This window comes from Carcharhinus amblyrhynchos, chromosome 31 (genome assembly GCF_965287045.1).
Source record: "Carcharhinus amblyrhynchos chromosome 31, sCarAmb.v2.hapA, whole genome shotgun sequence".
In the NCBI taxonomy this organism is placed as follows: Eukaryota; Metazoa; Chordata; class Chondrichthyes; order Carcharhiniformes; family Carcharhinidae; genus Carcharhinus; species Carcharhinus amblyrhynchos.
In genome coordinates this window covers 16,738,654-17,027,011 of record NC_137354.1, presented here as the reverse complement: position 1 = coordinate 17,027,011, position 288,358 = coordinate 16,738,654, and the positions used below count along the sequence as shown (strand labels likewise).

Here is a 288,358-nt window from a genome sequence, read left to right as displayed (position 1 = left end):
GTGCACTCTGCTTACTTAATACGAACTTCAGTTCCAGTCTCAGTCTGACATTTTAAGCCCTTAACTTTTGAGAGAATAACTGAGACAACGCCGGCTGCTTTTGCCGAAAATTAGTTTGAAAGGCTTATCTTGTTGGGAGGAGGGAAGATTCTTTTAATCACCCTTTTCGTTTCAGGATTGCACATTCTGACCTTTTTCCTTTGAGTTCTGCACTATCAGTTGACGCCTACGGTGATAGCAGTGAGGTAATTTTCTGAGGCAAACTGCTATCAGTAGCATGCTTAAGGGTGGAATTTCCTTCCACTTGCTCTCAATGGGGGACTGATCCACCCTATCTCCTAGCATGGGCCTAAATGGCAGCAACTCAAGTCCCCATGGTTACCACATGACTGAGGGCCCACCCTACATGTTGTCATTCTAATGCCCTCATCGTTCATTGCTCTACAGTCCCTGCTCAGCAATACCTCATAGTTTTTTTTTAAGTTTTAAAGCTTAAAGTTTTAAAGTATCACAAATAGACCTACATTAACGCCTCAATGAAGTTACTATGAAAATCTCCTTGTCGCCAGACCCTGGCACCTGTTTGGGCACACTGAGGGAGAATTTAGCAAGGCCACTGCACCTAACCAGCAAGTCTTTCGGACTGTAGGAGGAAACAGGAGCATCCGGAGGAAACCCACACAGACACGGGGAGAACATGCAAACTCCGCACAGACAATGATCCAAGCTGGGAATATGAACCCGGGTTCCCTGATGCTGTGAGGCAGCGGTGCTAACCACTGTGCCACCGTGCCATCCATAAGTTGATCTCTAGCTGAGAACAGGAGGGTGTGTCTGCTGAAGTAAATCAATCCCTACCTCATCCGAAAATAACTCTTTTTAATCTTATAACATCTTATATTTTGCTGGATTCCCGTATAACTTGGTATTTACAGCTGTGCTCCTTCACAGTAAATTATGACAGGTTCTTTCAGAAAAGGTGACGTGGATTACTGGTAGGGAATGGGATACAGCGATATTAAAGTGACAGTAAGGAATTTGCAGGGTGGTTTGGAAGGTTTGGCTCGATTGATATGGTGCGATGACTTCCTTTGGCAAGAGTATTGCTGTATGAAAGAGAGCTAATAAAAATTCACTCAAAGCACCATTGAATCATAGAATCCCTACAGTGGAGAATGAGGCCATTCAGCCCACTGAGTCTGCACCAACTCTCTGAAAGAGCATCTTACCCCAACCCTCCCTTCACCCTACCCCCGTAATCCTGTGCATTTATAATGATAATCTACCTAACCAACACACCTTTGGATACATCATTGACCGTGCTAAATTCTCCCTCGGTGTACCCGAAGAGGTGCTGGAGTATGGCAACTAGGGGATTTTCACAGTAACTTCATTGCAGTGTTAATGTAAGCCTACTTGTGCCACCAAAAAAAGTTAAAACTTTTTAACTTTGCACTGTTCAGTCCAAATATTTCTTTTTTACAGTTCTGAAGAGATGCTCAGTGGGAAATCTGTAACTTGTGCGCCTAGCTCTCAGACGCTGACTGACCTGAGTGTTTCCAGCAATTCCTTGGTGACACGGTGGCGCAATGGTTAGCACTGCTACCTCACAGTACCAAGGACCCGGGTTCAATTCTGGCCTTGGGTCACTGTCTATATGGAGTTTGCACGTTCTCCCCGTGTCTGCGTGGGTTTCCTCCGGGTGCTCTGGTTTCCTCCCACAGTCCAAAGATGTGTGGGTTAGGTTGATTGGCCATGCTAGACTGACCCTAGTGTTAGGGGATTAGCAGGATAAATATGTGGGGTTACAGGAAAAGGGCCTGGGTGGGATTGTGGTCGGTACAGTCTCGATGGGCTGGATGGCCTCCTTCTGCACGGTAGGGATTCTATGATGCTGATATTCCCAAATTCTGCAGCTTTTTTTCTGACTTTCTCTTTCTCTTGTCTGTCCAATCTTCACAGTAACTTCATTGTGGTGTTAATATAAGCCTACTTGTGACACTAATAAATAAGTAATCTTTAAAAGGACTTTAAACTATTACAGAAGGCGCCAGCATAGGGAGTTACTAAAGGAACTGGGTGACGCAGTACATTAGAGTACAGACTAAGCTCTCTTGAAGCCATGGTTCAAATTTACCAGAGACTGATCAGACAAAAGTCTGCTCTCTCTGAAGACTGCAAAAGCAGTTAAGTGTTTGAACAGTTTCAATCCATTTGCTTTGGCATGAATGAGTAGCGTGAACCCATGCCAAACCTACAGCTAATTGCCAGTGTGAGTAAGAAAGGACATAACGATAGTCAGTGGCTGGGACAAGATAGAGTGACAAAGCAGTGTACAGGAAACCTCACCCTGCAATCAGCCTCTTCTGGGCCTGACCTTGGAGGACTGTGCGTCGGAAAAGTGGGAAAAAAAAGGGAATTTCATTGCAAAGACCTCACATTCCTCAGTAATTGAAGAGAACAATAGATACCAGGGTGTGATTAATAGGCAGGTCCTTATGATTGAGGTTAACTGATATGGAAAAGACGCCTGGCTATTTATTATTCTCAAAATTATCCAAAAATATTTACTGCATTGCAGTCTCATAGAATCATAGAATCCCTACAGTGTAGAGGAGGGCATTTGGCCCATCGAGTCTGCACTGACTCTCCAACAGAGTATCTTGCTCAGGCCCTATCTCCATAATCTCACACATTTACCATAGCCCTTGTCATCTAACCTATACATCTCTGGACACATAGAGGCAATTTAGCACGGCCAATCCACCTAATCTGCACATCTTTGGACACCAAGGGGCAATTTAACATGGTCAATTCACTAACTTATATATCTTGGAATGCTAGGGTGCAATTTAGTATGGCCAATCTGCCTAACTTGCACATCTTTGGACACTAAGAGGCAACTTAGCATGACCAATCTACCCAACCTGCAATTTCTTAGGACACTGGGAGGAATTTAGCATGGCCAATCCACCTAACCTGCACATCTTTGGACACTAAGGGGCAATTTGACATGGCCAATCCACTTAACCTACACACCTTTGGACACTAAGGGGCAATTTAACATGGCCAGTCTGCCTAACCTGCACATCTTTGGACACTAAGAGGCAATTTAGCATGACCAATCCACCTAACCTGCACATCTTGGGATACTAAGATGCATGCTGAGTAAGATGCCTTTCAGAGTGTTGGCCTCCTTCGGCACTGTAGGGATTCAACAGTAACATTTTCAGGACCCTTCTATTGTATCCTTAACAATCGTACTTGCAAGATTAAAAGACTAAGCTGGACAGGCACAGAAACATTACAAAGTGGAGGCAACTTCACATCTAATGGTATCTTTCAATGCTCCCCTTATTAAAAAAAATCTTTTGCTTTCAAACTGTTGGCCTGGGGTCAACCATCTTCGTATAGAACTCACTTTGAAAAGTTACAGTCTGTGGCATTCAAAGCACACCCTTGGTTTGACTGAGTGGGACTGTTTTTAATTCTCTTACACAAATCTTCGTCTCAGCCCTTGGAAAGAGTCAGAACAGTCTTTTTTATTCATTAATGGGACATGGGCGTCGCTGGCTGGCCAGCATTTATTGCCCATCTCTAGTTATCCTTGAAGGGCAGTTGAGAATCAACCACATTGCTGTAGCTCTGGAGTCACAAGTAGGCCAGACCGGGTAAGGACAGCAGATTCCCTTCCCTAAAGGATATTAGTGAACCAGATGGATTTTTCCAACAATGGTTGCATGGGTCATCAGTAGATTCTTAATTCCAGAAATTCTTTATTGAATTCAAATCCTCGGGCGGATGTAACTGTTGCTAGGGGGCATAATTATAAGGTTCATGGTGGGAGATATAGAAGGGATGTCTGAGGTAGATTTTTTACTCAGAGAGTGGTTGGGGTGTGGAGTGGACTGCCTGTGATAGTGGAGTTGGACACTTTAGGAAGTTTCAAGCAGTTATTGGATAGACACAAGGAGCACACCAGAATGATAGGGAGTGGGATAGCTTGATCTTAGGTTTGGACATAGCTCGGCACAACATCGAGCTGAGGAGCCTACACTGTTCTATGTCCTAAATTCCACCATCTGTTGTGGTAGGATTTGAACCCGGGTCCCCAGAACATGAGCTGGGTTTGTGGATTAACAGTCTAGCGATAATACCACTAGGCCATCGCCTTTCCTGTTTAAGGAGTAACACATCACAGTCCATGCAGTGATGTTAGGGAACACATGGCCCATTTCCAGGGGATTAGTGTAGTATTGGACAGAACGGTTTGCAGACTGATGCGCAGAGGCAGCACCTAAAACGTACATTTATTTTGTTGTACATTTGTAAATAGTTTCAGCTGGTAATAATGACTTACAGTTAACCTGCTAAAGACTACAAAAATTTCCTCAAACCTACCGAGATGTAACCGACACCCTTCAACAGAAGCAAATCAAATTAGGGAGTTCCAGCAATCTAGTTAAGATAAATTCTGATTAGTTTTCAAACTCCAGAACCATTCTTCAAACGGAGCTGCACGTCAGTTTAATGAATTCAGATACAGACAGTCCAGTCTCTGGGTATCTGTGGCTGATTTATAAAAGGTAGCCTAATTCAATTGAACATAAATAACATTTAAATAAAAATGCGCAGGGGAAATAAATGCTGAAATTAAAATGAGAGGCAATGTACTGTTTCGTGGGTCAGTTAGACTATACCGCACCCCTTCATTCTTTACCTTACCCATATTATTATACTTAATAAACGGCAACTTAATTAGAAAAATAATGATAAAAGCTTTAATTTATTCTGTGAGTTGGGCCATGTAGAAACTCCGGAAGAATGGGAAAATTTGAAGGAAGGGTTGTGGAGAAAGGTGAGTACAAACAAGATGGCTGAATCGGAAGATGGCTTTATCACTTAGATTGGCACATAGAATGCCTCAGAACAGAAAATGTCTCCAATTGTTATCTTTAGTTCTCCTTAAGTAAAATATATTTCACCTTTTCTTTTAATTTGTACGTTTTGCCCTCCTTAAAGAGTAACCCAAAGATAAAACTCTAGATAGCTGGCCTGCTGGCCCCTATTAGTTTGATAAATCTGCTTGGAGGGATCCAGGCACTTTCCCGAAACTGTTCTGTCTCTTTGGTTCTCACATACTTGAACATTGTTTGACATTCTTTTCCCCACCCAGGTTAGGTGGATTGGCCATGCTAACTTGACCCTTGGTGTCCAAAGATGTGCAGGTTAGGTCGATTGGCCATGCTAAATTGCTCCTTAATGTTCAAAAATGTGTAGGTTAGGGGGATCAGTGGGGTAAATGTATGGGGTTAGGGGGATAGGATGGGGGATGGGCTTCGGTAAGAGTTCTGCCTGGGTAGGCCTGGGGAAGATGTTCTGTTTGAGGGACAGTGCAGACTTGATGGGCTAAATGGCCTCCTTCTACACTGCAGGGATTCAATGAGCAGTTTGCATTTGGACGAAATGTAATCCAGACTTATGCTCTAGGGACTTGCGTTCAAACCCCACCATGGCAACTAGCGGAATTTAAATTCAATTATTAATACTGGAATATAAAAGCTAATCTCAGCAATGGTGACCATGACAACTATAGTTGATAATTGGAAATACCCATTTGGTTTGCTAGTGTCCCTTTAGGGAAGAAATCTGCCGTCTTTACCCTGGTCTCCCTGTGACTCCAGAGCAATGTGGTTGACTTTTAACTGCCTTCTGAAACAGCCAAGCAAGACACTCAGTTTGAGAATAATGAGGGATGGGCAACAAATGGTGGCCCAGCCAACAACGCCCACATCCCATGAAAGAACAAAGCAAAAAATGATATAGCTCATTTAACACAGTAAAACACCCCAAGGCTCTTCACATTATTATTGGAAGAGGTGATCTGAGTCAACATGGTTGGTTTTACAGAGTCCCTATCAGCAGTAGAGCGGTGGAGAGGTTTAGAGAGAGAATTCCAGAGCTTTGGGCCCACATTGCCTGGCATGGTGGCACAGTGGTTAGCACTACTGCCTCACAGTGCCAGGGACCCGGGTTCGATCCTGGCCTTGGGTCACTATGTGTAGTTTGCACGTTGTCCCCATGCCTGTGTAGGTTTCCTTTGTGTGCTCCGGTTTCCTCCCACACTCCACAGATGTGTGGGTTAGGTGGATTGGCCATGCTAAATTGCCCCTTAGTGTTCCAAGATGTGTAGCTTAGAGGATTAGTGGGGAACATACGATGGGTTCAAGGGGTGTGGTGGGTAAGATGCTCTGATGATGCAGACTCGATGGGCCGTATTGTCTCCTACTGCATTGTGGGGATTCTATGATTCTATCTATGATAACTCTGGTGCAGTGGAATTCTCCTTCTGATCGATTCACTGCAGCAATGAAAGAATCATTGCTATTCACTTTAATGTAATTGTCAAAATATTATCGAGTTTTTAGATGAGAATTTCAGGCAAGGATTAGATCCTGCTCCTCAAGAAGTCTCTTAATGAATGAGGGTGAGGCTCATAAAGGACAAATTCTATCACTAAGTGTCTGTCCCTTGTGATTAGTCTATTATTCCATTATAAGCACATGCAGACGTTCAGTAGGAATCTGGAACTTTCTTCCTCCAAGAGATGCTGGGGCATTTGAAACTTTTAGAATTAAAGTGATAAGTTTTTGCTGTTGCTGAAAAAAAGAGAACTTTTGTTGAAGTTTTTATCTTTAACTCATCAGGATGCTTTGCAAGAATACTAAATGTAAAAGGAACAATAATTTATGCCATATGAGAAGAGAGTGCTGATTGGTTGGCAAGTGGATCCTGATTGGCAGGGGCATTGTCAGTGAGAATGCACCAGTTGATGGTGACTGACAGTTAAGTGACAAGCATTGTATGATGGTCGGTGTATAAATACTTTATACACACACACCCACACAAACACATTTTTTATTTCTCCCATTAATACATTTCATTAGTAACGCAGTTGAATTAGAAATGTAACGGGCTAAACTATTGGAGAAATTAGGTGCTATATTTCCCTACATCAAAACACTGAGGCAGCACAGTGCCAGAGACCCCGGTTCAATTTCTGGCTTGGATGACTGTCTATGCAGGATCTGCGCAGGATCTGCACATTCTCCCCATGTCTGTGTGGGTTTCCTCTGGGTACTCCGGTTTCGTCCCACAGTCTGAAAGATGTGCTCGTTAGGTGCATTGGCCATGCTAAATTCTCCCTCAGTGTACTCAAACAGGTGCCAGAGTGTGACAACTAGGGGATTTTCACAGTGACTTCATTGCAGTATTAATGTAGGCTTACTTGTGACACTAATAAATAAGAACTAGGAGCAGGAGTCGGCCATTTGGCCCCTCGAGCCTGCTCTGCCATTCAATAAGGTCGTGGCTGATCTTTCTGTGGCCTCAGCTCCACTTACCTGCTGGCTCACCATAACCCTTAAATCCTTTACTGTTCAAAAATTTATCTATCTTTGCCTTAAAAACATTCAATGAGATAGCCTCAACTGCTTCACTGGGCAGGGAATTCCACAGATCACAACCCTTTGTTCTCAACTCAGTCCTAAATCTGCCTGTGTGGAGTTTGCACATTCTCCTCGTGTCTGCGTGGGTTTCCTCCAGGTACTCCAGTTTCCTCCCACAGTCTAAAGATGTGTGGGTTAGGTTAATTGGCCATGCTAAGAAATTGTCCCTTAGTGTCCAGAGAGGGATTAGTGGGTGTAATATGTAGGGATGTGGGGGTAGGGCCTGGGTGGGATTGTGTTCGGTGCAGACTCGATGGACCGAAGGGCCTCTTTCTGCACTGTAGGGTTCTAATTGCTCCCCTTAATTTTGAGACTATGCCCCCTTGTTCTAGTTTCACCCACCAGTGGAAACAACCTCCCTGCTTCTATCTTATCTAATCCCTTCATAATTTTGTATGTTTCTATAAGATCTCCCCTCATTCTTCTGAATTTCAGTGAGTATAGTCCCAGTTTACTCAATCCCTCCTCATAAGCCAACCCTCTCAACTCTGGAATCAACCTAGTGAATCTCCTCTGCACCCCCTCCAGTGCCAGTATATCCTTTCTCAAATAAACATTGAGAGTACTCAATTAGCTGTGAAGTTCTTTGGGTTGTGAGGAGTGGTATCTAGGTTCAAGTTCTTTTCGGGGACATAGGATTTACAATGACACTCTCGCTTCTAAAATAAAATCAGCAAGTTCGGTTCTTTGCAATGAGGGGCAACAGCATATACCATTCAATACAGATATATTTCTAAAGCAAGTGCACTGCCCTGCATCTATTAATAGATAAAGGTTTATAAATATTGCATTATCATTTTGAATTGGGTGATCAGCCAAGATTGTGATGAATGGCGGAACAGGCTCGAAGGGCCAAATGGCCTCCTGCTGCTCCTATATTTCTATTTGTCGTGGGTACAAAACACATTAAAGTCCTTGCATGAAACTGCACCTATTCTACATACCTTGGTTCTAGGGTAGATGGCATGGTGGCACGGTGGTTGGCTCTGCTGCCTCACAGCGCCAGGCATCTGGGTTTGATTCCTGGCTTGGGTCATTATCTGTGCGAAATCTGCACATTCTCCCCATGTCTGCGTGGGTTTCCTCCAGGTGCTCCGGTTTCCTCCCACAGTCCAAAAGCCATGCTGGTTAGGCGCGTTGACCCAAACAAGTGCCAGAGTGTGGCGACACGGGGAATTTCACAGTCACTTCATTGCAGTGTTAATGTAAACCTTACTGGTGACTAATAAGTGAACTTTAGCAAATAGCAGAGGAGAACCCCAATAGTCAGGTACCCTGAGACATTCTGCTTTCATTGGAAATGGAGTCTCTCCTGTGAAGGTGTCGAGTGGGATGAGTATTATTTTGATTGAATAGGTTATAACTTAATCCGATAGGTCTGCACTGGAATCATAAGTGTGTGTTTAATCACACCCAACATCTCCCAGGCTGGCTGCTTTTATAATCCGTCATCATTTATTTGAGAACACTTAAGATAATGACTTAAAAAGGAAACTATCACACCTTGGCTGTACTATAAATCCTTGGGTATCGGTGGGATTGTAGACGTCAACTGGTGTAGTGTGCAGAGACTGCGATTCATTAGAAAACAGATTGATTGTTATAGTCCCAGGATTCAGCCTGGGAGATATCAGTGTAACTGAAATGTATGGACTGTTTCTCTTCTTTTTTACTTGGATAGAATATTTGAACAATTATAATCAGTTGTATCTGAGGTCTATATTGGAAGAAAATGCTTTTAGAAAAGGGAAGGGCACAATTAGTCTTGAAGTTGGGCCGTTGTATTCTCTGATTCTACAATGGGCTTATCCTCACTTTTCTCCCGTGCCCCCCCCCCCCATTGGCCTCACTCCCACTCCTGATTGCCTCCTCCAGTCCTACAGCTATCCTGAAAACTAAAACCAAAAGAGAAAATGCTGGGAAATCTCAGCAGGTTTGGCAGCATCTGTAAGGAGAGAAAAGAGCTGACGTTTTGAATCCAAATGACCATTTGTCAAAACTTTGGCAAAGGGTCATTTGGATACAAAACATCAGCTCTTTTCTCTCCTTGCAGACGCTGCCAGACCTGCTGAGATTTCCCAGCATTTTCTCTTTTGGATTCAGATTCCAGCATCCACAGTAATCTGCTTTTATCCTGAAACTAAGTTCCTCCAATTCTCGGCCCTTGTGCATTCCCACTTTCCTTTGCCCCGGATCTCCGCTCCTCCTGCCTGGCTTCCTCATAAACTTATCTTAATTTATTAATGCCACAAGTAGGCTTACATTAACACTGCAATTAAGTTACTATGAAAATCCCCTTGTCGCCACACTCCTGTTCGGGTACACTGAGGGAGAATTTAGCATGGCCAATGCTCCTAAACCGGCACACCTTTCGGACTGTGGGAGGAAGTCAGAGCACCCGGAGGAAACCCACGCAGGCACAGGGAGAACATGTAGACTCCACACACTCAGTGACCCTAGCAGGGAATCAAACTTGGGTCCCTGGCGCTGTAAGGCAGCAGTGCTAACCACTGAGCCATTTGCGAGTGAGCTATCAGCTACTGGTGTAATTGTAGGAAGCAAATCTTTCAATACAATGTTTTGAGTTCTCTGTAACATCATATTCTCTTTCTCTTTCTCTCACATATGTAGAAATGATTGCCCATAAATTTTGCAGGCTACATTTGCACAGAATCACTTCAGTTTATTATTCTGCAGTATTGCATTACATTGAAAATCAACTTCCAATTCTTTTTCTCCATGTATACAAATACTCACGGCTGGCATTTCTTACAAAAGTCTGCACACAAACGTCTTGCCCGCAAATAATTCAAGTAATCCGCTGAGTATTTTGAATCCCAAGTACACAAAAAGATAAAACTGCCATTATTAGACCAGGTTGGATGGAGCAGCTTGAACTATATCAGAGCTCGCAGCGGGAGCTTGTCCGTGACGTGACTTTATTGAAAATCATCGAATCATACCGTGCAGAAGAGGCCCTTTGGCCCATCGAGCCTGTGCTGGCAAGCGAGAAACACCTGACCCCCCCCCCCCCCCGCAACCTAATCCCACCTACAAGCGCTTGGCCCATTGCCCTGACATGCCGAGTTCTCACCCAGGTATTTTTCAAAGGATGTGAGGTATCCCACCTCCACTACCCTCCCAGACAGTGCATTCCAGACTGCCACCACCCTGTGGATATAAAAGGCTTTCCTCACATCCCCCCTAAACCCCTCACATTGAACCTATGTCCCCTTGTGACTGACTCTTTAACTAAGGGGAACAGCTGCTCCTTATCCACTCTGTCCATGTCCCTCATAATCTTATACGCCTCGATCATGTCGCCCCTCGGTCTTCTCTGCTCCAATGAAAACAACACAAGTCTACCCAACCTCTCTTTATAACTTAAGTGTCCCATCCCAGGCAGCGAAATGCAACCTTTATGGGATATTTCAGTCAATTTTTAGATGACGTATGTTGTCTATCCATCCAGAGATGATTCCAATGGTGAGGAAGTATTTCCCTGTTTCCACAATGAAATGTCGAAGACATTTGGTTCCATTCTGTGGGTTTCTCAGCTCAAGACTCCAGTTGATAACACAGATACAATGAGGAATGTTGGACTCAAACTGGTGCCAGTCCATACATGGTTGCATTGATAGTTAGCAGTACACACTCACATGCATATACTGTAAGGATTGTGGCACTGAGTCGGGATGTTAATAAAAACTCACAATGCCATAAATTCTCTCGCCAACACTCTCACAGCCACACTTGCTGGCTCAGACACTCTCAGCAACAACGCTAACAGACACACCAATTTTACTGATTCCAGTCTGGGCACAGCTCACAGAATGGAATTCCCCATTGGCCTCGGGCGGGATTTTACGAGCCTTGCCCACGTGAGTTCGTAAAATACTGGCCACCGGGTGGTTTGGTTCACCAATGCCCTTTAGGGAAGGAAATCTGCCATCCTTACCTGGTCTGGCCTACAAGGTACTCCAGACGCATAGCAATGTGGTTGACACTTAATTGCCCTCTGGAAAGGCCCAGCAAGTCACTCAACTGTGACCAAAATATCGACAAATATCTACGCCGTCCACCATTCACGCACAGTGGCAGCCCTGTGCACTATCTACAAGATGCACTGCAGCAACTCACCTAGGATCCTTAGACAGCACCTCCCAAACCCACGACCATTCCTATCCAGAAGGACAAGAGCAGCAGATACCTGGGAACCTGTAAGTTCCCCTCCAAACCACACATTGTCCTCTATGGCCATCCCTTCACTAACACTGGGTCAAAGTGCTGGAATGCCCTTCCTAACAGTGATGGAATGGTATTGGCTCCATTCACAGGCCCAGGCTAATGCCCCGGAGACATGTGTTCAAACCCCACTACGGCAGCTGGCGGGATTTAAAGTAAATGAACAAATCTGGAATATAAAGCTTATCTCAGTGACCATGGCAACAATAATTGATTGTTGCAAAAACCCATCTGGGTCACTAATGTCCCTTTAGGGAAGGAAATCTGCCGTCCTTACCGGGTCTGGCCTACACGCAATGTTTGATTCTTAACTGCCCTCTGAAATGGCTTAGCAATCCATTCAGTTGACGGGCAGCTGGGATTCATAATAAATGCCTGCGACACCCACATCCCATGACAGGACAAAAAGATGGACTACAAGAAGGTGACTCATTACCACCTTCTCAAGGGCAATCAGGGATGGGCAATAAATGCTGGACTTGCCAGCGATGCCAAAATCCCATGGAAGAATAGGAAAAATAAACAGCCTTCCATTTATACACCCAACCCATCCCCCACCTACAAACATATATATATATATATAGTGACATTATATAGTAAAACATCATAGGAACATTAGCAAGCAAAATTTAAGACAGATATGTATAGACACACATGCACGCACTTGCATTCATGCTCGCTTGCCTATTTGTTCACCCACTTGAACTCGCTCTCAAACAGAAAATAATTAATTTTTCCTCACAAAAGAATTCAAATCTTATTATAAGTATCCACCCATTAAATTATTTCACCCGCTCTAACAAATGCGCACGCATCCTGAATTGTCTTCTCTAGGGCTTTCAGTGACAAGGGAAGATGTCCTAGGCCCCAGGCCTTAATTTGCCTAAGATTGATCTTAGCGTAACCGGATGCTAAAAGACACAGTTTGATGGAGAAAGCTTGAAGGTTGATCACTCATTTCTTATCTGGGGGCAGCGATGGTGAAAATGCCCCAATGTGGACAGGCTGAGTTTCTCCGCTTGCGTATTGTGGGAGTTTTATCTGATGTTGCCTGAGAGTGTAGATAAGGTCATCCAATCGCCTCTACCACCGCAGTCTCCGGCTGCCTGCGCCGTACAGGGTTTACGAACAAGTCCTTCAACAGGCCTGGGGAAAACCACAGCGAGGCCTCGTCGGTCTCGCTGAAGCCACACAAATACGCACACTGCTCAATGTGCACCATTCCTCGTTGAATCGGGTTCGGTCAGTGTTAAGTGTGCGTTTCCTGAAGCTCTTCCAGTTGGCGTTCATTGACCTTGGTTTTCGGAGAACAGGATCTTGGCATAGACTGTAGTTGGAGCTTGGGAGCTCGGAGTTGTAGGATTGCTTGGAGCACTTGGCTGTGTTGGCACAAGTTCCAGCTCAGCATACGTCAGACTGTCTTCCACAATTCGAGGCTGAGAGAGAGAGAGACATCATTACTAAAGACCTAAAACAATTTTTTAAAAAAGAGGCTTCAATCATTGACAAATAAGCGACAAACGTTTAGTGAGCTGTTACAATGCACTACCTGAAAGCAGATTCAGTCACCACTTTCAAAGGACAGCTGCTCATACTCTCACTAATTTATACAGATGCATCATGGAAAGCATTCTTTCTGGTTGTATCACAGTTTGGTATGACTCCTGCTCTGCCCAAGACAGCAAAAAATTATAAAGGATCGTGAACGTAGCCCAATCCATCACGCAAACCAGCCTCCCACCCATTGACTCCATCTATACTTCCTACTGCCTTGAAAAAGGAGCCAGCTTAATTAAGGACCCCACTTACCCCGGACATACTCTCTTCCACTGGGAAAAGGATACAAAAGTCTGAGATAATGTACCAACCGGTTCAAGAACAGCTTCTTCCCTGCTGCCATCAGACTTTTGAATTGAGCTGATCTTTCTCTATGCCCTAGCTATAACTGTAACGCTACATTCTACACCCTCTCCTTTCCTTCTCTATGAATGGTATGCTTTGTCTGTACGAGAAACAATACTTTTTCACTGTATCCCAATACATGTGACAATAATAAGTCAAATCAAATGTTGATAAGACAGTAAATCGTAGAATCCCTACAGTGCAGAAAAGGCCACTCGGCCCATCGTGTTTGCACCAACAACGATCCCACCCAGAGCGAACGTGCAAATTCCACACAGCCAGTGACCCGAGGCCGGAATTGAACCCAGGACCTTGGCACTGTGAGGCAGCAGTGCTAACCACTGTGCCACCCACTTACAGAGGCCTTGCCTTTGGCAGTAGAGGCACAGGCTATGGAACTTACGCTAAACATTTCTAAGTTCTTAGTTCAGTCTCAGCTGGAGTATTATCTTCAGTCCAAAGCACTTCATTTTAGGGAGGATGTCAAGACCCTCGAGAGTGTGCCCACTAAGGGCAAAGGACTTCAGGTTGTGGGAGCGCCCAGAAAAGCTGCGGCCGTTCCCCTTCAGAATAATAATAAGCCGTGGATAACGAAGGAGGTGAAGGAAAGTGTTAAATTAAAAGCGGAGGAATTTAGAGTAGCTAAGAGTAGTGGGCGAGAAGAGGATTGGGAGAGGTTTAAATGTCAACAAAGATTGACAAAGAAGTTGATAAAGAAGGGTAGGAGAAACTATGAAGCTGGGCTAGCGCTTAATATAAAAAAGGATAGCAAGAGTTTTTATAAATATATAAAAAGGAAGAGGCTGGCTAGGGTGAATGTTGGTCCTTTAGAGGATGAGAAAGGGGACCTAGTGGTAGGGGATGGGGATATGGCTAAGGTATTGAATAACTTTTTTGTTTCTGTCTTCACGGAGGAGGACGTGAATAATTTGCCGGGTGTTAGCGATGGAAGGGTGGTAGGACTGGAGGGTCTTAATGACATTACTGTTACTAGAGAGGCGGTGCTCGACAGACTGGAGGGGCTGATTGTGGACAAGTCGCCAGGACCGGATGGAATGCATCCGAGGGTTCTGAAAGAAATGGCGGAGGTGATAGTGGATGCCTTGGTGGTTATTTTCCAGACGTTGCTGGATTCCGGGGAAGTGCCGGATGATTGGAAAACGGCTAATGTTACGCCGTTGTTTAAGAAGGGTGCCAGGCAAAAGGCGGGGAATTATAGGCCGGTTAGTTTAACGTCTGTGGTAGGTAAAATGTTAGAATCTGTCATTAAGGAGGAAATTGCGAGGCATCTTGAAGGGAATTGCTTGATAGAGCAGACGCAGCACGGTTTCATTAAAGGGAAGTCGTGTCTGACAAATTTACTGGAGTTCTATGAGGATGTGTCTAGGGCGGTGGATAGAGGAGAGCCGGTGGATGTGGTCTTTCTAGATTTTCAGAAGGCGTTTGACAAAGTACCTCACAAGAGGTTATTGCAGAAGGTCAAGGGACATGGAGTTGGGGGTAGGGTGTTAGCGTGGAGAGAGGATTGGTTGTCAAATAGGAGGCAGAGAGTGGGGGTCAACGGGTGCTATTCGGATTGGCGGATGGTGACTAGTGGAGTGCCCCAGGGGTCGGTGCTGGGGCCTCAGCTTTTTACCATTTATATAGATGATCTGGAGGAGGGAACCGAGTGTAGGGTGTCGAAATTTGCTGATGACACCAAGATTGGGGGAACGGCAAATTGTGCGGAGGGTGTGGAGAGTCTGCAGAAGGATCTAGATAGGGTGGGCGAATGGGCCAGGAAATGGCAAATGGAATTTAATGTTGGCAAGTGTGAGGTGGTCCACTTTGGTAGGAATAATGGTAGGAAGGATTATTACTTACGGGGCGAAAAACTGCAGCAGGCGACGGTGCAGAGGGACCTGGGGGTCCTTGTGCATGAGTCGCAAAAACCCAGCTTGCAAGTGCAGCAGGTGGTCAGGAAGGCGAATGGGATGCTGGCCTTCATAGCGAGGGGGATTGAATATAAAAGTAGGGAGGTCTTGCTGCAGCTGTATAGGGCATTGGTGAGGCCGCAGCTGGAGTACTGTGTGCAGTTTTGGGCGCCGCACCTGCGCAAAGATATTTTGGCCTTGGAGGGAGTGCAGAGGAGGTTTACTAGGCTGATACCGGAGTTGAGGGGGTTGAGCTATGAGGAGAGGCTGAATAAACTAGGCTTGTACTCGTTAGAGTTTAGAAGAATGAGGGGAGATCTCATTGAGACGTATAAGATGATGAATGGGATGGATAGGATAGAGGTGGAGAGACTCTTCCCGCTCAAAAAAGACAGTAGGACTAGGGGGCACAGCCTCAAGATAAAAGGGGGGCGCTTTAGAACGGAGTTGAGGAGGAACTTCTTCACTCAAAGGGTGGTGAATCTCTGGAATTCTCTGCCCGTTGAAGTGGTGGAGGCTGCCTCGCTAAATATTTTTAAGACGCGGGTTGATGGGTTTTTGATAAGAGAGGAGATTAAGGGTTATGGGGAGAGGGCGGGAAAGTGGAACTGAGCAGCGACAGATCAGCCATGATCTTATTGAATGGCAGGGCAGGCTCGAAGGGCTAGATGGCCTACTCCTGCTCCTATTTCTTATGTTCTTATGTTCTTATGAATGGGGAAGCTTAATCGATGTGTTCAAAATTATGGCAAGTTTTGAGAGAGTAGGTCGGAGAAAAAAAATGTTTCTTCTGGCCAGTAATGAAAAGCTACATATAAACAAACAGGCCAAAGAGCTTGAGGGGAGATGGGGAGAATTATTTTACGTAACAATCTGGAATGTGAGAGGGTGGTGGCAGGAGATTTAATGGTAACTTTTGAAAGGAAATTTGGATAAATATTTGAAAAGGAGAACTTCTACAGGGAAATGCAGAGAGAGGAGGGGAGTGGGGGGTTAGTTTGGTAGCTCTTTCAAAGAGCTAGCACAGGAATGATGGGCCCATTGGCCTCCTTCTGTGCTGGAAGATCTGAAGGCTAGTAAAAATTGTTGGTAAACATTCAGCACGCTTATTGCCAATATTTTAAAGTGCATTTCATAAGAACATAAGAACATAAGAAATAGGAGCAGGATTAGGCCATCTAGTCCTTCGAGCCTGCCCCGCCATTCAATAAGATCATGGCTGATCTGTCGTGGCTCAGTTCCACATTCCCACCCTCTCCCCATAACCCTTAATCCCCTCTCTTATCAAAAACCCATCAACCCGCGTCTTAAAAATATTTAGCGAGGCAGCTCCACCGCTTCAACGGGCAGAGAATTCCAGAGATTCACCACCCTTTGAATGAAGAAGTTCTTCCTCAACTCCGTTCTAAACCGCCTCTAAATTTCCTCATAGACAGCTGGGAATTGTGTTAAATGCACACATATACAAAACCATAAGATATCAGAGCAGACTTAAACCATTTGGCCCATTGCATCTGCTCTACTATTCTATCAGGGCTGTCAAGCTTCTCAACCCCGTTCTCCCACCTCTTCTCTGTAACCTTTGGTCCCCTTACCAATCAAGAACCTATTGATCTCTGTCTTAAATACACTCGATGACCTGGCCTCCGCAGCCCCCTGCGACAATGAATTCCACAGATTCACCACCCCCGGCTAAAGAAATTCCTCCTCATCTTGGTTCTAACTGGTCGTTCCTTTACTCTGAGGCTGTATCCTCGGATCCCAGTCTCTCCTGCTATTGATAACATCTTCCCCACGTCCCCTCTATCCAGGCCTTTCAATATTCTGTAGGTTTCAATGAGATTGAAATATGGCACAAGTGGACAGTTTGCGCACAGTGGCTGAACTATGAAGATGTACATCTCTGAGCCACACGCAACCAGAAGAACTAGCTTCGATCTCTGGTCTGAAAGGGGTTTGCCGATCTCAGCCAGAGCATTGGCCCCAGCATTCCCGGGATACAGAGGGGAATAAATGTAAAGTCACCATCACAGTCCCGGGGGCTGCTTCCCACTTTGAGGGGGGAGAGCTGACTGGTGCTGATTTAACCCGAGGATCACTGCATCTCAGGTGAGGGGCAAGTCTGAGAAGGCTGGGCCTTCATGAATAACCTCAGCTGGTGCAGGAATTGAATTCACGCTGTTGGCATCGCTCTGCATCAAGAACCAGCGACCTGAGTAAACTGACACCAATAAGCAGCTAGGGTTCCTGCTCCTCAGTGACTTTTGCCTTGAGTGCATGGGGTAGATTATGATTCAAAGATACCAGATTTAGGTCGGACAGCTGATATATTTACGCTGTTGCACAAGATAAAAATCTATCATCAGGTGAAGCTGTGATGCCTGCACAGTCAAATAGCCCATGGGTACTAATTGTCGAAATGTCTGCTCTGAAACCTTGCATCTGTACCAACATGCACAGAGAAATGTCGACAAATAGTATTTGAGATTGCACCTGGGAAAAGGGTTCACCAGATGTAATGTTTCCTTTCAACTCACATACTTCTCATCACAATAAAAAAGCCCTATCTCAGCGCAAACAATCCAAATAATACGTTGTGAAGACCCGGAGATGATTAAAGTAATTAGAGTGTTTGTTAATAACATGCTTTGTTGGTAGTTCCAACCCCATTGCAAGTCTAACAGATTAAACAACAAGGCAAGGCGTGATTGTGGGATCAATGGGGTTACCTTTGACTAAAATCTGAACTAGACTCACCAGGGCTACCAGAGTACATCAGAGGCTAGGAATGCTGCAGTGAGTAACTCACCTCTAGGCTCCCCAACGTCTGTCCACCATCTACAAGGCACAAGTCAGGGGTGTGATGGAATACACTACACTTGTCCGGATGGGTGAGGCTCCAACAACACTCGAGGAGTGTGACAACATCCAGGACAAAGTAGCCCCGCTCGATTGGCATCTGCCTAAAGAACTTAGGTGAATTCCTGCAGTGTGTCTTGCAGATGGTACACACTGCTGTCACTGCGCATCGATGGTGGAGGAAGTGAATGTTCTTGGAAGGGGTAGCAAGCAAGTAGGTTGCTTTGCCCCTGGGTGGTGCCAAGCTTCTTCAGTGTTGTTGGTGCCCTCCCTAACAGCACAATGGGTGTGCCTACATCACATGGACTGCAACGGTTCAAGGCGGTAGCTCACCACCACCTTCTCAAGGCAATTAGGGGTGGGCAGTAAATGTTGACCTAGCTAGAGAATGTTTTACAACTTTAGAAAGCGTTATGTAAATACGGGTTGTTACTTTACTTCACTCTGAACCCAGACTTGACATTATGTTTCTTTCCAGTTTAGGCCTGTACTCTCTGGAATGAGAGGAGATTAAATTGAGGTATACAAGATGATAAAAGGTATGGATAAAGCAGATCTGGAGCGGATGCTTCCTCTTGTGGGACATTCTAGGACGAGGGGTCACAGTCTTAGGATAAGGGGCAGCAAATTTAAAACAGAGTTGAGGAATCTGTGGAATCCGCTACCCCAAAGTGTGGCAGATGCTGGGACAGTGAGTATTTAGACAGATTTTTAATTGGTGATGGGTTGAAGGGTTATGGGGAGAAGGCAGGAAAATGTGGAAGGGGAGGATATCAGCCATGGCAGAGCAGACTCGATGGGCCGAATGGCCTAATTCTACTCCTATGTTTTGCGAGCTGGTGAAAAATGAGTTTGTTTTAATGATCTCAGTGTTCTATCCCAGGATAGAGAATGTCAAGCCAAAAGAAAGCAAAAAGTACCATCAGAATGATTTGGGTACAGCTGTGCATTTGGGAAAATATACTGAAGCATTTTAACTTCAATTTTTGTTTTAATAAATGCCATCCACGCTTTTGAGTTGACTGTGATAATTAAAAAGCAATGCTCGGAAAATATGACCTAGATTCTTTTCAATCCCCGCCTATCCAAAGCAACTGAAATTGATATCTGAAAATTCCACAACAGACCACAAATGCTCTTTAAAATAAATACTGCGGGATGCGGGAAAATACTAAGTATTGGAAATACTTGGAAGATCTGGCAGGGATTAGGTTGGGACGTTTGTTGTCTGTAATGTACATAAAGGATCTGGAGGAAAAAATGAGGTGGTCTGATCAGTAAGTCAGCAGATGAAACAAAATGTGATGGAGTTGCAGATAATGGCAAGGGATTTGAAAGGTTGCAGCAGGATATGGGAGGTGGCCATTTAGCCTGTTCCCCAATTCAGTCAGGTCAAGGCTGCTTGGGCGCCATCTTTGCTCCGTAACCCTTAACACCCCATGGTTAGCAAAACCTAGCAATCTCAGATTTCAAATTAAAGATCCAGCGCCTGTTCGGGTTACACTGAGGGAGAATTTAGCACGGCCAATGCGCTTAACCAGCACGTCTTTCGGACTCTGGGAGGGCACTTGAGCACCCGGAGGAAACCCACGCAGACACAGGAAGAACATGCAGACTCCACACAGACAGTGACCCGAGCCGGGAATCGAACCCAGGTCCCTGGCGTTGTGAGGCAGCAGTGCTAACCACTGTGCCGCCTCAAATAGGAATGTTAGCTCAGCACATCACAGGGTGGGAGGTGCTTAAGGCAGGATTTTTAGGTCTCATCAGCAGTGGGCATTGGTGTGGGCAGAACGGGGATATTGGCCACTCTCCAGACATCCCCCTCCAGCCCAGGTGAGAACAGAAAATCGTGCCCTTAAATGAAGTCCATGTAAATCCCTCGGGAATAACCTGTAAACCCATCTGTAACTCTTTACGGACCAGAACCCCAACAACTGCTAAGTGCTTACACTTCTGGGCACAATTTGGACTCATTTGCCACCGTAATGCTCAGAATAAACCACACCCCTTCCGTAATCTGCGTCACAGAGCCAAGTAAACACGTGACCCAATAAAAAGACAACGCATTAAGGGGAAGAAATCCAATCCATTCACAAACACACGATAATTTAGAAGGACCTTCACAGAACTTGACAGTTGTAATAATGAAAGGTCTTCATTAAACACAATAGCCAGTAAATGGATAGCGGCAATAATGTAATTAGCCGCACGCTGTTAGCTGCCTCACGGCACCAGGGACCCAGGTTCAATTCCAGCCTCGGCTCACCGCCTGTGTGGGTTTCCTCCAGTTTCCTCCTACAGTCCAAAGACATGCAGGTTAGGTGCATTGACCATGTTAAATTGACCCTTAGTTTTAGGAGGTTGGCAGGGTGAATACATGGGGTTACGGGGATAGGGCCTGGGTGGGATTGTTGTTGGTGCAGGCTGGATGGGCCAAATGGCCTCCTTCTGCACTGTAGGGATTCCAAATTGTCCCTTAGTGTTGGGGGATTAGCAGGGTAATCATAGAATCCTACAGTGCAGAATGAGACCATTCGGCTCATCATGTCTGCACTGACCACAATCCCACTCAGGCCCTATCCTCATAACCCCATGCATTTACCCTAACTAGTCCCACTGAAATAAAGAGGCCATTTAGCTTGGCCAATACACCTAACTTGTACATCTATGGACTATGGGAGGAAACCAGAGCACCCAGAGGAAACCCACGCAGACACAGGGAGAATGTAAAAATTTCACACAGTCACCCAAGCTGGGAATTGAACCTAGGTCCCTGGTGCTGTGAGGCAGCAGTGTTAACCATTGTGCCACCATTCTGGGGTTATGGTGATAAGGCCTGTTGTCGGTGCAAGCCTGATGGAGCCAATGGCCTCCTTCTGCACTGTAGGGATTCTAAATTGTCCCTTAGCGTCAGGGAGATTAGCAGGGTGAATACATGGGGTTACGGCGATAGAGCCTGTTGTCAGTGCAGGCTCGATGGGCCAAATGGCCTCCTTCTGCACTGTAGGGATTTTATAAATTGGTTCGAGAATTTCCTCCAGTAATGAACATCGGAGAAGCAGCAGCTGTGATACGTTGGCCATTTTGTGCTGGTGATGTGATCCAAATTAAACATGTTTCTTCACCCGCTAAGCTGGATGTGTGAGCTCAATCCTGCTCTCATTTAATTACTGTTTATTTTGTTCTGATTCCTAAGTTACTTTCTTTCTGGATCTTTACTGCAGCTCTGAAAATAGTCCCAGTAAACCCCAACTCATGCAAATTTTAGCACATCAAGTTATGAAATCACATTCTCACGGTGTAGATTGAATTATCATAAAATTGCATTGTGTTCTATTGTAGATTATCTATTTATTCCTTATTTTATTATGAGTGGATATGAAAAACAATTCTGCGTTCCAGAATATAGGTCACCCCTGTGTGTGTGGTTGATATGTGGTTTTCATACATTTTTATGATGGCCTGATCGTAACTATAATTCGATAGAGCCAAAGAGCGCTAAATAAATAATTAGATCTTGGAAAGCAATAACGACACAATAAAATTAGCAAGCTTATGATGAGTAAATTGTACACGGAGCGGGAGCAGCCCAGATTCTGTGTCTACCCACTGCTTGCTTCGGCAATCTAAATATCTAAAAAAAATATATACAGTGTAGAGACTGGCAGATATTGACAGAATAAAAATGTGCACAATCATTCAAATACAGGCAAAAGAGGGCAGGGTGAAATGCAAGCAAGCCACAGGGACTGCCAACCCTGGGAGCTGCCTTGCTTCCTGCTCTCAACTGCCTCTGTCCAATCAAACAACACTCATAGAATCCCCACAGTGCAGAAGGAGGACATTCGGCCCATCAAGCTACACCGACAGCAATCCCCCCTCTCCCCTGACCCCCCCACCCCCACCCCCACCCCCACCCCCACCCCCATCCCCACCCCCAACCCCATCCCCAACCCCATCCCCACCCCCATCCCCATCCCCACCCCCACCCCCATCCCCATCCCCATCCCCATCCCCATCCCCATCCCAAGACCCTATCCCCGTAACCCCATGTATTTATCCTGCTGATCTCCCTGACACTAAGGGGCAATTTAGCATGGCCAATCCACCTAACCTGCACATCTTTGGACACAAAGGAGCAATTTAGCATGGCCACTTCACCTAATCTACAAATCTGTGGACACTAAGGAACAATTTAGTATAGCCAATCCACCTAACCAGCAAATCTTTGGGCTGTGGGAGGAAACCAGAGCACCTGGGTCTCCCAAGCAGACAGGAGAGAATGTACAAACTCCACAGAAACGCTCCCTCCCTCCCACCCCACCACCCCCTCCCCTCCCTCACTATCTCTAATATTCTAATAACTAATAAAAGGGGTGGCACAGTGATTAGCATTGCTGCCTCACGGCGCCAGGGACCCACAGTCGATTCCTAGCTTGGGTCACTGTTTGTGTGGAGTGTGCACGTTCTTCCTGTGCCTGTATGGGTTTCCTCTGGGTGCTCCAGTTTCCTCCCACAGTCCAAAACACACGGGTTAGATGCACTGGCCATGCTAAATTCTCCCTCGGCGTACATGAACAGGCACTGGAGCATGGCGAATAGGGGATTTTCACGTTAACTTCATTGCAGTGTTAATGTAAGCCTACTTGTGACGAATGAAATTTATAGATGTTGTCAAAGGAAATGGATAAAAAGGCATCACTTTTTTTATATATAATTCCCCCTAGGGCTTTTTCATTGCTGTGTCCCAGGGAATAATCTCAAATTCCAAAAGGCCTCAGTCGGTGTATCGAGAAGTGCATGTTTTAGCAATTATCTTGTTAAGTTAATTGCCTTATTAAGGCAGGTAATGACTATTGGCTCAATCCCCAAATGAGTATAAATGGACACGGCTGGAACTGTTGGAGTGGCGTTAACCATAAAGGAGTTTGTATCTCTCCTGAACTGGGTGTAGAATAAACTTGCTGAGGGTAAAAGACAAGCCACTTTTTATTCCCCCACCATATAATGCTATGGAATTTAACAGGCCTTGGTAAATTTCTTCTATTTGATCCAGCGAGCCAGTGTTATAGATACTTGCTGCAATACTTTGGTTTTTAAAACAATTTGCAAGAAACTGTTCCCCTCATATTTATATTTTCTGACTTATCAACCAAAGAACAAAGAGCTTTACAGCACAGGAACAGACCCTTCAGCCGTCCAAACCTGCACAGATCATGATACCTGCCTAAACCAAAATTGTATGTGCTTATGAAGTCTGTATCCTTCTGTCCCCATCCTATTCATGTATTCATTAGTTGCCCCTGCACAATATATCTGCGGCCACCATTTCCCCAGGCAGCACATTCCAGACATTCACCATCCTCTGTGTAAAAAACTTGCCTCGCACATCTCCTCTAAACTTTTCACCACGCACCTTAAACCTATGTCTCCTAGTACTTGACTATTCTACCCTAGGAAAGAGCATCTGACTATCCACTTGTCCCATGCCACTCAATCTTGTAAACCTCTATCAGGTCTCCACTGAGAACAAACCAAGTTTCTCCAACCTCTCCTCCAGCCAAATATAAATTAAAGACTTCCGATTCTAATAAGACTAAGTTGCGCTTCAGCTTTGTAGCATAAAATTTATCATGAATAGAAACAAAGTAAAAAAGGGTTTTTGGGTTAATAAGGCATTCATGTCGAACTAACACTGGACTCATCTCAGGAATGATTTGGAGGTCTTGGACAATCGAGAGCTGATTTAAAGAGGGCCTTGTGAAGAGTGCAGATTAGGACTGAAACATTGCAATATGCCTTTAAGGGATAGCAGCATGCCATCACTTTAAGGGAAGTGTGTCATGTGCTTCAGACTCAAGTGAGGCTGGATCATATGACACACTTCCCTTAAAGTGATCATGTGCTGCTACTCCTTAAAGGTACATTACCACACTGGGTATGGCTGTCTTTGCGGGAAGAAGAATCAGCCCACTCTCCAGAAATGAACTCTCTACCCCAGCCCTCTTAAGTTTATCAAGATCAGCTTTAAAACACAGCAAAAAAAAGTAAGAAACATCCACTGAAAGCTCACCAGAATGGACTTTGCATCTGGTTTCCTCAAGAACTTTTTCTTATTTGATGCGACTCTTCGTGGAACTGAAATACAGAAGAGAGAAGCATGTTTTGTTAGTCTGGTCATTTGGAAATGTCCTAGCAGGCCATGATGAATGTCTAGACCATAATGGACTATCCCTCTCTCAAGCACATAGCTCAGTCCGGCATTCCAATTCATGGAACAGAACTGCTGATTTACAATTCCTCTTAATAACTAGTTCTCACTCCTGGTTTCTGCTGCTTGGTTCCTAGGTACCGAGCTGTTTACCTTGTTTGGAAGATATTGTAGATGTAAATTATAGAGTGGGTGGATATAATGACTGGGGAAGAGTGGACCAAAATACTGAAAGGAAATGAAATGGTAAACGTAATAGGAGAGATTTTGCTTTTAATTTCAGAAAAGTTACATCGACTAATTTGTCACACTCTGTCTGAAGGCCACATTGCCATGAGGGGTTATCTAACCAGGAAACAAGTTGTACTAGTTGAGTGTCTGTCTTTTGGAGGATTGAGGGGTTGTCTTGTTGAGGCATGTGGGGTCCTGAACAAGATTGGTGGGGTGGATGTGGAGGGGATGTTGTTGGGGTGATGGGAATGAGGGGACACAATTTGAGAGTTGGGGGAGGATTTGATTTGATTTATTATTATCACATGTACTAATATACATTGAAAAGTATTGTTTCTTGTGCGCTATACTGACAAAGCATACTGCTCATAGACAAGGAAAGGAGAGGGTGCAGAATGTAGTGTTACAGTCAGAGCTCTAATTTCCTACCTTGTACGTGTGACAAGTTAGTTGATGTAACCTTCTGAATTTAAAAGTGAAATCTCTTACCTTGCATTTACCACTTCATTTCCTCTCTGTATTTTGGTTCAGTCACCCCCAATCATTATAACCCCGTGCCCTATAATTTACATCTGCAATATCTTCTAATCAGGGGTGAGCAGCTCAGGACATGAGAACCAGGAGGCTAAGGAAATTTGGCACATCCACTACGACTCTCACCATCTTTTACAGATGCACCATAGAAAGCATTCTTTCTGGTTGTGTCACAGCTTGGTATGGGCTCCTGCTCTGCCCAAGACCACAAGAAACTACAAAGAAACGTGAACAAAGCCCAGTCGATCACACAAACCAGCCTCCCACCCATTGACTCTGTCTACACTCTCCTCTGCCTCAGCAAAGCAGCCAAAATAATCAAGGACTCCATGTACTCCAGACATCCTCTCTTCCACCTTGGTAAAAAGATACAGAAGTCTGAGGTCACGTATCAACTGACTCAAGAACAGCTTCTTCCCTGCTGCTGTCAGACTTTTGAATGGACTTACCTCACATTAAGTTGACCTTTCTCTACACCCTAGCTATGACTGTAACACTACCTTCTACACTCTCTCCTTTCCTTCTCTATGAACAGTACCCTTTGTTCGTACAGCGTGCAAGAAATAACAATTTTCATAGTATACTAATACATACAACAGCAATTATTAAATCAAATCAAATCACTAGGGTGTAGAGAAAGATCAGCTTAATATGACGTAGGTCCATTCAAAAGTCTGCTGGGTCCAAAGGATTGCCAAATCTGTAAGTGATTCAATGACAGCATTGTTACAGAGATTAAAAGAGTTAGAGTTTTAAAAACATAGATGAGAGTGAAAGATAGAATTAGAGTTTATGCTGGGCACAGCTTGTAAGAAGTCGTCAAGCTCCAGCGCCATCTCGGCTCTCTCCTTTGTGATGGAGGTGGGAGGAATTTTTCCCCTTGGAGGGTCTTGAGTCTCTGGAACTCTCTTCCCCCAAGAGGTGGAGGCAAGGTCACTGAATGGTTTTTAGTAAGAAGTTTCGTAACACCAGATTAAAGTCCAACAGGTTTATTTGGAATCACGAGCTTTCAGAGTGCTGCTCCTTCATCGGATGAGTCCTCACTCACCGGATGAAGGGGCAGCACTCCTAAAGCTTGTGATTCCAAATAAACCTGTTGGACTTTAACCTGGTGTTGTGTGACTTCTTACTGTGCATGCCCCAGTCTAATGCCGGATTGCTTTTAAGACAGAGGGTGATAGAATCTTGACTAACAAGGGAGCCAGAAGTATTTAGGGGGTAGGTAAGAATGTGAGGTTGAGGTCACGATAAGATCAGCCGTGATCCTAGTGAATGGTGCAGCAGGCTCGAGGGGCTGAATGGCCTACTCCTACTGCTAATTCATGGCCTACTCCTGTTCCTAATTCATATGTTTGGTATATATGTATATATATATATTTATGCCCACACTGGAAGCAATCTATTGCTTAGGGGGCAAGTGAAGTTATTGACAGTATTCTTTAGGTTTAGCTAAATCAATGGATATCAAAGCTTCCACCTCTAAAAGAGGGGATCTTGCAAGATTGACTCAACGTGGGATTTGGAGACACTGAGGAGTGGTTGTGTCAAAGTCAGGATGGAGGTGAATGAGGTGGGTTGGGGAGGGGGATGTCACAGCAGTGATGGGCAGAAGGGCCCAGAAGGGGTCACCCTAGGACTGGTGTGTTGTCCATAAGATTGGGGCAGGTGGAAAGGTGGCCAGAAGGAATCTTTGACCTATTAAATACCTCCAGCATGTTCTGAGACTTCTGAAGCAAAATTAATTACTCAAAAGTCCTTTGGCAACAGGCAAGTTTTCAAAAGCTTTCTTTTAATAGGCGTTCGGTCCCTAATTTAAATATTTTAGACGTCTGACTGGATTGCCTGAAACGTGACTGAATAAATTGGTATAAATTGCACCTATTTTATACCTGAAGTAAACTGGACCAAGTGTGCACCAATTTCTACCCTGCCCATACAGCAGTGAATTGAAGAATATTACACTGATGCTGATTGACACAAAACAAAACGTCCGTGAAACGTAATCCATCATTTCCAGGATATATGTTAAAAATTCATTGTTGTGCTGATGAGAATAACAAAGTGTTTAATAATGGATGCACTATTGACAAAATTATTCAAAACCTATAGACTATGCATGGCAGTGATTGTATCTTTTTACCCTGCTAATTCCCCCTGACACTAGAGTCAATTTAGCACGGCCAATCAACCTAACGCACACACCTCTGTGGGAGGAAACCGGAGCAGCTGGAGGAAAGCCACAGAGAGAAAGTGCACACTCCACACAGACAGTGTCCCGAGGCCGGAATCAAACCCAGGTCCCTGGCGCTGCGAGGCAGCAGTGTTAACCACTGTGCCACCGTGCTGCCCAGTCCATGTGCTGTGAGTTGACCCACAATGCTGTTAGGGAGGGAATCCCAGGATTTTGACTGAGCAGCTTGCGTTTCAGGGGAGACTTGAGAGTCGACCGCATTGCTGTGACTCTGCAGTCACGTGTAGGCCAGACCAGGTAAGGACAGCAGATTTCCTTCCTTAAAAGGCATCAGTGAACCGGATGGGTTTTTCCGACAATCAGCAATGGTTTCATGGGCAATTAGGGATGGGTAATAAATGCTGGCCAGCCAGCAATGCCCATGTTTTATAATTGAATAAAATAAAGGCAGATGATGCGATTTGAATTCAGTCAAACAAAATCCGGAATTAAGAGTCTAATGATGACCATAAAATCATTGTTGATCATCCTAAAAACTAATTTGGTTCACTAATATCCTTTAGGGAAGGAATTCTGCTGTTCTTATGCAGTCTAATCTACACATGACTCTAGGCCCCACAGCATGTGGGCAATTCTTAATTGCCCCTCTGAAATGGTCTAGCAAATTACTGAATTCAACGATAATTAGAGATGGGCAATAATATGAATCATTTTATATATTCCATATTTTAACTCTGGGTTCATGCAGGGTTAGGTCACAGGCAGGATTCAGTGGTTAGCACTACTGCCTCACAGTGTCAGGGACCCATAGCCAATTCTGGCCTTGGGTCACTGTCTGTGCAGAGTCTGCATGTTCTCCCTGTATCTGCGTGAGTTTCTTTTGGTTTTCTCCCAAAATACAAAGAGGTGCAGATTAGGATTGGCCATTGCTAAATTGCCCCTTAGTGTCAGGGGGATTAGTAGGGTAAATACATGGGGGTTACGGGATTAGGATGGGATTGTTGTCAGTACAGGTTCGATGGGCCGAATGGTCTCCTCTGCATAGTCGGGATTCTACGATTCTATTATTTGCCCAACGCCTGCCGCCAGTGAGTACAGAGAATTTGGTGCTCAGCCAAATCTCCATTCACTGCAGCGGGGCTGGAGAGTCCCTGCCATGGACGAGGTTGGAGGGTTCTGGTTGCATTTGTCTCGGGTGGCATCAGGGCCACATGTTACGAAATCTGCTACCTATCGACGAGTATTGAAAAGGCAGACTGAGCTAATGTTAGTTGGTTATTGATGCCTTTCCAGTTCGTGTGGCATGCTCAAAGGTCAAAGGGGCAGGATAGATAAGGGACTAGGTGGAGTCACACTGGACCAACATTGGCTGCTCAAAGTATCGGGGAGGCTATCAGGGCCTACTGGCCTTCGCTGGCATGTGTTTTAGCTACAGTCACAGGCCGGTGCGAGAAATGCAGTTATTGGAGATGCGCGGTTAACTTTGCAAAAATAACATTGCGTTGGGTGCCTCACTTGCCCTGCAGCAAGCCCACAACAGATAAAACCAAATCATTTTGTGGGACCTGTTGTTTGGTGCTGCTCGGGGGCTGAGATGGCGCCCGCCCAGTGCATGCACACTGTGTATCGTGTTGGATGCCATCTTTGTGAAGGAGTTCACATGGGCACATCCAACGTCTAGATGGAAGTACACAGAGCAGGCAGATTAGGACATCAAGTAACACTAACTGGTTGCCATTTTGGAGCACGACACTTCAGCTGCCACTCTCCCTTAAACTTGTACATTGAGCACCTGAAGGGTCACGACCATGCGTACATATTTAGAGAGATCATTGGCCACTTGCAAGGCAAGGTGTCAATACTCCATCATTGACCTGCCTCCTTGGTTCTGGGGCTTTGAGCTATGCAGTGGGCCAGGGTCCCTGGATCTGTGGGGCAGCAGTGCTAACCACTGTGCCACAATGTTGCCCATTTATTTTGAAGAGATTGATCTATGGAGATTTGATTTTGAGAAGATGTGCAAAGATGTGTGGGCTAGGTTGATTGGCCATGTTAATTGACACTAGAGTCAGGGGATTAACAGGGTAACTATGTGGGGTTACAGAGATAGGGCATGGGTGGGATTGTGGTTGGCGCAGACTCGATGGGCCGAATGGCCTCTTTCTGCCCTGTAGGGATTCTATGATTCTATAAGTGAATTCTATCAACTGTACAAAGCCAGAAAGCAGTGGTGACTTGACAGTTTAAAAACTGGTTTACATTATTTCACATAGCTGTGTTCTTATTAAATGGGAAAGCAGGCTCGAGGGGCCAAGTGGCCCATTCCTGCCTTTTTCACATGTAACTGCCTGTAATCCCAGCAGTGGCCAATGCTGAGGGTGGCGCTCTTGGGTCAGCTGAAGAACCAGCCAATGTATGCAGTCGTCTTTCATTGCCGTTGCACTAGGCTACTTGCAGCTAAGAAATGGACGGATTCCTACTGATTTACACTATGAGTATCAAAGAGTTTACAGTTTCTAAAATCCTTTATAGTGAGCTACAGAATATCAATAGATTGTCAGACACTGGGCGGCATGGTGGCACAGTGGCACTGCCTCACAGCTCCAGGGACCTGGGTTCGATTCCTGGCTTGGGTGGAGTTTGCACGTTCTCCCCGTGTCTGTGTGGGTTTCCTCCGGGTGCTCCTGTTTCCTCCCACAGAGTTAAGTTGATTGGCCATGTTAAATTAACCCTTAGTGTCCGGGAATGCGTCGGTTAGAGGGATTAGCGGGGCAAATATGTGGGGTTACGCTGATAGGGCATGCGTGGGATTGCTGATGGTGCAGACCCAATGGGCCGAATGGCCTCCTTCTTTACTGTAGGGATTCTATGGTCTATGATTAAGTTGTGTGTAATCTATAGAAGGGTTACAATAGCCTCCAGTAGTAACTTGTACAATGTAAGAGAATGTACAGATAGATGTGTGTGTACAAATAGAGTGAATGCAAGCAGGCTTTTCCCACTGAGGCTAGGAGGGAAAAAAACCTAGAGGACATGGGTTAAGGGTGAAGGGGGAAAAGTTTAAAGGGAATATTGCGGGGGGGGGGTGGTGTTCTTCACGCAAAGAGTGGTGGGAGGGTGGAATGAGCTGCCAGATGAAGTGGTAAATGAGGGCTCACTTTTAACATTGAAGAAAAACTTGGACAGGTACATGGATGAGAGGGGTGTGGAGGGATATGGTCCAGGTGCAGGTCAGTGGGACTAGGCAGAAAAATGGTTTGGCACAGCCAAGAAGGGCCAAGAGGCCTGTTTATGAGCTGTGGTGTTCTATGGTTCTATTGTATAAGATAGAAAGTAGAATAACATGAACATTTCTGTTCAGTCAGGCTATCTTTTTTCTGTTGTAGACGACTGTAACAAACCCGAACAATGCAAAGCATGTAAAGTAAGTAAATAAAATACTGGCCATCATTAATTAGATTGCCACTAATTCATTAATAGCGGTGTCAGTGGGAGGGTTAGGCAGCTGCCAGCAATTACAACCCGTCTCCATCAATCAGTTCTTCAGCAGTCAAATGGCCTTTGTGTAGTTGCGCTGATTGATATCCTAAGTATCCCTTTATTACAGCTAACCGTGGAAGCGGGAATAGCTGAAATGCTGGAAACGGCAGCGTTCGTTTCGCTTTTCCCAGAACACAGCTTCGCAGTAACTTCATTGCAGTGTTAATGTAAGCCGACTTGTCACTGATTGATTGGCACAAACGCTTCATCTCAAGGTGTGCACAGTTCTTCACAAAGCAATGGAGGATCGGCGGGGGGTGGGGGGTGGTGGAGGGGAGGGAGAGGAGGTACAGCACATTGGAAGGTTTAATTGACCTCATCATAACTATAACAGCAGTTACACAAAGCTATACCATCCCCATCATGATGATGGAGTTCCTGCTTCTCTCTTTTTTTAATTCATTTCATGGGATGTGGGCGTTGCTGGCGAGGCCAATATTTATTGCCCATCCCTAATTGCCCTTGAGATGAGCTGTCTTCTTGAGCCGCTGCAGTCCGTATGGTGTCAGTATGCCCACCCCCCCATGCCCCCGCCACTTTCAAGGCACCTCCATGCATTCAGATTAAATCAACTAGGCTATGAGTGCTGTGTGCTGAAGGGGTGACACAGGTACTTGTGAGACACCCTTCATTTGCAATATTGGATTAGATTTGAACAATCCTGTGAAGATGGGATGACCGATACACATGAGCTTGGGTCTATTCTACAGGTGGGTGATTTGATCTGGTTATGGGGATAGGATGGGACGGGATTGTTGTCAGTGCAGGTTCGATGGGCCGACTGGTGTCCACTGCACTGTAGGGATTCTACGATCCTATTGTTCGCCCCACCCCCGCTGCCAGCGAGTATGGAGAACTTGGCGCTCACGCAAACCTCCATTCACTGCAGCAGGACTGGAGAATCCCAGCCACGGCCGGGGTTGGAGAATTCTATTGCATTTGTCTAGAGTGGGACCAATGACACATGTGGTGATGAGGAACAGGTACAAAACCATCTGAGGAAGTGGAAATTTGAGTGAAGATCTAACCCAGAAAACAATACAGGATAGAATGTGAAAAAAGAGAGATAAGTTTATTCATTGCTGCCACGAGTAGGCTTACATTAACACTGCAATGAAGTTACTGTGAAATTCCCCTAGTGAAACTCCAATCCTTTTTGACTTGATTTGATTTGATTTATTTTTGTCACATGTATTAACATATAGCGAAAAGTAATGTTTTGTGCGTGCTATACAGACAAAACATACTGTCCATAGAGAAGGAAAGGAGAGAGTGCAGAATGTAGTTACAGTCATAGCTAGGGTTTAGAGAAAGATCAACTTAGTGCAAGGTAGGTCCATTCAAATGTCTGATGGCAGCAGGGAAGAAGCTGTTCTCAGGTCGGTTGGTACGTGACCTCAGACTTTTGTATCTTTTCCCAATGGAACAAGGTGGAAGAAGGAATGTCCTGGGGTGTACTGTGTTTGGGTACACTGAGGGAGAGTTTAACATGGCCAATGCAACTAAGCAGCATCTCATTTGGATGTGGGAGAAGACTGGAGGAAACCCACATAGCCGTGGGAGAGAAGGTGCAGACTCCACAGAGAGTGACCCAAGCCGGGAATCGAATCCTCTTCCCTGGCACAGTGAGTCAACAGTGCTAACCACTGAGCCACCACACTGCCCCAAGCAAAATGGAAAGAGCGAGGTCAATACCAGTGGTCATTCTGCATGTGGGATTCCAATGCCAATAAGTGTTGTAGATGATCCCTTGTTGTACAGTACATCAGAAATGACCGTAACTCCAAGGAAGAAAACAATGAGGGTTTTATGGTCCCAATTCAAAGTTCAGTAGGGACGGGAACCATAACTAATAACAGCATGATAACTTTATGTTGCAACATTAGACAGATATATCACTGAATTACTCCCACAGATACCTCACAGATCCACACTGGCACAAGGAAAATTTGACTGGGTTTTGCCATCATCATTTTGATAAAAATCTGTTATCAGACTACCCCACCAACATGGACAAATTATGATTAGCAGGTCATTCAATCCGGGAGCAAATAAATAACTGACTTTGGCACTGTGAAAAATAACAAAAATATAAATTATCTTCAAATGTCACATTTCCCAGTGCAGATGGGTAGACAGACTGTGTCGAGTAATACCTTGGCATAAAACTATCAAAAAAAAAATACTGCTTTCCAAAAAGATTGTGTCAAACCTCTGGAATAGGCTTGAAAGTCTCAATGGCCAACCAACATAGACATCACACCATCCTTTTTATTCATCTGTGGGACGTGGGTGTCGCTGGCTGGGCCAGCATTTATTGCCCATCCCTAGTTGCCCCTTGAGAAGGTGGTGGTGAGCTGCCTTCTTGAATCACTGCAGTCCACGGGCTGTGGGCTGACCCACGATGCCTTAGGAAGGGAATTCCAGGATTTTGACCCAGCGACTGCGAAGGAATGGTGGGTATATTTCCAAGTCAGGATGGTGAGTGGCTTGGAGGGGAACTCTACTTTCTAATATTAAGGCTGATCTGCCTCAAACACATAGTTAACGTGTGAGAATGGACATATTTAACCAAAGGAACCTCAATCGAGTCAATTCCTATTATTACCTGACCTTAAAATAGAAGGAGATTAACATCTAAAGTTACTAAATTGTGACCAGAACAGAGAACACCCACTTTTGAAAAGAAGAAAAAGAAATAGAGGACATCTCTTTTGCTCTCGTGACTGAGATAAGCTCACACAATTCAAGTCCAGAGATTGGCACTGGGAGCCAGCCAACTAATTTGATAGTTAGTTGTTAAAAAGGAACTTGCTTTTCACATTTCCTGGATGTCCTAAGACATTTCAAAGCCAATGAAGTCCTTCTGGACCATCCACAAGTTGCACTGCAGCAACTCAGCAAGGCTTCTTCAACAGCACCTTCCAAACCCGCAACCTTTACCAGCTAGAAGGACTGGGGCAGCAGATACACTGGAACACCACCATCTGCAAGTTCCTCTTCAAACCACACACCACCCTGACTTGGAAATATATCACCATCCCTTTACTGTCATCAATTCAAAATCCAGGCACTTCCTCCCTAACAGCACAGTGGGTCTACCTACATCATCTGGTCTGTAGTGGTTCAAGAAGGTGGTTCACCATCATCTTATCAAGGGGCATTTAGCAATGGACAATAGATACTGGCTTAGCCAGTATTTATGGGCGGCATGGTGGCACAGTGGTTAGCACTGTTGCCTCACACCGCCAGGGACCCGAGTTCAATTCTGGCCTTTGGTGACTGTGTGGAGTTTGCACATTCTCCCCGTGTCTGCTTGGGTTTCCACTGGGTGCTCCTGTTTCCTCCCACAATCCAAAGATGTGCAGGTTAGCTGATTGGCCATGCTAAATTGCCCAGGAAGTGTGGTTTAGGCAGATAAATATGTGAGGTTTCGGGGATAGGCTGTGAGATAGGATGCTCTGTTAGAGAGTCAGTGCAGAAGCAGTGGACTGAATGGCCTCCTTCTGCACTGAAGAGATTCGGGTGGGATTTTCCTCTCAGAGGCTCGCCACAAAACCGGAAAATCCCTCCCAAGGTCAACAGAGTTTTGCATTGTCCGCCCCCCTCCTGCTACGATGGCAGGTGGGATAGGATTCTATGATTAGCCAACAATGCCCACACCCAATGAACGAATCAAAGCATCAAAGTCAGACATTATGTAAAACAACTTTTCCTTTCTTAAAGGCGCTATATAAATGCAACTTGGTGTTGTGATGGAGGAACCAAAGGCCCAAAGAATCAACACCATTATTATTTTATGTTGAAACTTGTGTGTGATTAACTGAAACTTACTTTTAACCGGGATAGGTGGCGGAGGATCTTGTGCAGCAAGCTTTTTCTTTTCTGATTTGGGTTGGAGGAGGGATGTGCTCCCTGTACTCAGCACCGTTTCCCCTGAGCTGTGAAACACAAAAGCTGTTATTCACATGGCTCATCTCATCAAAGATAATACGCTTGGTTAGACTTCGTCTCAATCAGAAAGCAGCACATTTGGTCGAGCATACTATTTAACCTGTTCCCTCTGCCTTCCACAGATTATCATTGATTTTGATTTGATTTATTATTGTCACGTGTATTAACATACAATGAAAAGTATTGTTTTTTGTGCGCAATATAGACAAAGCATTCCGTTCATAGGGAAAGTCTACAGAAGGATCTAGATAGGCTGGGCGAATGGGCCAGGAAATGGCAAATGGAATTTAATGTTGGCAAGTGCGAGGTGGTCCACTTTGGTAGGAATAACGGTAGGAAGGATTATTACTTACGTGGTGAAAAACTGCAGCAGGCGACAGTGCAGAGGGACCTCGGGGTCCTTGTGCATGAGTCGCAAAAACCCAGCTTGCAGGTGCAGCAGGTGGTCAGGAAGGCGAATGGGATGCTGGCCTTCATAGCGAGGGGGATTGAATATAAAAGTAGGGAGGTCTTGCTGCAGCTGTATAGGGCATTGGTGAGGCCGCAGCTGGAGTACTGTGTGCAGTTTTGGGCGCCGTACTTACACAAGGATATTTTGGCCTTGGAGGGAGTGCAGAGGAGGTTTACTAGGCTGATGCCGGAGTTGAGGGGGTTGAGCTATGAGGAGAGGCTGAATAAACTAGGCTTGTACTCGTTAGAGTTTAGAAGAATGAGGGGAGATCTCATTGAGACGTATAAGATGATGAATGGGATGGATAGGATAGAGGTGGAGAGACTCTTCCCACTCAGAAGGGATAGTAGGACTAGGGGGCACAGCCTCAAGATGAAGGGGGGACGGTTTAGAACGGAGTTGAGGAGGAACTTCTTCACTCAAAGGGTGGTGAATCTCTGGAATTCTCTGCCCGTTGACGTGGTGGAGGCTGCCTCGCTAAATATTTTTAAGACGCGGGTTGATGGGTTTTTGATAAGAGAGGGGATTAAGGGTTATGGGGAGAGGGCGGGAATGTGGAACTGAGCCACGACAGATCAGCCATGATCTTATTGAATGGCGGGGCAGGCTCGAAGGGCTAGATGGCCTACTCCTGCTCCTATTTCTTATGTTCTTATGAAAGAAAGGAGAGTGCAGAACGTAGTGTTACAGTCAGAGCTAGGGTGTAGAGAAAGATCAACTTAATGCAAGGTAGGTCCATTCAAAAGCCTGATGGCAGCAGGGAAGAAGCTGTTCTTGAGTCAGTTAGTACATGACCTCAGATTTTTGTATCTTTTTCCTGATGGGAGAAAGTGGAAGAGAGAATGTCCGTGGTGCGTGGGGTCCTTAATTGTGCTGGCTGCTTTGCCGAGGCAGCGGGAAGTCTAGACAGAGTCAATGAATGGGAGGCTGCTTTGCTTGAAGGATTGGGTTGATGTACCCAATATCAACTGTCTTTCAAACAGGGGAGGCGATGGCCTAGTGGTGTTATCGCTAGATTCTTAATCCATGAACTCAAGTAATCCGGGATCCGGGTTTGAATCCCGCCACAGCAGATGGTGGAATTTGAACTCAATCCAAAAAATCTGGGGTGGCATGACGGCACAGTGGTTAACTTTGCTGCCTCACAGCATCAGGGTTCAATTCCGGGCTTGGGTCACTGTCTGTGCGGTGTCTGCACGTTCTCCCTGTGTCTGCATGGGTTTCCTCCGGGTGCTCCTGTTTCCTCCCACAGATGTGTGGGTTAGGTGGATTGGCCAATGATAAATTGGAGGGCTATGTGCAGGAAGATGGGATTAGAGAGGGTACCTGGGTGTCTTTTGGATTGGCATGGACAAGAAAGGTCAAATAGCCCCTTTATGTGCTCTGTCAGGTCGGTAGATATAGACAATTGTAGCAGTGAGAGCATATATTCTTTATGACCTTATTCTTTAAAGCAGCCATGGGCAACCTTGGCTAGTGAGTGGCCCTCCTTCATCTCAATGGGCCACAGGATTGAATTTGGCCTTGTTCACCAATCATGAATTGGTGAAATACTCAGTGAATATTTGATAACGAGTTATAGAAAATGCTTCATCATTCATATATTAAGACATGCTGGTTAGGTGCGTTGGCTAAATTCTCCCTCAGTGTACCTGAACAGACACCAGAGTGTGGCGACTAGGGGATTTTCACAGTAACTTCTTCACAGTGTTAATGTAAGCCTACTCGTGACACTAATAAAATATTTGTCTGTACAGCACACAAGAAACAATGCTTTTCATTGTGTGCTAATACACGTGACAATAATAAATCAAATCAGCTTCAAGTGGTAAAGATAAATATTTACATTTTGATTGGGCGCGGAGGGAGCACACGGCTTTCGCTGTCAATCTTGTGAGCAAACAGCACACACCTCGCTTCACGTGACCTCACCCCACTGGCGTACCTCTTCGGTAGCAAAACAAATACACAGACGGGAACAAGTAGAATGTGCCAACCTGGTGTGTGGGTAACAGTCAACAAAATGTCTTGCAGGTTGCACTCAAAACCCTGATGGGCCCATGAGGCCTGAAGTTGCCTACCACTGCTTTAGGACCTATTCTTGACAGTGAGAAACACATCGCCACACAAACACGTATATATGGAAATAGCTACATGTCTGATAGGACTTTGCATGGGTGGCATGGTAGCACAGTGGTTAGCACTGCTTCCTTACAGTGCCAGGGAGCTGGGTTCAATTCACGGCTCGGGTCGCTGTCTGTTTGGATTTTGCATGCTCTCCCCGTGTCTGCGTGGGATTCCTCCTGGTGCTCCGGTTTCCTCCCACAGTCCGAAAGATTGGTTTGGTTCACTGGCCATGCTAAATTTTCCCTCAGTGTACCCGAACAGGTGCCGGAGTGTGGCGACTGGGAGATTTTCACAGTAACTTAATCACAGTGTTAATGTGAGCCTACTTGTGATACTAATAAAATAAACCTTAAAACCCAATTTTGCAAGGAAAAGTTTGTACAAGTCCCTAATTTGCAAAAATTAATATCTATTCAAGCCAGAATGACTGTCTTAATGAAAACCAAAAAGCAATCAACATATCTTTATAATTACAACACTAATTTAGTTTCTGGTTGCAGTCATTTATTCCTCAGAAGTCCACAATAAAAACCACAGTAATGAACTCAGCTCTCTTAAATTTCTAAAGCAAAACATTTATATTAAATATTTGAAGTGTCAATATTTAAAAATTCGAATGTGAATCCAGACTCAAGGCTGCCAGCTGTGTACCTGTTCTTGCAGTGAGCTTTTAATCCAGACACTGGGTGATAAAATTCCACGCTGTCCCTCAGGAATTTAAGTTGCAACATTGGACTGACCCAACATTTCCTCAAACTGTCCTTGCCTCAGGTTCCATGCTGGTGTGTTCCTACTGTGGATTGAATTGGTTCAATTCTTGCAAACCAACCCAGTGAAGGTAATGGTTGGTGTTTTACGATCTTGCCCGCCCGAGGCTTGTAAAATCCCACTTCAGGCCAATGGAGAATTCCGTTCTGTGAGCCACGCCCGTCCTGATTCCAGGGCGAGCGTGGTGGTAAAACTCCAGCAATTCATTCTCAATCGGCAATCCGTCGATTGAAAATCCAATTGGATCAACATCGGAACGTCGTAGACTATTAATTTCCTGCTCCGCCATTCGATTTGAATAGGGCAAAGAAGCGAACAATGACACTACTGATCTGCCTTTTCTCCTTTGAAAGTCATACCCGATGAAACCTCTCCCTCTCAGTCTTGGAAGCTCCAATTATTTCAGCACTTGCAGGAGGCCATTCAGCCCATCGTGTCTGTACTGGCTCTCTGAATGAGAATCATCAAGTGTCACATCCCCCTGCTCCTCACTGTAGCCCTTCACATTCTTCCTTGATAACAGTCTCCTTCCATTTTGAACGCTTCCATTGATGCTACCTCCACCACACTGTCAGGCAGTACACTCCAAACATTAACTCTGTCTACACTTCCCACTGCCTCGGAAAAGCAACCAGCATAATCAAGGACCCCATGCGCCCTGGGCATGCTGGCCAGAACTTTACCCAGTAAGAAGTCTCACAACACCAGGTTAAAGTCCAACAGGTTTACTTGGTAGCAATCGCCACTAGTTCCCACTCACCTGATGAATGAGCAGTGCTCCAAAGCTACCAAATAAACCTGTTGGACTTTAACCTGGTGTAGTGAGACTTCTTACTGTGTTTACCCCGGTCCAACGCCGACATCTCCACATCATGACTACCATCGGAATTTTACCGTCATGCCCACCCCAGAATTGTGGTGGGCGCGGCTCACAGAACGGAGTTCTCTGTTGGCCTTGGGTGGGATTTTATGAGCCTTGCCCAAATGAGGTTGTAAAATCTCTTCCATCTTCCTACATCAGGAAACATTTGCAAAAGTCTGAGGTCAAGTACCAGCTGACTCAAGAACAGCTTCTTCCCTGCTGCCACCAGACCTTTGAATGGGTCTACCATATATTAAGATGATTTTTCTCTTCACCCTAGCTATAACTCTAATACTACATTCTGCACTCTTTCCTTTCCTTCTCCCCATGTACTCTATGAATGGTATGTTTTGTCTGTATAACGTGCAAGAAACTATGCACTATATCCCAATACAAAGAACAAAAAACAATACAGCACAGGAACAGGCCCTTTAGCTCACCAATCCTGCACTGATCACTTATCTAATCAACCTATCTCACTAACCGCTTATATCCCTCTATTCTCCATTTGTTTATATACCTATCCAGATAAGTCTTAAATGTGAGTAACGTATCTGCCTCAACCACCTCACTTGCCAGTGCATTCCAAGTCCCCACCACCCTCTGTGTAAAAAGCATCCCCCGCACATCTCACAGTGAATACCCTCCATACCAGGCAACATCCTGGAAAACCTTTTTCTGCACTCTCTCCAAAGCCGCCACATCCTTCTGGTAGTCTGGTGACCAGAATTGGACCAGTATTCTGTAAGCTGTGTGTGCCCTGATCAGAACTTTCCACTCACCTGATGAAGGAACAGCGTTCCGAAAGCTTGTGGGTTTACTATCAAATAAACTTGTCGGACTTTAACCTGGTGTTGTGAGAATTCTTACCGACCAGAATTGGACACAGTATTCCAAATGTGGCCCAACCAACGTTTTATTCAACAGTAACATTATTTGCCAACTTTTATACTCGATGCCTTGTCCGATGAAGGCAAGCATGCTGTATGCTTTCTTCACCACCTTTTCCACCTGTATTACCACTTTTAAGGATCTGTGGACCTGCACTCCCAAATCTGTGTGTGTGTGTGCTATGCTCCTGATGGTTCTGCCATTTATTTCATAGCTCCCACCTGAATTGGGTTTTTACCAAAATACATCACCTCGCATTTGTCCGGATTAAATTCCATCTGCCATTTCTCTGCCCAGTTTTCCAGCCTATCTACATCCTGCTGTATTCTCTGACAATCTTCATCATTGTCTGCAACTCCGCCAATCTTAGTATCATCTGCAAACTTGCTAATCAGACCATCCACATTTTCTTCCAAGTTATTTATATATATATTACAAACAGCATTCATGTGACAATAATAAATCAAATAAATTTGTGCTGTAATAATGAAGACACATCAATTTTTTTTGGACTGCACCTAAAAGGTGTTGAGTTGGCAACGAGTTAAATGAAAAAACTATTACATTTTCCACGACACAGTTCTCCACAAAGAGTACCTGCTATTGGGGCCTTTTGTCAAATATTTTCTCCCTGTAAAGAAGAAATGCGAAAACAATGAAGGGTTCTGTGCGCACAAAGTGAAAGCAAATGATTTGCCAGATAAAGGAGACATGCGAAAGTGTCAACTTTATCTTTTGGATTATCACCTCTTGTTTTCTTCCTGTTTTTCAATGTCTGACAAATGATAATGGTTGCAAAAAGCATCACTGATATAATCCCCAGAGAACACACCAACGTGGCATAAAGATATAGATCTGAAAACAAGACACAGACTGTTAACAGGATTCCCGCAGCGTGAATTACAACTATCAACTGCTGCGTTAACAGGCAAACAAAAACATATTCAGTTACTAGAGTCTCTGTGTGATTTAGCAATATTTATTTTCTCTGATCCGAGTATTGAATTGAAAACTATTTTGGATATAATAAACATTGAGCTACAACGACTCTCCAAAAGAGCATTGAAACCCAAGCCCTCCCCACCGCCCTATCCACGTAACCCAATGTATTTACCCCACTAACCCCCCTGAACTACACACCTTGGTACACCAAGGGACAATTTAGCACAGCCAATACACCTAACCTACACATTATTAGACACTAACGAACAGTTTAGCATGGCCAATCCACCTAACCTGTACATCTTTGGACATCAAGGGGCAATTTAGCATCACCAATCCACCTAACCCACACATTTTTGGACACTAAGGGACAATTTAGCATGGTCAATCCATGTAACCTACAGATCTTTGGATACTAAGGGGCAATTTAGCATGGTCAATCCATGTAACCTACAGATCTTTGGATACTAAGGGGCAATTTAGCATGGTCAATCCACCTAACCTATACATCTTTGGACATTAAGGGGTAATTTAGCACGGCCAATCCACATAACCTGCATGCGTTTGGCCACCAATTTCTTCACTTCTCCACTTGCCCTCTCCTCCCTCACTCCTCCTTTGCAACAGCATCTCCCCACTTTTCTCCATTCCTCCTTTAGCCTCACCTTTGGGAACTTTTCCTCTGTATTTGTCCTCCTCCCCACTCAAAGGCTCACCATCAGCATTCACCATTCACTTCCCCTGACTTCCTTACAACTAAGCATGTAATTTTTGCACCTCTATGAATCCCTACAGTGCAGAAAGAGGCCATTCGGCCCATCAAGCTTGTACCGACAATGATCCCACCCAGGCCCTACCCCTGTAACCCCTGTTAGTTTCCCTCACACTAAGGGGCAATTTACCAGGCCAACACCAAATCATTTAACCTGCATAACTTGAGTGTAGGAGGAAACTGGAGCACCTGGAGGAAACCCATGTAGACACGGGGAGAATGTGCAGAATCCACACAGATGGTGTGTCGGAAATGGAACTCATGTCGCTGGCACTGTGAGGCAGCAGAGCAAACCACTGTGCCACCATCCTGCTCCATGAATCTTGGGGGACACTTTGCAACCTCCTTTAGGTGCCATGCTCTGGGCAGATGTTGGCAACCATGGGTGGCACTGGACTGGTCCATGATTGTAAGCTTTATAAGGCTCTGGTCAGGCCTCATTTGGAATATTGTGAGCAATTTTGAGCCCAGAATTTAAGGAAAAGTCTAGAAGAGGTTCACAGAAATGATCCTGGGAATGAAAAGCTTGGTGTATGAGGAGTGGTTGAGGACTCTGGCTCTGTACTCAATGGAGGTTAGAAGGATGGGGGGGGGATCTCATTGAAACTTACAGAATACTGAAAGGTCTGGATAGAGTGGATGTGGGAAAGATGTTTCCATTAGTGGGAGAGACTGGGATCCGAGGACACAGCCTCAGAGTAAAGGGATGAACCTTTAGAACCGAGATGAGGAGGAATTTCTTCAGCCGGATGGTGGTGAATCTGTGGAATTCATTGTCACAGAGGAGGCCAGGTCATTGAGTGTCTCTAAGACAGAAATAGGTAGGTTCTTGATTAGTAAGGGGATCAGGGGTTATTGGGAAAAGTCAGGAAAATGGGGTTTGACAAACCGATTGGCTGTGATCGAATAGTGGAGCAGATGGACCGAATGGCCTAATTCTGCTCCAAATCTTATGGTCTTATGATCAAGTTTGGAAATGTAATACAATTGTTCTCTTTGCATTGTGTAATATGTTGACCAGGACTCTCCCCTGGTCTCACTGCTTGCTAGGGGGAGTAGCAGAAGGATTTTGAGGCTGATTGATTTGGCCACGTTATGGACACATCTTCTTGGGTCATCAAGTCCTGGAGTGACTCCTGAACCCAGAGCTTCTTGCCGAGGGGTAAAGGTGCTCCCCACTTTTCCACAAGGCCTCCAATGGTTGTATCTTGTCTCGTGGACAAACTCCTTATTGATCTATACTGCTGTACAAAAGATAAAATTAGGAAAAAGAATCCCCTCAAATATCTCTTTTTGCCACCTTCTTTCTAATTTTCTGAAGGTTTAGGTGGATTGGCCATGCTAATTTACCCCTTAGTGTCAGGGGGAATAACAGGGTAAAGATGTGGGGTTACTAGACTTGGGTGGGATTGTTGTTGGTGTGGGCTCGATGGGCTGAATGGCCTTCGTCTGCACTGTGGTATTCTATGATTATATATGGTGGTGGTCCTTCATCTCAAGTCTAAGTCTAATCTTAAGAGAACATTCCCCAACTGAAGTTTTTCCTGCACCCTACCCCCCAACCTGCCACCCCACCCCCCCAAACCCCACACTCTGGGGATTAATCTGGACTGACACAGAAATTTACCTCCAAATATTCTCCGTTCTTCCTTGGGATTCTTAGAAATCAACACTGTTGAAGTTTCCGGAAGTAGGTCTGCAAGCAAAACAAAAAGATATTTTGTTTAGTGGTGCTGCAGTGCAGAACCTTTTGTCTATTCTTACTATGTAACTACAGGAGTGAAGATTTGGGGCATTGCAAATGCCCCGCAAGGATATGTTCTCAGCCCCTTACTATACTCCTTATGACTGTGTGGCCAAATTCCCCTCCAACTCGATTTTCAAGTTTGCTGACGACACAACCATAGATGGGTTCAGAGTACAGGAAAGAGATAGAGAATCTGGTGCAATGATGCTATGATAATAATCTCTCCCTCACTGTCAGTAAAACAAAGGAGATAGTCATCGACTTCAGGGAGCATAGTGGAGAACAGGCTCTGTACATATCAACAGTGATGAAGTGGAGATTGTCGAAAGTTTCAGGTTTCTCGATGTTCAAATCACCAATAACCTGTCCTGATCCCTGCACACAAATGCTGTAGTTAAGAAAGATCACCAACGCCTCTACTTTCTCAGAGGACTAAGGAAATTTGGCACTAAGGTTCTGACCAATTTTTACATATGCACCGTAGAAAGCATTCTTTCTGGATGTGTGCTTGGCATGGCTCCTGTTATAGATAAACCCGTTGGACTTCAATCTGGTGTTGTGAGACTTCTTACTGTGTTTACCCCAGTCCAAAAGGGGCATCGTGTATCATCGCTTGGCATGACTCGCGCTCTGACCAAGACTGCAAGAAACTACGAAGTGTCATGAACAAAGCCCAGTCTATCACGCAAACCAGCCTCCCATCCATTGACTCCGTCTACACTTCCCGCTGCCTTGGAAAAGCAGCCAGCATAATTAAAGACCCCAGGCACCCTGGACGTTCTCTCTTCCACCTTCCTCCGTCAGGAAAAAGATACAAAAGTCTGAGGTCACGCACCAACCGACTCAAGAACAGCTTCTTCCCTGTTGCCATCAGACCTTTGAATGGACCTACTTTATATTAAGCTGGTCTTTCTTACACCCTGTCTGTAATTGCAACACGATATTCTGCACTCTCTCCTTCTCTCCTACGTACTCTATGAACGGTACGTTTGGTCTATACAGTGCGCAAGAAACTATACTTTTCACTGTATCCCAATGCACGTGACAATAATAAATCAAATCAAAACATATTTAGTTGGTGACATAGTGTTACCTTATTATAATATTTCTTTTTTGCAAATCATCTCCTAAAACTCAGGGAATGCAATGCAGACCGCAACGTTTGAACGCAAGGTTTATTGATGTTAATTATTGCGTTGGACTTCTATTTCCAAGGTCACACCAAGGTCCATCGAATCGGCAATGCTGTCTGTTGGAGTTTACAGTTTGATGCAGTTAAGCTCACACACTGTCGCTGAGTGAATGTTGAAAGGCTCAAGTGCAGTTTGCAAGATGATGTCTCCAGTTTGCCAACTCTGGCTGGATCCCTGAATGTTTTCCTCAAGTGACCGTCCGTCTCCAACCACAACATCCTTCAAAACGTTTTCCCATCTCCAATGCTTTTCTTCCCTGGCAGCAGTTCCAGGAAATTAATATTCGACTTGCTGAGACTCTTAAGAGTCCTGGAAGTTAGGCTGCCCTATGATGCATAGATAATACTGTCCATAAAGGATAAATTGGGATTAATGTTCCGGCAGCACAGTGGCACAGCAGTGAACACTGCTGCCTCACAGCGCCTGTGGCCCAGGTTCAATTCCAACCTTAGGTCACTGTCTATGCGGAACCTGCACATACTCCCTGTGTCTGCGTGGGTTTCCTCCAGGTGCTCTGGTTTCCTCCAAAGATGTGCAGGTTAGATGGATTGGCCATGCTAAATTGACCCTTAGTGTCAGGGGGATTGGCAGGGTAAATGACAGTTACAGGAATAGGATCTAGGTGGGATTGTGGTCGGTACAGACTCGATGGGCTGAATGGCCTCCTTCTGGACTGTAGGAATTCTATGATTCTATGGGTGAAATTGAGAAAGTGCACCAATATGTTTTAAAGTTTATTTATTAGTCACAAATAGGCTTACATTAACATTGCAATGAAGCTACTGTGAAAATCCCCTAGTTGTCACACTCCAGCACCTGTTTGGGTACACTGAGGGAGAATTTAGCACACCTTTCGGACTGTGGGAGGAAACCGGAGGGAACTCATGCAGACATGGGGAGAACATGCAGACTCAGCACAGGCAGTGACCCCCAAGCTGGGAATCGAACCTTGATCCCTGGCACTATGAGGCAGCAGTTTTAACCAAATTGCACTGGTTAGGTTACACTGGAGATTTTTGTTAAAATTAATAAATGAAAACAATTTGAACAATCTTACGGAACCAACACAAGTTGGCTGAATGTTGCATCTTTGATCAGAGGGTATAGCCAGCTTTATGGTATTCAAATTGAATTTTGAACTAGCTCTGGAGCCCAGGCACAATATTGATGGAGAGAGGCCAGGAGCCATTCTGCCCCTCCACCATGCTCCAAGAACTAAATAAACTCTAGATCAACGCACGGCAGCAAATCAGACAAACGTAACCTCACATCCGTTATGATCCAAGGTGAACAGTGGGAGTTTGGCCGAGTAAAGGGTGGGAATGAAGTTCAAACTGGAGATTTGGCCAATATGGCAGATGGGAGATCGGGAAATAGTGGCGTACACAGTCCAAAGGCCCATCCAGAAATCACACAGATTTACCTGCCAACACAGAAGGCTACAGGTAGATAAAAGAGGCTTTTGGGAGTGAAATGGAGATATATTATCCAACAGAAAACTGAATGGATCAGAGGTGATCGTGTGTTGAGCTCTCGTGCCAACCACTCATCAAGCCAACAAAGAATAATGGTCTATTTTGAATGTGCATGTGTAAACAGTGTCGACAGTGGGATCTTCCTTTGCTCATTCCTTGAATGAATGGAGCAGCTGGAGGATGATGGGACGATGACTAATACGAGACCCAGTCTCTGGACTAACATATCAATGGGGTTGGATGAAGGATTTGGTGAATTGATGTGAATAGCAGATTGGAGCACCAATGTAGAATCTTATGTGACCATTCTCAGTGGTTACTGAGGGAGCATAGCCTAACTCGGAATCGTAGAATCTCTAAAGTGCAGAAGGAGGACATTTGGCCCATGGAGTCCACACCAACAACAATCTCCGTAACCCCATGTATTTACCCTACTAATTCCTCTGACACTAAGGCTCTCATCCTGCCTGCCATGGGAATTCTAGCAGGGGGTGGACCATTGAAGTTGGGTGGGAATCCACAGTTTTCAGGAGAGAATCCCACCCTAAGGGTCAACTTAGTATGGTCAATCAACCCAACCCACACATCTTTGGACTGAGGGAGCGCACCCAGAGCAAACCCACGTAGACGTGGGAAGAATATGCAGACTGCACACAGGCAGTGACCTGAGGCCGGAATCGAACCTGGGCCCTGGTGCTGTGGGGCAGCAGTGTTAACCACCGTGCCACCGTGCCGCCCTAACTTCCAACAAACATTACAGAGAGACAGAGCTACTGAAGCGTGCAGTGTTGACAAGTAAGGGAATGAAACCATTCAGGCATTAGGACGATTGAGTAACAATGGAGGAGAAATTTGATATGTTACCAATCGAAGCTAATAGATAAGAAGAAATCTTCTTGATGTTGACCATGGATGGACCATGAACAAAACATGGATCACAGATATCTTTAGAATGTAAGCAAAGTAATCACATAGTGGTTGTTGCAAATAAGAAGGCTGAGCTAAATTCAAGAAAGAAACCTGCATTTATATAGCAACTGTCATGGCCACAGGATATCTCAAAGCACTAAGTATTTTCAAGGTGTTCTTATTATTGTAATGCAAGGAACTTGAAAATTAGTATTGTGAAGTAGGCATCAATTATATATCGGCACAGATTGGGTATCACTATTGATAGAAGGAGCAAACTTTCTATTTAAGTTGAATGTCATATATAATGAATGAAAATTCTCACACTGAGACAGCTGAAAAATAGTCCTGGGAACTCAGGTCTGTATCAGATGCTCCAGGTCTGCTTTGCTTTTCTGCAAAGCACTGTGCTGCCCATTGTAGCTAGATTTTACAAACCTTCTCATTCCTGAGACCATTCTGGTTAACTTCATCCTTCAGAACTTAAATATATGGATTAGGAGCAGAAGTAGGCCACTCAGCCCCTTGAACCTGCTGCCCCACTCAATAAGATCGTGACTGATCTGATTGTAACTTCAACCCCACTTTCCTGCCGACCCCTAATAACATTTCACCCCCCCTTGTTAGTCAAGAATCTATCCAGTTCTGGCTTAAAGATATTCAAAGACTCTGCTTCCACTTCCTTTTGAGGAAGAGAGTTCCAGAGACTATCTCTCCTCATCTCTGTCTTAAATGGGCAACTCTTTATTTTTAAACAGTTCTGGTTCTAAATTCCCCTACAAGAGGAAACATCCTTTCCACATCCATTCTCTCGGGACCCTCTCAGGATCTTAAAGATTTCAATCAAGTTGCCTCTTACTCTTCTGAACTCTAGAGGCTACAAACCTAACTTCTCCGACCTTTCCTCATTAGCTAACTGGCTCATTCCTAGTGTTAGTTTAGTAAACCTACACTAAACCGCTCAGAGATTCCTACAGTGTTAATATGCAATTTGACCCAAGAGAGGGGAAATCACCTTACCTTCAAAGTGTGTCCAAGTTTCACTTCTACTCCCCGAGATTAGCACAGTCGTTGTCTCTGCGACCCGCACTGTTAACAAGTTCAAAGCAAAGGAAAATTAACTGCATGATTTTTGTGTCCTTTTCATCAGATGCATAGGTTTAAACGTGATGTGGAGATGCTGGTGTTGGACTGAGGTAAATACAGTAAGAAGTCTTACTGTCCAATAAACTGGTTGGACTTTGACCTGGTGTTGTGAGACTTCTTACTAGGTTTAAACATGACAGACACTCTTTAGTTTGTGCTAAAGACCTCACATCCAACAGTACTCCCTCTCTCACTTTTCACAGAGTAGTTTCACATAGTGAGCGAGAGTTTGTAACCGCTAGCCCTTGTCCAGCATTGCTCAGCTTCAGGGGTTCATTGTGTTACGACACGATGTTTCCTCAGTGTGATTTTGGAACCTCCCCATAAAGGGATACACCTCACTAATCTAACTAATCCAAGATAATCACAGAGTATGTGAAATTCAAACCTTTCCTCTACTCCAGAATTCAAAGTAAAAGTTTATTTATTAGTCACAAGTAGGCTCACATTCACACTGTACTGAAGTTACTATGAAAATCCCCTAGTCACCAACACTCTGGCACCTGTTCAGGTACACTGAGGGAGAATTTAGCACAGCCAATGCACCTAACCAGCATGTCTTTGAACTGTGGGAGGAAACCAGAGCACCCGGAGGAAACCCACGCAGACACAGGGAGAACGTGCAAACTCCACACAGACATTGACACAATTTGGGAATTGAACCCAGGTCCCTGGCGCTGTGAGGCAGCAATTTAGATAGTGATTTGATGGTGATTAAAACTGCAATATTTCATACGAGAGCCTCACCTACCCTCTTTCCCCCAAGAGGTAGCAAGCATAACAACTGTCATCTTTCCTTGTCCAGGCTTAAATACCTGGAAATACCTTGAGGGATTACTTTTGACCAGAATCGGATGAGCAGTTACAAGATATTAATTTGATTTATTATTGTCAGCAACACTCAAATTTGAATTCAATTGGTTCTGTGTCTTTGCTTGCTTGCTTTAAAATCATAGTTCCCATTTCAAAAACTTGTTTTGCTCTGCTGGAATTTTGGCTGCTGTTTTGGATGAAGATTTTGCAAAGTTGGCTTCTGCAGCCTGCTTTCTACAGTTTAAAATCCCAAGCACAAAGACATATGCTTTTACTAGGGACAAGGCTGTATGATTTCTTTTGGTTTTCTTAGCATTTCTGTTCAATATTTACATTTGTCAAATGCCACGTATTAGCCTTATATATGCAACAATTGGAATTTCCATCGATGAATTCCCCCCACTATCAACATCCTTCAGGATTACCTTTGACCAGGCACTGACTTGGATAACCATTTAAATACTGTGGTTATAAGATTTGATTTGATTTGATTTGTTATTGTCACATGTATTAGTATACAGTGAAAAGTATTGATTCTTGCGCGCTATACAGACAAAGTTTATAGAGACGGAGAGGAGAAAGTGTAGAATGTAGTGTTACAATCAAAGTTAGGGTGTAGAGAAAGATCAACTTAGTGCAAGGTAGGTCCATTCAAAAGTCTGACGGCAGCAGGGAAGAAGCTGTTTTTGAGTCGGTTGACCTTAGACTTTTCCAGATGGAAGAAGGTGGAAGAGAGAATGTCCGGGGTGCATGAGGTCCCTAATTATGGTGGAAGAGTAGGTCAGAGGCTGGGAATCCTGCAGTGAGTAACTCCTGACTCACCAAACTCTGTCCACCATTTACAGGAGTGTGATGGAACACTTTCCCCATTTGCCTTGATGGGGGCAGCTCCAACAACACTCAAGAACCCCAACACCATCCAGGACAAAGCTGCCCGTTTGATTGCCACCACTTCCACAAACATTCAGTCCCTCCACTACCGGTGCACAGTGACAAGAGTGTGTGCCATCTATAAGATGCACTGCACCAAGGCTCCTTCAACAGTACCTTCCAAACCTGTGACCCGTGACTGGAAGGAGAAGGGTAGCAGACACATGGGAACATTACCACCTGCGAGTTCCCCTCAAAGTCACTCACCATTCTGACTTGGAAACATATCACCGTACCTTTACTGTTACTTGGTCAAAATCCTGGAATGCCCTTCTTAACAACACAGTGGCTGTAATTATACCACATGGTTCAAGAAGGTAGCTCACCACTACATTCTCGAGGGCAATTAGGGATGGGCAATAAATGCCCTCACCCTATGAATGAATAAAAATGGAGTTGTGGCTTCAATTATATCAGACACCAATCTAGATATTGAAGAGGAACCCCCTAACCTCATGTCCTTGTTTCCTATCCTCAAATACTGCTCAAAATTGCAGTCAATGGAATCCTGGCAGGACAAGCTCAGTTTAAAATGATTTGTCTACCATCTCCCCCTGTGTTACCCAACCTTTTTATGTCCCACAACACTATACTGCAGCAGTTTTCAAACTTGGAGCAACACTACCTCTTATTGCCAGCAAAAACCTGATCATCATGGGGAGGCAATGGCATATTAATATTATTGCTGGACTAGTAATCCAGGGTATTGCTCTGGGGACCCAGGTTCAAATCCCACCATGGCAGATGGTGAAATTTGGAATCAATAAAAATCTGGAATCATAAGTCTAACCATGCACCATCGATTTGATTTGATTTATGATTGTGACATATATTAACATACAGTGAAAAGTATTGTTTTTTGCACACTATACAGAGAAAGCACGCCATTCATAGAGAAGGAAAGGAGAGGGTGCAGAATGTGGTGTTACAGTCGTAGATAGGGTGTAGAGAAGGATCAACTCAATGTGAGGTAGGTCCATTCAAAAGTCTGATGGCAGAGAGAAGAAGCTGTTCTTGAGTTGGTTGGTACTTAACCTCAGACCTTGGTATCTTTTTCCCGACAGAAGAAGGTGGAAGAGAATGTCGGGGTGCATGGGGTTCTTAATTATGCTGGCTGCTTTTCTGAGGCAGCAGGAATATAGGCAGAGTCAATGGGTGGGAGGCTGGTTTGAGTGATGGACTGGGTTTTGTTCACGATACTTTGTAGTTTCTTGTGGTCTTGGACAGAGCAGGAGCCATACTAAGTTGTGATACAATGCTTTCCATCATGCATCTGTAGAATGTAGTGAGAGTTGTACTGGGCATGCCAAATTTCCTTGGTCTTCTGAGAAACTATAGGTGTTGGTGGGCTTTGTTAACTATAGTGTCGGCATGAGGGAACCAGGATAGGTTGTTGGTGATCTGGACAGCCAAAATCTGAAGCTCTTGATTATTTCTACTTTGTCCCATTGCCAATGGCCAGAAAAACTCATCTGGTTCACTAAAGTCCTTTAGGGAAGGAAATCTGCCATCCTTACCTGGTTTGGCCTACATGTGACTCCAGATCCACAGCAATGTGGTTGAGTCTCAACTGCCCTCAGGGATGGGCAATAAATGCTGGCCAGCGAGCGACACCCACAAACCATGTCGAGTAAAGGAAAAGGTATGAAGGTAGCCTCTTTCTGTATGTGGCACAGGCTTGGCCTATTTCTCACTCCTGAGCCAAGGTGATTTACCTGCTCATCTGCAACCTTCTCTAGAGATCGAAAATGGACCCAGTTCTCAGGGACTTGATGCCCAAGCCTCTCGCCAAGGAGGCTCAACGTCATTCTCATCCTGGTGGCCACCTTTGCGGGTGGCTGCATCAAGCCATGCATAGACTAAACCCTCATTGCGCAAATGCCAAGTGTTGAGGGTCCCTGTCCCCAGTGTTATGAAGGATTAGTCTGACCACTTTGCCGTGGGATGCTCCGAACAGTTGGACCACCAACCCTTGTTGAATCATACAATCCCAACAGTGCAGAAGGAGATCATTCGGCCCATCAGGTCTGCACTGACAGCAATCCCATTCAAGCCCTATCACCATAGCCCCACATATTTACACGGCTAAACCCCTGAAGATAAGGGGAAATTTAGCTGGCAATCAACCTAACCCACACCTCTTTGGACATTAAGAAGCAATTTAGCATGGCCAATCCACCTAACCTGCACATCTTTGGACTGTGAGAGGAAACCAAAGCACCAGGAGGAAACCCATACAGACATGGGGAGAACATGCAGACTCCAAACAGACAGTAACCCACGGCCAGAATCAAACCCAGATCCTTGGCACTGTGAAGCAGCAGTGCTAACCACTGTGCCACCAGATGAATAAATATTTAAAAAGAGCCAAAAAGCTCTAAAAATTATGTTGCAGATGTTGGAATTTTTGTCCCGTTTTTTCTGAAGTTTCACAGTCTTCTCTGTCAAGTAACTTTGCATTCATCTGACATTTGGCCACCTTACTCTCTATCATAGAATCCCCACAGTGCAGGAGGAGGCCATTTGGCCCCTTGAGTCTGCAACAACCACAGTCCCACCCAGGCCCTATTCCCGTAACCCCACATATTTACCCTGCTAATCCCCTTGACACTAGGGTCAATTTAGCACGGCCAATCAACCTAACCCGCACATCTTTGGAGTGTAGGAGGAAACCGGAGCACCCGAAGGCAACCCACGCAGACACGGGGAGAATGTGCAGACTCTACACAGACAGTGACCCGAAGCTGGAATTGAACCCGGGTCCCTGGTGTTGTGAGGCAGCAGTGCTAACCACTGTGCCATCGTGCTGCTCCATCAATGGACATTTCTCGTGTGGGAAAACTTCAGCACTATGAGCCACTCGACACATTGCTACTTCAACAAATCAGACTGGTATATTAAAAAGAATCCTGGTTTGATCCTTACCTTGTTGACGGCATTCCCTTCCTCCCGAGTGGCTCATTTGTAATATTTTGTTTAATGGGTGACTGGGGATATGTATCATATTCCATATGTTGACAGATGTTCTCGGCACGGTTGTCTCACATTGCGGAGTCAGATGTACTGACCCTTCCCTTTTGGATTGTTATGGGGTGAAATCTGAGGCAGTGTTTAAAAAATGAGTGCTGCTCGCTGAATGATAGACGGCTGGGCATCACGTGCTTTCAGCCTGTGAGCCTAACTCTCCTTTCCCAGGCTTCCCGAGTATCGGCAAGGCTGCAGAAAGTGTTTGCAGAATCTGGAAATGGAAGTGAACTTGGAGCTGAATCAGCAACCTAAGCTGAAATGAATAGTGCCAGTCCTGAGCCAAGACACAACTAAAGGTTTTGTTTTTTTTTTGGTTTTCGAGTCTCTCTCTCTCAAATCTTGGAAAACATCTTGAGAGTTTTCCTTTTTGAAAAAAAAACACTAGAATGGTGTTTACAAGATTTGGGGCTTCCAGATGCCAATGCGTCTTAATGAAGGCAGCATGTTAGCTGTTGAATTCCTGCCAGAAATATCACGGCCACTGGAAAGTTGAGACGAAACACTGGTGGAAGAATTAAGAGTTCACCACAAGAGGACTGAGTAAGAGAGAGAGAGAGAGAGAGGGGGGGATAGAGTATTACTGCAACTCGGCTCCTTCCCCACAATCAAGTTCCTTCATTTTAATAATTTGGAAGGCTCGTCAACGAACACAAGGTTAGTGACAACCCAGAACAACATGCTACAACACAACGAAGCCCCCCCTCCACCCCACTTAAAGCAAAACTATAATTACAGAGACCATTGCGGGAAGTCATCATTGAGCGAGGCTTGGCTGGAGTGAAGGATCATGGGAAAGTCTGGGTTGAGAAGTTGCCATGCTAGGTCTGAGACAAGAGCTGAGGGTTGTGACAAGAATTGTACAAAAGAAAAGTTTTCCTTCGGAACGGGTTTGTATGACAATCGACAATGGTTTCATGGTCATCAGTGGATTCGCTAGAGAATGCAGTTGTTCCTAAATGTAAAATGTGTTAAACATGACATGCATGACGCAATTAAAGACCCTCCCCCACACCCCAGACATTCTCCCTTCCACTTTTTTCCATTGGGAAAAAGATACAAAAGTCTGAGGTCACGTACCAACCGACTCAAGAACAGTTTCTTCCCTGCTGCCATCTTTTGAACGGACCTATCTCACACTAAGTTAATCTTTCTCTGCACCCAAGCTATGACTGTAACACTACATTCTGCACTCTCTCCTTTCCCTTCTCTATGAACGGTATGCTTTGTCTGTATAGCGCGCCAGAAACAATACTTTTCAAAGGCAGGGAGCAGATTTAGGACTGAGTTGAGGAGGAACTTCTTCACACAAAGGGTTGTGAATCTGTGGAATCTCCTGCCCAGTGAAGCAGTTGAGGCTACCTCATTGAATGTTTTTGAGGCAAGGATAGATAGATTTTTGAACAGTAAAGGAATTAAGGGTTGTGGTGAGTGGGTGGGTAAGTGGAGCTGAGTCCACGAGAAGATCAGCCATGATCTTATTGAATGGCAGAGCAGACTTGAGGGGCCGAATGGCCTACTCCTGCTCCTAGTTCTTATGTTTTTATGATCATATACTAATACATGTGACAATAATAAATCAAATCAAAGCATTTTTCCTTACCTCTATAGTTGCTATGCCGAGTATGGTTGCATCAACATACTGCCACTTGTATTTGACTAAGGACGTTGCGGTGGCACACTGCTGCCTCACAGTGCCAAGGACATGGGTTTGATTCCTGGCTTGGGTCACTGTCTGTGTGGAGTTTGCACATTCTATCTGTGTCTGCGTGGGTTTCCTCCAGTTTCCTCCCACGGTGTGCTGGTTAGGTGCATTGGCCGTGCTAAATTCCCCCTCAGTGTACCTGAACAGGAGAATGGTGACTAGGGGATTTTTACAGTAACTCCATCGCACTGTTAATGTAAGCCTACTTGTGTTTGATAAGTAAATTTTGTGAGGTATAATTATGTGGGAAATTCATTTTTTAAGTAACGATTACAGAGCAGTTCAATCGTTCTTAACTTTATGAGCCGGAGGGCATCCAACCATGTTATTTGCACCGCTAAACAATACTGCTCAAGCGATCAATGCGAGGCTTAGTTTTACCTTTCACTTCTGTGGTGTTGTCTCCATTAGATATGGAAAGCCACTTCCTGTTCAAGTTTGCAATTTCCTGGACTTTGCACCGGTAGCGACCTTCGTCGCTGATCTGAAACTTGTTGATAATCAAAACATAAACCTTGGCGGGGCCATGCTCGAAGAACTGGAGCTCACAATGGCGCTCCCTGCAGTTGCGGAAAGCTTGCACGTGGCCCGTCCGGTTCAGCCGCAGGATCCTTTGGTTGTCAGACAGGGAGTTTGAGAAGAGCCAGACCAGAGACAAGTAACTGTTCTTCCTCTTCAGTTGAGATATGCGGCAGAAGAGAGTGCCCCGCTGTCCCTCGGTGAACTCCACCACAGGCCCGGGGGTCACAATCACCTTCAAGGCCTCACAGATATCTATAGGCGGGGAGCAAAAAACGAATACACGTTAATATACCCTGTGAACGTCACACTGCTACACGCCATCAATATTGCTCAATTCACACGAATGACCCCTGGAATGAAGAGCTTGTCGTGTGAGGAACAGTTGAGGACTTTGAGTCTGTACTTATTGGGGTTTAGAAGGATGGGGGGAGGGGGGGATCTTATTGAAACTTACAGGTCTGGATAGAGTGTCTTAATTAACATAAGCTCGTTTAATTGACTAAATATTTTATTTAGATAACCAGGAACTTTAGCTAAACCAATAACATTTGAATTAAAGGAAGTTTTTGACCAAAATGCTGTTTGAATAATACAACGAATATTCATTACTAAAACAGTAATAATCGAAATTCACTCACTCTCAAAATAAACTATATACAACCAGGTTTGATGGTGTTTGGAAATTTTGGAATCTCTTGGTAGTTGTCCACTGTCTGCAAGCTCTGTCTGACTTGGTACTTTCTGCTGGTTAGAGGATGATTTATCTTAAGCCCTGTCTGAAGTTGGCAGAGTTAAGAGCCAACTGCTCCAGTTGATTTAACTTCCCTTAACTGCTTTTAACTACTTCAGGTGATTGGGGCCTGTTTCTGGTTGAACTGCACTGAAGGCAGTTGAGCTATTTTTTTTCATAATCCTAATGACTCCAAAGATGTGCGCGTTAGGTGGATTGGCCATATTAAATTGACCCTAGTATCAGGGGCATTAGCAGGGTAAGTATGGGGGGTTATGGGAATAGGGCCTGGTTGGGATTGTGGTTGGTGCAGACTTGATGGGCCGAATGGCCTCCTTCTGTAGGGATTCGATGGACGTGTTAACATTCCTGTACTCAGATTGGCCTAAGGTTGGCAACAATAGTAAGTTCAAATCTGATAGATCCCCTTTAACTGAGTGTATTCTTTGAACTCATAGGCTGGCAAAATGCAAAAAACCTGCAGAGCTGGTTACCAAGGCAACCCTGAGGCTTGGTCCTCTTGAAACAAATGTGATCACCTAAATTCCATGTATACTCTGCATCTTGGGCGGCACAGTAGCACAGTGGTTAGCGCTGTTGCTTCACAGCTCCAGGGACCTGGGTTCGATTCTTGGCTCAGGTCACTGTCTGTACAGAGTTTGCACATTGTCCCTGTGTCTGCATGGGTTTCCTCCGCGTGCTCTGGTTTCCTCCCACAGTCCAAAGATGTGCAGGTTAGGTGGATTGGTCAAGCTAAATTGCCCCTTAGTGTCCTGGGATGCGTAGGTCAGAGGGATTAGTGGGTAAAATACAGGGATAGGGCCTGGGTGGGATTGTTGTTGGTGCAGACTCGATGGGCCAGATAGCCTCTTTCTGCACTGCAGGGTTCTATGGTAAACATCCCAAATCTCACAACACCAGGTTAAAGTCCAACAGGTTTATTTGGTAGAAAAAGCCACAAGTATTATTTGGTAGCAAAAGCTACCAAATAAACCCATTGGACTTTACCCCAGTCCAACGCCAGCAAATCCACATCTAAACATCTCAGCATTGAACAAAAGCAGCTTTTAGAGGCACCAATTTTTAAAGGGAACACACATTGTTGTCTCCCCTTTAGTGTTTTACATTCATTATAGACATTTTGTACATCTTTATAAACTCAACTTCACAACAATATCCCTTGATCCCTTTAGCCGCAAGGGCCATGTCCATATCTAACATCTTGAACCTATCTAACAAACTGGCCCCAGCAACGTTCTGTGGTGGAGAGCCCCAGAGGTTCACAACTCCCTGAATGAGGAAGTTCTTCCTCATCTCTGTCCTAACTGGCTTACCCCTTATTCTTAGACTATGACCCCTAATTCTGAACTTCTCCCAACATTGGGAACATTCTTCCCGCATCTAGCCTGTCCAGCCCCATCAGGATTTTATATGTTTCCCCTCTTATTCTTCTAAATTCCAGTGAGTACAAGTCCAACTGACTCAGTCTTTCTTCGTGTGACAGCCCTTCCATTCCAGGAACTAGTCAGGTGAAGCTTCGCTGGACTCCCTCAATAGCAAGAATGTCCTTCCTCAGACCAGAACTGCACACAATACTCAAGGTGAGGCCTCAACAAGGCCCTGTTCTGTATCAATGACATTCTGCCGTGACATTGGCATTTTAATGACATATTCAAAAAAAAATCTCAAAAAGCACGAATGGTTCAACTTCAACACATAAGTTTGAACATCTGTTTTCAGTTCTTCAACAGAGTACAAGTTCCAGCTTTTCTTATCTGTTTTTTTTAAATGAGAAATTTTTCACATAATTTCGGTTGCAACTTGTGGCTGTACATCTCGGATTTAAGTGCATGCTTAAAAGTCCTTTCATTGAGGAAATCTCCATCTTGCTAAATGGTATCAGTTAAAGGACATAAAACATGAAAACAATTAGCACACCCTGTAATGTTTGGCTTCAATTATTGGAAAATGTAACTCATTTTCTTAAAATTAAACTTTGGGTTTGGAGTGACACAGTGTACTAGCGCATTGCCCTTTCATCCACCAGAGCTAGGGTCAAAGCTTATCCAGATTAATAGGCTCATTTCTGGGTCAGAACATGCTTCCAGCTGCTAACTCCTGGATACCGGTTGGCAGGATTGCTCAGACTGGTCCCATGAGTAAAGGAGTGAGTACAATCGAGCCTGTTCTTTGGAAGCTGGGGGTTAAGGCACAAATGGCGCAGTGGTTAGCACTGCTGCCTCACAGCGCCAGGGATCCAGGTTCGATTCCTGGCTTGGCTCACTGCCTGTGCAGAGCCTGCATGTTCTCTGCATGGGTTTGCTCTGGTTTCCTCACACAATCCAAAAGACGTGCTGGTTAGGTGCATTAGCCGTGCTAAATTCTTCCTCATTGTTTCTGAACAGACACCGAAGTGTGGCGACTGGGGAATTTTCACAGTAACTTCATTGCAGTGTTAATATAAGCCTACTTGTGACACTAATAAATACATTTTAAACTTAACCTACACATCTTTAAACACTAAGGGGCAATTTAGCATGGCCAATCCACCTAACCTTCACAACATGGGACACTAAGGGGCAATTTAGAATGGCCAATCCCCCTAACCTGCACATTCTGGGACACTAAGGGATAATTTATCATGGCCAATCCATCTAACCTGCACATCTTTGGATACCAAAGGGCAATTTAGCATGGCCAATCCACCTATTCTGCACATTTTGGGACACAGAGAGGCAATTTAGCATGGACATGGGGAGAACATGCAAACTCCACACACAGAGTCAACCGAGGCTGGGAATTGAACGCGGGTCTTTGGCGCTGTGAGGCAGCAATCCCAACCACTGTACCACAGTGCCATCCCCTAACCACTCTCTAGCAGAGATTGCCCCTGTACCACTGTTGTGGAAGTGGAGATCCAGTAATGCAGTCATGGTTCAGCTTCTGTCAGTTTTCTAAGGGACAGTTTTGATGCTATGAGCAACATTTTGAGAATGGCTTCAGTCTGAAGGAGTTTGGATGTGACAGGTGTCACCACAATAGGAATGACTATGGTCAAGGAAATAAGCAGTAGAACATTTTTATGATGTAAAATTCTACACTTTTTACGTCATAAGACCATAACATATAGGAGCAAAATTAAGCCATTTGGCCCATCGGATCTACTCCGCCATTCAATCATGGCTGATGATTCTCATCCCCATTCTCCTACCTTCTCCTGAAACTCACAATATTCCAAATGGGGTCTGACCAGAGCCTTATACAGCCTCAGCAGTGCATCCCTGCTCTTGCATTCGAACCCTCTAGAAATGATGGGGGAGAGAGAGGTGAGGGATAGAGGTGGGGGAAAAGAGCGGGGAAGGTGACGAGAGAAGGAGAAGGCAGTAGGGAATTGGGGGGGGGGTAGTGAGGAAAGAGGGAGCAGAGCCATCAAATTTGCCTTGTCATTGTCAGTCATTGTTGTCTACCATCCGATGGTCAGTAATCACGGTCCAATTCCAAAATGATTCAGAACCATGCACCCCCATGGTTAACCCCAAATTAGGTTATCATGGTCAACATTGCTCCTGAAGACTTGTCAAGTTTACTCCAGTGAAGAAATCCAACAAACCTGTTCAATGTAGCAGAGCAAAACATTTCGAACTATCACTGAAATACTTGTGAATGCCCACGCCATTCATAATTACAAAAACCCAACAGCAGTCACTTTACAATCAACAATCTCAGACTGAAATTTGTACATATCCTCTACAAAGTCTTGTGTCTACCTGTTTGGCACTCGAAGGCTTTTAGTGTGGTTACGCCTGATGATATGTTCTTGCCGCTGTCATCGCAAGTTAATATCCAATTCATTCAGCCCTAAGTTATAACTTCCCTCCCTAACCCTTCTGGCTGGAATTTTACTGGCCCCGCCCGCCACAGGAATCAGAGCGGGTGAGGGTCGGAGCTTTGGAAAAGGTTCATTGACCTTGGGCGGGATTTTACGGTTTTGGGACGAGGAAGGCCGTAAAATCCCACCCTTTATCTCCCTTTCCTCTCATTGAATCCCTACAGTGCAGGAGGCCATTTGGCCCATTTTGCACCGACAACAATCCCACCCAGGCCCCTATCCCGTAACCCCACTTATTTACCCTGCTAACCCCCTTGACACTAAGGGGCAATTTACCATGGCCAATTAACCTAACCTGCACATCCTTGGACTGTGGGAGGAAACCAGAGCACCCGGAGAGAACCCACGCAGGCACGGGGAGAACATGCAACCTCAACACAGACACTCACCTGAGGCCAGAATTGAACCTGTGTCCCTGGCACTGTGAGGCAGCAGTGCTAACCATTGTGCTAACTCGAAGTAAGTCCCTAAAACATGACCAAGATTTTGGTCACGTATCCTAACCTCTTTTGGTTTGGTGTCGATTTTTTGCTTGATTACATTCCTGTGAAGTGCCTTGTGACTTTCTACGATGTTAAAAGCATGACAGAAATGCAAGTTGTTCTAAAAGAAATCTCTTCATAAATCAGTGATGCTAGCTTACAAGCCAACATAAGCAATCCATGCAACCTAGTGAGAAGTCATATTCTTGTGGAATAAGTAGTTGTGTGTCGATTTAGAGCATTTCCACTTGAGGGGGGAAAGAATGGCTAAATTCTGTTCATGGGAAGTTGATGGCCTAGTGGTATTATCACAAGACTATTAACGCAGAAACTCAGCTAATGTTCTGGGGACCCGGGTTCGAATCCTGCCACGGCAGCTGGTGGGATTTGAATTCAATAAAAAATATCTGGAATTAAAAGTCTAAGGATGACCATGAAACCATTGTCAGAAAAATTTATCTGGTTTATTAATGCCCCTTTAGGGAAGGAAATCTGCCGTCCTTACCTGGTCTGGCCTACATGTGACGTCAGAGCCATGGTAATGGATTCGGGCAACTAGGGATGGGCAATAAATGCTGGTCAGCCAGCAATGCCCATGTCCTACAACTAAATTAAAAAAAACTTCAATTGAAGCAAGTGGTCTGTGACTGACAGGATAACATGGGCACTCTCTGTTGTGGCTTCAACAAGGTTGACCTCTTGGAGTATGAGCTCCCTGATTGAGGCAATGATTGCCTGCCCAATCAGGGAGCCTGACCTGTATAGAGAAATGTCAGGGCTAATGGCCCTCCAGATTCTGACTCTGTACCCGAAGCACTCTTAAGAGTGGAGATAAGTTTGTAAATAGAGGGAATCTGGTGAAAGGACACCAGCCTCCGAGGAGTTATTACAACCTCATTTCAGCTCCACACAGGTTGCAGTACACATGAGTGTCAAAGACTCACTTATGGTGCCCAAGATCAAGTTGAACAGGGTTTTTCAAATAGCCTACTGCTCCACTTCTCCTGGCTTTAGACCAAGATAGCATTTGAATCCTTTGTTTTTGCCAACTCCAATCTTTAAACTAGTGTGACGAATTTGATCTATTTGGCCAAATAATTCAGCAAAGTCAACCAAATCAATGGAAAGGTTTCTGTTCAGTTGTGGGATGTGGGCATCACTGCCTTTGCACATCCCTAATTGCCCTTAAACTGAATGGCTCACTTGACCATTCCAGGGGGCAGTTGAGAGCTAACCACATTCTTAAAGTTTAATGATGTGAACACAAGTGATTGTGCCAGTGAGCGCTGAGGCAGGCCTTCCATCCAGCCTGCCTTCTCACCCAGCTATCTCCAGACTTGTTATGGAGTTGCCCCATCTGGCGGGCAGCATGGTGGCACTGCTGTCTCACAGCGCCAGGGACCCAGGTTTGTATTCCCAGTTTGGGGTCACTGCCTGTGTGAAGTCTGATCATTCTCCCCGTGTCTGCATGGGTTTCCTCCGGGTGCTCCAATTTCCTCCCCTACTCAAAAGACGTGCTGGTTAGGTGGATTGGCCATGCTAAATTCTCCCTCAGTGTACCCGAACAGGCACCGGAGTGTGGCGGCTAGGGGATTTTCCCAGTAATTTCATTGTAAGCCTACTTGTGACACTAATAAATAAACTTTAAAACACACAAAAAAACTTTAAAGCTAACATTACTTGGTGTAATGCGAGGACATGTGGCGCAGTGGGTTAACATCCCTGCTTCTGAGCCAGAAACTCTGGGTTCGAGTCCCACCCCAGGACTTGATAGTCAAGGAAGGTCATAACGAGGCCAAACAGGTTGAGTGTCAACCTGTGAATCCTTCCAAACACCCCAATGGCTGGTGGTAAGGGTGGGAGAGACTCCTGGTCAGCCCTGCTTGATGTAGAGTGGTACCTCCTCAAGCTATTATCCCCTGGCAATAGGCTAGCGACCTATTCCGGAAATGACTAGCTTTAGGAACAGATGAAAGTCTGCTGTGGTGTGCCACTAGGTGCAGGAAGAGAATAGGGCTCGGTGTAATACCATATTCATGTGCAGTATTAGCTCCCTTTCCAAGGAATGTGGGTCAATTGACTGCATATTTATCCAAATTGCCTCAATTTCCAAACATCATCCAACCTTAGGTGACAATTGTTTTGACTCTAATTATAACCAAATATGTTCAATTCTTCATTGATGCTTGGGAGAAAGTTATTCCACAGCCATTCAGCTAATTCCCTATGGATGTTCCCTCTGCACCTTTGCCTTGCTGTAGAATTTTGTCATCCTAATGTTTGAGTTTAGAAAACTTGATGTTGACAGTTCCACCCTCCTGCTGGCAAAAATTGCTCTGTTTATATGGGCTTCAACAGTAGGGGCCAAAATAAATAGTCATACCAGAGGGACAGTCTGTGTTGGCAGGGGCAACGCTTGCTAAATTCCTCACTATTTTCCTTTCCCTTTTTTGTCATCAGGCAGTGAAAGTCTTGAGACCACTTGGTTGGTGATGCAGGCTGGTGGGGACCTCCTGATACCCATGCTTCTGGGAATGAGGGTGGTCTAATTTTATTTGCAAGATGCACGATGGTGGTTCAGCGTCAGCTGATGGTGACACATCAGTGGACATCTGAGCACCCTAACATCGTTCTAGGTGAAACTGCCCAGCAGAGGAGCTCTCGCACAAGTCGGAGTTGGTGCTGGTTGCAGTATAACTCCAATCTAATTTTTTAGAAGTTTGTTTATCAGTGTCACAAACAGGCTTACATTAACACTGCAGTGAAGTTCTTGTGAAAATACCCTAGTCGCCACACTCCAGTGCCCGTTTGGGTACACTGATGGAGAATTTAGCACGGCCAATGCATCTAATCGGAATGTCTTTCGGACTGTGGGAGGAAACCAGAACACCCAGAGGAAACCCACATATGGGTTTGCACAGACTGTGACCCAAGCCAGGAATCGAACCCGGGTCCCTGGCTGTAAAAAAATGAGAATTTAGCATGACCAATGCATCTAATCAGCATGTTTTTCGGACTGTGGGAGGAAACCGGAGCACCCGGAGGAAACCCACTCAGACACGGGGAGAATGTGCACATTTTGCACAGACAGTGACCCAAGCCAGGAATCAAACCCGGGTCCCTGGCTGTCATAAGTCCTCGGAGGCAGAAGCCCCTTCACCAAAATCCCTTTAGTTACAAGTCTGACTACAGCACACAGAGTGCTTTCAGCTAACGGTCTGCAGTCGGAGTGCCAGAGGAACTGACACGCCTGGTTAAATACAAATCAAGAGGATCCCTGATTGGGCCATTAATTTGGCCCTTAATCAGGGAGTTCATATTCTAATAGCCCCACCTCAATTGTCTGATTAAAGTCGTTACCCTGGCGCTGTGAGGCAGCAGTGCTAACCACTGTGCTGCCCTACTGTGCAACTGCATTTTAAAGCTACCCAGACTGGATCACCATAGCATCCTGAAGAGATCGTTCTGTCTTGTTGGTGTAAGGGACGCTACCACCTCAGATTTCTGGCTTCATGTTGCATTAGTGCTTTGCATCTGCATTGAAACTTGCATGTGCTGAGTTTGAGTGTCACTACATGTTTCAGTCGAGACACTGAGTTCCATCCTTATAGCTTAATGGTTGGGAGAATGCAGGCTGGAATCCAAACTACGTTTGGAGATTCTGGTTTACCCATCAATTCCTATTGTCCACTAAAAGATTTATTGTTTCCGATTAAAAAGTCACCACTGCAACATTTTAAAAAAATGTTAGCAGATTTACAAATGTCAGCAGTGATGAGTACAGTATTCACAACAGTGCACAATGTTATGCAACAGACAAAAATCTTCAAATTGCGTGAATACTTGAAGGAGAAAAACAATTGCAGGAGTATGGGGAAATGGCAAGGGAGTATGACTAATTGGATGGCACAGTGGTTAGCACGGCTGCCTCACAGCGCCAGGGACCTGGGTTCAATTCCAGACGCGGGTGTCTGTTTGAGTGGGGTTTGCACATTCTCCACAGTTCTGTGTGGGTTTCCTCCGGGTGCTCCAGTTTCCTCCCATGGTCCAAAGATATGCCAGTTAGGTGGATTGGCCATGCTGAGCTGCCCCCTAGTGTCCAAAGATGCGCAGATTAGATGGATTGGCCATGCTAAATTACCCCTGAGTGTCCAAAGACGTGCAAGTTAGGAGGATTGGCCATGGTAAATTGCCCCTTTCTCCAAAACATGCATAGGTTCGGGGGATGGGCCACAGTAAATGTACAGGGTTACAGGGGTAGGGCGGAGGGGGTAGGCCTGGGTAAGACGCTGTTTTGGAGAGTGGGTGCAGACACGATGGACTGCAAGGCCTCCTTTGGCACTGTAGGGATTCTATGGTTCTAACTCTTCCAAAGGATACAGTGGGGCAAATCGGCGCTGTATTATTCTGTCAACGAGCAGTTTGTGAATGTACAGTCCAGCCTCCAGACAGCGAGACACTCTGGGTGTTCCACAGCTCAAGTCTGCTGGCTGGAGGGCCATTTCCTTTCTCAGAGCTCCCTATTAAGTCATGCTGTATCACCGAACATAAACTGGCACAAATCAGCATAGCTGCGATCGCGTGCAATGCAAAACAAATGTTGGAGGCAAAACTGAAGTGGGGATTGAAACTGCCCAGTAAGGATTTCCTTAAAGCTGTCGGGGGACAGGAGTGGGTGAAAGTCTTCAAGGTTTTGGCTGTTAAAAATATACTTTTCAATTAATGATGTCCCCCCCCCTACCCCCCATACAGCCTCCCTTTGCCATTTTCATGTGGGGAGCATAAGCAAGCCTTCAGGATGAATTCCTGTGGAGAGTCTGATGGTGGGTGACTAGGACCTGAGTAATGTTGCTCAGTATTGATTGATAAGGGAACAAGCTAGAATGGGGAAGAGCGAGGGGAAACTGAGGCACCATATTGTTGACCACCCATCAAGCAGTGGCCATCCAGTCTCCCCACCTCCCCCACCCCCCCCCAACGCCACCGGCCCCCCTCCCAGTCAACAATCCCTGTCAACTGGCCATCGAAGGCCAGCGATGGGCCAAGAAATCGTATTGGACAATTTATCAAGGCGGTGGGGGAAAGGTCAAAGAATCAGCTGGGTGAAACTCACACTTGCCCGGGTTAAAATCTATGCCAAATCTATCTCAGTTTAAGAAAAAAAAACTAGATCTCGGCATAAAAAGTAACACTGCAGCATTTTCAGACTGGCCCCTGACTGCTTCGTAGAATCCCGACAGTGCAGGAGAGGCCATTTGGCCCATCAAGTTTGCACCAACTCTCTGATAGATTGTTTATCCAGATCCTCTCCCCCGCCCTATCCCTGTAAACCCACACATTTACCATGGCCAATCCACCTCGCCTTCACATCTTTGGACACTAAGGGGCAATTTAGTATAGTCAATCCACCCAACCTGCATATCTTTGAACACTAAAGGGCAACATAGCATGGCCAATCCACCCAACCTGCACATCTTTGAACACTAAGGGGCAAATTAGAATGGCCAATCCACCTAACCCACACATCTTTGGACACTAAAGGGCAATTTACCATGGCTAATCTCCCTAACCTACACATCTTACACACTAAGAACAACTTAGCATTGTTAATCCATCCAATCTACGCATCTTTTGGACACTAAGGGACAATTTTAGCATGGCTAATCCACTAACCTGCACATTAGGGCACAGTGGTTGGCACTGCTGTCTCACAGAGGAAGGGACCCAGGTTCCATTCCTGGCTTGGGTCACTGTCTGCGGAAATCTGCATGTTCTCCCCATTCCTGCATTGGTTTCCTCCAAAAGATATATTGATTAGGTGCATTGGCCATGCTAAATTCTCCCTCAGTGTACAGGTGCCACAGCATGGCAACTAGGGGATTTTCACAGTAACTTCATTGCGGTGTTAATGTAAGCCTACTTGCGACACTAGTTAAAATAAACTTATAAAACATTTTTTCCTGGGACATTAAGGGATAAGGGTCATGGCTAATTTATCTAACCTACATACCTTCGGAGCATTAGACAGCATTATACCAGTGTTTATAACTTGCGTGGCAAGATTGTAAAAAGATCACATCCTCCTCTCTGTCTCTGGGTGGAATTCTTGAACATGGAAAGCAGTTGGTATAAGAGAGAAGAGATACTAAAAAGGCTTACCTGCAGTCAGCAGTTCTGTCAGTAACACCACCACCCCGAGGATCTTCATCCTTCAGGCGAACCAGCTGCTGAGACTGACCAGATCCACCGTGTAGCACTCTGACATGTTATTTAATCAGGCAGCGAGCTGAATGAGCTCCCTGCTCCTTAACCTCCTCCCCACTTACAGAGTCCAACCTTCTGTTTTCTGTCTCCCACTGCAGGGAACGCCACTTCCTTCACTGTATGCAAGCGAGTATGGAATCTCTTAAAGTCTGGCTTTACAATGGAACATAAACATTATTGTCAGTGGGTCTGGCACAGATGGAAGAGACACACACACACACACACACACACACACACACACACACACACACACACACACACACACACACACACAGAAGGCTACAATGAGAGAGAGAGAGACTGATTAACAGGAAGAAAAGTTGCCCAGAGTTTTGACAACTTTCCAGTGAGTGCCTGCAGCAGCAGTGGGGAACTCAGACTGCTTGCAAGCAGAAACAGATCCGTCTGTTTAGCTGCTCCCTGTACAGCTCTAGATTTTCAATGGTTGGGGGTGTGTGTGTGTGTGTGTGTGTGTGTGTTAGGGGAGGGGGCTGGATTTGGACTGTGGCTGAGATCCAGAGCTGGTTACGTGACCAATTTCACAGACATTCCTATTCGGAAAGAATCAGCTTCTATATAATTACTTCATTGTGACCTCAATGGGTGCCACAGAATCTCTCTCTTTCTCCCTCTCTCTATTTCTGTGCCCAAACAAAGGGTTTGTTTTTTTTTGATTGAACTTATTTCCCCCGGCAGATTGCAAAATAAAGAAACAGCAGATTTGAACATGAAGGGAACCAACAGCAAACAGCCAAGAGGACAGAAATATTAGCACGACAGCTCAAAGAAAAACATAGAAATTGGCCTAAAAGCAAGGTATGCTTTTCGGGATTCTCGCCGTCCAAACACACACACAGACATTCTGTCTGGAGACAGGCCTTTGCAAGATTCAAGCTCACAGCACTCGAGAACCAGAGATGCACCAGAACATGTTAACACATGTAAAAGGGCAGTTGTACAAATGCAAAAAGACTTGATGTATATTAGAAGCTGAAACCAGACATCCAGATATACGGCACGCAAACACAAGGGGAGGGATTTTCTGGCCACACTCGCCCCAGTACTGGAAAACCCCACCCCAGGTCAGCGGACCTTTAAATGATCCACTCCCCCTGCCCGTTACGGTTCCTATGACAGGTGAGATGGGAAAATTCCATCTAAAGGGTCCAGCATTGGAACTCAATGATGTAAAACCAACCAGACCAGAGCACCTGATAAGTTGGATCATCAGAAGGTTCCAGAAGACAGCTATAATGAAACTCCAAAATGCTTTATGGAGACTGCCTGTACCATAAGTTTTTTTTACGTTTAACTTAGCTAGGATAAGCATGAGATATTTCACTTAAGGCGAGATTCAAGTAACCCACTAGGGAGCTTTTATCCAACAAAGTTTATTTAAGAATATAGTTAACATGCATAGTAAGAAAATTAACATAAACTTTTAACAATTACAAATAAATTAACAAAAAGAAAACAACCACAATAATGTATTACCCATTTATTGGATTTTAAAGTTGTTCCAACAAACCAAAACCTTTCATAGACAAAATCCTTTTCACAGGCTTAACACGGCATAGATTAAATCTCACTTGACTGGAATTGAGTCTTTTTGAAGTCTGTGCTTTCCTCCCAGAAGGCAAAACTCTGCCTTGAGATAACCAGCAGAATTTCTAAAAAGAACACGGAAAAAGAGAGAGAGACTTCAGCTTCTTTCTTGCTTGATGCCCCTGCTAAAACTAAAAACTAAACTGCAGTCGCAGAACTCTCAAGACTGAAAATAAACTCATTGGAAAGACAATGCAGGATTGCAAAACTAATCCCAGAGTAAACAGAAATAACCCCATTTAAACTATTTAAGAAGCAATGAAAGGACTCATCATAGTCAAGCCAGCAGCAATGACATCTCTGAAACTGCGAGATCTATAGAAATCATGTTTAAAAAAACCCTTCTAATGTCACACGGCCACCAGGGCATTAGAACACGGCTCTAGCAAGGATTGGTCTGACCCTCTCTCCAGCCTTCCCAGAAGCACATCCGGGCACAGCAGATACTATAGCTGCTTGCTTCTCCATGAGGGAGACAGCGAGAGTCAGACTCGAGACTTCAACAAACTGATGGGATTACGAGTGTCTTGGGTGGTATATGGATTTCTAAATGATTGAATACACTTTATTTCCTGTTGCTGCGGATAAGTAGGCAGCATAATGAGGGATCCCCCCGATGTACTCTCTTTGAACACTAAGGGGCAATTTAGCATGGTCAATCCTCCTAACCTGCACATCTTGGGACATTAAGGAACAATTTACTGTGCCCAATCCACTTAACCGGCACATCTTGAAACACTAACAGGCAATTTAGCATGGCCAATCCACCTAACCAGCACATCTTTGGATGCTAAGGGGCAATTTAACATGGCCAGTTCCTCCTAGCCTGCATATTGTTGGACTGCGGGAGGAAACCGGAGCACACGGAGGAAACCCACGCAGACAGGGGGAGAACATGCAGATTCTGCACAGACAGCGATCGAGTCTGGAATCGAACCTGGGTCCCTGTTTGCTGTGGGACAGCAGTGCTAACCACTGTGCCACCGTTATTATTATTAATTATCACTAATTATTTCAGTGAGAGTCGGGAGTGGGGCCTAATCAACATCACAAAAATAGCCAATTGACAGGTAGAACCATTGAATCATTTAATTGATTTCCCTATCCATGGTGGTTTATAAAGTTGGTAAAACAACGTGTGAATTTTAATCTCCTTGCGCAAGCTCTTGTGAGAAGGCAAAATGCTTTTGGATATGGTTAAAACCAGAGCTGCCTCAGCAAGAAAAATATGCTGGTTAGCTGATATGAAGCATCAAATTAAATGTGATTTCAAAATGTGTCTTTAGTAACGCTATAAATAGCAAACAATACCGGAGGATTATAGGTTTGTTTTAATTGACAGGGGGAGCCATGGCTTTAGCGGTTAAATGTACTGCCAAGATTTTAAGTTGCACAGCCCTTGAAGGTTACACGTGTGGCCCCTGCCTGATGTGTGATCAGCTGGCTGCTCTCAGTTGTTGGACTGCAGGGACCCCAGGGGTCAGGTCCTGGCAATGCGGTCACCCCCTTCTGGGAAACCTGTGCAGTAAGAAGTCTCTCAACACCAGGTTAAACTCCGACAGGTTTATTTAGTAGCACAAGCTTTCGGAGCACTGCCCCTTTATCAGATGTCTTTTGTCTTTAAATACAGGTTAATCTGTACTTAACCCTCTCTCCACTCCCATTGTCTGCACTTGTAAAGACTTGATTGCCTGTTAAGACTCGCATTCCAACCATTATCTTGTAAATTAAGCCTGTCGATGTATTCCCTGTTTGTGAACCCAATCCTCCACTCACCTGATGAAGGAGCAGTGCTCCAAAAGCTTGTGCTACCAAATAAACCTGTTGGACTTTAAGCTGGTGTTGTGAGACTTCTTACTGTGCCCAGTCCAGTCCAACGCCAGCATCTCCACATCACAGGAAGACCTGTAAGTATGGACACAGCTGAGCGCCAGTGTGATGCCTGCCATGGATAAATAGCCCGGTGACATTGACTGCTTTGGCTCCCTAATGTGGAATAACCCCTTCCCCAAGACATGTGAGGGTTCCTGGCAGGTGTGGAGAAGAGTTCAAGAGTGGGCGTGAAAGTTTTAAATAAATGTGTGCAAAAATAGAAGAAACTCCAAATGGTCATGAATGTAGCCCAAACCAGCTCCCATCCCGTTGCCCTCACTCAAACCAGCCTCCCTCCCACTCTCATCACTCAAATCAACCTCGATCCCACTGCCCTCACTCAAACCAACCTTCATCCCGCTGCCCTCACTCAAACCAGCCTCCCTCCCACTCTCATCACTCAAATCAACCTCGATCCCACTGCCCTCACTCAAACCAACCTCCATCCCGCTGCCCTCACTCAAACCAACCTCCATCCCGCTGCCCTCACTCAAACCAACCTCCAACCCACTGCCCTCACTCAAACCAGCCTCCATCCCACTGCCCTCACTCAATCCAACCTCCATCCCACTGCCCTCACTCAAACCAGCCTCCCATCCCGCTGCCCTCACTCAAACCAACCTCCATCCCGCTGCCCTCACTCAAACCAGCCTCCCATCCCGCTGCCCTCACTCAAAGCAGCCTCCCAACCCACTGCCTTGGAAAAGCAGCCAGCATAATTAAGGACCCCGTGCACCCCGGACATTCTCTCTTCCACTTTCTTCCATCGGGAAAAAGCTACAAAAGTCTGAGGTCACGTACCAAACCGACTCAAGAACAGCTTCTTCCCTGCTGCCATCAGACTTTTGAATGGACCCACCTCGCATTAAGTTGATCTTTCTCTACACCCTAGCTATGACTGTAACACTACATTCTGTAGTCTCTCCTTTCCTTCTCTATGAACAGTATGTTTTGTCCGCATACTTTTCACTGCATGCTAATACAAGTGACAATAATAAATCAAATCAAAACAAAAGCCATTGCTGGTCAGATCAAAAATTGCTGGAAGAGATCAACAAGTCTGGCAGAGTTTCTGGGAAGGGAAAGAAAGTTAACGTCAGCTCCGATTTAAATTCAATCAAAACCCATTCTCGCACAGTTAATCTGTTTCAGGTCAGTAACCATTCAGTTAAACTCACAGCAATCTGAAACTTTAACCCTGTTCCTCTCTGTCTCTCACTCCACAGATACTACCTGACCTGCTGAGTATTTCCAGCATTTTCTATTTCTGCTTTACAATTGGAACCATGGCCAAAATGTCTTGACTGTAAAAAAAATGTGTAATCTATAATGAGACGCACAGGCATGCCAGCATTGTCACAGTGCCACCTTGTAAGGGTCACTCTATAAGAGAGAGGCCACACCTGCACAAAATATGTTAATAGAGTCATACATGCATACAGGTTTACAGCATGGAAACTTGCCCTCATGCCCAACTTGTCCATGCCACCCTTTTTTATAATCCCCTAAGCTAGTACTCATTGCCCGCATTTGGTTCATAGCAAACTATACTCATCTTACACATGTAACTGTTTAAATGTTTTTTTAAAAGACAAAATTGTACCCGCCTTTTCGTGCAAACTCCACACAGACAGTGGCCCAATCTTGGTGTCATCTGCAAACTTTCTAACCATGCCTCCTATATTCTCATCCAAATCATTAATATAAATGACAAGTAACAGTGGACCCAGGACTGATCCATGAGGCACTTCAGTGGTCACAGGCCTCCAGTTTGAAAAACAACTCCCTACAACCACTCTCCGGTTTCTGTCATCAAGCCAATTTTGTATCTGTTTAGCTACCTCACCCTGGATCCTGTGAAATTTTTCTTAATCTTCTGGGAAAGTAGAGGCATTGGTAGGCTTTCTTAACTATAGTGTCAGCTTGTGGGGACCAGGACAGGTTGGTAATCATCTGGACATCTAAAAACTTGAAGCTTTTGACCATTTCCACTTCATCCCCATTGATGTAGACGGGGGCATGTTCTCCTTTACGCTTCCCAAAGTCGATGACTATCTCTTTCATTTTGTTGACATTGAGGGAGAGATTATTGTTGCTGCACCAGTTCTCCATATTCTCCATCTCATTCCTGTACTCTGTCTCATCATTGTTGGAGATGTGACCCACTACTGTGGTGTCACCAGCACACTTGAAAATCGAGTTGGAGGGAAATTTGGCCACAATATCATAGGTGCACAAGGAGCACAGTGGGGGGCTGAGAACACTGCCTTGTATGTTTCCCGAAGGTGACTCACCTGATGAAGGAGAAGCGGTCCGAAAGCTCGTGATTCCAGATAAACCTGTTGGACTTTAACCTGGTGTTGTGAGACTTCTTACTGCGTCCACCCCAGTCCAACGCCAGCAACTCCACATCATCACATGTATGTAAGTATTGGTGTCACAAGTAGGCTTACATTAACGCTGCAATAAAGTTACTGTGAAAAGCTCCTTGTCGCCACACTCTGTTCAAGTACACTGAGGGAGGATTTACCTTGGCAAACGCACCTAACCAGCACATCTTCCAGACTGTGGGAGGAGACTGGAGCGCCCAGAGGAAACCCACGCAGACATGGGGAGAACATGCAATCTCCACACAGACAGTGACCCAAACTGGGGATACGAACCTGGGTCTCTGGCACTGTGAGGCAGCAGTGCTAACCACTCTGCCACCGTGAGATGCTTTTGTTCATATTAAGGAAGGAATCTTCCCAATATTCCTAACAGTGCTAACCCACGGCGCCACCGTGCTGCCACGTAAGAGGCAGTGTTCAGCAAGAACGCTGCGGTGAATGGGGACGGTTAGTCTAATAACTATTTGATGGACACCATGGAGTAGAATGATTTAGTTTGCACAACGCACTCTTTTGTTTAAGAGATTGTTGTGCCTTGATTCCAGAATGGAAAAAGGGCAAAGCAGTTCACATCCTCTGATTACTGTCACTGCTCTCCATAATAAGAATAGCGAATGAATGTAGACTGTTGCCTTGAACAGGCGAATGCCTGACACAATTTCACTTGTAGCCTGATAACATCTAGTCATTATTTCTTACATTGTGTTGTACCAGGCTTTAACGGAAACTCTCAAATCTGTCAAATAATTGAATCACACACGGTCTGTCATAGACAGATAATCTCCACAAAAGAAATTTCATTTCTCTGAATGATGATTGATCATTGCTGACGGGCAGAAGATTATGACAAATTATCCAGGCGGAGACAATGAATTAATCAAACCCTAAGGTAGTGGATTCACAGAAGGCAGATGCTGCTCTGTGCTGGCTTATTGACACGGGATGACCCCTCGGTACTCACTGCACCGGGCGGAGTGGTTTCATTTCCCAGTCCCGATCTGCCATGTTGTCCCAGAGGCCGCTGCCCTCTCACCCAGGGCAACGTGGACAGCCAGCGTCCTGCCCCGGTGGGGGGGGAGGTGGGGGGGACATTGGGAACGGGCTGACCCGTGGATTAATAGGTCCGACTCTGCAGCGCAGAGGTCACCCCGCAGGGACCCCAGGCTCTGGGCAGAGGCGAGGGATGGAGTGGGCCAACTTTTAGGCCCACTGGTGTGTGACCTATGGAAAACTGACCCCGGCGAGGACACGCAGGCCCAGTAAGTGTTTTGCTGCGGTAATGTCACTCGGTCCTACAGTAAGGAAACAACACAGTGCCATTAATCAGAAGCTGAATTAGCTTATTGACAGGAGCATTACGCAAATGACTCAGTTGATGGTCCCACTAATTATTTACCATGGACCAGAAGGCATGTGTAGCGTCAACAACATATTTTTTGAGGAATGCTTCTGAAAAAGGCTATTACAGCTTTCCCAGGCTAAATACAACACAGTTACTCATCACACCATGATTAGCCCACCTGACAGATATGAAAGTATATCTGAGACACCAGCAATTAGAATCAGAAACATCCCTGTGGTGTAATGTACCAATCATTACTAGCACAATGTAGATCAGTAAGTATAAAAGCACTGGCAATTATTCCATCGTGACCCGCGTGATAGATTGCCAGTGTGCTGAATAACTAACTTCAACAATAAAGAGAACTGAGAATGATTCGCAAGGATGGGTAACAGTATCACTGTTTGCACCTGAAGTGTTTGCGTGGGACTCTGTTCACCTCCTAATCATCACAATGACTTGCCATCCCAGCTGCTAATTATTGCCAACTGATGTTTCATCTAAACGTCCCCCACTCCAACTTATTTCTGGAGTTTTCCAAGTTAAAGGTTGGCAACTTCCAAGAAGAAAGGCGGAATTTTATCATTTTCATAGATTAGAATCTCTACAGAACAGAAAGAGGCCATTTAGCCCATCAAGCCCGCACTGACAACAATCCCACCCACACCCCATCCCCGTAACCCTGATTTACCCTGCTATTCCCCCTGACACAGTAAGAAGTCCCACAACACCAGGTTAAAGTCCAACAGGTTTATTCGTAGCAAACGCCACTAGCCCTGACACTAAGGGACAATTTGCCATGGCAAATCCACTTAACCTGCGCGTCTTTGGACTGTGGGAGGAAACCGGAGCACTCAGAGGAAACCCACACAGACACAGGGAGAACGTGCAGACTCTGCACAGACAGTCAGCCGAGTCCGGAATGGTACCTGGGTCCCCGGAGCTCTGAGGCAGCAGTGCTAAGCACAGCGTGACGTTTTTGCCAGGTTTTCAAGTAGTGGCAGGGGGAAGGGGGGAAGGTGAGGGACATAGCGGCTTGTAAAAGTTCTCAAATGGCCTTTCCAACAGGCCAAGCCCTCCACAATTTTACAGTGGAACATGTGAGGCTTAGACTGGCCAACACACTCCCCTTTGCCAGGATTCAATCCCTTAATGACCACTTAATGGCCGTTTCACATCCAGTCTCAATTTTCAGGCTGCTGGGAAGGGTTCGGGGAGGGGGGGTAGGGGAAGCCTGCAAAGTCACCCAGTTCAAGCTTTGATGGGAAGTGTCATCTCAACAGCCTCCGTCAATAGCCTCAAAGAACAAAGAACAAACAACAACACGGCACGGGAAACAGGCCCTTCGGCCCAACGAGCCCACGCCGCCATTTTAACATTATGAGTGCCCTCCTCTACCTATGACCTTTGTCTACGCCTATTGGGGAAGATTGAGGGAAGACTAATTTAGGGACAATTTGTTACACCAATCAGCCTAAGAGCACGTTTTTGGGGTGTGGGAAAAAACCGGAGCATCCGGAGAAAACCCACGCAATCACAGGGAGAATGGTTTCAAAGAACAAAGAACAAAGAACAACACAGCACGGGAAACAGGCCCTTCGGCCCAACGAGCCCGCGCCGCCGTCCCACTGTCAGTGACCTATTCATGATTTTAGTCTACGCCTAATGTGCGAGGATCAGGGAGGTCCAATTTAGGGACAACAGTCCAAAAGATGTGCTGTTAGGTGCATTGGCTGTGCTAAATTTCCCCCTCAGTGTACCCGAACAGGCACCGGAGTGTGGCGACTCGGGGATTTTCACAGTAACTTCATTGCAGTGTTAATTTAAGCCTATTTGTGACTAATAAATAAATGTGGACACTAAGGGGCAATTCAGCATGGCCAATCTCTCTAATCTACAAATCTTGAGACACAAAGGGACAATTTAGCATGGCCAATCCACCTAACCTGCGCATTTTTGAACTGTAGGAGGAAACTGGAGAATGCAGAGGAAACCCATGCAGACACGGGGGGAATGTGCAAACTCTGCATGGACCCAAGACCAGAACTGAACCTGGGTCTCTGGCACTGTGAGGCAGCTGTGTGCCACACTGGTGGTGATCTAACCTGAGGATCACCACACGAGGCGAGGGGCAAATTTGAATAACCTCAGCCAGTACGGGAATTGAACCCGTGCTGCTGGCGTCGCGATGCATCACTAACCAGCCAATCCAGCCAACTGAGCTACACCGACTTATTATAAGACGCACACCTCAACATTCCTACTGCTGCAGGCATGGATACAGGACCAAGCATACAACCATTATCAACTAGCGTCTGTGAAATTAATTGATAAATAACCTAGAAGGGAATTAATAACACGGGGCAGAATCATTCCAAGGTCATTTTACTGAATGTTTAGCGCTTATAGCAGAATACCTGCTTCTGGTATCATTTCAGGGACTGTTTTTTTATCCATACTGAACTCAAACTGCAAATAGACCAGGGCAAACCAAACAAATTAAGTTAAAATACCAATTAAACACTAATTAAGGGGTACAGCTGATGACAATGTAGCAAACTGCCATAGCCCACATTATTTTTGAGCGCTGAAGATATATCTGTCGCAGGTTTTAATTCTTCCACCCTATTAAACAGGTACTTAGTTAAAAATCTGTCAAATGCATTCTGCTACTTAAGGGACTGCGGTGATTTATGGAACTATTAGGGTTCATTATCACTGACTATGATGCTATCACAGGCTACGTCCAGAGTTTGTAAGCGATATTTGATTTTTAATAAACCATATTCATTTACAGGACCGCAAATTTTGTACACGCACCCCCTCCCCTTCCCCCCCCACAACCCCTGTGCAAAGCATTAAGATTGCATTAATTTTGCAGGTTTAAGGGGAGGCAAATAACAAATGAGGATGAGGCGAGAGAAAATTGTGAGAGAAAGAACGTGTGTTTAACTTCAGTATTAATTAATACGGTCATGCCCAACAGAGAGCAGAAGTTAAACAACATACTTCGCTGTTGTGGAGTGGTTGTTTTCTTGGGAAGGCGTGCATTGATATAGCGCCTTTCGCAACCTCATGACATCACAAAGGACGGGATTTTACGGCCTCGCTCAGCGCGAGGTCACAAAATCCTGCCCGAGGCCAGAGGAGATGTCCATTCTGAGAACCTTGCCCTCCCCCCGTGGTACAATTGCGGCCAAAGTATCCAATGATGGACAGTTCATCCATCACGCAAACCATCCATTGACTCTGTCTACACGTCCCGCTGCCTCGGAAAAGCAGCCAGCATAATTAAGGACCCCACACATCCTGGACATTCTCTCTTCCACCTTCTTCCTTTGGGAAAAAGATACAAAAATCTGAGATTATGTACCAACCGACTCAAGAACAGCCTCTTCCCTGCTGCTGTCAGACTTTTGAATGGATGTACCTCACATTAAGTTGATCATTCCCTACACCCTAGCTATGACTATGACACTACATTCTGCACTCTCTCTGCACCTTCTCCTTTCCTTCTCTATGAACGGCCTGTTTTGTCTGTATAGCGCACAAGAAACAATACTTATCACTGTTTGTTAATGCATGTGACAATAATAAATCAAATCAAATCAATGTTGAGGTGGATTCATTGTTCTAATAAGGGAACCCATCCCAAAGTTCTGAAGAATTTGATGCACCCTCTCTCCATTTTCAACATGGAATATCACTTGATTAAGAGAAAAGACATCCAGAACCATGCTCTCTCATTATGGTTCTCACTTTCAAGGATTCCCAGTACAAGATGGACAGGCAGTGTTCATTATCTGTCGAATGCAGGTGACCTATATGGCTAACTTTGGTGAGTGGTATTTGGGTACACAAGCATGTCGGCTCGTTAGATCAATGTCTGGTGGGTTTTAGATTTCATCAGCTCTGCTTTAAGAGTTTCCATATATAAAGTTAAGTTTATTTATTAGTGTCACAAGTAGGCTTACATTAACACTGCAATGAAGTTACTGTGAAAACTCCCTAGTCCGGTGCCTGTTCAGGTACACTGAAGGAGAATTTAGCATGGCCAATGCACCGAGCCAGCACAACTTCCGGACTGTGGGAGGAAACCCACGCAGATACGAGGAGAATGTGCAGACTCCGCACAGACAGTGACCCAAGCTGAGAACTGAACCCGGGTCCCTGGCAGTGTGAGGCGGCAGTGCTAACCATTTATACCACCTTGCCGCTCCAAGGTAGGTGTATAAGGTAAGTGGGTAGAATAGAGGTGGGATGTCTCCGTTTTGGGGGGGGAGGGTGGAGGTGAGTGGAGAGGGGACAGTTGCATTGGGGTGGGGGAGGTGGGGGAGGGGATCGGGTCTCAGGGAAAAGATAGGAGGGTTGGGAACAGGTTGCCGTGCTGGGGGAGGGGAGTTTGGCTCAGGCCTCAGAGGGAGGGAGGGGCGCTTTGTGTTGGGATAGGCCTTGGCAGGGAGGGGGGGGGATGTGGCTGGGTCTCAAGAGGATGGAGAGTCAGGTTAGTTCAGGCCTTGGGGGGGGCAGGGGGGAGTGGTCGGGGTTTGGGCCTTGGGGGGAAATGTTGGTTGGGTCGGGCCTTGGGAGGGGTGGGGGAGAGTCAGGCCTAGGGTAGGGGCTTGGGAGAGCAGCAGGGGAGGAGGGGCTGGAATTGAATCTGGCAAGGGAGGGGAGGGGGAGGCGAGGGGAAGAGAGGCAGACCTGGGGGGGAGGCAGTGATTGATGGTTATTTGGGGGAATTTCCTTAATGGAGGGGGGAAGTCCCATGTGCAGGTGCTGGAGGTTGAGCGGGGTGGTGGGTGGGAGACATCTTGGGGTTTGGGGAAGTCCCATGAGGAGATTAATAATTGGGAGGAGTTCCACTCTGGGTTCAGATGGATGTGGGGGGGAGACTCGTGGGGGCATCAGTGTAGGTCTGTGCAATAGTTACTGAGAACTCAGAAGGGGTTTTAATTCTTCTAACCGTTTCTGGGTGATTATTGATGTAAAACATATAGAACCCTCAGAGGTTTGAGAATTAAATTATGTCTCTGGGATGTTCTCAGCGCAGCGTAATTTGCCCTTTGGAAGTTTGCAATTCTGCGCAAATACTGTGCAAGCCTAACATGTGAACTTCTGCAGCTCTGTGGTGCCCCTCCACCAACCCGCCTCCACCCATCCCCACCCACTCCTACCTGCACCCCCCTTCCCCCCCCAACTACTATATTCTAAAGTTCAGCACTTATAAAATCCCCACAGATTCATATAATGCCCACAGTGCAGAAGGAGGCCATTCAGCCCATCACACCTGCACTGACTCTCCAACAGACCATCCCACCCAGGCCTTACTCCATAATCTTATGTATTTATCCTATTAATTCCCCTCACCAACACACCTTTGGATACTAAGTGGCAATTTAGCATGGCCAATCCATCTAACCTACGCATCTTTGGACGCTAAGGGGCAATTTAGCATGGCCAATCCATCTAACCTACACATCTTTGGACGCTAAGGGGCAATTTAGCATGGCCAATCCATCTAATCTACACATCTTTGGACAAAAAATGGCAATTTAGCATGGCCAATCCACCTAACCCACACATTTTTGGACACTAAGGGGCAATTTGGCATGTTCAACCCCCTAACCTGCACATTTTTGGACATTAAAGGGCAATTTAGCAGGTCCAAACTCTGAACTGCGCATCTTTGGACACTAAGGGGCAATTCAGCATGGCCTATCCCCCTAACCCAGACACCTTTGGACACTAAGAGGTAATTTAGCATGGTCAAGCCACCTAACCTGCACATCTTTGGACTGCGACAAGAATTCGAGGGCACAACCTCAAAACAAAGGGGAATCAATTTGGAACAGAGTTGAGGAGGAACTTCTTCTCCCAGAGGGTGGTGAATCTTTGGAATTCTCTGCCCATTGAAGCAGTGGAGGCTACCTCGTTAAATGTGTTTAAGTCACAGGTAGATAGATTTTTGACCAATAAGGGAATTAAGGGTTGTGGGGAGCGGGCGGGTAAGTGGAACTGAACCACTATCAGATCAGCTATGATCTTATTGAATGGTGGAGCAGGCTCGAGGAGCCAGATGGCCTACTCTTGCCCCTGTTTCTTCAGTTCTTACGTGAGAGGAAACATTTTGGCTCAATATGTCTGGATGGCAATTTAGCAATAAATTATCATTTGATTGAAAGAAAAGCTCCCACTTTTATTTATTTTCAGGGTTGGATAATGGGCCTGGGTATGTGTGAACCATGCAGCGCACAGTGAAATATTGCACTGGTTAGAGTGAGAATGAAAGGTTTGGCATGGTTTGAATAAATCTCTTTGTTGCACTCTGGATTGCTACTGTTGCCAATGTAAAGGTTGAGGTAACTGCAAGCTACTCTCTACCCTGAAATGAGTTATTTCTGGTCACACTACTTGGCTAGCTGGCCAGTAATAGATTGTGGTAAGTTTGGACTGCTTGATGGTTATAACAGATGACTGTTAGTCACCTGGTTAACAGCCGTCAGCATATTTGACATTCATATCTGGAATTCCTTTATTGTCAAGGCCTTGCCAGTTTAACCCAACTCACTTGGCCACACTCCTATGAGGAGACTAAAAGACCAATAAATAAGCGAATGATCAGAAATGTGAGGGCAGGACAGTGTAACAAAACATTTTTAACAATTTATTTGTGGGTCATGGGCTGGCCAGCATTTATTGCCCATCCCTAATTGCCTGAGGGCAGTTGAAAGTCAACCACATTGCTGTGGCTCTGGAGTCACATGTAGGCCAGGCTGGGTAAGGAGGGCAGGTTTCCTTCCCTAAAGAACAATTGTAAGCCAGATGGGTTTTTCCGACAATGGTTTCATGGTCATCAGTAGATTCTTAATTCCAGATTTTTTTTATTGAATTCAAATTCCACCATCTGCCGTGGCAGGATTCGAACCCAGGCCCCCAGAACATTAGGTGAGTGTCTGGACTAATAATTCAGCGGTAACACCACTAGGCCATTGCTTCCCCGTCAAAGGAAACTTAATGAGCTGGACAAAAGTATTGGTTCTGGGTACAATGATACATAAAACATGTCACATAGCACCCATGGAAGGCAGCACAGTGGCACAGTGGTTAGCACTGCTGCCTCACAGCGCCAGGGAACCGGGTTTGATTCCTGGCTTGGGTCATTGTCTGCATGTTCTCCCCTTATCTGCATGGGTTTCCTCCTGGTGCTCCGGTTTCCTCCCACAGTCCAAAAATGTGTGGGTTAGGTGGATTGCCATGCTATCCTTTAGCATGCCAATCCACCTAACCCGCACATGAGGGGGGACTAGCTAGGGTAGATACATGGGGTTACAGGAATAGGGCCTGGGTGGAATTGCGGTTGCTGCAGACCTGATGGGCCAATGGCCTCCTTCTGTACTGTAGGGATTCTATGATCCTATGAATCATGTGGCTGGATACTGTGTGTTCCCTCTCCAGGGTCACCTGGCTATGAACATGGGCATGATGGAGGGGCAGACAGTCCAGTCAGACGATTCCCTCAATCACCCATTGACTGACCTGTCAATGGGCACCTTGGCAAGGCCAAGAGCCGGCCTACGAGTAGGTCCTTCTCTCTCTGACCTCTCCCTCTACACCCAGTGATCAATCTGCTACTTGGGCAGCAAGGGAACGATATGCAGTGTTAATGTTTGCTGTACTCAAATGTGTCCCTTGATTGGTGGAGAGTAAATGGCGTTAGGGCATCCAGCAACATTTGGGACTGGACAATTCCCTTCCTCCCTTCTCCCCGATGGCTGTGGCTCAGTCGATCATGCCCTCATCTCTGAGACAGAAGGTTGTGGGTTCAAGTCCCATTCTAGAGCATAAAAATCAAGGTTGACTCTCCAATGCAGTACTGAGGGAGCACTGAACTGTCAGAGGTGCAGCTTTCACGATAAAATGGCCTGGCCTGCTTTCTCCTGTGTATGTCATAGATTCCACAGCACTATTTTGAAAAAGAGCTGAGAGTTTTCCCCAGTGTCCGAGCCAATATTTATCCTTCAATCAATGTCACAAAAAAAGATTATCTGTTCATTATTATATTGCTGTTTGTCCGAGCTTGCTCTGTACAAATGGATGTTTCTTCGTTACAGCAGTGCTAACATTTCAAAATTTATATTACTGGCCACAAGGGGGCACTGTAATTAGCACCAGGGATCCGGGTTCAATTCCGGCCCTGGGTCACTGTCTGTGTGGAGTCTGCTCGTTCTCCCCGTGTCTGCGTGGGTTTCCTCCGGATGCTCCGGTTTCCTCCCACGGTCCAAAAGACACGCAGGTTAGGTGGATTGACCACACTACATTGCCTCTTAGTGTCAAAAAATCAGAGGATCCCTACAGTGCAGAAGGAGACCATTTGGCCCATCGAGTCTGCACCGGCCACAATCCCACCCAGCCCCTGTCCCCGTGACCCTACTTATCCACCCCGACACCAAGGGGCAATTTAGCATGGCCAATCAACCTAACCTGCACATCTTTGGAGTGTGGGAGGAAACCGGAACACCCGGAGGGAAACCCGCGCAGATGTGGGGAGAATGTGCAGACTCCGCACAGGCAATGATCCAAGCCGGGGATTGAACCTAGGACCCTGGTGCTGTGAGGCAGCAGCGCTAACCACCGTGGACCCAAAACTGTTTCATGGTCATCATTAGACGTCCAGATTTTTATGGAATTCAAATTTCATCACCTGCCCTGGTAGGATTTGATATAACTCCCCAGATATAACTCTAGGTCACTAGATGATTTGGTCAGCAAAAATACCACTAGGCCATGTGCAGGTTAGGTGGAATGGTCATGCTAAATTGTCCTTTATTGCTTACAATTGGCATGAAGACACTAAGGGGCAATTTAGCATGACCATCCCATGAACCTGCTTGCCACAGAGTGTTACCTATAGCAAGGGCTTGCACAAGTAATCCTTTAACACGTGGAGCTGTTCTGCTTCAGCTGTTACATGGTTCTGGCTAAAAAGGAGACTCTCCTGTTCACCATAGACCCTATTGGAATGGTTTTTTTAGGTTGGCAGTCAACCTCTTTCACCATGTTGTGAACATTCCTTCCGTGCAGTCAGTCCTGGAGCTGGACTTGAACCTGGAGCTCGTGACTCAGAGAAAGTGAAAGTGAGATGGTACCATTGCGTCGTAAGATCGCCTACAATCTCAGATGTAGCACGCATGTGGCTGTGCTTACGCTGCACCCTAATTGTTGAAGGGATTCTTAACCCTTTATTTCCCATCTCTATTTCCATTGCAGCTGATCCGAACATTCAGAACTTGTGATATAACTTTCCAGTTCTACACAATTGCCTGCATTACTACTAATTCTTTACAACAGTGTTCAGAAAACACTTGACCTCCTCTTTGAGGTGAGGTGAGGGACAGCATGGTGGCACAGTGGTTAGCACTGCTGCTTCACAGCACCGTGGATCCAGGTTCAATTCTCGGCTCAGGTTACTGTCTGTGCAGAGTCCGCACATTTTCCCCATACCTGCGTGGGTTTCCTCCAGGCGTTCCAGTTTCCTCCCACAGTCCAGAGATGTGCGGGTTAGGTAGATTGACCACGTCAAATTGCCCCTTTGTGTTAGGGGGACTAGCTAAGGGAAATATGTGGGATTGCAGAAATAGGACTGGGGTGGTCAGTGCAGACTCAGTGGGCCAAATGGCCTCCTTCTGCACTGTCAGGATTCTATGAGTAACAAGTTGACTGAATCAGGTTTTCCTTGGTGAACATTGAGCAAGAGAAATAAACCATAAATAAATAAACTGCCTTTGATATGGATGGTTGGTCATTAGGAAATGCAGACGGCAACTTATGGGGACAATGCTACAGGCCATTCTTATGGTATGTTGTAATCGCATTAGTTTTATGCTTTGTTGTAATCTAATTACGCAGTTAGGAAGTTCCAGAGTATGTTGCACTCTGCCAAAGCAATGTACAAATGGGTTCAAACTCAGGCAATCTCTGTGCCCAGAACACTCTCGCTGTGTAGTTCTGCCTGAGGCACCTACTAGTTACACGACAAATGTCTAGGGGAGGGGAGCTGAGACAAAGTAATTGTCTGAGAGAGTTTCAGGTGAAATGGACACTCCCACTGTGAGTAGTCAAAATGCTCCCACTTGATCATTTCCAGGAGCTTCTGAAATGTGGACAAGCAACTTTGAAAATGGGCGTGAGCTCCCTCAGTGACTGCGTTCCTTAAAGTATCAAAGCATCCTGACGGTGCAGAAGGAGGCCATTCGGCCCATTGAGTCTGCACTGGCGCTTACCCAGGCTTACCCCGAAACCCTATAGGTGGGATTTTATGGCCTCGCTCTGGTGATGCTGGAAATTCATGCCCCAGGCCAAGGGAAAGTTCCGCCGTCGGACCCTCCGATTCCAGAGCAGGTGAGGTGATAGAGTTCCGGCCTATGTATTTACTCCACTAATCTCCCTAACCTATATATCACAGGACACGAAGGGGCAATTTAGCATGGCCAATCCACCTAACCTGCACATCTTTGGACCCTAAGGGGCAATTTAGTTTGGCTAACCTACCTAACCTGCATATCTTTAAACATTAGGGAACACAAAGGGGCAATTTAGCATGGCCAATCCACCTAACCTGCACATCTTGGGACACTAAGGACCAATTTAGCATGGCCAATCCACCTAACCTGCACATCTTGGGACACTAAGGACCAATTTAGCATGGCCAATCCACCTAACCTGCACATCTTTGTACACTAAGTGGCAGTGCTTTTCTCTGCACACTGGCTGTCTTAAGAGTAGGATATAGTTGGAAACATGTATGACAAACATTTGTCTCTCACCGGTCTGACCCGCTATTGCTAGGAGCACAGAGAGATCAGAAGATTGAATATTGCCATGTTAATATTGCTGAGTAGATAGTCCAAGTGTTTATTTATTAATGCGATGTTTTAATGAGCAATGGATTTTGCTTTTAAAATAAATATAATACTTTTATATATATATAATTCATGTCAAAGTATTAAAACCCTGACACCAAGTGCTGACATACCTGCTACAACTGCAAAATGTCAAAGTTGAAACTGCCTATTCAGCCACCATGTCAATATGTGCAACCCCAGCCAATCCCACTAAAACGCCTCTACAGCAAAATAAAAAGTCAGACGGTCAAAGTTACAGTGGTGCCGCTAACGGCGTGAAAATGAATTTTCATGTAACTTTTGTATCATTCATTCATTTTCATTCATAAGCGTGTCTGCCTGAACCCTTAGTCTGACTCCAAGTTATGCCACGCACATGCGATGGGGAGTTTGGACACTGTGGTGTAGCGTGCTTGTCCACAGCTCTCTGAAGGTGGAAAGGCAGCTTAGTAGGGTGATGAGAAAGGAAAATGGCGCACTCGCCTTTATCAATCGAGGCATAGATTACAAAAGCAGAGAGGTTATGTTGGAGTTGTATAGAACACTGGTGAGGCCGCAGCTGGAGTAATGTGTGCAGTTCTGGTCGCCACGTTATAGGAAGGGTGTGGTTGTGCTGGAGGGGGTGTAGAGGGGATTCACCAGGATGCTGCCTGGGATGGAACATTTAAGTTGCGAAGAGAGGTTGGGTAGGCTTGGGTTGTTTTCTCTGGAGCAGAGAAGACTGAAAGGCGACCTGATGGAGGTGTTCAAGATTATGAGGGGCGTGGGCAGGGTGGATAGGGAGCAGCTGATCCCCTTAGTTGAAGGGTCAGTTATGAGGGGACACAAGTTAAAAGTGAAGGGTGGGAGGCTTAGGAGGGATTTGAGGAAAAACTATTTTACACAAAGGGTGGTGACTGTCTGGAATACGCTGCCTGGGAAGGTGGTGGGGGTGGGATGCCTCACATCCTTTAAAAAGTACCCGGATGAGTACTTGGCACGTCATAACATTCAAGGCTATGGACCAAGTGCTGGCAAGTGGGATTAGGTGGGCAGGTCAGGGCATTTCATGCATTGGTGCAGACTCGATGGGCCAAAGGGCCTCTTCTGCACTGTAGTATTCTGTGATTTCCAACTTTACGCCAACTCCCTTAAGTGGAGCAGAGTGGGAGAAGTTGACCCGGAAGCTGGCAAGGTGGTGGGCAAAGGGTTCAACAGCATAACATGCAAGAATCAAATTGAGCAATGTAGCTGAACAATTGGCCAATGTTATGACACAGTGGTGGAGATGGTACTGTCACTTGGGCATTTAAAGGAGGTGTCACCTTCAGAGAGAGTGGCACTACTGATTGTTGTACAGCAGAGTATTGTGACTGCTGCCCGCAGGGAGCTGGCAAACATGTTTTGGGGCCGGTGATGAATGGCTATCTGTGCACTGATGGTATGGGAACACCTTTCATTTTATGTAGACAAAGACATTGGCGATGTAGAATCATAGAATCCCTACAGTGTACAAGGAGGCCATTTGGCCCATTGAGCCTGCACCAAAGAACAATACAGCACAGGAACTGGCCCTTCGGCCCTCCAAGCCTGCACCGATCATGTGCTCCTAATCAACCACAATCCCACCCAGGACCTATCCCCGTACCCCCATATATTTACTCTCATAGCCCTCCTGACACTAAGGGACAATTTAGCATGGCCAATCAATCTAACCCTCACATCTTTGGACTGTGGGAGGAAACCGGATCACCTGGAGGAAACCCACGCAGACACAGGGAGAATGTGCAAACTCCACACAGGTCAGAGGCCACACCTGAGGCCAGAATTGAACCTAGGTCCTGGTGCTGTGAGGCAGCAGTGCTAACCACTGCACCATCGTGCTGCCTAAGGTTTATTTATTAGTGTCACAAGTAGGCTTACATTAGCATTGTAATGAAGTTTCTGTGAAAATCCCCCAGTCGCCATTCCTGTTTGGATACACTGAGAAAGAATTTAGCACGGGCAGCGCACCTAACAAGCACGTCTTTCACACTATGGGAGGAAACCGGAGCACCCGGAGGAAACCCACGCAGGCACGGGGAGAACATGCAGATTCCACACAGACAGTGACCCAAGGCGGGGATTGAACCAGAGTCTCTGGAGCTGTTCGGCAGCAGTGCTAACCACTGTGTCCACCTCGATTGTGTTTATTGCTGCAAATCACATGTGGAACCAATTGGAAATGGACCCAACCGTAATCACATGTTCAAGGTATCAATTATCCTCGTTAACTCTACAATTACATATTTTTAGTAGCCTAAGCAAATGAGTTGATAAGGTAGGTGCTAGCAAATCCTTAAAAGGTTCTCCTGATTCAGTATCCTCTTTGTGCTACCAAGAAAAAAACACATACCACACAAGGAATAAAAAAGAATTAAAATGGATTGAGGGAAAGATATAAAATTGGTGTAAACAGGATGTGCAGGGACCAGCTCAGAATTAAGAACTTTACATGACATATGGATCTAACTAATGTGGCCAACTTAAGGAAATCTGATTCTGTAGCCAAATAATGACAAACCACAAGCATAAGTCATTTAAAATTTCAACAGGACCAAGTCTAATGGTGATGCATCTGACATGGAGTTCTCCAAAACTCACAGTTCTGAGTAAAGTTTATTGTTCAAAAAATAATTTGAAAGATATGGGCAGCACTGTGGCACAGTGATTAGCACTGCTACCTCACAGCGCCAGGGACCTGGGTTCAATTCCAGCCTTGGCTTCCTGCCTGTGTGGAGTTTGCATGTTCTCCCCGTGTCTGCGTGGGTTTCCTCCGGGTGCCCCAGTTTCCTCTCACAGTCTAAAGATGTGCAGCTTAGGTTGATTGGCTATGTTACAGTGACTCTAAGTGTCAGGGGGATTAGAAGGGTAAATGTGTGTACGGCTGTGGGAATAGGGTCTGGCTGGGATTGTGGTTGGTGCAGACTCGATGGGCAAAATGGCCTCCTTCTGCACTATCGGGATTCTGTGATAAATTCTAATTGGTGTTTAATCCCAATCTGCTCCATCCTTAATCCCTTGGAGTTTCAACAACACTGACTTAATAGTTAGAATAATGAATCTGTAGTGTTTTCACATCTCAACATACAAGTAAGAAGGGGTTTGTTTTTGTTTTGAGGTGGGATATGATTTCTGAAAGGTTTAATAACACCACAAGTTAAAAACACATAAGTTGCAAGCTGTATTTTGATTCGATTTGATTTGATTCATTATTGTCACATGTATCAGTATACAGTGAAAAGTGTTGTTTCTTGAGCATTGTACAAAACATAGATTTCATAGAGAAGGAAAGGAGAGAGTGCAGAATTTAATGTTACAGTCATAGCTCGGGTGTAGAGAAAGATCAACTTCATGCGAGGTAGGTCATTTCAAAAGTCTGATGGCAGCGGGGATGAAGTTGTTAATGACTCAGTTGGTACGTGACCTCAGACTTTTTATCTTTTTCTCGACAGAAGAAGATGGAAGAGAGAATGTCCAATATGCATAGGGTCCTTGATTATGCTGACTGCTTTTCTGAGGGAAGTGTACTCAGTATCAATGGATGGGAGTCTGGTCTGAGTAATAGACTGGGCTTTATTTACTGACCCTTTGTAGTTCCTTGTGGTTTTGGTCAGAGCAGGAGCCATACCAAGCTGTGATATAACCAGAAAGAATGCTTTCTATGGTGCATCTGTAGAATTAGGTCAGAGTCGTAGCGGACATGCCAAATTTCCTTAGTCTTCTGAGAAAGTAGAGGCATTGGTGGGCTTTCTGAACTCTAGCGTTGGCATGGGGGGTGGGGGGGGACCAGGAGAGGTTGTTGGTAATCTGGACACCTAAAAACTTGAAGGTCTCAACCATTTCTACTTCATCAGATTCATGTAGACAGGGGCATTTCAGTGACACGGAGGAAAATATGTGAAAACCACAGGTCCTGATTAAAGCAGACCCAAGTGAGAGTCAAGGACCATTTAATTGAACAATGTGCAATTGCAGCTCATGTTTGAGCATTAGAACAAGGACCAAGGGAAAGGAAGGTTGATATACCATTGTTCGGAGATGTAGCTATCATTGCTTGATCATATAACAAATAATTGGACACAATACCAGATATAACCTTAATCAATAACTGTGAGTGGATAGAGATAAGTTCGAAAATGTGATTGTTAATTACTTGTAATCAAAGTTGAAACTATAATTGCTTATGTATTTTCTCACTCTGATGGGTCTGAATGTTAGATCAGCTCTGTTGCGCTGCAGTGTGTCAATAAATCACCTTGAAACCACTCCATGGCTTTGTCTGGCTACTTGAGGAGCATAATGGTTTTAAATACAAGAAAAGAACCAAGACAGTCCCATGCCAATTTCCCATTGTACACCAGCTCTTTGCTTTTATTTCATTGTTGTAGTTTTAACCTAGAAAGGCCTGTTTGGCTCAGTTCTCATTTCGGATCAAGATCTGTGTTCAAGGCAAATAGGTTATGCCCTTGATTTGATTTGATTTATTATTATCACACATATTAGTATACAGTGAAAAGTATTGTTTCTTGTGCACTACAGAGACAAAGCATACTGTTTGTAAAGAAGGAAAGGAGAGTGTGCAGAATGTAGTGTTACAGTCATAGCTAGAGTGGAGAGAAAGATCAACTTAATGCAAGGTGGGTCCATTCAAAAGCCTGACGGCAGCAGGGAAGAAGCTGGTCTTGAGTCGGTTGGTGCGTGAACCCTTACAGATTTGCATGGCAATCTGAATTTGGACAATGAGACAGGAGAACAGCAATTATCTAAGCATCAGGACGTGGCTTTACCTCAAGTGTGCTTTGTCATTGCTGCATCTGAATGGAACACAGGATGTGAATACTGTAACGTGTAAGAATGTACACCACTTGTCCATCCAACAGACCAAAGGTCTTTCAATGTACTTTGCAAGGAAGCACTCAAAACAGAGCAAGGTTTGACCAAACTGATTAGTCAGGACCTAAATCACCGTTCTTCAAAAACACAATTACAGGAATAGAAGCAGAAAACTTGCCCAGTCACTTTCCTTTTTATGACTCAGTCCATTAAGTCTTTCCAGAATATCGGTTAAGGGATTAGTGATACAGTCAGACCCCAGCATGATACATGCAGCTTGAATTACCGTGGAGTGGGTAGCAGTGAAGAAAAAAATTAACTCATTTTAATTTATCCCATGCTTCCCACCAGGGTGAAGTTTTCAAAACGGAACAACACTCCCAACAGAAGCAGGCAGACGCCTCGTCAATCAGTGTAACATCTGATCAGGAGTGAAGACTACACGGGAGGTACAAGGTTCAAATTGGCATTGGCCACACGGCCTAATGCAGCCGGCATTTGGTTTTGGATGGCAATAAATTAAATTAGCCAGCAACACCCATGTCCCGTAGAATCATAGACTCCCTACAGTGCAGAAGGAGGCCATTCAGCCCATTGCATCTGTACCCACCACAATCCCACCCAGGCCCTATCCCCATAACCCCATGCATTTACCCTAACCAGTCCCCCTAATATTAAGGGGCAATTTAGCATGACCAATCAACCTAACCCGCACCTCTTTGGATTGTGGGAGGAAACTGAATCACCTGGAGCGGCACGGCAGCACAATGGTTAGCACTACTGCCTCTCAGTGCCAGGGACCCAGGTTTGATTCCCGGCTTGGGTCACTGTCTTGTGGAGTTTGCACTTTCTCCCCATGTCTGCGTGGGTCTCTTCCAGGTACTCCGGTTTCGTCCCGCACTCCAAATTTGTGTGGGTTAGGTGGATTAGCCGTGCTAAATTGCTACTTAGCGTCAAGGGGTTTAGCTAGGGTAAATGCATGGGGTTGTGGGAATAGAGCCTGGTTGGGATTGTGGTCGGTGCAGACTCGATGGGCCAAATGGCCTCCTTCTGCAATGTAGGGATTCTATGAAATATATGTAACTTGCAAATTCTAAATTCTCGATAGCCTGTAACTTAATGAAATGTATTATTCAAAGTTTCTGTCTCATTTGAACGCAAAATATAAGTTCAGTTACATACTTCTGCCTACCTGTGATTTGTTAATTACGTTAAAGGATCATTTGTTAATTGAAGGGAGACGATGCTTCGAGTCATTAATCGAAACCCACGCCGACACAGGGAGAATGTGCAAACTCCGCACAGACAGTGACCCGAGCCGGGAATCGAATCGAGGGCCCTGGCGCTGTGAGGTAACAGTGCTAATCACCGTGCCACCATGCCGCCCTTCTCTACAACTGCTGCATAACAAGTGCACAATACGAGTGTTTTGCAAAATAAAACTTCTTTTCACCTGTAAAAGAAACTTAGGATTGGAGAGGCTGATTGGCACAAAATGTTCCGGAATGCTCCCATACCAGTGGGTCCGAGGAGAGATTTTGGCAAGTGCCCCAAAAATTGGTTTTGTGCGGGCGTGAATTTGCAGTGGGATCTTCCCATGCTGCCCATCATAGTGGATCAGGAATTTTGCTGGAGGCCAGCAAGAGACTGGTTTGCATCCCATTGATTGGATGCAAATGAAGTCCCAAATTGGGATTCTCTCCGACACCCGATCCTCCACAATGCCAGTGGGAAAACACATGGGTCCAGAGCACATTTGGAACCTAGAACACGTAGTGACCAGGCATGGGACATATAGCAAGCAGTCCTATAGGGTGGTTTGAGAGTAATTTAGGATCCAAAAGTGTGGACTTACCTGAAAAAGGACTGGGGTTGCTTTCAGAGTTCAGGACAGTGGTCGCCAGTGACTGTGGTCCCTGGAACACCAGGGTGGTGAGTTTAGGGGGAGTATCTTTCAGAAGGACCTTTCATCTTAAGTGTAAATGAAGGGTACCCGGTTTCCATCCTCAACGGGTTCCCTGAGAGCCATCCTCTTAATTAATTTATGGGACGTGGGTGCTGCTGACTAGGACAGCATTTATTGCCCGTCCCTATTGCCCTTTAGAAGGAGTGATGAGCCACCGTCTTGAACCCACTGCAGTCCTTGAGGTGTAGGTACTCCCACAGTGCTGTTAGGGAAGGAGTTCCAGGATTTTGACCCCACAACAGTGAGGGAATGGTGACATAATTCCAATTAGAATGGTGAGTGGCTTGGAGGGGAATGTCCAGATAGTGGTGCTCCCACAGGTCTGCTGCTCTTGTTGTTCTAGATGTTAGTGGTCATGGAATTTGAAGGTGCTGCCTATGGGGCCTTGGTAAGTTGCCGCAACTCATCTTGTAGATGGCACATCTGGCTGCCAATGTTCATCGTTGGTGAAGGGTGTGAATGTTACAGTGTTGGAGAGGGTGCTGCTCAAGTGAGGTTGCTTTGTCCTGGATGGCATTGAGCTTCTTGGTGGTGCAGGGTGGCACAGTGGCACAGTGGTTAGCACTGCTGCCTCACAGCACCGGGGGCCTGGGTTCAATTCCCGGCTGGGGTGACTGTCTGTGCGAAGTCTGCACATTCTCCCCGTGCCTGCGTGGGTTTCCTCCGGGTGCTCCAGTTACCTCCCACAATCCAAAGATGTGTGGGTTAGGTTGATTGGCCGTGCTAAATTGCTTCTTAGTGCCAGGGGCTGAGTAGTCTAAGTAAGTGGGGTTATGGGGATAGGGCCTGGGTGGGATTGTGATCAGTGCAGATTCGATGGGCTGAATGGCCTCTTTCTGTGCTGTAGGGATTTTATGGATCTATGATTCTTGAGTTGGATCTGCACTCATCCAGTGGAGATTATTCCGCCACACTCTTGTGCCTTGTAGATGGTGTACCGGCTTTGGGGAGGCAGGAGGTGACTCACTCACCACAGTATCCCTGCCCCCTGACCTGTTCTTGAGGAGATGTGTCTTCTTTCTTCAGCAGTGGCTCAGTGATGTTGGGACTCGGGCACATTTACAATGTGGCACTCGAGCCTGATGGCAGGACATGGGTCGTCAAACCATTCCTTCCACAGAAGATGGTGCAAACTCACCTGGATGCATAATTAATCAGGGTCGGGGACGGAAGATGTGGAATTTTTCCAGCCGTTCATGCCGCTGGGATTCTCCAGCCCCGCCGTCAGCACAATCCTGCCCGCGTGTTGCCCACTGGAATGGGGTGACGTGAATGGGAATTCCAGAGAATCCCGCTGCTAGCAAACAACGCACCTGGCAGGAAACACACGGCTGGGAGGCTGGAAAATCTCATGTGCTTTCCCATCAGCGCCCGCAGTGGGAAACACAGACAAGAAACTGCCGTGAGACTTAGTGGGAGAATTCCGCCCACTAAAAGTAGACTAATGATCAACAATGCAGAAATTACCCAGGGCGAGATGAGAGTACGAGATAGTTTGAACCGTATAGAATCAGCAATGAGAGCGTGTGGAAGAAAGTTATGATTACTGCTGGGGTGCAGTGCGCTGTAGGGAATAACGCATCAAGTCTTGGCTCTGTAATTAAATTGCTTTTTTATATCCCATTATTCACAATACAATAATTCTGCTGTAGATATAAATGTTCATGTTGACGATTATACAGCTAATTAATCTTACATTTACCAACACAAAGCAGAGATGGCTCAATCTCGCGTGATATGACAAGCAATAATGCTAACACTGAACGAAGGGAATAGGAAACTTCTTGTTCTGGGGTCACCTATTTACAAAATATCAAATATCTACAGTAAAAAAAAAACCTCGTGCCACCTTAACCAATGGAGAGACGATCAATGAACACAGCATTCCGAAATAATGGCTAAATATTAGTCAGGAGTCATCCTGCCACATTTTGAATGCCTGTCTTTACAAGGTTTTCAGTGCAGGGGACAGGGCTACACAGTATTCATCGCACAGAACAGGCCATTCCGCCAGACTGCTGGAGCTCCACTTGTGCAGGTACACAGATAAGGTGCATAGCCAAGGGCTGGAACCTTCCTGTCCCAGCCGCCGTAGCGGCTCAGAGGGTAGGAGACCAAGCCGTGCAAAGGTCCGTTGAGCTGGGGGTGGGATTTTATGGTTTTGGGGCAAGCGCAACTGTCACCCAAGGTCTCTACCCCCAGGGTAGGGGGAGTCCAAAACTAGAGGGCATAAGTTTAAAGGTGAGAGGGGAAAGATTTAAAAGGGACACAGAGGCTATATGGAATGAGGAGGTGGTAGAGGTGGGTACAATTGTAACATTGAAAAGACATTTGGACAGGTACAAAGCTGGGAAAGGTATGGGTTAGAGAGATATGAGTTCAAATGCAAGCAAATGGGACTAGTTCAGCATAGCAAACCTGGCCAGCAGGGACGAGTTGGGCCAAAGGGCCTATTTCTGTGCCGTATATCTCTATGACTCTTTGATACTTCGTATATACAAATCACCTGGGGGTATGTTTGTCTCCCAGTAGCGTTGACAAGCAGACTGTAGCTTCGGCACTGGTGACCAGGGACAAGATTAAAGTGATGGCAGCATAGCAGTGGGGTAAAGCTACCTGTGAAAATGAAACATCAAGGAAAATAATCACACAGTCCCTACAGTACAGAAGGAGGCTATTCGGCCCATCGAGTCTGTACTGAACACAACCCCACACAGATGCTATTCTTTTAACCCTTATTTACCCTGCTAATCCCGCTACCACTAGGGTCAATGTGGCACGGCCAATCAACCTAACCCAACATCTTTGGAGCATGGGAGGAAACCGGAGCACCTGGAGGAAAGCCAGCAGGGGAAAGTGCAGACTCTGCACTGACAGTGACCCGAGACCAGAATTGAACCCAGGTCCCTGGTGCTATGAGGCAGCAGTGTTAACCATGCTGTCCAATGGGGGTTAACCCAAAATCTATTTCTTAAGGCAGTTCCCCTGATCCTGCTTAATTATCTCCAGGAATAAAATCTGACTGGAAATTGTGTATGAAGAATTGGTCCATATGGCTATTTAGCGACCAGATATGGTCATATACAGCCTTATGTCAGTCCCATAGCACGGTTTGAAAGTAGTATAGGATATATGACAGGAATGTGTAACATGGTTGTCAACAAATCTCAAGCTGACGAACATTAGATATTCAGAAATTGTATGGAGATTTCAGAATCAGAGAATCCCTTCAGTGCAGAAAGAGGCCATTCGGCCCATTCAAGCCTGTACCAGTAATGACCCCACCCAGGCCCTATCCCGTAACTCCACATATTTACCCTGCTAATCCCCCCAGTTTAGCATGGCCAATCAACCTAACCGACAGATCTTTGGACTGTGGGAGGAAAGTGGAGCACCCGGAGGAAACCCACGCAGACATGGGGAGAACGTGCAAACTTCACACAGATGGTGACCCAAGGCCAGAATTGAACCTGAGTCCCTGGTGCTGTGAGGCAGCAGCGCTCACCGTTGTGCCACCTCCTTTTCCAGGGAGTGGTGTGAAGGTGGTACTCATTCGCACAAGAAAAGGTTGAGATGAATGGCATTTGATTAGAGACTAGAGGAAGTGAGGGAGGCGGCAATGCAGGGTTATGTTGATGGAGACAGGTGAGGATGAATGGAAGGAGTTTGGAGTGGGACATCAATGCTGACAAGGGACTGCTTGGGCCGAACGGCCTGCTTCAGCGCTATTACATTCTTTGCAATTCGATGTAATATCCGATAATGAATCAAAGATGGTAACTGGAGATGGTGGTTTACTTCTTCTTGCAAGAAAGTGGAATCTTGATTTTTACACCCTCTTCACGGCTCCCGCCACTTTTAGCTGTGGACAATTCTGTTCCTCTCTTCTCTGTAATATAAAATGTAATGTGTTAAAATAAGATACTGATCGCTTGGTCTTTTCCTGCTTTTATAACTTTAAGGGAAAGGAACACTCTCGACCAATGGTTTAACTGGTTAAAGTACGTTCTGTTATTAATTAATGAATACGCTAATTTTGATTTGAGCGAACTCATTCGAAGCCACCTCCAATACCAAGACTTGCCTCACTTCTGTTGTTCCTTGCCTCAGTTCCTTTAGCGCACAGACATCCTTTTCACCTTCAAATATTGGTGCAAGCGACAGTTTCTTTATTGTATACATCAAATCTCTCTGATCCCCGGTGCTGCGAGGCAGCAGTACTAATCACAGTGCTACCATTTGCCAAGGTTTACTCCAAAGAATATGGTGGTGGCGCAGTGGTATTGCTGCTGGGTTAGTAATCCAGAGACCCCAGGGTGAAGTTCTGGCTTTGAAACCCGTCACAGCAGCTGGTGAAATTTGTAGAGGTTGTAAAATCATATCTGGGGAGAATGGACATTTCTGTTCTACGAGCCTCCCCCCGTCTCTGATTCCTTGGTGATAGAGTTCCAGTAAAAAGTCTGACAACACCAGGTTTAAGTCCAACCGATTTATTTATGGCCATTCACCTGACGAAGGGACAAACCCCAAAAGCTTGTGAGTTTACTGTCAAATAAATCGGTTAGACTTAAGCGTGGTGTTGTCAGACTTTTTACTGTGTCTACCCCAGTCCAACGCCGGCACATCTACATCACGACTACGATAGAGTTCCAGCCAGCATACCCTCAGCTGAGCCTCTGGGTTGCTAGTCCAGTGACAATACCCCCGCCTCAATTAGAGCAGCTTCGTCAGAAAACCAACTGCAGTAAATTTCCAGAGATTCTTCCTTCCTATCACTGGCACTAAAATCCTTGCGGTTAGAAGTTGCCTCCTCAGAGAAATTCCATCCGTGAATACTGCAGACGGAGCATTAATAAAACTGATTATGTCTTGGTTATGCACCCAGCAGTTTCCCTGTGCCTGCTTATGAAGCTCCCTGGGACACGCTGAAGGTGCTATTTAAATGCATGCTCATCCGCGAGACTTTATAAATGCATTAGCAATGTCACGAAAGTAATCGATAGAGGAGAGAAAAGCAGTGGTGAGAATAAAGTGCGTGTTAATCGATGATTGAGAAAAGTTCAGTCTGGGGATTCTGACTGATCTGTAGAAGACAGCAGGGAGAACATCCTCCAGTACAGATAGAACATGGTTTATTTCAGGGTTAATACGAGGAAGGTCTGTATCAATTCATTTTAATTAATTATCATTCCCAGAATCTAAAAGAGTTGCTGAATTAATTCTTGGGGAAAACAGGGACTTTAAACCCTGACTGAAACTTGAATTGTCCAGTTAAACCACAGATCAGCTATGATCTGATTAATTGCAGAACAGATCTCCGATGACCCACTCCTCCTCCTACACTCCTGCCCCTCTCAGTGTAGAGTTCAAATGTTACGTGGAGGAGGGGGTGGGGTGGGAGTAGGGGTGGTGGGGGTGGGGTGTGGTAGGGAAGGTGGGGAGGCAGCATGTACGGTCCCTGCTCTGACCAAGACCGCAAGAAACTACAAAGGGTTGTGAACGAAGCCCAGTCCATCACACAAACCAACCGACCCGCCCGAGCCACCGACTCCGTCCAGACTTTCTGTTGCCTCGGAAAAGCGCCAGGGACCTGGGTTCGATTCCCAGCTTGAGTCACTGTCTGTGCAGAGTCTGCACATTCTCTCTGTGTCTGCGTGGGTTTCCTCCGGGTGCTCCGGTTTCCTCCCACAGTCCGAAAGGCGTGCTGATTAGGTGCATTGGCCGTGCTAAGTTCTCCCTCAGTGGAGCCGAACAGGTGCCGGAATAGGGTGACTAGGGGATTTTCACAGTAACTTCACCCAACCAGCACGTCTTTCGGACTGTAGAAGGAAACTGGAATACCTGGAGGAAACCCACGCGGTTCTGGTCACCCTACTATAGAAAGGATATTATTAAACTAGAAAGAATGAGGAAAAGATTTACTAGTACGCTATTGGGACTTGATATTTTGAGTTACTGGATAGACAGGGACTTTTTTCCCTTGGAGCAGAGGAGGCTGAGGGGTGATCATATAGAGGTCTATAAAATAATGATAGACAGCTAGATAGTCACTATCTTTTCCCAAAGGTCGAGGAGTCTAAAACTAGAGAGTATAGGTTTACGATGAGAGGGAAGAGATACAAAAGGGTCCAGAGGGGCAATTTTTTCACACAGAGAGTGGTGAGTGTCTGGAACAAGCTGCCAGAGGTAGTCATAGAGGCGGGTACAATTTTGTCTTAAAACGCATTTAGTCAGTTACATGGGTAAGATGAGTATAGAGGAATATGAGCCATGATCTTATTGAATGGCGGGGCAGGCTCGAAGGGCTAGATGGCCTACTCCTGCTCCTATTTCTTATGTTCTTATGTTCTAAATGCGGACAACTGGGACTAACTTAGGGGTTAAAAAAAGGGTGACATGGACAAGTTGGGCTGAAGGGCCTGTTTTCATGCTGTAAACCTCTATGACTCTATTGCAGTGTTAACATAAGTCTGCTTGTGATACTAATAAAATAAAATTAAAATTAAGCAATAAAATGATGCTTCATGTATTATGCTATGGTGGAGCCAGTACTTCCAAGGATATAGATCAGGCAATTGGTCTTCTGACTGTACAAAATTCACATGTTGAAGATAAAAGGCAAACGTTGAACTAAAAGAAAATCCACTCTGGAAGAGGAATGAAAACTGCATAGTTCCACATCACAGAAATTGACAATTTGGCTTTTTTTCTGTGCTCTTTGAAATCATTGTGCTTTTTCTCAATCCTCAGAGTTAGGGGTGTTGCGGAGAAGGCTGGTTCGTATTGCCCAGTCCTGGTTTGCCCAGAGGGCCTGCTGGTTTGACCTCTCTGTGACTGGCTGCCATTTGTGTGGGGCAAGATCTTTCACAGCGTTCTTCCAAGTAGCTTTTCTGATTGGCCCACTGGGTCACTTCAGAGGGTGGCGAAGAAACAGCCAGATCGGGGAGGACCTGGGGTCACAGTTAAGTTGATTTTTATTTGTTTGCTCGTCACGGTGGTTAGCACTGCTGCCTCACAGCTCCAGAGGCCCGGGTTCGATTCCCGGCTTGGGTCACTGTCTGTGTGGAATTTGCACGTTCTCCTCGTGTCTGTGTGGGTTTCTTCCGGGTGCTCCGGTTTCCTCCCACAGTCCAAAGATGTGCAGATTAGGTGGATTGGCCATGCTAAATTGCCCCTTAGTGTCCTGGAATGCATACGTTAGAGAGATTAGCGGGGTAAACATGTGGGGTTACAGGGATAGAGACTAGATGGGATTATTGTCAGTGCAGATTCGATGGGCCAAATGGCCTCCATCTGAACTCTATGAAACGTCGACTGCAATGAAGTTACTGTGAAAATCCCCCAGCTGCCACACTCCAGTGCCTGTTTGGGCGAGGGAGAATTTAGCATGGCCAAGGCACCTCACTGGCATGTCTTTCGGATTGTGGGAGGAAACTAGAGCACCCAGAGGAAATCTACGCAGACACGGGGAGAACGTGCAAACTCCACACAGACAGTGACCCAAGCTGGGAATCAAACCCGGGTCCCTGGCGCTGTGAGGCAGCAGTGCTAACCAGTGTGCCAATCCAACGCAAGATTCTCTTCACTGAAGATGACCAGTAAAACAATTGGATCTTCAGGACGTTCTGATGATTGCTTTTTCCAATGCCATCATCTTCCCCCCAATTTGCAGACAGCTGAAAAACTGGATTGAAACTCTCGAACTGCCACGGCGCGATTGAGGGTCAGGTTCCTCGGCTTTCCATCTGAATGAAGGAACTTCCCTGAGCTAGACGCTCCTGCTCGGGATCGCTGTTCTTTGTGCTCAGATTTACGATCAGAAAGCTACGTGTACCATGCTGGCAATCCCTGCTACTTTCCCTTTCTCTCACTAGGGTGCAGGAGAGCACCATAGAGGCTGTGCTGTCCCAGAACTGTCATTGCAATAGGCTCTCCAATAGAATGAGAGGCGTACCATTGGTTCAGTAAGATTTTATTGTTTCAACCTATTGACGGATAAAGATTATGGCCGGAATTCTCTGGATGTTCATGCTGGTCGGATTCTCCAGTCCAGCCGGCAACGCACTCCTGTCTGCGATGGACATTGATGGGAATTCCCATTGACTGCAGCAAGACAGGAGAACCCTGCCACTAGCAAACAACACACCACCTCCCACTGGCGGGAAACACCTGGGCTGGGAAGCCAGAGAACTTCACCCATTTCTAATTACCTTTGAGGGGGCTTTTGTGGGCGGTACGGTGGCACAGTGATTCACACAGCTGCCTCACAGTGCCAGGGACCCCAGGTTCGATTCCCGGCTTGGGTCACTGTCTGCGTGGAGACTGCACATTCTCCCCGTGTCTGCGTGGGTTTCCTCCGGGTGCTCTGGTTTCCTCCCACATGCCGGTGAGGTGCATTGGCCGTGCTAAATTCTCCCTTAGTGGACCCAAACAGAGTGTGGCAACTAGGGGATTTTCACATTAACTTCGTTGTAGTGTTAATGTAAGCCTACTTGTGACACTAATAAAAGAACTTTAATTAAGAGTCAACCACATTGCTGTGTGGCTCTGGAGTCACATGTAGGCCAGACCATGGCAGATTTCCTTCCCTCAAGGATATTAGTGAACCAGCATGCTTTTTACGTCAATTGTTTCATGGTCACTATTAGACTGTTAATTCCAGTTTTATTAAATTCATATTTCACCATCTGCCATGGTGGGATTTGAACCTGGGGACCCTGGCGAATTACCTTGGGTCTCTTGATTACTAAGCCCATCGACAATACCACTAGGCCACTGATTCCCTGGTAGTGTTAGCGCTGCACTCAAGCTTCTTCATCTTCCACATTATCTCACTCTCTCAGTCTATCCTCTTATTCCTTTCTCTCTCGTGTGGTTATCTGGGCACCCCTATTCAATGTACCTAATCTCAACTGAACAATGTGGTACGGAGTTCCACATTTGAACCACACGCAGAAATTTCTCTGGAATCGCTTATTGGGAAAGGGGAAAAAAAATGATGGGCTGAATTTTTCCCAGCCCTGGGCTAGGAGGTGGGGAGAGCCAGGAATGTGGTAGTGAGCTGCATTGATAAGGCACCTTGACACATTTCTACTTTCAGGGAGCTTTCCCAGCAACAGCTCCGCAAAAGTGGTAGAAAATTACACTTGTTGAGGCTCCAACTGGGGAGATTTTATAGTATTGTACAGTGGACACTGTTCCATGAGCCCGCTCCCAACACTGCATGAGACCTGAGGCCCTAAGCCCCAGTGACAAGCATGAAAAATCGCCATCCCTGGCCAAGCTGGATCCATGATGTTGGACTGGGGGAAACATGGTAAGAAATCTCACAGCACCAGGCTAAAGCCCAACAGGTTTATTTGGTAGCACAAGCCACAAGCTTTCGCAGCACTGCTGCCAACCCCCAGTTACCTGATGAAGGGGCAGCGCTCCTAAAGCTAGTGGCTTGTGCTACCAAATAAGCCTGTTGGATTTTAACCTGGTGTTGTGAGACTTCTTACTAAACTGGATCCCATAGAGAGATCTCCTCATCGTCCCAATGGGGGTTTGCCATCTTTGATCCCATTGATCTCTCCACGGGGATACAGTCCAGCCAGAGCCCCTTGGTGTTGAGGCGCCCTCGTGGTCTCTGGCTTGCGTCCTTGGCACCCAGCTCTCTCAGTAGAGGTTGTGGAAGAGCTGGACCTTCCGGTAGTGTCCTGCAGCATTGAGAGCCTGCCCGCCATGCTTAAGAGGACAGCGGGTAAAGAGGTGGCCGTTCTGGAGGACACGGCCTGAAAGAGTGGTTGGTTTGGTCGCCAACAGGTGGGAGCTCAGGAGTCTGGGTTTAATCCTGATACCTGGGCCGCAAACCCGTCAGAAAATCGATGTAAAGTGACTCACAGGATGTGAGAGGGATGGGCGAACTGCGTTAATGAAACTGGGATAATGACACTGAGCCGTTGTCTTCAGCCAGTGTAACACGCAGTTTGCCATTTCTATCGAGCTGCAGCCTTGGTCTGAGTCTCACTCATATTTTGATTGAATCCCCTCATCCCACACCAACACCCTCCCCCACCCACTCCCCGTCCTCCTTGTCATAGAATCCCATAGATTCCTAGAAACCCTACAGTGCAGAAGGAGGCCATTCGGCCCACTGAACCTGCACTGACCACAACCCCCCCCCCGGGCCCTCTTCCCATAACCTCACATATTTATTGCCCATCTCTAGTTGCCTCCGAGTGGGCTTTTGTGGGGTTAAGGGTCAACTCAGCCTGGCCAATCACCCTAATCCGTACAGCTTCGGACTGTGGGAAGAAACCGGAGCACCTGGCAGGGAACTCACGCAGACACGGGGAGAATGCGCAGACTCCACGCAGATAGAGAACCAAACCGAGAATCGAACTCAGGTCCCTGGCACTGTGAGGCAGCAGTGCCACAACCACTGTGCCACCATGCCACCCTTCATCCAATTCCAAAACCAAAGTATTCTGATCTGCCAATGTTCAGACTCTGCTTTTCAACGAGAAAAGGCAAATCGACGTAGCAAGAGTTTTGTTGTTTCAAATACTCCAGAGATCGTCTACGTGTACTCTGGGAACAATATTTATAATCTGGCACTTGTTCCTTCAGTGCATTGGCTGCAACAATACTGTTGCCAGGGATCTGTATTCTTCCTGCTTTATTCTGTTGAGCTTGTTGCTTTATTTATTTAACTGTTCGTTTGCCAAGCTGGTGCCAGGGAAACTGACACGTCGCTGGCTCTGGAATTTTTGGACACTGTCCAAATCCTTTCTCAGCTTTCCTGAAGATTCAGCCCCAAAAGTTGGGAGAAAGACATCTAGAACGCTCTCCTTCATTGACAGAATGGAAAAGTAGGGATGGAACTCTATAAGATACTGGTGCAGCCCACACCTGGAGTCCTGTGTGCAGTTCTGGTCACCACATTTCAGGAAGGACGTATCTGTTCATAGAAGCAGAATCATAAAGCGCAAAAGAGGCCATTCAGCCCATCGAGCCTGCACCGACTCTCTGACAGAATAACTTAACCATGCCCTCTCCCTATAACTCCACACATTTCCCATGGCTCATCCATCTAATCTACACAGCTTAGGGCACTAAGGGACAACTCAGCATGGCCAATCTTTGTAGAGTAGGAGGAAACCGGAACACCCATGCAGACACGTGGGAGAACATGCAGACTCTGCACAGACAGATCTAAGCTGGAAATCGAAACCAGGTCCCTGGCGCTGTGTGAGATAGCAGTGCTGACCACTGTGTCACCACGCCGCCCCAATAGAGATAGAGTAGATAGAAGGAACCTGTTTCCCTTAGCAGAGAGATCAAAAACCAGGGGTCAAAGATTTAAGCTAAGTGGCAGGAGAGAGCACACGAGGAAAAATCTTTTTACGCAGAGAGTGATGGGTGTCTGGAATTCACTACCTGAGTTAGTGGTGGAGGCACAGATGCTAAACTTGTTCCAAAAGCACCTGGATCTGCAGTTTTAGTTCTGCAAATTGCAGGGCTATGGGTCATGTGCAGGAAGATGGGATTAGAAAGGGCATGTAGGTTGGCATGAACAAGATGTGCTGAATGGCCCCCTTCTTTGGCTCACTTCATAGCAATTGAAGTTTTGTGGTTTCAAGCGGAGACGTCTTCACCTCAGCAGTGGGATATTGTACGGAACATCTCACTCCCATTACAAAGCCTGGAATGATCCGACTCTCTGTAAACCAATCCGCTTCGCAGAAGAGCCACGATCCGTGAGGGAACAATTTTCCTTTCCAACTCGGAAAAGACTTGTTCAGATGTATTTATTTTTTACTGATTGGCAACGTCACCGTGGCAAACAAAGTATATCTCCATATTCTCTGAAGCTGCCTGCCTGATTCAGGGAAACTTGTGTCCAATTTAGTGTCGGAGTTTCGGACTAGTAAACCCAAAAATAACTGGCCTTGCAGCTGGAGTACGTTGACAGCAGTGTGAGATTAGCGGCCAGTGCTGAATGCAGTCTTTATCTTGCATTCTTACTGCGAGCTGTGCTCAGTTATTTGGTAAATAAAAATGGTGGCCTTTAATGATTTTAGCAGATTAATCATTTTTTACTAGTTACTGAAGGAGTGGCCAATGTGCCTCGTCCCAGAATCCATTCTATCCAATTGCTGTTGGCGTGATACATCAGTTGTCAAGGTTCCAATAATATCCACAGGCCAGACCACTCAGATTTGCCTTGTATTGAAACATTAGCAATATAAATAAAGATTGCAATTGGCCGGGGTAATGCTACACAATATAATGGGAAATCTTTCCTTTGGCAGCGTTGCCGACACACTACTCTCAATTCCAGGAACTCCCACTTCTCCTCATTGCTAAGCTAAAGCTGCTCCGATTCCCTTCCTTTCTTAACTCTTAAAGACTGAGTCTCTTCAAGGACAGCACGGTGGTTAGCACTACTGCCTCGCAGCGCCAGGGACCCGAGTTCCTCCGAGCTTATGAGGAGACATTGAGTAGATTGGGCCTGTACTCGTTGGAGTTTAGAAGGCTGAGGGGGGATCTTATAGAGACATATAAGATAATGAAGGGGCTAGACAGGGTAGGGGCAGAGAGATTATTTCCACTTAGAAAGGAAACAAGAACTAGAGGGCACAGCCTCAAAATAAGGGGGAGTCAATTTGGAACAGTGTTGAGGAGGAACTTCTTCTCTCAGAGGGTGGTGAATCTTTGGAATTCTCTGCTCATTGAAGTGGTGGAGGCTACCTCGCTAAATATATATAAGTCACGGGTAGATAGGTTTCTGATAGACAAAGGAATTAAGGGTTATGGTGAGAAAGCGGGAAAGTGGAACTGATCCACTTCAGATCAGCCATGATCTTATTGAATGGCGGGGCAGGCTCGAAGGGCTAGATGGCCTACTCCTGCTCCTATTTCTTACGTTCTTATGTTCGATTCCTGGCTTGGATCACTGTCTGTGTGGAGTCTGCAAGTTCTTTCTGTATCTGCGTGGGTTTCCTCCGAGTGTCCCAGTTTCCTCCCACACTCCAAAGATGTGCGCGTTAGGTGGATTGGCCACGCTAAATTCTCTCTCAGTGTGGCGACTATGGGGTTTTCTCAGTAACTTCATTACAGTCTTAATGTAAGCCTATTTGTCAGACTAATAAATAAACTTTTAACTTTTTTTACAGTGGTAGTGGTTAGACAGCCATAGGAGCTGGCAGGGGGAGTAAAAACAGTGGCAAAGTCTCACACTAACGTAGTTGTGCAATCAATTAACCGGAGTCAGTGACATAGAATCCGATCAAATTTCTCCACCCAACCTAAGCTTCTGTTACTGTTGAGCCGGGCCCCAGAGCTAATCACTCTGAAAGCGGAGTTATATTGCTCTTAAAACCTGAACTTACCACAGGAGAAGGCTGAGGACAGGATTAATCACCGCAATATAGCCATGATGAGTGGTTCCTGAAATAGACTGATGCAGTCACTAGCTGGTTATTTAATTTTAACCAAGGTCAGGCTTTCCTTTGGTCTATTGGCATTTTCTCAGCAGTTATTTAACCATGTCTCTCCCAATGGCTCCTTCACAGGGGTGAGAGCCTGCAGGTGAGATGCTGTTTGAACACACATTAGGCTCGATGGTGAGCGTGGACATTTAGGGGGAGATGCTAGAGTCATAGGGCAGGATTTTCTGGTGACCCAAGGTTTGCCACTCAAGTGGATAGAGCCGTGAAGAAGGTTTATAGTGTGTTAGCGTTTAATAACAGGGGGTTTGAGTTTAAAAGCCGTGGGGTTATGCTGCAAAATATACTGGACCTTGGTGAGACCACATTTGGAATATTGTGAGCAGTTCTGGTCACCTCACTATAAGAAGGATGTGGAAGCATTGCAGAGAGTGCGGAGGAGATTTACCAGGATGCTGCCTGGTTTGGAGGGCAGGTCTTATGAGGAAAGGTTGAGGGAGCTGGGGCTTTTCTCTTTAGAGCAGAGGAAGATGAGAGGCAACTTAATAGAGGTTTATAAGATGATGAGGGGGATAGATAGAGTGGACGTGCAGAGACTATTTCCTTGGGTGGATGTAGCTGTTACGAGGGGGCATAACTTTAAGGTTCATGGAGGGAGATATAGGAGGGGTGTCCAAGGTAGGCTCTTCACTCAGAGAGTGGTTGGGGTGTGGAATGGACTGCCTGCTGTGATAGTGGAGTTGGACACTTTAGGAACTTTCAAGTGGTTATTGGATAGGCACATGGAGCACACCAGAATGACAGGGAGTGGGATAGCTTGATCTTGGGATTGGACGTAGCTCGACACAACATCAAGGGCTGAAGGGCCTGTACTGTGCTGTACCTTTCTATATTTCTAAGTTTGGAAAATCCAGTCCAAAGTTAACGGACCTTTGCATGGTTTGTGTCCCACCCAGTACAATTCCCTTGACGGACAGGAGAATGAAGAAAATCCTCCCATAGAGTTTTACAGCACAGAGGCAGCGCACACACCCCTACTTACATCAACGGGGTAGAGGTGGAAAGGGTCTGCAGCTTTAAATACCCAGGCATCCACATGATGGAGAACCTCTCGTGGACCCTCAGTTCCTCCTCCCCAGTGAGGAAGGTTCAGCAGCTCCTATACTTCCTGAGGAGACTAAAGACAGGCAACCTCTCCCCACAGATTCTTTCACCAATGCAAAATCAAGAGCATCTTGTTGAACTGCATTAGTTTATTTATTTTATTTATTAAGAAGTAGGCTTACATTAACACTGCAATGAAGTTACAATGAAAATCCGCCCACTCCGGTGCTTGTTCAGGTACACCGAGGGAGAATTTAGCACGGCCAATGCACCTAACCTGCACATCTTTCGGACTGTGGGAGGAAACCAGAGCACCCGGAGGAAACCCACACAGACACAGGGAGAACGTGCAGATTCCACACAGACTGACCCAAGCCGGGAATCGAACCCAGGTCCCTGGCGCTGTAAGGCAACAGTGCTAACCATTGTGCCACCATGCCATCCATTATGGTGTGGTACAGCAGTTGCTCCATTTCTGATTGGAAAGCTCTGCAGCGGGTAGTCAAATACATGATTGGCACCCAGCTACCAGCCTTCCAGGACAATGATCACAAACACTGCCTGCAGAGATCTTCCCGCATCACCACAGGTCGCACCCTTCCCTGCCACAGACTGTTTGCCTCCCCTGCCATCAAGGAGGTGCTACAGATACATTGGAGTCCGTATGACCAGGTTCAAGAGCAGCTTCTTCCCCAGAGCTGTTACCCAGCTCAACACTGTGCAATATACATGGATACACTTAATAACTATTGGCACTATTTTATAATGACTACTTGCATTTGCTTTTTTTCTTTGTATCTTTGGAGCGTACAAGCTCACTTTTCATTGTGTTTGTATTTGTGCACTATACAATGACAATAGAATAAAATACAGTGGAATGGAATAGAATAGGATAGAATAGAATAGAACTGAAAGAGGTTCTTCGGCCCATTGTGTGTGCGCGCCAGTCATCAAGCTATTCTAATCCGATTTCGTCCGTAGCCTTTCTGCTATGATGTTTCGAGAGCTCACCTAAATGCTTATTAAATGGTGTGAGGGTTCCTGCCTCTACCACCCTTTCAGGCAGAGTTCCAGATTCCCAGCACCCTCTGGGAGTAAATGTTTTTCCTCAAATCCTCTCCAAGTCTCCTGCCTCCTTACCTTAAATCTATGTCGCCTGGTTATTGACCCCCCTACTCAGGGGAAGACGTTTCTTCCCGTCCACCCTATCTCCGTCCCTCTGTACTTCAATGTTTTCTGCTGTAAGGAGAACAACCCCAGCCTATCCAGCCTCTCCTCATCACTGAAACTCTCCAGCCCAGGCAGCATCCTGGTGAATCTTCTCCACACCCTCTCTGGGCTCATAATCTAGAGGCCCAGGCTAATGAAACGTGGGTTCGAATCCTGCACGGCAGCCAAACTCCCCATTCTCACTGGCAGGACGTGCGAGATGGGAGAATCCCACCCATTATTTCTTGGTTGACAATTTACTTTCCTCTTTCCATCTGCGAAGTACTTTGAGGTATTTTGCTTTATGTTAAAAACACAGTTAAACACAATTTGACGGTGAAACATTATTCAAGCTAGGCGTGTAGCTGTGATATTTTAGTGAATACTTCATAATGGTCAGACTAAACTATTCTACTGAACATTCTAGTTGATGCTGTCATTACTCTGAGCAATGGTCCACTTCATAGAAATCATAGAATCCCTACAGTGCAGAAGGAGGCCATTCAGCCCATTGAGTCTGCACCAACAACAATCCCACCCAGTCCCTATCCCTGTAACCACACATCTTTACCCTGCTAATCCCCCTGACACTAGGGTCAATTTAGCATGGCCAATCAACCTAACCCACACATCTTTAGTCTGTGGGAGGAAACCAGAACACTCGGAGGAAACCCACGCAGACACGGGGAGAATGTGTAAACTCCACATAGACAGTGACCCAAGACCAGACTGGGTTCCTGGCACTGCGAGGTGGCAGCGCAAACCACTGTGACACCGAGCCACCCACTTCTTACCTTAATGACTGGCTTTGTCTGGATGGAGTATCTGAAAAAGAGACAGGAATACCATAAGGGATAGTCAGTGTTACTTTGCTATTTGAGCTCATTATAAACTATTATCATAGAACCCCACAGATTCCCTACAGTGCAGAAGGAGGCCATTTGGCCCATCAGGTCTGCACCAACCACAATCCCACCCAGGCCCTATTCCCCAGAACATCACACACGTACCTTGCTAATCCCCCTGATTCTAGGGGCAATTTAGCATGGCCAATCCATTTAATCTGCACATCTCTGGACTGTGGGAGAAAACCAGATCACCCAGAGGAAACCCACGCAGACACAGGGAGAATGTGCAAGCTCCACACTGACAATGACCCAAGCCAGGAATCGAACCCAGATCCCATGAGCTGTGAGACAGCAGTGCTAACCATTGTGCCACCATGCCTCCTCCCCAATTTGTTGTACCAATATGTTATAGCTCATGATATATCCATTAAATTCACCAGAAGAGATTAGGTTGTGTTCATTCCCATGTAAGTATATTTTTATTGGCATGATAAGTCTTAAGAGTTATCAAACAAGCTCTCTGGCACTAAGAAGTTTACTTTGATAAGAGTTGAGGACCGTCGAAAATCGGAGGTCACAATCTCACCAGCAAGAATCACCAGTTCCGGGTTTTGGCAGACCTTGAACCCTTGCATTCTCGCAGACCGTGGGCTGAAGATCTCGCTTCAATCTTAGTATCGAGCTATCTCAGTCAACTATTGAGGTGGCACAGCGGCTAGCACTGCTGTCTCACAGCGCCAGAGACCCAGGTTCGATTCCTGGCTTGGGTCACTCTCTGTGTGGAGTTTGCACACTCTCCCCTTATCTGCGTGGGTTTCCTCCGGATGCTCCGGTTTCCTTCTACAGTCCCAAGATATGCAGGTTAGATGGATTGGCCATGCTAAACTGCCCCTTCATGTCCAAAGGTGTGCAGGTTAAATGGATTGGCCAAGCTGAATTGACCCTAGTGTCAGGAGGGTTAGTAGGATAAATATGTGGGGTTATGGGAATAGGGTGGTATTATGGTCAGTGCAGTCTCTATGGGCCAAATGGCACTGCACTGTAGGGATTCTATTGCACAGTCCACTGCAAGCAAGATGGCGTTGTAGTCATATTATCAGACTAACAATTTGAAGGCCAACTTCCCGAACAATAATATATATTAAACACCATCATTGTCACCTTTCTAGCTAGTATTCCAGCAAGTATGATTTGGGTGGTTCGATTGAAATTTTCTTTGCTTTTTCTATGGACATATTTCTTTCTCTCATTCATGGTTAGGACAGGATTGGGTATCAGATTGAATTTTGTTCTAGCAGTTTCAGCTACACCACAAACCACGAAAACCAACCCTTGAATGATTTATCAATGTCAACAGGAATCTAATGTTGGGTCACTGCTGGACAATTCACCACGAGCTATTTGTGAGACACGATAATTAGAGGCCAACCTTTTCATGGTTACTACTGGCTGAAATGGGATATTATAGCTCTCAAGGACAGTGTAATGTCTTGGTGTTTGGCCCCCTCTCCATTGAGAAGAGGATGAGGGGCGGCATGGCAGCACAGTAGTTAGCACTGCTGCTTCACAGCTCCAGGGCCCTGGGTTCGATTCCCGGCTCGGGTCACTGTCTGCGTGAAGTTTGCACATTCTCCTTGTGTCTACGTGGGTTTCCTCCGGGTGCCCCCCTTTCCTCCCACAGCCCAAAGATCTGCGTGTTAGGTTGAATGGCCATGCTAAAAATTGCCCCTTAGTGTCCTAAGATGCGTAGATTAGTGGGTAAAATATGTAGGGATATGGGGGTAGGGCCTGGGTGGGATTGTGGTCAGTGCAGACTCGATGGGCCGAAGGGCCTCTTTCTGCACTGTAGGGTTTCTATGATGTAGAGAATGGTCAGGACTCCTTCTTCCAAGTTCAGCATTTTCAGTAAATTGAATGCAATCCACGAACAGTTTGGTTTGTAAATGCTGATTTATAAAAGAGTTTCTTTTCTCACTAAACACTTTGTTTTAGAGACACATGAAACTAGAAGCAGGAGTAGGCCATTCAGCCCTTCGAGCCTGCTCCGCCATTCATTATGATCATGGCCGATCATCGAATTCAGTATTCTGGTAAAAGTTAAAGTTTATTTATTAGTCACAAGTAGGCTTACATTAACACTGTAATGAAGTTACTGTGAACATCCCCTAGTTGCTACACTCTAGTGTCTGTTTGGGTACACCTGAGGGATAATTTGGCATGGCCAATTCATCTAACCTGCACATCTTTGGACTGTGGGAGGAAACCAGAGCACCCAGACAAAACCCACACAGGCACAGGGAGAATGTACAAGCTCCATATAGTGACCCAATCCAGGAATTGAACCCAGGTCCCTAGTGAGGCAGCAGTGCTAACCACTGTGTGACTCATCCACTCCCCCCCCCTCCCCCTTCATCCCTTGATCCCTTTAGCCCCAGAAGCTACATCTAATTTCTTCTTGAAATCACACAACGTTTTGGCCTCAACTACCTTCTGTGGGAGTGAATTCCACACATGCACCACCCTCTGGGTGAAGAAATTTCTCCTCACCTCAGGAGGGCTGGAGATTGAAGATATCCAAGCTGTAGTGCGTGGCACCTCAGAGATACAGAAATAAGCACTGATTTAGAAGTATCTGGCTGGGCTTCAGGACATTTTTGGATGTAAACATTAGTTGCTGGATCAGCGTGAGCCATTGCTAATTAGCAAGTGCAGTTAGAAGTTAATATCTAAACAACAAGGGCCATTTTTAATGGTGTACCACTGACTGACTCACCCGGGATAGCTGTGTCACCCAGGATTGGGTATTCTAAATTCATTTATATAAACTTCACCCAAACAGCCAGACTTCAGCAATGGGCAAGGCGAAGGATACCAATTGAGCAGTCTTTCTCCAGTCCGCATTGTTGCTTGTATCAGACTGAAATTTGGACATTCTTTAACTACTTACAGGGGAGATTTTAACCTCCCTCGTTCCATTCCACTTCTCATCTGGCAAGATCTGGGCAAGAGACTTTGACTTCCCCTCCCTAACCACAAACTGAAGGATATCCAAAGCCAGTAGGGTTCTTTATTAAATTGACAGATTAGGCTCCATTTACATCATTGGGCCCTGGCTACAATATCAGCCTGAGGGTTAAGCAGGGATCAGCTTTCTTGGCTAAGCCAAGCAAGGTAAGTCTCTTCAAATTGTCTTTGCTTCCTTGTGGAACAGATAAGCATTCGGATCTTCCGTTGCCTTGGTTCTTGAAACATCCCACCCTTAATATCCACAGAATCCCTACAGTGCAGGAGGCCATTCGGCCCATCAAGTCTACACCAACTACAATCCCATCCAGGCCTTATCCCTGTAATCCCCGCATATTTAGGCTACTAATCCCTGTGACACTAAGGGCAATTTAGCATGGCCAATCCATCTAACGCACACATTTTGGACTGTGGGAGGAAACCGGAGCACCACGAGGAAACCCACGCAGACACAGGGAAAACATGCAAACTCCGCACAGACAGTGACCCAAGTGGGAATGGAACTCGGGTCCCTGGCGCCGTGAGGCAGTAGTGGTAACCACTGTGCCACTTTGCCCCTAGAAATTAACATACTATATTGTAAGAAATGACTCGATTGAGGTAGCAGCTTTCACAGCCCCAGGATCTCCCAATGCCCTTTACAGCCAGTGAAATGCTTTTGAAGTGTTGTCGCCGTATCCATATGCCAAGCGCACAGCAAGATCCCACAAACAGCAATGAAATAAATGACCAGTTATTCGAGGCACCAGCGGGATCTTCAACCACCATTCTGCTTGTGGGATTCCGACATTGCTTACAAGGTGTCCAGTCGAAGGTTTGGGCAAGAGGGAGTGAAGATTTTTTTTTATTCATTCAGGAATGTGGACATCACACTGGCTGGGCCAGCATTTATTGCCCAGTCCTACTTGCCCTTGAACCGAGTGCAAGGCCATTTCGCAGGATTTTCCTGTGGCTGTGAAGTCACGTGTCGGGCAGACAGGGTAAGGATTCCCTTCCCTGAAGGACACTGGAGGTGACATGGTGGCTTGGTGATTAGCCAGGGGCCCGAGTTCGATTCCTGTCTTGTGTGGAATTTGCACGTTCTTCCTGGTTTCCTCTGGGTGCTCTGGTTTCCTCTCACAATCCAAAGACGCGCCGGTTGGGTGGATTGGCCATGCTAAACTCTCCCTCAGTGTCCCCGAACAGGTGCCGGAGTGTGTCAACTTTCACAGTACTTTCATCACAGTGTAAGCCAACTTGTGACACCAATAAATAAACTTTATAGTGAACTAGATGGGTTTTTACAAACAACAAACTTTTACATTCCAGAATTTTATTGAATTCTCCACCAGTGGTGGTGGGGTTCAAACTTGGGTCTCCAGATTATTTGTCCAGTGACAATATCACTATGTCACACACTCCTCCTGCTGGATGTGGCTAGGGTGAGGTGCAGGGTAGACGACGGATCTGATCACAGAGCAGTTTGGGGTTGCTGGCTGTCTAATAGTGGCCGGATGAAGGGACGGTTTGAAGGCTCTGCAATGATGGGAGCTGTGAGAATACAAATTGTGAGGGAGTCATAAACAGGGCAACGTAAAGTGAAACAATATATTTCTGACAGAACCGATATCTATTACTTGGAAGCTGAAAGCTGATACCTTCAGGCCTGGAGGGGAATTATCATACTTCAATCAAACTAATTTTAGAAGGAAAGTTACCCATTAACAGCTTGCCTTGTCATCTTACCTGTTAAATCATTTTCATAAATGTGTTTCTTGATCATGTAAATCTTAATGACAACAAAGGAGATGACGAGAAACATTCCTATTCCAGCACCCAGTAAGGCATACTTGACTTCTAAAAAAAATATAGAAGACCATATTATTAGACTGTAAGACACAGGAGCAGAAGTTGGCTTATGAGGAGAGACTGAGTAGACTGGGACTGTACTCATCAGAATTTAGAAAAATGGGGGCAACTTATGGGAAAACGTAAGATTATGCAGGGAACAGATAAGATAGAAGCAGGGAGGTTGTTTCCACTGGCGGGTGAAACTAGAACTTGGGGGCGTGGCCTCAAAATAAGGGGAGCAGATGTAGGACTGAGTTGAGGAGGAACTTCTTCACACAAAAGGTTGTGAATCTGTGGAGTTCCCTTCCCAGTTGAGGCTGCCTCATTGAATGTTTTTAAGGCAAAGATAGAATTTTGAACAGTAAAGGAATTAAGGGTTATGGTGAGCGGGCGGGTAAGTGGAGCTGAGTCCATGAAAAGATCAACCATGGTCTTGTTGAATGGCGGGCTCAAGGGGACAGATGGCTGACTCCTAGTTCTTACGTTCTTATTAAGTAGGCCATTCAGCCCATCGAGTTGGCTTCATCTTTCAATTAGATCATTGAATGTGATAATCCACAACTCCACTTTCCTGCCTTATTTCCCTAATCCTCGATTTCCTTAGTGATTAAAAATCAGTCTATCTCAGCCTTGTACATATCGCAAAGAATCTTGCTGATGGGTTTTGGTAAACAGAGGGCATGGGGAGTGGTAGTGGTGATGTAACCTGGTAGATTTACATCAGCTGTGCCACATGGACCATAGATTTATAAAATCCCTACAGTGCAGAAGGGGCTATATGGCCCTTCGAGTCTGCATTGACTCTCTGACAGAGCACCTTACCCAGGCCCTATCCCTGCAACCCCATACATTTACCATGGCCAATCCATCTAATCTACACATCTTTGGGCACTAAGGGGCAATTTAACATGGCCAATCCATTTAACCTACACAGCGTTGGACACTAAGGGACAATTTAGCGCGGCTCCTCCATCTAACTTACACATCTTTGGACACTAAGAGGCAATTTACCATGGCTAATCCATCTAACCTAGACATCTTTGGACACTAAGGGGCAATTTAGCATGGACAATTCACCTCACCTGCACATCTTTGGACTGTGGGTCTCCATTTCAAAGGGCAGTTGAGAGTCAACCACATTGCAGTGAGCCTGGAGTCCCATGTAGGCCAGATCGGGACAGGATAACAGGTTTCCTGCCCTAAAGGACATTTGATGTGTTTTTACAACAATTGACAATGGTTTCATGGTCAACATTGGCCTTTAATTCAAATTGCACCCTCTGCCATTGTGGGATTCGAACCCAGCTCTGCATGTAGATCTGGCTCAGGATTACTAATCCACTGACAATACCACTACACCACTGCCTCCCCAATTATTCATGCTGCCAATTATTCATGTTCTTGATCGTGGACTTGGCTCTGGGGCAGGTCGAGTGATGGATATATAGTTGAGAGCTCAGATATGTTGATGATTGCTCTTACAAAGAGGCATTCAGTGTGAAGTTAGAGAGCTATGTACATGGCACTTTGACATTGCATGGTGCAGTCACACTCAGTACAGTCGTCACAACTAGGCAGAATCCAGTGCGGGAGGGTGTATTCTTGGCAGCTGAACTGAACAACAATTATTTACCTACTTCATCTTCACTCTTCGCTGCCCCATTAGCAAATGCCGTTGTTGTGAAATAACCTGCAAGAGAAATGAATTTGAAAACACTTCTGAAAACAGTCAACAGGACACAACTACAAAGGGCGGCATAGCAGTGAGCACTGCTGCCTCGTAGCAAGAGGGACCCAGGTTCAATTCCGGCTTTGTGTCATTGTCTGTGCGTAGTTCGTGCGCTCTTCCCACATGGATTTCCTCCGGGTGCTCCGGTTTCCTCCTACATTCCAAAGATGTGGAGGTGAAGAAGTTCCTCTTCAACTCAGTCCTAAATCTGCTCCCCCTTATTTTGAGGCTATGCCCCCTGGCTGTAGTTTTAGAAACTCTGCCTTAACAGTGACAGTTCCTGACTCCTTCAGTGTTGAAGCAACTTGGGCACAAATCAAATCTTCAAGGTGCAGAACCCAGTGAAATCGGAGGTTCCCAGCAAACCCCTCAAGGCACCAAACTGACAATAACCACTAGGACTGACTAGATTTCAGTGAATCAAATGCATTGTGGTCTGGCAGGCACAGAGAAGTGAATAATGAAATGATTAATTGCGTTGATAAAGTGCTAGGTTATAGCAGCAAATGCTCACTTAAAAGGACAGCGAGTAACACGGAACACTTTCTTTTTATCTCACCCTCTATTTCCATCTTTGTCCAGTTTCACGTCTCTCTTTGGGTGCGCACAGCTCGCTCTGAGTCAAGCCACAGAACGTGTTGTATCTCAACTTCCTTATCCCAGCCCTCGGCCAGCTGGCTTCCTGGATTCATGTTCAGGCCTTTTTTTTAACTCTTTCAGGTCTGTCGTGGGAGTGGATCAGGTGGGAGTGGCTGTGGCTTTTGATTTGGTCTCAGCTGAAGAACTGTCGCTTTAAAACTCAGCTGCGACAGTGAACATTTGCCAAAATCTTTTACAACACAGAAGCACGTGACTGAATGCTTGTGTCTGCGGTTGTGTCCATATCCCTGGAGAAGGAGTAGGTGGTTCCCACTGGGTATATTTCAGATATTAGGGTGGCACGGTGACACAGTGGTTAGCGCTGCTGCGCGACAGCGCCAGGAACCCGGGTGCCATTCCCGGCTTGGGTCTCTGCCTGTGCGAAGTCTGCACGCTCTCCCTGTGTCTGCGTGGGCTCCCTCTGGGTGCTCCCGTTTCCTTCCACAGTCCAGAGATGTGCAGGTTAGGTGGACTGGCCATGCTATATTGCCCTTTAGGGCTGGGGGCGGGGTGGGGGGGAGGGCGCAGTTAACAGCTAAATAAGTGGGGTTATGGGGATAGGGCCTGGATGGGATTGTGATCGCTGCAGACCTGATGGGCCAAATGGCCAGCTGCACTGTAAGGATTCTACGATTCCTTGATTCTACTCTGCAGTTGGTGGGTTTTGGGAGGCTGACAGTGCATTATCAACCTCAAGAATGACATTTTAATCCTACAGTGCAGGATGAGGCCATTTGGCCCGTTGAGCCTGCACTGACTACTATCCCACCCAGGCTCTATCCCCTAACCCCAAGCATTTAGCCTGCTAATCCCTCTGACATTAAGGGACAATTTAGCACGGCCAATCCACCTAACCCGCTCATCTTTGGAGTGGGGGAGGAAACCGGAGAACCCGGAGGAAACGCACGCTGATATGGGGAGAAACTTCACACAGACAGTGACCCGAGGCCGGAATCGAACCCGGGTCCCTGGCGCTGTGAGGCAGTGGTGCTAATCACTGTGCCACTGTGTTATGTTGCCTTTAATATTCCAATTTGTGTGTGTTTTGCCTGCTTTCGTTACAGTGCACCCAGGGTGCCCTTTTCAAATGGGGCAATTAATGGGTAATGGGTTAACACAAGAGATATTTATTCTGTCACAGTGCAGTGAGCTCTCTGAAGAGACTTTCATCTGTCCTGCCATTTCCCTATATCCTATTCTTAAGTTACAAACACATTCCACCCTTTCATAAGCTAATGTCAGAGGAAATGAGGCAAATCAGTTTCATACAGGTTATGACCCGCAATACAATGAGAATAGATTCAGTTGTTTCCTTCGAAAGGGAATTTAGTAGATATACTTGCAAAAGAGAAATTTGCAGACATTGGGAATGAGCAGGGGAGTGAATCTGATTAGTTTGCCTTTTTAAGGGGAGGTGATGGCCTTGCGGTATTATCACTAGACTATTAATCCAGAATCTCTGGGGACCTGAGTTCGAATCCCGTCATGGCAGCTGGTGGAATTTGAATTCAATAAAAAAAATCTAGAACTAAGAATCTACTGATGACCATGAAATCATTGTCGGAAAACCCATCTGGTTCACTAATGTCCTACAGTGAAGGAAATCTGTCTTCCTTACCTGGTCTGGCCTACATGTGACTCCAGAGCCACAGCAATGTGGTTGACTCTCAACTACCCTCTGAAGTGGCCAGGTAAACCATTCAGTTCAAGGGGCAATTAGGGATGGGCAATAAATGCTGGTCAGCCATGAACAAATTTTGACAAGTGGGTAGAATGGAGATCCCATATTTAGGGGAGGCAGTGGTATTGTCACTGGACTAGTAATCCAGAGACCTACTGTAATGGTCTGGGGACCTGGGTCCAAAGCCCACCACAGCAGATAGTGAAATTGAGAATCAATAAAAATCTAGAATTTACAATTATCTACTTATAACCAGTATTAAAAACCCATCTGGTTCATGAATGGCCCTTTAGGGAAGGAAATCTGCCATCCTTACCTGGTCTGACCTATGTGTGGCTCCAGAGCTATTGTTGACTCTTAATCTACCCTCTGAAATAGAAGAAGATAGGAGCAGGAGGAGGCCATTTGGCCCTTCAAGCCTGCTCTGCCATTCATCACGATCGTGGATGATTGTCCAACTCAATAGCTTAAGCCTACTTTCTCCCCATAACCTTTGATCCCATTTGCCCCCAAGTGCTAAATCTAGCCAGCTATAGAGACATAGAAGATAGGAACGAGGGGGAAGATAGGAGCAGGATAGGGGCAGGAGAAATGACCTTGCAAGTTCAAAGAAGGGCAATTAGGATGAGCAATAAATGTTGGTAACAGACAGGAACACCCACATTGAGGAATTTGCTTCTCTCGGTTTGTCTGGGAGTACATTTTCTGTTGTAACAGCTCAAAGTCTAACTTCTCCTTTGGCTGATGTGCCAATGACCTCAGATTTATGGAAAATAAATTTTAACACAGCCAGTTGCACAATTTTCATGCCATTGGTTTGACATTGTATCATATTCCTCAGACAGCAAAATAATGGAACTGCGTCACTTGTATAGATACCTTGCGGTGAGTGGGAAGTTAAAGACAAGGCAGTTGGGTTTTTTAAAGCACGGTTGAGCAATCTTTTGAGGGGCAGATGAAGAATACATCTCCTGGACATTGCGGAGAGCAACACAGATTAACATCAACCCAGGCCAGTGCAGGAGGATAGCCATCTGATGGAATCTCCAGGGATATCTCCAACCAGCACTAGTAACAGAATCACAGATTCCTTACAGTGCAGAAGAATCACAGAATCCCCACAGTACAGAAGGAGGCCATTTGGCCCATCGAGGCCGGACCGAATACTAGATTCTATCCCCGTATCCCCGCACATTTACCCAGCTAATCCCCCAGACACTAAGGTCAATTTAGTATGGCCAATCACCTAACCCGCACATCTTCGGACTGTGGGAGGAAGCTGGAGCACCCAGAGGAAACCCACGCAGGCACGGGGAGAATGTGCAAACGCCACACAGACAGTGATCCAAGCCAGGAATCGAACCCAGGTTCCTAGAGCTGTGAAGCAGCAGTGCTAACCACTGTGCTACCATGCCACCCCGCCAACATGTCGAATGGAGCAAATAAATAATTTGGTGCAACTAACAACATTATTGTTGACGGAATTATTCTGAGACAAGACAATGGGTGGGAAGGTCTGGCCGCGCTCGCCCCAAAACTGGAAAATCCTGCCCAACATCAACAGACCTTTGCATGGTCAAACCCCCACATGGCAGATGAGGCAGGAAATTTCCGCCCAAAGATTTTGCAAGGTGTGAAAGCATGGGAGCCGAGGGCAAAATTTCCCCATCCCCACAGGAATCGTATCGGGCGGGGCACGTACGATGCAAAGGCCCATTGGGTGGGATTTTCCAGCTTCGGAGAGAGCGCGGCAAGAAAATCCCGCCCAGTGTTACGGGTCTACAAGAGATGGATCTGAATAGGAGCTCGCCGTGCAAAACCTCTGGGGGAACTTAAAACAGTACAGTTGTGTTTGCAGCCTCACCGAGGAACCTGGTACGAACTGTGGCTTTTGTCAGGGGATTAGGGAAGTAGGTGTTCCGAGATGAGGAAGGGCAGAATGGGGTGGAGGTGGGGGGCAGCATCAGGAGAAGCCATGGGTGCACAGGGCAAGAATGGGATTGAGGACAGAGTGCGGCGAAGATTACAGGCTCTCAGTTCTTCTTTCTTCCCGCCTCCACAGAAGAGTTGCATAAGAAAAGCGCGTCCTCCAGAATCTTGCGGGGTAGCCATTGTTATTTAAAGATTATGTGGAGCTTATATTGCTTATAGGGACTGGACATTATGAGAGAGATTCACAAGTTAAGAGTTGCATTAAGCTGCTTAAGTTCAATCTGCGGCCAAAGAAGTTGTTTATTTAGGTAGAAGGGAGGGTATAGTGATGCTGTTTAACCAGGTGTATGAGGTGTAGTACACAACTCATGCACTCACACAAAACAGGTCAATCTACTTCCTGCCTGTACATTTACCCAGCAAACATGAGCAACCAAGGAATTAAAATATTTGACGACTGCACTTTCAGCTTAGCATTTTGTTAACAAACTCTCAAAAAGATGAGAGCCCAAGTGCATACACTGCGCACGAGAATTAGTTTGACATTACAAGCCCAGTGAGCATCATTTTTCACTTACAAATGCAAAATGCCATTAACCATGTCCAGATTTCCACTTAGGCGGGTGCAGTTCACCAATAATTAATTGGACGCTACTGGTTTACTTGCCCTTGGAGGGCAGTTGGGAGTCAACCGCATTGCTGTGGCTCTGGAATCACCTATAGGCCAGGCCAGGTAAGGATGGCAGATTTCTTTCCCTAAAGGGTCATTAGTGAACCTGATGGGTTTTTCTGGCAATCGACAATGATTTCGTGGTCATCAGTAGGTTCTTAATTCCAGATTTTTTTTATTGAATTCAAATTCCACCAGCTGCCGTGGTGGGATTCGAACCCAGATCCACAGAACATTAGCTGATCTTCAGGATTGATAGTCTACCACTAGGCCATCGTCTCCCCATCACCCATGATTAGTACTTCAATGCCCACTTCCTGAATATTTCCAGGAACAACATCATTAACTGGCCGTTTGCTAAACCCTATCAACTAGTTCCTTCATTCTCCGTTCAGGCCCCGATGTTGCTTGAACTGGGAGTATAGGGGTCATTTGCCATGGAGTAAAGTAAATTTTATTTGTGTCATGAGTAGACTTACCTTAACACTGCAATGAAGTTACTGTGAAAATTCTCCTAGTCGCCACACTTCGCTGCCTGTTTAGGTCAATGCACTCAACCAGCATTTTCATACTGGAGGAAACCGGAGCACCTGGAGGAAACCCACGCAGACACGGGGAGAATGTGCAAACTCTGCACAGACAGTGACCCAAGCCGGCAATCAAACCGGGTCCTTGTGAGGCAACAGTGCTAACCACTGTGCCACCGTGCTGCTCACGAGTAGCGATTAGAAGGTCCTTTTGGGAGGATATATGTGGGTGTTTTACAGACTAAAATAGTGTGGTGTAAACACAATGATGGAACAAGTGCTCCAAATAAACAAATATGATACAGATTAATATACACTGGCAGAACCGTCATGTGACAATTTGTAGATTTAGCCGTTCAGACACGCCACTTTCCCCAGAAAACTAAAAGCCTTGCCAGTGACTAGCAATTCCTGGTATTCCGGAAGAAATGACTTGTCAGACACAGAACAATCCTTATACCATTTAGGGAATCAAATTGTTGCATGCAAAGGGAAATGTGACACAACTGCAGATTGAGAAGCATTGCTCGCTATTCCGTGGAAATCCTGTGATTATTCTTACTCCCAAATCCTGGCTGACAATGAGGAATGCCGGTGAAGGAAAGATAACGGTTTGACTCTACTCAATATGAAGTGAGATGCACAAATCTGGCAAATAATTCCCGATTAAAACATGGAATCATCCTTTCATGGGCGGCACGTGGTTAGCACTGCTGCTTCACAGCTCCAGGGACCTGGGTTCGATTCCCGACTCGGGTCACTGTCTGTGTGGAGTTTGCACATTCTCCTCGTGTCCGCGTGGGTTTCCTCCGGGTGCTCCGGTTTCCTCCCACAGTCCAAAGATGTGCAGGTTAGGTTGATTGGCCATGCTAGAATTGCCCCTTACTGTACTAGGATGTTTAGGTTAGAGGGATTAGCGGGTAAAATATGTAGGGATATGGGGGTAGGGCCTGGGTGGGATTGTGGTCGGTGCAGAGTCGATGGGCCGAAGGGCCTCTTTCTGCACTGTAGGGTTCTATGATTCTTTCAGTCCCAAACATGCTTGAGTGCATCTGTTAAAAAAAGGCAATTTGACGTGCCAGCTACGACTCTCACTAACTTTTACAGATGCACTGTAGAAAGCATCCTTTCCAGTTGTATCACAGCTTGTTACGGCTCCTGCTCTGCCCAAGACTGCAAGAAACAACAAAAGGGTCGTGAACAAGGTCCAGCCCACCACTCAAACCAACCGCAACCCCGCCCCCCCAGACACAGGGGAGAATGTGCAGATTCCACACAGACAGTGACCCCGGGTCCAAAATTGAACCCGGGTCCCTGGCGCTATGAGGCAGCTATGCATTACAAAGCACCGTGCTGCCTTGTAACGTTATAGGCTGGGTAAATACTGTGAAAGCATGTCTGTAGCGTAGCAGTCACCCTTTAGCCGAAGCCCAGCATGTTAACAGTTGGTGCCCACAAGCTAGTGAACAGAAAGCTTGAACGTAACAGTGTGAGGGGCTCAGGCTATAACACGGCAACAAAGTTTAATTTGGCAAGTTCCTTTTATTTAATCATTTAACGCTACACACCAGACAAACAGTCTCCTGTGAACATTTGACATTGAGTGAAGTCATGGATCCCACTGTCCACTTAATCATGTAAAATGTGTTGTACAATGCGCGTCTTTTGACTTTCTGATCTAGATTTATCCGATGCACATGTGGAGCTTATTTTTTTGTTTCTCTCCAACTCATCTGCAAGCACATATTGGGGCCATAAATTTACATTTGTCACCCCCCCTCCCCCACCACATCCTGCACCAGATGTGCTAGAATTCACTTAGAGCAGAATCACAGAAACCCTACGGTGCAGAAAGAGGTCATTCGGCCCATCGAGTCTTCGCCAACCACAATCCCACCCAGGCCCTATCTGGTCCCATAAGCCCATGGATTTACCCCAGCTCGACCACCCCCTGACACTAAGGGGCAATTAAGCAGGGCCCAATCCACCTAACCCGCACATCTTTCGATCTGTGGGAGGAAACCCACGCAGGCAGAGGGAGAACGTGCCAACTCCACACAGACAGTGAGCCAGCAATCAAACCCGGGACCCTGGCACTGCGCCATCTTGTGCCAAGTTATTAGAGTGTCTGAGCCGCGTGAGAGATGCTGGATCTGTCTGCTTTCTCAGGTGGGCCTCACCCACCACACAGCCCAAAAGAATAGAAGGATCAGTCCTTACTGTTGTCCTGGCCAACATTCTGTCCTTCAATAAACATCACTAAAACACACTTTCCGGGCATTATCTCATCACTGTTTGTTGTCCGCAAATTGACTGCGGCATTTCTTAACAGTACGACACTGACTACATTTCAAAAGTGCCTGGCTACACAACACATCAGGACATACAGGAGTCCTTATGGTGGCACAGTGGTTAGTACTGCTGCTGCCCAGTGCCAGGGCTCAGGTTTAATTCCGACCTCGGATGACTGACTGTCCGGCTGGAATCTTACAGCTGTTTGTGCCTGAGCGACTTTCCTATCCCGCTGCAGTGAACAGAGATTTCCGGGCACCAAATCTTCCGACCTGGCTGCAGCACCAGCGTGGCCTGTGCACCAGATTGCACCCTCTTGGGGGAGTCTCCCTGTGAGAATGTGGGATTCCTCCGGGTGCTCCAGTTTCCTTCCACAGTCCAAAGATGTTCAGTTAGGTGGATTGGCCATGCTAAATTGCACCTTAGTGTCCAAAAATCTGTAGGTTAGGTGGATTGGCCATGCTAAATTGCCTCTCAGTGTCCAAAGATGTGCAGGTTAGGTGGATTGGCCATGCTAAATTGCACCTTAGTGTCCAAAGATGCGCAGGTTAGGTGGATTGGCCATGCTAAATTGCACCTTAGTGTCCAAAGATGTGTAGGTTAGGTGGATTGGCCATGCTAAATTGCACCTTAGTGTCCAAAGATGTGTAGGTTAGGTGGATTGGCCATGCTAAATTGCCCCTGAGTGTCCAAAGATCTGTAGGTTAGGTGGATTGGCAATGCTAAATTGCCCCTTAGTGTCCAAAGATCTGTAGGTTAGGTGGATTGGCCATGCTAAATTACCGCTTTAGTGTCAGGGGAATTAGCAGAGTAAATATGTGGGGTTACAAGGATAGGGCCTGGGTGGGATTTTTGACTCGATGGGCTGAGTGGCCTCCTTCTGCACTGTAGGGATTCTATGATTCTAACTACTGAAGACACGTAGTGGTGTGACCAGAGTGTCACCTGTCTCAACACGGCCATATAGAATGATCAAACTATTTCAGAGTTCATGGAGCAGAAACAAGGTGACATAGCTAACAGTGCGGCGAATCTAACTGATTACCAACTGCTGGTGACACTGACTCACAGGCCTATCAATTTAGTTCTACACACTCCCATCACCAGCTCTTGCTCATGTTGAACTTTTATATCTTCTGTGGTTTCGCCTTACGCACTCTGTGTGCGATTTCATCGGAATACAGTACTTGGGTTGTGCAAAAGTAAGCTGGTAAGTGTCAGTGCTGTGCAGGCAAAACTTCCCATTATTATCATGTCCTGTACCTCCCACCTTCCTTGCTAATTCTCAAAAACCTTTTCTAAAACACCCTCTTCTTTTTTCTCGCACAGAATTATTGCAAAACAGCTGTTGCGTGGCAATGTTAAATCTGGGCCACTACTGAGTGGCGAAATAGATTCAGCAATGGGATTTTTATTCCACTTTTATTGACTGAGTAGTAACAAATAACATGACCATAGTATCTCTACAGTACGGAAGAAGGCCACTGAACTGCATTGACATCAACCACACCCAAGCCTTATCCCTGTACCCTGCAAATCCCCCTGTCACTCGGGTTAAATTAGCATGATGAATCAACCTAACCCGCACATCTGTGGGAGGAAACTGGAGCAGCCGGAGGAAACCCACGCAGACATGGGGAGAACGTGCAAACTTCACACAGGCAGTGACCCGAGCCGGGAATCGAGCTTGAGTCCCTGGCGCAGTGGGGCAGGTTGTCAGCCCGTGAAGCTGATACAAAAGCAGCACAACTGTCCAAATTTACACCAGAGCTGCTTTCAATGTATTCCCAACTGGCTGGGGTTTTCAGACCCTCCACAGTGCTTTGTGGAGGAGGCACGCCATTGGTCGAGAGTGGGATCTTCCAGTCCCGCCACTGGTAATGGAGTTTTTTATTGTTTGCACCCTCTGTCACCAGGGAACCCAAAGTTGGGGGTTGGGGGGTGGGGTTGGTGGGGTGGGGGGGGGGGGGGGTCATCGTCATCAAGAATCCGCTGACAGGAGTGTTAGAAGGTAACCGGTGATAACATTGGATCAGTTGTAATGTGACCAATGGTAACAAGCTGTAAGGGTCAGCTGACCCAGTGAACCATGTAGCCAATGACAGAATGATGTGATGGTCAGCTGACTCGGCATAAATTAGGACATGTCGGGAATTGTGGGGAATTTGGAATGGCCCAGGATGAGGCCTCAAGTTTGGAGTAATGAAGTTTATTTATTCAACCTATTCTTTTGTTTATAAGTTGGAGTAAGGTTTGTTATGTTTTTATTGTCTGCACAGGAATGAGTTCCTTCTGGGTCAACAGGGAATGCTGGAAAATCCTGCTAACTCAATTGTCAGACCTGTAAGTTACAACTTCTACGGAAAATCTAGCTGTGTTTTTAGACGCTTGTTTATCATCACACCTCTGGGTCAGGAGAAGGTGGCACGTGGCACTGTGGTTAGCACTGCTGTCTCACAACACCAGCGAGCCGAGTTTGATTCACAGCTTGGGTGTCTGTCTGTGTGCAGTTTGCACGTTCTCCCTGCGTCTGCGTGCATTTCTCCCGGGTGCCCTGGTTTCCTCCCACAGCCTGAAAGATGTGCGGGTTAGATAGATTGGCCATGCTAAATTGCCAGGGTAGGGTAAATGTGTGGGTTTACAGGAATAAGGCCTGGATGGGATTGGGTGGTTGGTACAGTCTCAATGGGCCGAACGGCCTCTTTCTATACTGTATGGATGCTATGATAAGAATGCAAGTCCAAGCACCAGATACTTGAGCACGTAATCGATGCTGACACGGCAATGCCCTCCTGAGGAAGTGCTGCACTGTCGAAGGCGCTAGCTTTCAGATGGCACACAAGAATCTGACCGCAAACTTAGGTAAAGTAGAGTTTAATTGTTAGTGTCACACGTAAGCCTTATGTTAACACCGCAATGAAGTTACAGTGAAAATCTCCTTGTCGCCACACTCCGATGCCTGTTTGGGTCAATGCACCCTAACCAGCATGTCTTTCAGACTGTGGGAGGAAACTGGAGCATCTGGGGGAAACCCAGGCAGATATGGGGAGAATGTGCAAACCCCACACAGTAACCCAAGCCGGCAATCGAACCTGGTCCCTGGCGCTATGAGGCAGCAACGCTAACCACTGTGCCACCCTGCCGCCCTGGCATTAGCCTTGGTGAAGTAAACAATACCGTGCGGCTGGAAAAGGATGTTATGGCACTACATCAGAGGAGAGAAAGGGTGGGATGGGTGGGGAGGAGGAGGGGTGAGAGCTCTCTCTGGTGTTTGGGCCAATATTTATCTTTCAAACATCATGTAAAGATGTCCTGATGATGACCTCATTGCTGTTTGTGCAGACTCACTGTGTGAAAGTCAGCCGCTGCCTCTACTATGTGTCAACAGTATCTTATACTTGAAAACCTCTGCAGTGGCTGTAAAGTGCATTGGGACATGCTGAGATGATGAAAGGCCCTGGCTGGAACTCTCTGGTCTCACACGCCCTGCCAGCGAGAATGGAGAACTTGCCGCTCAGCCAAACCTCCGTTCGCAGCAGGGAGACTGGAGAATCCCGGCTGTGGGCGAGAGTGGAGAATTCCAGCCATTGCATAGATGCAAGTATTGTTTTCTTCACCATGTGGGGCAACAGGGTGGCACGGTGGTTAGCACTGCTGCTTCAGGGACCCGGATTCGATTCCCGGCTTGGGTCACTGTCTGTGCAGAGTCTGCACGTTCTCCCCGTGTCTGCGTGTGTTTCCTTTGGGTGCTCCGGTTTCTCCCACAGCCCAAAAGACGTGCTGGTTAGGTGCTAAATTCTCCCTCAGCGTTACCCGAACAGGCACCAGAGTGTGGCAACTAGCGGATTTTCATAGTAACTTCATTGCAGTGTTAATGCAAGCCTACTTGTGCTGCTAATAATTACACTTTAAAGTGCAGACATTCATCGCAAAAGAAAGCTCCCTCATAGCTGTTCTGTTTGTCACACTGGTGATTTTAATTGGTGAGTGTCAAGAGGGAACGAGATTAGCAGAGCCTATTTACAGGGTTTCTTGGAGATCTGTGCAGTGTGATTATCAGACTCAGAATATAAAGTTTCACTTCCTCCAGATACACTTTCTCAGTGTGGTGAAATTGAATTGGCTGCGGGAATGCTACTGAACACAGGATTTACTGAGACAATTCCAGATACTGCTGCCTAAACAACGCAATGAGAATTTAGCACCTAACCAGCTCGACTTTCGGATTGTGGGAAGAAATCGGAGCAGCCGGAGGAAACCCATGCAGACATGGGGAGAACGTGCAGACTCCACAGACTGACAACAATCCCACCCAGACCCTATCCCCATAACCCCACGTAGTTACCCTGCTGATCTCCCTGACAGTAAAGGGCCAATCCATCTCACTAGCACGTCTTTCAGACTGTGGGAGGAAACCGGAGCTCCCAGAGGAAACCCACGCAGACACGGGGGGGAGAATGTGCAGTGACCCAAACTGAGAATCGAACCCGGGTCCCTGGCGCTATGAGGCTGCAGTGCTAACCACTGTGGCACTATATCGCCCCACCATTAGCCTTGGTGAAGAAAGCAATGCTCGCATCTGTCTGGAATTCTCCAGCCTCACCCACCCACCTGATGAAGGAGCAGAGCTCCGAAAGCTCGTGATTGCAGATAAACCTGTTGGACTTTAACCTGGTATTGTGAGGCTAAATGGTCCAGTAAAGGGCGCCAATTGGAAAGCAAATCTGAGATGGGAGTTCATATTCAGATATACTCCAAATAATATTTGCAGCAAAATGTTAATTATATAAATACACATTTTAATGACTGCTCACACCAAGCTCCTGTTGCAGCAAAGATGGAGAATTTGGGGCCCAGCCGAATCTCTGTTCACTGCAGCGGGATTGGAAAATCCCAGGCGCGGGTGGAAAATCCAGCCCATAGTCTGCAGTTTTAGTGATATTCGATCGGATGATAACAGAGCATGAAGAGAGAGAGAAGCTTCTATGTAGAGTCTCGTACTGGATCTATACTGTAGGGCGGCACGGTAGCACAGTGGTTAGCGCTGCTGCTTCACAGCTCCGGGGCCCTGGGTTCGATTCCCGGCTCAGGTCACTGTCTGTGTAGAGTTTGCACATTCTCCTCGTGTCTGCGCGGGTGGGTTTCCTCCAGGTGCTCCGGTTTCCTCCCACAGTCCAAAGATGTGTGGGTTAGGTTGATTGGCCATGCTAAGAAATTGCCCCTTAGTGTCCAGGGATGCGTAGGTTAAAGGGATTAGTGGGTATAATATGCAGGGATATGGGAGTAGGGCCTGGGTTGGATTGTGTTCGGTGCAGACTCGATGGGCCGAAGGGCCTCTTTCTGCACTGTAGGGTTCTATGATTCTATGAACAGTAGGCTAAATCTAGAGTGGCTTTTTGCTGCGCCGTTCTGTGGTCCCATGGCTGGGGGAGTTGGCAGTGTCAATGCCACCACGCTCCAGATGGCACGGTCATTGTTTGGGTTAACTGGTGGCGCCAACACTCAAGAGCACCTTTCCTCCGCTGGCAAGGCATTCTCGTAAGAAGTCTTACAACACCAGATTAAAGTCCACAGGTTTATAGAAAGGAAAAAAGTGCATTACGCCTTCCCCGTTACCAGAATGTGATCTTGCCTTGATCGATGGAGGATGAATTAGTGCAGAGAGAGCAGAAAGCCACCCCTGTGATGAATTGGTCTTAAACATTTGGACTTTGTCAGCTTGCGCCTCAGATAAACACCCTGACTGCTTGCTTAATTGCTGCCATTCAGTGACATTCACTGTTACTCTTGGCCGAAAATGCCCGCTCTGTTTTCCTCAGTTCATTCAACGTATTGCTGTTTGATGATCTTGGCAACTTCCTACACCAGAATATCTGCAAAAATCCTCCAGCGTGCATCTTTCGAGAATTGGTGAAGTGCGTGGGAAGAGACAGGTATGTACACTATCCTTTTCCCAGCCAAACCCAAGTTCTGTATACAAGTGATGGGTATTGTCCTCCAAGCTGATAGAACTGTTCCTTCCATGACTTTCAGGAGAGGGCTGTGCAGCTCGCTTCATTCTGACGTAACCACAATGCCGTCTGCAGGTAAGGCGACTTGCCAAGGTTCCAAGGTTTAGCTTGGCTCAGCGCAGCTCTGACTAATCCAGCTAGCCAAAATGGGAATAATATATTACTGAAAAGAGACCGTGCGCTTGTAAGGAAGCCAATGTATTTTTTCTCTGCCCTCCCTTCCAAATTGCAGGGTGTTATGTGCGTGCAAAACCCCGGCCGTGTACATTTGCACTCTTCCACCCTTTGCAAGGCCTGACCTGAGCCAAATTCTGAGTGAATGAGCAAATGTTTAGCTTGACTTAAAACCGTGAAATCTGAGCTGGCCCCGGCACGCAACTCAGTCCAGTCCCGTCTGCCGACTGCAAAATGATTGAAGTCGCACCCGCCTTGTTTTTACCAGCAGCTTTACGCCAGGTGGCAAGGGAAGATTGGAAATGCTGCAGATGGCGTCAGGGCCTGAATTAAGCCTTACTCTTCTGCCAGCACGGTGGCACACTGGTCAGCACAGCGGCCTCACAGCGCCAGGCACCCGGGTTCGATTGGGTCACTGTCTGTGCGGAGTCTGCACATTCTCCCCGTGTCTGCATGGGTTTCTTCTGGTTTCCTCCCACAGCCTGAAAGACGTGCTGGTTAGGTGCATTGACTGTGTTAAATTCTCCCTTAGTGTACCTGAACAGGCGTCGGAGTGTGGCAACTAGGGGTTTTTCACAGTAACTTCATTGCAGTGTGAATGCAAGCTGATTTGTGACATGAACAAAATGAACTTAATTCCTGTCTTAACAAACAGGAAACTGTGCCATGATGATGCACTTTTTGAGATTTCTTTAGTGAGACAAAAGAGCTTTATTTACAAGACAGCGTGACACGGTGGCACAGTGGTTCGCACTGCTGCCTCACAATGCCAGGGACCCGGGTTCGAAACCCAGATTGAGTCACTGCCTGTGTGGAGTTTGCACATTGTCCCCATGTCTGCGTGGGTTTCCTCCGGGAGCTTTGGTTTCCTCCCACAGTCCAAAGATATGCGGGTTAAGTTGATTGGCCATGCTAAAATTTCCCCTTAGTGTCCTGGGCTGTGTAGGTTAGAGGGATTACTGGATGAATGTGTGGAATTACGGGAATAGGGTCTATGGCCGGTGCAGACTCGATGGGCCAAATGGCCTCCTTCTGCACTGTAGGGATTCGAGAAGATTTATAAGTTATGTGGGCTTCATGCTCATAGATAATCCAAAGTGCCTCTACCTCAGGAGAACCAATCCCCTTGGAGAGATTCACCACAACTGAGTATGTAGAATCCCTACTGTGCAGAAGGAGGCTATTCAGTCCATCGAGCCTGCATCGACCACAATCCCAGCCCGGCCCTATCCCCATAACCCCACATATTTATCCCGCTAATCCCCTGACACGAAGGAGCAACTTAGCATGGCCAATCCACCTAACCTAGGCAACTGTGGACACGAAGGGGCTATTTAGCACGGCCAATGAACTTAACTAATCTGCACAGCTTCAGATTGTGGGGGGAAACTGGAGCATCCTACACAGACACGGGGAGAACGTGCAAACTCCGCACAGACAGTGACCCAAGCCAGGAATCGAACCCGGTTCCTTGTGCCACTGTGGCTTTGATTGGTTTTCAGATCATGTGACCTTTACTCGGTTGGATTGCTCCCGAAGGTACAGACACCGCACTTTTATATTAGCCATAACTTTCAGGATCCTGGAAGGTGCTGCAGGCCCAAGCATGTCTTGAAGTGTCATCATTATTGTGAAAACACGGCAGTGGATGTTTCCACAGGAAACCGCAATGTACAAAAGCTAAATAAACTTAATTCCTGTCTAAACAAACAGGATAACGTGCCATGATGATGCACTTTTTGAGATTTCTTTCGTGGGACGGAAGAGCTTTATTTACAAGGCAGTGTAACGCGGTGGCACAGCGGTTAACACTGCTGCCTCACAATGCCAGGGACCCGGGTTCAATTCCTGACTCGGGTCACTGCCTGTGCGGAGTCTCGTCCCAGATTACCATAGGCTGCTCTCCCCTTTCTCTTTGAGGGAGAAAGCCGGCAGGTGGTGATTTAACCTGGGGAACAGCTCAGGTGAGGGGCAAGGTTGAGAAGACGGGTGAATAACCTCAGCTGGTACAGGAATTGAACCCAGGCAGCGGTTCTGCATCAGGAACCAGCTGTCCAGCCAACTGAGTTAAACTGACCTCCGGCAATGTTATAATGACCAGTTAATCACAGAGTTGGCAAGGTGACATGTACCATCCAGAATAACTAAATAAAATCAAAACATGCTAGATAAACTTAGCAGGCCTGGCAGAATCTGTGGAGAGAGAAATTGTTAATGTTTCAAGTCCGTTACAACACTTTTTCAGAGTTACTCCACCTTACATTGATCAGGTAATCAGACAGGATGTAACATCTGGGTGCAAAGAAATTAACGTTCCTATTTCGTTCTGATGGGGATTCAAATTGTACTCGATTAACTCTGCTTCTGTCTTCACGGATACTCACAGTAAAAAGTCTGACAACACCAGGTTTTAGTGAGACTTTTGGCTGTGTTTACCCTAGTCCAACGCCGGCACATCCACTTCACGGATACTGCCGGAGCTGCCAAGTTTATCCAGTATTCTCTGTTTCCATTTCAGATTCCCAGCATCCACAGTATTTTGCTTTCACTGGGAGATCTGTCCTGCTCGTCACAGAATCCCTACAGTGCAAAAAGGGGCCATTTGGCCTATCAAGCCTGCACCTACAACAATCCCACCCAGAGTTAAAGTTTATTCATTACTCACAAGTACGGTTACATTCACACTGCAATGAAGTTGCTGTGAAAATCCCCTAGTGGCCACACTCCGGTGCCTGTTCAGGTACACTGAGGGAGAATTTACCACAGCTAATGTACTTAACCAGCATGTCATTTGGATTGTGCCCTATTTATCCCCGTAACTCCATGTATTTACCCTGCTAATCTCCCTGACACTAAGGTGCAATTGAGCGTGGCCAATCCATCTAACCTACACACCTTCGAAGTATGAAGGAGCTGGAGCACCCGGAATAAACTCATACAGGCATGGGAAGAACATGCAAATTCCACATGGACAGTCACCTGAGGCTGGAATCGAACCCGGGTCCCTGGCGCTGTGAGGCAGCAGTGCTAACCACTGTGCCACCATGCCTCCTCTTCTTTGAGTTAAAGCCATGGGACCTTTTACATCTATCTAAAATAATAGACAGGGCTCTCAGTTTAATACCTCATAGAAACCCTACAGTACAGAAAGAGGCCACTTGGCCCATCGAGTCTGCACCGACCACAATCCCACCCAGGCCCTACCCCCATATCCCTACATATTTACCCACTAATCTACACATCTCAGGACACTAAGGGGCAACGTTAGCATGACCAATCAATCTAACCCGCACATCTTTGGACTGTGGAAGGAAACCCACACAGACACGAGGAGAATGTGCAAACTCCACGCAGACAGTGACCCAAGTGGGGAATCGAACCCAGGACCCTGGAGCTGTGAAGCAGCAGTGCTAACCACCGTGCTATCGTGCTGCCCCACATAACCTTATGTTAAAAGGGTGGTTGTTCCAACAATGTGACAGTCCCTCAGCACTGCACTGATTGGCCTAGGATATGTGCTCAAGTCTCTGGAGTGGGATTTGAATCCTTAACCTTCCTGACTCAAATGGGCACTGAGCCACAGCAGCTGGCTACGTCTCCTCCTCCTAACTGGGCAGTTCTGCTCATTAATTGGCATTGCAAGACGTGGGGTGCAGGTTAAGTTAAAATAAAACAGAAAAGAAATTAAGCATCCAAAGCAAAAATGAAGGGACTAAAGGCACAGTTGAGACAAATATATCACAGGAAGACAAAACAGATTGTAGGAATGGTGCAAGGGAGCTTTACAGTTAATCATTTAGATCACACCATTTTGTCATTGGTCACATAGTTTACTGGATCAGCTGACCATTACAGCTTGTTACTATTGGTCACGCTATAACATATCCAATGTTATCATTGGTTACATTCTAAGGGCAGGTACTGAGAAAAGTGTTATAAAGGGAAGGAACTTTTATTTCAATGTCAACTTTCAGGATCTTAAGATGTCCCAAAGATGTTTCATGACCAGTCAAGTGTGGTCCTTTATGTAATGTGAGAAAACATCATGGCCAATTTATACACCAGTATGAATGGCCAGGTAATCAGTGTTACTGACTGGGGGGGGATAGCTGTTGGTCAGGACAGTGGGATCAGTTGGAATTCTGAGATGGGCAGATTTTATTGTTGGCTATTAAGGAGTCCAGGGCAATGGAGGCTTGGTCAGTCCTGATGAAGGGTGGAACAAGCTCATGGCATTGAAAGTTTCTAATCTGTTTCTAGATTCCTATAACAACTCATTTGTCCTCATTCGGATAATGCTATGGGATCTTTTAGAATCATTACAGTGCAGAAGGAGGCCACTTGGCCCATCGAGTCTGCACCGACAACAATCCCACCCACACCTTATCCCCAAAACCCCATGTATTTACCCTGCTAATCCCCCTGACACTAAGGCCAACCAACCTAACCCACACACCTTTGGACGGTGGGGGGAAACCGGAGCACCTGAAGGAAACCCACCCAGACACGGGGAGAATGTACAGACTCCGCAGAGATAGTCTGCCAAGTCGAGAATTGAACACAGGTCCCTGGCGCCATGAGGCAGCAGGGCTAACCACTCTGCCACCATGCCACCCATTTTACAGCCATTAGCGTGTGCAGGTGGGGTCCTAGTTAAACACCATATCCAAAAGATAGTCAAGCAACACCTGAGTGTTACACTGTGGAAAGGACTGCAAGAAAATATCTCAGCAGGCCTGGCAACATCTGTGGAGAAAGAAATGGAATTGGCATGTGACTCTTCTACAGAACTGAAGAGGGGTAGAAATGTGTTGGTTTTTGGAGTTGGAGAGGGGCTTGGAGGGGGTGGGGCAGAATCAAAAGTCAGGGATAGGTGGGAGTGAAGGAGAGATTGACAAAGATTTGATTCGATTTATGATTTATTGATTCTTGCGCGCTATACCGCATACCGTTCATAGAGAAGGAAAGGAGGGAGCGCAGAGTGTAGTGTTACAGTCATAGCTAGGTCAACTTAATGCGAGGTAGGTCCATTCAAAAGTCTGACAGCAGCAGGAAAGAAGCAGTTCTTGAGTCGGTCGGTACGTGACCTCAGACTTTTGTATCTTTTTCCCAACAGAAGAAGGTGGAAGAGAGAATGTCCGGGGTGCGTGAGGTCCTTGATTATGCCGGCTGCTTTGCCGAGGCAGCGGGAAGTGTAGACAGAGTCAATGGATGGGAGGCTGGTTTGCCTGATGGACTGGGCTATATTCGCAATCTTTTGTAGTTTCTTGTGGTCTTTGTCAGAACAGGAGCCATACCAAGCTGTGATACACCCGAAATGGAAGCTTCCTATGGTGCATTTGTAAAAGTTGGTGAGAGTCGTAGCTAACATGCTGAATTTCCTTAGTGTCCTGAGAAAGTAGAGGCTTTGGCGGGCTTTCTTAACCATAGTGTCGGTGTGCAGGGACCGGGACAGGGTGTTGGTGATCTGGACACCTAGAAACTTGAAGTTCCTGACCATTTCCACTTCATCCCAATTGTCATAGACAGAATACAAAGGGTGTGTTAATGATGGCATTAAGAATTGGGGAAGTGCTAACAGTGGCATAAGGCTCAGATAGCCGGATGTGTTAATAGAAGAACAAAGATCAGTGCTCAGTGAAAGCTAAACTGAGGAACTCGTGACAGATGGTGCAGTGGGGGATGGGGGAGGGGAGGAGGGGCTGTATTGGGACAAACCAGGGAAACAAAAGACAGAAAGGGGTCAAGATGGAGGGAATAATCCACAGACTGAAGTTGAACTCTACGTTGAGTCCAGAGGGTTGTAAGGGGCCTAATTAGAGGTGTTGTTCCTTCAGTTTGCATTGGGCATTGCTGGAGCATTGCAGCAGGCCAAGGACGAACATGTTGCTAAAAGCTTAAAACGGCCTTCCCATAAGAAATAGGAGCAGGAGTAGGCCATCTAGCCCTTCGAGCCTGCCCCGCCATTCAATAAGATCATGGCTGATCTGTTGTGGCTCAGTTCCACTTTCCCGCCCTCTCCCCATAACCCTTAATCCCCTCTCTTATCAAGAACCCATCAACCCGCTTCTTAAAAATATTTAGCGAGGCAGCCTCCACCACTTCAACGGGCAGAGAATTCCAGAGATTCACCACCCTTTGAGTGAAGAAGTTCCTCCTCAACTCCGTTCTAAACCGCCTCCCCTTTATCTTGAGGCTGTGCCCCCTAGTCCTACTGTCTTTTTTGAGCGGGAAGAGTCTCTCCACCTCTATCCTATCCATCCCATTCATCATCTTATACGTCTCAATGAGATCTCCCCTCATTCTTCTAAACTCTAACGAGTACAAGCCCAGTTTATTCAGCCTCTCCTCATAGCTCAATCCCCTCAACTCTGGCATCAGCCTAGTAAACCTCCTCTGCACTCCCTCCAGGGCCAAAATATCCTTGCGCAGGTGCGGCGCCCAAAACTGCACACAGTACTCCAGCTGCGGCCTCACCAATGCCCTATACAGCTGCAGCAAGACCTCCCTACTTTTATATTCAATCCCCCTCACTATGAAGGCCAGCATCCCATTCGCCTTCCTGACCACCTGCTGCACCTGCAAGCTGGGTTTTTGCGACTCATGCACAAGGACCCCGAGGTCCCTCTGCACCGTCGCCTGCTGCAGTTTTTCGCCACGTAAGTAATAGTCCTTCCTACCATTCTTCCTACCAAAGTGGACCACCTCACACTTGCCAACATTAAATTCCATTTGCCATTTCCTGGCCCATTCGCCCAGCCTATCTAGATCCTTCTGCAGACTCTCCACACCCTCCGCACAATTTGCCTTTCCCCCAATCTTGGTGTCATCAGCAAATTTCGACACCCTGCACTCGGTTCCCTCCTCCAGATCATCTATATAAATGGTAAATAGCTGAGGCCCCAGCACCGACCCCTGGGGCACCCCACTAGTCACCAACCGCCAATCCGAATAGCACCCATTGACCCCCACTCTCTGCCTCCTATTTGACAACCAATCCTCTATCCACGCTAACACCCTACCCCCAACTCCATGTCCCCTGACCTTCTGCAATAACCTCTCGTGAGGTACCTTGTCAAACGCCTTCTGAAAATCCAGAAAGACCACATCCACCGGCTCTCCTCTATCCACTGCCCTAGACACATCCTCATAGAACTCCAGTAAATTTGTCAGACATGACTTCCCTTTAATGAAACCGTGCTGCGTCCGCCCTATCAAGCAATTCCCCTCAAGATGCCTCTTTAAGATTCCCATCTTTAAAGGGTTAGTTGGTAACTGTGCAGCTAAATTGACCAAGAACAGTAAAGTCCCTGGCGTAAAGGAGCTAATCGAGGTAATTGAGTAACAAAGTTGTTGGTGAATATAGTCACAGAATCGTAGAATCCTTACAGTGCAGAAGGAGGCCATTCGGCCCATCGAGTCTGTACCAACTACAATCCCACCCAGACCCTATCTCCATAACCCCATGCATTTACCCTAGCTCGTCCCCCTGACACCAAGGGGCAATTTAGCACAGCCAGTCAACCTCACCCAAACTGTGGGAGGAAACCCACACAGACATGGGGAGATCGTGCAAACTCCAGACAGACGGTGACCCAAGCCGGGAATCAAACCTGGGTTTCTGGTCCCTTATGTGATCAGATAATGTACAAACATGTCAAAACCTACAAACTTTGATATATAATGAATATAATATCAAATGAATGCAAAGCGTGGCACGGTGACACAGTAGTTAGCACTGCTCTCTCACAATATCTTGATTAATAAGGGGATCAGGGGTTATGGGGAAAAGGCAGGCGAATGGGGATGAGAGAAAGATCAGCCATGATTAAATGGTGAGGCAGGCTCGATGGGCCAAGTGGCCTAATTCTGCTCCTATGTCTTATGGCCTGCATGGGTTTCCTCCAGGTCCTCCGGTTTCCTCCCACAGTTCAAAGATTATGTGGGTTAGGTGGGTTGGCCATGCTAAATTTCCCCTTAATGTCAGGAGACTAGCTAGGGTAAATGTATGGGGTTATGGGGATAGGGCCTCAATGGGATTGTGCCACTGCCCTCGTGATCTAGAGGCCCAGGCTAATGCTCTGGAGGCATGGGTTCGAATCTCACGATGGCAGCTGGTGGAATTTTAAATCCGCAATTGAAGGTTAATCTCTGTGCCTGCAAAACCACTATCGATTGTTGTAACTCATGTTCACTCATGTCTTTTAGGGAAGAAAATCTGCCGTCCTTATCCGATCTGATCTACCAGATCGACCAGCGTTGTGGTTGGCTTTTAACTGCCCTGTCTAATGTCCCAGGCAGTTGTACCAAACTGCAAGGAATAGACAATAATGGCTTAAGAAGGTGGCACACTGCAACCTGCTTAAAGGCTTCAGGATGGACAATAAATTGCTGCTTGACGGATCCTAAGGAAGCTTAGCTCTCTTCATTTCAGTTAGGCAAAGGCTTCATTTTAAGATATTTCTTCCTATTTAATACTTAGATGCTACACGGTAGGGGGTTAGCTAGCTTGACCACACTTTAAGGTTCAGCAGGCATGCTGCGTTAGCTAGGGAAATTGATTGCACGTACAATGCAAGCACAAACAGGCTTTCTCACAAGCCAGACAAAGTTTTCCATAAATAAAATCTGCAACCAAAAGAGAAAATGCTGGACAACCTCAGCAGGTCTGGCAGTATCTGTAAGGAGAGAAAAGAGCTGATGTTTCAGGTCCAGATGACAGCTTTGACAAAGGGTCATCTGGACTCGAAGCTTCAGCTCCTTTCTCTCCTTACAGATGCTGCCAGACCTGCTGAGATTTTCCAGCATTTTCCCCTTTGGTTTCAGATTCCAGCATCCACAGTAATTTGCTTTTAAACAACATCTGCAAGTTGTTTATTAAAGTTAGAGACAGCATGTGCCAAGCAATTTCAATAACACAGATAACAAATCATTTATATCATAGTTTTAGCCCGACGTAATCAGTTTGGGTCAAGTCTGTTCTAAAGACCTGTTTTGAGTTCTGCTGTGGTCAGTTCAGGATGGACAAAAGCCAGTATTTCTCTCTCTTTCACTGTCCCTCTCCAGTAATTCTCTCTTCTGTTCACTTTCTGTTACCGTTAATTTTAAAGCTTGTTCAATGAAAGAAATTCATCTCAGTCCCAACGCTGTCTTGATCTACTCTGAGGAATGAATGGACCCTACACTGCCCTTGCCTGTGATGCCCGCATTCCACGACCAACTCTCTGGTTTGGCATGCCCCTCTACAAGTGAGAATGGAGAATTTGGCGCTCAGCCAAATCTTCATTCACAGCAGCAGGACTGGAGAATTCCCAGTCGCAAACGAAGTTGGAGAACCCCAGCCATGTCTTCTTTAAAAAGCAATGCAAAGTCTGGTTGGCCTCACTACGTGGAAAATCCCAAAGAAAATTGGTAAGTCATTTCTTTTCTCTTTTTTCTGGAAAACTCCTAACTTCTGTTGATTAATGCCAGTGTGAAATAGTAGACTGAAGAACTAGTAAGCACTTCTTCACGCACAGTTTTATTCAACAGTTGAACTAGATTGCCAAGACAGAGGCAGCTAGTTGCTATCACCATGAGATAATAGGGTTGTTTTTCCGGCACGGTTAGTCAGGTGGGCCAAAGGGACTTTTTCATCTGAATTTATATGATGATAGCAGATTGTATTTTTCAGAGAAGTCTCATTTGCCACCTCAGAGAGTGCTACAAGCACAGAAAATGTACTTCTACCAGCAAGAAAAACAATTTAAATTAATGATGCAAAATCCCAAATCAGAGGTGATGAAATTCCTGGACATCTAGCTGTGGTAAATGTTGGGGTTATTGAATGGAAATCATAGAATCCCTGCAGTGCAGAAAGGGACCATTCAGCCCATCGAGTCTGAACCAGCAACAATCGTACCCACGCCCTATCCCCGTAACCACACACATTTACCTTGCTAATCCCTCTAACCTACACATCCCGGGACAGTAAGAGGCAATTTAGCATAGCCAATTCACCTAACCCCTGCATTTTTGGACTGTGGGAGGAAATCAGGGCACTCGGAGGAAACCCACGCAGACACTGGGAGAACGTGCAAACTCCACACCGACAATGACTCAAGCCAGGAATCGAACCCGGGTCCCTGGCACTGTGAGGTAGCAGTGCTAACCACTGTACCACCACTGGCATCGCAAATGTATATCTAAATACTTCTTAAATGTTATGAGGTCTTTGGCTTCACCACTTCTTTGTAAAATGTATTTATTAGTCGCAAGTAAGGCTTACATTAACACTGCAACAAGGTTACTGTGAAAATCCCTTCATCGCCACAGTCTCCACCTGTTCGGGTACACTGAGGGAGAATTTAGCTTGGCCAATGCATCTAAGCAGCACATCTTTCACAATGTGAGAGGAAACTGGAGCACGTGGAGGAAACCTACCCAGACACGATTTGCAAACTCCACACAGACAGTGACCCAAGCCGGGAATCAAACCCAGGTCCCTGGCACTGTGAAGAAACAGTGCTAACTACTGTGTCCTTGAGTGTCATAATGTGTGAGACTGGAAGAAAGAGATGTGCGAGTATTAGGCATAAAGTTTTGCATTTCTGCACCCACAGAAACAAAAGAAGATAGCAGCAGGAGTAGGCCATTTGGCCCATCGAGCCGGCTCTGCTGAAAGGGTTAATAATCGCACACGTTTAAAAATCACATAAGCCGCTAGCTGAACCTCAGTCATAGGGAAAGTTATGTGTAAATGACAGATCTTGATTAAAGTAGACCCAGATATGAGTCAAAGACCATTTAACTGAACAATGTGCAACTGCAGTGCATGTTTGCCCATTAGAACAAGGACCAACAGAAGGAGAGGTTGGTATAGCATTGGTCAGAGATGTAGTTATCTTTGCTTGATGATATAACATGCACAAGTTGTAATTGGATACTATACCCTTATATATGCAAGATGCAACCTTAATTAGTAACTATGATTGGACAGAAATACTATATTTTTATTGGTACAGCAAATTACTTGTAATTAAAGTTGAAACTATAATTGCTGACGTATTTATGAATTTTTCACTCTGAATGACAATAGTTGGAGTCCTATAACTCTGTGTGGAGTTTGCACAATCTCCCCGTGTCTGCGTGGGTTTCCTCCGGGCGCTCCAGTTTCCTCCCACAGTTTGGGTGACGTTGATTGGCTGTGTTTTCAGAGCTTGCATCTTTCTTTAGACGGACCCTAATTGAAAAGGAAAACCTAAAAGCAAAACTGATACTCTTTGCAAACTAAAATTGGAACTCAAAGGGCAGAATTTTTTAAAAAATCATCTTGAAACCACTTTGTGACTTTGACTGGCTACTTGAGGGGAACAGTACTTTTAAATACAACAAGAAAAATATTGTGATGGCCCTGTAACAGCAATATTCATTTTGATCATGGCTGATCATCAAATTCAATATCCTAATCCCACCTATCCCTCATATCCTTTGAATTCCACACATTTAGCTCCTTCTTGGTAAAGAAATTTCTCCTCACCTCAGTTCTAAAAGATTTCCCCCTTATCCTCAAACTATGAGCCCTAGTTCTGGACTCCCCCACCATAGGGAAAATTCTTTCTGAATCTACCCCATCTAATCCACCCATAGGCAATCTCGACCTTTGTTAGCAATATTGCATGATATGTGTTTTTGGAACCTGTGTTTTCAGAGCTTGGATCTTTATTTAGACGGACCCTAATTGAAAAGAAAACCTAAAAGCAAAACTGATACTCTTCGCAAACTAAAATTGGAACTCAAAGGGCAGAGTTTTACCCGCACATCTGCCCAAGGTTCATACAATCCCACCTGAGGCCAACAGAGACTACTGTTCTCTGAGTCTCGCTTGCCCTCGGAATGTGGGTGGGCACACTGATAAAATTCTGGCTGAAACATCTGGAGAGACTGATTCTGGTTGAAATTGTATTGAAGGACACAGAGATACCCCAGGGTTCAGTGGAAGTTTGATGAGTCATAGAATCAAAGAAACCTTACAGTGTAGAAAGAAACCATTTGGCCCATCAAGTCTGCACTAACCATAATCCCACCCAGGTCCTACCCCTATATCCCTACATATTTACCCACTAATCCCTCTAATCTGTGCATCTCAAGACACTAAGGGACAATTTTAGCATGGCCAATCAACCTAACCCGCACATCTTTGGACTGTGGGAGGAAACCGGAGCACCTGGAGGAAACACACGCAGACACAAGGAGAATGTGCAAACTCCACACAGAAAGTGACCCAAGGCGGGAATCGAACCCAGATCACTGGAGCTGTGAAGCAGCAGTGCTAACCACTGTGCCACCGTGCCTCCTATGGTGCAGGATGAAGCAGGCGGAGAGACGAGATCCAGAAGCTGAGAACATGCAAATAAGCAGTTAATTATAGCTGTTTCAGTTGCGTGAAGATAATGTTGGTGGATCTATACCATCCAGATTGACTGGAGGATGTGCTGCAGACATGTGCCACTTGTGGCGATGCCCGTACTGGTGGAAACCTGGTGGGTTGTGCGCTGCTGTCAGCTGGGGATCAGGCCACATCCTTGCAGAAGAGGAGCTGAAATTCTTTATAAGGAAGACAGAGATCTGAAGGACTTTGTGACTGAGCTTGATGACTCACACGCTGAGTAGATTGCTTAGCCAATTCGTGAGAACTGTCTTAGTTTAACTGCCATTTATTATACAATTGTTAAATTATGTTGAATTGGGGTTTTAAAATATGGCTGTTTCAATGAGACTGCATTTATTGTTTACTTGGCTTGACTCTTGTATAGTAAAAATATTCTGTTTTAAACCATGGAATCTTTTGGTTCCATTCTTTGAGTAAACATTTGGGAATTCAGGCTTCCCCTATTTAAATAAATTGGTCACTAGTCTCTGTCGAGATCACAGCAACATCTACACGACTCTTCCAAAGTACGGGCTTACAGTATATAACTCTTATTCCCTGTGACTATTGTGAGGGGCAAGATTATGAGGGGCATTGGCAGAGTGGGTGGGGAGCAGCTGTTGAAGGGTCAGTTATGAGAGGACACTAAAAGTGAGGGGTTGGAGGCTTAGAGGGGGGGAATTTGAGGAAAAAGCCTTTTTATCCAGAACATGGTGAGGGCCTGCAATGCGCTGCCTGGGAGGGTGGTGGGGGCCGGATGCCTCACAGTACCTGGATGAGTACTTGGCACATCATAACATTCAGGGCTATGGGCCAAGTGCTGGCAAGTGGGATTAGGTGGGTAGGTCAGGGCGTGGGTGTGGACTCGATGGGGCTGAAAGGCCTCTTCTGCACTATAGTATTCTGTGATTCTGTGGCTATTTTTCATCCATCACTTCCAATGTCTTCTTCTCAGAGTGATTTCCACGTTGATCGATGGACCATGACATGAGTTCCACAAGCCTTGAGCTACACTCTTGGTCTGGTCACTCCATTGCAGTGTATTTTTTGGGAGGGGCGTAGTTCCTCCTATATCGACACATCTCATGCAAAACATCATGAAAATTACATTCTGCAAAACCAGAGTCTCCCGAGCTTTTCTGCTAGTTTTGAAAATGTCACAGGACAAACAGGCCCTGATGACAAAACTGGTCACGATCTCAAAATGAGAATGTGCTTTTTTTTATATGCCACATTTGTGTCATCAATAAGACTTAAGTTATCAAATTGCACTGTACATAGGTTTAATGATAACAGGTACGCATTACTGGGATGTCAACAGCACAGTGGCTCAGTGGTTAGCACGGCTGCCTCACAGCGCCAGGGACCTGGGTTCGATTCCCGGCTTGGGTCACTGTCTGTGTGGCATTTGCACGTCCTCCCTGTGTCTGCGTGAGTTCCCTCCCACAGCCCAAAAATGTGCGGGTTAGCTGGATTGGCCATGCTAAATTGCTCCTTAGTGTCAAGGGGGCTAGCTAGGATAAATGGGGATAGGGCCTGGGTGGGATTGTGGTCAATGCAGACTCAATGGGCTGAATGACCCCCTTCTGCACTGTATAATTCTAATTCTATGAAATCTTTAAGTACTGAAGTGTAGCTTTAAGGTAAAACATGTGCAGTTACTGTGTAGGCACATTTGGGAGCCAATGAGTCTAGCATTAACAGTAATCAGAAGCCAAGACGACAGTGTTAATGAACAAGGGTGGCCAGAGGCCTAGGTGTACCAAGGCCTCTGGTCGAAACAGTGCAAGTTAAGGCAAAATAGGGTGGCGACAAGGACTTCAAACTAGTAAACGGGAAGAGGAGGAAGAGGGTATCCAGGGAATTTCAGACCAGTTTAACATTTGTGGTGAGTAAATAGTTGGAATCTGTAATTAAGGATAGGGTAACTGAACACCTCAAAACTTCTCAGTTAATCGGATAGCCAGCATGGATTCATGATAGGCAGGTCATGCCTGACAAAGCCGATTGAATTGTTTGAAGAAGAGGTGGTGGAGAGGGGAATGTCTGTGGATGTTGTCTATATGGACTTCCAGAAGGCCTTTGATAAAGTTCCACATAAGAGATTGATAACTAAGGCAGAAGCCCATGACATTGAGGACACAGTACTGGGAAATTGGTAGAGTGGCAAGTGACAGAAGGTAGGGATAAAGGTTAGGTCTCAAATTGGTGGGATGTGAACAGTGGTTTCCCACAAGGATCCGTGTTGGGGCCTCAATTTTTCATATTATTTATTACCCGCTTTGATAATGGCATAGATTTGCTGATGACACAAAGTTAGGCAGGATTGTGGGCAGTGCAGATCATAATATAAACTTGCAAAGGAGTACTGGTTTCTCAGAAGACTAAAGAAATTCGATGGGTCCGTTACAACTCTCACCAACTATTACAGGTGCACCATAGAAAGCATTCTTTCTGGTTGCACCACAGCTTGGTATGGCTCCTGCTCTGCCCAAGGCCACAAGAAACTACAAAGGGCCGTGAACGAAGCCCAATCCATCATACAAACCAGCCTCCCATCCATTGACTCTGTCTACATTTCCAGCTGCCTCGGAAAAGATGCCGGCATAATTATGTCCAGGGACCCAAGGCACCCTGGATCTACTCTCTTCCACCTTCTTCTGTCGGGAAAAAGATGCAAAAGTCTGAGAATACGTACCAACTGACGCAAGAACAGCTTCTTCCCTGCTGCCATCAGACTTTTGAGCGGATCTACCTCATATATATTTGATCTTTCTCTACACCCTAGCTATGTCTCTAACACTACATTCTGCACTCTTCTTTTTCTTCTGTATGAATGGTATGCATTGTGTATAGCACACAAGAAACAATACTTTTCACTGTATACTAATACATGTGACAATAATAAATCAAATCAAATGCTAGACTGTATCAGATGGATTTCAATCTCAGCAAGTGTGGAGTTATTCATTTTGGAGCGATAAAGGATAGATTCGAATACTTTCTAGATGGTATGAAGTTAAATACAATAAATGTCCAAAGAGATATGGGGGTTCAGGTGCATAGAAAAATGCCACTTACAGATGAAGGAACTGATTAAGATGGCTAATGGAATGTAGGCCTTTATATCTAGAGGATTGGAGGATAAGAACACAGAATTCGCTACACCAAAGTGCGATGGATGCTGGGATAGTGAGTAAGTTTAAGGAGGAGTTAGACAGATTTTTAATTGGTAATGAGTTGAAGGGTTATGGGGAGAAGGCAGGAAAACAGGGATGAGGAGTATATCAGCCATGATTGAATGACAGAACGGACTCGATGGGCTGAATGGCCTAATTCTGCTCCTATATCATATGAATTTATAAATTATGCTACAACCATACAAAACTCTGGTTCGATCTCCACTTGGAGACCCTGTGAGCACACCCTAGGGAAGGATATATTGACCTTGAAGGGACTGCAGTGCGGTTTGACAAGAATGATACCTGGACTTCAGGGGTTTAATTATAAAGAGAGATTATATAAATTAGACCTGTTTTCTCTAGAATTTAGAAAGTTAAGGGGTGATCTTATCAAAGTCTTTGAGATACTAACAGGAAAAGACAGGGTGGATAAAGATAAACTATTTCCACTGGTTGGAGATTCTAGAACTAGGAGATATCATCTAAAAATTAGGGCCAGATCATTCAGGAGAGATGTTAGGAAGCATTTCTACACACTTCGGGTTGGAAAGGTTCAAAACCAGCAGCTCATATAAGATCAGTCACTAATTTTAAATCTGAAATAGATAAATTTTGTTAGGCAAAGGTCTTAAAAGATATGGGCCAAAGGTGGGTACATGGAATTAGGTGATCTCACTGAATGGCAGAACAGGCTTGATGGGCTGAATGGCCTACTCCTGTTCCTATGTTAATTTGTTGCTGGGAAGGCAGAAGCACTACTTCCATTGGCCAAGAAGTGTAAATATTCAGTGCAAGTTAAGGTTAGGCAAGGAAGCCAGAAGCACTCCTCCCATTGATTAAGAATTGTAAGTACTTGGCTAAAAGTTGTTAGTTGTGCCCTTTCCAGATGACAGAAAGGAAACTATATATATGCTTGATTTTTTTTAATGGCTGGACTGATAAAGTGGTCACCCCTAGCTGCACGTTGATAATTCTGGGTATTTCTGTTTGAAAAAAGGCTAAGACATCATCCCCCAGAATGTAACACCCCTTGCATTGTATAAACAGTCCAGATGTACCAACACAACAGAACAGCACCAGCCAGCTCTGGTCAAAGGCAGAGCCAGTTTAGACCCCTCATCTCCAGCGTGACGATAATGGTTCTCTTGTGGCCCAAGCCACAATATGCTTTAACAAGGGGCCTCGTTAGATGAATAACTCGACTCAAAACCATCCTGCCACAGGACTGAAAATGGAACTTATTCCTCAGTAGGGATTTTCTTACTCTGGGGTTTAGTAGAGTGCAAATCAAACATTTGCAAGCCTTTGAGGATACTCTACTTGGGGCGGCACAGTGGTTAGCGCTGCTGCCTCACAGTGCCAAGTTTGATTCCCGGCTTGGGTCACTGCCTGTGTGGACCCTGAACGTTCTCTGTCCCTGAGTGGTTTTACTCCAGGTCTTCCGTTTTCCTCCCACAGTGCTGGTTAGATGCATTGGCCGTGCTAAATTCTCCCTCAGTGTACCCGAACAGGCGCCGGAGTGTGGGGATTTTCACAATAACTTCTTTGGAGTGTTAATGTGAGTCTAATCCATAGAATCATGGAATCCCTACAGTGCAGAGGGAGGCTATTTGGCCCATCGAGTCTGCACATACAACAATCCCACCCAGACCCTATACCCGTAACCCCACATTATTAACCCTACTAAATACCCTGATACCTGGGTCAGTTTAGCACGGCCAACCAACCTAACCAGTTTTGGAATGTGGGAGGAAGCCGGAGCACCCCTGGAAGAAACCCACGCAGACACGGGGAGAACGTGCAGACACCACACAGATACTCACCCAAACCAGGAATCAAACCGAGGTCCGTGGAGTTGTGAGGCAGCAGTGCTAACTGCTGTGCCACCATGTCGCCCAAACTTATGACTAATAAATAAAAAAGACAACTTCACCTGGACCTTTTTTAACTATTTATTCTTTCGTGGGGTGTGGGTGTTGCTGGCACAAGGAACATGTTGAAAGGTTTTAAATAAATGCTTATTAATGGGTTTCAAAAGGTTTCTAAAAGGTTAAATGTGCCCCAATCTAACTAAAATTAGCTTTATATAATTTTTCCTTTTGCTCAATTGCCATTTTCAATCGTTTAAAATCATGTTACTCATAGCTAGTGGGTTAAAAATGAATCAAAAAGCTTATTTAAAATGTTCCATGTCTTACAACTTGCACATACTGCCAGCTATTTGGCTGTGACAGCTAGATCAGCCAGACAGATTAGAGGGCAGTTCAAGGTGATGTACAATGAGAGGCAGCAGCGACTCACTGAGAGGAGATAAGAGAGGCTGCAATATTAACAAGCTCTCAGGCAATGGGGCAAAGCAAGGAGACTCTGATGGTGTATACATGCCTGCTGGCTGTCAAATTTCAACAGCTCAGATACTGGCATTGGGTACAGTTCAGAGGTTAGTGGAGGGATGCAATCAGCGAACATGGGCTTCAGACAAGTGATGGGGCAAGGATAATTCAAGTGCCAGCTCACCAGAGGATGAAGACTTACGTGGTCCAAAGGTGTGCGGGTTAGGTAGACTGGCCATGCTAAATTGCCCCTTAGTGTCCAAAGATGGGCAGGTTAGGTGGATTGGCCATGGTAAATTGTCCCTTAGTGTCTAAAGATGTGCATGTTAGCGGGATTGGCCATGGTAAATTGCCCCTTAGTGTCCAAGAATGTGCAAGTTAGGTGGGTCGTTCATGCTAAATTGCTTCTTTGTGTCCAAAGATGTGTAGATTAGGGGGATTAGCCATGCTAAATTACACCTTAGTGTCCAAAGATGTACAGGTTAGGTGGATTGGCCATGCTAAATTCCCCTTAAGTGTTCAAAGATGCGCAGGTTAGGTGGATTGGCCATAATAAATTTTCCTTGGTGCCCAAAGACGTGCAGATTGGGTGGATTGGCCATGCTACATTGCCCGTTAAGTGTCCAAAGGTGTGGAAGTTAGGGGGATTAGTGGGGTAAGTATGCTAGGGTGATGGGATTAGGGTCTGGGTAAGATGCTCTTTGGGGAGTCAGTGCAAACTCGATGGGCCGAATGGCTTCCTTCTGTCAGGATTCCATGATTCTACAAGCCCAGGCTGTAGAGCACTTTGATGGAGCCATGCTAAAAAGAGACCTGATGGTTCACAGAAAATATAAATTCCTATGTGTGGGGAACCTGCCAAACATCCTGTGGTTAATGTCAAGAAGCTTGGAGGAGTCCACCACCAACAGGGCAGAGGGCTATGCACAGAACTTAGAGCTACCAGCACACTCATGTGTTCTGCTGACTTCAAGGATCTGTGAATAATTACCCCAAGATCTATTTGTTACTCCCAGTGTCTTGCCGTTCATTAAATATTCCCTTACCTTGTTTCTTCTTTCAAAGTGCATTGCCTCGCACTTATTTGGGCTATATACTATCTGCCACTGCTCTGTCTGGCTGACCATCTATATCCCCGGTAACCCATGACCATCTTTTTCACTATTAACTACCCTCTCAATCTTGGTGTCGTCTGCAAACTTGCTTAAAATTCTGCCACGTTTTCATTGTCTATTAACAAAAGTTAACAGAAAGCCAATGTTCAACAGTTCCATTTCTTTTCTTTTAGTTGCCCAAACCCCTTGACTAAGCGCCCAAGAGCCTTGAACAAGAGCCCTTGACCAAAAGCCGTGGCGGCACAGTTGTTAGCAATGTTGCCTCACAGCACCAGTGACCTGGGTTTGATTCCTGGCTTACGTTACTGTCTGTGCAGAGTATGCACATTGTCGGCATAGGTTTCCTCTGTGGGCTCTGATTTCCTCCCACAGTCCAAAAGACGTGCTGGTTAGACGTGCTGAATTCTCCCTCAGTGAACCCGGGCAGGACAGTGGCGACTAGGGGATTTTCACAGTAATTTCATTGCAGTGTTAATGTAAGCCTACTAATGACACTAATAAATAAGCTTTGAAAAAGAACAAAGTTCTGAGTTTTAAGTTCCGTTGAGGTGCTTTCCTAATTCTGCATTGAATAAAACTTTACCAGCCATCAATCAACCTCAGTGCAAGCCTCAAACCAGAATCGTGTTCAAAAATCAATTGAGGATAGTTCGACACTGAACCTATCAAGAAATTGACAGATCTTCTGGAAGTTAGAAAAAAAGTAAATGACGAGGTTTTAAAAAAAAAGTCAACAACAGAGTCAGACAACAGAAAATCTGCTGGATTCATAAGAACATGAGAACTAGGAGCAGGAATTGGCCATCTGGCCCCTCGAGCCTGCCCCGCCATTCAATAAAATCATGGCTGATCTTTTTGTGGACTCAGCTCCACTAACCTGCTCACCATAACCCTTAATTCCTTTCAAAAATTTATCTATCCTTGCTTTAAAAACATTCAATGAGGTAGCCTCAACTGCTTCACTAGGCAGGGAAGTCCACAGGGAAGTTCCTCCTCAACTCAGTCCTAAATCTGCTTCCCCTTATTTTGAGGCCATGTCCCCTAGTTCTAGTTTCACCCACCAGTGGAACCAAATGCCCTATTTCTATCTTATCTATTCCCTTATATGTTTCCGTAAGATCTCCCCTCATTCTTCTGAATTCCAATGAGTGTAGCCCCAGTCCACTCAATCTCTCCTCATAAGCCAACCCTCTCAACTTCAGGACCAACCTAGTCAATCTCCTCTGCACCCCCTCCAGTGCCAGTATATCCTTTCTCAAGACACCAAAACTGTACACAGTACTCCAGGCGCGGCCTCACCAGCACCTTATACAGCTGCAACATAACCTCGCTGTTTTTAAACTCCATCCCTCTAGCAATGAAGGAATTTTCCATTTGCCTTCTCAATTACCTGCTGCACCTGCAAACCAACTCCTTGAGATTCCTGCACAAGGACACCCAAGTCCCTCTGCACAGCAGCATGCTGCAATTTTTTACCATTTAAATATAGTCCATTTTGCTGTTATTTCGATCAAGATGGATGACCTCACATTCACCAACATTGTATTCCATCTGCCAGACCCTTGCCTGCTCACTGAGGCTATCTATATCCCTTTGCAGACTTTAAGCATCCTCTGCACACTTTGCTGTTCCACTTATCTTAGCGTCATTAATTTTGACACACTACACTTGGTCCCTAGCTCCAAATCATCTATGTAAACCGTAAACAATTGTGGTCCCAACACTGATCCCTGAGGCCACCACTAGTCACTGATCGCCAACCAGAAAAATACCCATTTACCCCCAATTCTTTGCTTTCTGTTAGTTAACCAATCCACTATCCATGCTAATACATTACCCGTGATACCGTGCACCTTTATCTTATGTAGCAGTCTTTGGTGTGGCACCTTATCAAATGCCTTCTGGAAATTCAGATACACGACATCCAAAGATTCCCCATTGTCCACTGCACATGTAATGTTCTCAAAACAATTTGGAACAACTCTTTATCAATTGTTGATTTATTTTATGCTAGTCTTTTCAATGCGCCAAACATAGAATATCTGAAATAAATGCAATGATGCTTATACAAGGCTGAACTGGTGAACTATAACCTTGTGATATACCTGGAGTAGGTTCTCAATAACCAAAAGCATTTTCTTTGCTTAAAAGCAACACTTTTACTTACCAAATGAGAGAATGAAGGCGAGCGATACCTTCAACCAGCCGTGAGATTGAAACATTTTCATCTGTCAGATTGAAACAACTTTATCCCTTCAACGTTTTCTTGTAACTTGTAAGTCGTGTAAAAATGCATAAGGAAATGGTAACCACATCCTGTGCATGGTGTGCAACACTAAATACTTCCTTTTTCTTGTCAGACAAAATCATTTCTTTCATCATCAGGTAAAATTTGCAAGTTCTGCCCACTGGGAGCACTTTATATAGCAATTTACCCAACCATAATAACTTACAGCCAGTCCACTTGTCACTCTTTTGCACCCTAACTATGACTGCAACACTATATCTTGCACCCTCTCCATTCCTTTTCCCCTCTGCACCCTATGAATGGTATGCGTTGTCTGTATTGCGCAAGAAACAAAATATTTCACTGTATCCCATGTGATGATAATAAATCAAATATTAAGCTGACCTTTCTCGACACCTTCTCTATAACTACAGCACTATATTCTGCACCTTCTCCTTCCCTTCTCCCCTACGTAATCTATGTACGGTATGCTTTGTCTGTAGAACACGCAAGAAAAAATACTCTTCACTGTATCTCATGTGACAATAATAACTCAAATCAAGTATTAAGATGATCTTTCTTTTCACCTTAGCTATGAATGTGACCCTATATTCTGCACACCCCTTTCCCCTATGTACTCTATGTATGGTATGTTTTGTCTATACGCACACAAAAAACAGTATTTTTCACTATATCTCTATATGTGACAATAATGAATCAAATCAAACATTAAGCTGATCTTTCTCCACACCCTAACTATGACAGCAACACCATATTCTGCACAGCCCTTTCCTTCTCCCCTATGTACTCTATGAATGGTATGTTTTGTCGCTATGCAAACAAGAAACAATATTTTTCACTATATCTCTGTATGTGACAATAATGAATCAAATCAAATATTATGCTGATCTTTACATAAGAACATAAGAAATAGGAGCAGGAGTAGGCCATCTAGCCCTTCGAGTCTGCCCCGTCATTCAATAAGATCATGGCTGATCTGAAGTGGATCAGTTCCACCTTCCCGCTTTCTCACCATAACCCTTAATTCCCTTGTCTATCAGAAACCTATCTACCCGTGACTTAAATGTATTCTTAAATATTTCTCTACACCCTAGCTATGACTGCAACACTATATTCTGCACAGCCCTTTCCTTCTCCCCTAAGTACTCTATGAACGGTATGTTTTGCCCGTATGACGTGCACGAAACAATACTTTTCACAGTATCCTATGTGACAGTAGTAAATCAAATCAAATATTAAGCTGATCTTTCTCTACGCCCTATCTGTAACTGTAACACTATATTCTGCACCCTCTCCTTTCCTTCTCCCCTATGTATTCTACGAATGATATTGTTTGCCAGTATAGAGCACAAAAAAAACTTATCACTATATCCCATGTTGACAACAATAAATCAAATCAAATCAAATCATCCACCCCAATTAGTTTCCAATTTGTCCACTTTGGGTTATTACAAATATAGGAGCTGAATTCCACTTGTCAAAATTTGTGTGTCAGTAATAGCAAATTCCTCTCATCTAACCTCCCCAGCATGCAAAATCGGTCCACTTTGCAGAGTTGTAATCAAGGAAATGAGTTCACAGCCAAGGAATGAGTTGCTAGGAGTGATGCTCAAAATCTTGGTCAACTAAACTATTTTAAAGGAGGGTGATGAAAGGTGAAACAATGGGGTGGTGTCAATGTTCACAGATTAAAAGCTTGCAAAGCAAAGGCTCAAAATACTGAAAAACTGCTAACACTTTTATAAGATCTGGTGGCGACTCAATATGGCAGCAACTTCATTGCAGTGTTAACGTAAGCCTATTTGTGACACCAATAAATAAACTACAAAACTTCAGAAGGGGTTTGTTAAACTATGATAACTATTTACACTCTGAGGATCTCAGAGGAACATTGCACAGGTCTGCTCTCTTCTCCTCCCTGGCTCCAACTGATGTCATAGAATCCCAGAATCCCTAACATTCAGAAGGAGACCATTCAGCCCATCGAGTCTGCACCAGCTCTTAACCAGGCCCACACAACCGCCTGGCCCACCTGCCTGCCAGATCTCCGTAATCTCTAATCCACCTCACCCATAAATATATAAAAAGGAAGAGGCTGGCTAGGGTGAACGTTGGTCCTTTAGAGGATGAGAAAGGGGACCTAGTGGTAGGGGATGGGGATATGGCTAAGGTCTTGAATAACTTTTTTGTTTCTGTCTTCACGGAGGAGGACGTGAATAATTTGCCGGGTGTTAGCGATGGAAAGGTGGTAGGACTGGAGGGTCTTAATGACATTACTGTTACTAGAGAGGTGGTGCGCGACAGACTGGAGGGGCTGATTGTGGACAAGTCCCCAGGACCGGATGGAATGCATCCGAGGGTTCTGAAAGAAATGGCGGAGGTGATAGTGGATGCCTTGGTGGTTATTTTCCAGACGTCGCTGGATTCCGGGGAAGTGCCGGAGGATTGGAAAACGGCTAATGTTACGCCGTTGTTTAAGAAGGGTGCCAGGCAAAAGGCGGGGAATTACAGGCCGGTTAGTTTAACGTCTGTGGTAGGTAAAATGTTAGAATCCGTCATTAAGGAGGAAATTGCGAGGCATCTTGAAGGGAATTGCTTGATAGGGCAGACGCAACACGGTTTCATTAAAGGGAAGTCGTGTCTGACAAATTTACTGGAGTTCTATGAGGATGTGTCTAGGGCGGTGGATAGAGGAGAGCCGGTGGATGTGGTCTTTCTGGATTTTCAGAAGGCGTTTGATAAGGTACCTCACAAGAGGTTACTGCAGAAGGTCAGAGGACATGGAGTTGGGGGTAGGGTGTTAGCGTGGATAGAGGATTGGTTGTCAAATAGGAGGCAGAGAGTGGGGGTCAATGGGTGCTATTCGGATTGGCGGTTGGTGACTAGTGGGGTGCCCCAGGGGTCGGTGCTGGGGCCTCAGCTATTTACCATTTATATAGATGATCTGGAGGAGGGAACCGAGTGTAGGGTGTCGAAATTTGCTGATGACACCAAGATTGGGGGAAAGGCAAATTGTGCGGAGGGTGTGGAGAGTCTGCAGAAGGATCTAGATAGGCTGGGCGAATGGGCCAGGAAATGGCAAATGGAATTTAATGTTGGCAAGTGTGAGGTGGTCCACTTTGGTAGGAAGAATGGTAGGAAGGACTATTACTTACGTGGCGAAAAACTGCAGCAGGCGACGGTGCAGAGGGACCTCGGGGTCCTTGTGCATGAGTCGCAAAAACCCAGCCTGCAAGTGCAGCAGGTGGTCAGGAAGGCGAATGGGATGCTGGCCTTCATAGCGAGGGGGATTGAATATAAAAGTAGGGAGGTCTTGCTGCAGCTGTATAGGGCATTGGTGAGGCCGCAGCTGGAGTACTGTGTGCAGTTTTGGGCGCCGCACCTGCGCAAGGATATTTTGGCCCTGGAGGGAGTGCAGAGGAGGTTTACTAGGCTGATACCGGAGTTGAGGGGGTTGAGCTATGAGGAGAGGCTGAATAAACTAGGCTTGTACTCGTTAGAGTTTAGAAGAATGAGGGGAGATCTCATTGAGACGTATAAGATGATGAATGGGATGGATAGGATAGAGGTGGAAAGACTCTTCCCGCTCAAAAAAGACAGTAGGACTAGGGGGCACAGCCTCAAGATAAAGGGGGGGCGGTTCAGAACGGAGTTGAGGAGGAACTTCTTCACTCAAAGGGTGGTGAATCTCTGGAATTCTCTGCCCGTTGAAGTGGTGGAGGCTGCCTCGCTAAATATTTTTAAGAAGCGGGTTGATGGGTTTTTGATAAGAGAGGGGATTAAGGGTTATGGGGAGAGGGCGGGAAAGTGGAACTGAGCCACGACAGATCAGCCATGATCTTATTGAATGGCGGGGCAGGCTCGAAGGGCCAGATGGCCTACTCCTGCTCCTATTTCTTATGTTCTTATGTTCTTATGTTCTTTGGGCAGTAAGAAGCAATTTAGCATGGCCAATCCACCTAACCTATACATTTTTGGACGCTAAGCAGTAATTTAGCATGGCCAATCCACATCACCTATACATTTTTGGACGCTAAGCGGCAATTTAGCATGGCCAATCCATCTAGCCTGCACATACTTGGACACCAAGGGGAAATTTAGCATGGCTAATCTACCTAACCTACACGTCTTTGCAGTATGGGAGCAAACCGGAGCATCCGGAAGAAACCCACATCTGAAACCCATGAGGAGAACATGCAGACACCCCACAGACAGTCACCCAAGGCTGGAATCAAACCTGGGTCCCTGGTGCTGTGAGGCAGCAGTGCTAACCACTGTGCCAGCATGCCACACTCCCAGTCACAGGACACTTGCTTTCTGGCTCCCATCCCATAGAGTCTGGCTCGATGATGTAATCCCTAAATGATTGTCCCTTAAAGGGGCCACGTTACCACAAATGATTGTCCCTTAAAGGGGCCATATACCCACAATTTTGCACCTTCCATTTTGATTCCTGGCCCTCCCAGAGGAACATGCCCGAATCATAGCAGGCCTGACATTTAAAAAAATCTCCTATCTCTCCACAGATGCTGCCAGAATTGGTGAGTGTTCTCAGCATTTTCTCCTTATTTTAGAAGTTTCCAGATTTTTTTGCTTTCAGTTCACACCTGGCAAGTTTAGCATCTGTTTGAAATCCAATTCTCGCTGCCATCCAACTTGTTATTAAAATGCAGCAAAAAACATAAGTCGAAGTCTAAAAGGTGCAAGCTCACTGATAGTTGCCTTCCTTTGGGGTGAGCAGTTGTGATGTCCTGGGAAAGGAAATGCAAGGTGTGGAGAGGTGCAACAATCCACGGGTATGGACATGTCAAATCCCAGCAAGTACGTTACCCAGCAACTTACATTCCTTTAAAACAGACTGCACATTTTTTTTTCTCAATACACTGGCTCTTTCTGCTACAGAATCACTACAGTGCAAAAGGAGGCCATTTGGCCCATCAAGCCTGCACCAACAACAACCCCACCTTGGCCCCATACCCATAACTCCACGTATTTACTCTGCTAATTCCCCCAACACTAAGGGGCAATTTAGCATGGCCAATCCGCCTAACCCACACATCATAGAGCCATAGAACCCTACAGTACAGAAAGAGGCCCTTCAGCCCATCGAGTCTGCACCGAACACAATCCCACCCAGGCCCTACCCCCATATCCCTACATATTATACTCACTAATCCCTCTAACCTACACATCCCTGGATACTAAGGGGCAATTTCTTAGCATGGCCAATTAACCTAACCCACACATCTTTGGACTGTGGGAGGAAACCGGAGCACCCGGAGGAAACCCACGCAGACACGAGGAGAATGTGCAAACTCCACACAGACAGTGACCCGAGCCAGGAATCGAACCCAGGACCCTGGAGCTGTGAGGCAGCAGTGCTAACCACTGTGCTACCATGCCCCCCCCCGCCCCACCCCCCGAACGCCTAAAAGTAGGAAGGAAGCTCATTCAATTGTAACGTCCACAAGAGAAAGTGAGAAATAAGTTTGAGTTTATTTATTAGTGTCACAAGTAAATTAACACTGCAATGAAGTGACTGTGAAAACCCCCTAGTCGCCACACTCCGGTGCCTGTTTGGGTACACTGAGGGAGAATTTAGCATGACCAATGCATCTAACCAGCACATCTTTCGGACTGTGGGAGGAAACCAGAGCACTCGGCAGTTGGGGTTGGGTTTCAGATTGTTTCTCTTCTTCAGTAAATTCTGTACTGAATACAGACTATGTTTCGAATTATGAATGCAACATGCCTGAACAGGGCGTGTAGCTGTGTGACTGGAGGGAAAACCAAATGCTGTTGAACTGGGATCATCCTCCTGATGTAAATATAATTTTCCATGACTTAACTCCCACCGATACCCAAATCCACAAACTCACTCCCGTTCAAACTACCTCATCCCCCTAACATCTCTACAATCGTTCTTTAAATGTCATTTTGCAACAGGGGTAGGAAGCTTGAAAACCCGCTCACATCAATGGCACAGAGAGTGACTTCGCCCACGAACATGAGTGTCCTGTTTGGGTAAATACAAAAATAAAGGTGTCACTGCCCCTTTGATAATGTGGAGATGCCATCGTTGGATTAGGGTGGGCACAGTCAGAAATCCCACAAGACCTGTTAAAGTCCAACAGTAACTTCATTGCAGTGTTAATGTAAGCCAATTTGTGTCACTTCATTTGGAATCACAAGCTTTTGGAGCATTGTTCCTTCATCAGGTGAGTTACAAGCGTTGTCTCACCTGTTGAAGGGGCAGCGCTCCCCGAAAGCTCATGATTCCAAATCAACCTGTTAGACTTTAACCTGGTGTCATGAGACTTCTTACTTGGCCCCTTTGATGGGCTGAGAGTTCCCCAGTTCTCCCCCAGTGAAGTCCTCAATCTCCGCTCTTTTACCAGGGCTAGGACACCCTGAAAAGATGATACCCCCCCCCCACCCCCTCCACCCAGGCTTTGCAAGGGAATGTTCCTAGTTGACTGGTGAGCGATATATGTGACAGGCTTTGAAGACCAGCCCTGAGAATGGGCTGGACAAACTTTCCAGCTCCAGCGCCAAGCATGGACAACACTTTTATCACCATAGCAACACCAAGTGCCAAGAATGTGTCGGCCATTTGATGGAGAAGTATATTGGATGGCTTATTTTCTCATTTTCAGTCCAATGTAATAAAGATATTCTACATCCTCCTGTCACTTCCAACGGGGGATCTCAGAAGCTGGCAGTAGAGATTTTATTCGGCATTTTGGCCTAACTTATTTCACATATCTGGGCCTCGACACAACTCCAGCGAGCAAAACCAACTGCAATCCGCAATATCTTTTTTTAAAAACTGAACTGGATTCTTTTCCTGTTGCAGTGCCCTGTCTGGGACTCTCCCTTTGGTACCAGGCATACGGTGGCACAGTGGTTAGCACTGCTGCCTCACAGCGCCAGGGTCTTGGGTTCAATTCCCAGCTTGGGTCACCGTCTGTGTGAAGTCTGCACATTCTCTCCGCGTCTTTATGGGTTTCCTCCGGGAGCTCTGGTTTCCTCCCACAGTCTGAAAGACATGCTGTTCAGATGCATTGGGCGTGCTAAATTCTCCCTCATGTACCCGAACAGGCATTGCAGTGAGGCAACTAGGGGATTTTCACAGTAACTTCACTGCAGTGTTAATGTAAGCCAATTTGTGTCACTACTAAAAAGAACTTCCCTCTTTCCTCTCCCTTTGCGACCTCACGCTGCCTCCTCTTCCTGAGACTCTTCTGTTCGATGGCACATGACCACAAGACTTTAGTGCCATTTTTCTTGTTGCACAGGGTCCCAAGAGGTGAGGAAGTGCTAGATGGTCTGGGCATGCTGGAAACTCTGAGATCTGCCCGGATTTGGAGCCCCCAACTTCTGTCTCTGACGAGGATGAGAATCAGAGAATCATAGAACCTCTACAGTGCAGATGGAGACCATTCGGCCCATCGAGTCCTTACCAACCACAGCCTTACCCAGACCCTATCCCCCTAACCCCACGCATTTTCCCTCTAATCCTCTCGACACTAAGGATCAATTTAGCATGGCCAATCCGCCTTACCCGGACATCTGTGGGAGAAAACCAGAGTACCCAGAGGCAACCCCATAGACACAGGGAGAATGTGCAAATTGCATACAGATATGATGTGGAGATCCCAGCATTGGACTTGGGTGGGCACCTGTAAGAAGTCTCAGAACACCAGGTTAAAGTCCAACAGGTTTATTTGGAATCATGAGCTTTCGGAGCGCTGTCCCTTCATCAGGTGAGTGAAGAGTAGAACTTACCCCTCCACTCACCCGATGAAGGGACAGCACTCCAAAAGCTCGTGATTCCAAATAAAGCCATTGGACTTTAAGCTGGTGTTCTGAGACTTCTCACTGTGTCCACACAGATAGTCACCCTTGAATCCAGGTCCCTGGCCTTGTGAGGCAGCAGCGCTAACCACTGTGCTACTGTGCCACCCATAACGTACTGCAGTGAAATATATTTTAACACAATTTCCGTTGAATCTTGTCTGGGAGCTAGAGAAGGGTCTTTCTCTCGGTCATCACCTATAACCTTCCCACCGTGAAGAACCTTATTCCATCTCTTTTTTGTTCTCAATCTCATTCCCTCTATCCCTTTTCTTTCGCCACCTGATTTTTAGTTATGTTGCTGCTTTGTCTATGATCTGAATTAGGATTAATTAATTCCATTTTCATAATGTGCGATTTATAACGTTGGATTTCATGTGTGAATGTGTACATGAAGATGGAATGCAAACTGTTCGAGTTATTACTCATTCTTAAAAAAAGTGATAAACTCCTCCATCACAAGCAACTCTTTAATTACCACTGCCGAGGGGTTGCGAACTCACACATAATTAAAGGACAATCCCAGGGGAAGGTTTTGTGGCTGTTTGCTTGTGGGTTTTTCAGAAGTTTCCCTGTGATAATTTATCCACCGGGCTGTCGGGGGTCAAATCTGATCACAAAATGTGAGCTTTGCCAACTTAATTAGGACTCCCCCCCCCGTGACCTTGCAACCTTGAGGTGGGAGTAATCGTTCTGCCTTAGAGCAGGGAGCTACTGGAAACGTTGTGTAAGGGATTGGAGTGAATAAATACAACAAGGGCAGCACGGTGGCACAGTGCTTAGCACTACCGCCTCACAGCTGCAGGGACCCGGGTTCAATTCTGACCATGGGTGACTGCCTGTGTGGAAATTGCATGTTCTCCCCATATCTGCATGGGTTTCCTCCAGGTTCCCTGGTTTCCTCCCACGCTCCAGAAATGTGCAGGTTAGGTTGATTGGACATGCTAAATTGCCTCTTAGTGTTGGGGGATTAGCAGGGTAAATATGTGGGGTTACAGGGGGATAGGGTTTGGGTGGGATTGTTGCCAGTGCAAGTTCGATAGGTCAAATGGCCTCCTTCTGCACTGTAGGAACTCTAATTCTGAAGAAAAAGTGTATTCTCATGTCGCATAAAATCTTGCTCGATCATCATCCCTTAAGCTTACAGTCCTTTGGGACCCAGTCCACAACACCTCACATTTAAATTCCTCATCCTTGTGCTCAACTCATTTGCCTCCCAATCTCTGCACCCACCTCCCAATCTTTGTATACCCTCCCAATCTCTGCACCCCCCTCCCAATCTCTGTACCCCCCACCCAATTTCTACACCCACCTCCCAATCTCTACACCCACCTCCCAATCTCTGCACCCACCTCCCAAGCTCTACACCCACCTCCCAATCTCTGCACCCACCTCCCAATCTTTGTACCCCCTCCCAATCTCTGCACCCCCTCCTAATCTCTGCACCCCCTCCCAATCTCTGCACCCACCTCCCAATCTCTGCACCCACCTCCCAATCTCTGCACCCACCTCCCAATCTCTGCACCCACCTCCCAATCTCTGCACCCACCTCCCAATCTCTGCACCCACCTCCCAATCTCTGCACCCCCTCCCAATCTCTGCACCCACCTCCCAATCTCTGCCCCCACCTCCCAATCTCTGCATCCACCTCCCAATCTCTGCACCCACCTCCCAATCTCTGCACCCACCTCCCAATCTCTGCACCCACCTCCCAATCTCTGCACCCCCCCCCCAATCTCTGCACCCACCTCCCAATCTCTGCACCCCCTCCCAATCTCTGCACCCACCTCCTGCCTTTAACCCCATGAGATTTCTGTACTTTCCCAATTCTAGGTTCATGTCTAATCCTGACGTCCCTCACACACACAGAAGGCAGCACTGTGGCACAGTGGGTAGCACTGCTGTCTCACTGCACCAGGGACCCGGGTTTGGTTCCAGCCTGAGGTAACTGCGCGTTCTCCCTGAGCCTGTGTCTGGTGCTCCCATTTCCTCCCACGCTCCAAAGATGTACGGATTAGGTCGATTGGCCATGGTAAATTGCCCCTCAGTATCAGGGGAATTAGCAAGGTGAATATGCAGGGTTATGGGGATAGGGGCTTGGTGGGATTGCTGTAGGTGTAGGTTTGATTTGATTTGATTTATTATTGTCACACATACTAGTATAGAGTGAAAACTATTGCTTCTCGCATACTATAGAGACAAAGCATACCATTCATAGAGATGGAAAGGAGAGTGCAGAATGCAGTGTTACAGTCATAGCTAGAGTATAGCGAAAGATCAACCAAATATGAGGTAGGTCCATTCTAAAGCCTGACAGCAGCAGCGAAGAAGCTGTTCTTGAGTCAGTTGGTACTTGACCTCAGATTTTTGTATCTTTTTTCTGAAGGAAAAAAGTGGAAAAGAGAATGCATGGGTTCCTTATTATGCCAGCTGCTTTGCCGAGGCAGCGGGAAGTGTAGACAGAGTCAATGGATGGGAGGCTGGCTTGCGCGATGGATTGGCTATATTCACAACCTTTTGGAGTTCCTTGTGCTCTTGGGCAGAGGAAGAGCAATAACGAGCTGTGATACAACCAGAAAGAATGCTTTCCATGATGCATCTGTAGAAGTTGGCGAGAGTCGGAGCTGACATGCCAAATTTCCTTAGTCTTCTGAGAAAGTAGAGGTGTTGGTGGGCTTTCTTAACTATAGTGTTGGCACGGGGAGGGACCAGGACAGGTTGTTGGTGATCTAGACATCTAAAAACTTGAAGCTGTCGACCCTTTCTACTTCATCCCCATTGACGTAGTCAGGGGCATGTTCTCTTTTACATTTCCTGAAGTCGATAACAATCTTCTTTGTTTTGTTGACATTGAGGGAGAGATTATTGTTGCTGCAGCAGTTCACCAGATTCTCTATCTCACTGCTATACTTTGTCTTGTCATTGTTTGAGATCCAACCCACTACGGTGGTGACGTCAGCAAACTTGAAAATCAAGTTGGAGGGGAATTTGGCCGCACAGTCATAGGTGTATAAGGAGTATAGTAAGGGGCTGACAACACAGCCTTGTGGGGCACCAGTGTTGAGGATGATCGTGGAGGAGATGTTGTTGCCTATCCTTACTGATTGTGGTCTGTGAGTTAGGAAGGTCAGGATCCAGTGGCAGAGGCCCAGGCCACGGAGTTTGGAGATGAGTTTTATAGGAATAATGGTGTTGAAGGCTGAGCTGTAGTCAATAAATAGGAGTGTGACATAGATGTCCTTGTTATCTAGGTGTTCCAGGGTTGAGTGCAGGGCCAGGGAAATGGCATCTGCTGTAGACCTGTTGCGGAGGTAGGCAAACTGTAGTGGATCCAGGTAGTCCAGGAGGCTGGAATTGATTCATGCTGTGGAACCTTTCGAGGCACTCCATAATGATGGATGTCAGAGCCACTGGCCGATAGTCATTAAGACACACTGCTTGGTTTTTCTTAGGTACCGGGTTAATGGTTGTCTTCTTGAAGCAGATAGGGACCTCAGATTGTTATAAAGAGAGGTTGGAAATGCCTGTGAATACCTCCACCAGCTGATCCATGCAGGATCTGAGTATTTGTCTGGGTGCCCCATCCAGCCCCGTAACTTTCCGTGGGTTGACCTTCAAGAAAACTGCCCTGACATCTGCAATGGTGACCCCAGATACAGGTTCATCCGGGGCTTTCAGAGTGGAGGGTGTGTTCTCGCTGACCTCTTGCTCAAAATGGGTCAAGAATGCACTGAGCTCATTAGGGAGAGGTGCATTGGAGCCAACGATTTTACATGCTTTCATTTTGTGGCCTGTTACATCTTGAAGACCTTGCCATAGTCGGCGGGGGTTGGTGTGGCTAGCCTGGGACTCTAGCTTGGTCTGGTATTGTCTTTTGGCATCTTTGATGGATCTCCTTAGATCATATCTGGGTTTTCTTGTATAGGTCAGGGTCACCTGACTTGAATGCCTCAGACCCGGACTTCAGTAAGCAGTGGATATCCCTGTTCATCCATGGTTTCCAGTTGGGAACGCACAGATTTGCTTCTTTGGCACACAGTCTTCTACACACTTACTGATGAAGTCAGTTGCTGTAGTGGTGTACTCGTTCAGGCTGGCAGCAGAGTTTTTAAATACAGAACAGTCCATTGACTTCAAGCAGCCACGTAAGAGATCATCCGATTCCTCAGACCAACATTGCACAACTTTCTTTGATGGATTCTCTCGCTTTAGTGTTTCCTTGTAAGCCGGGAGCAGGAGCACAGCCTTGTGGTCTGAGTTACCAAAGTGTGGGTGGGCGATAGAGCAGTAGGCATGTTTGATATTTGTGGAGCAGTAGTCAAGGATGTTTGGGCCTCTGGTGGAACAGGAGATGTGTTGGTGATAACTTGGTAGAACGCTCTTGAGCTTGGCCTGAAGGGAGACTCCGGCCACGATGAACAAGGCCTCAGGATGTTTCATTTCAAGGCTATTTGTGGTGGTATGTATTTTGCCCGCGATAGGCCAAATAGCCTCCTTTTGCTCTGTATGGATTCTATGATTCTAAAGCTATGCCTTCAACTGTCTAGACTCTAAGATCTGGAGTTCAGAAAAAGAACAATGAGAATGATGAACTGAAGGAGGTAAATTAATCATAGAATCCCTACAGAGCAGAATGAGGCCATTTGGCCCATCGGGTCTGCACCGACCACAATCCTACCCAGGCCCTATTCCAGTAGGCCTAACACATATTTACCCTACTAATCCCCCTGACTCTAGGGTCAATTTAGCATGACCAATCCATCAAACCTGCACATCTTTGGACTGTCGGAGGAAACCCACGCAGACACGGGGAGAATGTGCAGACTCTACACAGACAGTGAACTGAGGCTGGAATTGAGCCCAGGACCCTGGTAATGTGAGGCAGCAGTCCTAACCATTGTGCCACCGTGCTGCCCAGCTTTGCCAACAGCTTTGAGTTTTAAATATAAAGTTGCAAAAATGTCTTTAACTTTTCCTTTCTAAATTTTTCACCTATTAAATCCAGTTTTTCCTCTCCTCTTTTTATTTATCTTTCAGTGTCTGGTTCTCTCTCCGTCAATTGCGTTGCCTCTTAGATTGTTCTGACGTTTTATTGGTTAGCCTCTTAGTGTCTAAAGATATGTAAATTAGGTGGATTGGCCATGCTAAATTGCGCCATTGTGTCCCAAAATGTGTAGGTTAGATGGATTGGCCATGCTAAATTGCCCCTTAGTGTCACAAGATGTGCAGGTTAGGTGGATTGGCCATGCTAAATTGCCCCTTAGTGTCCCAAGGTGTGCAGGTTAGGTGGATTGGCCACGCTAAATTGCCCCTTAGTGTCCCAAGGTGTGTAGGTTAGGGTGATTGGCCATGCTAAATTCCCCCTTAGTCCCCTAAGATCCGCAGGTTCAGTGGATTGACCATGCTAAATTATCCCTTTGTGTCCAACCATGTGGAGGTTTGGTAGATTGGCCATGGTAAATGCGCAGTGTCAGGGATAGGGCAAGGGAGAGGACCCGGGTAAGATACTCTTTCAGAGAGTTGGCGCAGACTTGATGGACTGAATAGCCTCTTCTGCACCACAGTCATTCTATGATTCTGTGAAAGAGATAGGATACTGGTCCCATCACTCACCAAAGTCCCTAAAACCATAGCTTACATTTGCAGGAATGACAGGGAGAGCGTACTGACTCCACACAGACAGGCGCCTGGAGCCAGAATTGAATCCGGGTCCCTGGTGCCTAGCACAGCAGCGCTAACCACTTCTATACTCAAGGGAACACAAGCTAAATTTCCAAAAAAAACAAACAAAAACATCTCACAGTAAAATTCAGCAAATCTGTCGGAATGAGTGGGTTTGAACTAACTGAGAAAGGTTGAGTTTGCCTGTTACTTTTGAAGGGCCCTGAGGATGTTTACAGTGTTTTTGAGCTCGTTGCACTATATAACACATTAAATGATTCACCACATGAAAGCAGCAAGATATATATCTGAGTAACATCACTGAACACAACATCTGCCTTGACCCAATTCAGTCAGGTAGTGCTTTAACATGTAATTTTCATAAATACGTAAAGGAATATTTCTTGGTGTATTTGAAAGTGGTCACTCGGAGAAGTTCGCTTAATGCAACTGAAAATAGAATCATAGAGGTTTACAGCATGGAAACAGGCCCTTCGGCCCAACTTGTACATGCCACTCCTTTTCTTAACCAATAAGCTAGTCCCAATTGCCCACTTTTGGCCCATATCCCTCTTACCCATGTAACTGTCTAAATGCTTTTTAAAAGACAAAATCGTACCCGCCTCTACTACTGCCTCTGGCAGCTCATTCCAGAACCTCTATGTGAAAAAAATTGCCCCCTCTAGACCCCCTTGTCTATCTCCCCTCTGATTGATTTATCACAGGGAGGAAAACAAAACCTTTCTAATCCTAATGTCAAACCATCACCTGTGTGTTACCCAATTATAAACTAATGAAGAATATGCTAAAGAAACAGGCAGCCATTTTCGTGCGATATTGGGGCCCATTAGTCAGTTTCTTGGTAAGTTGAAAAGAAGACAATATTCAAAACCTTTTAAAGTGTATTATTATTAGTGTTCTTGCACTTCTAAGAACCAGATCATGTTTTCACATCAAAGGCTTGCAAATGAGGACAATTAGTGGAAACTTGTGATGGTGATCAATTCATTTAGGGACATGGCCAATTTTGTGGATAGAATCTGTTTCCAGCGCAGTGTTTTCTGGACTAATACAGATCGCAAAAACTTGATTTGCGCTGAGTATAATCTGTGTTCAGAACTCTGTAAGCCTTTGGTCGCTTTATGCTGATCTTGGGCTGAATCGCATTGGAAAAATTAACACCAGGTGACACAGTGGCATGGTGGCACTGTGGTTAGCAGTGCTGCCTCACAGCTCCAAGGACCCAGGTTCGATTCCTGGCTTGGGTGACCGTGAGGTGTCGGCACAGTTTAATAGAATTATAGATCCCTACAGTGCAGAGAGAGCCTATTTGGACCATCGCGTTTGTGCTGTCCATTACCCAGGCTTACCACATAACCCTACTAACCTAAGGGGCAATTTACCATGGCCAATCCCCCTAATCTGCACATCTTTCGACACTAAGGGGCAATTTACTATGGCCAATCTACCTAACCTGCACATCTTTGGACATAAGGGGCAATTTTAGCTTGGCCCATTCCCCAACCTGCACATCTTTGGACTGTGAGAGGAAATCGGAGCATCCATAGGAAACCCACACAGACACAGGGAGATCGTGCAGACTCCACACAGTTAGCCAAGACTGGAATTGAACCTGGTTCCCTGGCACTGTGAGGCAGCAGTGCTAACCACTGTGCCACTTTGCCATCTCGTGTCTGCCTGGGCTTGCTCCAGGTGCTCCGGTTTCCTCTGGAAGATATGCTGGTTAGGTGGATCGGCCATGTCAAATTCTCCCTCAGTGTAACCGAACAGGCGGCAGTGTGTGGCAAAGGATATTTTCACAGTAATTTCATTGCAATGTTAATGTAAGCCTGCTTATGACGCTAATAAGTAAACTTCAAACTTTTTGAACTTTTACATAAAGGCACCAACAGTTGGGAATGAGAACAGAAAGAATATGAAGAACAGAAAGCAGTAGTGGAGTCGACAGAGAGAAGCAAATTGTGATAGAATGTTTTGGCTAAGTCCATTAACCTCAAGTGTTCAAATAAAACTTTGCATGCACACAGCTGAAAATGTGTAACAGGCATCCTCACAGACAGCAACCTCTTCCTCTCCCAAGCCACACGTCTCAAATTCAGGTGTTGTCGAGCTTCTTGAGTGTTGTTGGAGCTGCACTCGTTCAGGCAAGTGGAGAGTTTTCCATCACACTCCTGGCTTGTGCCTTGTTGATGGTGGATAGGCTTTGGGGAGTCAGGAGGTGAGTTACTTACTGCAAGATTCCTAACCTCTTGTAGCCACAGTATTTATATGGTAGTCAAGTTCAGTTTCTGGTAACTTCTGGATGTTGATAGTGGGGGTTTCCATGATGGTAATATCATTCATTGTCAAGGGGTGATGGTTACATCCTCTCTTGTTGAAGATGGTCATTGCCTGGCACTTGCGCAAATGTTATTTCCTGCTAGTTGGCCCAAGCCTGAATATTGTCCAAGTCTTGTTGCATTTGGATATGAAGTATTTCAGCATCTGAGGAGTCGCAAATGATGGTGAACATTGTGCAATCATTGACGAACATCCCACTTCTGACCTTATGATGGAGGGAAAGTCCACTGATGAAGCAGCTGAAGATAGTTGGGCCTAAGACACTACCTGAAGAACCCTTGAAGAGATGTCTTGGAATTGAGATAGTTGACTTTCAATAACAAGAACCATCTTCCTTAGTGTCGGGCATGGCTCTAACCAAAAGACAGCTTATTCCTTGGATTACCATTGGCTCCAGTTTTGCTAGGGCTTCTTGATGCCACACTAGGTCAAATGCTCCTTTGATGTCAAGGGCAGTCACTCTCACCTCACCTCTTTTGCCCACGTTTGAAGCAAGGCCATAATGAGTTCAGGAAGTTGAGTGACCCTGGCACAACCCAAACTGAGCGGCAGTGAGCAGGTTAATGCCAAACTTGATAGCACTGCTGATGTCCCCTTCCATCACTTTATTGATGATTGAGAGTTGGCTGATTTGCCAGGTTGGATTCATCTGCTTTTTGTGTACAGGACATGCTAGGGCAATTTTCCACATTGCAGAGTAGATGCCAGTGTTGTAGCTGTGCTGGAACACCTTGGCTAGGGGTGCAGCAAGTTCTGGAGGACAAGTCAGGATCCATAGCCTGACAATAATAATCTCCTGGTTTTCAGAAAGCTAATTTTAGTCCTTGATGCAAGCTGGCTTTTAAAACACTGCAATGATTCTCCTTGCACTGGTAACTAATGGATAGAGACAAGCTGTCAAAAAAATTCTGCTTCACCACCATGGAGAATGGTAACCCATGCGTGGTTGTGGTGTGATGTGAATGTTAGGCATGGGGGTTGATAATTCCAGGCTTTTAGGCTATAATTTCTCTTACAGGGACGCTGCCACCTTGAAAAAAGATAATTGGCCGATGTTCTCAACTGTTTAGGAAGGGTGGCACAGTGGTTAGCACTGCTGCCTCATACCGCCAGGGACCTGGTTCAATTTTGGTCTTGGATGACTGCCTGTGTGGACGTTTCTTTCATGTGTATTTTCTCCGAGTGCTCCAGCTTCCTCCCACAGTCCAAAGGATGTGCTTGAATTATAGCTTGCTCTTTCCCAGGGCTCTCATCACTGTGGTTGCATTGCCAAATGCACGGTGGCACAATAGTTAGCACTGCTGCCTCACAGTGCCAGGAACCTGGGTTCGATTCCCAGCTTGGCTGACTGTCTGTGTGGAGTCTGCACGTTCTCCCCATGTCTGTGTGGGTTTCTTCCGGGTGCTCCGGTTTCCTTCCGCGGTCCGATAGACGTGCTGGTTAGGTGCATTGGCCGTGTACGCGAACAGGTGCTGGAGTGTGGCGACTAGGGGATCTTCACAGTGACTTCATTGCAGGGTTAATGCAAGCCTACTTGTGACACTAATAAATAAATTTCAAGCACAAAATGAGGCCATTCAGCCTGTTAGGCCTGTACTTGCTCTCTGAACGAACAGTTCACTTCCTATCACCATTCTTTCTTCATGTGTAGAGTCTGCACATTCCTCCCCATCAGATTGCAATCTCTATTCAACGCTTTGTTTAAATGTGCCTTGACCACACTGTCAGGCAGTGCGTTCCAGATTTTAATCTCCCTCTGCGAGAAAAATACATTACTCACATCCCCGTCGCTTCTTTTGCCAATTATCTCAAATCTGTGGCCTATGGTTACTGCTCCTTTCACCATTTGATTTCTCTGTCTAGACCACTTGTGATTTTCCCTCTTACTCTGCACTCAGACCACTACCTTACTAATCCCTACTCTACTGCTATCTATCTCTCGCAGTGCTCTGTTCTCCTTGGTGTTTCTCTCTACCTAGTGGTTATCACACCCCTGCCAAATTAATTTAAACCCCATCCAATAGCACAAACCAATCGCCACACATTGGAACCAGTTCTGATGCTATTTGGAATGTTTGGTTCTCCTGGAATGAAGAGCTTGTCATATGAGGAATGACTAAGGACTCTGGGTCTGGACTCGTCGGCGTTTAGAAGGATGAGTGCGAGATCTTATTGAAACTGCGAGGCCTGGATAGAGTGGACGTGGAGGGGATGTTTGCACTAGTAGGAGAACCAGAGGGCACAACCTCAGACTAAAGGGGCAATCTTTTAAAACAGAGATGAGGAGGAATTTCTTCAGCCAGAGAGTGGTGGATGTGTGGAACTCTTTGCCGCAGAAGGCTGCGGAGGCCGGGTCACTGAGTGTCTTTAAGACAGAGGTAGATAGGTTCCAGGTTAATAAGGGGATCAGGGGTTATGGGAGAATGGGGATGAGCAAAAGAAATCAGCCATAATTGAATGGCGGAGCAGACTCGATGGGCTAAGTGGCTTAATTCTGCTCCTATTTCTTATGGTTTTATGGTCTTGAGGATGCAACCTACCCAGCTTGCACAGGCCCCATTTCCCCAAAAGTTTGGTCTAATGTAGCATAAACCTAAAGCCCTCTCACCTGCCCCATCCTCCCAGCCACACATTCATCTGCTTTACCCTCCTATCTCTACGCTCGCTTGTAAATGGCCCTGGGAGTAATATGGAGATTAGAAACTCTGCTTGCTAGTTTCCTACCTAGTGCCCCAAATGCAGGACCACATCCATCTTTCTACATTGTTGGTACTGATGGAGACCTGTATAGAAAGTAGAGTTAATATATTCACCAGCCAATTTAGCAATACCCACGCTGAGGGCAAGATAAGGATGGGACGTAACTGTGTTTTGCACCAAATGAGATTATCGCTGTAATCACAGGTCAAGTTGACCTGCTCCTCTTATCTTTGTATTTAGCTTTCCAGATATGTGTTTATACCAAGTCCTATATCCCTCTTTACCCATCTTACTTACCCATGTAACTGTCGAAATGCTTATTAAAAGACAAAATTGTACCCACCTCTGACAGCTTGTTCCAGACGCTCACCACCCTCTGTATGAAAAAACTGTCCCTCTGGACCCTTTTGTATCTCTTCCCTCTCACCTTAAACCTGTGCTCTCTAATTTAAGACTCCTCGGCCTTTGGAAAAAGATATTGACGATCGAGCTGATCTGTGCCCCTCATTATTTCACCCCTCAGCCTTCTGTGCTCTGGAGAAAAAAAGTCCCAGTCTATCCAGCCTCTCCTTATAACTCAAACCATCAAGACCCCGTAGCGTCCCAGTAAACCATTTCTGCACTCTTTCTAGTTTAGATTAGGTGGATTGGCCATACTCAACTGTCGTTTAGTGTTGGGGGGCGGGGTTAGTAACATAAATACATGGCGTTTACGGGGATAGGGCCTGGGTGGGATTGTGGTGGGACTTAATGGGTTGAATGGCCTCTCTCTGCACTGTAAAGATTCTATGATTCATATTTAATATTCAAGTATGTGTGAAGACAAACTTCCTATTATCATTCCTGAATATGCTTAGTTTCACACTCTGTTGGAAGAAAAACATTGCAGGGATTCACATCTTTTATACTACAGGCTTTAATAAATTCTGAATGAGTTTGCTGTCCTCTGTCACTGAAATAGCACTCAAAACAAGCAGAAAAGGTGTTAAAAGTGAAGATGTTCCGTTACCATGGAGCTAGCTAAAATAACCCCAATTTAGCACCATCTGATAAGATTTAGCAACCATTTGTGGCAATGTATTTTGATTCCAGATAAATCAACTTGCACTCAGAAGATGTGGGAGGATTCGATATGGTATCTATTGACTGCTGCTAAGCACTTGTGTTGAGAAATATTCATTGTGACATTTGAATTGGGGAGACTGTTGCACAGAAAAGATCCTTCTTTGCTAAAATTGCAATGGCACGTCCACACTGATGTGACGTTTGCTTTTCTCTACGACAATTTATTCTGCAATGGCTGGCCCACCCTAATCAAAATATGAATGCTCTCTTGATCTCAAGCACGTCATTCCAAAGGTCAAGTAAAAATTATACCTGAGTTCTGAGTTGAGCAAGAAATAGTCCGTTGGTCTTCACAGCCAGGCCAACTCCCTCTCTGAGAGCACTGTATACATAACTGCACCAGATGGACCATAGCTGTTTGAGAAGGCAGCTTAACACCAGTGGTTAGCACTTTGCTTCCAGTTTCCAACTCACTCCCACCTTCACATGGGTCCATCTCATGCCCTTCCTTCATCTTGCTCAGCTCCTCTATCCTCATTTATGGGGATAGGCTGTCGACTGGGTGGCATGATGACACAGTGGTTGGCACTGTTGACTCACAGCGCAAGGGATCTGTGTTTGATTCCTGGCTTGGGTCACTGTCTGTGTGCAGTTTGCACATTCTCCCTGTGTCTGCGTGGGTTTCCTCCAGGTGCTCTGATTTCTTCCCACAATCCAAAGATGTGCAGGTTAGGTAAACTGACCATGCTAAATTGCCCCTTAGTGTCCCAAGATGTGTAGATTAGGTGGATTGGCCATGCTAAATTGCTCCTTAGTGTACCAAGATGTGCAGGTTAGGTGGATTGGCCATGCTAAGTTCCCCTTAGTGTCCCAAGATGTGTTAGTGAGGGTGATTAACCGGGTAAAAACATAAGGTTACAGTTATATTGTCTGGATAAGATGCTGTTTCGGGAAGTCTGTGCAGATTCGAAGGGCTGAATGGCCTCCTTCTGCACTGAAGGGATTCTATGACCACCTTCCCAAAAGGCAATTAAGGTTTGGGCAATAAGTGTTCGCCATGTCAGCAATGCTCACATCCTGTGAGCAAATATCAAATCAACAGTGCGATGGGAATGGGAACTCGGAGAAAAAAAGGTGTGAGAAGCAAACATGAGAATGAACTGAGAGTAGTGGCTCCATTGGAGCTAACGCATACAGTCAACAGACCGGATAGGTTTACTGTTGTGATACTATGCTCAATAATGAGAGAACATTCCCCTGTTTTGATAGACAGGGGAATTAAGGGTTATGGGGAGGAAGCAGGAAAGTGGAACTGATGCACTTCAGATCAGCCATGATCTTATTGAATGGCGGGGCAGGCTCGAAGGGCTAGATGGCCGACTCCTGCTCCTATTTCTTATGTTCTTATGTGCAATAGGAGCAGAAAAGTGGAACTAATTAGACAATGTTCAAACTCTCAGCGCTGGCATGGTGGGTAGAATGGCTTTGTGCTGTCAGATTCTGTACTGCTATGCGTGGTTTGAAAGATCTAACTGACAGCTCTGATCTCATCTTGTAATCATGAGTTGCACAAGACCTGGGCCGATGCTCTTATGCTGTGACTCATTGCCTTTTGCAAGCTACAAGCCAAATACTCCCTGGTTCTCCTTGTAGGCCTTTTGGGAAGTGTTAAAGTGTTCACTCCCTGCCAGTCCCAACTGATGAAACTTTAGCTCCTCTCCATTCTCATGAACTACCATCAATATCAGGTGATACAGGTCGGAGGCTGAAATGTCAGACAAGGTTGTCTAATTAATGCTTGCTGAACCTCTCTAAGATGATGGGTTCAATGGGCAATGATTGTCCATCACCATTGGCCACCTGCTTTCATTATCTCTATTTCCATTATCAGATAATATAAAATGAGACAATCATATGAATCTTTAATATGCATTTACTAAATTCTTCTCCAATATTTAATGGGGATGGGTATATTAATGTCTCCATTAAAAATAATAGAAACATGAATTCTGTGTGAATAAGTTCACCTCATAAGATCACTCAGTTATTTTTAGCTGTTCCTTGTCTCGCAGATGTAATGGGATTAGTAGTTTTCTCCCAGATACCTTTTGGATCAAAGTGATTTGGTTCCTCTCAGAAAGCATTAATATTTAAAGACTTGGATTAACATCCCAACCTCTAATGGTAATGGTCAGATTGTAGTTTCTGTACCAAGAGATGAAAAGATGTCTCACTCATGCTCCCTTCCAACAAGTACAAAGGAAGCCAGGGGCTCAGCAATGAATAGTGGAGCAGCACAACGGCACAGTGGTTAGCACTGCTGCCTCATAGCACCGGGGAACTGGGCTCGATTCCAGCCTTGGGTGACTGTCTGTGTGGAGTTTGTATGTTCTTCCTGTGTCTGCTTTGGTTTCCTCCAGGTGCTCCTGTTTCTTCCTACAGTCCAAAGATGTACAGGTTACCTGGATTAGCCATGCTAAGTTGTCCCTTAGTGTCCAAAGATGCATATGTGCGTTGGCCATAATAAATTGCCCCTTAGTGTCCAAAGATATGTAGATTAGGTGAATTGGCCATGCTAAATTGCCCCTTAGTGTCCAAAGATGTACAGGTTAGGTGAATTGGCCATGCTAAATTGCCCCTTAGTGTCCAAAGATGTGCAGGTTAGGTGAATTGGCCATGCTGAATTGCCCCTTAGTGTCCAAAGATGTGAAGGTTATGTGGATTGGCTATACTAAATTCCCCTTAGTGTCCCAAGGTTAGATGGATTAGCCACGGATAAAATGTGTAGGGTTACAGGGATAGGGGGGTAGGGGAGGGGAGTGTCTGGGCTGGGTAAGATACAATGGAGCAGCAATGGGTGACATTGAAAGGCTCAAACTTAGAATCGTTGATCATTGGAACTTTTTATAAAGTGATTTGAGCATTCCCTCGCAGAGAGCTGTAAGTTTTTGATAGCTCCATGAACACTGACGTGGGAATTCTCCCAGATAAGCTAAAGCATCTGCTTGTGCAAAAGTGGAGCTTGCACATCATTCACAACAGTCATATCATCACCATAGAAATATAGGAGATGGGAGCAGAAGAAGGCCATTCGGCCCTTTGAGCCTGCTCCACCATTCATACGATCATGGCTGATCGTCCAACTCAATAGCCTAATCCTTCTTTGTCCCCATAACCTCTGATCCCATTTGCTCCAAGTGCTATATCCAGCCGTCTCTTGAATACATTCAATGTTTTGGCATCAACTACTTCCTGTGGTAATGAATTCCACAGGCTCACTATTCTTTGGGCGAAGAAATGTCTCCTCATCTCTGTCCTAAATGGTCTACTCTGAATCCTCAGACTGTGACCCCCTCGAGCTACGTATTTACCCGACTAATTCCAGGAGCACAGGCTGTGTGTAAGAAAAAAATAATGAGGCAGTTCCTTCCTGCCTGCTGTGCATTTAATGGACTGTCTCTGGAAGGATTTCCTCCGTCTCTATGAATGCACCTTTGAAATGTGTTCAACCTTATCGATCTGTAAACCGGCACAAACGAGACATCGACCTAAACTAATGAGTATTGACAATTAACGTCTGGAACTGGTCATTTACCCAACCCGGGCTTCAACAATCAAACTCATTTCCCATTTAGAATATGGTCAATTCAAGTCTGCCAGCTGCTTAAATTCAGAGGAAAGGTGAACGGAGCTGGGCATTGGATACAAGGATACTTCAAGGGAAGTATGTCAGATCATGCAGAGAAATTATTTGCAATTGAATAGGGTTCATTTTCAGTTTTGATTTCAATAACCCAGGATATAGTTAAATTTAAATGTATTTATTAGTGTCATAAATAGGCTTACATTAACACTGCAATGAGGTTACTGTGAAAATCCCCCAGTCGCCACACTTTGACGCCTGTTTGAGTACACTGAGGGAGAATTTAGCATGACCAATGCATCCTAACTAGCATGTTTTTCGGACTGTGGGAGGAAACCAGAGCACCCGGAGGAAACTCATGCAGACACAAGGAGAACCTGCAAACTCTGCATAGACAGTCACCCAACATTTTGCATTAATTTCAGAGGCATCAGGTTGGAAGCAAGTCCCAAAGGTTAAGAAGTCAAATAGTATGTTGGCCTTCATAGCAAGATGATTTGAGTAGAGGGATAAGGGTGGTTTACTACAATTGTACAGGGCATTGGTAAGGCCACATCTGGAGCACTGTGTGCAGTCCTTACCTGAGGAAGGATGTTCTTGCTATAGAGGGAGTACAGCAAAGATTTACCAGGCTGATTCCTGGGGAGGCAGGTCTGTCAAATAAGGAGAGACAAAGTCGGTTAGGATTATACTCATTGGAGTTCGGAAGAATGAGGGGGGATCACATAGAAACTTATAAAATTCTAACAGGGTTAGACAGGGTAGATTCAGAAAGAATATTCTCAATGGTGGGGGAGTTCAGAACAGCAGGGGTTGTGGGGGGGTTACAGTTTGAGGATAAGGGGTAAACCTTTTAGAATTGAGGTGAGGAGAAATTTCTTCACCCAGAGGGTGATAGATGTGTGGGATTCACTAGCACAGTAAATAGATGAAGCCAAAATGTTGTTTCAAGGAGAAAGCGGGGCTAAAGGAATCAAGGGATTTGGGGGGTGGCGGGGAAGACGAGATCAGGATATTGCATTTGATGATCAGCCATGATCAAAATGAATGGCGGAGCAGGCTCGAAGGGCCGAATGGCCTACTCCCGCTTCTATTTTCTATGAAATACCCTTAAGTATATCAAGGAGTTATTTTTAAAAGAAAAATTGATTTTTGAAAGAAATTCTGATTCACCATGCTGTCCCATTATTGATTAAATGACAGATTCTACATTTAGCAGTATCTGAATGGGCTTAAGTGCAAATTTGGAGGTACAAGCTTTTCAAAATGGATTCAACTTTGGGCAAAATGTACACTGGAGTCGACAACTGTGCGCAGAGCAGAGAGTTTATTCAGAGATCTTCACAATCCAAGTCACGAAATGCATTGAGTCTCACTGTGAAAACTGCATTCAGTTTGTACAGACATTTCATATCGCCTCAACCAGCTTGTTGGATTATTGAATCATTCTTAGAGGTTTTTTTCAGTTGAGCCACTGCATGGTTCCAGAGTGCCATGGAATCCATACAGTGCAGAAGGAGGCTATTCAGCCCATCAAGTCTGCACCAACTCTCCGAAAGAACATCTTACCCAGGCGCTCTACACTGCCCCGTAACCCCACACGTCTACCATGGCCAATCCACCTAACCTACACAGATAGCCATAGCATGGAAACAGGCCCGACTTGTCCATGTTGCTCTTTTTTTTACCACTAATTTAGTCCCGATTGCCCGCATTTGGCCCATATCCCTCTATACCCATCTTACCCATGTAACTGGCTAAATGCTTTTTAAAATTGTACCTGCCTTTACTACTTCCTTTGGCAGCTTGTTCGAAACACTCACCTCCTCTGTGTGAAACAATTGCCCCTTCTGTACCTCTCCCTTCTCGCCTTAAACCTACGCCATCTAGGTTTAGACTCCCCTACCTTTGGGAAAAGATTTTGACTATCTCGCTGATCTATGCCCCTCATTATTTTATAGATCTCTGTAAGATCACCCCTGAGCCTCTTATGCTTGAGGGAAAAAGTCCCAGTCTATCCAGCCGCTCCTTATAACTCAAGCCATCAAGTCCCGGTGGCATTCTAGTAAGTCTTTTCTGCATTCTTTCTAATTTAATAATATCGTTTGGACTGTGGGAGGAAACCAGAGTGCCCAGAGGAAATCCACACAGATAAAGTACAGAATCCGCACAGACAGTCACCCAAAGCCGGAATTGAACCCGCGTCCCTGGCACTGCGAGGCAGCAGTGCTAACCATTGCTCCACTGTGCCACCCAAAGCCGCAAGCTCAAAAAATCCAGTCATTGCTACACTTCCTTGTTTATGCAGTTACTTCATTGAATATTAGGCAAGAGAAGTTTGTATGGTATGTGAATTCTGCTTGTGAGGCTGATCGATGACTAGCAATGCCCATCGCTGATCTGAGCAACCTCTAACACTGCCAGTGAGTGGATTAGAGTCAACCCAGAGAAACTAAAATTCAATGTCACCAGATCAACCTTTGGCAAGTGCAGCCAGACAGCCACAAGCTATTCAATCTCAAGTGTCCACAGAGGCTCAATTACATCAATGTACTGGTAATTGCTACTTAAGGACTTCCTGGGCCGTCTAACTCCCTCTAAGCATCAATTCGCACCATTCAGACGCTTAGCTGACTTTGGTGTCTTTTTTCTCTGAACGTCAAAAAGTAAGCAGTGTTTGGAAGTCAGGGAGTTTACCCATGTTCACTTCTACTTATTAATGTCACAAGTAGGCTTACACTAACACTGCAATGAAGTTACTGTGAAAATCCCCGAGTCGCCACACTCCAGCGCCTGTTCGGGTACACTGAGGGCGAATTTAGCACAGCCAATGCACCCTAACCAGCACTTCTTTCAGACTATGGGAAGAAACCCACGCAGACTCATGCAATCCCCACACAGACAGTTGCCCAAGCCAGGAATGGAACTTGGGTCCCTGGTTACATAGAATCCCTACAGTGTAGAAGGAGACCATCCGGCCCAACGAGACTACACTCTCTCCCTCTTGCACCACCCCCCCCAATTCTCTAACTCTTGCTCTCTCTCTCTCTCTCATTCTTACTCTCTCCCAGTCTCTTTCCCTCCCTCCCATTCTCTCTCTCTCTTGCTCGCATTCTTTTTCTCTCCCATTCTCCCTCTCTCCTATCCCCATAACCCAACATATTTACTCCGCTAATCCCCTGGACACTAAGGGGCAACTTGGCACGGCCAATCCACCCAACCGGCACATCTTTGGACTGTGAGAGGAAACGGGAGCACCCTGAGGAAACCCAGGCAGACATGGGGAGAACGTGCAAATTCCAAGCAGGCAGTGACCCAAGCCGGGAATCGAACCCGGCTCCCTGGCGCTGTGAGGCGGCAGTGCTAACCACTGTCCAACCGCGCCGCCCTGGTATGAGGCAGTAATCGTTAACCGCTGTCCCACTGTGTGTCAGACTGATCAGAGAGCAGGCAACACGGAGCCAGCAGTATAACTTAGGTCTGTAGTCAAAGCAGGTGTCAAACTGGCACCTTTAACCTCACTGCATTTTTAATCTAGTGGATTCACAATGGGGATTGAGGGGGAAATAGGTTGATTTGGTGCGGATACAGTCAGAACTTACGCTTCCATAGACTCTGAGGCTGTTAACAGATTGCCCAGGACTCTACAGCATACCAATTAGCCCCCCACCGGCTCCCATCCCCCTCCTCCTTGACAACCGGTTTTCTTCAAACGATACATCAGCCTTTCGCTGGATCCCCACAGGACTGACGTAGCTGAATGCTATCTGCATCACAGCAACCACGAGAGTAATAACGGACTAGCTGCAACAAATTCCGGTCCAGCCGACTAAACGTTCAGCCCCTTTTGCTGGAACGAAAGGGTGGAAGTGGGGGGGTGGGGGGTGGGGGGGGGAGAGGCGAAATCCTTCTTGCTGCTGCTGTTGCCCTGATGGTAACGACCGAGGAATTTTATTCGGCATTTCAGGTCAGTTACAAGCGTCCAGCATCAATGACTGTTTCCCAAGCCTGCACAATGCATACCAATGATGTCAGAAGTGGAGAGAGAAGGAGGGAGAGAGAGGAGGTGGGTACTGTTTGAAATTAATATCGTCTTAGCCCGATTGTACACATCTAAAGAACTAGCTGCTTTATGGAAGAAATACTACACTTGGTACTGGATGTGAACAAGTTGCAGTGCGGTCCTCGTTCCCAAAGGGTGATTAATCAAAGCGTTATTTTAAAACTTCACTGGACTGAAATGTAGTAATTATGCAGAACCGTGAGCGTTTATGTAACGGTGGCAGTGCTAAACCATTGTTCAACCAACAACTCAACCTGATTAAGACATCATGTGAATGGACAGGGGGTCTGACATGTGTCAAAAATAACAATAACACTACAAAGCCCCTGTTCCCTATCATACTGTCATCATGTGCCCAGTTGTTTGTTTTTCTCTGAGGAAGGATTTCCTTGCTATAGAGGGAGTATATACCAAGGGTTTACCAGGCTGATTCCTGGGATGGCAGTTCTGTCATATGAGGAGAGATTAAATCGGTTAGGATTACATTCACTGGAGTTTAGAAGAGTGAGAGTGGATCTCGTAAAAACTTGTAAAATTCTAACGGGGTTAGACAGGGTAGATTCAGAAAGAATGTTCCCAACGGTGAGGTGAGTCCAGAACTAGGGGGGCGTCACAGTTTGAGGATAAGGGGTAAACCTTTTGGGACTGAGGTCAGAAGAAATTTCTTCACCCAGAGGGTGGTGAATGTGTGGAATTCACCACCACAGAAAGTAGTTGAGGCCAAAATGTTGTGTGATTTCAGGAAGAAATTGGATATAGCTCTTGGGGCTGAAGGGATCAAGGGATATGGGGGAAAGAGGGGGGGGGGGATCAGGATATTGGATTCGATGGTCAACCATGATCAAAATGAATTGCGGAGCAGGCTGGAATGGCCAAATGGCCTACTCCTCCTTCTACCTTCTATGTTTGTTTTGCGATTCATGCCAGGCTGGCATTTTGAGATGAGCTTGAAATGTTACATTTTTGTGACACTCAGCAGCAATCTATAAATATATGTTCCAAACACTCGTGGTTGTAATGGAAAGTAGAAACACTGGAAATACACCATGGATAAGTCAGTATTAGAATGCGGAAGAGGCTGGTGTTTGTCAGGGTTCATTCCTGGGAATGTCACATTGTGGGGATCAGAGGCAGCAGTGCAGATTGGTTGTGGCAACACCAGGGCCAGGCCTGAGGCAGCCGAACTGAGGTCTTCTGCAAGATCAGAATAAGAACCCAGCTTCGAAACCTTGCTGCCCCACACACAAAAAAATTAACACGTTACTTGTACTAACATGAAATTAAAAAAAAGGAGACAAGGTTTTTTTTGTTGAATAAGCACGCTGACACATTGAAAAAGGAGGAAAGACAAGTGTTGTTTCCCCCACTCCACCCGTGCCTGAGAAACACCCCCCAAGTTCTTCAAGAGCAATTAATGTTTTCATCTGAAATGTTAACCTGTCCTGCCTGTTGATTTGCCTCTACTTTACCACAGAATAAAATCATTGAATCCCTACCATGCAGAAGGAGGCCATTTGGCCCATCAAGCCTGCACCGACAACAATCCCATCCAGACCCTATCTTCATAACCCTGCGTACTTACCCTGCTAGTCCCCCCGACATTAGGGGGGAAATTTAGCACGGCCAATCAACCCAACCTAAAGTTTAAAGTTTATTTATTAGTTTAACAAGTAGGATTACATAAGAACATAAGAACATAAGAAATAGGAGCAGGAGTAGGCCATCTGGCCCTTCGAGCCTGCCCCGCCATTCAATAAGATCATGGCTGATCTGTCGTGGCTCAGTTCCACTTTCCGGCCCTCTCCCCCTCCCCTCTCTTATCAAAAACCCATCAACCCGCTTCTTGAAAATATTTAGCGAGGCAGCCTCCACCACTTCAATGGGTAGAGAATTCCAGAGATTCACCACCCTTTGAGTGAAGAAGTTCCTCCTCAACTCCGTTCTAAAACACCCCCCCTTTATCTTGAGGCTGTGCCCCCTAGTCCTACTGTCTTTTTTCAGTGGGAAGAGTCTCTCCACCTCTATCCTATCCATCCCATTCATCATCTTATATGTCTCAATGAGATCTCTCCTCATTCTTCTAAACTCCAACGAGTACAAGCCTAGTTTATTCAGCCTCTCCTCATAGTTCAACCCCCTCAACTCCGGTATCAGCCTACGTCAACACTGCAATGAAGTTACTGTGAAAAACCTCTAGTCGTCACACTCTGACGCCTGTTCGGGTACACTGAGGAAGAATTTAGCACGGCGAATGTGTCTAACCATGCCGCCCACTTTCCTGAATTTTTGCTCATTCCGCTTGTGTCCAATTTAAAGCTGTCTCGACCGAGGTGACAATAAAAGCGTGTATTTGCAAAAAGAAAAATTATTTTCTCTCAGGTTGTTCCTTGCTGGGTGGCACGGTGGCACAGTAGTTAGCACTGCTGCCTCACAATGTCAGGGACCCGGGTTCAATTCTGGCCTCGGGTCACTTTCTGTGTGAAGTTTGCACATTCTCCCCAAGTCTGCGTGGGTTTCCTCCGGGTGCTCCGGTTTCCTCACTCAGTCCAAAGATGTGTGGGTTCGGTGGATTGGTCATGCTAAATTGACCCTTGGTGTCAGGGAGATTAGGACTGTAAATATGTGATGTTACGGGGATAGGGCCTGGGTGGGATCGTTGTTGGTTCAGACTCAATGGATCAAATGGCCTCCTTCTGCACTGGAGATTCTATGATTCTATAAAATATAATGGGAAGAATCCAGGACCTTGTAGAATTAGTGTGTGAAATACCAAACATCTTCTGTCGATATCGCCTGAAGTGGATTCTTGAATGCGGTTGTCAGCAAATACAGGAATCTGACAAAATAGTTACTAAAAAGGTTCCTGCGTTTGCTTGTTAAACCTCTCCCGAGATCTGTAATCTTTCAGGAATGAAGTCAGAAGTTTGTCCTCTGAGGTTACCGAGGAACACCTTCAGCATTCTAATGCTTTCACAGGACTGGCTAACCTCTCTTCACACACAACTCGGTCTAAGCTTGCCTGAGCATCTTACCGTCGACATTGATCGATTGTCACACAGAGGGCTAACCATAAACAGGTCGATCTACCTTTAGTTATACCACTTGGTCCCATTAGTCAGCAGGGTCCCCAGAATTGAAGGAAAAGGCTGATATAGCTCTCTAAAATTTTGAACAAATCGCTTCAGGGGATGTGATAGCCAAGTGGTATCATCGCTAGATTATTAATCCAGAAACTCAGCTGATGTTCTGGGGACCCGGGTTCGAATCCCGCCACGGCAGATGGTGAAATTTGAATTCAATAAAAAAAAATCTGGAATTAAGAATCTACTGATGAAATCATTGTCGATTGTCAGAAAAACCCATCTGGTTCACTAATGCCGTTTAGGGAAGGAAATCTGCTGTCCTTACCCAGTCTGGCCTACATGTGACTCCAGAGCCACAACAATGTGGTTGATTCTTAACTGGACGCCTAACTGCCCTCTGAAATGGCTTTAGCAAAGCACTTAGTTCAAGGGCAATTAGGGTTGGGCAACAGATGCCAGTGATGCCCACATCTCATGAAAAAAACATTTAAATGCTCCTAATGCACCATTCTTAAAAGTTGCCCGCAATTTTCTGTCCTCCTCCGCGTCTGGGATTATCCAGTTCCGCTGCAGTGAACGGAGATTTGACTGAGCGACAAATTCTCCATTCTCGCTGGCAATGGTAGCAGGGCATACAAGACTGGAGAATTCCACTTGTTATTTTTTCAGAAGTTATATTTCCCTTCTGATTTCATTCCTCCATCCACCCCCTCCAACGCTGGACATTTAAAAAAAACTTATTCATGAGATGTGGATATCGCTGGATGGGCAAGCATTTAGTATTAGTATTTAGTATTAGAAGTACTTAGTATTAGAAGGTTAATGGGTTTTTACAACAATGGCTTCATGGTCATCATTGGATTACCTACCATGGTGAGATTTGAACGCAGGTCCCCAGAACATTTACCCTGAGTCTCTGCAAGTGACAATACCGATATACCGTTGCCTCGTATGTTTCCATGGCGATGTGCTGACTCTAAGCAGCCATTCTTTATGTCAAAACATTTTAAGATAACAATACAGGCATGGCAATTGCTGTCTTTGCCAGGTATCTATAGAAGCCAATTTTCTCAAAATGATCATGTAAGTGTGGCACATTGGTTAGCACAGCGCCAGGGACCTGGGTTCAATTCCTGACTTGGGTCAGTGTGTGGAGTCTGCACGTTCTCTCTGCGTGGGTTTCCTCCAGGTGCTCTGGTTTCCTCCCACAGTCTGAAAGGCGTGTTGTTTAGGTGCATTGGCCGTGCTAAATTCTCCCTCAGTGTACCTGAACAGGCGCCAGAGTGTGGCGACGAGGAGATTTTCAGTTACTTCATTGCAGTGTTAACATAAGCCTACTTGTGACATTGATAAACAAACTTTTCCTGAGCATCAAGATCAGGAATACAGAATTACTTTTTCATTCATTCATAGGAAATGAGTGTCACTGGCTGGCCATTTATTGCCCATCTCTAGTTGCCCTTCGAGGGCAGTTGAGATCCAATCACATTGCTGTGACTCTGGAATCACATGTAAGCCAGATCATGCAAGGACGGAAGATTTCCTTCCCAAAAGGACATTAGTGAACCAGATGGGTTTTTCTGACAATGGTTTCATGGTCATCAGTAGATTCTAAATCCCAGATTTTTTTTTTATTGAATTCAAGTTCCACCATCTGCCATGGCGGGCTTCGAACCCGGGTCCACAGGGCAGCTGACTTTCTAGATTAATAGGCTAGCGATAATACCACTAGGCCATCACCTGTCCCTCACAAACATATATGGGTTAAATGATAATCTCGTCAATAACGATCACAAAGCTACCAGATTATTATGAAATGCCATCTGATTCACTTTAGGGAAGGAAATCTGCTGTCCTCACCTGGTCTGGCCTACCTGTGACTCCAGAGCTACAACAATGTGGTTGACACTTAACTGCCTCCTGAAATCACCAATCTCTCAGTTGTAGGCAGCTCAACTGCGCCTACTAAAGGGAAATTAAGGATGGATATTAAATTCTGCGATGCTCATTCAAGGACAAAAATGTAGAAGAACCATTTTGACTATCCCAACATCAAGTCTTGGGAAATTGAAATCAACCGGTGTGTCCCAGTGAAGATCAGGTATTTAGAATAGAAATCTTCCTGGTCCCTCCATCTCAGTGACACACCAAGCTATCTAGGACACTTACATGATCTTTGGACTTTTAAAAAATTAGAATGGGAGTTATTTACACATGTGATGAGAAAGAAAGAGTGGTATTTGGTTAAGTGACTTTTTTATTCATTACGTGACATGGGCATTGCTGGCTGGGCCCTGTATTTATTGTCCCTCCCTAACTGCCCCCCCATTTCAGTGGGACATTTGAGAATCCATAGCAATGGATCTAGAGTCATGTATTGGCCAGGCCAGGTAAGGATGGCAGATTTCCTTGCCTACAGGGATTTGTTTTTTATGACAACTGACAATTCACCAGCTACCATGGTGGGATTATGAACCCAGATCCCCAGAACTTGATCTGACCCTTTGGGCTTCTAGTCCAGTGCCAGTCCCACTACACCCCTGCCTCCATCTCAAGATGTTTCAAATACAGTGAATGGCTTTGAAACAGGAGTTTTAGAATATCGTGGCCATGCCTGTTATACTGATGTTGGTTATCGGTGAAGGAAATCTTATTCTGCTAACAACAAGATTTTGTTAACTACTTGATTGGGGTGTATAAGATTATGAGGGGTATGGACAGGCTGAGTAGAGAACAGCTGTTCCCCTTGGTTGAGGGGTCAATCGCAAGGGGGCACAGTTTTAGGGTAAGGTGCAGGAGATTTAGAGAGGATTTGAGAATTTTGTTTTCACTCAGAGGGTGGTGCGAATCGGGAATGTGCTGTCTGTGAGGCTGGAAACCTTACAAGTATTTGGACGAGCACTTGAAGCATCATGACATTCTGAGACCGGCAGCATCTGTAAGGGGAGAAAGGAGCTGAAGTTTTGTGTCCAAATGACCCTTTGTTAAAGCTTTGTCATCTGGACTCGAAATGTCAGCTCTTTTCTCTCCTTACAGATGCTGCCAGACTCTGTAACTTGTAACTATATACATAGATATAGACGGGGTAGAGGCAACAAACTATCTCCACGTCTAAGTTTTAACACATCTCTCCTCAGCACCATGGTGCTCATGTGCATCTTACATCACTGAGAGGGGCATTAACCCTGTATATACCAGACCCTCCTACTATAGTGCCTTCACAGGGTGCCCAAGTAAAGGCTTCAATTTTGGGCTGCTTGCTTCATTGGTAGCGGCCCTCAGATAAGGCCTGAAATATTGCAGTTGGTGCAGGCTGTGGGTGGGGAAATGCGGGAGAAAGTGAAGTTCGGGCAGCACTTCTGCAGTTTGGGCTGTTTATCCCACTGTTCAGTGCCCATCCCAAGCCTGGAATGCAGACACGAAGCATTGCGATTGTCATCCCATTATCTGACATGTAATTCTATAAATAACATCTTAGCTCTCGCAAATGGTCCGACTAGAGGGATGTAATGGAAATTGATACAGAGAATGTACAGAGATGTAAGTGCTATTTGCACTGAGTGTCAAAAATCTTGTTTTTTTTTCCAAAGAGTTAAAAGTAACAGTGCAATATCAGTGATAATTGGTAATGACCTAATGGGCCAATTGCTTCTTTTGTTAGTGATTTAGAACTGCAAATTCAAAGAATCATCTTACATGTGGGAAGGGACAAAGCACGGGATATCTAAGGCAAAAGCTTCCATTGCTCTGAGCCTTCTGGAGAGAAGCTAACCTGCTTGTGATTTCCAACACCGAAACCATTTCTAAACTTAAAGTACAGACCAATCCAAATGCTCATCCCAAGAGCCGTGTAATCATTATCCCAGGTCATAGCCACACAACGATGGCAAGTGCAGTCATCAACCAACTTTTGTCAACTCTTCCCACTATAAATTCCTCTTCCACACATGATAAACAGAGATGGAGATGCCGGCATTGGACTGGGGTGGGCTCTGAAAGACGTCTCACAACATCAGGTTAAAGCCCAACAGGTTTATTTGGTATCACGAGCTTTTGGAGCACTGCTCCTTCATCAGTTGAGTGGAGAGTTGGGTTCACAAACACAGCATATATAGACAGAGACTCAGTTGCAAGTTAATGGTTGGAATGCACGTATTTACAGGTAATCAAGTCTTTACAGGTACAGACAGGTTGCTACCTCATACGCTGCAGGAAAGGATGTCCCAACGCATTGGACACCACTCGACAATCACTAGTGTTCTCTTCCTGTTGGGGAACACTTTAGCAGTCACAGGCACTCAGCCTCTGACCTTCGGGTAAGCGTTCTCCAAGGCGGCCTTCACGACGCAGAATCGCTGAGCAGAAACTTAAAGCCAAGTTCCGCACACATGAGGATGGCCTCAACTGGGATCTTGAGTTCAATGTCACACTATCTGTAACCCCCACAGCTTGCCTGAGCTTGCAAATCTCACTAGCTGTCCTGGCTGAAGACAATTCACACTTCTTTAACCTGTGCTTAACCCTCTCTCCACTCGCATTGTCTGTACTTGTAAAGACTTGATTACTTTTTTCATTTATTCATGGGACATGGGTGTCGCTGGCTGGGCCAGCATTTATTGCCCATCCCTAGTTGCCCCTTGAGAAGGTGGTGGTGAGCTGCCTTCTGGAATCGCTGCAGTCCCCGTGCTGTGGGTTGACCCACAATGCCATTAGGGAGGGAATTCCAGGATTTTGACCCAGCGACTGTGAAGGAATGGCGATATATTTCCAAGTCAGGAAGGTAAGTGGCTTGGAGGGGAACTTGCAGGTGATGGTGTTCCCATGTATCTGCTGCACTTGTCCTTCTAGATGGAAGTGGTCATGGGTTTGGAAGGTGCTGTCTAATGATCTTTGGTGAATTGCTGCAGTGCATCTTGTAGATGGTACACACTGCTGCTACTGAGCGTCGGTGATGGAGGGAATGAATGTTTGTGAATGCGGTGCCAGTCAAGTGGGCTGCTTTGTCCTGGATGGTCTTGAGCTTCTTGAGTGTTGCAGAGCAGTGAAGCCTGGGTCATTGAATATAGTTGTGGCTGAGTTTGACAGATTTTCCAGCGGTAAGGGAAAGGAGACAGGCAGGAAGGAGCCCCAATCAGATCAGCCCAAGATATTACTGAATGGCGGAGCAGGCTCGAGGGGCTGAATGGCCTACTCTGGTTCTGAGAATTATAAGATCATAAATCTACCTATGCTATGTTTCTTCTCTTCACCCTCTCCTTGGAAGCCCACTCGCTGTGCATGCCTCTTAAGATGGTAGAACTACAGCAGACAGTGATGGGGTTTTTGACGAGAATGTATCACATCATTACATCTGAGCAGTCCACACAACAGGGCTATTGCCGAGCATTCTTGTGGTCTGCCTGCACTGACCCAGAGAGGGCAGAGACCAACCGAGACACCCAGAATCAGTGACCCAGTCTTTGAACACAGGTATTAATGAGAGTGAACTGCCTCTGGGCCTGTGACTGGCATTACACTCTGGAATAGCTCTTCCTCATCCAACTCCGACAGGACTCAGGGAACAGACAGTCCCCCTGCCATCTTTGGTGAGACCTTTAACGTGGAGGTAGTTGGCAAGACGCCAGCAAAGTGTGGGTTTGGAGAACTGAAGGCATCGGCAAAAGTGCAGGAGCGGAAGAGAAGAAAACTGAAGCGAGCAGCATTGAATGCAGAAGGAGAGAGATGAGACTGCAACCAGTTCACGTAAATTGGTGCACCTCAGCAGCAAAAACTACTACAAAGTTCCTTTGAGATTAAACCAAGCCAGTCACATGAGGTAAATGCTGGGATTGGGAATGGAGCCTCGTCTTAATTCACTCAACTCAGCGAGGGGGCTCTCTTTGATCATCATTCAGCATTGGGAGCCTCTCTGCAGCTAAGAAACTACACATCAGGCAGGGGGGTTTTATGGCCTCGCTCATCCCCAAACCATAAAATCCCACCCAAGACCAATAGACCATCCAACGCTCCACCCTTCGCCCGCTCCGATTGCCGTGGTGGGCAGGTGAAATTCCGGTCGTTGTGTAAAGAATTCGATGTGTGACCGAGCGAGCCCCATTTAATACTCAATAGTCCGTCATTAATAAATCCTCGTGTCAGCAGCACTGCCTCTGAAAATCAGGGTTAGGTCTCTTGAAGGAACACATCTTGAAGGGCCTTAATGTGGGCGCCACAGTGGTTAGCGCTGCTGCCTCACAGTGCCAGGGACCAGGCTTGATTCCTGGCTCGGGTCACTGTCTGTGCAGACTCTGCACGTTCTCCCCGTGTCTGTGTGGGTTTCCACCGGTTTCCTCCCACAGTCCGAAAGACGTGCTGGTTAGGTGCATTGGCCATGATAAATTCTCCCTCGGTGTACCCCAGTCACTATTTAAATCCTACCTCTGACCAAGCTTTTGGACAGCTGTCCTAATACCTCTGATGTGGCTCACTGAACAAGCACGATTGAAGCATTAGCTAAGAGTTTATGTTCTCAGGATAAATGGGCATTACTTATAGGGCTTCTATTGAAAAGGCAATGGAAAAATAAGGCTCCATGCAACAAGTCATTCTAGGGTAGCTAGAAATCTCCTTAAATCATTCCCAATTATAATCTGATTAACTCATGGCAGATGTGTCCCTTACATTTGGTCTGTGTAAGTATTTGTCAGTCTGCCTTTCAACTAAGTCATAAATCTAATTGTGGATAGTATTCCCATGTTCCTCATGAAGAATATCAAAACATATTATTTAGCCTGCTGCATGGTTGAAATTCCCCTCTCCAAAACCTTCTCACACTGGAGCAAATCGTAAAGGGCTCCTTTGGATATTGTAATTGTTTGTTCACTGACTATTGAGTGATGTTCAGGCCTAGGTCTGATCTAGCTGGTGGGCCAGCATGGTGGCACAGTGGTTAGCACTGCTGCCTCACAGCGCCAGGGACCCGGGTTCGAGTCTTGGCTTGGGTCACTGTCCGTGCGGAGTCTGTGCGTTCTCCCTGTGTGGGTGTGGGTGTGGGGGTGCGCTGGTTTCCTCCCACAGCCTGAATTGTTTAAAAGTTCTCACCGAGGTTCCAGGTTGTGTTGGGCGCACGTATGTGGAGTTGTAAAAGGAAAATAAAGTGAGTTTGTTAAGAAGCTGGACTTGTGTCATATATTGTTACTAGACTGCAACTGAGAGGCTGGTTAGGTGCATTGGCCATGTTAAGCTCCCCCTCAGGCGTACCCAACAGGCGCCAGAGTGTGGCGACTAGGGGATTTTCACAGTGACTTCATTGCAGTGTTAATGTAAGCCTACTTGTGACACTAAGAAATAAACTTTAAAATATGCGGCCAGTTTTTTTTCTCTCTCTTCGTTGGCCAGCACGGATACGATGGGCTGAATGGCCTCTTTCTGTGCCATAATGTTTCTATGGTTCAATGTGCATTAGCAACTGAATGACCTAAGGCACCGTTATGAGGTCATTAAATCTTTCCCTGCGGCAGCTATTGGTCAGTGCAATTTGAGCTAATTGTACAAAGCACAAAAAAATTACAGCAGAGGAACAGGCCCTTCGGCCCTCCAAACCTGCACTGACCATGCTACCCTAAAACCGCCTCCCCTTCCGGGGACCATATCCCTTTATTCCCATCCTATTCATGGATTTGCCCCTTAAAAGTCACTACCGTATCTCCTTCCACCACCTTTCCCGGCAGCGAGTTCCAAATACCCACCACCCACTGCATAACAAACTTGCCTCGTACATCTCCTTTAAACCTTGCCCCCCACACCTTAAACTTTTGCCCCCTAGTACCCCCGTCCCCACACGCAGCTGGGCCTTCCAGTCCTGAGTGCATATCGAGCAGTCTTTCCTTCCCTCGCTTCTGCCGAACAGTATCCCCACAGATGGACTGGAGGCCGAATGGCCTCCTTCAGTACTAATTCTATTCCATGACCTGTTCCGCCTTCAACAACCGCTTATCATGATGGACAATTACGGAGTAGCGGTGGTAAATTTAGAATGCCTGTCTCATTCTAATGGAAGGAACATGTGCCAAGCAGGCAGTGGGAACCTAAGAACCGGCGAAACGATATTTAAGATGCGGGTGAAGAATGTGAGTTGTGGATATTTTTTGTGCTGCATAACCTCACGCAGGGACGGTACACGAGGATTAACAGGAGATTATCACCTTCTAACAGAGGACTGGAGCTCAGTATGAAAAAGAATGACCAGAAATATGATCCAATTTGTTAGTCAGTTGTCATAACCAGACTGACCACAGATATGATACGATTTGTTCGAGCTCTTCAAGTTCCCTCAGCTGTCTCCCTCTGTCATCCTTCCTTTCATGCTGTTAATCCCACCATCCCAACATCAGTTTATTTGTCTGTTCGGTTTGGCCCACTCCCTCGTCCAGTGACGCAGCCCCTCCGCCACAGACGTGTCTTCAGGACATTCCAAAGCACCTCACTGCTCACCCAAGCCGGGAATCGAACCCAGGTCCCTGGCGCTGTGAGGCAGCAGTGCTAACCGCTGTGCCATCATGCCGCCCTGGTAACGTCCCCAACTCCAAACCAGATGTGATGGGTTCAAGCCCTGACTCATGATCTGACAGTCAAGGAAGGTGCATGCATATTTGAGAAAGGGTATACTGGCACTGGAGGGGGTGCAGAGGAGATTCACTAGGTTGATTCCGGAGTTGAGAGGGTTGGCTTCTGAAGAGAGACTTAGACTGGGGCTACACTCATTGGAATTCGGAAGAATGAGAGGAGATCTCACAGAAGCATATAAGATATGAAGGGAAGAGATAAGATAGAAGCAGGGAGGTTGTTTCCACTGGCTGGTGAAACCAGAACTAGGGGGCATGGCCTCAAAATAAGATTTAGGACTGAGTTGAGGAGGAACTTCTTCACACAAAGGGTTGTGAATCTGTGGAATTCCCTACCCAATGAAGCAGTTGAGGCTACCTCATTGAATGTTTTTAAAGCAAGGATAGATAAATTTTTGAACAGCAAAGGAATTAAGGATTATGTTGAGGTAAATGGAGCTAAACCACGAGAAGGTCAGACATGATCTTATGCAATGGCGGAGCAGGCTCGAGGGGCCACATGACCTAGTCCTGCTCCTAGATCTTATGTGCTTCTGTTCTAATGTAGTCAAACGGGTTGACTATCGGCCTGCAAATCCTTCCAAGACACCTGATTTCACAGGGGTAGGAAGTGGGAAAAGTTTCCCACTCGGCAGTTCTCTAGAAGGTAGTTGCAAACCACTGCTGTACTTTGCCGGCCATAATGATGGACCAATCCAATGGACATCCATGGTTGCCAATGCTCTCTCAGGACATGGACCCAAAGGAGGGGGAGAGCCTTTACCCAAAAATGAGTCCTTGCCAAGGGCCAGCACCCCTCTCCCCCAACTCCAACAACACCCGCCCCCACCTTTCCCCCACCCCGCCTTCCTTCACCTTACTCCATCCCATCCCTGAGAATTAGACAGTGTTAAATTGGAGGTAAACTCATGGAGGAACTTCCCATGATTTCCTGGTCTGTGCTCCTGGGCACTCCCATTTGTTCCATAGGTGTAGAGTGTAGTCAAAAACATTTCATCCCAAACTAATATTTGCAGTAATTCCCAGAGATTTCTGCAAAGCATTGTTCGACTCAAGTGTGCAGTCATGGGGTCCATTGTGTAACAATCAAATCAGCCGAGAAATAAATCAGCTTGGATCAACCAAACTTGGCGACGCGAGTAGGCCATTCAGCCCCTCAAACCTGTTCCCCAAAACTAGATCGTGACTGACCTGCATTTTGAGTCCACTTGCTTGCCTTGATTCCATATCCCGCAATACCCATACAGAAGATAAATTTTGTCATTACCATTAGACAACATCCCAACCCACCCCCCTCACCCCATCCCATTCCAGCCAGGGTTGGGGGGGTGGGGGGGGGGGGGGTGGCGGGAGGACCAGATTTCCACTAACGTTAATCAAAATAAATGGCCCACTGAAAATCGCCCCTCAGTGGTCTAGCTTCAGGTTTCGTTCCACCGTTCTGTCCTCCCCCACCAGAGGAAATACTTTCTGCCTCTCCACCCTGCCAAATCCTTCAATCCTATTTAACACCTCAGTTATCGAGTCCTCGATACACAAGGGGGTGAATTTCTGTGGGGCTATTCCTACTCATCTGTCATATTTTCACAGACAATTTGTGGGAAAATTGGGAACAAAATGCAAGAGAAATGCTGCATCGCCCGATGGGCAAGTGGGAGAAACCTTGCAAACATTCATCCCCATAATGCAACTTGTATGTGTAGAGAACATGACTATGAACTGATGTGACCTTCTTTCAGCCCAAATTCCATTTTGCTTTTCTTCCAGACACTCACTAATGCCTTTCGGTGACCAGAATCCCTTACAGTGCAAAAAGAGGCCATTTGGCCCATCGAGTCTGCATAAACTCTCCGAATGAATGTCCCACCCTGGCCTTCTCCATCATTCTATCATGTAACCCTGTGCATTTACAATGGCTAGTCCCCTGAACCTGCACACCTTTGAACACTAAGGGGCAATTTAGCATGACCAATCCACCTAATCTGCACATCTTTAAACATTAAAGGGTAATATAGCATGGCCAATCCACCTAATCTGCACATCTTTAAACATTAAAGTGTAATATAGCATGGCCAATCCACCTAACCTACACATCTTTAAGCATTAGGGGGCAATTTAGCATGACCAATCCACCTAATCTGTGCATTTTTAAACATTAAGGGGAAATTTAGCAAGGCTAATCCACCTAACCTGCACATCTTTAGACACTAAGGGACAACTTAACATGGCCAATAAACCTATCCAACACATCTTTAGACACTAAGGGACAATTTAGCATGGCCAATCCACCTAACCCGCAATGGACCGTGAGTGGAAACCGGAGCACCCGGAGGAAACTCACACAGGCACAAGGAGAATGTATAAACTCCACACAGACAGTGACCCAAGCCAGGAATTGAACCCGGGTCCCTGGCTCTGTGAGGCCACAGTGCTAACCATTGTGCCACCCTTCCCGTCTAAATTCCTCAGCCTCTCCATCCCCCTTAGCATTCACTTTTGAAGCCATCTCTTTGAGCTTCCGCTCGTCCCTCCACAGGCTCAGCAACTTGTCTTCCTCAAACCACCACGAAACATCTTTACCCAAAGACGCCGCTGTCTAAATGAAACCTGTCCATCCTCGGCCGTTCCGATTGGGAGCGGCTGTTGATACTTGGGAGCTGAGGCAGTCTGTGATTAGAACTGTGCGGCAGAGATCTAGGAGTGGATAAATCCTCCGTTCGTGGATCACTGACTGATGTTGAATCACTTTCGTTCTCCCCACCCTACCCCATAATCCTACAGCACATGTGTGACTGTCCGTCAACCCATACTGTGAGATCACTATACTGAGGGCCCTGGGGAAACTTAGTCACTGTAGCTATCGCCTATTATAGTATTGCTTGTCTGCATATAGGGCTGTGGGGAGGGAGGTGAGGGGGGTGCTGATGGTAGATTACTAGACCAAGCAGTGCACTGGAAAGTGTGCTGTTCCTCTACTTGAGATATCCTGAACAGGTCTTCTGACCTTCTCAGCTGAGAGGTAAGTGTCTGAAACTTAAAGGCAACTGGTCCCTCAGTTCCTTTTCTGAATTGATTGCAGTGCCTACACAGCACACACACACACACACACACACAAATACAGGAGATTGCTCTGAAGTTCAGCTCTAAAAATGGTGCTCAGTACACAATCCTTGCTAATAATGCATATTCGGTACCAATTTTACAATTCAAGAGCCTGATATTAAATGCCCAGCTCCCTCATAACAAAAACGGTGGCGCAAGAATGGATTCACAGCACAGCACAACACAGAATTATCCCCTGTTAACCTTGGGCTTTTCATTCACAGCAAGGTGACAAAGCAGTGGGCTGCACTGGAAAATTCAAATCTTGTCCCTGCGGATGACTGTTGTACTGGCAAAGGTACGGCCACACTCGTTTTGACCTGGTGATGCAAGGTTTCTATTTAGAGAGCAGAAAATCAACCAGGGATCATGTGCTGCCCTGGCCTCTGCTCCTTTATCTGCACGCGAAAACAAGTTGTTTGAAAATTAAAGCACGTCCAGATCCGAAAGCATTTGTCATGGTTTTGGTCGGCTTGAGATTGTTTTCGACAGGGCCGAGACATTCATTCTAGAAGATAGAGTAAGTTGCCCATCTAAATAACTACCCAAATATAAAAATAGCTGACAGGCCTGTTTGTTTCATCTGTGTGATACTCGACACTGACAGTATCGCAATCCTGTACTCGCTTCCCCATCTCATCAACTCTTTTTTGGTTTCTGCTTTCCTGGAGTCTATTTAAGTACCACTCACTGACCCTGACACCCCCTGAAAATATTTTTTTTTCCCAGTCCCGGCCCGTGGCTCCTACAAGGTTTTCAGCAGATCTGGCGAGTACCTTTCTATTCAAAAACGCTTTTGAGTGTGGTTAAGATGGCACAGAAAGAGTAACAGAAATCACTTGCTTTTCACCGCAGCTGCCCTGAACTGTAGGAAAAGCATTCACTGGTCAAATCAAGAAGAAACAATAAGGAATGCAAGTTCTCCGACTGCGACCGGGAGAAAGAATACAGTGATGGTAAGTTCACCTCTCACTTATTTTCAAAATCCAAGGAGAGAATTCAAAGAGATCTCTCCAACGTCGACATGTAAACCCTGAATTGTGAACAAGAATAACCGGGTACAATTAATTGGAGTTGGAAGCAAGATTGTGGAGTTTTTGAGTTGAATGCATTTTGCTTTAACGTGTCATGTATAACTTAACAAAATAGCTTAGGTGGATAAATCATCTCCAATCTTTCTTGACAGTCTGAGTGTTGCTTAAGTTATGCCATGTGTGCTCCTGGAGCCCTTGGTTATCTCGCAGAGGAGCTGTGCTGAATGTATAGCTGACTATACCATGTGTAGCAAAAGAGCCATGCACAGAGAAAGGATCTGTCAACTGTGAACTGCTTTGGCTGAAATGAAAGTTTGCCTGGTTGAATTATCACAAGTTATGCACTTGTACATTCAGTCATTGTTAATGTTGTTTGTGAGATATTGTACCATCTGTACTTTATCAGCAGGTTTATCAGCCTTCACAAACAAGTTGCCGCAGAAACTTTGGGTGGTTATTGGCCACAAGGCAGAGCTAACTCGAGCTGCGAGAAACTATGATTTGAATGGCAAAATAGATAACATCTCTGTTCAGCCAGCCTTTAGTTGGGCAGCATGGTGGCACAGTGGTTAGCACGGCTGCCTCACAATGCCAGGGACCCTGGGTCAATTCCGACCTCTGGTGATTTTCTGTGTCGGGTTTATATGTTCTCCCCCGTGTCTGCGTGAGTTTCTTCTGGGTGCTCCAGTTTCCTCCCACACTCCAAAGATGTGCAGGTTAGGTGGATTGGCCATGTTAAATTGCCCTTTTGTGTCCAAAGATTTGCAGGTTGGGTGGATTGACCATGCTAAATTGCTCCTTAGTGTCCCAAGTTGTGTAAATTAGATGGACTAACTACGATAAATGTATAGGATTATGGGGATAGGGCATGGGAGAGGGTTTGTATAAGATACACTTAGAGAGTCGGTGTACACTCGATGGGCCGAATGGCTTCCTTTGGCACTGTAGGGATTCTACAATTCCAGTGCACCTTCTGTTTCTTCCACAGATGATGGAGGGTCTCTGTGTTTTAGATTTTACCGCAAAGTATTGAATGTTTCAAGCAGCCATGCTACCTACCTAATGCCATATTTGAGGTTTTTAAGTATGTGGATCAGTATGGATGTAAAGGGTAGGGATACACCCTCAGCTAGGGTGTTCGATAACACAAGCATCTTGTTCTCTGGTTTTCAACCAACTGTTAAGATACCATCTTTATTCCACAATATTCTACAGGCTCATATAATACTAGTTAGTTGGTTTAATCAGTCTTCTCCTTTGTGACATGGCTTCTTTGTCCAAGTAAGTTATCACAGAATTATTGCGGTGCTGATGAGGCCATTCGGCCCATCATTGCTGCACCAGCTCTCTATCGAGCATCATGACTAAGTGCCATTCCCTTGCCAGCACCCCTGCACCTTGTTTCTACTCAAGTAATCACCTAATACCCTCTTGAATGCCTCGATGAACTTGCCTCCACCACACTTCCAGGCAGAGCATTCCAGACCCAACCTGCGTGAAAAAGTTTTAATTTTATGTTCACCTGATGTTAATCATTTGGTGACCCATTCAGTAGCGTCCCTGAACAACATTGTAGGTGAATAGGGGATTATTATTGCTTGTGCTTGTCTAAGTTCAGGTGCAGACTATTTGCATCATTCCACATTTGCAAAGGCCAACACAAGCTGATAACATTAACATTGATCCATAGCTCCCAACGTTAAGACAATTGAGACAACGCATTTCTTATCTGGAGCATTTCCAAGACCACCCTGACTTCTGAACAGTTGCATTCTTGTTTTGATTGGAATCAGAAACACTCATATGGTTTTGGCAGATGTTGTTCTGATTCTTTCAGTCTGTTAATCAAGAGATTGAACTCTAGTGTGAGACGTGAGGGGGGGTAAATGTCTGTAACGTCCTTCTCAAGACAGCACCAAGATCAAGCTGTGTGGAACCTGTAGTATTTATAGTTAATCTGTAGCATTAAGGAATGTCTAAAAAGGTTGCAAATAGAGAAGGGAATTAATTACCCTTCATACAATCATAGAATCCCTACAGTGCAGAAGGAGGCCATTCGGCCCGTCGCATCTGCATTAACCACAATCCCACCCAGGCCCTACTCCCGCAACCCCACATATTTACTCTGCTAGTCCCCCTGGCACTAAGTGTCAATTTAGCATGGCCAATCCACCTAACCCACACACCTTTGGAGTGTGGGAGGAAATCGGAGCACTCGGAGGAAAGCCACACAGACACAGGGAGAACGTGCACACATCACACGGGTAGTGTACCGAGGCCAGAATCAAATCTGGGTCCTTGGCACTGTGAGGCAGCAGTGCTAACCACTGTGCCACCCTGGTGCCAATGCATTGATACAAGCTAGAATTATACTATTATGGTTGAAAGCATAGGCTTTAGTTCTTGCCTTTTTATTCAGCCCTTTGTCTGTTACATGAGCACTTTTGCCATTTCTTTAAATGGACTCTTCCCATTCTCAGCAGGCCAAAGATTAAGGGCAGGATCTTCCAGCCACACTTGCCCCGAGACCGGAGGTCAACAGAGCTTCCCATTGTCCGCTTCTCACCCAGAATGAGCTTTCGCTCATCTCTCCTCATGTTTAGCAACTTGTCTTCCTCAAGCCACAATGAAGCATCTTTATCCAAAGACACCACTGTCTAGATGAAATGGCAGGCGGGACTGGAAAATTCTGGCCTACAAGTCTGATTCCTTGAGGGGAGTCAGTAAACAGCATGATTAGCCACAGTGAAGATGACCAGAGAAAGAAAGAGAGAGCAACCAATCTGGTGGCAGAATTGGGAATCAATTTGACCCCTGATGACCCTGGCCAATCAAACTTGAATCACAAGGCAGGCCATCCAATTGGAGGGACGGAACTTTGGGGAACGAATCAGCTGTCTTTTTGAAATGATGTGTTCTCCAGAATTACAAGTCGACCAGGTTATAGTTGCAAGTGTGTCCAACCATGACTGCAGTAAAGAACATGGAGTTTGTCTTTCCGATTAGCCCAGTACTATCTTGCCATCCAGATATATTGAGGGCAGCGACCAGGAGTTTTCCTTTACACACGGAGTGATGAATACAATGGAACAGATTTCCAGAGATTGTGGTCAAGACCACATGCTTAGAAATGTGGGAGAAGCAATTGGATGCTAAAACAGGGAGACAATATGGGGGCCCAATGTGTGAGGTGCCTCCACCAGCCATGTTCTAGGCAAGGGCCATTGTAAAATAGGCCCATCCCATCACCTTCCTGCCCACCTCTGAGTTCTCCCCCATGGGTGGATGGGTTCCAGAATAGACAGCCCACCCCCAGCACATTCAAATGATCAAGATTCAATTGAATTTCTTTTAGTCAAGCCAGTTGATAAAATGCTGTCCATGCCATGTAAGGTTCGACACAGGGATGGGCAGTCTGGTTTTCTTTTATGAACTATGGGAAGGAAAGAACAAAGGGTGCAAAGAAGGTTGACCAGGATGCTGCCTGGTCTCGAGGGTGTTGGCTATGAGGAGAGGTTGAATAAATTATGCTTGTTTATACTGGAAAGACATAGGCTGAGGGGAGAACCTGATAGAAGTCTACAAAATTATGAGAGGCATAGATAGGGTGGATAGTCAGAAGATATTTGCCAAGGTGGAAGTGTCAATTACAAGGGGGCACAGATTCAAAGTTAGAGGGGGAAATTTTAAGGGAGATATGCGAGGGACATTTTTTATGCAGAGAGTGGTGGGAGCCTGGAACACGCTGCCAGAGGAGGTGGTGGAAACTGGCATATTAGCAACATTTAAGAGGCATATGAATAGGGAGGGAATAATGGGATATGGGCTGAGTAAGGGCAGAGGCTTTTTTCAGTTTAATTAGGGCATCATGATAGGTGCAGGCTTAGAGGGCCAAAGGGCCTGTTCCTGTACTATACTTTGTTTTTATTTTGTTTAATCTCCATGAGCTGACCAAGGGATAGCATGCCCCTATCCCAAGATTGAAGGCCCCCATCCTTCTTTACTACCCACACACAGCAATAAACCTAATTCATTTCCCCCACACCCTTCTCCCTGCCCAAGACCCGAAACCTACATGACCCTTTTCTCCCTTCTTCTCCTGCAGTTCCGGCTTTGCCCTGTTGGGGCAGCTGGGACTGATGGAGCTGCCAGCTGATTGGATGGGCCTGCAGATCCAGAGGGCGGGGCTTCCTCCCACAGAGGGGCGGAAGGCCCACGGCCCTTGTTTAGTCCACCCATTGGGTGGGATGTTCCGGCCGCAAAAACCGGAAATTTCTGCCTGAGGTCAACAGACCACACGGCGTGGTCCACCCCCCCACCCCCCCATTTCCCATCCCCCGCCCCACTCCCCTTCGTTGACCAGAGGTGGGATTTTACAGCTCCAGGATGTAAAATCCCTCCCTTTATGTCAAGACGAAGGCAATGGTGACATTTACTAAGAAGGGATTCTGGACAGAGATGAGGAGAATTTTTTTTCTCTCAGAGGGTTTTGAGTCTCTGGAACTCTTCTTCAAAAGGCAGTGGAAGCAGAATCTTTGAATATTTTTAAGGCAGAGCTGGATAGATTCTTGATCGACAAGGAGGTGAAAGGCTATCGGGGGGGTCAGTAGGAATGTGGAGTTGAGATTACAGTCAGATCAGCAATGGATGATGACTCTGATTTGTGCTGTTCCTGTCCAGCTCTGGGTCTCCTGTCCTAGGAAAAGGTGGTGGGTTCGGTGGAGGGGGGAGTTTGCAAACTGTCTCTCTGACTGCTTTCAGACTCATAGAGATTTACAGAATGGAAACAGGCCCTTCGGCCCAACTTGTCCATGCCACCCTTTTTTTTAAAACTCCGAAGCTAATTCCAATTGCCCACATTTGGCCCATATCCCTCTATACCCATCATACCCATATAACTATCTAAATGCTTTTTAAAAGACAAAATTGTATCTGCCTCTACTACTACCTCTGGCAGCTTGTTCCAGACACTCACCACCCTCTGTGTGAAAAAATTGCCCCTCTGGACACTTTTGTATCTCTCCCCTCTCACCTTAAACTTTTTCCCTGTAGTTTTAGACTCCCCTACCTTTGGGAAAAGATATTAACTTTCTAGCTGATCTGTGCCCCTCATTATTTTATAGACCTCTATAAGGTCACCTCTCAGTCTCCTACGCTCCAGAGAAAAAAGTCCCAGTCTATTCAGCCTCTCCTTATAACTCAAACCATCAGGTCCCAGTAGCATCCTAGTAAATCTTTTCTGCACTTTTTCTAGTTTAATAATATCCTTTCTATAATAGGGTGACCAGAATTGCACACAGTATTCCAAGTGTGGTCTTACCAATGTCTTGTACAACTTCAACAAGACACTCCAACTCCTGTATTCAATGTCTTCTTCACCACCCTGTCCACCTGTGACTCCACTTTCAAGGAGGTATGTACATGTACCCCTCGATCTCTTTGTTCTGTAACTCTCACCAACGCCCAACCATTAACTGAGGAAGTTCAATCTACCAAATTGCATCACCTCACATTTGTCTGAATTAAATTCCATCTGCTATTCATCAGCCCACTGGCCTGGTTGAAAATAGTCCACGAAATCATCTACAAATTTGAGTTGATTTATTATTGTCACATGTATTGGAAGACAGTGAAAAGTATTGTTCCTTGCATGCTATGCAGACAAAACATGCCTCGCACTAAGTTGATCTTTCTCTACATTCCAGTTATGACTGTAAAATTACATTTTGCACCCTCTTCTTTCCTTCTCTATGAGCGGTATGCTTTGTCTGTACAGTGCGCAAGAAATGATACTTTTCACTGTATACTAATACATGTAATCATTACTAAATCAAATCAAATCAAAACATACTATTCATTGAGTACATAGAGGAGAAGGAAAAGAGAGGGTGCAGAATGCAGTGTTACAGTCATAGCTAGGGTGTAGAAGAAGATCAGCTTATAGATGGTAGGTCCAAAAAAGTCTGACAGCAGCAGGGAAGAAGCTGTTCTTGAGTTGGTTGGTACGTATTCACAGACTTTGGTATATTTTTCCCATCGGAAGAAAGTGGAAGAGAGGATGTCCAGGGTTCTTAATTATGCCGACTGTTTGCCAAGGCACTGGGAAGTGTGGACAGAGTTAATGGATGGGAGGCTGGTTTGCATGATGGATTGGGCTATATTCATGACTCTTTGTAGATCCTTGTGGTCTTGGTCAGAGCAGGAGCCATACCAAGCTGTGATACAACCAGAAAGAATGCTTTCTATGGTACATCTGAAAAAGTTGCTAAGAGTCATTGCGGACATGTCAAATTTCTTTAGCCTCCTGAGAAAGTAAAGGCTTTGGTGAACTTTCCTAGCTATAGCGTCAGTATGGAGGGACCAGACAGTTTGCAGGTGATCTGAACATCTTGAAACTTGAAGTCTGAACATTGTTCAAGATGATTTCCACCCCAGCCTCAAAGAAGTTCAACTCTCGTTTGGAGAAATTCTACCATTCACCCCATGTGATGGCAGCCTCTTCCAGAAGTCACCTCCTGACATCTGACCTCGCATACTTTGGGCTTGGAATCCCCAATCCTTACCTCACTCATTGAAACAACTCTTCACACAAACAGAATCTATGTCATTGCCTTATCAACCACACTGAAACCGCCCCTTTAGTATGCTTCTCTCCAGGGTAACTAAGATGCTTTATTTCTACCACAGCCATTCCAAAGTCTCGATTTTCTTCCATAGAAACCTCTGTTTCCACCACATATCGCTGTAACTTTCAAATCATTTGAAACACTTGGGCAGCACGTTGCACTGCAGCCTTACAGCGCTAGGGGCCTGGGTTCAATTCTGGCCTCGGGTGATTGTCTGCATGGAGCTTGCACATTCTCCCCCATGTCAATGCACATTTCCTCCTAAGATGTCCAGGTTATGTTGACCGGCCATGATAAATTGCCCCTTAGTGTCAGGGGGATTAGGAGGAGATGGGACCTGGATAGGATTATTGTTGGTGCAGACTCGATGGGCCAAATGGCCTCATTCTGCACTGCAGGTTATATGGTTGGATGATTGCATTGTTTCTATCTCTCCCCGATCAGGTAGACCATTCACATTGTTTACGTCTTGTAGTGTTCCTTGATGCTAATCCTAAATTTACGCACCCGTAGAACTTTCAGGGTCCAAAAAGAGGCCATTCAGCCTATCGAGTCTCTGCATGTACAATTTACCTAGTGCCACTACACCACAGCCCTGCTAAACATCACCTTCTGATAACAATGCACTTCTCTTTTGAGAACCCCAACTGAAACAACTTGAGTTTTTGTTAGTTTCCTTGGGAATGTTTTCCGGCTGTGTTATCAGATTTATTGAATCCCGTTGTACAGCTTTTGGATGGAATTTTCTGGCCACACTCGCCCCAAGATTGGAAAATATCCTGCCTGAAGTCAACAGACCCTTACAATTGTTCGTGTCCCACCTGGTACGATTTCCGTGCGGGGGAAATTCCGCCCTTTGTTTCACAGGGTCGGGTTTAAAATCTCAATGTGTGGGGTGCCAGGGTGGTATCACAAATACTGTACCACTTCTCTGAAAAACCTGCCTTGTAAAACTTGCAGCCACATTTTGCTAACCGGCACTCATGTGTTATTGTGAATTACCTATAACCCAACAAGCATTCACTGGCTCTGCCAAGGGAGACTGGAAATGTTAGCTCTGTTCCCTCTCCCCAGATGCTGTCAGGCCTACTGAGATTTTCCAGCATCCGTAGCAATTTTTTGAAAATTCATTTGTGGGACGTGGGTGTCGCTGGCTGGGCCAGCATTTATTGCCCATCCCTAGTTGCCCCTTGAGAAGGTGGTGGTGAGCTGCCTTCTGGAATTGCTGCAGTCCACGTGCTGTGGGTTGACCCTCAGTGCTGTGAGGATTTTCCAGGATTTTGACCCAGTGACCGTGAAGGATATATTTCCAAGTCAGGATGGTGAGTGGCTTGGAGGGGAACTTGCAGGCGGTGGTGTTCCCATGTATCTGCTGCCCTTGGCCTTCTGGATGGAAGTGGTCGTGGGTTTGGAAGGTGCAGTCTAAGGATCTTTGGTGGATTTCTATATATTTTATTTATTTGTCCCAAATAGGCTTAGGTTAACACTGCAATGAAGTTATTGTGAAAATCCCCTAGTCGCCACACTCCGGCACTTGTTAGGGCACACAGAGGGAGAATTTAGCATTGCCAATGCACCTAACCAGCACGTCTTTCGAACTGTGGGAGGAAACCGGAGCACCCGGAGGAAACCCATGCAGACACAGGGAGAACATGCAAACTCCACACTGGCAGTTACCCAAGCTGGGAATCGAACACGGGTCTCTGGTACTGTGAGGCAGCTGTGCTAACCATTGTGCCACTCCTGTATTGCATCTTGTAGACAGTACACATTGCAGCTACTGTGAGAGTGACCCAGCGACTGCGAAGGAACGGCAATATATTTCCAAGTCAGGATGGTGAGTGGTTTGGAGGGGAACTTGCAGGTGGTGGTGTCCCATGTATCTGCCGCCCTTCTCCGTCTGGGTGGAAATGGTTGTGGGTTTGGAAGGTGCTGTCTCAGGATCTTTGGTGAATTGCTGCAGTGCATCTCGTAGATGCTGCTGTTACTGAGCGTCGGTGCTGGAGGGAATGGATGTTTGTGGATGTGGTGCCAATCAAGCTGCTTTGTCCTGGATGGTGTTGAGCTTCTTGAGTTTTGGAGCTGCACCCATCCAGGCAAGTGGGGGGTATTCCATCACACTCCTGACTTGAGCCTTGTAGACTTTGGGGAGTCAGGAGGTGAGTTACTCGCCGCAGTATTCCTAGCTCCTGACCCATTCTTGTAACCATTGTGTTTATGCAGCGAGCCTAGTTGAGTTTCTGATCAACGGTAACCCCAAGGATGTTGACAGTGGGAGATTCAGCAATGAATTTACTTTTATATTATGCTGTTGCTGTATTAGCATCTGCGGTACAGAGTCAGCCAGATAGCGTTCCAAGTTAGATGACCCAGTGTTCTTCATTTGGAGAGGAGTGGGACATTAGATCTTTTATCTTCTTCCATCTGACTAGAGCTGTTTGATGCTGTGTCCCACATAAGCAGATGGAAAGGAAATCATGTTACAGTTTAAACTAAAGATACGTGCTTCTAGCAACTTTAAATGTCAGCAGGTCAGGCCTCCTAGTTACGAACCATTCGATCCCATCAGTTACAGTACGGTCGATAATGGAAAACATATAATACCCAGAGCCCCCATACTCAACCAAAAGTAAAGTTTATTTATTAGTCGCAGGTAAGGCTTACATTAATACTGCAATGAAGTTACTGTGAGATTGCCCTAGTCACCACATTCTGGCGCCTGTTCGGGTCAATGCACCTAACCAGCACGTCTTTCAGACTGTGGGAGGAAACCGGAGCACCCGGAGGAAACCCACGCAGACACGGGGAGAATGTGCAGACTTTGCACAGACAGTGACCCAAGCTGGGAATCGAACCTGGGTCCCTGGCTGTCATAAGTCCTCAGAGGCAGAAGCCCCTTCACCAAAATCCCTTTAGTTACGAGTCTGGCAGCAGCACACAGAGTGCTTTCAGTTAACGGTCTGCACTCGGAGTGTGTGCAAACTCCACACAGACACAGAACCAAGCTGGGAATCGAACCCAGCAGCAGTGCTACCCACCATGCCGCCCATCGCCTCCAACAGCCCCAGAATACGATTTAAATGGAGAGGGACGACAGAATGCTGCAGCTTACAAAGGAATCTGGGTTTTCTTGTGGGAGAAATTGGAATGGTGTTAAAAGTAGGTAAGTATTGCTGTACGGCACATTGGTGAGGCTGTGCCTGGAGTTTTTGGGGCAGGATTCTCCAGCCGCGCTCACTGCAAGACCGGAAAATCCCATCTGAGGTCAATGGATCTTTGCATGGATCGTTCCCACGCCTACTTAATTCCTATGCCGGGAGGGACAAGAAGGTAAAAGGCTGGATCTCCTTACTTCAGGAGGGATATGCTCCGCACACCATAGAACCCCCTACAGTACAGAAGGAGGCCATTTGGCCCACTAAGTCTGTACTGACTGTCCAAAAGACCATCCCACCCAGGGTCATCCACCCACCCTATCCCAGTAACACCATGCATTTACCATGGCTAATCCCCTAACCTACAGATCTTTGGAAATTAGAGGGAGAATTTTTCCATTCTGCAGGAATTTTAGCAAGCAGGAGGGGGGGAGAGGTGGTGGACAATGGGAAGATCTGTTGTCATCAGGGGGCTTTCCCCCTGTTTTGGGCCAAGTAAGGCAGGAATATCCCACCCCTAATGGCAATTTAGCATGGTCAATCCACCTAACCTGCACATCCTTGGGTTGCGGGAGGACATCAGAGGACCTGGAGGAAACCCACACAGACAAGAGGAGAACATACGATCTCCATACAAACAGTCACCCAAGGCTGGAATTGAACCCAGGTCTCTGGTGCAGTGAATCAGCAGTGCTAAACACTGTGCCACCGTGCTGCCCCATTACATTGGAAACAGTTCAGGCAAGGTTCTCTAGGCTGATTTCTGGAATAGTGACATTGTCATGCCAGGAGAGGTTGTGTAGGTTGGGCCTATGTTCTCTGGAGTTTAGAAGAATGGGAGATGATCTTATTGAAACATTTAAGATTTGAAAGGACCTGACAGAGTAGTTACTGGGAGGAAGTTTCCTCCCATGGGGAAATCCAGAACTAGGAGAACAAAGAACAAAGAAAACTACAGCACAGGAATAGGTCTTTCAGCTCTCCAGGTATGTACCGACCATGCTGCAAGCCTGAACTAAAACCCCCTACTCTTCTGGGGACTTCATCCCTCTATTCCCATCCTATTATGTATATACCCCCTTAAAAGTTAGTATTGTCTTTGTCGTATCGTATTTGCTTCCAATGCCTCCACTGGCAGCAAGTTCCAGGCACCCACCACCCTCTGTGTAAAATACTTGTCTCATATATCTCCTTTAAATTTTGCCCCTTGCACCTTAAGTTTATGCCCTCTACTTACCCATCCTGGGAAAAAGCTTCTGACTATCCACTCTGTCCACGCCCCTCATACTCTTGTAGATTTCTATCAGGTCGCCCCTCAGCCCCCGTCGTTCCAGTGAGAACAAATCAAGTTTCTCTAACCTCTCCTCACAGCTCATGCCCTCCATACCAGGCAACATCTTTTCTGAATCCTCTCCAAAGCCTTCACATCCTTCTGGTAGTGTGGCGACCAGAATTGTACATTGTATTCCAAGTGCGGCCTAACTAAGGTACTATAAAGCTGTAACATGACTAGCCAATTTTTAAACTCAGTGCCCCAGCTGATGAAGGCAAGCATGCCATATGCCTTCTTGACTACCTTCTCCAGCTGCGTTGCCTCTTTCAGTGACCTGTGTACCTGTACACCCAGATCCTTCTGCCTACCAATACTCCTAAGGGTCCTGCCATTTACTGTATATTTCCCATCTGTATTAAACCTTCCAAAATGCACTACCTCACATTTGTCTGGATTAAACTCCATCTGTCTTCAGTTTAAAATTAACGGGTCATCAATTTAAGATGGAGATGAGGAGCAAAAGAGATGGTTATCGAATGTCTTCAAAGCGGAGTTAGACAGAGATTTGGTCAACAAGATAGTTAAGGATAATGGGGGACAAGCAAGAAGGTCGAATTAAGGCCACAATCAAAACTGCAATGATCCTATCGAATGGTTGAGCAGACTCGATGGGCTGAATGGCCCACTCCTACTCCCATGTCTTATAAGCCAGAGAATCTCAGGAAATCTAGAAGATAACCTGTATGATCTGCAAATACAGTTAGGGCTGATTATTCCCGGGGCTTGATCTAACCTGTCATTGATTTGATTTGATTTATTATTATCACGTATTAACATACAGTGACAAGTATTGTCACAAAGCATACCATTCATAGAGAAGGAAAGGAGAGAGTGCAGAATGTAGTGTTACAGTCATAACTAGGATGTAGAGAAAGATCAACTTAGTGCAAGGTAGGTCCATTCAAAAGTCTGATGGCAGGAGCGCTGTCACAGTACATTCCCCTCATGTCAGCGTGGGTTTCTTCCGGGTGCTCCGGTTTCCTCCCACAGCCCAAAGATGTACAGGTTAAGTGGAATTGGCCATGTTAAATTGGGCAGCATGGTAGCACAGTGGTTAGCACTGCTGCTTCACAGTTCCAGGGACCTGGGTTCGATTCCTGGCCTGGGTCACTGTCTGTGTGGAGTTTGCACATTTTCCTTGTGTCTGCATGGGTTTCCTCCGGGCGCTCTGGTTTTCTCCCACAGTCGAAAGATGTGCGAGTGAGGTTGATTGGCCATGCCTAAATTGTCCCTTAGTGTCCTGAGATGTGTAGGTTAGAGAGATTAGTGGGTAAAATCTGTAGAGATATGGGCGTAGGGCCTGGGTGGGATTGTGGTTGGCGCAGACTCAATGGGCCAAATGGCCTCTCTCAGTACCATAGGTTTTCTATGATTAAATTCTCCCTCAGTATATCCGAACAAGTGCCAGAGTGTGGCAATTAGGGGATCTTATAGTAACTTCATTGCAGTGTGAATGTAAACCTACTTGTGACTAATAAATAAATGAATTTTATTTTTGAAGCTGTTCTTGAGTCATTTGGTACATGACTTCAGGCTTTTGTATCTTTTTCCTGGCAGAAGAAGGTGAAAGAGAGAATATCTGGGATGTGTGGGGTCCTTAATTATGCTGGTTGTTTTTCCGAGGCAGAGGGAAGTGCAGACAGAGTCAATGGATGGGAGGCTGGTTTGAGTGAGGCAGAGGGAAGTGCAGACAGAGTCAATGGATGGGAGGCTGGTTTGAGTGATGGACTGGGCTTCATTCATGACACTTTGTGGTTACTTGCGGTCTTAGGCAGAGCAGGAGCCATACCAAGCTGCGATACAACCAGAAAGAATGCTTTCTATGTTGCATCTGTAAAGGTTGGTGAGAGCCATAATGGACTTGGCAAAATTCCTTAGTCTTCTGAGAAAGTAGAGGCGTTATGGACTTTTTTAACTATAGTGTATTTAAATGAGGATGATGGATTATACTGGTTAAATAAGATCTCAAAATAATTTTGCCATTGATGTATGAGATGAAGATGCAGAATCTTGTCCATTTGAACTCTGACTCATTTGTTGATTTATTGACTCTTCGAAATTTCACAAGTCTGACTTTTGCTGTGACTCCCTTGGATTGGAGATTAATCTTAGAGTTATGACAATACCACACTTAACAAACACGCCAGAACCAACATGTGAAAACCCTTAATTAAAGCACCAGATTCTTTCCATATGCTTTTGCTTTCTCCTCACCAATGTTTGCCTTTTTAAGCACTGTTAATAATATTTCAATGTAATTCATTGGCAATATGGGAGTTCTTGGTGCAATCTCAGAATGCAAGTCTGTTTATGATGATCTTCTCATTGTTTTCAGCATTTGTGAGTGAGATGGTGGGCAGCTGATCACTGGGAGGTATGCAAGAGCTTGTATTGGGGTAACCCTCCCTTTGTGGGGGGGGGTGTTTGCCTTCCAATGATTAAATGAGATTAGAAACTTGTGAGGCATTACATGCGCTAATCCGTAACTCTCCGCTTTGTTGTATATAAGCTCAAAACCCTAGTGTACCATTGACCCTAGTGTACTGGCCACTTGTGTACCTAGTGTAGTGTCCCCTGATACTCCTGCACTATATACAATTTCTGAACTGCACCTTATTTTGTTATCATGGATATGTTTTGTTTATTCATTCTTGGGACATGGGCATCGCTGGCTAGCCATTTGTTGCCCATCCCTAGTTGCCCTTCAAGGACAGTTGAGAGTCAACCACTTTGCTGTGACTCTGGAGTCACATGCAGGCCAGACTGGGTAAGGACAGCAGATTTCCTTCCCTAAAGGATATTAGTGAACCAGATGGATTTTTCCGACAATCAACAAAGGTTTCATGGGCATCAGTAGATTCTTAATTTCAGACTTTTATGTACCAAATCTTTCACGAGAGCAATCATTTGGAGTTAAAACTGTGGATTTACCTCTAGCAGTCTCAACTGCGGAGATGCCGGCGATGGACTGGGGTAAACACGGTAAGAAGTCTCACAAAACCAGGTTAAAGTCCAACAGGTTTATTTGGTGGTAAACGCCATTTGGTTTACTACCAGATAAACCTGTTGGACTTTAACCTGGTGTTATGAGATTTCTGACAGTTTCAACTTCAACAAGAACCAAGAAAAAAACCATTGAAGTCTGTAACTGAAGTGATCCCCAAAAATTTACTCCATCGCAAGAAAGTTACAGATTTCAATGATTTTCTGAGGCATGGGGATGGTGGTTGAGGGGTTGAGGAGAAGTGTAAAATTGCATGGGATGGGATTTTCCCCTGCACCCAGGTATCAGCCCATGCCAACCTGCTAGGGATTTTAAACTGGGGCGGGCAGAATCACAGATGGAACCCTCCACCCCCTCACTTTCCCCACCCCACCCCCTCTCCGCTCCCCCCACTCCAAGACATTTGGCCACTCAAGGGCTTTTTTCCCATACAGCCTCAACTTTTCAGCTGGTGAGTGGATGACAGTCCCTTTCCCTGGGCAGGGGAAACACACAAATCACACTGCTGCCTCACATCCCCAGGGACCTGGGTTCCATTCCGGCCTCGGGTAACTGTCTGTGTGGAGTTTGCACCTTCTCCCCGTGTCTGTGTGGGTTTCCTCCGGGTGTTCCAGTTTCCTCCCACAGTCCAAAGGTGTGGGGGTTAGGTTAGTTGACTGTGCTAAATTAATCCTATTGTCAGGGGTACTAGCAAGGTAAATGTGAGGGGTTACAGGAATAGGGCCTGGATAGGATTGTAGTCGGTGAAGACTTGGTGGGCCAGATGGCCTCCTTCTGCATTGTAGGGATTCTATAAATAACATAAGTTTTGGGTGGGAAACGCTTGGAATGGGGTAACACCTCCACCTAAAGGTCCCTCTGACTTTGGCTCACCTCCCCTGATAACCTCTGGACAGCTCTCTCTCCCCACCCCCGCAAAGCCTATCCCCCAAGACCCGATCACTGGCCTGCTGACCACCCTGCCAGGCATTCCCTACCCTCCCTGCCCTGGGACCCCTGCCATTTAAGTTGTCCTCTGAATTCAGCGATTTAGTGCCAGGCAGTTGCCTCTTCCGGCCACTGCAGCGCTGTGCCTGGAGGAATTGGAGTACAGCTGGCCAACCTGATCTAAAGGTCCAAAGTAGGTCTTCCATTGAGGATTGGAGGTGCCACCTTGTGCCAATGGATGCTTGTTAGCATATAATGTAGCATCTGGGCCACTGGGATCATAGATTCATAGATGTTTACAAGCATGGAAACAGACCCTTTGGCCCAACTTGTCCATGCTGCCCTTTTTTTTTAAACTACTAACCTTGTCTCAATTGCCTGCGTTTGGCCCATATCTGTCTAGATATGACCATCCTAGACATGTAACTCTAAATGCTTTTCAAAAGTCAAAATTGTACCTGCCTCTACTACTACTACCTCTGACTACTACCAGAATGTTGCCTGGTATGGTGGGAAGGTCTTATGAGAAAAGGCTGAGGGACTTGAGGCTGTTTTCGTTAGGAAGAAGAAGGTTAAGAGGTGGCTTAATAGAGGCATATTAGATGATCAGAGAATTAGATAGGGTGGACAGTGTGAACATTTTTCCTCAGATGGAGATGGCTAGCACGAGGGGACATAGCTTTAAATTGAGGGGTGATAGATATATAGGACAGATGTCAGGTGTAGGTTCTTTATTCAGAGAGTAGTAAGAACGTGGAATGTTCTGCCTGCAACAGTAGTGGACTTGCAAACATTAAGGGCTTTTAAATGGTCGTTGGATAAACATATGGATGATATTGGAATAGTGTAGGTTAGATGGGCTTTAGATTGGTTTCACAGGTTGGTGCAACATCGAGGGCCGAAGGGCCTGTACTGTGCTGTCATGCTCTATGTTCTGGCAGCTTGTTCTAGACACTCACCGCCCTCTGTGTGAAAAAATTGCCCCTCTGCACCCTTCTGTATCTCCCCTCTCTCACCTTATACCTATGCCCCCTATTTTTAGACTCTCCTTCCTTTGGGACTGTCTAGCTGATCTATGCCTCTCGTTATGTTATGAACCTCCGTAAGATCAATCCTAAGCCTCCTATACTCCAGGGAATAAAGTCCCAGTGAGAAAAGGGCAGTGGGGGTGTGTTCCCCTCTGACTCCTATCCTGAAAATACAGCTCCAAGTTGCTGTTGCTGTGGAAATTGAGGAATGTAATGGAATGGATAAGAATCAGTGAGGTGAGGCTTGTACAGGTGTCAAATATCCTCTCCTCTCCCTGCTTCTCTCCAGAACAACTGGGGTTTTGGCATCGTGACCAGGTGTTGCTATCTAAATTCCAGGAAGGACGAACCTCAGAGAAGTCATAAATGATATGATTCAATCCAGTTCGATTACAGTTTAAATAATTGAGCAGATAAGCTTTCAGGAACTGGATCTTAATAGAAGTTAATTGATTTTTCCCCTCTTTGATCTTCTCTTAAGCTTTGCAAAGGCCAGTTCCACCTCACTTTCCACTATCAGCTGTGCTATCCTGCTGAAAAAATTTGCAGATAATCTTTGGCTCAAACTTCTGTTTTTTTTAATTACCATTTTAGTGATTTCACACGGGAGTGAAGTGCTGTATTTCCCTTTAATTTCTCCATCTGCTGTTGCTATTTGCAGGGTAATTTTCTCCTCCAACATCCTGTTTGTGTTGTTGACAACGGTATGTTTTTTTTGGTGCTAATGGAAGCAGAATTTTCTAGAACACAATCACGCCACTGCCTCGCAATGAAATTGGCTAACGGTTTTCACAGAATTGTTACAGTGCAGAAGGAGGCCATTTGGCCCACCATGTCTGTACTGGCTCTCCATCGAGGGTGGCACAGTGGTCAGCACTGCTGCCTCTCGCAGCGCCAGGGACCCGAGTTCAATTCCCGGCCTCAGGCGACTGTGGAGTTTGCACGTTCTCCCTCGTGTCTGCGTGGCTTTCCTCCGGGTGCTCCGACAGTCCAAAGATGGGTGGGTTAGCTTGATTGGCCATGCTAAATTGCCCCTTAGTTTCAGGGGCATTAGTGGGGTAAATGTGTACGGTTTCCAGAATAGGGCCTGGGTGGAATTGTGGTCGGTGCGGACTCAAAGGGCCGAATGGCCTCCTTCTGCACTGTAGGGATTCTATGAGCATCATGACTTAGTGCCATTGAACTAGAATGGTAATTGGTGGCACACTGGTTAGCACTGCTGCCTCACAGCGCCGGGGACACGGGTTCGATTCCGGGCTTGGATAACTGTCTATGTGGAGTTTGCACACTCTCCCCATGGGTTACCTCCGGTTTTCTCCCACAATCCACAGATGTATAGGTTAGATGGATTGGCCATGCTAAATTAGTATCAGGGTGATTATCAAGGTAAATACATGGGGTTATGGGGATAAGGTCTGGGTAGGATTGTTGTCTGTGCAGACTTGATGGGCCGAATGACCTTCTCCTGCACTCTAGGGATTCTATAATTCTATGGCAATGCATTAATCAAAATTATAGAATTGTATCGAATCACAAGGCTCTGATGAAAACAAAACATTATTGCCACAACCTCCTTCTCTAACTTAATCTTAGACAGGATCAGAGACTGAAAACTTGGGAATATCATCTACCTGTTTCTAATCTCTTGGAGATCTTGCACACTGGAAATCTTTCAAAGAGAGAATGGTTCCTCGAGCGTGGGGAATCTAGAACTAGGAGGCATAGGTTACAGGGAATGGAATCTCTCATTTAGCACTGAGCTGAGGAGAAATTTCTGCTCTCAGAGGGTCGCGGGGCTTTGGAGTTCCCTTCCTCAGAGACCAGTGGAGGCTGGATCATTTAATATATTCAAGATTGAGTTAGATAAATTTTTGATTGCCAAGTGAGACAACAGTTATGGGAAATGGGCCACAAGGCCACAATCAGGTGAGTTTTAAAAATTTGATTTGATTTATTATTGTCACATGCATTGGCATACAATGAAGAGTATTGTTTCTTGTGCGCCATACAGACAAAGCACACCGTTCATAGAATACATCAGGAAAAGGAAAGGAGAGGGTGCAGAATGTAGTGTTACAGGCAAAGCTAGGGAGCCGAATTTAACAATTAACAGATCAACTTAACATAAGGCAGGTCCATTCAAAGGTCTGATGGCAGGAGGGAAGAAGCTATTCTTGAGTCGGTTGGTACATGAGGTCAGACTTTTGTATCTTCTTCCCGACAGAAGAAAGAGGAAGAGAGAATGCCCGGGGTTCGCAATTTCCTTGATTATGCTGGCAGCGGGAAGTGTGGGCAAAGTCAATGGATGGGAGGCTGGTTTGCCTGATGGACTGATATTATTAAGTTATGATCCTATTAAATGATAGAGTTGACTCGATGGGCTGAATGGCCTACTCCTGTTCCTATTTTTAAAATCAAGCTTTTATTTCTTGAATTTGTTAATACAATTAATCCTCATTGCCATGTCTGGTAATCCGTTACGCATTTCACTACCTTCTGGATAAAGTAATTAAATAGTCTCTTCACCCTTGCTGTTCTAACTTTGAAACATGTCCCTCAGTGTAGAGTTTGTATTGATGTTTATCTTGCTTCCTCAAGAATGACCAGCGTTCCGGGGGAGGACAAAGTAAACATTTCAAAGACATCCTGAAGCTCATCTGGAAGTACAGCGACAGTAATATTAACGATCTGGAGGAGTTTGCTCATTTCATTCAGAATGGCGGCAACCTGTCTAAGAAATTGTGTCAAGTTTCAAGCCTTAAGGATCAGATGGAGTCGCAGCAGGGAAGGAAAAGGAAGCAGATTCTGTGCTCTGGGACATCCTACCCCTGGATCCAAGGGTTAATGATTGAACATGTGAAGACCCATAATGGAAACTCGCCACTTTGAGTAGACATCACTTTGAATCAATGGCCAGCCAATGACAATGAAGATGATCTTTCCCTCGGGTATTTTTGAATCTTGTTCACAATTAAGCCGTTTCTTTTTGGTTGTGAAGAATTCTTGCTTGAGTAGCCTCTGCTCCTGACTCAACTATCCAGACCCAGCAATCAACTGCATTGCTCTGCGCTGCACCCCACTCACACCTGGATGCCTTTGTCATAATTGATTCATCAGAATTGCACAGTCAACAAAACAGTGACAGAATTGGTCAGCGTCAGCATGGATTTACAAACTGGAAACCATTCTTGGCAAATCTTCTGGAATTCATAGAATCCCAACAGTGCTGAAGGAGGTCATTCGGCCCATTAAGCCTGCACTGACAACAATTCCACAGAGATCCTATCCCCTTAAACCTGCTAATCCCCGTGACACTAAGGGGCAATTTAGCATGACCAATCCACCCCTTTGGAGGAAACCCATACAGACATGGGGAGAAGGTGCAAACTCAACACAGACGGTCGGTCACTCAAGGCTGGAATTGGACCCAGGTCCCTGGAGCTGTGAGGCAGCAGCGCTAACCACTGTGCCACCGTGTTGCCTCAATTCTTTGGGAATGATACTAGCAGAGTTGATGAGGAGTAGTCAGTGGATGTGGTTTATTTGGGCTTTCAGAAAACTTTAGTTCCACATGAGATTAGCATATAAAGTTGAAATGCATGGGATTGAGGATTATGTATTGAGATGGATTGAAGACTGACAGGAAACAAAGAGAAGGAATATTTTTTTTTCCCCAAGCGACAGGCAGTAACGAGTGGGATGCTGCAGGGATCAATATTAGGACTCCAGCTATTCACAATGTATATCATAGAATCCCTACAGTGCAGAAGGAGGCCATTCGGCCCATCAACTCTGCACCGACAACAAGCCCACCCAGGTCCTATCCCTGTAACCAGATGTAATTACTCTGCTAATCCCCCTGACACTAGGGGGCAATTTAGCATGGCCAATCCACCAAACCTGCACCTCTTTGGAGAGTGGGAGGAAACTGGGGCGCCCAGAGGAGACCCACGCAGACACGGGGAGAATGTGCAGAAGCCAGACAGACAGTGACCCGAGGCCGGAATTGAACCCGGGTCCCTACTAAGAGGCATTAGTGCTAACCGCTGTGCCACCATGCCGCCCATCTATCAGTGTTAAGACCCCAACTATTCACAATATATGTTAATGATTTAGATAAGGGAACTAAATGTCATATCTCCAAACTGCAGATGACACAAAGCTGGGTAGGAGGGTGAGCTGTGAGGAAGATACAGAGATACTTCAGCATGATTTGGACAAGCTGGGTGAGTGGGCAAATCCATGGCAGATGCAGCATAATATGGATAAACGTGAGATTATCCACTTTGGTAGCAAAAACAGGAAGGTAGATTATTATCTGAATGGCTGTAGACTGAGAGAGGGAAATGTGTAAAGAGACTTGGGTGTCCTTGTGCACCAGTCACTGAGGGTAAGCATGTTGGTGCAGCAGGGAAGAAGTAAAGAAGACAAATGGTATGTTGGCTTCATAGCGAGAGGATTCGAGTACAGGAGCATGAATGCCTTGCTGCAATTATAGAGGGTCTTGGTGAGGTCACACCTGTAACATTTTGTGCAGTTTTGGTCTCCTTATCCAAGGAATGATGTCCTTACTAAAGAGGGAGTGCAGCAAAGGTTTACCAGGCTGACTCCTGGAATGGCAGGACTGATACATGAGTAGAGATTGAGCTGGTCAGGGTTTTATTCATAGCAGTTCAGAAGAGAGAGAGAGAGGGGATCTCATCAAAACTATAAAATTCTAATGGGGCGAAACAGGGTAGTTGCAGGAAGAATGTTCCCAATGGCGAGGGGGTCCAAAATTAAGTCAGAGGATAAGGTGTAAACCTTTTAGGACTGAGATGAGAAGAAATTTCTTCACACAGAGAATGATAAGCCTTTGGAATTCATTACCACAGGAAGCAGTTGAGGCAAAAATATTGTGGGTGGGAATTTACAGCCTCGCTCATTCTGAAGCCGTAAAATTCTGCCTGAGGTCAACGGACCTTCCCGTTATCTGCTCCTCACCCGCTCCGATTCCCATGGCAGGCGGGGAGGTAAAATTCCAGCCCATATGTTTTCGAGAAGAAGTTGATATAGCTCTTGCGGGCAAAGGGGCTGAAAGATTGTGGAATCAGGCTATTGAGTTGGGTATTTGGCCATGATCGTAATGAATGGCAGTGCAGGTTTGAAGGCCTGAATGGCCTCTTCCTACTTTCTATCTTTCTATGAATGGCTTACCCCGTATCCTGAGTCCATGACCCCTTGTTCTAGACATTTCCAGCCAGAGGAAGCATCTCCACATCCAGTCTGTCCAGTCCCATCAGAATTTTATACACTTCCGTTAGATCATCTCTTATTCTTGTAAATTCCAGTGAAAACAGGCCCAGTTCACCCAATCTCTCTAAGAACCAAAGAAAATTACAGCACAGGAACAGGCCCTTTGGCCCTCCAAACCTGCACCGACCATGCTGCCCAATTGAACAAAACCCCCTACTCTTCTGGGAAACATATCACTCCAATCTGATCCTATTCATGTATTTGTCAAGACACCCCTTAAAAGTCACTACCATATCCACTTCCACTACCTCTCCCAGCAGCGAGTTCCAGGCACCCACCACCCCCTGTGCAAAAAACTTATCTTGTACATCTCCTAAAGAAATCTGCATTCAACAATCCTGCCATCCCGGATCCATCCCATCCCTGCCATCCCATCCCTGCCATCCCAGATCCATCCCATCCCTGCCATCCCAGATCCATCCCATCCCTGCCATCCCAGATCCATCTACAACTTTTGCTTCCTCCGCTTAAGTCAGCTTTTGACCCACTTCAATGGCACGCCACTTATTCCCACAGCTTCCAGTCACATGGCACCGGAATACAACAGAATCACAGAATATTACAGCGCAGATGAGGCCCTTCAGCCCATCGAGTCCACACTGACGCACGTCCACCTAATCCCACCTGTCAGCACTTGGCCCGTAGCCTGCAATGCTGTGGCGTGCCGAGTACTCATCCAGGTAGTTTTTAAAGGATGTGCGGAGTCCTGCCTCCACCAGTTTTGCTGAAATTATGGAACATTTTATTCGCTTGTCGTCATTCTGCAGGAGGGTGTTTTTAAAGCCGGAGATTGGCATCATTCACACCATCCTGGTTTCTCTTACCCTCTCTCTTACTCTCATTAAACTCAGCGGTCTCCGACATTATGGCTTTTGGCTCTTCACCTTGAGGTCTCGATTCGTAAAACAGATGCTAAAAGTGCTGCATTAGAGAAGCTACAAATAGCAGGAATGAAATCATGCGCTCTGTCTGGACTTATCATTTCATACATCCCTGCTCCTAGTGCATCAGATTTGTTTGTCCATACCTTTGCTCAGAGATAGCATTTACAGCTCTTTACTGTCCCCCTCCATTCTCAGTTAGTGTTCTTTGAGTATTATTATAATATCTAATAAGATTATTAGATATAGGGCTGGCACAGTGGCACACTGGTTGGCACTGCTGCCTCACAGCACCAGGGACACGGGTTCGATTCCCGGCTTGGGTCACTGTCTGTGTGGAGTCTGCACGTTCTCCCCGTGTCTATGGGATTTACTCTGGGTGCTCCGGTTTCCTCCCGCAGTCCAAAGGTGTGTAGGTTAGGTGGATTGGCCATGGTAAATTGCCCCTTAGCATCAGGGGGACAGGCTAGGGTAAATGCGTAGGGTTATGGGGATAGGGGCTGTGTGGGATTACCCACCGGTGCAGATTCGATGGGCCAATCGGTCTCATTCTGCACTGTAGGGCTTCTATGATTTCTAAGGCCATTTGGCCCATCGAGTTTTCTCCACCATTCAATCATGGCTAATATGATTCTCATCCCCATTCTTCTGCCTTCTCCCCATGACCCTCGATCCCCTTATTCATCAAGAACCTATCTACCTCTGTCTTAAAGACACTCAATGACCTGGCTTCCACAACTTTCTGTGGCAATGAGTTCCACATATTCACCCTCTGGCTGAAAAAATTCTCCCCCTCATCTCAGTTTTCAAGGAGCGTCCCTTCACTCTGGTGTTGTGCCCTTGAGTTCTAGTCTCTCCCATTAGTGGAAACATCCTCTACATGTCCACTCTACCCTGGCCCCTCAGCATTCTGTAGGTTTTAATTAGATCAATGGGGCGACAAGTAGCACAGTGGTTAACACTGCTGCTTCACAGCTCCAGGGACCTGGGTTCGACTCCCCGCTGGGGTCACTGCCTGTGTGGAGTTTGCACATTCTCTTCGTGTCTGTGTGGGTTTCCTCCCACAGTCCAAGGATGTGTGGGTTAGGTTGATTGGCCATGCTAAAATTGCCCCTTAGTGTCCTGAGATGCATAGGTTAGCAGGATTAGTGGGTAAAATATGTAGGGATATGGGGGTAGGGTCTGGGTGGGATTGTGGTCAGTGCAGTCTCGATGGGCTGAATGGCCTCTTTCTGCACTGTAGGGTTTCTATGATTTCTATGATCCCCTCTCACCCTTCTAAACTCCATCACTACACACCCAGACTCCTCAACTGCTCCTCATATGACAAAGCTTTCATTCTTGGGATCATTCTTGCAAACCTCTTCTGGGCTCTCTCGAAGGCCAGCACATCCTTCCTTAGGTATGGGCCTAAAACTGCTCACAATATTCCAAATAGGGTCTGACCAGAACCTTATACAGCCTCAGCAGTACATCCCTTCTGTCGTATTCCAGCCATCTAGAAATGAATGCAAACATTGAATTTGTCTTTCTAACTGCCAATGGAACCTGCATGTTAACTTTAAGAGGGTCCTGAACCAGGATTCCCAAGTCCCTTTGTGCTTCAGATTTCCAAAGCCCTTCCCAATTTAGAAAATAGTCTACGCCTCTATTGGATCTGTCTTTTGGTTGTGCGTGAGCTACGAGGCATGTAGAATCTGTGAGCGATGACAGTTCCACCATTGATTTGAAAGTCAGTTGCCTGAGGCATGTAGAATCATAGAATCCCAACAGTATGGAAGGAGGCCCTTCAGCCCATCACTGACTCTTGACAGAGTATCTTACCCACTTTCCCGAGCCAAGCATCATTTCTGGATGTGTCACAGCTTGGTATGGCTCCTGCTCTGACCAAGACTGCAAAAAAACTACAAAGGGTTGTGAACACAGTGCAGTCCATCACACAAACCAACCTCCCATCCATTGGCTCTGTCTGCATTTCCCACTGCCTAGGAAAAGCAACCAGCATAATCAAGGACCCCACATACCCCGGACATTCTCCCTTCCACCTTCTTCCATCGGGAAAAAGATACAAAAATCTGAGGTCACGTACACCTGCTGCAATCAAACTTTTGAATGGACCTACCTCGCATAATCTTTCTCTATAGCCTAGCTGTGACTGTAACAAGACATTCTGCACTCTCTCCTTCCCTTCTCAATGAATGGTATGCTTTGTCTGTATAGCGCACAATACTTTTCACTGCATGCTAATACATGTGACAATATTAAAATAAATCAAAATCAAATCCCTATAACTCCACACATTTACCATGGCTAATCCATCTAACCTACACATCTTGGAATACTAAGGGGCAATTTAGCATGGCTAATCCACCTAACCTGTGAGTGAAGTGGAGCACTCGGAAGAAACAAATGCAGACACGGGGAGAATGTGCAAACTCCACACAGACAATCACCCAAGGCTGGAATTGAACCCAGGCCCTGGTGTCATGAGGCAGCAGCGCTAACCACTGTGCCACCTACAGGTCGTTTCATCTGAACTGTTCATTAGCTTGATGCTATCCATTTGAGAATTCTGATTCAAACTGTGCCTGGCCTGAACTGGACCTCAGAATGTGAATACATTCTCAAGTCTAACTTTGAAATACTTTCCAGGTACAAAGTGTTCAAGGTGATTAATCATACTGATGACACAATTTATATATATAAAACGCTTTTAACCCGTTGAGGCATTTCACAGGGAAGTTCCCAAACATACTTTGGCCATTTGTTATTCAAATGTATAAATGTTAGACCAATCTTGTTTTTATACATTGTGAATATTAGCACTAGCTAACAATTGGTTTCATAGAATCATAGAATCCCTACAGTGCAGAAGGAGGCCATTCGGCCCATCAAGTCTGTCACAACAACAATCCTACCTACGCCATTTCCCTGTAACCCCACATATTTACCCCATTAATCCCTCTAACCTACTTATCCTGGGACTCTAAGGGGCAATTTAACATGGCCAATGCGCCCAACCTACACATCTTTGGACACTAAGGGGCAATTTAGCACGGCCAATACACCTAATCTGCACATTCTTGGATTTTGGGAGGAAATGGGAGCACCCAGCTTGGGTCACTGTCTATTTGGAGTTTGCACGTTCTCCCTGTGTCTGCGTGGGTTTCCTCCGGGTGCTCTGGTTTCCTCCCACAGTCCAAAAGACGTGCTGGTTAGGTGCATTGGTCATGCTAAATTCTTCCTCAGTGTACCTGAACAGACGCTGGAGTGTGGCGACTGGGGGATTTTCACAGTAACTTCATTGCAGTGTTAATGTAAGCCTACTTGTGACACAAATAAATAAACTTGAACTTTAATAGTCCAGCAAGCCACTATTATCAAGGGCAATTAGGGATGGGCAGCATTGATGCCCACACTCTATGAAAGAATGAAGGTTATTGAAAGTTGCTTTGACATTGTACTGGATTGATGTCAAATCCAAGTAGCATGAGATGATCTTCATGGTTTCCTTCACGCAGACTCAGGGAGAAACTCCACACAGACAGTGACCCAAGTTGGGAACTGAACCCGGGTCCCTGGCGCTGTGAGGCAGCAGTGCTAACCCACTGTGCCACGATTTTTCCAAATCCAACAGGAAACATCTTCAATGCTTTATCACAATAGTTACAAGGGCTGCTCACCTCTTGATACTATTGATGGTGACCTGCTTTAGCAATTGGAAATGATTCACTTTACACTGAACACAAGCCTATTTTGTAGTGAAATGCAGGTAGTAATTGTGAAGTTTCTGTTAAACCTCTTGTAGTATTGCTTGGTGTTCAATTATGCATGTCTGGTATCAGTTCTCTGTGTGCGATTCATTAAGCCTGGGTGCGTTGGCTGGTAAAGGGGAAACTATAGGCAAGCGATTGCAAGCACAAGGGAGCAGACATTTTAAAGCATTGAATGAAACTCCTGTCCCTATGTACATACCCACCGATCACTGAAAGTGGAAAGGCAGGTGGAGAAGATATTCAAGAAGGCATATGACAGGCTTGCCTTCATTGGTCAAGGCATTGAGTTTAAAAATTGGCTGCAGCTGTACAGAACTTTAGTTAGCCCTCATTTAGAATATTGTGTACAATTCTAGTCATCACACTGCCAGAAGGATGTGGATACATTGGAGAGAGTGCAGAAGTTTACCAGGATGTTTCCTAGTCTGGAGGATATTAGCTATGAGGAGAGGTTGGATAAACTCAGTTTGTTCTCACTGGAATGATAGAGGTTGAGGGGTGCCATGAAAGGGGTTTACAAGATTATGAGAGGCGTGGACGGAGTGGATAATCAGCTGATATTTCCTAAGGTAGAAAGGTCAGGTACTAAAGGACATAGATTTAAGGTGCGTGGGGAAAAGTTTAGAGGAGATGTGCAAGGCAAGTTTTTAAACACAGAGGGTGGTGAATGTCTGGAATGCGCTGCCCAGGGAGGTGGTGGGAGTGGATACAATAGTAGCATTTAAGGGACAACTGCATAAATACATGAATAGGATGGGAATGGAAGGATACGGACTCTGTAAGTGCGTAGCTTTTAGTGTAGGCAGGCATCATGATCAGCGCAGGTTTGGAGGGCCAAACAGCCTGTTCCTGTGCTGTACTTTGTTCTTTGTTTTTGTCCTGTTGCATTCATGTATCATCTCTGCATATCTCCAAGGCATAAAATGCAACATACCTCTCCCGATTTCCATTGAAGTGAAACGGAATGAAATTCGGAAGAGATGTTTGAGGAAGTGACAAGAAAAATTGACCAGAGCAGGGCAGTAGATGTTGTATACATGGACTTTAGAAAAGCTTTCGATCAGGTTCCACATGGCAGGCTGATACAGAAGGTGAACTCATATGGGATCCAAGGTGAGCTGGTAACTTGGATACAAAACTGACTTGGGCATAGAAAGCAGAGACCAGCAGTGGAAGGGTACTTTTCTAACCCGAAGTCTGTGACAAGCGGTGTTCCACAAGGATCAGTTCTGGGGCCTTTGTTGTCTGTAATATATATAAATGATTTGGAGGAAAATGTAAGTGGTCTGATTAGTAAATTTGCAGATGATACAAAAGTGTGGGAGCAGTGAGGAGGATTGTCAGAGGATACAGCAGGATATAAATCAGCTGGAGACCTGAGCCAAAAGATAGCAAATGGAACTTAACCTGAAGAAATGAGGTAATGCAATTTGGAAGGTCTACTGCAGAAGGAAAAGTACACAGTAAATGGCAGAGCCTTTAGAAATATTAGAGGGATCTAGGTGTGCAGATCCACAGTTCCCTGAAGGTGGCAACTTGGTTAGACAAGGTGGTCAAGAAGGCATATAGCATGCTGGCCTTCATCGCTGGGGCATTGAGTATAGGAATTGGAAAATCATGTTGCAGCTGTATAAGACTTTGGTTAGGCCGCATTCAATGTATTCTGTATGATTCTGGTCAGCACACTACCGGAAGGATGTTGATGCATTGGAAAGGGTGCGGAAGAGATTTACCGCGATGTTGCCTGGTTTGGAGGATATGGACTATGAAGAAAGGTTGAGCAAACTGAGATTGTTTTCACTGGAGTGTCGGAGGATGAGGGGAGAACCTGATAGAGGTTTACAAGACTATGACAGGCTTGGATAGAATGGAGAAACAGAGTGTTTTTCCCAGGGTTGAAGGGTCAGTTACTCGGGGACAGAGATTGAAAATGAAAGGGGGAAAGTTTTAAAGAGATGTAAGGGGCGAGTTTTTCACACAGAGGGTGGTGAATGCCTAGAACACATTGCTGGAGAGATGGTGGAAGCAGATTCTATAACAACATCCTGGATAGATACATGAATAGGCAGGGAACAGAGGGATATGGACTATTTAGAGGCAAGAAAATATGAGATTAGAGAGGCATCTGTGTCGACAAAGACCTGGGCTGAGGGGCCTATTCCAGCTTGGGAGACTGCCTGTGTGGAGTTTGTCCATTCTCCCCGTGTCTGCGTGGATTTCCTCCAGGTGTTCTGGTTTCCTCTCTCAGTCCAAAGATGTGCTGGTTAGATGGATTTGCCATGTTAAATTGCCCCTGAATGTCATGGGCTTAGCCAGGTAAAAATGTGGGGTTACAAGGATAGGGCCTGGGTGTGATTGTTGTTGGCTTGATGGGCTGAATGGCCTCCTTTGGCACAATAGGGATTCTATGATTATTATTGCAGTTGCTTCTACACTGTTGGAAGTGTTGCCTTTTGGATGAGATGTTTATTGGGAATCCTGTCTGCTGGAATACATTTTGCACTATCTTTGAAAGAGAGAAGAATTTCACTGGCCAGGAATCCTTACACAAACCCCACAAATAACAACTAAAATGGTATTTTATTGGATTAAGCTTCAATTATAAAAATGCCTGTTTTCTTCGCAACAGTAGCTGTCAATAATTTATAGAATGGAAACACTCAGATGTCGAGAGAGAAATGACAAGATGTGACATAAATTACTTTTTACTTTCTACACAGGACTTTGACTTTATTATTTTGCAGTTCGTGATGTAGAGTAAAATATCCACACCAAAAGCAGATCGTTACAATAGAAATCTGAAATGAAAATGTATCTTAGCAGAATGCCTCAGTGGATTGCTGGACATTTGTGGGAAGATGGTGGTACAATGGTAATGTCACAGGACTAGTGATCCAGAGGTCCAGGCTAAGGTTCGAGGTATACATGTTCAAATCTCACCGTGGTAGCCGGTAGAATTGAAATTGAATTCATAATCTGCCATTGACAAGCTAATCTCGGCAATAGTGACGGTGAAACCATTGTCAACTGTTGTAAAAACCCATCTGGTTCAGTTCAGGGAAGGAAGCACTACTGCCTCAAAGCGCCAGAAACCTGCGTTCGATTCCCGGCTTGGGTCACTGTCTGTGAGGATTTTACACATTCTCCCTGTGTCTGCGTGGGTTTCCTCCGGGTGCTCCGGTTTCCTCCCACAGTCTGAAAGACGAGCTGGTTAGTTGCACTGACCACGCCATCCTTACCCGGTTTGGCCTACATGTGACTCTAAAGCCGCAGCAATGTGGTTGACTCCTAACTATCTCTGAAAATGGTGGGGTTTTTTTAAATTCATTCTTGGGACATGGGCGCCACTGGCTATCCAGCATTTATTGCCCATCCCTAGTTGCCTGAGGGCAGTTGAGAGTTGCTGTGGATCTGGAGTCAAGACCTAACTAGGTAAGGATGGCAGAATTCTGTCCCCAAAGTACATTAGTGAACTACTAGTGGGACTGCACGCTCACACAGTGGTTAGCACTGCTGCCTCAAAGTGCCGGAGACCTGTGTTCGATTCCCAGCTTGGGGTCACTGTCTGTGAGGATTTTGCATGTTCTCCCCGTGTCGGCGTGGGTTTCCTCTGAGTGCTCCAGTTTCCTCCCACAGTCTGAAAGACCTGCTGGTTAGGTGCATGGACCATGCTAAATTCTCTCTCAGTGTACCCGAACAGATGTTGTCACAATGTGGCAATTAGGAGATTCTCACTGCGACTTTATTGCAGTGTTAATGCAAGTCTACTTGCGACAGCAGTAAATAAACCTTAAACCAGATGCATTTTTCCGACAATCGACAATGGTTTCATGGTCATCAGTAGATTCTTAATTCCAGATTTTTTTTTTTACTGAATATAATTGAACTCAAACCTGGGTCTCCAGATGAGAGTGAGTTAAAAAGGTTTACAGCATAGAAACAGGCCCTTCAGCCCAACTTGTCCATACTGCCCAATTTTTACCATTAAGCTAGTCCTGAGTTTCTGGATTAATCATCCAGTGAGAATACCACTAGGTCACCACCCCCCCATTAAGTAGCAAGCCCCTCTGTTCAAGGGCAATTAGAGATGGGCAACAAATACTGGCCTTGCTAGCAATGCCAACATCCCCATAAGAAAATTGAACAAATAGCAGAGAGAACAAAATACAGGATCATGTAGAAATTATAAAATATGCTTATTTGGATCTATAAAGCTGTGTTGCCGTATCCTGCACATGGACAGTAGTTTAACGTCATTTTGTTCTCCTTATCTCTCTTTCTTTCAACTGCCTATTAAACTATTTAGAAATGTTGATGTGAAATATAGGTTGGAATTTTACAACCCCATAAAACAGTATACTATATAATTGGAGGGAGAAAGTTTTAAAGTTTATTTATTAGTGTCACAAGTAGGCTTACATTAACACTGCAATGTAGTTACTGTGAAAATCCCCTAGTCGCCCACATTCTGGCACCTGTTCGGGTTACACTGAGGGAGAACTTAGCATGGCCAATGCACCTAACCAGCACATCTTTTGGACTGTGGGAGGGAACTGGAGCACCCAGAGAAAACCCGGAGAAGGCACAGGGAGAACATGCAGAATCGCACAGGCAATAACCCAAGCTGGGAATAGAACACAAGACCCTGGCGCTGCAAGGCAGCAGTGCTAACCACTGTACTACCATGCCACCCCCGTTGCAAAACTCAATGATGCAGAGGGATCTGGGCGTCCAACTACTACATGAATCACAAAAAGTTGGCATGCAGGTGCAACAAGTGATGAGGAAGGCAAATGGAACGTTACTGTTTATTGCAAAGAGAATTGACTATAAGAGTAGGAAAGCATTGAGTACCTTCTACAATCTTAGTTTCCGTACTTTAAAAAGAATATAATTACATTCTAAACAGTTCACTGATTCCTGGGATGAGGAGTTTATCTTATGAGGAAAGGTTGTGCAGGTTAGACTTATACTCACTGGAGTTTAGAAGGGTGAGAGGTGATCTGACTGAAACATGTATGTTCCTGAGGGGACTTGACAAGGTGGAAGCTAAAAGGATTCCCTTGTTGGGAAGTCCAGAGTCTTGGACACAATTTAAAATTTAAAGATGTCCCATTGAAGACTGAAATAAGAAAAGAGATTTTTTTCTCTCAGAAATTCTCTGTAAAATTATTTTTGCAAGAAAGCAACAGCGGAGGGGTTTTTATTTATTCATTTGTGGGACATGGGTGTCACTGGCCTTCAGCATTTATTGCCCATCCCTAGTTGCCCCAGGGCAGTTAAGAGTCAACCACATTGCTGTGGCTCTGGAGTCACATGTAGGCCAGACCGGGTAAGGACGGCAGATTCCCTTCCCTAAAGGACAGCAGTGGACCAGATGGGTTTTTCCAACAATGGTTCCATGGTCAACAGTAGATTCTTAATTCCAGGTATTTTTTATTGAATTCAAATTCCACCATCTGCCATTGTGGGATTTGAACCCGGGTCCCCAGAACGTTAGCTGAGTAATGATCTGGATTAATAATCCAGCAGCAATAGCACAAGGGCATTGCCTTCCCTTGTTACATATACACAAGGCTAAATTCGACAGGCTTTTGATAGAGAAGGAAGGCAAGGATTATAGGGTGGGGGGAGGGGCAGAAATTGGAGATCAGGCCACCATCAGATCAACCATTATCTTACTGAATGGCGGAGCAGGCTGGAGGGAAAATTGGCCGACTGCTGCTCCTAATGCGTGTGTTCTTGTGGCCATGATGTAGAGATGCCAGTGCTGCGGTGGACAAGATGAGAGATCACACAATAGCAGGTGAATGTGCTGTTCCTTTATCTGATGATGGAGCAGCTGCTGAAAGCTTGTGGTTCCAAATAAACCTGTTGGACTATAACCCAGTGTTGTGTGACCCACTCACCTTGTGTTCTTGTATGTATAGCACCAACTTACCCTATGGCAATAAGAGTCCATTAAACTAAAGCATTAGTATAACTGACTACAACACCAGTCACTGTCACAGCATTAACTAACTACAGAATCAGCCTGTAACACAATAACGCAAATATAGCCATTACAGTAATGCTGTAGAATAGCAGACCCTTATTGTAGATGGTGCTGGAGCAGTAGCAGAATGGTATAGGCTAATGCTGTGTATACGAAACTGGTGCTATATTACAGCACAATGGCAATTTTTAACTATGAAACAGCACAAGTCCACTCTATTCCAATAAAAAAAACTGGAACAAGGCCAGTCTATCTCACTGCAGCATCAATATAACACACTGCAACACTACTCTATCGTACTGCTGTATCAATATAACAAACAAAACCAGTCTATTTTACTGCTGCGTCAATATAATACACTACAACACCAGCCTATTTTACTACAGCATCAATATAACACACTATTACACCAGTCTATCTTACTGCAGTCTCAATATAACACACTACAAAACCAGCTTATCCTGAAGCATCAATATAACACAACAACACCAGTCTATCTCACTGCAGCATCAATATAACACACAACAGTCTATCTTACTGCAGCATCAGTATAATACATTACAGCACCAGTCTACCCTGCAACGTTAGTATAACACACTGCAGCACCAGTCTGACTGCAGCATCAATATAATGCACTACAACACCAGTCTAACTTAGTGCAGCATTAGTATAACATACTACAAAGCCAGTCTATCCTGCAGTGTCAATATAACACTACAACACCTGTCTTTCTTACTGTAGCATCAATATAACACACTACAACACCTGTCTTTCTTACTGTAGCATCATTATAACACACTACAAGAACAGTCTATCTTCCTGCAGCATCAATGTAAAACACTACAACACCAGTCTAACTCCGTGCTGCATCTGTGTAACACATTACAACACCAGTCTATCTTACTGCAGCATTAATTTAATACATTAAAACACCAGTCTATCCTGCAGCATCAATATAACACACTACAACACCTGTCTTTCTTATTGTAGCATCAATATAACACACTACAAGAACAGTCTATCTTCCTGCAGCATCAATGTAAAACACTACAACACCAGTCTAACTCCTTGCTGCATCAGTGTAACACATTACGACACCAATCTATCTTACTAAAGCATCAATATAACACACTATAACACCAGCCTATCCTGCAGCATCAATATAACACGCTACAACACCAGTCTATCTTTCTGCAGCATCAATATAATGCACAACACCAGTCTATACTACTGCATCAATATATCACTCAACAGTCTATCTTCCTGCAGCATCAGTATAACATACTACAACACCAATCTATCTTACTGAAGCATTAATATAACACACTACAGCACCAGCCTATCCTGCAGCATCAATATAACACACTACAACATCAGTCTATCTTACTGCAGCATCAATATAACACACTACAACACAAATCTATCTTGCAGCATCGATATTAGACACTAGAAGAGTCTATCTTACTGCAGCATCAGTATAACACACTACAACATCAGTCCACCTTACTGCCGCATCAGTATAACACACTACAAGACCAGTCTACATGCCTGCGGCATCAATATTACTCACTACAACATCAGTCTATCTCACTGCAGCATCAGTGTAACACACTACACAAGTCTAACTCACTGCCTCATCAGTATAACACACTACAACATCAGTCTATCTTACTGCAGCTTTAATATAACAAACTACAACACCAGTCTATCCTGCAGCATCAATATAACACACTGCAACACTACTCTATCTTACTACAGCATCAATATAACACACAACAGCACCAATCTATCTTGCTGAAGCATCAATATAACACACTACAACACCAGTCTATCTTACTGCAGCAGCAGTAGAAGACCCCAAAACACCAGTCTATCCTGCTGCATCAATTTAACACACTAAAACACAGTCTATCTCACTGCAGCATCAATATAATACATTACAGCACCAGTCTACCCTGCAGCATCAACGTAACATATTACAACACCAGTCTATCCTGCAGCATCAGTATAACAAACTACAACACCACTCTATCTTTCTGAAGTATCAATATAACAAACTACATCACCAGTCTGTCTTTCTGCAACATCAGTGTAATACACTACAACACCAGTCTATCTCACTGCACACCAATATAACACACAACCACACCAGGCTACACTGCAACACCAATATAACACACAACTCCAGTCTATCTGCCTTCAGTATCAGTATAACACACTACAACACCAGTCTATGCTGGAGCATCAATATAACATTCAACTCCAGTCTATCTGACTTCAGCATCAGTATAACACACTACAGCGCCTGTCTTATTGCAGCATCAATATAACACACTACAGCGCCTGTCTGTCTTATTGCAGCATCAATATAACACACTACAGCGCCAGTCTTATTGCAGCGTCAATATAACACACTACAACACCAGTCTATCTCATTGCAGCATCAATATAGCATACGACGATACCAATCTATCTTATTGCAGCATCAGTACAACACACTATAACACCAGTCTATCCTGCAGCATCAATAGTTCATGCCACAACAGCTGGCCAATGTATTTTAGCAGGAATATGTACCCTCAGAATGTGTGGAGGAGGGTTTGGCTGGTGAATGGAGTTAAACTGGGTAAAATACTGATGCTGTAGCAGTTGAAACAATAGCAATGAAACCTCGAGTGTGGAATTTTCCCTTCATGTCCGCCACGGGAATCGTAGCATGTGGAACAGGACTATGGATAGGTCTGTTGGCCTTGGGGCTGGAGTATCCGATCTTGGGGTGAGCGCCTTGGCTGATTGAAGTCAACATTTATAGGCTGCATGTAAAATCCAGTGGGTGGCACGGTGACACATTGTTTAGCACTGCTGCCTCACAGCACCAGGGATCCGATTCCAGCCTCGGGTCACTGTCTGTGTGGAGTTTGCACATTCTCCCTGTGCACGTTTGCACATTCTCTCCTGGTGCTCCGGATTCCTCCCACACCCCAAAGATGTGTGGGCTAAGTTGATTGGTCATGCTAAATTGTCCCTTAGTGTCAGGGGGACAATGAGGCCTGGGTGGGATTATGGTCAGTGCAGATTAAGTGGGCCAAATGGCCTTCTTTTACACCGTAGGATTCTATGATCAGTGGTGTCATTCCAAAACAGGAAACACAGTCTCAAGATTGCTTGATGCAGTGGGGTTTGAAATAGACTGCTCATGATTCTGTGGTACATGTCAGTGTTCTGACAGTCTTCATATGCTCAGAAAACACTTTTGCTTGCTCCTGCGTGATTCACTGGCGCAATTTTCCAGCCACTCTCACCAGCCGCATCTTCCTGTCCCACCAAAGTCAATGGGTGGTTGAGTGGCATGCTGTATCCATCGTGGAGGAACCCAGTGCGGTGGGGTTGGAAAATCATGGCCTCTTCTGATGAATGTGGAGATTCCTCTAATCTGGGGAGAAGGCTTGAATCTATTATATAGGATGTGATTTACAGGACACTTAGAAAATATTAGCAATACTGAGCTAGAGTCAACTTGGTTTAAGAACGTAAGAAATAGGAGCAGGAGTAGGTCATCTAGCTCCTCGAGCCTGCCCCGTCATTCAATAAGATCATGGCTGATCTGGCAGTGGTTCAGTTCCACTTACCCGCCTGCTCCCCATAACCCTTAATTCCCTTATTGGTCAGAAATCTATCTACCTGTGACTTAAACACATTTAACGCGGTAGCCTCCACTGCTTCAATGGGCAGAGAATTCCAAAGATTTACTACCCCCTGGGAGAAGAAGTTCCTCCCCAACTCTGTTCCAAATTGACTCCCCCTTATTTTGAGGCTGTGCCCTCTAGTTCTTGTTTCCTTTCTAAGTGGAAATAATCTCTCTGCTTCTACCCTGTCTAGCCCCTTCATTATCTTGTAAGTCTCTATAAGATCCCCCCTCAGCCTTCTAAACTCCAACGAGTACAGGCCCAATCTACTCAATCTCTCCTCATAAGCTAACGCCCTCATCTGGTTTGCCAAACACATTGGAGCTTTTTAAGGATGTAACTAGCAGAGTAATAAGGCATAAACCAGCTGAGTTGGTATATTTGGATTTTCAGAAGGCTTTTGATATCATTCCGCACAACAGGTTAATGAAAGAATTAGGGCGCATGAGATTGGCGGTAATATACTGGCATGGATTGAGAGTTACTTAATAAATAGCAAACAGGCAGTAGGAAGAACTGAGTCATTCTCAGGTTGGTAGACTGTGACCAGTGATGTATCAGAAAGATCAATAGGAAGGAACTTTGGTCCTTAGTTGAGACGTCATTGACCAGGGGTGGGGGCATGAATTTAAATAAGGATCAGGGGATTTTGAACAAGTTTTTCACCCAGAGGGTGGTGGGAATCTGAAAGTGTAGTAGAAGTGGGAATCCTCACAACATTTAAGAAGCATTTAGATGAGCACTTGAAACATCACAGCATACAAGGCTACAGACCAAGTGCTGGAAAACAAGACGAGAATAGATATGTTCTTGATAGCCGGTGCAGACACGATGGGCCAAAGGGCCTCTTTACATGCATTAACACTCTATGGCTCCATGGGATGAATAATTCCAGAGCTCCGGCCATGAAAATTGGAGCAGGCAGGAGGGTAAACCATGGAAATATCTGTTGACCGAGGGCTGGATGTCCCAGTTTCAGGGTGAACGCGTCTGGAAAATCCCGCTCGATGACTCAGTGCTTGGGTCCCAGATAGTCCAAAGGTGTGTGGTTAGGCTGATTGGCCATGCTAAAATTGCCCCTTAGTGTCCTGAGATGTGTAGGTTAGAGGGATTAGCGGGTAAATATGTAGGGATAAAGGGGTAGGGTCTGGATGGGATTGTGGTCGGTCCAGACTCGATGGGCCAAATGGCCTCTTTCTGCACTCTAGGGTTTCTATGATTTCTACGATTCACAGTCCATACCAATGATTTGGATGTGGGGACTCAATGTAACATTTCCAAGTGTGCCGATGATACAAATGTGGATAGGTATCTGAGTCAAGAAAAGGATGCAAAGAGGCTTCAAGAGGTCACAGTTCTAGGTGAGTGGCAGGGGGTTTTAAAGAGTGATGAGGATAAAGAGTCCTGAGTCTGTGGAATTCCCAACCCCAGAGTGATGAGGATGCCAGGGCTTTGAGTAAATTTGAGGAAGAGGCCGACAGATTTTTATTTAGTTAGGGTTTGAAGGGCTACGGTGAAGGGCCAGGAAAGTGGAGTTGAGGCTGACATGAGATCAGCCACAATCATACGAAGTGGCAGAGCAGGATCGAGGGGCTGAATGGCCTACTCCTACTCCTAATTCTTATGATTAAAATATTTTGGACAAGCTGATCGAATAGGCAAGAACACAGCAGAGGGGATATAATGTGAAAAACAGAGGTTCTCCACTTTGGTAGCAAAAACACAAATGCAGGGTATTGTTACATGGGTGAGAGATTGGGAAGTGTTGATGTCCTTGTTCATGAACGTGGATTCAGCAAGCAATTAGGAAGGCAAGTGATCTTTATTGCAAGGAGATTTGACTCCAGGAGTAAAGATATTTGATTGCAATTGGAAAAAGATACAGAAGTCTGAGATCACATGCCAACCGACCCAAGAACAGATTCATCCCTGCTGCCGCTAGACTTCTGAATGGACCTACCTCACAGTAAGTTGATCTTTCACTACACACTAGCTGTAACACTACATTCTGCACTCTCTCCTTCCCTTCTCTGTGAATGGTATGCTCCGTCTGCATAGCGTGCAAGAAATAATACTTTTCACTGTACGCCAATACATGTGACAATAATAAATCAAATCAAATTGCGTAAAGCCGTGGTGAGACTGCACCTGGAGTATTGTGTACAGTCTTGTTCTGCTTATCTAAGGAAGGATATACTTGCCATGGTTAGATTGTCCATCAGGATTTTGAGGAGACTGAAGCCTGTATTCTCTAGAATTGAGAGGAATGAGAGGTGATCTCATTGAAATATGCAAATTCTTACAGGACTCAACAGCATCGATGCATGAAGGATTATTCTGATGGCTGGAGAGAGTCTAGAACCAGGGATACTGCCTCAGAATAAGAGGTAGACCATATGGGACTGAAATGAGGAGGGATTTCTTCACTCAGAGCAGGAATTTTCTGCTCCAGAGTGCTGTGGAAGCTCAGTCATTGAGTGTGTTCAAGCCAGAGTTTGATGGATTCCTAGATAGTAAAGGCATCGAGGAAAATGAAGATAGTTCAGGAAAATGGCGTTGCGTGTAAGATCAACCATAATCTAATTGAATGATGGAACAGGCTCTTGTTCTATGGCCTACTCTTGTTCATACTTCCGAGGTTCCTAACTGTGAATTCCAGTTTGCAGGAAGGTTTACTTAGCTTGCATGTCAGGCTTTGACCAGACGTGTCAGTGTCAACTAATGAGGACTGCGTCAGTTGTGCGTGAGAAACAAACTACGATGTTGTTCAAGTTCCTATTCCTGTGCTTACTTTTGGAATGAGAAGTGGCAGCAGTTGAGCGCAAAATAATTCCAGGCTGGATTTAGTGCCACCTGTAGTCCTTCCTCAGGGCAGGCAAAAGAACACCCAGCACAATCTTGCCCTAAAAGGTGCCAACTCAATCACCTGTCAGTGCCAGTGTTCCAGTTATAAAGGTGCGCTTTCCAAATGGACACATGCCCCAACAATTCACTGCAGTACTGATTGTTATGAGTTAGATCACTGTACTTCCTGGTTGGTACTCCATTGCCAATTTATTTCACAAACAGTTGACAAATTAATTTGATTACACCACAGCGAGAACAGCCGTGGGAGTCCTGCATATTCTTTCAGGTGACTTAAGACATCCCACGGTGGTATTGAAAGACTAAAAAAACTCTCCCCAGTGTCCTGGCCAACACCAGTAAGAACTGTTTGCTTCATCATTTATCTCCGTGCTATTTTGGGGAGTTTGTTGTGTGCCGTCAGCACTCCCTTCCATAGCAACAATGATTACACCTCAAAAGTAATGAGTGGCTGTGAATTGTCTTGGGAGGTCATGAAAAACAGGATTTGTGTTTGTTCTTTTGTTAAGGACTATCTTGATATCTGTCTGGTTAGTTCGTCAGGCGGAACAGTAGAACTGCGCCCTCCCCCTCCCCCTCCCCCGTCAATGCCACCCCTTCTTTCTCTGTCTTTTAATTAGATCATAGGGTGGCACAGTGGTTAGCACTGATGCATCACAGCACCAGGGACCCGGGTTCAATTCTGGCTTTGAGTCACTGTCTGTTTGGAGTTTGCACATTCTCCCTGTGTCTGGGTGGCTTTCCTTTGGGTGTTCTGGTTTCCTCCCACAGTCCTCATGTGGTCTCGTGTCGTAGTACGAGGCTGGTTTAATTCACCTAATCTGCACATTTTTGGACTCTGGGAGGAAATCGGAGTACCCGGAGGAAACCCATGCAGACACGGGGAGAACGTACAGATTCCACACAGACAGTGACCCAAGCTGGGAATCAAACCTGTGAGGCAGCCGTGCTAACCTCTGTGCCACAGTAATGTCCATGATGCCTTCCATCAGCCAAGACCAATCCATGGGCTTGTTTCATTCAATTGCATGTTCTCTTTACTATCCACATTTACCTGTTGCAATTTAACACAGTCACATAACATGGCCATACAACCCTTTATCGAACCTTTCTCCTCCCTGAACTACTTATGCAGAAACTCATTAAAAGCCACCTCCAATACCAAGTCTTGTCCCACTTCAGTTGCCCCTTTCCTCAGTTCATTTAGAGCACACATATTCTTTTTACCTTCAAATCTCAGTACAAAGAACCTTATCCAATTTATTTTATACAATTAATCTCTCCAATTGGAAGATTTTATGTTGGTCATTTGTATTCAATATCGTAGTTCATCCATGCAGTTTAGTGTCCAAGGATGAGTAGGTTAGGATGATTGGCCATGGTAAATTGCCTCTTAGCATCCAAGGATGAGTAGGCTAGGTGGATTGGCCTTGGTATATTGCCTCTTAGCATCCAAGAATGAGTAGGTTAGGTGGATTGGCCTTGGTAAATTGCCTCTTAGCGTCCAAGGATGAGTAGGTTAGGTGGATTGGCCATGCAGGGAATAAGGGGATAGTACAAGAGATCAGGCCTAGGTTGGCTGATCATTCGCAGCGTTCGTAAGGATTCAATGGACCAAATGGCCTCTCTGCCCTGTAATGATGACTTCCATGATTCCTTCTGACTGATTACCAACTTCAGCTCTGCTGACTTATCCTATCCACGCCTTAATTTGTAGCTATCATTGGAGGGTTTACAAATCTTCTTCAGTTCAGTTGCCTTCTTAACGGAGACATCCAAATGAGTACAGTTTGTAAGTGAGCTGTTGTTACTGGAGTGTTCGGATTTGGAAAATCACAGGTGGCTTGGCAATGTTTGATGCTCAGGGATAATGAGCAACTCTCCTTGCCAGATACTTGGAAAACTTAGATTTAAATATGCATGTTAAGATTTTAATTTAAATTCAAATTAACATTACTTGATTATAACTTCATATTTAGCCCAGGGGACAATTAAACAGCCTCCTAGTCCTACAGTTATTGTCGGAGTTAAATAGCTTGCTGACTAGAGCTTTATTTTACCTCAAAGTCTTGTGACATATTTACGGACAATTAATTTGGAAAATTGTTCCGTAGGCGAGCACTCAACAAACTGGGAACACACTTGCAGCCAAAGGCTGTATTCCAATTGCATGGGGATCCCAGTCACCTGACGTACCCTGCATCTGGACAACTGCTTTGTACAAACGTTCCCGTCACATGCCCAGGAATCCGACTGATTCACATGGACCAGCATGGTCCGTGGAGATACATTACGTCAGGCTGAGAACTCATTCCATTCCCACCGAACGATGCGACAAGCGGAGAGCTGCAAGTTACTGAGATCTGACCACACAAATAAAGGCCACAAGGAATCAGGGGTAACATAGGAACATAGGAATTAGGAGCAGGAGATAAAAATATCTGGAGTTAAGAATCTAATGATAGCTGTGAAGCCATTATTGATTGTCGGAAAAACCCCATCTGGTTCACTGATGTCCTTTAGGGAAGGAAATCTGCCATCCTTATCCGGTCTGGCCTACATGTGACTCCAGAGCCACAGCAATGTGGTTGACTCTCAACTGCCCTCAACCATATTGAGTCAGTTGGGCTATTAGGGATGGGCAATAAATGCTGGCCAGCCAGTGACACCCATGTCCCACGATTGAATAAAAAAAAGTAGGCAATTTAGCCCATTGAGCCTGCTCTGCCATTCAGTCAGATCATGGCTGATCTCTCCCTGATCCCACCTGTTTCCCATATCCTCTTATGCCTTTTTTTTCATTAGAAATATATCTATCACCTTCTTGAAACCATTTAATGATTCAGACTCCCCCACACTGTGAGTTTTACAAATTCACCACCCTCTGCGAGATGTAGATCCTCCTCATCTCAGAATTAAATCCACTGCCTCTCAACCTATACCCGTGACCTCTTGTTCTAGATTGTCTCATAAGAGGAAACATTCAGTCTACATTTATTTTGTCAATCACTTTTAAAATATTACATATCTCAATCAGATCCCCTCTCATCCTTTTAAAATCCAGTGAGTATAAGCCCAAATTTCTCCTTATACAGCAACCGTTTCATCCCCGGAATCAATCTGGTGAACCTCCTCTGAACCAATGTCACCACATCCTTCCTCAAATAAGGAAACCAAAACTGGACGCAGTACTCCAGATGTGGTCTCACCAACACCCTATACAATTGCAACAACACTTCTCTACTTTTATATTCCAGTCCCTTTGCAATCAATGCTAAAATTCCATTTACCTTTTTTCAACCTCAGCTTGATGAAGCTATTCTGATTGTTGCTTTGATGTAAACTGATTTGGGATAAAAGGATTTGTATTATAACTGTGCCCAGCACTAAATGAGTGCAACCGTTATCATAAATATTTTGTTCATTTGATTTGATAGAAGTTATACCAGTGAACTAATTAGTGCGATAATTACATCTGTGCTTAAGGATTAGGAGTAATGCTCGGTGCACAGAGTGAGAATCTTTCTTTCTGTGCAAATTTGAGTGAGATGATATGTGAATAACATTCATGGACACCAGAACACGTTCCTTTCTAATTCTTGGTGGTGCATTGATCTAACTCACAAATCTATCTCAGGGAGAAACAACCTACTTCACATTCCCATATATTCCATTGGTATGGCATTTTATAGAATCCCTACACTGCAAAAGGAGTCCATTCGGCCCATCAAGCCTGCACCAACAACAATCCCATCCAGAAAGGGGGAGGGGACACTAAACACAGAGTGGGTGGCAGTTTTGCAGAACACCTCTGATCAGTCAGCGTAATCTGATTTTCATTCAATACTTTGCATTCACACCTGGAATTCTGTGAACAGTTTTCGTTCCATTATTGAAGGAAAGATATACTGGCATTGGAGGTGATCCAGAGAAGCTTCACTAGGTTGATTCGGGAATGTATGGAGGAATTTTCTTATAGGGAAAGAATTGTAGAATCATAAAATCCCTACAGTGCAGAAGGAGGCCATTCGACCCGTTGAGGCTGCACCAACCACCATCCTACCCTATCCCCAAAACCCCCTGTATTGGCCCTGCTAATCCACCTGATAAAAGGGGCAAGTTAGCATGACCAATCAACCTAACCTATATATCTTTGGCCACTCAAGGGCAATTTAGCATTGCCAATCAAACTAACCTGCACATCTTTGGGCTGCGGGAGAAAACCAGAGCACCCGACAGAAACCTACCCAGACACAGGGAGAATGTGCAAACTCCACACAGCTGGTGACTCGAGGCCAGAATTGAACCTGGATCCCTGGCGCTGTGAGGCAGTGGTGTTAACCACTGTGCCACCGTGCTGTCTAAGGCAGCAAGGAAATATGAAAGAGGATTTGACCTGTTGGTGAGATGAATCCCCTACTCTAAGGTCCAGGTGGCTTTGTGGCACAGTGATGCCACTGGGCCAGAGGCTCCAGGTTCAAGTCCAACACTAGGACTTGTTAGCCACAGGAGGCTTGTTCAATGAGGCCGAGATACAGCTCGCAAATCCTTCCACCACTTCCCCCAAAGAGTAAGAGAAACTGTATGAGTGTGAAGATACATGATCATCACCTGTAAGCTCTGGCCTGAAACAATAAATGCTTAATCTATACAACCAAGTCAATGCAATATTCTTAAATTACCAGAATGTCGATTCTTTGGCCGACCCTTTACTTATATTAAAATATAACTGAACACACTCGGATGGTCAGACTCCTATTTCCCAGTAGTCAGGAAGCAGGGGAGAATTGAAAGTGCAACATGGGTGCCTATTTTCAAGAAAGTATAGAATCATACAGTGCAGAAGAGGCCCTTCAGCCCATCGAGTCCGCACCAACACATTAGAAACACCTAAACTCCCACTTAATCCCATCTGCCAGCACCTGGTCCATAGCCCTGAATGTTCTGATGTGTCAAGTGCTCATCCAGGTACTTTTTAAAGGATGTGAGGCATCCCACCTCCACCACCCTCCCAGGACTGTCACCACCCCCTGGGTAAAAAGGTTTTTTCTCAGATTCTCCTTAAACCTCCTGCCCCCCACCTTGAACCTATGTCCCCTTGTGACTGATCCTTCAATCAGAAGGCAAGCCAGGATCCAATGACATGCGTCAGTTATGGGGGCAGTGGGGGAGGAATATGGCCTGTGGAAGAGACTAATACTCCAGTCATAATGGGCTATCTGAGTAAAATAGTCTGCTTCAATACCTGGAACAGCATAGATTCAATCAAAATATATTTGCAGTTCACAAGCCTGGCTGTACTTGCTTGATCTGATTTATTATTGTCACATGTATTATCATACAGTGTTTCTTGCGCGCTATGCAGACAAAGCATACTGTTCATAGAGAAGGAACGGAGAGAGTGCAGAATGTAGTGTTACAGTCATAGCTAGGGTGTAGAGAAAGATCAACTTAATGCAAGGTAGGTCCATTCAAAAGTCTGGCAGCATCAGGGAAGAAGCTGTTCTTGAGTCGGTTGGTACGTGACCTCAGACTGTTGTATCTTTTTCCTGACGGAATAAGATGGAAGAGAGAATGTCCGAGTGGGGTCCTTAATTATGCTGGCTGCTTTGCTGAGGCAGTGGGAAGTGTAGACAGAGTCAGTGGATGGGAGGCTGGTTTGCGTGATGGACTGGGCTACATTCACAACCCTTTGTAGTTTCTTGCGGTCTTGGGCAGAGCAGGAGCCCATACCAAGCTGTTACACAAGCAGAAAGGATGCTTTCTAGAGTGTATCTGTAAAAGTTTGTGAGAGTTGTCGTGGACGTGCCGAATTTTCTTAGTCTTCTGAGAAAGTAGAGGTGTTTCTCTACTTGATTCCTGTTCCTAGCAGTGAACACATGCAGCAATGTGACACCTCCCAGCACTTTCAACAGCTCCTGCAGTCAGAGCTTTGTGTGAAGATCGAGATATCGCTGCACTAATATGGCAGCTGTGATCATCCTTTAAAAATCTCAGCTGCACCGCAGGATTGGTGAGGTGTCATCCCCTTTATAAAAAAGAGCTCATCAGAACCAGTACATCATTGTTAATGATAGACAGTGAGAGGCATATACAAGGTGAATAGTGCCTCTATCTTATCCTTATCTGTACAATATATGTTGGAATGAGAACACATCAGAACACCAAGCACCTGCAACTTCCCCTCCAAACCACTCACCATCCTGACTTGGAAATACATCGCCATTCCTTTGCATTCAAAATCCTGGAATAACCATCCTAAGGCATTATCCCCAAAGCACGCAGACTGCAGTGATTCAAGAAGGCAGCCCACCTTCTCAAGGGTAACTAGGGACGTTTAATAAATGTTGGCCAGCCAGCGAGGCCCATGTCCCACGCATGAATAAAAAAGTAAACAGCTGCCTGTGAACTTGTAGAAAGTTCTTTCGCAGTTGGGTTGCCACCCGTTCAGGGTGTAAACTGCATACCTATATTAAGCAACAAAACTCCATTTCTCCATTCACTTCTCTGTCTAATGTTGATTATTCATATTGCCTCATAAAATAGAATCCTGGAATCCCTACAGTACAGAAGGAGGCCCATCAAATCTGTACCGACCACAATGCCACCCAGGTCCTGTTTACCTCATTTACCCTAATAATCCCCCTGATGCCAAGGTCAAATTAGCATGGCCAATCAACCTAACCCATGCATATTTAGACTGTGGGAGGAAACCAGAGCACCTGGAGAAAACCCATACAGCCATGGGGAGAATGTGCAAACTCCACACTGACAGTGACCCGAAGCCAGAATTGAACCTGGGTCCCTAACGCTGTGAGGCAGCAGTGCTAACCACGGTGCCATCATGCCGCTCTACTTGATATCTTTATTTGTGAGTTCTGGAAACGATGTGGAGTGGACTTGGCTCAGAATGGCCATTGCTTCCAAGATGGCTCCTGGACAGTCATCTTCCTCGGGAGCTCCTCACCGTGTACATCTATCTGTCATCACTTATCCTTTCTCCTCACTTCCACTGTCTAAGTTTCCCCGACCCTGGACTCTTTGTGTGGAGATGCGAGCGTTGGATTGGGGTAAACACAATAAGAAGTCTCACAACACCAGGTTAAAGTCCAACAGGTTTATACAGTAGTAAACTCCCACTCACCTGATGAAGGGACAAACCCCGAAAGCTAGTGGTGTTTACTACCAAATAAACCTGTTGGACTTTAACCTGGTGTTGTGTGACTTATTATTGCCTGGACTCTTTGCAGAGCTCACAAGACAAAAAAACAGCAACGCATACAGTGGCCCAGTACAGAAGGGCATTCTTTGATATCCAGAGAAACCCATAAATTTGGAAAATAAATTTGAGAAAAAGTCTCCATCTAGGGCTTTCCCAGAGCTCGCAAACAGAGACATCATCGGCCAAAGACTCTGTGTCAAGTTTCATTTCGGACACTCCAATGTCATATCTTTTTAAAGTAAAGTTTATTCATTAGTGTCACAAGTAGGCTTAAGTTAACACTACAGTGAAGTTACTGTGAAAATCCCCTAGTTGCCACACTCTGGTGCCTGTTCAGATACAATGAGAGAGAACTTAGCACAGCCAATGCACCTAACCGGCACGTCTTTCGGACTGTGGGAGGAAACCGGAGCACCCGGAGGAAACCCACGCAGACACGGGGAGAACATCCAGACTCCGCACTGACAGTGACCCAAGCCAGGAATCGAACCCAGGTCCCTGGCGCTGTGAGGCAGCAGTGTTAACCACTGTACCACCATGCCTTGTGACGTTGCATTACATTTTGGGCAAGGCATTCTCTGTGAGGTCTATGCAAATGTTGTCAACACCATGAACTGAAGAGATATTCTGAACACCAGCCAAGTTAACTGAACGTATAAAATTGAATAGCACCTGATCATGCTTGGTCTCTGTTGAAGACAAGTGATTTAATGGCTTAATGCTTCCTAAGATAGTTTATAGAACATTACGTAGAATTTGTAGCACAGAGTTCTCTGGGCAAAACTCTAGTCTATGTCTGTAGAATCATAGAATCCCTACAGTACAAGAGGTGTCCATTCGGCCCATCGAGTCTGCACCGACCACAATCCCAACCAGGCCCCATTCCCACAAACCCATGCATTTTACCCTGCTAACCCCCTTGACACTACTGGACAATTTAGCATGGCCAATCCACCTAACCCGCACATCTTTGGACTATGGGAGGAAACTGGAGCATCCCCCACACAGACACAGGGAGAATGTACAATCTGCACACAGACAGTGACCCGAGGCCGGAATTGAACCTGGGACCCTGGCGCTGTGAGGCAGCAGTGCGAACTACTGTGCCACCGTACTACCCCGAGTGCTTACTACTTAACAGCACTGTGGGACACTCAAGAAGGTAGCGCCCATCACTTTCTCAGAGTCAACTAGGGATGGGCAATAAATGATAGCCTTGAAAGTGGTGCCTTTGTTAACTGACTAAACATCTTAAGTTTTTAAAAGTTTATTTATTAGTGTCACAAGTAGGCTTGCATTAACACTGCAATGAAATTACTGTGAAAATCCCCTAGTCACCACATTCCAGCACCTGTTCGGGGACACTGAGGGAGAATTTAGCATGGCCAATGCACTGAACCAGCATGTCCTTCGGACTGTGGGAGGAAACCAGAGCACCCGGAGGAAACCCATACAGACACGGGGAGAATGTGCAGTCTCCACACCGGCAGTGACCCAAGCCGGGAATCGAACCTGGGTTCCTGGCACTGTGAGGCAGCGGTGCTAACCACTGTGCCGTGCCGCCCTGGTATAGCCTGGTGTCGGCACAGTCTATATGCTGATCTGCAGAATAGATGGGGCATAGAAATAATGAGCTTCAGAAGCAGCAGTGACTTTTCCAATTTTTCATCAAACTCATTGTGAATCACACTTACTCCCATCGAGAATCAAACTCAACATACTTACAAAAGTGCTCCACTATATTTAGCAAAGAACAGTTTTGAATGTTGCACGGTATAAATCTAACAGTTTTGAATGTTGCACGGTATAAATCTAACAGTTACTAGCATCAGACTGCTGATAAATATGCAGTTATTAAACTGATTCATGAGATGAACAATATCAGAGAAGGGAACTGGCATTTCTTTTTATCTGCAGCTTAATTGCCTATTGTGTGTGTGTGTATGTGTGTGTGTGTGTGTGTGTGTGTGTGTGTGTGTGTGTGTGTGTGTGTGTGTGTGTGTGTGTGTGTGTGTGTGTGTGTGTAGTGGGTACACCATTATGGAATCATAGAAACTAAACAGTACAGAAGGAGGCCATTCAGACCATCGAGTCTGCACCATCAACAATCCCACCCAGGCCATAGTTCTGTAACCTCATATTTACCCTGCCAACCCCCCTGGCACTAAGGGGCAATTTACCATGGCCAATCCCACACAACTTTGGAGTGTGGGAGGGAATGAGAGCACCTGAAGAAAACCCACACAGACATTGGGGGGGGAAGGTGCAGGCTCCACACAGACACCGACTCAAGCCAGGAATCAAACCCAGGTCCCTGGCACTGTGAGGCAGCAGTGCTAACCACTATGCCGTCGTGCCGAATCTCTTGCTGTGGAAATGCTGCGACAAAATGATGGGGTCTCCCCTGCGCTCAGAGTTTATTCGACTTAAACACAGGGCTGCCAATGCTCCAGAGTAGCCCTGGAGTCTCGGGGGATTAAAGGTTAGTCTGCGCAGTGCGCAGCAGTCAAGAGAAACATCAAAGTGGAGTTCAGAACTTTGTATGTCTTCTTCATTTCCTTTGAACGGTTCTGCTTATCAGCTGTACAAACATTAGAGATGGGGGAAATAAAGGCCATTTGAATTGGGCTGGGGTGTTGGGAGGTAGAAGGTTGTGAGAGAAAACCTCCAGGCTGATACCCAGCCAGGGTTGGCAATGCTACTGAGACTACAAGGTGAAGTTAAGATCATGGCATCTCTCCAATGCATTGCAGAAGAGTGTGGGACTTTAATGACTCTGATTTTAGCTTCACCAGAGTCACTGGGAGCTGTGTGCGAGCCAATTAATGTTAAAATCAGACTGTTGGCTGAGAGAGCTGGGCTGATACGTGGAGGGCTGACAAAGAGAGCTGCAGTTGTCATATGTGCTTATCGCTGGCAGCAATTAGATTCCAAAGGCAGTCAGCAAAACCAATCTTTTAACCAACCAAGTAAACTAAATCAAATTAACGAGGGGGCAAATTAAAAGGGGGCAGCTCCCAAAAGGAGGGGAACTGCCCCAAACAAAAGTGGAAAGGAAACTTAAAACATCAAATTAAAACCTGATTGAAGCAACTATTCAGACCCTGAGCATGCTCTGCTGGTCACTACAGCAACCACTGACCTGATAGTGGCATTCGTTAGAATATGACTAATGATAATATTGGATCTGTTGTAATGTGACCAATGGTAACATGCTGTAAGGGTCAGCTGACCCAGTATAAATAAGAAGCTTGTGGGAGCTTGGTGTGGCCTAAGGCGAGGCCTCGAGTGTTGGAGTGATGATGTTTCTTTATTAAACCTGTCTCTTAGATTTATAAATTGGAGTAAGTTTTCTTTTACTTTGTTGCCTACAGCTGAAGAGTTCCTTCTAGTGGATCAGCAACCCTAACTCCACTTTCATTCCTTAACCCACCGAATAATCCTTGACGCAATTAAAAATCTAGCCCAACTCAGCCTCGGATATATCCAATGAGCTAGCTTCTCATCAAGGAAAAGAATTTCAAAGAGTAATGACATTCTGAGATTAAAAATACCTCTTCCATCTTAAGTTATTATAGTAAGAAGTCTTACAACACCAGGTTAAAGTCCAACAGGTTTATTTGTAATCACAAGATTTTGAAGCACTGCCCCTTCATCTGGTGAGTCTTAAATAGTTATGAAAGGGTACCCCGGTATCCTAAGCTGCCCCATACATGAATATCTCCTCTGAACATTTACCACCATGAACTTGAAAAGGTTGTGAATGTAGCCCAATCCATCACTGAAACAAGCCTCCCATCTGTTGACTCTGTCTACACTTCCTGCTGCCTTGGAAAAGCAGCCAATGTAATTAAGGACCCCATGCACCTCTGACATTCTCTCTTCCACCTTCTTCCTTAGGGAAAAAGATACAAAGGATACAAGGGATTCACTGGCAGTTATCTGAGGAGCAAGTTGATAGTGCAAGCTATAAAACAGAGGACAGTATTGAGACAAAAAAAAAGATTAACAATGCGGAGCAGGAACAGAAGTTGATGCTCAACGGTTTGGTGGGAAGAGGGTGGAAGGAGCAAGAGTTGGGTCTCACAGACAGGAAAAGCTGTAGAGAGCAAGAGGGAAGTTTCAGAATGATAGAAGTTCAGGGTGAGCCAGAGAGGAGTTTAGTTTGGTGGGCTGGGGAATGGAGAGATTTGACAGAGGCAGATAAACAACGGGCGGGATTTTCTGGCCTTCACCCCAAACATGGTCCGCTCCCCGCCCGCTACGATTCCCGTGGCAGACGGGATGGGAAAATTCCAGCCGATGTCTCAATCTTCGTGGCAAAGCACTCCACGAGATCCTCACAGTTCTTGTTGAGGGGGGGAAGGGAAGGTAAGAGGGGACAGAGGAAGGTTTAATAAGAAGCTTAATATAATGGAGAAATTATAGCCGGATTTTTACCAGCATGCCTGCCCGAGGCTCGTAAGATCGTGCCCGAGGCCAGTGGAGAACGCCGTCCTGCGAGCCTCACCAAATCGGGGTGGGCAAGCCGGTGAAGTCAGGGCCTCTGGGCTTTGCATTACCGGATGATCCTAGAGCGGTGAACAGTTTTGGGAGGGGAAAGCCGGATATAATACTGCTTTAATGTGGTCTAAACAAACCGACTGATGAATGGCCAAAGCTCATAGATGTTTAAGCCCGTGTCCCTTGGATGTCAGGAGGGAGGAAAGTTGGGGGCTTAACTGAGGGGAATGACCAAAGGTAGGAGGGGGTAAGAATCTTGGAACAAGGGCAGATAAAATGGAGGTGAGTGCGTGATTGAGCAGATAGCTTGCTGCAGAAATACTGTGGCAAATGGAAGACCAATGGCCAGGCCATTCAGAATACCAAAAGTGCCATTACAAGTGACCCACAGGAGAGATTTTTATTTTCCCCCAGGAGCGTATGGAGAAGGAAAAGGATGAAGGGAAATATCAGTGGTGAGGGATTCTGGCAGCGGATTAAAAAGAAGCATATTTGGTGCTAATTACCCTTTAGATGTAACATGATTCACAATTGAGGAAACAAGGTGTACAAGGCTTCAACTAATCCGCAAAACTACAGAGAGTTTGGATACACTCCAGCAGAACAAACTGTGCCAGTAACAGACCCCTATGAGTCATTGTGTGTGTATTGCTGTCCATTGAGTATGAGACCAAGGAGTCTTATATTATGGAATATAAGACTCCATAGACCAGGCAAGCTTGAAAGCAATAGCACCACAGTGTATCATGTCATCTCTTCGGAGTAGCTGCGCTCCAGGAATGCGATGGATATGGGTGGCATGGCGGCACGGTGGTTAGCACTGCTGCCTCACAGCACCAGGGACCCAGGTTCGGTTCCCAGCTTGGGTCACTGTCTGCATAGAGTCCGCACATTCTCTCCATGTCTATGTGGGTTTCCTCCGGGTGCTCCAGTTTCCTCCCACGGTCCAAAGATGTCCGGGTTAGGGGGATTGGCCATACTAAATTGCCCCTTGTGACGGGGGGACTAGCTAAGGTAAATGCACAAAGTCTCCTGTGCCTTCTTCAGAGAGTACCTAGTGAGGGGGTAGGGGGTGGGGGAGGGGGGGGGTGCAGTTTCCCCATCCCACCTGCCACAGGAATCATAGTGGTGGGGGGGGCGGGGGAGGAATTGTAGGGATTCTATCATTCGATAGGATTCTATGACCCTTGGTAAAATTAAGTTATGCTTTTCTTGCCTCTTGTGTGTCCCCTTTTCTTCTACTGTTAATAACGCAGCCTCAAGCTGGGACAGAGGCCCACAGATCTCCAGCGGGACTTTCTGCTTTTAGGGGTAAAACGGCCAGAAAATCCCACCCCTCCGTTTCGAAGCTGTGCTAACCTCAAAGCACGGAATGTTCCAATCACAAACTACTGCGTTTATAAGGCTTTGAGTATGAGAGACCAGCAGTTTAATATTCATTTTGTCCAGTGCGTTAGTTAGCCTGCACTCAGCATTTCCAATGTTAATAATGTGTTTGGTCCCTTTCCATTGACTGGAAGGGTTCAAGTAATGTCAGCATCTCTGGAGGTCACAGCTATGCTCAATCAAAGTTTTACTAGCAAAGGATCCAATTCATTGCACTAAATTTAACTTCTCGCTATAGATGGGCAGCACTGAGACCAAATGAAGGTGGGACAGGAGGCTTTAAGTGTACAGGAACCTGGTCGGAATACACACAAGCTCTGCCATTTCAGCTGACATTGCAGGTACGTATCAGGACAATGCCATGTAGAAGTGTATGTGATCTGTCATTCCGATGGAATACAGAATGCCCACATTTTAGGGCGTTATGAAAAAGACACATGTTTTCATTTACAATTGGGAGATTAATTGGTAAATCTGAAACATTTGTGGCCTCGGTTCCAGTGCATTTGTTCCAGAGTTAAAGCACGTGTCTGCCACCCCCACCTCCCTGGTTGAATTTGAACAACTTTGCAAATCTCCTGTTGGAGATGCACAATGGTTAGCACCACTGTCTCACAGCGCAAGGGACCCGGGTTCAATTCCAGCCTTGGGTCACTGTCTGTGTGGAGTTTGCACATTCTCCTCATGTCTGTGTGTTTCCTCCAGGTGCTCCGGTTTCCTCCCACACTCCAAAGATGTGCAGGTTAGGTGGATTAGCCATGTTAAATTGCCCCTTAGTGTTCAAAGGTGCATAAGTTAAGTGGATTAGTTATGTTAAGTTGCCCCTTAGTGGCTAACAATGTGGAGGTTAGGGGGATTGGCCATGCTAAATTGCCCCTTAGTTTACAAATATGTGTAGGTTAGGTGGATTGGGCATGCTAAATTGTCCCTTAGTGTCCAAAGATATGCAGGTTAGGTGGATTGGCCATGGTAAATGCATGGCGTTCCAGGGATAGGTGGAGGGGAGGGGAGGGGAGGGGAGGTACTAAATGGGATGCTCTTTAAGTGAGATTCGATAGGCCTGATGGCCTCCTTCTGCACTCAAGGAATTTTATGGCTGTCCATGAAATGGTAATAGCAGCAGGCCCTGGCTGTCTAGTGGGCCAAGCTGACCTTTCACCTTGGAGGACAGCGAGAGCAGGCACAATCATCGCTCGCTCACTTGACATTCCTGGAGGCCGCATCATGCAATGAGAAAGGAATGATTTTCTCATGGACGTAAGCCATCCACGTTCTCCAACAATTGCCTCAATTACACGGCAAACTAAGCCATTGCGGAGCGAGGCGCCGAGGGAGAAACGCAGGGCAGCTGAGTGACAGTTAATCCACAGAGCCACGATTGTACCTTGGCTCAAACAGGAAAGAGACTGGTACCTTCCCTCCCACCTCCCTGCTGATCGAGCAATTCTCAATCAGGCCACTGGGGGGTGGGCTGCAGGATAACAGGAGTTGGGGGGGGGGGGGGGGCGGGGGGGGTAACCGTGTGCAGCACCCACGTTGACAGAATGACTTAAATCACTGACCTATCTGTGGCCGATTCCGGGATCCTAAACTGACATGGACCACGCAAGACTGCATGGTGATCCTGTTACAGACTGTTTTAATTACGCGCAATGTATCCCCGTTACCAAGCCAGTTTCCAGGGCCAGGCAGATACAGTGTCAGCCAGCACACCCTCCAAACTCTTTTTTTACAGCTGGCTTCGTACTTTGAGACTTCAGTCGATAGCAGTCAGTGAGGAGAGACCGTACTTTATGGACCACTCTGCCTTCTACTGGAGAAGGGAGAACTGTCAGCAGATAAATCCTGCTGAGGATGTTTGAATTGAATCTTCTCACCTAACTTGTGCAGTTTACCTATCTACCTTTCCTGAAAAAAATATGGGAATGAGACTCGAGCTTATCTTGTGAAACTCAAATACATTTCATTTAAGAATGTTGGATAAAGTGCTTGTGTGAACTGTACATTTAATATAACCAGTTCATTAGTAATTTGGAAATAAATATTTTTATTCCAAACTAATGAATAGGTTTAGCTTACATTAGCTTAATTTACTCATTCTCGTTACGAGTAGGCTTACGTTAACACTGCAATGAAGTTACTGTGAAAATCTCCTTGTCGCCACACTCCTGCACCTGTTCGGGTACACTGAAGGAGAATTTAGCACGGCCAATCCACCAAAGCAGCAAGTATTTCGGACTGTGAGAGGAAACCTGAGCACACGGAGGAAACCCACACAGACGTGGAGAGAATGTACAGACTCCACACAGACAGTGGCCCAAGCCGGATTCGAATCCGGGTCCCTGTTGGGCAACAGTGCGAATCACTGTGCTACCGTATTTAGACATTGGAATGCAGACATTAAGCTCCACTAGAAATAAAATGGAATTGAACCCAGTTCCCTGGCGATGTGAGGCAACAGTGCTAACCACTGTGCCACCGTGCTGCTCTATTCACCTTACCTTTTATTCAAATCCAGATATTGAATCTGATGATCGGCCATGATCAAAATGAATAGCGGGGCAGGCTCGAAGGGCCGAATAGCCTACTCCTGCTTCGTGTTTCCATGCTTATCAAGACCTTCGAAGCTCGTTTCCTTGCCTTAAGGAGTTGGGGAAAAATTCCAAGTAGTTACGCTGAATTTAGCCACTCCATCCACCATGGCTCCCACTGATATTAGGAATCGTAATAATTTACATGGTGAATTTTGAGACTGTGAGCACCTCTCACTTCTGTAGTTCTTACATCTAATCAATCGTGGTAGGACACTGATAGTTGTAGATGTCTGGCTCAGATGAACAAGGCTGAATTCTCATTGATACACCACCCCCCCCGACCCTCCTCAAAATTATCTAACCCAGCGTTTATTGTCAAGCTTTACATCAGCCCCCCAAAGTTAGACACTGAAGAGTAGCCAGCACATCTGGGAAATTCCAGAGACAAAGAAAATGAGGGCTAACTCTGTACTCACCATGAGGAAGCTGCTCTCAATGGGGGCCTGAGGTAGATCCGCAACTCTGTAGGCCCAACTTTCGACTCGCGCTTCCCGGAGACGTGACAATCTGTGGGAAATCAGAGAATTAACTCTCAGAGTTTTATAAAAAGTCATTCAAATCAAATATCCTGATCTTGATCTTCAGATAAAAGCAAACCCATTATAATTTCACCTGACCCATGGACTAATCCATCGCCAGTCAATGAAGTGTGAATCTTTAGCTTTACTTAAGGTCAGGAATTATTTAGTGTCTTATTTTGTCGATCTGAATTTGAATCCAAGGCGACCACAAATTGAACTCTCTGCTCTCCTTCCCTTTTTATGAAGCAAATGAGCAAAGGCAGATTAACATCCCGATTAATATAAAAATAAATTAAAAATTAAAACATGCTTTCTGTTACTTAAGGAACAGTTGGTGATGTCGGAATTACAATCGTAAATATATCCATTCGGAAGAGTGTGGCAAAATATATTAAAACCTTTTTACTGCACATTATAAAAACTATATTTTTAACTGTACCATCTCCAAGATGCACGGCAGGAATGCACTAAGGCTCCTTCAACAGCACCTTGCAAACCAGTGATCTCCCCCATCAATAAGGGTAACCTAGTAAGAATGTGACCTCACCCATGTCTTGTACTGTTGTAACATCTACAAAATTAACCTTTCAAAAGGCAATAATGGTATTTCTTTTCTTTACATTAGGAAAGAAGCCTTCACGACTTGGTATCTGAATGGCTGGAGAACGAAGAGGTTGCAGGACTCTTGAGTACGAAAGGCGAATGTTTTAGAGACAGAGGACGGGAGGAGAATTGAACGTGTGCGTGTGTGTCTGTGTGTGTGTGTGAGAGACGGTGAGAGGGATTCTGGTGAGCGGACCCAGGATTATGAACTCTTTGGATAGCCGGTGTGCCGAGAAGCCAAGAATCATGCAAGGGCGTTCCAAGCACGTGGATGGTTTCAGCGATACGTCGAGCGCTGGGAGCATTTTGGACGAGGCGGATAGAGAAGTCAGTCGGTTGACCGAGCGGGCTTTCAAGAGCCTGTGTGTGGCGGAAGAGGGCATGTGCAACGATCTGGATATCCCCGGCTCTCCCTCGGCCGTCAATCAGGCGAGTGACCTGGGTCCCGATGGGGGCAAGCGTCCAGCGGGCGAGTTGAAGAACTGCGGCGAGTCGTCGAGACTAACCCAAGGGCATCCAAAACCTGACACATTCCAGGAATCAGCAGCGCGGCGTTCCCTCGAGGAGGGCGACGCCAAGGGTAGCGCGGGAAACAGCTTCCCGAGGGGGACTGTTGGGGCAAGTCAAAAAGCAAGCAAGCAGAAGTCAAAAGTTTCCTCCTTGATTGTCGCGTTTGATCAAAGCGATGGTGACTTCACGGGAGACCTCGCCTTGAGTGCCAAACAAGCGGCGAGCGGCCTCTCGGAGTTGACGGAGGAATGTAACATAGAAAATGTTGCGCAGTGGGACCCATCGGCAATCGTCAACATGCACAAGGGGAAATCCAGCTTTTCTGTTGCTTGCCAAGAACAATATTGGGTTAACAAGAAGCAGCTACCACCAGGAAAAGGCAGCAAAGCCAATATGTTCAGTCATGTGAAGGGTGCGCAGTACTGGAAGCAAGGCCACGCCACTAACTCGTTCCTCAGACACTCTGACAAAAACTCAATCAACAGCCTGTCGGAGAAAGTCAATAAGGTGAAGACACCGGGTGCGAGAAGCAATTTCCTCCACAGTGAGAGCAGCGCCTTCAAGTCCTGGCATGACCACAGTAAGTTCCTCTTCAAGGAGGACGGCCATATTGGAAAACTTGACCTTGCGCCCAGTGCACGGATGCAGAGCTTGTGTGACGACGTGACCAGCTGCAGAAGGGCAGATTTGCCGGCACAACGGCCGCCCCCAAACGAAATCGAAGCCGACGCCACCCAGAAAGCGGCAAACTCTTCACCCGTTGGCAAGGATTCAGATTTACACTCATTCATGCCCGAAGAGAGTCATTCTAGTGCCAAAGAAAGCGCAGAGCAGGGCAATAGTGAGCAGCTTGTCAGGCCCGAGAAGAACAACAGCGGTGCCGTAGAAAATGGGGACGAGGGGAAAGGCTTCCAGCTGTGGAGGACCTCAAGAGCTCCACAATATAAAAAGCAAATCAATTCGGAGGTTGCGAGTGGGGAGATGGTCGCCACAGAATGCCCCCTTGCAGTCAATCCCAAAGAGGTTCCAACATTGGCCAAACAACCACCACCAGCGGAGAGTCCATCTTTCAGTATTTCAAAACTCCTGACGCCCAATATCGTTCCCAACGCGAATGAGGCGGACATGTCCACACACCAGCCAATGGTTGTGACTCCGCCCCTCATTCAGCTCCCTGCGGCTCAGGGGGACGACATTAAAGGAGGGACCGATTACCAGCAGTCGCGCGAGAGTTACAAGTCCAAGGCCTCGAGCCTACTGTACAACCTCAAAGATGTCAGGAAACGAGTAAAATCCACCTACTCGTGCACCGGCACTCCGCAGAACCTTTCCGAGCAGAGTAAGAGCAAGGAATACATTTTCCAAAACATACATCAAGCCAACGAAAGAACGTCTTCCGTGCCTTTAAGGCTGGATGTTCAGGAAAACGCCAATGAACAAGAAAAGCCTGACAAAATGCCCAACGCCATAAATAGCACAGCCACTGCCGGCTGTCTCGGTAAAGCCGCAATAATCCACAAAGCGGAGCCAGACCCGCGGAAGAACGATGACTATCTCAACTTGAGGTCACCGCAAACCGTCAAAGAGGCCGGGACCTATCCAGTGTGGCGCCCGAGAAACGCGAGGCCTCAGTCTGCCATAATATTGGCGGAAAATCATGCAGGGAGGGGCATGGACCGCAAGGTGGCATACCAGCTGGACAGACTCCATGGGAGAAGGGAGATGGATTGTCCCTCAGCTCCGCTACAGGGAAAGTCAACGTTGGCGAGGAATAGTCCAGAGGAAGTAAAGGCGGTGCCGGTAAAAGCAGAAGAGCAACGAAACAGACCTCATCGCAGCAGGAAACCCGAGTGTCCCTCATTCAGCCACAAGCACCAAGCTAACTACCCGAATGACAATCATTTCAGAATGAAAGATGACCGGTTGGCATTACAAAGAGCAGACGAAACTTGTCAGCCAATGTTGGAAGGGCACGTGCCAAGCAATGGGACATCTTCCCACCCTATCCAGGAAGACAAAGCTACTGCGCGGTTACCCAACCACTCCTACTTTGTCTTAGGTGACGGCCACTATCAGGACATGGAACGCGCGACGGCTGACCATTCGACTGAGAGGACAAGGGGCGGCAATGCCAGAAGGAGTTCCTCCAGTAGCTGTCCCACAGCGGAGGTGCTGAAAGACAGCGAGAGGCGTGAGTTGCAATATTACGCGTTGAGTGACCCAGCCGCAAACACCGAGGGGAAAGATGTAAATCAGAACCTGCAGAGGGAACTCCAAGGTCATCTCCCGGAGAAAACGCCAAGAGATTTACCACCAGGGCACAGAGTGAAGGGCAACAGTCCCTTGGACATGATGTGCGAAGAAAAATTCTACAGCATTTTCTCAAAGCAAGAAATACGAGGACCAGGAAATAATATGACAAACTCGCCGAGGCTCGCAAGGTTTAAACTCAAGGATAATGTGTCGAGGACATCCCCCGTGACGAAAATTACAAAGTCAACGGTCCCCAAACCAACCCCTGAGAGTGCGGGTGTGGATTCATTGAAGGTAACACCAGCCATGTCAGAGGAAAATCTAGAATGTGAGAAACTTGGCTCTGAGGAGATGTTGGTGGGCAGGTCAGCGGCGATGAACCCCAGACCAGACTCAACGTGCAGTGTCGATTCGAAGGCAGCCAGCAAACCACCGGTCGTCCCCCCAAAGTCCGAGAAGGCGTTACGCCGCGCCAAAAAGCTGGCCACCAGGAGAAAACGGACTGACAGCAAGCAGAGAAAGCAGAGTGGCGAGGACACGGAAACCGAGATGTCCATCTCAAACGTGCCAGCGTCCCCGCCCTGCGTACCCGCGCCACAAACCCCCATCGTTTGTTCGCCAGTCCCCGCACAGCCGATGGATACCTGCGTTATTCCAGCTGTGCCAGACATCATGACATTAAACAACACACGGCCTATCACATCTCTGCACTCATTTCCTCTAAGCCAACGGAAACTGCTTCAAGATCCTGAGTCCGGCCAGTACTTTTTTGTAGATATCCCTATCCAAGTACAGACAAAGACATTGTACGATCCGGAAACTGACAAGTACTTCCAGGTGTCCATACCCTCAACGGGTCAAAATGCGTCCTTAGATTTTTTTAATAATTCCTACGTGTTGTACCCTGGGTACCTGTCTTTTCCTTTGACGTCAGTACCAGCCATGAGGCCTTCCTCTCACATGTCAGCGCCCGCAATTCTCCTGGACGTACAAGGAAAGGAGACACCCTTAAACGAATGGACTAACACTGACTCCAGGTGCACAGGGGAACAAGGAAATCAGCCATATATTGAAACACTCTTCGAGCCTCACACTGGGTGCAGTGCGGGGATCGAAGGTGGAACTCAGGACGGTCAATCGCAACCAGAAGGTCATAACTTGGAGTTAATTGTCATGGGGGATCTGGAGGATATTGCCGTAGAAAACAATTAGCAAAACAGATTGAACGTAACGCAGGGCTGTGATAATTCCATATGGAAGGATTCTCAGCATTTTAAAGGACGTATCCATATCTGTAGAATGGCCGGGGTGGTTCCTGCCTGTTAACAGCTTTGTAAGGTGGTTCAGAACAATACAGATGTTAAACTAGATGTGGCATCAGAAACTAGAGAATCAAATAAAGACGCAAGTGTATATACAATATGGATCATTTCTTCATGATAAAGGGGTAAACGGCAACAAGCACCGGGTGGGGTTTATCGGTTGGACGACTGAAAGAGCACAACGGGCGGAATCCTCCAGCCACTCACGTCCACTGTAAGCGAGAACGGAAAATCTGGCGCTCAGCCAACTCTCCGTGCTCTGCAGCGGGACCGGAAAATCGGGCTGGCTGGAAAATATCTTGAGCTTCAATTTGCATTCTGTGATTTTACTTTTCCCCCATTATTTTAGCTTTTTTCTCAAGGTTTACATGTCCTTACCACCTCAAGTTGAGATCTGAGTTTTTGACAAGTTGATGATGGTCTCAGCTAAGTGAGCAATGATTCTTTAAATTTGATTTGGTCTTATTAAACAAGCAGTGCCATGTCGATCGCATTGCTGTCTATTGCCAAGTGTTAATAGGATTCCAAAGACCTTACGCCAATACTCAATCCCAAATTTCAACACTTCCTCCAAGACGTGTCAATATTTATTGAACAAACAAATATAGAATTGGGGCGGCCCAGTAGCACAGAGGTTAGCACTACCACTTCACAGCTCCAGGGACCTGGGTTCGATTCCCAGCTTGGGTCACTCTCTGTGTGGAGTTTCCACATTCTCCTCATGGGTTTCCTCCGGGTGCTCCGGTTTCCTGCCACAGTCCAAAGATGTGCGGGTTAGGTTGATTGGCCATGCTAAAAATTGTCCCTTAGGGTCCTGAGATGCGTAGGTTAGAGGGATTAGCGGGTAAATATGTAGGGATATAGGGGGTTGGGCCTGGGTGGAATTGTGTTCGATGCAGACTCGATGGGCCAATTGACCTCTTTCTGTACTGTAGACTTTCTATGATTCTATGAAGTCAGGGGGAGTGCATCTGTATTAGGTTTCAAGGGAGTAAGGCCAGGCCAGATGGCCTCTGCTGTAACACCAGGACTACTGCAGGTAAAGTGGATGAGTTGAGGGCATTGATTGACACGTGGGAGTGTGACATAGTAAGCCATCACAGACACGTTTGAGGGAAGGATATGATCGGCAACTCAACATTCTGGGATATAGAATCTTCAGGCAAGATAGGGGAGGGGGTGAAAGAGGAGGAGGCATTGCATTATTAGTTAAGGTGTCAGTTATTGCAGCAAGGAGAGATATCTTGGACGGAGCATCAAATGAACTTTGTGGATAAGAGCATACAAGTAAAAAAAGGAGTAGCCACATTGTTAGGTTATAAACCCCCCAGGTATTCAGAGAGCTATTGAGGAGCAAATATGTGCTCAGTTTGTGGAGGTGTGTAAATTATGATATTTATTAGGTGATTTTAACTTTCGGTGGTAAGGAAATTATTAGAGAAACTTCTGAAGGATTGCACAGAGGAGATGTCAGGGGTAAGTTTTTCACTCAGAGGGTGGTGAGTGAGTGGAATTGGCTGCCGTTGGTGGTGGTAGAGGCGAACTCGCTGGGGTCTTTTAAGAGACTTCTGGATGAGTACATGGGATTTAATAGGATTGAGGGTTATAGATAGGCCTGGTAGGTGGGGATATGATCGGCTCAATTTGTGGGCCGAAGGGCCTGTTGATGCTGTAGTGTTCTATGTTCTCTCTCCCCTTGGAGAGGCAAAGCTCGATCAGGGATAGTCAGCATGGCTTCGCAGGGGGAGGTCACGCCTAACAAATTTGGTTGAATCTTTTGAGGAGATGACCAGGGGTGTAGACGCAGTTAGTGTCATGTAGTTCATAAGGATTTCAGTAAAGCCTTTGACAAAGTCCCACATGGGAGACTTGTAAAGAGGGTGAATTCCCCTGGAATACAGGGTAATTTGATAAAGTGGATTCAACATTGGCTCAGCCGGAGGAGACAGAGGGTGATGACAGAAGGCTGCTTTAGTGACTGGAAGCCAGGGTCCAGTGGTGTACCATAGAGATCTGTGGGGGCCCCATATCAATCATCATTTATATAAATGAAATTGATAACTCTCTGTGGGGTAGGATTAATAAGTTTGCAGATGACACAAAGATTGGACGAGTGGTTAACAGTGAGACAGAGTGTTTTGGACTACAAAAAGATATTGATGGAATGGTCAAATGGGCAGAAAAGTGGCAGATGGAATTTGGCCTTGAAAAATGGAAGGAGTAATTTGACAAGAAAGTACTCAATGAATGATAGGACGCTAGAAGTTCTTTGAAAGAAAGTGACCTTTGCATGTTTGTCCATAGATCTCTGAAGGCAGAGGGGTATTTTATTGGATGGTGAAAAAGGCATATGGAACACTTGCCTTTCTCAATCGGGGTATAGATTACAAAAGCAGAGAGGCTATGTTGGCGTTGTACAGAACTTTGGTGAGGCTGGAGTACTGTGTGCAGTTCTGGTCGCTGCATTATCAGAAGGATGTGTTCGCAGTGGAGGGGGTGCAGAGGAGCTTCACCAGGATGTTGCCTGGGATGGAACATTTAATTTAAGAGGAGAGGTTGGATAGGCTCAGGTTGATTTCATTGGTGTGGAGATGCCAGCTAGGGTAAAAACAGAAAGAAGTCTCACAACACCAGCTTAAAGTCCAACAGGTTTACTTGTAGCAAACGCCATTGGAGCAGAGGAAACTGAGGGCTGACCTGATTGAGGTGTTCAAGATTATGAGAGACGTGGACAGAGTGGACAGGGAGCAGCTGTTCCCCTTAGTTGAAGGGTCAGTCACAAGGGGACATAGGTTCAAGGTGAGGGACAGGAGGTGTAGGGGGGAACGTGAGGAAAATCTTTTTTACCCAGGGGGTGGTGATTGTCTGGAATGCACAGCCTAGGAGGATGGTGGGGGCCGGATGCCTCACATCATTTAGCAAGTACCTGGATTCGCACTCGGCGCACCATAACATTCAGGGCTATGGGCCAAGTGCTGGCAGGTGAGATTAAGTGAGAGTTCAGGTGTTCCTAATGTGTTGGTGCGGACTCAATGGGTGCTATATGATTCTAAACCATCCCCAATCAGGGCATCTTAGACTGGAACATAACCTGAAAACGCTAAGATTATGGCATGGTGGCACAGTGGTTAACACTGCTGTCTCACAGAGCCAGGGACCCAGCTTCAATTCTGGCCTCAGTTCACTGTCTGTGTAGAGTTTGCACAATCTCCGCATGTTGGTGTAGGTTTCCTCCAGGTGCTCTGATTTCCTCTTACCCTTTGGTGTCCCAAGATGTGCAGTTTAGAGGGATTAATGGGGTTAATGCGTAATGTTTTTGGGATAGGGCAAAGAGTGGACCTGAATAGGATGTTCTGTAGGAGAGTTGGTGCAAATTCGATGGGCCGAATGGCCCTCTTCTGCACTGTCGGGATCTATGATTTATGCGAATTGAAATGGATATATGCCTCCCTCGTAATCCTATTAAAAGCTATTCTGTATAACTCCTAATCGATCCGATTCTGGAACTCCGCATTCTCACTGCATGTATCTGCACTACACTTTACAGCATTTGTTTGATTCATTTTATTAGTGTGACAAGCAGGCTTACATTAACACTGCAACGAAGTTACTAGTCGCCACACTCTAGCACCTGTTCAGGCACACTGAGGGAGAATTTAGCACAGCCAATGCACCTAACCAGCACTGTGGGAGGAAACTGGAGCATCCAGAGGAAACCCATGCAGACTCTGGGAGAACGTGCAGACTCCACACAGATAGTGGCCCAAACTGGGAATCAAATGCGGGATCCCTGGCACTGCGAGACAGTAGTGCTCACCACTGTACCACCATGCTGCCCATAGAATTTTGCATGGACAATGCACCTAATCAGCACATCTTTTGGACTGTGGGAGAAAACTGGAGAACCTGGAGGAAACACACACAGACACAGGGAGAATGTGCAGACTCCACACAGACAATGACCCAAGCCGGGAATCGAACCCTGGTCCCTGGTGCTATAAGAGAGCAGTGCTAACACACTGTGCTACCGTGATACCCAACACAATTGCACCAAAAATAAGAGTTGAGATTTTCATTGCTGGGTTCATTTGGAACATAATGTCAATTATCAAATTGTTCCGCTCCCCCTTCCAGGTGGTTGGGTGCTGATGGGAGGAGAGTGGAGGTGAGGAGGGGATTTTATAATGCCTAAGGTGATTTGTGTGTGCAAAACTTTTGGCGATGTCTAAGGAACATAGTATTGAACACAAATGTGTCACACGTTTGGCTCGAGTCATTTTTGTTGTATCTTTAACCCATTCCTTCATCAATATTCCTTTGCTCATGGCCTGGGTGTGAGATGAAGGCAAAGGGAACAGGTCTGGGTTGTGGTAACTGAAAGGGGAAGGATGAGTGATAGAGATCCCAGTTTCTTTTTAGTTTATTTATTTAACATTAAAATTTATTTATTAGCGTCACAAGTAGGCTTACATTAACACTACAACAATGTTACTGTGAGAATCCCCCAGTCACCACACTCTGTTCGGCTACACAGAGAGAATTTAGCATGGCCAGTACACCCAACCAGCACGTCTTTTCAGACTGTGGGAGGAAACTGAGGCATTCGGAGGAAGCTCACGCAGACACGGGGAGAATGTGCAAACTCCACACAGACAGTGACCCAAGCTGGGAATTGAACTCAGGTCCCTGGTTCTGTGAGGCAGCTGTGCTAACCACTGTGCCACCCTGCCATCGCAGGGCCAGGGAGGGGGAAGAGATATCAGTGTCACAGGTAGGCTTACATTAACACTGCAATAAAGTCACTGTGAAAATCCCCTAGTCACCACACTCTGGCACCAGTTCAGGTACACTGAGGGAGAATTTAGCACGGCCAATGCATCTAACCAACACGTCTTTCGGACTGTGGGAAGAAACCAGAGGAAACCCAGGCAGGCACAGGGACAACATGCAGTCAGGGACCCAAGCCAGGAATCGAATCTGGATCCCTGGCACTGCAAGACAGCAGTGCTAACCACTGTGCCACCGTGCCATCCCCAGGGCCAGGGAGGTTGGGGAGATACCAGCGCAGATATGCAGTGGATGAATGAGGTCAGGGTTGACCTCATTGTCTCAAGTGTGAAGAAATGACATAACAGTTGAGAAGCAGTCAATTCCCCCACTAGCCCATCAGGTCAATGCCCTGACTGTGAGCAACATCCAATCTGAAACTGGGACATGAGCCAAAATTCATACAGTCAGACAATCACTATACCAGCTCTCCAGCATTAAAACAAACATTTATCACCCACATTAACACAGTAGGAGTTCACTGCATTTAGCACAAGGTGTTCCAAAAATCCATCAAAAACTTGACAGTACATTTGTCACCAGCAGCAATACTGATGTCAGTAATTTTGCTCTGATCAATGTATTTACTAAACATTAAAATAATTTTTGAATAAGAATCGAGTTAGGTGGCATTTATCAATGTAGTTTAAGTTCCATGGATTTTTTTTCCCCTTCGAGCCTTATTCTATGTCTTATTCTTGCAGTAAGTAGATGTGCTCAAGTGCATGTAAATAGCTCTGGTTGTTTTGAAAAGAGGAAAGCTCGAGCACAGCTCAGACTAGGGCTAATTTTTTTCTGGAAAGTCTTTTAGAATGCATGTTTATAGGAAATATGGCTAAGGCAGATATAGACATGGTGCAGCATAGGTCATAGGGGGCAGCGTGGTGGCACAGTGGTTAGCACTGCTGCCTTACGCGCCAGAGACCCAGGTTCGATTCCTGGCTTGGGTCACTGCCTGTGCGGAGTCTGCATGTTCTCCCCGTGTCAGCGTGGGTTTCCTCTAGTTTTCTCCCACAGTCCGAAAGATGTGCTGGTTAGGCGGATTAGCCATGCTAAATTCTCCCTCAGTGTACCCAAACAGGTGCTGGAGTGTGGCAACTAGGGGATTTTCACAGCAACATCGTTGCAGTGTGAATGTAAGCCTACTTGTGACACTCATAAATCAACTTGATAGCATTTAATAAGTGCAATATAGGGCATAGGGGGCACAATGGTTAGCACTGCTGCCTCACAGAGTCAGGGACCCAGGCTTGATTCCCAACCTTCCTCTCCGTTCAAAATTATTGGGGGGGGGAAATAAAAACCTTCCCAGGTGTCACTGGGGCCTACTTCTGGTTTTACACTCCCAGTTTAGAAAAAAAAACCTCCAAAAAAGTAAGGTAAAAGTCCTTCTTACCTATAAGCTCTCTGCACTGAGTCTCCACTCCACCTGTTCCTTTGGAAAGAATGAGGTCAAACCCTCTAAGATAAGTATCTTTTAAAGGGAAAAAAAAACCTTCCCAGGCGTCACTGGGGCCTACTTCCAGTTTTACACTCCCAGTTTAAAAAAAAACCTCCAAAAAAGTAAGGTAAAAATCCTTCTTTCCTACAAGCTCTCAAAACTAAGTCTCCACTCCAACTGCTCTTCTGGAAACAATAAGGTCAAACCCTCTAAAGGTAAGTACCTTTTAAAGGGGAAAAAAAAACCCTTCCCAGGTGTCACTGGGGCCTACTTCCAGTTTTACATTCCCTGTTTAGAAAAAAAAAACCTCCAAAAAAGTAAAGTAAAAATCCCTCTTACCTACAAGCTCTCTGCACTGAGTCTCCACTCCAACTGCTCCTCTGGAAACAATTTTAAATAGAAATTGTATGGACTCTTGTGGGAAATAAACTTGTAGGGTATAGGGACAGAGTGGAGGAACAGGGCTGATTGGATTACACTACAGAAAGCCAGTATAGACATTGTAGGCTGACTAGGCTCCTTCTCTGCCACAGTAACAAGCACAACATCCACACCACAAAATGTTGCACTCATGCGAACATACTTATTGTTAATCTCCTGCTCACACCTAGTTTCATCAAGTTAATTGCAACATTTCAAGGCTCTTCGTTCTCATTCAGCTCCAACTTGGCACCGTTGCCAATGGAACATTGTCGCGCTGCATCACAGGTCTCCAGCAACTTCGTAATGGCACAATAACACCTCTTTCCTAAGCAGTACCACTCCTCTAACATCACTAAGTGACAGGCTACAAGTTGCCTTGCTGGCCGCATCAGCCTCCAGTTGAAAGGAAGGTCTTGAAAAGGTAAGTCTTGTCTCTGGGAAAGATGGAATCAGCGCCGGTGAACATGGCATTTTTCTATCAGTTTATTCAACGTATTGTTGCACAAACATGTTTCAGGAGGTCCCTAACCATTTGGTCACAAGGTGCTCTGGTGGCAGCTGGTAAATGACAAACTACCCACTCATTAATTGTACAGTAACCCTGCTTACAGATGCACAAGTGTTTGCCCTTCAATAAGGCACCAATTGGGATTAATTAACTGCTCATTATGTTGAGGCTGCATAGAATTGGACCTGTCCCAAGTAAACTTCCTTCAAGACATTCTGGCATGATGTTGGTCCCTCTCACAGCATCGTAGGCATCATACAAATACCACTTGTGCCGTAACGGTATACCACAACAAACAATAAAGGTAAGATTCATTTCAGAAATACCAATGCTGTGGCATTTGTCATGTCACTGTGAAAGAACACTAAACAGAGAAGCATCATATACTATACAAATGCAATCAAGATTCTGTAAGATGCACTGGGTATCATAGTAACCCAATAAAAATAAAATACCGTAGGTGCTGGACATCTGAGATAAAAAGGCTGGATAAACTCTGACATCAGCTGTGGAGAGACCATAAGCCTTTAAGATACAGGAGCCAAATTAGGCCATTCAGCCCATTGAGTCTGTACCACCATTCGATCATGGTTGATAAGTTTCTCAAGCCCATTCTCCTGTCTTTTCCCCATAACTTTTGATCCCCTTACCAATCAAGAACCCATCTATCTCTATCTTAATTACACTCAATGACCTGGCCTCCACAGCCTTCTGTGGCAATGAATTCCACATATTCACCACCATTCCTCCTCATCTTGGTTCTAAAGGTTCATCCTTTTATTCTGAGGCTGTGCCCTCGGATCCCATTCTCTCCGACTAATGGAAACATCATCTCCAAGTCCACTCTATCCAGAGTATTCTGTAAGTTTCAGTGAGATCCCTCCCCCCCAACCATCCTCCTAAACTCCATTGAATACAGACCCAGAGTTCTCGAACGTTCCTCATACATCAAGCCTTTCATTCCCGGGTTCATTCTCTTGAACCTCCTCCAGACCCTCTCTCTGGAGAGAAACAGAGTTAATGTTTTCCAGTTCATATGATTCTTTTTCAGAGCTAAAGAGGGATAGAAGTGTAACAGATTATATCATTGTGGAGGGCTGGGGTAGAGTAGAGGAGAGGTTGACAAAAATGAAGGGTGTGTTAATAGCAGCATTAAGGAGCTGATAGTGGCATAAAGATAGAGGAATGTGGTAAAATGGAACAAAGGCCAATACTCAGTGGAAGAAAAACTAAAGAACAAGTGACAGATGGCCCTGTGCAGGAGGGGGATTGTCTTGTGTCCAAGACAGAGCGCGACATGGTGTAACAATGGTTAGCATTGATGCCTCACAGCGCCAGGCATACACGTTCAATTCTCGGCTTGGGTCACCGTCTGTGAGGAGTCTACGTGTTCTCTGCATGTCTGCATGGGTTTCTTCTGGGTGCTCCAGTTTCCTCCCACACACCAAAGATGCATGGGTTAGGTTGATTGGCTATAACTAAATTGACCTTAATGTTAGGGGGATTACAGGAATAAGGTCTAGATTGGGATTTGTAGTCAATGCAGACTTGATGGGCCGAATGGCTTCCTCTTGCACTGTAAGGATTCTATGATTCCATGATTCTATGAAAGACACACTGGTTAGGTGCATTGGTCATGCTAAATTCTCTCTCAGCCAACCCGGACAGATGCCGGAATATGGCAACCAGGGGATTTTCACAGTAATTTCATTAGAATGTTTATGTAAGCCTACTTGTGACATTGATAAATAAATAATCTTTATGAATCCCTCCTTAGTTCCAAGCTATCACTCACTTTCTATTTTGCCCCATCTCCTCCACCCTCTTCCGCCCCCCACCCACACGCCCCATTATATAATTCATCATACGTCTGCCCCTTTTCAGTTCTGTGGAAGAGTCATACAGAGATGTTTCGCTCTCCATAGATGTTGCCAGACCTGCTGAGCCTATCCAACATTTCCTGGTTTTATTTTAACCTAGGCTGCCATTTGGGAATCCAATTGAGTCGTGTGTGACACTGATTTAACCGTCTAGTCAATGTTACTCTGGATTAAGTCAATAGCTATAGATGTAAAAACAAGATTTCACCCTATTCTGTTGTTTTTCTAGCCACAATAAGAAGTGTCACGACACCAGGTTAAAGTCCAACAGGCTTATTTGGTAGCACAAGCCACTAGCTTTCAGAGCATTGTCCCTTCATTAAGTGAGTGGGAGTTGTGTTTACAAACAGGGCATATACAGACACAAACTCAATCTACAAGATAATGGTTGGAATGCGAGTCTTTACAGGTAATTAAGTGAATGGAGAAAGGGTTAAGCACAGGTTAAACCTATGCTTAACGCTCTCTCCACTCACATTGTCTGTACCTTTAACACTTGATTACCTGTAAAGACTCGCATTCCAACCACTATTGTGTAAATCGAGTTTGTGTCTGTATATGCCCTGTTTGTAAACACAACTCCCACTCACTTAATGAAGGGACAATGCTCTGAAAGCTAGTGACTTGTGCTACCAAATAAACCTATTGGATTTCAACTTGGTGTTGTGAGTCTTCTTAGTGTGTTTACCCCACTCCAACGCCGGCATCTCCACATCATGGCTTTTCTATCCAGCAAGCAAAGTTAAAAATACCTTCATGCAATCACTTATGCATCATCAGTGTCTAAACTGAGGTTTATAAATTGCTATTGATATTATGGGTGATGTAATGTTTCTGTAAGTTAAAAGATAATCACAACTGATAGAGAAATCCCACAGCCAATGCTACATTCCTTCGTGATACACAGGAAATTTGATCTGCTTTTTATGTTTATGTACATAATGTTTTACCATTACATTTACAATCTTGTCCAATAGATAACCAGTGCAAATGTTAACTACAGATCAATCATGTACAAAGTCATGCTAATGGAACCCCTGTTTGGTACAGAAATCAATATATTTCATTCTACTTCCAGAGTGCTGATAAACAATTAGTATTACTTCAATAAATGTTATCCTGGATCCCCAAGGCCGATAAAGGTGGCCCCATGTGTTACCTAATGTCTGCAAACTACAGTTTAAGTTACAGCAAGAAAGGCAAAGGCATGAATGAAATGTAGTTTTGTAACAATGGGTCAAATTTAAACTCATCAGGTTAATAAAAAAAGTGATTGTTATGCCACTCACATTAACAACGTTGTTATGATCCAGGTCAGAAATGCCAAGGGGTTTTATGAAGTCATAGGTTTTCATTGTAAGAAGTCTCATGACACCAGGTGGAAGTCCAACAGGTTTATTTGGAATCACGAGCTTTTGGAGTGCTGCTCCTTGCTCAGGTGAGTGGAAATGTGGGAGCACCTCTCTCCATCACCACCATCTCTCCACCACCTTGACACTCACCTGATGAGGGAGCAGCGCTCCGAAAGCTTGTGATTCCAAATAAACCTGTTGGACTTTAACCTGGTGTTGTGAGACTTCTTACTGTGCCCACCCCAGTCCAATGCTGGCATCTCCGCCTCATAGGTTAACACAGAATCATCAAATCCCTACAGTATCGAAAGAGGCCATTTGGTCCATCGAGTCTCTATCAACAATCCCACCCAGGCCCAATCCCCATAACACCATGTATTTACCCAATTAATCCCCCTGGTGCCAAGGCACAATTTAGCACAGCCAATCAACCTAACCCACATATCTTTAGACTGTGGAAGGAAACCGAAGTACCCGGAGGAAACCTACGCAGACACGGGGAGAACGTGTAGACTCCGCACAGACAGTGACCCAAGGCTGGAATCGAACCCAGGCGCTGAGAGGCAGCAATGCTAACCACTGCACCACCATCCCACCCATTTGAATTTGGCTGGGGTAAGCATTAGGCATTTCACGCCAGGTATGTTTCAAGTGATCCAGTAGGAAGCTTCTATCAAACAAAGTTTATTTAAGAACACAGTTAAACTTCAATAAGAAAAAGCTGCACAACTTTTTTACCTATTACAAGGGAACAACCACAATATTGTATGAATCTTAACCACTTAACATATTGTTCCAAATCGAACAATCCCCCACAAACATACATCCCTTTCTAAGCTTGGCACAGAAAGCAAGTATGCTCCCGTGATGCTGGATTTTGCAGCTTTTCAACTCCTGCTGTGAATTAGTGCTTTGGATGTTGAATTAAAGCACTGAGGCTTTCCAGTCATGGAACCTTCAGCACATCTTGTAAGAGAGACAGTGACACTGCTTGCCTCAATCTTCAAGCTGACAAACTACAGACAACAGAATTTTTAATCCAGCGAGAGAAAGATAAAAAAAACATTTCTTTCAGTCTGCAATCCAAACAGCTTCTGACAAAAATGAAATGAAAACCTTGGATTTTTCCCCGTTGGTGGAGGGGTCCAAAGGCAGAACCTGACCTGTCAATCATACTCCACCCAACAATTCCAAAAGGGTCAGGAAACCCCAGGACACTGCATTAGGCCCAGCTTAAAAATAAACAAGATGTCCATTATATTGTTTCAGAAACAATTAGAGGACACTGATACAGACATTATGGCAATAAAACAAAAAAGGACCAGGGTCTGCTTGAAAAACACTGCAGAAAAGATGATTAAAACACATTCCTTAAAGGCACAGTATTATCTCAAAGTAAATACCATTGCTTTATTCCAGCAGAAACAAGCCATCATTTCACTGTTCAACTTTGTGTCAAATAGCAGAAACATATATCTGTTTTGAGATCAATTTCAGCTATACTGTAATAACCATCACATTATGAACAAGCATTTAGTCACAATTTTGCTGAGATGGTGTTGGCTACAGAATAGTGTCGCTTTTAAAAGTCTTCATAGTCTTCAACTGTAGGTCATTAATAACGTATCAAAATATTTATATTGATTTGATTTGATTTATTATTGTCGCATGTATTAGCATACAATGAAAAGTATTGTTTCCTGTGTGCTATACGGACAAAATATATCGTTCACAGGGAAGGAAAGGAGAGAGTGCAGAATGTAGTGTTACAGATAGTTAGGGTGTAGGGAAAGATCGACTTAATGCGAGATAAGTCCATTCAAAAGTCTGATGGCAGCAAGGAAGAATCTGTTAAAGTTAATTTATTAACCACAAGGCTTACATTAACATTGCAATGAAATTACTGTGAAATTCCCCTAATCACCACACCCTGGCATCTGTTCAGATCAATGCGCCTAACTGGCACATCTTTCAGGTTGTGAGAGGAAATCCACGCAGACACAGGGAGAATGGGCAAACTCCACACAGACAGAGACCAAAGCCAGGAATCAAACCTGCATGCCTTGTGCTGTGAGGTAGCAGTGCTAACCACTGTGCCACCATGCCGCCCACAATCTTGAGTCGGTTGGTATGTGACCTCAAACTTTTGCAGCTTTTTCCCAAAGGAAGAAAGTGGAAGAGAGTATGTCCAGGATGTGTGCGATCCTTAATTATGCTGGCTGTTTTTCCAAGGCCTCGGGAAGTGTAGACAGAGTCAATGAGTGGAAGGCTGGTTTGCATGATGGACAGCAAAGAGTACAGGCTGGATGTTTTTTCCATGTCAAAACCATGGTCTTAACATGTCTATTCAACACCACACTGAGCCCTGGCTCTGGGTCCTGTGACCTTGTGCATCACTGTGGGAGTGGGCAGTTCTCGGTCCTCTATTAACCCTATATGTGCCTCAAACTCCAAATTCCTGAACTACAGATGTCCATTTAAGAGTTATTTTGCCCTCCTCATCATGAATGCCTCAATTAATGTAGCACTGCCCTATATGAAACAGGCCCAAGAGAGTCCTTGGTCTTAATCAGAATGACAAACAGGGCATTGGGACCACCTAACAAGGAAGGGGAAAGACAGCACCCAAGGATGTTCTGCAACAAGATCTGGATCAACTCAAGGCTTGGGCTGACAAGTGGCAAGTAACATACACGCCACACAAATGCCAGGAAATGACCAACACTCTAACCACCACCCCTTGACGTTCAATGGTATTACCATCATTGAATTCCCCACTGTCGACATCCTTGGGGTTACCATTGACAAGAAACTCAACTGGACTCGCCACATAAACACAAAGGCTACAAGAGCAGGACAGAGGCAAGGAATACTGCAGTGAGTAGCTCACCTCCTGACTCCCCAAAGCCTATCCACCATCTCCAAGGCACAAGACAGGAGTGTGATGGAATACTCCCCACTTATCTGGATGGGTGCTGCTCCAACAACACTCAAGGAGCTCAACCCAGCAAGGACAAAGCATGATCACTCCCATCTGGAAGGACAAAGGTAGCAGATACAAGGGAACACTACCTCTTGCAAGTTCCTCTCCAAACCACTCACTATCCTGACTTGGAAATATATCGCCATTCCTTCACAGTCGCTGAGTCAAAATCCTGGAATTCCCTCCCTAACGGCATTGTGTGTCAACCCTCAGCACGTGGACTGCAGCGATTCAAGAAGGCAGCTCGCCACCACCTTCTCAAGGGGCAACTAAGGATGAACAATAAATGCTGACCAGCCAGCGAGGCCCAGGTCCCACGAATTAAGAAATAAAAGTCAGGATGGTGAGTGGCTTGGAGGGGAACTTGCAGATGGTGGTGTTCCCATGTATCAGTTGCTCTTGTCCTTCTAGATGGAAGTGTTCTTGGGTTGGGAAGGTGCTGTTTAAAGATCTTAGGTGAATTTCTGCACTGAACCTTGTAGGTAGTACACAGTGCTGCTACTGAGCGTCGGTGTTGGAGGGAGTGAATGTTTGTCGATGGGGTGCCAATAAAGCGGGCTGCTTTGTGCTGGATGGCGTTGAGCTTCCTGAGTGTTGTTGGAGCTGCCCCCATCCAGGCAAGTGGGGAATATTCCATCACATTCCTGACTTGTGCCTTGTAGATGGTGGATAGGCTTTGGGGAGTCAGGAGGTGAGTTACTTGCTGCAGTATTCCTAACCTCTGACTGCTCTTGTAGACACTGTGTTTACGTGGCAGGTCCAATTAAGTTTCTGGTCAATGGTAACCCCAAGGATGTTGACCGTGGGAGATTCAGTGATGATAACAAGGGACAGTGGTTAGAGTGTCTCTCTCTGGTGATTTGATTTTGATTTGATTTGATTTATTATTGTCACACGTATTAGTATCCAGTGAAAAGTATTGTTTCTTGCGCACTATGCAGACAAAACATACTGTTCATAGAGAAGGAAAGGAAAGGATGCAGAATGTAGTGTTACAGTCATAGCCAAGGTGTAGAGAAAGATTGACTTATTGCGAGTTAAGTCCATTCAATAGTCTGATGGCAGCAGGGAAGAAGCTGTTCTTGAGTCAGTTGGTATGTGGCCTCAGAATTTTGTAGCTTTTTCCCGACGAAAGAAGGTGAAGGAGAGAATGTCCAGGGTACGTGGGATCCTTGATTATGCTGGCTGGTTTTCCGAGGCAGCGGGAAGGAGTCAATGGATGGGAGGCTGTTTGCATGATGTATTAGGCTACATTCAAGACCTTTGAACTGTGGGCTTGGGCAGAGCAGAAGCCATACCAAACAGTGATACAACCAGAAAGAATGCTAAGGCAAGTCTGCTTATTATTTCCAGTCAACTTTTGATGATGGCGTATACTTGCGGCAGTTGAGATGCTCAAAAAAAGTACACCCCATGCTCCAAATTATTACTTGTGCTTGTTCGTTTCAAAATACGAAAACAAACTGAGTAATACATTTTAATTAAAGGCCGAGTCTACAGATAAAAACTCTGCTTTTAAAATGTGTGGATGATGAAGCGATCAGCAAACGCTGCTAATATTAAAACTTAATTCGAGCGCTGGCGTTCCACATATGAACGAATAATTATGCTGGGGCCCCAGGGGCAAATATCTGTGGAACCAACAAGTAGATCTTAATCATTTCTTTTTGTGACACTCAGAGGATTGAGTTGCACTGAGAGATGCTCTCGTTCAGTGTGGAAATGCCTTGAATATTCAGGTAGAGCCATAAACTATCAGTGCGTTATTTTGTGTGTATGACATGTGAGCAAGATTTTGCAAGACAAAATTAAACCAAGGGGATTGCAGTATCTATTAAAAAGCGCTTCTTTACACATTAGTGAGTTTAGTTCATTTGTTGCATTAGAAATATAAACATCACATGACCTTTCTCCATTTATTTGATACCACTGTTCATGCAAGAAGTTTCAGTTTACAATTAATTATGAAGTAAGAAAATGAAATGGACAGAAGAAGTAATGCTAAGTAAGATGAACTTTTTTCCCCCCCTTTCTTAGCTGGTGCCACTGAAATTTACCATGGCCAATCCACCGAACCCGCACATTGATGGAATGTGGGAGGAAACCGGAGCACCAGGAGGAAACCCATGCAGACACGGGGAGAACGTGCAGACTCCACACAGGCAGTGACCCGAGGCCAGGACTCGAACCCTGGCCCCTGGCACCGTGAGGCAACCACCGTGGCACCCTTCTATTGCAAGAACAAAAGCACAAGAATTAGGAGTGGGATTTACCATTTGGCCTGCTCTGGCACTCGATAAGAATATGATTGATGTGATTGTTGCCTCGATTCCACTCTTCCATGTATGCCACACCCTGCCCCCTCCCCCATAACTCTTGACTCAATTGTCAATAAATTTCTAACTCAGCTTCCATGGCCTTTTGGGGAAGAGACTTTGACAGAGAGAACAAAGATTTCCTCACCTCAGTCTGAAATGGGAGGCACCGAAATTTTAATACAATGGTTCTGAACTCCCCCAACAAGGGGATATATCTACTCAGCATCCACCCTGTTCCCCTCAGGAAATTTTACATTTCAATAAAATCCCCTCTCATTCTTCTAAACTCCAATGGGCATATAAACCCAACCTGCTCAAACTGAGGGGAGGCAATGGCGCAGCAGTATTGTGAGTATTGTGATACCCATTGGTATCAATGGATGCTATTCTGATTGGTGGTTGGTAACTAGTGGAGTGCCGCAGGGATCGGTGCTGGGGCTTCAGCTATTTACCATTTATATAGACGATCTGGAGGAGAGGGCTGAGTGTAGGGTGACGAAATTTGCTGATGACACAAAGATGAGTGGAAAAGCAAATTGTGCGGAGGGTGTGGAAAGTCTGCAGAGGGATCTGGATAGGCTGAGCGAGTGGGCGAGGACCTGACAGATGGAGTACAATGTTAGCAAGTGTGAGGTTATCCACTTTGGCAGGAATAATAGTAGGAGGGATTACTATTTAAAGGGCGAAAAGCCGCAGCATGCTACGGTGCAGAGGGACCTGGGGGTCCTTGTGCATGAGTTGCAAAAACCCAGTCTGCAGGTGCAGCAGGAGATCAAGAAGGCGAATGGGATGTTGGCCTTTATAGCGAGGGGGATAGAATATAAAAGCAGGGAGGTCTTGCTGCAACTGTACAGGGCACTGGTGAGGCCGCAGCTGGAGTACTGTGTGCAGTTTTGGTCACCGCACTTGCGCAAGGATATTTTGGCCTTGGAGGGAGTGCAGAGGAGGTTCACTAGGCTGATACCGGAGATGAGGGGGTCAGACTATGAAGAGAGACTAAATAGACTGGGTCTATACTCGTTGGAGTTTAGAAGGATGAGGGGGGATCTTATAGAGACATATAAGAGAATGAAAGGGATGGATAGGGTAGAGGTAAAGAGATTCTTCCCACTCAGAAGGGACAGCAGGACTAGAGGGCACAGCCTCAAGATTAGGGGGGGCGCAGTTCAGAACGGAGTTGAGGAGGAACTTCTTCACTCAAAGGGTGGTGAATCTCTGGAATTCTCTGCCCATTGAAGTGGTGGAGGCTACCTCGCTAAATATATTTAAGACACGGGTAGATAGGTTTCTGATAGACAAGGGAATTAAGGGTTATGGGGAGAAAGCGGGAAAGTGGAACTGATCCACTTCAGATCAGCCATGATCTTATTGAATGGCGGGTCAGGCTCGAAGGGCTAGATGGCCTACTCCTGCTCCTATTTCTTATGTTATTATGTGAGTGGGCTAGTAATCCAGAGATCCGGGGTAAATGCTCTGGGGACCCGGGTTCGAATCCCACCATAGTAGAGTTTGAATCCAATAAAGGTCTGATATTAAGAGTCTAATGATGACCTTGAAACCATTGCTGATAGTTGGGAAAAACCCATCTGGTTCCGTTAGGGAAGGAAATCTGCCATCCCTACTGGGTCTGGCCTACATGTGATTCCAGAGCCATAGCATTGTGGTTGACTCTTAAAAACCCTCTGTAAAGACATTTCTTTAATATTTATTTGTGGGACATGGGGATCGCCAGCATTTATTGCCCATCCCTAGTTGCCTTTATAGGGGGGGTTGAAAGCCAACCGCATTGCTGTGGCTCTAGAGTCACATGTAGGCCAGACCAGGTAAGGGCAGCAGATTTCCTTCCCTAAAGGACATTAGTGAACCTGATGGATTTTTCCGACAATTGACAATGGTTTCACGGTCATCAGTAGATTCTTAATTCCATTCAATAAAATCATGGCTGATCTTTTTGTGGACTCAGCTCCTCTTACCTGCCCACTCACCCTTAATTCCTTTACTGAATAAACCTTTCCTCTGAAGATAAACCCTGCAACCCAGGGATCATTCAAGTGAACTTGATTTGAACTGCCTCTACCACCCTGCTAAACGATGACAATGGAGTTGTTGACTATTCATCACAATCAATCTCTATCAATTAGTCTTCACCAGACAATTAAGGAGCTTGTTTTTATATTCTTCTCTTTTAGTCTCCTCGCTGATTAGCTCATTTATTCCAGTCAAGTTAAGAACACGGATTTCTTTGTCTTTACCATCCGTATATGACTGACAACAGGGCAACACTTCTCATAATCCAATGAGTATTCCATACTAAAGGTGAGATGGGACACTCCATTGCCAAGCATTGCATTCTCTCTTCGGGGCGGCACGGTGGCACGGTGGTTAGCACTGCTGCCTCACAGCACCAGGGACCCGGGTTCGATTCCGGCCTCAGGTCACTGTCCGTGCAGAGTTTGCACATTCACCCCGTGTCTGCATGGGTTTCCTCCGGTTTCCTCCTGTGGTCCAAAGATGTGCGGGTTTGGTGGATTGGCCATGCCCCTTGGTGTCAGGGGTATTAGCTAGGGTAAATGCATGGGGTTATGGGGATAGGGTGGGATTGTGGTCGGTGCACACTCAATGGGCCAAATGGCCTCCTTCTGCACTGTAGGATTCTATGATAATTATTGATCTGAGAACGGAATATCGGAACGGGGGGGGGCGATTTTTACCTTACTCTCTCCACTCATGGGATTGTCAACAAAATCCTTGCACTTGTGGGGAAAAAATCCTGTGAAATTTGAAGAGTGCGTTTCACCCCGGCATAGCTGTGCCTTCCAATTTTCATTAATTACGAAAGTAACAATAAAAAAATAGTTTTATCACTCTTTATGCAATTTCTTTGCAGTGACTGTTTTCAAAGTCAAGGATCCCAGTTTGATTCCCAGCTTGGGTCGTTGCCAGTGCGGAGTCTGCACGTTGTCCCCGTGTCTGCGTGGGTTTCCTCCGGGTGCTTCGGTTTCTTCCCACAGTCCAAAAGATTTGCTGGTTAGGTGAATTGGCCGTGCTAAATTCTCCCTCAGTGTACCTGAACAGGCGCTGGAGTGTGGTGACTAGGGATTTTCACAGTAACTTCATTGCAGTGTTAATATAAGCCTACTTGTGACACTAATATTTAAACTTGAGTGAATGTTTGGGAGAAAAGGGGTCTATACCAGTTTGCTCACCAGAACTGACAGGTTCTGGTAAGATTTCCCCCCCAAGTCTCGCGGCTAGAGTTGGCAGTCGTGTTTGTAACTCCCTGGTCGGCACTCTGAGTTCCATCTTCCTTCATATTCCCATAAACGTTCTCTCAAAAACCTTCGCTCCCATTCGGAATTGCTGAAGCTCTGAGTTAATTTGTTTGGTGGATTATACTCCCAAACAGATATGGTGAAATACTTCAGCTGTTCACTGAGATTGCATAACCCTTTTCCAAACAGTCTTCTTTACTTCGACTGAATCAGTTGGCCCAGTTTTTTTCTGGCTCAGAGACATTTGAGATAGTTACTCGAAGGCAACTTCCTTCTTCCGCATCTCAGCAGGATCGGGGAACATTAATCAGCTTGCCCACAATGCAAGTTTGTTCCAACTCATTCTATAACGGCAGCTTAGCCCTCAGGCCTTCCCGCATGGACTCTAATTGAGGCCCTTACTTAACGCCGACTAAATGGCCTGATTCCACTAGTAAACTATTGGCGTGGCAAACAGGGGACTTACCGCACAGAACACCCGCAAAGCAAACCCAGTCACGCTTCCTTGCTGGTCCAAAGGAACGCCCTTCGTTCAAAGGCACTCAATGCTTGTTGGAAAACCCTCATTAAACCCCGGGCGGCCTCACTCAAGCAAGACAGGAAAATCCCGCTGAGGACGACGGACATTTCCATCGTCCGCCCCTCGCCCACTCTGAGTCCGCGGCAGGCAGGGTCGTAGAATTCCAGCGCCCATTTGTTTAATCTGGCTTTTAGTCAACTATCCTGTTCCGGATTAAGATTTGAAAACAATCACAGAATCCCGACAGTGCAGAAGGTGGCCACTTGGCCCATCAAGTCTGTGTCGACCACAATCCTCTATCCAGGCCCTATTCCCATAACCCGTATGCTTGACCTGCTACTCCTCCTGACACTAGGGTCAATTTAGCACGGCCAATCATCCTAGCCCGCGCATCTTTTCGACTGTGGGAGGAAACCAGAGCACCCGGAGGAAACCCACACGGACACGGAGAGAACGTGCAAACTCCACGCAGGCAGTGACCCAAACCGGGAATCGAACCAGGATCCCTGATGCTGTGAGGCAGCAGTGCTAATCACTGTGCCACCGTACCACCCCTCCCCTCCCCACTACAAAAAAACTTGCATAAGGGGTGATAAAACTGTTTTTTTATTAAGTTACCTTTGTAACTAATCCTGAGGATGTTTTACATTTGTCTGTGTGGTTTGTAGAACCCTTCTAGGAGCTGGCCAGGATGATTTGATTATTAATAATTCTGTTACGGAGGCACTGAAATTTCTGATATAGGTTTCTAAACTTATTTACTCATCCCTCTGAGCACTGACATGCAGCAGGCAACGACAAAACAAAATTAATATAACCGTATTCGATGCAGTGGCACTGCTTATTTTTTTCTAATTTCAGGTTTCAAGATTCTGTGGCACCGTTCTCCTTCTATCTAAGTAATTCCTTACTTCTTAGCAAGTAATTGATGGAGATAAAAATCAGACGGTCTCTATAGGGGGTTAACAGTGCATTCAAATCCTCACCCAGTAGTGAAGACCCACATTTAGACCATAAGACCATAAGATAAAGGAGCAGAATTAGGCCATTCAGCCCATCGGCTCTGCCTTTCAATCACAGCTGATAAGTTTCTCAACCCCATTCTTCTCTGATCCCCCAAATCAAGAACCTATCTATCTCTGTCTAACATACACTGGTCTCCAAAGCTTTCTGTGGCAATGAATTTGATAGACTCACCACTTTCTGGCTGAAGAAATTCCTCCTCATCTCTGTTCTAAAGGGGCCACCCTTTACTCTGAGGCCGTGCCCTCAGATCCTAGTTTCTCCTACTAATCTTCTCCACATCCACTCTATCCAGGCCTGTAGATTTCAGTGAGGTTCCCCCTAGCCGCTCATCCTTCTAAACTCCATTGAGCGCAGACCCAGAGTTCTCATACGTCCACCTTCTCAATCCCAGGATCACTCTCATGAACCTCCTATTTGTCCCCAAGCATCTGTTTCGGAAAAGCTCGGGTAAAGGACTGCACGTGAACTAACTCTAGTGAAAGACGACCGCGCTATGGCTTCCAGGCATTGACACGTGGGATCTATTTAATTAAATAATGAGGCTCTAGACTCAACACAGAACCTGTACAACTCTCAAAGTGATAGGCGTACCAGTTCCAAGGCTTGTACAAACTTTATGGTTGCATATTAATAAATTAACGATTTAATAATTAACCACCTCCTTAACAAACTAATTGCTGTTTTCCTATGAGTATTTACAGCCTTGGACTTTCAAAGGAACTGAAGGTGATGTCATGATATTTCAAATAATACAGATTAGTAAACGCAATATCTGTGGCAATATTTCTTTCAGATCACCTTCATCTTAATCATTATCTATTCCTCAGTGTCCAACCGACAACTTGCCTTTAGCCCTTCTTTCTGCATCAGCCTTTTCTCTTCAATAACAGTTATCTAAAGTTGTTTCTGTTTGGGAGATCTCTCACAGTGGGTAATGTCCTTGCCTCTAAAGTTTATTTATTAGTCACAAGTAAGGCTTACGTTAACACTGCGATGAAGTTATTGTGAAAATCCCCTCATTGCCACACTCCTGGGCCTGTTTGGGTACACTGAGGGAGGATTTAGCCCAGCCAATGCATCTAACCAGCACGTCTTTTGGACTGTGGGGGGAAGGCCAATTTTGTAACACAGTGAGTTAAAAGGCCAGGAGGGCAGCAGTGCTACCCCCTGGTGGCACAGTGGGTAGCACTGCTATTTTACAGTGCTAGGGATCCGCGTCTGATTCCCAGCTTGGGTCACTGTTTGTGTGGAGTTTGCACATTCTCCCTGTGCCTGTGTGGGTTTCCTCCGGGTGCTCCCACACTCCAAAGATGTGCAGTTTAGATGGATTGGCCATGCTTAGTGTTGGGGACTAGCTAGGATTAATGCATGGGGATAAGGCTTGGATGGGATTGTGGTTGGTGCAGACTCGATGGGCTGAATGTCCTCCTTCTGCCCTGTTGCGTCCTATGGGTTGAGTAGGGAAGGGTGTTAAGACCAAGGGCAGAAATTCCAAGGCTGAATTCCAAATCAGCCTTCTCACACTTGCTCACCTTTTTCTGCCCAGCCCTATGTCTCACTCTTGAGAAACAATTGATTAAATAAATATGTAGCTCTGTCTACAATGTACAAGGCCTCAGAAGTATTCTGACATACCTTCCCATGTTAGAAAGTGAGTTTTTGCTTTTTTAAACAATCGAATCTGAACTCATTAATAAGAGGATCTGTCCTTTAATGAGTGAATCACTGAAAGTCCTGTAGACCTTAAACCATGAACTACTTTTGCACCAGCGTGAAGTCTTCAAGAACCTCAAAGGAAGGTGCCTTTGAGATTTAATATGGAAGGTTCCGGATATCAAAATCTAGAAGTCATGGAGAAATGGGACATACATTTTAAACCTTAGGAAACAATAAGGATTTAAGGGGAGGTGATGGCCTAGTGGTATTATTGCTAGGCTATTAATCCAGAAACTCAACTATGTTCTGGGTTCAAATCTCACCACAGCAGATGATGGAATTTGAATTCAATAAAAAATATCTGGAATTAAGAATCTACTGATGGCCATGAAACCATTGTTGATTGTCATAAAAGCTAATGGCTTGCTAATGTCCTCCAGGGAAGGATATCTGCCGTTCTGGTCTATGTGTGACTCCAGATCCACAACAATGTGGTGACTCTAAACAAGGGCAACTAGGGATGGGCAATAAATGCTGGCCAGTGATGCCCATGTTCCACGAATGAATAAAGAAAAGGAGATTGAGAGATAGAATATTTGAATGATTTACTTATATACATACGTTTTTAAATTTAGGGAATAATGGCTTTCCATTGCACCGAACATAAATATATTAATAACCTTCACTTTATTTGTTTTAATGTCCTAAGAACAACTTTATTACACAATTTGCTATCTATTAGCTACCCATTAAGTTCTATTTAATAATGGGGACACAAAAGCCATGAGGATAAGTTGAAATTCCCATCTTTATCCTGCAATAAAAATGGTAAATGATCTAAGGGAAGAATATGGATGGTGATGGCAGTTGAAGTAGGAACAGTATCATTGCTGCACTATGGACTATCTGTGTGACGAATGTCAGAAACTGGCCAAGATTTTGAGACCTCCACAACCTAGATGTGCAGGAAAGCAAGTGACCAGGAACACCATCGCCTGAAATTCCCCACCAAGTCGCACACCATCCTGACTTTATTATATGTTGCTATTCCTTCATCATTGCTGGGTCAAAGTCATGGAACTCCCAACTTTAAAGGCATTGTGGGAATACCTTCATCACGTGGTTTTCCAAGAAGACATGGTACGATGGCACAGTGTTTGGGGCGGCACAGCGCTTGACACTGTTGCCTCAAAGCACCAGGGACCTGGGTTCGATTCCCTGCTTGGGTGGTTTGTCTGGGTGGAGTTTGCACATTCTCCCCATGTCTGCATGAGTTTCTTCGAGGTGCTCCAGTTTCTTCCCACAGTCCTAAGATGTGCAGGTTAAGTGGATTGGCTATGCTAAATTAACCCATAGTGTCCCTATTGCCCCTTAGTACCCAAACCTGTTTAGGCTAGGTAGATTGACCACACTAAATTATCCCTTAGTGTCTCAAGATGCATAGGTTTGCTGATTAGTCATGGTAAATTGCCTCTTAGTGTCCCAAGGTTTGTAGGTTAGGGGGATTATTGGGGTAAATACCTGGGGTTATAGGGATAGGGTGGTGAGTGGGCCAGGGATAGATGCACTTTTCAAGAGTGGGTGCTGGCTCGATAAGCCTCCTTCCGTACTCTTGTTATCCTATGAAGATGGCTCAGCACCTTCTCAAGGGTATATTATCCATTTTGGCAGTAACACCCACTTTTCAAGAATTAAAAAATTATTTGCAACAAGTGATGCTTCCTCTACTTGAAAAATGAAATTAGACAGGCATTCACCCTTTCACTCTGCCTTGAATTTTTTTACAGAGCTTATTTTAACTTGTCCAGGACTCCTCCCTCACCATGCCCTAAGAGAACATTGGCAGTGATGGACTTCCATTGGATCAGGGTCATTGTTTTTTAACTGGTTGGCGCAACATCGTGGGCCGAAGGGCCTGTTCTGCGCTGTAATGTTCTATGTTCTATGTACAGGTTTGATATTGCCACCAGGAAGTTTATTGGAGAGAATTACAAGCTGATACTCAGTCTACATCATGAAGATTATGGAAGAAGGTACGTGTGACACAGTGGCAGTCATTGGACTAGTAATCCAGAAACCAGGGCAATATGGGACAGAGTCATGAATCCAGTCATGGCAGATGGTGAAATTTGAATTCAACAAAATCTGAAATTAAATATCTAATGATGAAATCATGAAATCAGAGTTGATGGTTACAAAAACCCATCTGGTTCACTAATATCCTTCAGGGAAGGAAATCTGCTGTCCTTACGCAGTCTGGTTCATGACTCCAGAGCCACAGCAATGTGGTTGACTCAGAATTCCCTCAGGGATACGGAATAAATGCTGGCTTACGTGTCCCATGAATTAATTAAAAAAAACAACTTGGCCATCAAGTTCCATTCTTGAACCCAGAATCTCTGCTGTCCAAAACTATTTTAAGTTTTTAATGTTTATTTATTGGCGTCACAAAGTAGGCTTACATTAACACTGCAATGCCGTTACTGTGAAAATCCTCATGTCGCCACACTCCGACACGTGTTTAGGTACACTGATTGAGATTTTAGTACAGCCAACGCACCTAACCAACAGGTCTTACAGACTGTGGAAGGAAACTGGAGCACCTGGAGGAAACCCACACAGACACAGGGAGAATGTGCAGACTCGCATTAAAAAATGAGTTATCAAATATTTTAGAATCATAGAATCCTATGGTGCATAAGGAGGCCATTTGTCCCATCAGGTCTGCACAATCACACCCAGACCCTATCCCCATAACCCCATGCATTTACCCTAGTTAGTCCCCCTGACACTAAGGGGCAATTCAGCATGGCCAATCCACCTAACCGTGAGAATACCATCCACCAGGTATACGGTACATATTCTTGCAACTCAGCCAACGTTGTCTACCTGATACGCATGATGTAGAGATGCCGGCGTTGGACTGGGGTAAACACAGTAAGAAGTCTCAACACCAGGTTAGACCCCAACCAGTTTATTTGATAGTAATCTCGGAAGCTTTCGGAAACGGTGTTCCTTTGTCAGGGTGTGGAAGGTTCTGATCAGAGAAGGGCACGTCTTTGGACTGTGGGAGGAAACCAGAGCACCTGGAGAAAACCCACGTAGACACAGGGAGAATGTGCAAACTCAACACAGACAGCCGGGAATTGAACCCAGGTCCATACTGCTGTGAGGCAACAGTGCTGACCACTGTGCTGCCCAGGTCCATTGGCCGTGCTAAATTCTCCCTCAGGTGGACCCAAAGAGGTGCCAGAGTGTGGCGATTAGGGGATTTTCACAGTAACTTCATTGCAGTGTTAATATAAGCCTACTTGTGACATTGATAAATAAACTTTAAAACATTGAAAGTTGTGGTCGGGAAGGATTTTAAACCTACTTTTTTTTTTAAAAAAGACAAAAAACAAGGGTGTGATGGAACCCTTCCCCTTTGGTCCACAACAGGTTTTAAACAGCAAACAGCTTGAACTTCAACCAATCTAGGATCAGTTTAAGGTTTTGCTTTGATAATCAAAAATGTATCCCCACAAAAAGAACCTAAATAATTAAATAAGGTGATTGGTCATGAAGGGTACGGAACATTACAAAGAGATGTACAATGAAAAATGACTGACAAACAAGTCAGAAATCCAATAAACCAGAGTGGTGTAATGTCCGTGCTTTTATACTGCTGCTGAATGTGCAGGAATGGATTTATTGTTATCAGGCAGGATACTGCAAGGTTCATCACATTTAAACACGTGAGGAAAAAAAAACAAAGTATAGTATTTTAATGATCTTTGGCCAGGATGTGAAAAATGGATTGGGCAACTGGTCAAAGCCTATGCAACTAACTTTAAAAGCTTTGCCTTTCCGAAGAGTAATTCACAGCCCCGCCACACTCAAATGAAATAAAATTGCCCTTAATAAAATAGATGAGTGTGCTTCACATTTCAAATGTTCTAATCGTTTGAGCAGATTTGTGACATGATTTAATTGTTCACCTTGGATATAAAAATCTGAGGTCACATACCAGCCAACTCAAAAACAGCTTCTACGCAGCTACCATCAGACTTTTGAATGGACCCATCATATATTAAGTTGATCTTTCTCCGCACCTGAGCTATGGTTGTAACACTACGTTCTGTACTCGCTCCTTCTCAGTCGTAGAATGGAAACAGGCCTTTTGCCCCAACTTGTCCATGTTGCCTTTTTTTTTTGAAACCCTCAAGCTAATCCCAATCGCCCGCATTCAGCCCATATCCCTCCCTACCCATCTTACCCATGTAACAGTCTAAATACTTTTTAAAAGGTAAAATTGTACCCACCTCTACTACTACCCTCTGGCAGCTCATTCCAGACACTCACCACCCTCAGGTGAATAAAAGTATGGTGTGCTTTATCTGTATAGCCAGCAAGAAACAATACTTTTCACCGCATTCTAATGTGTGACAATAATAAATCAAATTATGCTTATTGTCCTGTTAAACAAATTGAGCCATCCCAATTACATTTGTTTTAAATCTTTATTAATTAATTTATTTTTTTTAAACAAAGGTTAAACCATGCATCATAAATACACAACCTTCCACCTTCTAATCGCTCACTGCCTTGGGCAGCAGGCGAGGATTCCATGTTATCTAGTACTGCAACAGTCACTAGTGTCGCATCATGAATTATTAAATCAGTACTTCGTGGTAATACATAATTTCTTATCAATTATTCATGCTAATGTGCGTGTAGTTTACTTAATTCTGTTATTGACGATCAAAAGTAATTTCCCGAAAATCCTCAAGGACACAGAATTTAATCAGTGTAACTACTTTTCGGATGCAGCGCTGTTAAGTATTCTTAATTTGCGCAATGGCTCATTTATTTATGTACCTTTCCGTTGGAGGTGCAAAATTTAATCAAACAATTACGTTTGAAAGTTAGACTACGGGAGCCGAGATCACGTTAAGTTCAATTTTGGGCCGGTAAATTGTGTCTAAGGGAGAAAAGAAAACAAACAAGCAAATATAATCGAATGATTACAGATTGGGAGGCGTGGATTAAACCACAACACTGCCAACCTAAAACAGAGGCTGTTTAGGAGGAGTGGACTCACTAAACCTCTTGATAAAGTATCTGATCGGTGGATAGTTCTGGTGAGATAGCAAGGATGAAAGATTCCATTCATTTTTGACCAATCCATTCTTGCCCTTAACTATTAACTTTTCCTTAAAGGAATACAATACTTGCTCTCTCTTCCCCCTCCCCCCGCAAAAAAAAACACATGTTTTAATAGTATTTACAGCCCGCAATACTGTTGTCTTTCACTGCTTGTATCTGTTACAGCATTTCCATATTTCATCGGAATGTCAAGTTAATTTTAACAGCACAAAATTAAATTCATAAATCCTTTTCTTTTGTTGAGGTGGAAAGTGTACCAGAGATTGTGCTATTAATATTTCAAATGAATTCCTGTTAAGAGTTTATCCACTTAATAGAAATCTACTGCATTATAATGATCTGAAAGCTTACAGCTTTATTGCACTCAGAAGGTCACTTCTTCCAGAACAAACACTTGGATCTGAAACTTCAGATGGATATTTGAGTTTTTTTTTTGCTGTGTCCATACACTTGTCCATCTCACTTACCTGCGCGCGGTTATAATCTCCCCCTACCTTGCACTAGTAAGAGGGGATAGTATGTGGTCCGAGGAACTGGTCTGTTGGTTTTATATTTCCCCTCACTTACTTGCTGCACCAGATCTAGTGCATGTCAGTTCTGACAGATTACTGTCTTCCCATGTAGCCAAGAATGAAATAAACATGATTAAGAGAAAAAAGTCAACTGCTGCATTGCAAAAATCCAGAATTCATCTATATACATCTTTTTGGCTTTGACCCAGGTGAGAATGTCTTAGTTTTATGTACAGATGGAGTCATGTCACGCTCATACGGACGATCCCATGTCTTTAGATCTGCCTGAACATTCACAATGATGTCTTAAAGTGATCTTAAGTGTTGTCTCTGCCTTCTCCTCGTCCTCATACGTTCCGCTCAGTCTCCATCTTTTCTTTGGGGTGACTGGCCTTCTCCTGCTCGCTGTCCAAAGAGGGTTTGGGCCCCACGGCCGGGCTGCTGCTGGCCGTGGGCAGCAGGTTGGCCGATTGGAGGACGGCCTCAGAGTGTTCGCGTGCTTTCATGCGCAGCGCTGCCACGCTGGCTGTTCGATTGCTCTGGCAACCGTACGGTGGCAAAAAGGAGAGACCCATTGGGTCTGGCACACAGCAGGAACATAGAGAATTTCCTTTAAAACAAAAGAGAGGCATTTAAATTACACACATGGAATGCTACAACATTTAAAGACTTTACACTGAAATATAAGTAGGGCCTAGGTGGGATTGTGGTTAGTGCAGACCCTTTGTAGTTTCTTGTGGTCTTGGTCAGAGCAGGAACTGTATCAAACTATGATACAACCAAAAAGAATGCTTTTTATGGTGCATCTGTAAAAGTTGAGAGTCGTAGCAGACATTCCAAATTTCCTTTGCCTCTACTTTCTCAGAAGATTTTGGTAGGTTTTCTTAACTATAGTGTCAGCATGAGAGCGACCAGGATAGGTGTTGGTGATCTGGACACCTAAAAACCTGAAGCTCTCAACCTTTTCTACTTCATCCCCATTGATGTAGACAGGGACATGTTCTCCTTTAGCTTTCTGAAGTCAATGACAATCTCTTTCATTTTGTTGACATTGAGGAAGAAATTATTGTCATCGCATCTGTTCATCAGATCCTAGAATCACTCCCTAATAACACTTGGGGTGTACCTACACCCAGGGACTGCAGTGGTTCAAGGAGGCACTCAAACCAGCCTCCCACTCATTAACTCTGTCTACACTTCCTGCTGCCTTGGAAAAGCAGCCAGCATAATCAAGGACCCCATGAACATTCTCTCTTCCACTTTCTTCCTTTGGAAAAAAGATACAAAAGTCTGAAGTCACATACCAACCAACTCAAGAACAGCTTCTTCCCTGTTGCTATCAGACTTTTGAACAGCCCTACCTCGCACTAAGTTGATCTTTTGCTACACCCTAGCTATGACTGTAACACTACATTTTACACTCTCTCCTTTCCTTCTCCTCTGTACACACTACAAATGTATGACCTGTATAGCGCTCAAGAAACAATGCTTTTCACTGTAAACTAATACATGTGACAATAATAAATCAAATCAAAAGCATAACAGGGCCAGAAGGGGCAAGGCCATGGAGGGATTTAGGGATAAGGATGTGAATTTTAAAATGGTGTTGCTCAGCCAATTTAGTTCAGTGAGGATAGGGGAGATGGAGGAGCAAGATTTGGAGCACAGGTAACAGAGTCTGGAATAACTTCAAGTTTACAGAGCAGAGAAGGAAGGAATCTTCAAATCTGAAATCCAGCGGGAGCAGAAGCAGAAAATGGTTATAGTGAAAACACAGTTTTAGATTCTTGTCACCTCACACCATCATTCCCAACCTGTCAATGGTGGAGACACTGGAGTGGAGCTCCAAAGTCTACCGTATCAAAGGCTGACAACTTCAAAACTATATCAGGTTGGATTAGAAGCTCCTTGTTATTGAAATTTAATGCAAACATTAAACTCAAAGGGTAATTTCACAATTATAATTTTGGGAACATGCATACCAGTACTTATTCCAAAAAAAAAAAGTGACCCCATATTCTTGGATCACCTTTAGGTAGATTATTCAACTTGTTGCCTCAATGGAAATAGTTTCTCAGTTATGAGTTCCCAGATTGGTTTGCTTATAATCAACTTCACCCAAAGACTTCAACTCAACCCAAATATACTTTCCCTTTACTTCAACTGACAAGTATTGTTGTATTAGAGAATAGAACAATTCTTAATACAATCAAGGAAAATACCAAATAATTTGGGCATCAAACATAGAAGATAGGAGGAAGAGCAGGAGGAGGCCATTCGGCCCTTCGAGCCTGCTGTGCCATTCATCACGATCATGGCTGATCATCCAACTCAATAGCCTAATCCAGCTTTCTCCCCATAACCTTTGATCCCATTCGCCCCAAGTACTATATCCAGCCATCCCTTGAATACATTCAATGTTTTGGCATCAACTACTTTCTGTGGTAATGAATTTCATAGGCTCACCACTCTTTGGGTGAAGAGCTGTCTCCTCATCTCCGTCCCAAATGGTCTACTCCGAATCCTCAGACTATGACCCCTGGTTCTGAACGGCCCCACCATTGGGAACATCCTCCTTGCATCTACCCTATCCAGTCCTATCAGAATTTTATAAGTCTCTATGAGATTCCCCCCTCATTCCTCTGAACTCCAGCAAAAACAATCCTAACCTAATCAATCTCTATAACCTAATCAATATCTATAAACGTGATTGTCAAGCCGAAGAGAAAACAAGGTGCTTGGCTCTGATCTGTCCTTTGGCGCGAGTCAGTGTGTAAGGATGATACTTTCTTTACTATCATGCAAATTTTTAACTATTGAGCTATTTTGTTGGTAGCGTCCCAGCTTGTATACACTGAGCCTCTTGGATATGTTTATTCATTAGTGTCACAAGTAGGCTTACATTAGCACTGCAATGAAGTTACTGTGAAAATCCCCTGGTCGCCACACTCTGGCATCTGTTTGGGTACACTGAGGAACAATTTACCATGGTTGATGCACCCTAACCAGCACACCTTTTGGACTGTGGGAGGAAACTGGAACATTCAGAGGAAAACGACCCAGACACAAGGAGTACATGCAAACTCCAAACAAACAGGGACCCAAGCCCAGATTCGAACCTAGGTCCCTGGCACTAAGAGGCAGCACTGCCAACCATATATTGGAGATTGGAGGGTCACTATAAAGTTAAGGCCAAAATCCCATTACTGTCCATTCATCCCACACTGTGGGATTCTGATGTATCCATCAAGGAGATTATCTAAAAATATCTCTTTCCAAACTATGAAATAAAAACAGAAAAAAATCAGCAAGTATGAAATATAAACAGGTAGATTATCTGGACTTCATGGGGGTATGTAACCCCACTGGCCAGTTTGGACAGTCCAGCCATTACCCAATGTAAAAAAATGCATTGTAATCACTGGAAGACATACACAAACTCATGTTTGATTCAGCACTAACTAATAAACTTTAAATGGAAATTAAGATCCTAAAATCCTAGGGGAAACCAGTGTGTTCATGGGTCATCTTTTATCAGTATAGTTAATCAGAAGTCATTAAATGATTCGTTCCAAAATAAACATGTTTATTGTCCAATTAACTTATGTCCTCCCTCTGGATCACAGGGTTTTATGTTACACTTAGATAATGCTGATGTTTTTAAAGTTTATTATTAGTGTCACAAGTGGGCTTACATTAACACTGTAATGAAATTACTGAGAAAATCCCCTAGTCGCCACACTTTGGCACCTGTTTGGGTACACTGAGGGAGAATGTAGCATGGCCAATGCATCTAACCACGTCTTTTGGACTGTAGGAGGAAACCTGAGCACCAGGAGGAAACCCATGCAGCGATGGTGAGGACATGCAGATTCTGTGCAGACAGTGGGAATTGAACCCAGGTCCTTGGCACGGTGAGGCAACAGTGCTAACCACGCTGCCCTGAAGGGTAATAGCACACCCCATTGGAATGGGAGTCAGTGACAGGCAAGTTAAAGTGCGTGTTCCCAAATATTCTTCAGCAATAGGATATTTATTGGGAATTCTGGAGGATGAGCACTGATTTTCTTCCCATCTGCGAACATGTGGGCAAGTACAACTAAGATCATGGTGGGTCTACGTGACCTCAGACCATAAAGAAGGGAAGGGTTCAACTCTCCAATTTTGTTCCTACTTGGCACTCAAGGCTGAAGTTCAAATCTTTGGTGGGAAAGACTCTGCACGTGATCAGATTTGAAAGAATCCTAGAATTTTGATCCAAGACTATATTCGACTTTCCACTCAAAAATCCAATGCAATTTTTTTTTTTTTTAGGGATTCCAGTGAAAGAAAAAGCGGGAAATATATAATCTGGGGTCAATAGCGTTGTCACAAACAGGGATTATTTAAAATTCAATACTCAGTGTCATTCGATAGGTAATCCAACATTGGTGCCATAAATTCGGTACCACCTATAATCACTATTCTATCTTCCCTACCATTCACTCCCAGTGCAGATCTTGGGTTTCTCAAATTCTAAAAAGGAAGACTTACTCCTGCAACGTTTGTTGTTTGCAGGTCAGGTCAGACCAATATGGGCTTTCTGAAGTGGTACCACAGCCCGCCTACATTAAGAGTACGTGAAATGCCCTAATTACCAAGTGTTGGAGCAGAATGTCACTATTTAGTCATAATGGTCCACCCCTAAACCAGTCTTCATTTGCAATACATTGACACATACACTGGGAGGCATGATGGCACAGTGGTTAGCACTGCTGCCTCACAGTGCCAGGGACTCGGGTTCGATTCCTGCTTCGGGTCACTGGAGTTTGCACATTCTCCCTGTGTCTGCATGGGTTTTGTCCAGGTGTTCTGTTTTCCTCCCACAGTCCAAAGGTGTGCAACTTAGGGGCAATTTAGCATGGCCAATCCACCTAAGTATCAGGACTAGTTAGGGTAAATGCATGGGGTTATGGGGATAGGGCCTAGGTGGGATTGTTGCCAATGCAGGCTCGATGAGCCAAATGGCCTCCTTCTGCATTATAGGATTCTATGATTTTTAATGCTCATTTCTTGCAGATCAGGACAGACAGATTTAGGTCTTCTGATGTGGCACCATAGCCAACCTACATTGCAAGTAGGTGGAGTGTTCTAATTATCAAGTGTTGGAGTAGAATGTCGCTATTTAGTCAAAATGGTCCTAAACCAGCCTTCATTTATAATACATTGACACTTAAATGAACCACGTGCTTCGTCAAGTCTGACTTCTGGGTATAAAACACAGCTTTTAATAATTATTCAGGCATACGTGAAAGATTACGTATTTAATTTTTTTTGGCATCTTGCTTATGTTGTCAACTAGACATGCGTTATTTGGATCTGTACGTCAGAACCCAACATTGTTTAAAACTTCAACTATCCTATCAGAATGGTCTGGATAGAAATGGCAAACAGTTGTCATCTACCCATTTCCATTTTCCTTGTTCGAGTCTGTGGGCCAAAGAGGGGTTACTTTTTCCACACAGTTGAGGACCACGTAGCTTGCAACAAAACTCTTCCTTAAGTACTATGGGCAGCTGAAGAGAACAATGCCATTGTTATGGGAAACACATGTTACGTGTATATCATTTCTCCAATGGCAGTGTCTGTGACTAGTTACAGATTCAGTGCAGTTTGGAACTCAGGGATCTGCAGTCCATCTCCACACAATAAACACGTCACTTGCAATTAACGTGAAGCCAACATCAAACTTAATCCAAGAGAGAAAAAAAAGTGGCAAAATTCACTAACTAGCACTGGATGACAAGGCACAGAGATTAATATAATCATATCTATTTGTGCTATTGTTTCTTTTAGAAACATTCTGATTCAGGGACAATTAATTATGTTGATTTGGCATTTTAAAAGATTTTTTTCTAGTGGAGCTTAAAGCCTGCATTTCAATGTCTAAGCACGGTGGCACAATGGTTAGCACTGCTGCCTCACAGCGCCAGGGAGCCGCTTCAATTCCCAACTTGGGTCACTGTCTGAGCACAGTCTGCATGTTCTCCCCGTATCTGTGTGGGTTTCCTCTGGGTGTTCCAGTTTCTTCCCACAGTATGATAGACGTGCTGGTTAGGTGCAGTGGCCATGCTAAACTCTCCCTCAGTGTACCCCAACAAGTGGAGTGTGGCGACTAGGGCATTTTCACAGTTACTTCACTGCAGTGTTAACGTAAACCTACTTATGACACCAATAAATGATGATTGTGAAAATTAAACCTACTAAAAGTGATTATCTAATCTACTCGATTTTATTTATATAAAGTCTGGAGTAATTATAGAATCCCTACAGTACAGGAGGCCATTTGACCCATCAAGTCTGCACTGACCACAATCCCATCCAGGCTTATTCCTGTAACTCCACACATTTATCCTACTAATCCCCCAACACTAGGGTCAATTTAGCATGACCATTCAGCCTAACCCCCACATTTTTGAACAGTGGGAGGAAACCAGAGCACCTGGAAGAAACCCCACACAGACAGGAGGAGAACGTGCACACTTCACCCAGACAGTGACCCAAGCTGGGAATCGAACCTGGGTCCCAGGTGCTGAGAGGCAGCAGTGCTAACCACTCTGCCACCCCGCAGGTATCATCTATATAAACTTAGTGTATATTCACAAATATAGTTTCCAGACTAGTTAGAATCAGAATCCTGCATTGCAGTAGGAGGCCATTCAGCCCATCAAGTCTGCACGGACTACAATCCCATCCCCTTAACCCCATGCATTTACCCTAGCTAGTTCCCCTGACACTAAAGGGTAATAGTTATCATTAACTCCGAGTTCTTAGTTGGTTAGGACACTAGAATAGTATAATTTTCATGCGATTGTAACCATAACTTGGCCAAACTTTGATTTAAAATGAGTACACAGGTCGCACGGGGCAATTTTAATATGTTAACCCTTACAGGCACTTCGTGCCAACAGATATTCAAGCAACGCCGACTAATTCCTGTAAAATTACAAGGAGAATGTCGCCTTTGGACCCTGGGGTTGAAAAGCACAGGTTGTGTTTCCACAACAATAAGAATTGGATCAGCCATTGTTTGGTCAACTCCAAATTGATTGACATTTCCAGAGGGACCCGACGGGGTTTGAGGGTGGGGGTGGGTGAGAGACAACAGATGTGGCAGAGGAGGTGGGAAATCCTCATTGAGGCAGAATTCTGAACCCTCTCTGTTTAATCGCGAACAGCTCACTCTGCGGACTGGTCCCTTCTCAGTTTATAACATTGTCGAATGCTGTTTCTGCCCACACTCCACTAAATTTTCCTTAAAAATAAAAAAAAAGCGTCGAAAAAAGCTTCCCTTCCTGTTGGAAGGATTCAGTTCTGCTGAGAGAGGGAGATACGCGAACCACATCGCTTTATAACCCAGGGCCCGCTGTCCAGATACTTAATATCATAAAGATAAGCTCAAAATTTCCCCTCGATGGCTGACATACTTGCATGGATAAAATATCTCCAGGTAACGGGGGCTTATTTCAAAGAAAAAGAAAACATGTGTTGGGTTCGAGTTGCGGATTAGTGGGTCCAGGGCAAGAAGTCGGGGGCAAGGCAAATTTGCCTAAGACAAGTTTTGGACACCCCGTGGTGCTGAGTAGCGGGGAACTGGGGGGAGCAGATTGAAGCCGGTCTATCGGTGCTGAAGAAGTGACTCCGGGCACACGCTTTAAGATTTGGGTTGAAAGTTTTAGACTTTGTATCATCGGATTTAAGTTGAATGTCAGTTTCCGCAAAAACATGCCAATTTCAGGC

General features: G+C 45.5%; 4 protein-coding genes across 7 annotated transcripts in view; 1 reads left to right on the top strand and 3 right to left on the bottom strand.

Moving 5' to 3' along the window:
- Positions 1-10,540: 10,540 nt before the first annotated feature.
- Positions 10,541-67,128, bottom strand: vstm4a (V-set and transmembrane domain containing 4a). Its single transcript, XM_080215780.1, has 9 exons — positions 66,629-67,128; positions 55,228-55,620; positions 48,249-48,317; positions 43,532-43,600; positions 40,938-41,045; positions 40,788-40,821; positions 34,972-35,078; positions 24,504-24,568; positions 10,541-13,189 (listed from the first exon to the last, which is right to left on the bottom strand). Exons 1-9 carry the CDS (start codon positions 66,675-66,677, stop codon positions 13,040-13,042), a joined length of 1,044 nt encoding a protein of 347 aa, XP_080071906.1. The 5' UTR covers positions 66,678-67,128; the 3' UTR covers positions 10,541-13,039.
- Positions 67,129-93,261: 26,133 nt separating this feature from the next.
- On the bottom strand, positions 93,262-150,094 carry LOC145360544 (transmembrane protein 273-like). 2 transcript variants are annotated; one of them, XM_080215815.1, is made up of 5 exons: positions 149,976-150,094; positions 114,748-114,804; positions 113,010-113,120; positions 108,207-108,237; positions 93,262-95,555 (listed from the first exon to the last, which is right to left on the bottom strand). In XM_080215815.1, the coding sequence occupies exons 1-5, from the start codon at positions 150,034-150,036 to the stop codon at positions 95,525-95,527; spliced, it is 291 nt and encodes a 96-aa protein (XP_080071941.1). In that variant the 5' UTR covers positions 150,037-150,094; the 3' UTR covers positions 93,262-95,524. The 2 variants fall into 2 exon arrangements, with proteins under 2 accessions (XP_080071941.1, XP_080071942.1); XM_080215816.1 differs by lacking the exon at positions 149,976-150,094 and adding an exon at positions 115,403-115,491.
- A 27,180-nt stretch (positions 150,095-177,274) lies between these two features.
- c31h10orf71 (chromosome 31 C10orf71 homolog) lies at positions 177,275-254,477 on the top strand. 3 transcript variants are annotated; one of them, XM_080215750.1, is made up of 4 exons: positions 177,275-177,409; positions 193,050-193,150; positions 245,149-245,251; positions 248,651-254,477. In XM_080215750.1, exon 4 carries the CDS (start codon positions 248,833-248,835, stop codon positions 252,601-252,603), a length of 3,771 nt encoding a protein of 1,256 aa, XP_080071876.1. In that variant the 5' UTR covers positions 177,275-177,409; positions 193,050-193,150; positions 245,149-245,251; positions 248,651-248,832; the 3' UTR covers positions 252,604-254,477. The 3 variants fall into 3 exon arrangements, with proteins under 3 accessions (XP_080071876.1, XP_080071877.1, XP_080071878.1); XM_080215751.1 differs by lacking the exon at positions 177,275-177,409 and adding an exon at positions 192,039-192,111; XM_080215752.1 differs by lacking the exon at positions 177,275-177,409 and adding an exon at positions 192,617-192,714.
- Positions 254,478-279,486: 25,009 nt separating this feature from the next.
- The window catches only part of drgx (dorsal root ganglia homeobox), a 14,913-nt gene continuing 6,041 nt past the window's right edge, over positions 279,487-288,358 (bottom strand). The window contains exon 7 of the mRNA XM_080215676.1: positions 279,487-281,189. Within this exon, the coding sequence (XP_080071802.1) occupies positions 280,927-281,189 (263 nt within the window). The 3' untranslated portion in view covers positions 279,487-280,926. The remainder of the gene's footprint in view (positions 281,190-288,358) is intronic.

Coding starts and splice junctions, on each gene's coding strand:
- vstm4a (XM_080215780.1), bottom strand. CDS start 66,677: ATGAAGATCCTCGGGGTGGTGGTGTTACTGACAGAACTGCTGACTGCA. Junction 41,046..43,531: donor AGAACGGAGAATATTTGGAG/GTAAATTTCTGT, acceptor TCTTGTTTTCAG/ATCTATATCTTTATGCCACG. Junction 24,569..34,971: donor GCCACCTATCCCGGTTAAAA/GTAAGTTTCAGT, acceptor TCTGTATTTCAG/TTCCACGAAGAGTCGCATCA.
- LOC145360544 (XM_080215815.1), bottom strand. CDS start 150,036: ATGAAAATGTTTCAATCTCACGGCTGGTTGAAGGTATCGCTCGCCTTC. Junction 113,121..114,747: donor GAAGAGTGAAGATGAAGTAG/GTAAATAATTGT, acceptor TATTTTTTTTAG/AAGTCAAGTATGCCTTACTG. Junction 108,238..113,009: donor TTATGAAAATGATTTAACAG/GTAAGATGACAA, acceptor TCTCTTTTTCAG/ATACTCCATCCAGACAAAGC.
- c31h10orf71 (XM_080215750.1), top strand. CDS start 248,833: ATGAACTCTTTGGATAGCCGGTGTGCCGAGAAGCCAAGAATCATGCAA.